At 47.5% G+C, this 288358-nt stretch overlaps 1 protein-coding gene across 2 annotated transcripts; it reads left to right on the top strand.

Moving 5' to 3' along the window:
* The first annotated feature begins 110319 nt into the window (after positions 1-110319).
* snrkb (SNF related kinase b) lies at positions 110320-247466 on the top strand. Of its 2 annotated transcripts, XM_038806895.1 has the most exons (6): positions 110320-110877; positions 111275-111944; positions 198246-198387; positions 236067-236279; positions 241388-241531; positions 245654-246752. In XM_038806895.1, exons 2-6 carry the CDS (start codon positions 111356-111358, stop codon positions 246750-246752), a joined length of 2187 nt encoding a protein of 728 aa, XP_038662823.1. In that variant the 5' UTR covers positions 110320-110877; positions 111275-111355. The 2 variants fall into 2 exon arrangements, with proteins under 2 accessions (XP_038662823.1, XP_038662824.1); XM_038806896.1 differs by lacking the exon at positions 110320-110877 and having other exon boundaries at positions 111356-111944; positions 245654-247466.
* The last annotated feature ends 40892 nt before the right edge of the window (positions 247467-288358 follow it).

Genomic DNA, 288358 nt, shown 5'->3' with positions numbered 1-288358 from the left:
CCACAGTACAAAGATGCGCAGGTTAGATGATTTGGCCTTGCTAAAATTGCCCCTTGGTGTCCAAAGATGTGGAGGTTAGGTCATGGGGATTGGGCAGGGTGAATGGGGCATTGGACATGGGTAGAGTGTTCATTTAAAGGGTTGGTGCAGAATTAATGGGCCGAATGGCCTTCTGCACTGTAAGGATTCCATGGGAACTGCTTTGTTAATCCTATCCTGCCAACATCCTCAAGTCACAGCTTCTTTCAATTTATATCATTTAACTTAGATTGCCTTATCTCAGTTTTTGTACCAAACCAGATCAGCTCACCCTTTGCGGCATTGCATTTCATCTGTCCCTGTGTCCAACTATTCCACCGGCTTGTCTATATTCTCTTGAAGTATGTGCAATATATACATTGTTTACTAGCTGATCGCTGTGTCCTTGCACAAACTTGGTGTGGAGTATGATTGTTAGATTCAGCTACTAGGATTGAGCTGTTTATTGCCTATGACTTTAAGCCCATAGCTCGGAAACTCTCTTCGAGAAGTGGCCTCAGCAGACATATTTGAGAAAAAGTAGGGCTCATATGGTGCAACCCAGAAACCAATAGTTGACAGGAACCAACTTTTAAAAAAATAATTTAACATTTTTTGACACTTTGATTGAAATCTCTGTCAACTGATAAATGTGTACACAATATTATTTTTTAGATATGAATAGATAATCTGTCTAATGCAATACCTTGGTGATTTAGTGCCCTGTGCTAAGCAATAAGCTAATGGTGTTGACTGCAGTCTTAATACACGGTTGAACATACCAAACTATTTTTCTCTTGGGCAGAAGGAGGTCAAAGGTTGACTTTTCCTGAGGCAGTGACACACAGGTATTGACACTGAACTAGCAATCCAGAGATCCAGGATAATGCTCTGGAGACCCAGATTCGAATCCCACCACAGCAGATGATGAGATTTGAATTGAATAAAAATCTGGAATTAAAAGTCTAATGATGATCATGAAACCCTTGTCGATTATTGTAAAAACCCAGCTGGTTCACTAATGTTCTTTGGGAAGGAAATCTGCCGTCTTTACCTGGTCTGGCCTACACGCGACTCCAGATTCACAGCAATGGGGTTGACTCTTAACTGTCCCATCAAGGGCAATTAGGGGTGGACAATAAATGCTGGCTCTGCCAGCAACACCCACATCCCAAGCAAGAATAAAAAACTCATATCTTCTTGCCGACTTGCTGAGAAGCAGGGATTTAAAGCGGTTTGGGAGGTTACTATCTGATTGAAAGATTGCTCATGGAGTACCAACCACAAACGAAGGAAGCATTCTCCCTTATATATAATTTTAAAAAGACAAACGACAGCCCAATGTTACCTCAAGGAAGATCTTCGAACATTCAATCATAATTTATCCTATTTGCACCAGTGTGGGATTTCAAAAGCCATATTGTGCTCATGCCCTATATCACATTTTGGGTTCCATATTTATTCCAATCAAAACATGTTGTGTTGCACCGCAACTCCTTATTTAGAACAGAGTAAACACGCAGCAGATAAACTGTTTGTGGCTTTCCAATCACAAAAGAAGAATTGTGGTCTTTGTTGCATAAATGCCTGTGTGCCTGATCAGGTTGCAGCCCTTTGAGCGGATTAACCTTCTCGTCAGTCACATGCCATCACAAAATGATACGCTATATTCATTCTCACTTCATGTAAACTGGTGTCTCTGTTCCTATCGTAATGCTAAGTCATTTCTGATCTTTAGAACAGAAACACATTTATTAAATACCACCGCTCCAGGGACCTATCAATTTTAACCAGCCTGTATTTTGTAATCCATGCTCAAGTATGCAAATATTAATCTGTAGAGTTTATCTTGGTGAGTTTAAATGCAGAAATTCCTTCAGATAAAAGGCATGGGAGGGAAAGCTCTTATCAATAACAGCTCTGCTCCTGTAATTCCCTTGAGTTTTATTTCACTCTGAATCCTCAGCCTCATCTATAAAAGGTATCACTAATAATGGTACTGGTTGTTTAACGGATGGGCACTAATTTTAGACTGACGTGCACATCCTATTAGAACATTGGCCTTTTGGTTAAGATCAAGTGTGAGATCAGGTGTAATACCTGTTCTTGCCAGCTTGTGAGGACCATGAATTGGATTCAATTTGAATTTGCATTGTTTTTTGAGCAGGCAAGATGGATTAAGGGTTTGCCTCTGTCCACTCAGCACTTTGGCTTTGTAACTTTGAGGAAGGATTCAAATGTAACTAATAGTTTGAATTTGAAGGAGGCAGCAAGCATTTTTATCTAATAAATGGTTTGCGAGCTCTCCAGAAGGCAATGTTTGATAACCGTTGTTCAAGGAACTCCGTGCCTCCTGAACATCTTATTATGAGACTCCATCAAGCACGACTGATGAGTGAGGTACAAGCTAAACATGATGGAGTGGAGGGGCTGGCATTTCATAATGGGGATAACTCCCTGATGGTTTAATTAGCTGCAATCCTCTGTTACAGATAAGGAATTATAGAATTTACAGTGCAGAAGGAGGCCACTCGGCCCATCGAGTCTGTACAAGCTCTTGGAAAGAGCACCCTACCAGAGGTCAACACCTCCACCCTATCCCCATAACCCAGTAACCCCAACCAACACTAAGGGCAATTTTGGACACTAAGGGCAATTTATCATGGCTAATCTACCTAACCTGCACATCTTTGGACTGTGGGAGGAAACCGGAGCACCCGGAGGAAACCCACGCACACACGAGGAGGATGTGCAGACTCCGCACAGACAGTGACCCAAGCCAGAATCGAACCTGGGACCGTGGAGCTGTGAAGCATTTGTGCTATCCACAATGCTACCGTGCTGCCCTTATTATTCCATCAATCCTTCCCAGTTGGAAGAGGATTTCCATGTGAGGCTGCCACCCCCAGAAAAAAAGGAATTAATGATACCTGATATAAATTTCTTTCATTTTTATTAAAATTATATTTTTAATAATTAGGGAAGATGGTTGCATAGTGATAATATCACTGGACTAGTAATCCAGGGGTCCAGGTTAATGGTCTGGGGACTTGGGTTCAAATCTCACCCTGGCAGCAGGTGAAGTTTAAATTCAATCAATAAAATCTAGAATTAAAAAGCTAGTCTCAATAATGGTGACCATTAAACCGTTGTTGACTGCTGTAAAAATCCATTTTGTTCACTAATGTCCTTCAGGGAAGGAAATCTGCTGTCCTTACCTGGTCTGACCTACACTTGGCTCCAGATCCACAGCAATGTTCTCTTAACTTCTCCCTGAAATAGCCCAGCAAACCACTCACTTCAAGGGCAATTAGGGATGGGCAACAAATACTGGCATTGTCAGCAACACCCACATCCCATGAAAGAATTAAAAAATGTATAGTTAGGATTTAATTGAGCCATATATATAAGTTTCCTCCAGATGAACATTGCAACAGGGAGACTTCAACAAAACAGCTTAAAAATCATTGCAAACTCCAAATGTACTTTAGCTCTGAATCAGCTAGGAGATTAGGTGTGCTTCACATTAGTGTCCTTGGGGCGGCATGTGGAGCAGTGGCTAGCACTGCTGCCTCACGGCGCCAAGGTCCCAGGTTCGATCCCGGCTCTGGGTCACTGTCCGTGTGGAGTTTGCACATTCTCCCCTCGTCTGCGTGGGTTTCACCCCCACAACCCAAAGATGTGCAGCGTAGGTGGATTGGCCACGCTAAATTGCCCCTTAATTGGAACAAAAATGAATTGGGTACTCTAAATTTATTTTTTAAAAAGATGTGCAGGTAGGTGGATTGGTCATACTAAATTGTCCCTTAATTGGAAAAAAATAATTGGGTACTCAAGTTTTTAAAAAAAATCTAAATACCTTCAGCCCCTCAAGCCTGAACCATGCTGGCTCAATATCTATCAAGCTTTGGCGAGCAAAACCTATTAATTGAGCTATTTATTTACTGCTTTCCTTGAGAGTCCATACTTCCACATATGAACACATGAACGAACATACAAATTAGGAGCAGGAGTAAGCTACACGACCCTCGTGCCCACGCTTCTATTCAATAACATCATGGCCGATCTGAGTTTAACCTCAACTCCACATTCCCACCTATCCCTGATAACTTGGGTGGCACAGTGGTCAGCACTACTGCCTTACGGCACCGAGGACTCGGGTTCGATCCCGGCCCCGGGCCACTGTCTGTGTAGAGTTTGCACATTCTCCCCATGTTTGCTTAGACCTCACCCCCACAACCCAAAGATGTGCAGGGTCGGTGGATTGGCCACGCTAATTTGCCCCTTAATTGGAAATTTAAAAAAAAAAAATCCCTGACAACCTTTAACCCTCTTTCTGATCAAGAATCTATCTACATATGCCTTAAAAATATTCAACGCTCTGCTTCCTCTACCTTTTCTGGAAGAGAGTTCCACAGACTCATGACCCTCTGAGTGAATTATTTTTGTCTCATCTCCATGTTAAATGGTCAACCCTTTAGTTTTAAGCAGTGACCCCAGTTCTAGATTGTCCACAAGAGGAAACATCCTCTCCACATCTACCCTGTCAAGACCCCTCAGGATCTTATGTTTCAATCAAGTCACCTCTTATTCTTCTAAGCTCTAGGAGAAAAGCCCTAGCCTGTCCAACCTTTCCTCATAAGACAACCCGCCCAGTCCATTAGTCTGGTAAATCCATCACTGAACTGCTTTCGAGACATTTACATCTTTCATTAAGTAAGGTGACCAATACTGCACACAGTAAAAGTAAAGTCCCACTTGACCATAGGCTTTGAGGGGGAGGGTTGACTGGTGGTGATTTAATCTGAGGATCACCACACCACCGGTGAGGGAGCAAGGTTGGAAAAGTGGCCCTTCATGGATAACCTCAGCCAGGACGGAGCACACGGTACTCCAAAACCAATGCCCTGTATAACTGAAGCATAACCTCCCTACTTTTGTATTCAATTCCCCTCACAATAAACAATAACATTCTATTAGGGGGGTGGTTTATTCTATATTTCAAGGCGTACAAACCTTCTTTAAGTAATTTCCCCTCATAATTCAATTCTCGGAGCTCTGGTAACATTCAGGTGAGTCTGCGCTACACTTCTTCCAAAACGAATATATCTTTACTCAGGTGTGGTGCCCAGAACTATACCGAGTTCTCTAGATGTGCTCTGCTGGGGTTTTCCACAGCTGTAGCAAACCATCCTCTACTTTTCATGTGAGCCTATAGCTATAAAGGTAAACATCCAATATCCTTTAGATTTTTTGGTGTTAGGCCACCATCTTTTAGTGTTCTGTGTCCATGGATCCCTAAATCTTTTTGAGCTTCCACTGTTCTTAGCTTTTTACCATTTAGGAGAGGTAGATGGATTCTTGATAAGCAAAAGGGGGTCAGCGGAAGGTGGAAGGTTATCAGGTTAGGCGGGAATGTGGACAATATGAACGTACAAAATAGGGGCAGGAGTAGGCCATTTGGCCCCTCAGGCCCGCTCCACCATTCAATTAGATCATGGCTGATCTGTTTGTGTTGAGTCCCACATTCCCATCTACCCTTACTAACCTTTGGTTAAGTTGCCCAACAAGAAGATGTGGATGATGTGGTCCCCGGCTGTGGAGAGGAAGAGTGCGATCTTCCTGGCGTCTGATGCGGCCTCGAGGTTGGTGGCTTCGAGATAGAGTTGGAACTTTTGTTTGAAGATCTTCCAATTTGCACCGATGTTGCCGGCGATGCAGAGCTGCGGAGGAGGGCGGACGTTTTCCATGTCACCAGATGGCTGTTTGCTGGTCAACTCTGATTCACTCCAGGTAGGTCCGTCAAATTTCAGCATCACTCACTGGGACCATGATGTGTTGGGCAGGCTAGGTCGATGTGGACTGCACTTGATGCAATGTAGCGAGAGACAGACCTCCAACACTTGATAAGATGCAACACGATTTTATTTAACGTCTTAACTACCATACATGTTCAACTGTGGGTTGACACTATGCTGACTTGATTATGCCAAGACTAGCCTGACCAGACTTATTAGCTACCGCATGGTATTTGCACTGGCTAGCTCACAAACTCTGACTGTCTCAGTGGCTGGGTCCTGAGAGAGCGGGAAACCTGGTGCCCTCTGACGTTATAGTGGTAGTGTCCTGTCTGGTGATTGGCTGCTCTGTTCTGTGTGCTTACTGGTCATCCTGTGTGTCAATCACTGCCAGTCTGCACTCCATTATATACATAAATGTATAATGACAATCTCCATTCCCAACTCCGCTTCCCATTTCTCCTTGATCTTCACCATCTGTTCGCCTCCCTGCTTCCCCAGCCACTTCTATATATACCAAATTCTTCCCTCCCTTTCCACATCTGGAAGCAGCAGTCGCTCCAGCAGGGTGTATCCCGGCAATCTTGGGAACCCCTTCCAGACTTTCATGCAAAGTCCCTAACCTGTAGATACCTGAACTCACTACCCCTCGGCAGCTCTATCCTCTCGACCCCGATCGCATGTACCCCCTCATGGAACTCCTCCTCCCCCACTGCCCCAAGGCTCTCAAACGATGCCTGGGGTTCTTTTTGTATTACGCGCAGTGGGTCCCTAACAATGCGGACAAGGGCCGCCCACTCATTCACTCCACCTCTTTCCCCCTGACGGCCGAGGCTCACTAGGCCTTCAACCGCATCAAGGCTGACATTGCCAAGGCCGCGATGTATGCGGTCGACGAGACTCTCCCCTTCCAAGTCGAGAGCGATGCATCAGACGTAAATTCTGGCCGCCACCCTGAACCAGGCAGGCAGGCCCGTAGCATTCTTTTCACCCACCCTCCATGCCCCCGAAATTCGGCACTCCTCTGTCGAGAAGGAGGCCCGAGCCACCGTAGAAGCTGTGCAGCATTGGAGGCATCACCTGGCCGGCAGGAGATTCACTCTCCTCACTGACCAACGGTCGGTTGCCTTCATGTTCAATAACACACAGAGGGGCAAGATCAAAAATGATAAAATCTTGAGGTGGAGGATCGAGCTCTCCACCTACAAATACGAGATTTTGTATCGCCCCGGTAAGCTCAACGAGCCCCCTGGTGCCCTATCCCGAGGTACATGTCCCAGCGCACAAGTGGACCGACTCCGGACTCTACACGACGCTGACACCCAGGGGTCACCCGCTTCTTTCACTTCATAAAGGCCCGCAACTTACCCTACTCCATTGAGGAGGTCAGGACTGTCACCAGAGACTGCCAGGTCCGCGCGGAGTGCAAACTGCACTTCTACCGGCCAGACCACGCGCATCTACTGAAGGCCTCCCACCCCTTTGAACGCCTCAGCGTGGATTTCAAAGGGCCCCTCCCCTCCACCGACCGAAACATGTACTTCCCTAAGGTGGTCGACGAATACTCCAGATTCCCCTTCGCCATCCCATGCCCTGATATGACGTCTGCCACAGCCATCAAAGCCCTCAACACCACGTTCGCCCTGTTCGGTTTCCCCACCGACATCCACAGCGACCGGGGATCCTCCTTTATGAGTGATAAGCTGCGTCAGTACCTGCTCAGCAAGGGCATCGCCTCAAGCAGGACGACCAGCTACAACCCCCGGGGAAACCCCAGGGCAGCACGGTAGCATTGTGGATAGCACACTGGCTTCACAGCTCCAGGGTCCCAGGTTCGATTCCGGCTTGGGTCACTGTCTGTACGGAGTCTGCACATCCTCCCCGTGTGTGCGTGGGTTTCCTCTGGGTGCTCCGGTTTCCTCCCACAGTCCAAAGATGTGCAGGTTAGGTGGATTGGCTATGATAAATTGCCCTTCATGTCCAAAATTGCCCTTAGTGTTGGGTGGGGTTACTGGGTTATGGGGATAGGGTGGAGGTGTTGACCTTGGGTAGGGTGCTCTTTCCAAGAGCCAGTGCAGACTCGATGGGCCGAATGGCCTCCTTCTGCACTGTAAATTCTATGATATCTATGAAACGGGCAGGAGCATGGAGCGGGAGAATGGGCCGTCCAGCTGGCCCTACGGTCCAAAACTCTCCCGGTCTCCCGCTGGCAGGAGGTCCTCCCCGATGCCCTTCACTCCATCTAATCACTACTTTGCACTGCGACTAATGCAACTCCCCATGAACGTCTCTTTGCCTTCCCCAGGAAGTCCACCACCAGGATTTTGCTCCCAACGTGGCTGGCAGCACCAGGACCCGTTCTCCTCCGCAAGCACGTGCAGCTCCACAAGGCGGACCCATTGGTCGAGAGGGTAGAGCAACTCAATGCAAACCAGCAGTACGCCTACGTGGCGTACCCCGATGGCCGCCAAGACACAGTCTCCCTCAGGGACCTGGCACCAGCTGGTTCCCCACCCCCCCATCTGCCCCGGCGCCACCCTCCCTCCCCCCAGCGCACCTCACCACAGCCCCCGCTCCAGGACGATCTGCCCTCCCCTTGATTCCACCCAGGGATGAAGATGAGGTCTACATGCTCCCGGAGTCACCGGCGACGGAGCTGACGCCTGCATCGCCACCGGGACTGCGGCGCTCACAACGGAGGATCAAGGCACCCGACCGGCCAAATTTGTGAACTATCCCCAAAATGTTAACCTTAAAATGGATGTAACTAGTTTTTCCAACACCCCCGCTGGTCTCTTTTTTAACAGGGGGTGAATGTGGTAGTCACCACTGTTGTATATATCACATACGAGATGTAATACGGTAAGGCTCCTGTACTACAGGTATGGGGGTAGATCCCTGCCTCCTGGCTCCGCCCAGTAGGTGGAGTATAAATGTGTGTGCTCACCAAGCTGCAGCCATTTCGGCAGCAGCTGCAGGAGGCTACACATCTCTGCTTAATAAAGCCTCGATTACTCTCTACTCTTGTCTCATTGTAATTGATAGTGCATCACCTTCTTTCCCCCCACTTCCCCTTTCCCCCCCTCTCCCCCGGCCACCCCTCTTGGCCTTCTCCCAACCACCTCATTCCGTTCACCAGCATACCCTGCTCGCTCGGCTGCCCCTGCCCAAAGGCACATCCTAATGACCACCCCCTCCCTCCCTACCCCTACTCCTCAGCTCAAAGAAGAAGGCCTCCCGCTGGCCTTACCCTCCACCACCCAAACAAGGACTTCTCCTGAACTCCAGGCAGCCTTCTCCAAAAGCAAATAAACAGATTTTAAACACAAACAGTCCCATAAAACAGGAGGGGGATGGGAACATCCATCCCCACATAAACTTTCCACCCCTACAACTCCTTACAATCTCAACATTGAACAGAAACCACCCCCCCCACAACAAAAGGCAAAAATCCCCCAATCCCTACACCCACTTCAAATATGCTCCCGACCATTACATTGTGCCAGCACCCTGGTTCCCAAGCATTGTCAGCTCAGTTCTGCCCCAGTTTATGCTCCTTAATGAAGTCTTTGACCACTTCTGGGGTCTCGAAATAATACTCCCAGCCTCCGAACGCCACTCATGATTTCTCCGGGTCGAGCACCCGAAACGTGATCTGCCGCTGGTACAGCACCGCCTTGGCCTTGTTGAAATCTGCCCGCCGTTTTGCCAACTCGGCTCCGATATCCTGATAAACCCGGATGTTATTTCCCTCCCAGTTGCAGCTACGCTTCTCCCTGGCCCATCGTAGAATTTTCTCTTTCTCCACAAATTTATGGAGTCTCATGATCACCGCCCACGGCGGCTCCCCAGCTCTAGGCTTCTGCCTCAGGGACCTATGCGCTCGATCCACTTCAGGGGCCTTATCCAGCACCCCTTCTGCCACCAGCCCTCCAGCATCTTCTAGACGTACCTTGTGGTACTCACACCTTCCACTCCTTCAGGCAGGCTCAGTATTCACAGGTTCTGCCTTCTCGATGTATTCACCTGCTCCTCCACCTTTGCCCTCAACGTTTTACAAAGGTCTCCTAGGAGCCCCATCTCTGCCTCCAGAGCCACCACACGGTCGCTGTGGTCCGAGATCACTCCTTCAATCTCCCGAATCTGTGACCCCCTACACCTCCAAACACCTCTCTATCTGCTCCAAAGTACTCTTCAGGGGTGCCACAGCTTCTACAATGGCCTTTGCATGATCCTCATGCATTTCTTTCCTCTGTTTATGGAATTCCTCCTTGTTAAAAGTCATCAGTTCCTGTATCTGGGGCCTTACAGCTTGCCCCTACCCCACCTGCATGCTGGAAGAGACTGTCTATGAAGCACAAGACTGTTTCAACTTTCCAGCCAAACTTCTCACTGTTTTCATCGAAGGCCACGGGACTGCTTCCGTGCTACCATTAGCGGCACGGTAGCACAGTGGTTAGCACAGTTGCTTCACAGCTCTAGAGTCCCAGGTTCAATTCCCAGCTTGGGTCACTGTCTGTGCAGAGTCTGCACGTTCTCCCCTTGTCCGCGTGGGTTTCTTCCGGGTGCTCCGGTTTCCTACCACAGTCTAAAGATGTGCAGGTTAGGTGGATTGGCCATGATAAATTGCCCTTGGTGTCCTTGGTGTTACTGGGTTACGTGGATGGGCGGAGGTGCGGGCTTAGGTAGGCTGCTCTTTCGAAGGCCTGGTGCAGACTCGATGGGCCGAATGGCATCCTTCTGCACTGTAAATTCTATTAAATCTATGAAACCTCAGATGTGCATCCTGAGGAGACACTAGACAGAGTGGTAGAGCTAAGGAGGGCAAAGCACGTTGAGAATCACTGAGGGCACCGGGGGAGAGGTGGGGGAGTAGATAGAGGGTGGGGAGGCGGGCTTGGGGATGGTGGGGGTCAGCACCATCGGGAGAGTGGTAACTTGTATGACACCTTAAACACCTTTGTGCACAATGATGCCTCTGTTACTTTCTTCCGCAATGCAGGCTGACCTCCGAACCCTTGGCCCATCTCTCCAGGCATCTCCCCCTCCCCGTGGCACCCACCCACCTCCGGCTGTGGACGTGTCGCTGGAGCTGAGTCCAATCCCCTGGGTGTTCGGATGTTGGCTGCTGCGTGTGTGGTGTTGCCTCCCGCAGTGTTCAGTCACAGTTTCCAGGCATCAAGGTGTAATTTTTTGAATGGAGTACTAATCGGCACCACCATGACCACTTGCTGGGCAGGCCGCTGAATGACATGAGGCCGTTGGATATAGAATGGCTCCCGCTACCTGTATGGAAATAGGACTTGTTGATGATAATTGGTTTCTCGCCACGCTGCAGTGAGATCTCGATTTTGCTATGGGAATAGGCTGGTTGCATCGCAAACGTTTTGGCGACTAGCACGGTTCTCAGTTTTGGCCTCTCATGCTATTCACCGGCTTAGTTTCGCTTGAGCAAGAGTGCAACGAGGCCAGAGAACCGTGTCCAAAGTGACTAGTTGAGGCTCTAGAACTGGTCCTTTTAGGACACCACTGGTCACTTCCTTCCAATCCTTATTCTTTGTTTCCTACCACTTAAACAATCTCAAGAATTTTCTTCAATTCCATAAACATTAATTAGAGCTAACCACCTCTTATGTGGAGCCTCACTTAATGCTTTCTGGAAGGCTATACAAAATACACACCTTTGATCTTAAAATCACAACACCTTATTGCAGTTTTTACAGTTACAATTTAATATCTAACACATTTCTTCTGCTCTTGATTCGAAATGTTAACTCTGGTTTCCTCCCTTCAGATGCTGCCAGAGCTGCTGAGTTTTTCCAGCATTCTCTGCTCTTATTTCCAATTCCAGCATCCGTTGTATTTTGCTTTTTAAAATACATCCATCCTTGTCTACTTCTTTTTTTTTTTTTTTTTCTTTTTTTTAAAATAAATTTAGAGTGCCCAATTAATTTTTTCCAATTAAGGGGCAATTTAGCGTGGCCAATCCACCTACCCTGCACATCTTTGTGTTATGGGGGCGAAACCCACGCAGACACGGGGAGAATGTGCAAACTCCACACGGACAGTGACCCAGAGCCGGGATCGAACCTGGGACCTCAGCGCCGTGAGGCAACAGGGCTAACCCACTGCGCCACCGTGCTGCCCCTTGTCTACTTCTTTAATAGATTTGGTAGATGGCACCAATCTGTTACAAGTCTATGTTGTCTCTCACTAAATCAGATCAAATATCTCTGCTTAGTCACTCTGTTCTTAATTTATAAATTCCAAGTATCCTCACGACACTAAAGAAGTATTTAGATGAGCATTTGAAATGTTGTAGCATACAAGACCAAGAGTTGGAAAATGGGATTCGAATAGATAGGTGCTTGATGGCCGGCACAGACACGATGGGCTGAAGGGCCTCTTTCTGTGCTGTGAAACCCTATGAACTTCTCCGACCAGATGTTAAATATGTCTTTAATTCTCTCCTTTCTCTTCCACCTTCCATGAACAATAGAGTGGTATTTGCAATTTTTAAATGTAAAATAAAAATTCCTGAATTGAGAAAGTGTCGGAAGATTATGGCTAAAGTATCTAATAATGACCTTTTATTGTCACAAGTATGAAATTACTGTGAAAAGCCCCTAGTCGCCACATTCCGGCACCTGTTCGGGTAAGCTGGTACGGGAATTGAACTCGCGCTGCTGGCTTTGTTCTGCATCACAAACCAACTGTCTAGCTCACTGAGCTAAATCAGCGCTACAGAATCAACAGATTCTTCACTTACTTCCTTTCAAACAACAGGGTGGAAACAATCAGGTGCTGGGACTATGCCAGTCTTTACTTCCATAGCCTTTTCTAATATCGCTTTCAGCTTACTTTGAGCTCCAGTTCTTGATTCAACATCAATTTCCCTGGAATGTCTGTTATACCATCCTCTTCCTCTACTGTGAAGACTGACACAAAGAGCAGGGTTCTCGTGGATGGGGTGAAAATCTGATGGACCAACAAAAGGTCCGTTGACTGAGGGATTTCCAAATATTCATCTGGAAAATGCAGAATTTTGAATTCTAATGTCACCCACATATGTTTTTAAAGGGCTCACATTACCCTTGACTATTTATTGTCTTCCAATGTAATTGTAACAATTGTAACAATTTTCTGCGTTGATCCTGAAATCGTCCGCAAGTTTCTTTTTGTATTCTTTTTCGCAGCCTTCATTTCTTTTGTCCTCCTTTGCTGCTCTTTATGTCTTTCCCAGCCCCCGGGTCTACTCAGTTTGTTTCACATTTGAATAATCTTTCTTTTAGCTTGATGTTAACACTCGTCTCTTTCATTGGCCAGAGCTGTTTTATTTGCGGAGGAGAACTTTTGCCATTTAGGCCTCTGAACAAGAACTATATTGAGCTATATTATTTTTCAAACACCTCCTGCTGTTCATCTGTAGCTGTGCCCAATAATAGTTTTGGCTGGTTTACTGCCATCAATCTCTGTCTATTCCAGTTAAAGTTAGCCTTACTGAAACTTAGAATCTTCGTCACTATATTCATAGAACCTTACAGTACAAAAGTTGTGCTTCGTCCTACAGCCCCCACTTTTCACCTGCAAATTCCTCATCCTCAAGTACCTAACTAACTCTCTCGGAAATTATTTGTGGAATCTGCTCACATGGATTCGGATTCAGATTTCCGATTTCGGATTCTGATGACGTCTGAGTGAAAATGTTCTCCTCATCTACCCTCTGGAAATTTTGGCAATGATTCCAAATCAATGACCTCTAGTCATGGCCCATATGTTTGAAAGAATAGGTTTTTTTTTCAACTGACTTTATCAAAACCTCTCAGCTTGGAAACCTTTCTATCAGGACACCTATTAACCTCCTCTGTTCCAAGGAGGACAGTCCTACTCACCCCCCCCCCCCCCCCCCCCCCCCCCCCCCCCTCCCCACCACTGAACTGAAGTCCTTTCACCCTGGGAACATTCTGGTAAAATCTCTTCCTTAATACCTTTCCATCTTTCCTGTGGTGCCCAGCCTTGTCCACAATACTCCAGCTGGATATCCCTCTCCCCTTTCTCGAATGATAGGATGACAAAAGCCCTATCTAATGAGGCCAGAATGATTTTGATAAAGTTTGGGCATGGACTCTTTGCTTTCTTTATTCTATTCCTCTATTTATAAACCTAAGTAACCTAGGTGCTGTTTAAGCACCTTATCAGCTTGCCCTGCCACCTTTAATGATTTGTGTATATTTACTCTAAAGTCTCTCTGCTAATCTATACTTCTCAAATTGCACCATCTATTGTAAGTTGTGGCCAGAGTCTTGCCAGAATTTGGCAAAGTGTCAGTCTCAGACTGAAAACTGCCGTGTAACTCTCCAGTTGCACAGATCAGTTTTCATTCAAATAATGAACCTCTTCGAGAGAAAAAAACAAGTGGGCTTGGCTTACACCGTCACTTTGGCAGGCCGGGACCACATTGAGCTGGCAACTAACTCCACAGAGATCAGGGCTCAATCAGTACTGCAACCTCATGGCCCCCAGACCCCATCATGGAGCTTTCGAGGGCTTTCTCCCTCTCCCCCCCCTCCCAACCCCCAACATTCAGCACTGGCATTGTAAACCCCCTCCCCATCAACACCACGGAAGTATCACTGGCACTCCCCCCCTCCCTCCAATATCTGGTCTCCACCTTTACCCCACCCCCCGCAGCACCACATATCAATGCATGCATCCCTATGGGGCTCCCACTAGGGCCCACTCCTTACAATGCCCCGTCACAGGTTGGCACTGCCAGTTTGGCACTGTGCCAATTTGTGCTATACTTACATTTGCGCCCCCGGAGAGATTGCTTAGACTGCCTTGCATCAGGCCACACCTGTTGTGAATATTTAGTGAGGGGGAATCATATGGCTGAGGGCCCATTAGTAATATTTAAATTGATGTGAATCCATCAAAATGAGGTTCGTGCCCTCGAACCTTGTGACGCCCCTGACGAGGGGTGGGGAAAATCAAGAAACGAGATCTCTCCGGTGAAAATCGTGTTTCCCGATTGTCGCGGGATTTTCTGCCCGCGCCCGCCGACAGGCTAGTGCAGGCACAAAGTTGGCCCCTCTATTCCTATATTAGTCCTCCAAAAGTGCATTGCTTCATGCTTCTCTACATTGAACTCCATCTGCCATGCTTCTGCCATTTCACCATCCTGTGTATTCTATCCTGAAGCCTAAAGGCCTTCTCTTAGTTACTACCTTACCAATATTATATCATCTGCAAAATTTATATTGCAGTCCCTGAAACCAGTGCCTGGGTTATCTGCAAGAATTGCCAAGAGTAATGGACCCAAATCTGATTCTTGGGGAGCACCACTACAAACCACCTCCCTGCCTGATAAATATCCACCTACCATCATAACTTGCTTCCTATCACTGATCTAGCTCTATTCTGTACTGACACTTTTCTTTATTTCCACAGTTTTCCATCATCATTATAAGCCTCATGTGTGAGACTTCCGAAAGTGTAAATATACAACATCTACAACACTAAATTGACACCACATAAAATAATTCTAACCGTTTAATCAGACACGATTTGCCTCTAATAAATTAACATTGGGTCTCCTTGATTAACCCATGCCTTTCCAAATGAGAGTTTATTTTATCCCTGATAATAGTTTCCGGAACCTTTCCCAACACTGATGTTATGCTCACTGGCCTACAATTTCCTGTTTTATTCCTCTCCCCTTTGCTGAATAGTGGTATAACATGAGCAGTTCTCTACTCCTGCTCTGTCTAATGAGTTTGAAAGATTTTCTCAATGCTATTTCTACCTTTACTTATTTCAGCAACCTGATATGGTTTGATGATTTGTGAGCTAAATGTTCTCATACTGTTAGATTATTCACACATTCTAATTCATTACAATAGCTAATATAACTTGCCCTCTCCTTGGTTCTGGAACATATTGCGCCAGAAAACTATCTTGAATGCACCAAGAAATCCGTTACCTTTTTAACCTATGCAAAAATTGAAGTATCCAATTATACCAAGTCTAATTTTGGTACAAGCCTCTCTAACTTCAAAACTATTACCTCTGCTACTTCATAGCTGCTAACTGGAGCTTGTATTTTGAATCCTCTCTCATTCCTCAGTTGTAATCACAAAACCTCTGCTGATTATTTTCCTGCACCTTGATTCTCTCTTAATATTGTGTAGGAGATATGGCAGCATGGTGGCGCAGTGGGTTAGCCCTGCAGCCTCACGGCGCTGAGGTCCCAGGTTCAATCCTGGCTCTGGGTCACTGTCCGTGTGGAGTTTGCACATTCTCCCTGTGTTTGTGTGGGTTTCGCCCCCACAGCCCAAAGATGTGCAAATTCTAAAATTGTGGTATGTGTCACTAAGGGTGTCCAGGATTGCCGTCGTGGCTGTGCTTTGTACAATGTTGCATTGTAAAGGGAGAGAATTTCCCCATGAGGAGGAGCTGTCAATCTCCTCAGATGATCGAGAGGAACATGAAGAAGAGGACAGAGATATTGCTGCATCTCTCCAAGATGCCAGAGCCATGGAGAAACATGCCAGGGCTGACAAAGTCAATCATTTTGCCCAGGAACGAGGTGGATATTTGACTATCAGTACCTTGCCCAAACCTTTGTCTGCTTTGAATGTGTGCCCCCTTCTGTCAGCCTCCATCTAGAGCTACCTCACTATCCACGTGTCCTACCCTCTGGAAAGCCAAGGTGAGTGGACCTTTATCATAGACATAGAACATACAGTGCAGAAGAAGGAGGCCATTCGGCCCATCAAGTCTGCACCGACCCACTTAAGCCCTCACTTCTACACTATCCCCATAACCCAATAACCCCCCCCCACTAACCTTTTTGGACACTAAGTGCAATTTAGCATGGCCAATCCACCTAACCTGGCTATTCTAAAATTGCCCCTTAATTGGAAAAAAGGAATTAGGTACTCTAAATTTTTAAAAAAAAGAAGGAAAAAAAAAATATTGTGTAGGAGAATCCAGTAGATGACCAGAGGACATCTGCCAAGATCATCACATCAACTGGCCGTCTCTCAGTTACTGATGTTGGTTTGCACCAAGATGTAGTAAGCATAAGTGAAAAATGAAGACATTGAAAGGGCACAATAGTGGCATGGGTGTTGAAATGTTGTGCTCTTACGGACATGTTTATTTATTTCATTTTATATTTTGTTCACTTGATTATTGGGTGCATCAGCGCATTTTTTCACACATCCTCATTTTAGAGGAACAAAGCGGCAGTGCCTTGGCGGTTAGGCATTATTAGATGGCAGTACGTGTGGTGTGATTTGTTTTCACAAGGCAACGTTCTTTGTGCTCTCATTGACCCTGTCAATTTGGGCATGGAACTGTGAGGAAAATCACCTCTTTCATCCTGCATGGGCAGCATGGTAGCACACGTGGCTAGCACTGTGGCTTCACAGCGCCAGGGTCTCAGGTTCAATTCCCCGCTGGGTCACTGTCTGTGCGGAGTCTGCATGTACTCCCCGTGTCTGCGTTGGTTTCCTCTGGCTGCTCAGGTTTCCTCCCACAGTCCAAAGACGTGCAGGTTAGGTGGATTGGCCATGCTAAATTGCCCTTATTGTCCAAAAAGGTTAGGGGGGTGTTATTGGGTTATGGGGATAGTGTAGAAGTGAGGGCTTAAGTGGGTCGGTGCAGACTTGATGGGCCGAATGGCCTCCTTCTTCTGCACTGTATGTTCTATGTCTATGATAAAGGTCCACTCACCTTGGCTTTCCAGAGGGTAGGACACGTGGATAGTGAGGTAGCTCTAGATGGAGGCTGGCAGAAGGGGGCACACATTCAAAGCAGACAAAGGTTTGGGCAAGGTACTGATAGTCAAATATCCATCTTGTTCCTGGGCAAAATGATTGACTTTGTCAGCCCTGGCATGTTTCTCCATGGCTCTGGCATCTTGGAGAGATGCAGCAATATCTCTGTCCTCTTCTTCATGTTCCTCTCGATCATCTGAGGAGATTGACAGCTCCTCCTCATGGGGAAATGCTCTCCCTTTACAATGCAACATTGTACAAAGCACAGCCACGACGGCAATCCTGGACACCCTTAGTGACACATATTACAATGTTCCTGGGAATGGTGTCATGAGAATGTCGCTTTAAGAAATGTTTGACTGCTCATATTACTGCAGTGATGTCAGAGTGTGGGTGGAGCTGGACTGTCTGTCAGCTTTGTACTTTCATTTTAGGCTGTTTACTGCAGGGTGTGTTTCCGTTTTGTTTTCAGTGTTGGAGCTGAAGCCAGACCAAGCAGGTGTACTGCTGTTCTCTCTGCCATCAAAAGACTATCTCTTGATCATTTGGTGAATTCAGAATTATAAATATTCTCAGTAGTGAATGTAAACCTAATGTGCTTCTGTTGAAAGGTGTTTCTTCTGTCTTCTGGATGTTGTTTGGGAAGTTATTAAGGATTACTTAGTGTTGTATTCTTTAGGGGTTGTATTTGAATTGATGGTTGCTAAGATGTTCACTGTATGTTTTAAAAAGGTTAACTTGAGTTGATGGAATAAACATTGTTTTGCTTTAAAATATACTTTTCCATTTCTGCGGTACCACACCTGTAGAGTGGGCCGTGTGTTCCCCATACCACCTTCTAGTAAAAGTTGTGGATCAGGTGAACTCCATGATACACTTAGGGGTTCTCTAGAACCTGGCCTGTAACAATGGTCAGGCAGGTTGCTCTGGATGAGTGAGGGGTAGGGTGATCGAGAGATTGAGGTGTCATTTAAAAATGGTGCCCCAATGTCTTCCTGCACGAAGAAGCTTTGCCCATCAGAGCTCCTCAGTGCAGGAAATGATGGTGTCCGGCCTCGGGAGGAGCGTTCCCTGCCAGGGCCCGAAATAGCAACAGATTGCCATTAGATAATGCCACGCTAATCCCACCCAGGATGGACTCTGATTTTATTCCGGTTAGATTGCGCCCATAGTTGCTGAAATTTAATCCAATGAGCCAGAGTAATGATCTGGGGAGATGGGTTTGAATCCCACCACTGATTTTAATCAAAATCTGGAAATAAAATTGTAACGTTGAGCACAAAATCATTGCCAATTGGATCTTGTTCATTAATGTCCTTGAGGGAATGAAACCTGTCATCCGTACCTGGTCTGGCCTGCATGTGACTCCAGACCCTGTCCTCTGACATACACTCAGTTCAAGAGCAATTAAGGATGAGCAAGAATTGCTGGCTCAGCCAACTATGCCCACCTCCCATGGATAAAGAGAGAAAGAAATTGGACGGGCTCTGGACAGGATTCCCTGCCCTCCCAGCCGTGTGTTTCTTTGCGGCAGGAGGAAACGTGCCGTTCACTGGCGGCAGGATTCTCTGTTCCTGCCGCTGTCAATGGGAATTCCCATTGAAGCCATCCCACGCCACTGGGAAACCCACAGGTGGGCGTACACTGTCAGTGAGACCAGAGAATCCTGCTGCCAGCGAACAGCCAGAGAAATCCAACCATTACATTAACACACCTAAGTAAATTAACACCTTCCCAGGCTAAGATAAAGAAGATTCATTTCAAGCAAAGTTGCCAAATAAGTAATTTAACATAATTTAGCATATTCAAAGAACAAAACAGCACAGGAACAAGCCCTTTAAGCCTGTACCAGTCATGATACCAATCGTCCTTGTGCTGTATATGACTCTTTACCATCCTATCTATGTATTTGTCAAGATGCCTTTTGAACGCCGTTAATGTATCTGCTTCCGCAACCTCCCCTGGCAATGCGTTCCAGGCACTCACCACCTTCTGCGTAAAAAGCCTGCCTCACTCATCTCCTCTAAACTTTGCCCCATGGACCTTAAACCTATGCCCCCTGGTGGCTGACCCCTCCACCCTGTGAAAGATTGCCTGCCCATCCATTCTATCCATGCCCTTCATAATCTTGTCGACCTCTGTCAGGTCACCCCTTAACCTCCGTCTTTCTAATGAAAACAGTCCGAGTCTATTCAGCCTCTCCACATAGCTAACACCCTCCAGACCCAGCAACATCCTGGCAATATCTTCTGCACCGTCTCCAAAGCCTCCACATCCTTCTGGTAGTGTGGTGACCAGAATTGTGCGCAATATTCCAAGTGTGGGCTTACCAGGGTTCTATACAACTATGGCATGACTTGCCAGTTTTTATACTCGATGTCCCATCCAATGAAGGCAAGCATTCTGTGTGCTTTCTTGACTACCTTGTCCACTTGTGTTGCCACCTTCAAAGGTCTGTGGACCTGCACAACCAGATCTCTCTGATTTTCTATATTCCTAAGAGTTTTCCACTTACGGTATATTTCCCCTCTATGTTAGACCTACCAAAATTCATTACCTCACATTTGTCCAGATTAAACGCCATTTGCCATTTCTCTGCCAAGTCTCCAACCTACCTATCTCCAACTAACCTGCTGTATCTTCTGACAAACCTCAACACTATCTGTTTTGTTATGCTCTTGACGTAGCATAAGCTGCTTCCTTGATGTGCACTCTGACAAAGGAAGGTTCAGACTTGGAGATAGCTTTAAAACATTTATTGAACTGTTAACAATTCTCCTACTTGGATTCGACTCTCCTGTTAATCCTGCTATAGCTACTCAGACTGACGAACCAGTCTGCTACAATCCAGGTGGTGGGTGTGATGTGTTTCAAATCAACCCTGTGTACTCAATGAGAGTCTCCACTGGAAAGAGGAAGATCATGTGTGCTGTGTCCTTTTGGTGTAATGCCCTCCTCTGGTAGTGTCACCTCTATGTGTGTCGTGAATGCCCATTGGTCATGTCCTATCTTACTGACCTATTGGTTGAATGTCTGTGTGTTATGTCTCTGGTGCTCCCTCTAGTGTCTAGCTAGTCTACATGTATTTACATTAACCCCTTGCGTATTTACAATGATGCATATCACCACACTATTTGCCACTCCAGCAACCTTGATGTCATCCACGAACTTACTAATGAGACCGGCTACAATTCCTCCAAATCGTTTATGTTCAGCTGTAAAATCCCTGGAGTCTATTGTGGGACATAGACCTATAAAACAATTAAATGCATTAGGTTGAAAATGCCATGAGTTCCATCTGTAACTCCTTGTGAGACCCATAGTTTGTGCTTTCAGTCTTCCATTGACATTTCTAACAGACTTAATTGACTTTATCCTGGGTATCCTGCTGTAGGTCCCATTGGGTAGCCTATCAGATTTAACTATGTATTGAGGTTACTCTTTGAATGTCCTATCAGATTTAACTGTTTTTGGTTTATTTGGACATGGGATGTGGGCTTGGCTGGCTAGGCCAGCATTTATTGCCCATCCTTGAGGGCATTTAAGAGTTATCCACATTGCTGTGTGTAATGTTCTTGTCAGATGGCTTGATTTATATTACAAGGACACTTGTAGCTAAAGCTATAAATTATTTATTAACATTAACTGTGGGTCAAATATATACAAAACAACAGATAGAACATAGAACATAGAACATAGAACAGTACAGCACAGAACAGGCCCTTCGGCCCTCAATGTTGTGCCGAGCCATGATCACCCTACTCAAACCCACGTATCCACCCTATACCCGTAACCCAACGACCCCCCCCCTTAACCTTATGAATAGCAGTATGAACAAACACAAGCCACTATCTCTCTTCCAGCTCTCCAGTCAGTCTGAGGTCACCTGACTCTAACATTCACTTATATACTGAGACTCCTTGTGGTCAGTCGGTGAATTACAACACAACCATGATATCATTGTATCTCCTTTCATTTTAAGGAGTAAATTAATACTTTATCATCAGTATATTTACATGTGGTATCATTAGCCTGGGAGTCTAACAGTACTAATGTTTTTCTATAAAGTTTTTGAAACTGCTTTAACAAATACATATATATATAAAACAGCAAGCATAGTATGTCCAAATAGTCCAAATCTACAAATTGAGTTAATCATGTGTTCTTCTGACTCTGGTTGATCTTCTCAAAGTTTGAACTTGCTGCTCAGGACTTGGAGATTCGATGTTCTCCATGATGTTCTCATGCTCAGCAACTGCTGAACTATCTGGGGTTGAGCCCCAAATGATGATATCATCCACGTACACACATACACCTTCTATGCCTTTGATTATGTGCTCCATGGCACAGTGAAAACTTTTTGATGCCGAAGTTATGCCAAATGGCATTCTCTGAAAACAGTACCGCCCAAATGGCATATTAAACGTGCAGTACTTTGTACTTTGTTCCTCTAGCTTTAGCTGCCAGAAACCTTGAGATGCATCAAGTTCCGTAAAGAATTGCACACCAGTCGGCTCAGATGTGATTTCCTAACTCTTTGGTATTTGGTAATGTTCTCTTTTGATATTCTCGTTAAGATCTTTGGGATACATACAAATGTGAATATCACCATTCTTTTTCTTTACACATACCATGGAATTTACCCAACTGGTAGGTTCTTCTATCTTTCTGCTTACTTTTAATTTTGTAATTCTGTCTCGCTCTTTTTTGAGGTGATCCCGAAGAGGTGCAGATACTCTCCTTGGTGCATGTACAGGTTTTGCATCCCCATTGAGTTGTATCTTGTAGGTGAATGGTAGTGTACCAAAACCTGTGACCACATCACTGAAATTGTAGGCAATTTGCTCAAAATCATTGGTGGCTCCAATCCACTGTGGATGTTGTAGACTAACTGCACTAGACCTAATTCTTCACAGGACTGATTACCTAATAATGAACCCAAGCCCTCGGATACAATACAAAATAGGACGGAATAAACTGCGTTCTTCACCACCACACTCCGGTCACATGCACCATGACATTTAATGCTTAAACTATTGTATTATCTCAGAGATATTTTGTGATTTCTTTTAATCTGCTGAATTTTTCGATTTTTTAAATCAGTCATGCTGATTAAATTGGCTTTGGCACCAGTGTCTAACTTCAATTGGACCATTGTACCATTCACTTCAAGGGGTAGCAGCCATTTGTCCTCATCAACCGCATTTATTTTAAATTTGCATTTTTAAAATGCTGGTGAATTTTTTGATGTCTCCAAAAAATTATTCTTCTCTGTTATTACTCCAATAAACAATACTATTTCATCACTGGAGACTGTGTCTTCCACTGTGCTGACTGGTCTGGGGTTGAGCTTAGAGTGACAATTCTGAGCAAAGTGATTATTTTCCTTTGCGTCTGGAACAAAACTTTCCAAACGCTGGACACTGCCATTATTTGTGCCTTTGACCATATCTTTTACACAGAAATACTTTGTCCTGATCTGTAACCTGTTTGTTGGTGTGCGAGGAACTGCAGGAACTTTCCTGCCTTTTTTGAAGTTTCCCACCTTTTTGAAAAACGGGCAACAACCGGAGTGCTTTCCTCCAAGACGACGTTGCCATTACTGAGAAAAATTTTATAATGTTGTGCTGCTAGCGCGTGAGCCTGACAACTCTTAAATGTTTGTTCCAAAGACAGCTCCGATTCCCTCAGCAACCATGCCAATTCATGCCAAACACAATCTGGTCTCGAATCATGGAAGATTCCACTGCAGAACAATTACAGGTTTTAGCTTTTAACTTTAAATCAGTGATGAAATGATCTATGGACTCTCCTGTATCCTGCAAATGTGATCCAAACACATAGCTTTCATGAATTTCATCAAATGTTCAAATTACTTTGGTAAAACTTTTACTCCCTTCATCGTTTGCAAATTTAAAAGTATTAAGCACAGCAGTTGCTTTGGGCCCTGCTGCGACCTTGCACGATCTGATTGATCTCCTAAATTTACTGCACTAATAAACAGATTAAATTGTTGTTTAAACACATGCCACATTCTCATGAAATCTGAGACTTACTGGTGACTTCAGTGACTCCATGTGGTTCATTCTCGCAGTTTGCAAAATCTTCAAATCACTGTGTACCTTGTGGCAGGCTACACTTGATGATGTGATAGTTTTTTCTCAGTGTTTAATACCATCCAGCCCTGGTACCATATAATGTCCTTGTCGGATGGCCTGATTTATATTACAAATTATATTACGATTTATTAACATTAACTGTGGGCCTAATATATACAAAACAACAGATGAATAACAGTATGAACATGCACAGACCACTATCTCTCTTCCAGCTCCCTACTCAGTCTAAGGTCTCCTAACTCTAACATTCACTTATATACTAATGAGACTCCTAGTGGTCAGTCGGCGAATTACAACACAACCATTATATTACTACAGTAGTCCCCCGTTATAACGTGGGTGTTGGGGTCCAAGACAGCCACCCGCGTTGCATCCGAGCCGCGGATATCCACGATGGGGGTTTTTTGGCTCTGCAACTTTTTTTTTGGACCGGAAGCATTGGATAAAACCTTCGATCAGAGTTCTGATAAGAACTTACTTTAGTTGACTGCAGAATTATTACATTATGCTACCATAAGTTAAATATAAGTTAAAGTAAGAAAGTAGCACTTCTAAATTTATTTAAAAATCTATGCATGCGCTTCCCATTGTGAGTCCACGGGGGGGCGGGGGGAGAGATCAGACCCCCGTAGACTCACAATGGGAAGCGCATGCATAAATTTTTTAATAAATTTAGAAGGGCTACTTTCTTACTTTAACTTATATTTAACTTATGGTAGCATAATGTAAGTTAAAGTAAGAAAGTAGCACTTCTAAATTTATTTTAAAATCTCTGCATGTGCTTCCCATTGTGAGTCTACGGGGGGCGGGGGGAGAGATCAGACCCCCGTAGACTCACAATGGGAAGCGCATGCATAGATTTTTAAATAAATTTAGAAGTGCTACTTTCTTACTTTAACTTATATTTAACTTATGGTAGCATAATGTAATAATTCTGCAGTCAACTAAAGTAAGTTCTTATCAGAACTCTGATCGAAGGTTTTATCCAATGCTTCCGGTCCAAAGAAAAAGTTGCAGAGCCAATATGCAGCAGTGGCTGCAGGTTTGATTGCTATAATAAACTGACAGCATCAATTTCTCCTGGTCCTTGAAACTATCTGCATAACCCACCACCTAGTTCCCTTAGTTCATATTAGGAAACCCACAGAAACTTACCAGGAACGCTGCTCCTCTCTCACTGAATCTCCCTCCAATCAGCCGGCAGTGTCAATTTCAGCGGCCGGCTCACTTTGATCCGGAGAGGGAAGCTGACAGTTCGGGTCCATAAGCCCCCCGCCGTATATCGCAAACCGCGGTATTGCGGAGCGCGGTATAACGGGGAACTACTGTACACTGCGGATCTGGAGTCGCATGGAGGCCAGACCAGGACCAGGCAAGGCAGACGACAGATTTCCTTCCCCAAAGGATATTAGTGAACCTGATGGGTTTTTAAGACAATTAAAGATGGTATCAGTCACCTTTAGACTTCTAATTCCAGATTTCGTTTATTGAATTCAAATTTCACCATCTGCCATGGCAGAATTCAAACCTTGGTTCCCAGAGCATGATTCTGGATTATTAGTCCAGCGGATATACCATTACAGCTCTGCGCCCCAATATTGAGGTGACTCTTTGAGTATCCTATCAGATTTAACTCTCTTTCTGGATGTTACTCCTTGAGTGTCCTATCAGTTTTAACTCTATCTTTGTTCGGTAGCACGGTGGTTAGCACAGTTGCTTCACAGCTCTAGGGTCCCAGGGTCGATTCGCGGCTTGGGTCACTGTCTGTGTGGAGTCTGCATGTTCTCCCCGTGTCTGCGTGGGTTTCCTCTGTGAGCTCCAGTTTCCTCCCACAGTCCAAATACGTGCAGGTTAGGTGAATTGGCCATGCTAAATTGCCCTTCGTGTCCAAAAAAGATTGGGTGAGGTGAGGGGATAAGATGGAGTTGTGGGCATAGGTAGGGTGCTCTTTCCAAGGGCCCGTGCAGACTCGATTGGCCGAATGGCCTCCTTCTACACTGTAAATTTTATGTTTCTTCCACAGCATGGTGTGTTCCCTTCCAGAAATTTCAATTACCTGAAGCTCTGTACATTTAACTCAGATTCTTCTGTGCTAATTGTCTGTGAAAACCAACATGGGGTAAAGGTGAGTTTTCTTCCTGTTTTCTGGGTATAATTAAGGTATTCGGTAACTAGACCACAATTGTACTAAGCGTAGTGTGATTGAGGACTTCTCTCCTCTCTCAATGCTGATAACAATCCAGTCAGAACCGAACACTGACAATTGAAATATATCTGAAAGTTCACTTCAAATGCTGATGTAATTGGGGTATGTTTTAAAGGATTAACAGGCCCGGTTGGTTTGGGTGGTATATTTTGACATGGTGGGGAAGTTTGTGCATGTTTAATGAGTTTTCTGTAAATTGGGTAGGTAGGTCAGCGAAACAATAATCTTCACTTCCTCACATTGTGCATTCTGCTTTGTTCCTGAGGAATGTGTTACGCAGTAGTCATTCAATACAAGGGAGTCGGCATTCCCTGTCCTTCCTGCCTTTTTCAGCAGTCCCAACTCCAGCAGGGATACATATTTTCAGGCTGTGAAATAACTGCAGTAATAGATAGATAGAGAAATACAGCACAGAACAGGCCCTTCGGCCCACGATGTTGCGCCGAACTTTTGTCCTAGGTTAATCATAGAATTTTGGACAATTTTTCATGGCCAATCCACCCAACCTGCACATCTTTGGACTGTGGGAGGAAACCGGAGTACCCGGAGGAAACCCACGCAGTCACGGGGAGGATGTGCAGACTCCACAGACAGCGACCCAAGTCGAAATCGAACTTGGGACCCTGGAGCTGTGAAGCAATTGTGCTATCCACAATGCTACCGTGCTGCCCTTAAGAAGAAATTAATCTACACTCCATTATTCTACCCTAATCCATGTACCTATCCAATAGCCGCTTGAAGGTCCCTAACTTTTCCAACTCAACTACTTCCACAGGCAGTGCATTCCATGCCCCCACTACTCTCTGGGTAAAGAACCTACCTCTGACATCCCCTCTATATCTTCCACCATTTATCTTAAATTTATGTCCCCTTGTAATGGTGTGTTCCACCCGGGGAAAAAGTCTCTGACTGTCTACTCTATCTATTCCCCTAATCATCTTATAAACCTATATCAAGTCGCCCCTCATCCTTCTCCGTTCTAATGAGAAAAGGCCTAGCACCCTCAACCTTTCCTCGTATGACCTACTCTCCATTCCAGGCAACATCCTGGTAAATCTCCTTTGCACCTTTTCCAAAGCTTCCACATCCTTCCTAAAATGAGGTGACCAGAACTACACACAGTACTCCAAATGTGGCCTGACCAAGGTTTTGTACAGCTGCATCATCACCTCACAGCTCTTAAATTCAATCCCTCTGCTAATGAACGCTAGCACACCACAGGCCTTCTTCACAGCTCTATCCACTTGAGTGGCAACTTTCAAAGATCTATGAACATAGACCCCAAGATCTCTCTGCTCCTCCACATTGCCAAGAACCCTACCATTAACCCTGTATTCCGCATTCATATTTGTCCTTCCAAAATGGACAACCTCACACTTGTCAGGGTTAAACTCCATCTGCCACTTCTCAGCCCAGCTCTGCATTCTACCTATGTCTCTTTGAAGCCGACAACAGCCCTCCTCACTATCCACAACTCCACCAATCTTCGTATCATCTGCAAATTTACTGACCCACCCTTCAACTCCCTCATCCAAGTCGTTAATGAAAATCACAAACAGCAGAGGACCCAGAACTGATCCCTGCGGTACGCCACTGATAACTGGGCTCCAGGCTGAATATTTGCCATCCACCACCACTCTCTGTCTTCTATCGGTTAGCCAGTTTGTTATCCAACTGGCCAAATTTCCCACTATCCCATGCCTCCTTACTTTCTGCATAAGCCTACCATGGGGAACCTTATCAAATGCCTTACTAAAATCCATGTACACTACATCCACTGCTTTACCTTCATCCACATGCTTGGTCACCTCCTCAAAGAAGTCAATAAGACTTGTAAGGCAAGACCTACCCCTCACAAATCCGTGCTGACTATCCCTAATCAAGCAATGCCTTTCCAGATGCTCTGAAATCCTATCCCTCAGTACCCTTTCCATTACTTTACCTACCACCGAAGTAAGACTAACTGGCCTGTAATTCCCAGGGTTATCCCTATTCCCTTTTTTGAACAGGGGCACGACATTCGCCACTCTCCAATCCTCTGGTACCACCCCTGTTGACAGCGAGGACGAAAAGATCATTGCCAACGGCTCTGCAATTTCATTTCTTGCTTCCCATAGAATCCTTGGATATATCCCGTCAGGCCCGGGGGACTTGTCTATCCTCAAGTTTTTCAAAACGCGCAACACATCTTCCTTCCTGACAAGTATCTCCTCAAGCTTATCAGACTGCTTCACGCTGTCCTCTCCAACAATATGGCTCCTCTCGTTTGTAAATACCGAAGAAAAATACTTGTTCAAGACTTCTCCTATCTCTTCAGACTCGATACACAATCTCCTGCTACTGTCCTTGATCAGACCTACCCTCGCTCTAGTCATTCTCATGTTTCTCACATATGTGTAAAAGGCCTTGGGGTTTTCCTTGATCCTACCCGCCAAAGATTTTTCATGCCCTCTCTTAGCTCTCCTAATCCCTTTCTTCAGTTCCCTCCTGGCTATCTTGTATCCCTCCAGCGCCCTGTCTGAACCTTGTTTCTTCAGCCTTACATAAGTCTCCTTCTTCCTCTGTCCTCTCCAACAATATGGCCCCTCTCCTTTGTAAATACTGAACCTTCCACTATAAAGCCTGCACCCAGCAGTTACATTGCAGCGTCAAAAGAGACGTAACATATTGCAGACCCAGTCTGACCTGGGCCCAGGCATATTCCCAGAACTCCGCTCTTTATGTCGTTTGCTTTAATTTTTTTTTTTTTAAATAATTTTTATTGAAATTTTCCGATACAAACATTTACCCCTACTACATTTTAAATTATAACACAACAAATCCCCCCTGGAAAATCCTCCCCACGCCCTTCCCCGTTCGCACCCCCCCCCCCCCCCCCCCCCCCCCGCGCTACCAGTCTAGCAACCAAACCGTTTTTTCCCTTTCTGCCGATGGCCTCGGGCAGTCATTGCCCGCGACCCCCCGCTGACGTGCTCCCTTCGTTGCTATCCCCCCCCCCTCCCTTTCCCCCCCCCCCCCCTTCTCCCGGGTTGCTGCTGTTTCGGCCTCCAGTTCCTATCTCTGATCCAGAAAGTCAAGGAAGGGCTGCCACCGCCGGAAGAACCCCTGTACCGACCCTCTCAGGGCGAATTTGATTCTTTCCAATTGGATGAAGCTTGCCATGTCGTTTAACCAGGTGTTAACACTTGGTGGCCTTGTGTCCCTCCACTGAATCAAGATCCTTCTCCGAGCTACCAGGACGCAAAGGCCAATATTCCGGCCTCCCCTGCCTCCTGTACTCCTGGCTCCACCCCAACCCCAAAAATCGCTAGCCCCCACCCTGGTTTGACCCTGGTTCCCACCACTCTCGATACCGTCCCCGCCACCCCCTCCCAGAACTCTTCCAGTGCCGGGCACATCCAGAACATATGTACATGGTTCGCAGGGCTTCCCGAACACCTAACACACCTGTCCTCACCCCCGAAGAACCGACTCATCCTAGTCCCCGTCATATGGGCTCTGTGCAGCACCTTAAATTGGATGAGGCCCAACCTTGCGCACGACGACGACGAATTGACCCTCTCTAAGGCATCCGCCCATGTCCCATCTTCTATCTGCTCTCCCAGCTCCGCTTCCCACTTGTCTTTCAGCTCCTCTATCGATACCTCCTCCACCTCCTGCATTATTTTGTAGATGTCCGAGACCTTCCCTTCTCCGACCCAGACCCCTGACAGCACCCTATCACTCACCCCTCTATCGGGAAGCAAGGGAAATCCTTCCACCTGTCGTCTGGCAAATGCCTTCACCTGCAGGTATCTAAACGTGTTCCCCGGGGGGAGCTCAAATTTCTCCTCCAGCTCTCCCAGGCTCGCAAACCTCCCCTCTATGAACATGTCCCTCAGTTGCCTGATGCCCGCCCTGTGCCAGCTCTGGAATCCCCCGCCAGTGTTCCCCGGGACAAATCTGTGGTTCCCTCTCAGTGGCGCCGCCATCAGACCCCCCACTTCCCCCCTGTGTCGCCTCCACTGCCCCCAGATTTTCAGGGTGGCCGCCACTACCGGACTCGTGGTATACCTTGTGGGGGGGAGCGGCCATGGTGCCGTTACTAGCGCCCCCAGGCTTGTATTGCCGCAGGACGCCCTCTCCATACGTTTCCAAGCTGCCCCCTCCCCCTCCATCACCCACTTGCGCACCATCGATGCGTTCGCCGCCCAGTAGTATCCGGAAAGATTGGGTAGCGCTAATCCTCCCCTGTCCCTACTCCGTTCCAAGAAAATCCTTCTCACTCTAGGGGTGCCATGTGCCCACACATAGCCCATAATGCTGCTAGTTACCTTCTTGAAGAAGGCCCTGGGGAGAAAGATGGGCAAGCACTGAAACAGAAACAAGAACCTCGGGAGGACCGTCATTTTGACTGACTGCACCCTCCCTGCTAGCGACAGCGGTACCATGTCCCACCTCTTGAACTCCTCCTCCATCTGCTCCACCAGCCTTGAAAAGTTCAGCTTGTGGAGGGTCCCCCAGTTCCTTGCCACCTGCACCCCCAAGTACCTGAAGCTCTTTACTGCTCTCTTAAAGGGGAGCCGCCCAATTCCCTCCCCCTGATCTCCCGGGTGTATCACAAAGACCTCACTTTTACCCACATTTAATTTATATCCCGAAAAGTCCCCAAACTCCGCTAGTATTTCCATTACCTCCGGCATTCCCCCTTCCGGGTCCGCCACATATAACAACAAATCATCCGCATAGAGTGATACCCGATGTTCCTCCCCTCCCCTTGTCAGTCCTCTCCACCCCCTGAACCCCTCAGTGCCATCGCCAACGGTTCGATCGCTAATGCAAATAGTAAGGGGGATAGGGGGCATCCCTGCCTGGTACCTCGATGGAGCCCAAAATACTCCGACCTCCTCCCGTTTGTAACCACACTCGCCATCGGGGGCCGAATACAGCAGCTTCACCCACTTGATAAATCCCTCCCCAAACCCAAACCGTTCCAGCGTCTCCCACAGGTATTCCCACTCCACCCTATCGAATGCCTTCTCCGCATCCAGTGCTACCACTATCTCAGCCTCCCCCTCCACTGCTGGCATCATAATCACATTCAACAGTCTCCGGACATTTGTGTTAAGTTGTCGTCCCTTTACGAACCCCGTCTGGTCCTCATGGATTACCCCTGGCACACAATCCTCTATTCTGGTTGCCAGGACCTTTGCCAACAGTTTGGCATCTACATTCAAGAGGGAGATAGGCCTGTAGGACCCGCACTGTACAGGGTCTTTGTCCCGCTTCAGGATCAAGGAGATCAGGGCCTGTGACATTGTCGGGGGCAGAACCCCCCCCTCTCGCGCCTCATTGAAGGCTCGCACCAGCACTGGACCCACCAAGTCCACATACTTCTTATAAAATTCCACCGGGAACCCATCCGGCCCCGGCGCCTTCCCCGCCTGCATCTGGCCTATCCCTTTAACTAGCTCCTGCAGCTCTATCGGCGCCCCCAGCCCCTCCACCCGTTCCTCCTGGACCTTTGGGAACCTCAATCTATCGAGGAAGTTCTCCATTCCCCCCCTCCTCCTGGGCGGCTCAGACCGGTACAATTCCCTGTAGAAATCCCTGAAGACCCCGTTCACCTCTTGCCCCTTCTGCACTACGTTCCCTCCCTTCTCTCTCACTCCCCCAATCTCTCTGGCTGCATCTCGCTTGCGCAGCTGGTGTGCTAGCATCCTGCTCGCCTTTTCCCCGTACTCATAGACCGCGCCCTGTGCCCTTCTCCATTGCGTCTCCGCCTTCCTAGTGGTCAGTAGGTCAAACTGGGCCTGTAAACTGCGCCGCTCCCTCAACAGCCCCTCCTCTGGTGTCTCCGCATATCTCCTGTCCACTTCTATAAGTTCCCCCACCAGTCTCTCCCTCTCCTGCCTCTCCTTCCTTTCTCTGTGTGCCCTTATGGAGATCAGCTCTCCTCTGATCACTGCTTTCAGGGCCTCCCAGACTACCCCCACCTTCACCTCGCCCGTGTCGTTCGTGCCCAGATATCTCTCAATGCCCTTCCGGACCCTTCCGCACACCTCATCGTCCGCCAGCAGCCCCACATCCAGGCGCCACAACGGGCGCTGGTCCCGTGCTTCCCCCAGTTCTACCTCTACCCAGTGTGGTGCATGGTCCGAAATCGCAATGGCCGAGTACTCCGTGTCCTGCACTCTCGAAATCAGCCCCCTGCTCAGTACAAAAAAGTCTATTCTGGAGTACACCCTGTGGACGTGGGAGAAAAAAGAATACTCCCTCGCCCTTGGCCTGCCAAATCTCCAAGGGTCTACCCCCCCCATCTGCTCCATGAACCCCCTTAGCACCTCTGCCGCTGCCGGCCTCCTATTCGTCCTGGAACTCGATCTGTCCAGCCCAGGGTCGAGCACTGTATTGAAGTCCCCCCCCATGATCAGGCCCCCTGCCTCCAGACCCGGAATGAGGCCCAACAGGCGCCTCATAAAACCCGCGTCATCCCAATTCAGGGCATACACATTCACCAGCACCACATTCTCTCCCTGCAGCCTACCCTTCACCATCACGTACCTACCCTCCTTATCTGCTACCACCTGCGCCGCCACGAACGACACCCTCTTTCCCACCAAAATCGCCACCCCCCGGTTCTTTGCGTCCAAGCCTGAGTGGAACACCTGTCCCACCCACCCCCTTCTCAGGCGTACCTGGTCTACTACTCTCAAGTGAGTCTCCTGCAACATTGCCACATCCGCCTGCAGTCCCTTTAGGTGTGAAAAAACCCTTGCTCTCTTGACCGGCCCATTCAGCCCCCTCACGTTCCAAGTAACCAACCGGGTCGCGGAGCGACCTGTCCCTTTCCCCTGTCTATTAGCCATGTCCTGTCCCCTGTTCGCCCCGGGTCGACCCTCCCCTTCTGACCCGTTCCCCATGGCGATGCCCCCCCCCCCCCTCTCTCCTCCCGTTCTTCCCTTCCCGTCCTCGGCCTTTCCAGCAGCAACCCGGTATCCCCCCCTAACCCCCCTTCCCCCCCCCCCCCCCCCCACCCCCCTGGCTAGGACCCCTCCTAGCCGCGGTGTATCCACCATCGTACTCCCGAGAGTCAGCTGATTTTCGCTGACCCGGCTGCCCCTGCCACACTCCGACTCCTCCCGATGTGGGGGGGGAGGGGCCTCCCCCCCCCCCTTGCCATCCCTCTCTGACCCCGCTTCAGCGCGGGAAAAGCCGCCATTGCTGGCCACACCCCACTCTTCTCTCCTCCCCCTTCCTCCGTCCCGCGCGCGGGAAACAGGGGAAAGCCCGCGCTTTCGCCCGGCCACACCCTACCCCGCCATCTTCAATTCCACCCCCGTCCCCATCCAAGCCCATAAAAAAGCCCCCTTAAAACGAGAGGAAGAAAAAAGAGAAAAAGAAAACCCGCATAACCAACTTGCACCCCCCCCGTCCCGCCTCCCCAACTTAACAATATAACAATATAAATAACAAATCTCAAATAAATACATAAATACATAACTATGCCTGCATAACTAAATAACTACCCAATAATAACGTATTTAACCATCACCCTCCATCGAACAGAACAGTAACCATAACCCTTAAAGAACAGATCAAAAAACAGTAAAAAAGCCCCCCCTACAACAACAATAATTAAGGGAAGTTGGCAACGGGAAGAGACACACAAAAAGGAACAAAGAAACCCCCCATAACACAAGTTTCAAAGAAACCAAACGATCCATCAACTTTAACCAAGTTCCGACCTGGCCTAAGAAAGACATGGGCCACTTGATCAGTCAAGGGTACTCGGGCGGCCTCGACCGCCGGCGTTCCCAAGTTCTAGTTCAGGTCCAGCTTTTCCTCCCGAACAAAAGTCCATGCCTCCTCTGGGGTCTCAAAGTAATGGTGCTGGTCCTTGTAGGTGACCCACAAGCGCGCTGGCTGCAGCATTCCGAACTTGATCCTCTTTGCGTGCAGCACCGCCTTCGTCCGGTTAAACCGGGCCCGCCGCTTTGCCACCTCCGCACTCCAGTCCTGATATATCCGCACCGTCGAATTCTCCCATTTGCTGCTTTTCTCCCTCTTGGCCCACCTCAGCACTTTCTCCCGATCACAGAAACGCTGGAATCGCACCAGCACCGCCCTCGGGGGCTCGTTCGCCCTAGGCCGCCTAGCCATGACCCGATATGCTTCTTCCAGCTCCAGAGGCGATGGACCGGCCCCCTCTCCCATCAGGGAGCTCAGCATCTCCGCTACATATTTCGGGAGATCAGGCCCCTCCAGGCCTTCTGCTAGGCCCAGGATCCTCAAGTTCTTCCGCCTCATTCGAGTGTCCAGCTCCTCAAAGCGGCTCTGCCATTTCAGGTGGAGTGCCTCGTGCACCTCCACCTTTCCCACGAGGACCGTGGCCTCCTCCTCCCTTGCAGTCATCTCCTGCTGCAGCTCTCTTATCGACGCCTCTTGGTTCGCCTGGGCCCCCGACAGCCTTGTGGTCGTCGCGTTCATGGACTCTAAGAGTTCCACTTTCAGCTCCGTAAAACACCGGAGGAGAGCAGCCTGCTGCTCCTCCGCCCATTTTCTCCAATCTTCTAGTGCGCCACCGGCCGCCATTTTGGTCCTCTTCCCCCGCTTTTTTCGGGGAGCTGCTGCCGCTTTTTTTGTCGCCCCACTCCGAGTACCGACCATAAAGTTGGTCTCACTCTCCTCAGGGAGCCTTCCCCCACCGGGATTCGTCTTTACAGTACCGTCGGGGCCCTCCAATCGGCCCTTAAACACCTTTGTCGCAGGAGCTGCCAAATGTGCGACTTAGCTGGTCATAGCCGCAACCGGAAGTCGTTTGCTTTAATTTTAAGAACACACGAGAAGAGCATCTATTTTGCACCAATATTTAAAGGCCACCAATGTGAAGTTTTAATAGTTTATTTAGAAAAAAAGATTTGCATTTCTATAGTGCTTGTTATTATTTTTGAAGTGGCACTTTTGAATTGCAGTGGTTTGTTTTTGTTCTTTCATAGGTTGTGGGCTTCATTGATTAGGCCGGCAGCTAATGTCCATCCCTAATTGTCCTTGAATAGTGGTGCTGAGCTGTCTTCTTGTGATGTCCATGTGGTGTAGGTACACCCACAGTGCTGTTAGGGAGGGAGTTCCCAGATTTTTACCCATTGTGGGTAAATAATTTCCAAGTCAGGATGGTGAGTGACTTGGTGAGGAACATGTAGGTGGTGATGTTCCCAAGCACCTGCTACTGTCCTTCCAGGCAGTAGAGGCCATAGGTTTGGAAGGTGTTGTCAAAAGGGCCTTGGTGAGTTGCTGCAGATGGAACACACTGCTGCCACTGTGCGTTGGTGGTGGAAGGACTAAATGTTGAAGGTGGTGAATGGGGTGCCAATCAAGTGGAATTGCCTGTCCTGGATTGTGTGGAACTTCTTGAGTGTTGTTGGAGCTGCACTCACCAAGGCAAGTGGAGAATATTACATCACACTCCTGACTTTACTTTGTAGATTGTGGACAAGCTTTGAGGAGTCAGGAAGTGAGTTACGTGCTGCAGAATCCCTATTTTCTGACTTGTTCTTATAGCCACAGTATTTATATGGCTGGTCCAGTTCAGTTTCTGGTCAATGGTCACCCCCAGTATGTTGATATTAGGGTTTCCAGTGTTGGTACTGCCATCAAATGTCAAGAGGAGATGGTTGGATTCTCTCTTCTTGGGGAAAATCATACTTGCCGCTTATCAGCCCAAACCCAAATATTGTTCAGATCTTGCTACATATGGGCACAGGCCACTTCAGTTTCTGAGTAGTTGTAAATAGTGTTAACATTGTGCAATCACAGCGAACATTCCCACTTCTGATTTTATGTTGGAGGGAAGGTCATTGATGAAGCAGCTGAAGATGGTTGGGCCTCGGACACTACTGAGCAATACCTGCAGTGATGTCCTGGAACTGAGATAATTGACCTCCAACCACCACAGTCATCTTCCTTTGTGCCAGGTATGACTTCAACCAGTGGAAAGTTTTCCCCTGATTCCCATTGACTCCGGTTTCGCAAGGACTCCTTGATGCCATACTCGGTCAAATGCTGCCTTGATGTGAAGGACAATCACTCTCACCTCACCCCTGGCATTCAGCTCTTTTGTCCATGTTTGAACCAAGGCTAGAGCTGAGTGACCCTGGTGGAACCAAAACTAAATGTCAATGAGAAGGTTATTGCTGAGTAAGTGCTGTTTGATAACATTGTTGGCGGCACCTTCCATCGCTTTGCTGCTGATGGAGAGTAGACTGAAGGGGTGGTAATTGGCTAGGTTAGATTTGTCCTGCTTCTTATGGACAGGACATACTTGGTCAATTTTGCATTGTTGGGTAGGTACCAGTGTTGTAGCTCGACTGGGACAACTAGGCTAGGGGTGCGGCATGTTCTGGAGCAAAAGTCTTCAGTACTATTGCCGGAATGTTGCCAGGACCCACGTCCTTTGCAGTATCCAGTGCCTTCAGCCAGTTTTTGAAATCACTGGAGTGAAATAAATTGCCTGAAGACTGACATCTGTGATGCTGGGGACCTCAGGAGGAGGCCAAAATGGGTCATCCACTCAGCACTTGAGACTGAGGATTGTAGCAAATGCTTCAGCCTTATCTTTTGCACTGATGTGCTGGGCATCTCACCCAGTTTTAGGTGAAAACATTGAGGATGGGAATATTTGTGGAGCCTCCTCCTCCGGAACGTTGTTTAATTGTCCACCAACATTCACGACTGGTGTGGTAGGGCTGCACAGCTTAGATCTATTGGTTGTGGTATCACAGTCTGAAAGCAGCAATGGTTCCAGTCAGTTTTCACACAGCAAGGTTCCACAAACAACAATGATATAAATGACCGGATCATCTGTTGTTTTGTTGGTGATGATGGTTGAAGGATAAATATTGTTCGGGATACATGTGTCGGAAGAAATCCTCCACCCCTCTTTGAAACAGTGCCATGGGATCTATTATAGTCACCTAAGAAAGCAGAAAGGGCCACTCGTCGGAACACCTCTGACACTGCAGCACTCCCTCAGTATCACATTGGAGTGCCAGTTTGGATTAAGTCCCTGGAATGGGATTACAAGCCCATGTCTTTCTGACTCACAGAGGTGACAGCGTTACCACTGAGCCACATATGACAAATAAATAAACAACCTTTATTGTCACAAGTAGGCTGACATTAACACTGCAATGAAGTTACTGTGAAAAGCCCCGAGTTGCCACGTTCCGGCTCCTGTTTGGGTACAGTGAGGGAGAATTCAGAATTCTCAGCTGCTCCGGGAATTGGGCATGCACTGCTGGCCTTGTTCTGCGTCACAAACCAGCTGTCTAGCCCACTGAGCTAAACCAGCCCAAGTTTTGGTCAAGGTGTTGCCCAGTCAGTTTCTCAGTGGAATGCATTCAGTTCAAACTCCGCATGGCTTGAGACAAACTTTTGAACGTTTTATCGCTTGCTTTTAGTGCATTCATTCAGTTAAATTGACACCCAGGTTAATCTGCAACTCTCAGTTCAATGGCCTCCTGAAATGATGCTTTGATGCAGTGGAGAGTACTTGACAGAAATCTAAGCAGGTATGTCCAAATACTCTGCATAGCCTATCCAGTGACTCCCCTCGTGTTGTGAGAATGACCTCACTCCATTGTAAATCGCGGCGTTGAAGCAAAATTAATTAAGCAGAAGAACGTGAGATTGGACAGGCCGGCGATTTTCTGTTTGGGTATGTGAAGACCCCTTGACAGAAGTCCCATTCTCTTACTGCGATGCCATGTGCAATTGACTGGAGATCCCACAGTTCCTGTTCTAAGTGAAAACAAAGCCATTCAGATTTTGGATACCAGGAACATCAGAGTAATTGTGAAATTCTAACCAGGAGAGAGGATATATAAATAGGTCATGCCGAAGAAAAATTGAGGAGAAAAGGGAACAAGCCAAATTTGTGTTTGCCCTCCCCACGGCCCCACACCCCGCTGACAGTTGGGTTTATGCTCAAATCCCTCCATGGCCTCATCTCTCCTAATCCTCCAGCCCGATAGCCCTCGTCTGATGAATTAATTTTGCTTCAATGCCATTCTGCTATTTACAATGGAGTCCTCGTCCAATTCTGACTCTCTAACTCTGGCCTCCTGTGCGTTTCGCCCTCCTTCACCACACCTACAATCTCTGGTCACAGTTTTTATCATATTCCTTATATTCTCCTTATGTAGCTTGGAAACATGTTTTTTTTTGTCTTGGTATGTTCCTGCGTAGCAGGTTGGGATGTTTTCCAACATTAAAGGCTGATAATGGGCTGGATTCCCCGCAGCCCCACACCGAATTTACGTTAGGCGTGGGGGCGGGGAATCAACTTTCACGACAGAATTGGGCCCACGCCGCTCCGGCGATTCTCCAAGCCCTGAATACCCGTGCGTCCGCAAATTACACCGCACGGCTGTGGGCCCATTGCCAGAGGCCCACCCAGCGACCCTCCACTCCCGACCGGCCGAGTTCCCGATAGTGTGGAACGAATTGTTATGGCCGGTCGGGTCTCTTGCATGGCGGCTGCGTACTCACCGCCGAACGCATGCGGGGACCCCGAACCGCGGGGGACCGTATCAGCCAAAGCTGCATGAAGCACTCCGGGTCTCTGCTCGCCCCCTGCAGCTAAATGAATCGACTTTTATTTTTTGCAGGAAACTGGGGATTGCAACGCCAGCGTCGGCATGGGGACATAGCCCCATTTTGGGAGAATCCAGCCCAATGTCTTTGCTGAGTCTTTGAGGGAATCACCAAATTAATCTTCCCTCCCCTGTTTTTTCCTCATAGCCCTGCAAATCTTTCCTTTCCAAATATTTATCCAATTTGCTGTTAATATGTGTGCCAAATCATTCTTATTTCAGAGAGAACATCAAATCAGCAACAAAACAAAATGCCTGGTTTGTTCATTGTACCCACAATGGACAACCTCTATACAACATGCTTGGATCTTCTTGTGTTTTCATACTGCTGCCGTGCTCTGTTTCTATTTTTAGATTGATACACATTCCTGTCTCATTTTGCAAGACTTGCTGCAGGGTACACTGTAAGAAATGGCTAGTTGTTTTGTGTTTGTGTTATGAAGCTTCAACAGGAAGATACAGAGGTTATGAACATACGGCAGGAAATCCTTCAGATTCGACCTTGGTTTTATAGTGAACAGGCCTTGACCAACAAGCAAATCAATGCTGTCTGGGACATTACTTCTGCATGCGTTCTCCCGTGGCAGAACTCTTTGTTTTATGTACTGTATACACATATAAATATGAATAAATAAATATAAATTTCTCATCGTTGTATTCAATTTCCTCCACCGCCTTGCCCCTTCACATCTCTGTCATGTTCTTCAGCCATATTTCAAATCTGGCCTCTTGACCCCTCTGATTTACTTGGTCGTGCTGACTCTAGAATCTATTCCTTCAACCACTCCCTTCTCTATGACACTCCTTAAAACCTTCCTCTTTGACCAAGTTGTTGGTTGCTTATCTTAATATTGTCTTATGTGGCTTAGTGCCATATTCTGTCTGATAGCATTCTTATGAAGCATATTGGGTCTTTTACTCTGTTAAAGATGCTTTTGAAATGCGAGTTGTTCTAATAGAGTGTTATTATTCTGCATCTTCTTGTTTAAATCCATTGCTGATGTAATCGGTGAGATACCCTCAATCATGACACAGGAGAGAAGATAGATGATTCAAAGACTTTAATCATCTGAGAACTGTACAGCAGCCGAGAAATGTGCTCATCACATGTTGCCTGAGTGAGCCTTATCTTATATACCATTTCCTGGGGGCGGAGCCAGAGGCGGAGTCCCCCAGGGTTCCAAGCCCGGTCTTAAAGGGCCAATGCATTAAAGGTAAGGTACCATTATATCAGCTACTGATAACATTCATCACATTCACCCCGTTTAAAAAAAAACACATAGTCCGTCGGGGGTGAAGTGGAGTTTCAAGTTCAGTCTGGCGGATGGTTTGACCATCCGTGCTGACTTTCTCTGCTCCGGTGGTGGCGCCGTGGATACGGTCGGTATTGATGATGGTATATCCGGAAGCACGGTTGACTGAGCCTTTGCCCGCCTTGCAGCGGGGGGGGGGGGGGGGGGGGGGGGGGGGGGTATCCGGGATGACTAGGGTGATCGGTGCCGGCGACGTCTGGGGGGCAGGGGCGCTATGGGGGGGGGCGCTGTCGGGGTCGGAGGTCGGTGCGGGGAGGGGAGCGTCGGTAGGAGGGGGTGGGTCGGTGTTGATAGCGTCGGGGGGAGAGCCAGCGGGTGCCAGGTCTCGCAGGGAGGCGGTGTCCTGCCTGCCGTCGGGGTGCTCAACGTAGGCGTATTGAGGGTTTGCGTGTAGCAGTTGGACCCTCTCGACTACGGGATCGGATTTATGGCTCCTCACTTGCCTCCAGAGTAGAACTGGTCCTGGAGTCGTCAGCCAACGTGGAAGCAAGACCCCAGAGGTGGACTTCCTGGGGAAGACAACAAACGATTGTGAGGGGTCTCGTTCGTGGCCGTGCAGAGGAGCGACCGAATGGAGTGCAGGGCATCGGGTAGGACCTCCTGCCAGCGGGCAATTGGGAGACTCCTTGACCGTAGGGCTAGGAGGACGGCCTTCCAAACTGTCGCGTTCTCCCTCTCCACTTGCCCGTTTCCCGGGTTATAGCTCGTCGTTCTGCTCGAGGCGATGCCCTTGCTGAGCAGATATCGACGCAGCTCATCGCTCATGAATGATGTACCCCGATCGCTGTGGATATAAGCGGGGAAACCAAACAGTGGGAAGATGCTATGCAGTGCCTTGATCATGGAGGCCGAGGTCATATCGGGACAGGGGACAGCAAAAGGGAAGCGGGAGAACTCATCGATAACGGTGAGGAAATAGATGTTGCGGTTGGTGGACGGGAGGGGCCCTTTGAAGCCACACTTAGTCGCTCTAAGGGCCCAGAGGCCTTTAACAGGCGGGCCCTGTCTGGTCGATAGAATTGCGGTTTGCATTCCGCACAGATCTGGCATGCCTTAGTCATGGCCTTGACCTCCTCTGTGGAGTAGGGTAGGTTGCAGGACTTGATGAAGTGGGCAAGCCGGGTGACCCCCGGGTGGCAGAGGTCATCATGGATGGATCTCAGGCGGTCCAATTGCGCGTTGGCGCACGTGCCGCGGGACAGGGCATCTGAGGGCTCGCTGAGCTTCCCCGGGCGATATTTAATATCGTACGTATAGGTGGAGAGCTCTATCCTCCACCTCAGAATTTTGTCATTCTTTATTTTGCCCCGTTGTGCGTTATCGAACATAAAGGCGACCGACCGTTAGTCGGTGACGAGGGTGAACCTCCTACCGGCTAGGTAGTGCCTCCAGTGTCGCACGGCCTCCACTATGGCTTGTGCCTCCTTCTCGACTGCAGAGTGCTGGATTTCCGAGGCGTTGAGGGTTCGGGAGAAGAACGCTACTGGTCTGCCTGCCTGGTTGAGGGTAGCAGCCAGGGCGACGTCTGATGTGTTGCTTTCTACGTGGAAGGGAATGGCTTCGTCCACCGCGTGCATGGCGGCCTTGATGATGCCGGCCTTGATACGGCTGAAAGCCGACTGGGCCTCAGCCGTCAGGGGAAAAACCGTGGTCTTAATGAGTGGACGGGCTTTGTCCGCATATCTGGGGACCCACTGGGCGTAATAGGAGAAAAGCCCCAAGCACCGTTTGAGTGCCTTGAGGCTACGGGGGAGGGGGAGTTCCTTAAGGGGACGCATGCTGTCGGGGTCTGGGCCTAGGACCCTGTTTTCCACGACGTAGCCGAGGATGGCTAGTCGGGTTGTGTGGAACATGCATTTCTCTTTGTTGTACGTGAGGTTGAGGGCCCGGGCAGTCTGGAGGAACTTCCTTAGGTTTGCGTCGTGGTCCTGCTGGTCATGGCCGCAGATGGTGACGTTGTCCAAGTACGGGAAGGTAGCCCGTAAGCCGTACTGGTCCACCATTTGATCCATCGCCCTCTGGAAAACGGAGACTCCGTTTGTAACACCAAAAGGGACCCTGAGGAAGTGAAACAGCTGACAAGCTGCTTCAAACGCCGTGTAGGGGCGGTCCTCTGGGTGGATAGGGAGTTGATGATAGGCCAGTTTTAGGTCGACCGTGGAGAATACTCGATACTGGGCGATGTGAGTCACCATTTCAGCTATGCGGGGAAGTGGGTAAGCATCGAGTTGCGTAAAGCGGTTTATGGTCTGGCTATAATCCACTACCATTCGTTGCTTTTCCCCGGAGCGGACTACCAATACTTGAGCCCTCCAAGGGCTGTTGCTGGCCTCTATGACCCCCTCTTTTAGTAGCCGCTGAACCTCTGACTTGATAAAAGTCATGTCTTGGGTACTGTACCGGCGACTCTTGGTGGCGACGGGCTTACAGTCTGGAGTGAGGTTCGCGAAGAGGGGGGGGTGGCGCAACTTTGAGTGTCGCCAGGCTGCATACCGTGAATAGGGGTCCGCCGAACTTCAGTGTCAGGCTCCGGTGGCTGCACTGAAAATCCAGACCGAGCAGCAGGGGGGCGCAGAGTTGAGGAAAGATGTAAAGTTTAAAACGGGTGTATTCAGCGCCTTGAATTGCGAGGTCAGCGATCCAATGCTCCGTGATTTGGACTGAATGGGACCCAGAGGCGAGGGCGATAGTTTGGGAGGCGGGGTGGGTGCGCAGGGAGCAGCGTCTTACCATGTCTGGATGGATAAAGCTTTCCGTGCTCCCGGAGTTGAACAGGCAGGGAGTGTCGTGGCCGTTGATTCGCACCCGCATCATCGAGTTGCGCAGGTGTTTCGGCCGCGATTGATAGAGCGTGATCGCTCCTAGTTGCGGGCAGTCAGAGTCCTTGGTTAAGTCGGACTCACAAAATGGCCGCCTGGAGTCACAAAATGGCCACCGCCATCAGTCGCACGTGCCGGGGTTCGAAGATGGCCGCCGCCAAGATGGCCGCTCCCATGACTCGCACGAGGTCGATGACGCGTCGGAAGTGGGCGTGTCCGGCCGCTGCACGGCCGCGTTGCGGGGCCTGTGAGACCGGGAGCTTGATTTCTGGGCCTGGTGAGGATTTTGTTTGTGGCCTTTGGGGCCAGCCAGGCAGACTTTAGCGAAGTGCCCTTTCTTCCTGCAGTCGTTGCAGATCGCGGAGCGGGCCGGGCAACGTTGACGTGGGTGCTGACCTTGCCCACAGAAATAGCATGGGGAACCCCCGGAGTGAGCGGATCGCCGCGCGGTGCAGGCCTGTAGCGTGGCCGAGTCTGGAGGGGATCGAGAGGGGTTTGCAACGTCCGTGGAGTACGTACGGAGGTTACGGTGGGCTGTTTCTAGGGAAGAGGCGAGCGTTACCGTGCCTTGCAGATCCTTTGCCCCGTCTTCTAGGAGCCGCTGCCGGATGTACGAGGACCTGATACCGGACACACAGGCATCGCGAATATGCAAGTTCATGTGGGTTTCTGCCGTCACTGCTTTATGGTTGCAGTTCCTCGCGAGCGCAGTGAGTCTCTCCACGTACTCGTCCAGAGTTTCCCTGGAACGCTGGCTGCAGGTTGAGAGTAAATGTCTGGAGTGTACCTCGTTAATCAGCTTCACGAAGAGTTTCGTTAGTATCTCGACCGCAGCTTCGTAATTTGCAGGGTTCTCGATCGCGGAGGAGAGTCGGTGGCCCACCCGGGTATGTAGTAATCTCAGCTTGCGAGCGCCGTTGACATCAGTCGCTGAGGAGTCAAGATAGTCCTCAAAACACCGCAGCCAATATTTAAAAATTTCCGGGGCTTCCGGCGACCGAGCGTCCAGGTTGAGTTTCTCCGGCTTTAGAGCGCTGTCCATCTTGATGTGTCAGATTATTAAATTGAGATACCCTCAATCACGACACAGGAGAGAAGATAGATGATTCAAAGGCTTTAATCATCTGAGAACTGTACAGCAGGTGAGAAATGTGCTCATCACATGTTGCCTGAGTGAGCCTCACCTTATATACCGTTTCCTGGGGGCGGAGCCTGAGGCGGAGTCCCCCAGGGTTCCAAGCCCGGTCTTAAAGGGCTAATGCATTAAAGGTAAGGTACCGTTATATCAGCTACTGATAACATTCATCACATTCGGTAAGTGCTGTGACATTGGTAGTTGTTGCTGTTACCTGTGTATATTCGTATTTAACTGTCATTAGTTCTAACTCTATTCTGTTACTGCTATTTCATACATAGAAAATGTTGATGCTTAATTAGCTGCTCCCGTTTATGCGCCCACATTGTATTTTAAACTTCATCATTTTTATATATTAAAGAAGATTAACATTCTTGCGGCGTTTGGAAGAGGTTTTTGTGGTCAAGTTATCATATCTTTCCGGCAATGAGAATAAAAACAACTCAAGTTTCAGTACATTCAACACAAAGTTTTGCTTGTTTACCGATGGAAGACAAGTTCGCACCACCATGGCTATCAGTGAGTTTATGGTAGAGAACGAGAACTGAACTGAATGGGCGGTATTCCCGGGGGTCCCGCCAGGACGGAGTGCCGTGAATCACTCCAGTGTCGGGCCGCCCCAAAGGTACGGAATCCTCCGCACCTTCAGGGGCTAGACCGGCGCCGGAGTGGTTTTCGCCCCGCTGGCCGGTGTGGAAGGCCTTTGGCGCTGCGACAGCCGGGGCCGAAGGGTCTCCGCTGGCGGGCGTGGGTCCGCGCATGCGCCAGAGCGTCAGCAGCTCCTGACGTCATCCCCGCGCATGCGCGGGGGGGGTTCTCCTTCACTCCGGCCATCGCGGAGGCTTACATGGCCGGCGCGTAGGAATAGAGTGCCCCCACGGCACAGGACTGCCGGCGGATCGGTGGGCCCTGGTCGTGGGCCAGGCCACCGTGGGGGCACCCCCCGGGGCCCCCCAGGACCCCGTAGCCCGCCCGTGCCGCCAGGTCCCGCTAGTAAGGGACCTAGTCCAATTTACACCAGCGGGACCTGCACAGAACGAGCGGGTCTTCGGCCCATCGCGGGCCGGAGAATCGCCGGGGGGGGGGGGGGGGGCGCTGCTAGCGGCCGCCGACTGGCGAGATTCCCGCCCCCGCCAAGTCTCCGGTGCCAGAGAATTCGGCAGCCAGTGGGGGCTGGATTCACGCCGCCCCCTGGCGATTCTCCGACCCGGCGGGGGTTGGAGAATTGCGCCCAATAAGTGAAAAGTTTGGAACATTTTTTCTTGCCGAATGGGATCTCAGACGAGGCTGTAAAGCGTTCAATTCTCCTGAGTGTGTGTGGGGCAAACACTTACAAGCTAGTGAGAAATTTGGCTACACCGCAGAAACTGGGAAGGAATTTCCTTTGCGGATTTAGTAACACTCGTTCAGAATCACCGCAATCCTAAACCCTCAATAATTGTACAACGTTTCAAATTCCATCGTCATTTTCAGAAGACTGTAGCCAACTTTTTTGTGAATTGTGCCAGTTCTCTGAACATTGCGAGTTTGGAACAGTTTTAAAAGGCATAGAATGCTTACAGTGCAGAAGGAGGCCATTCAGCCCATCAGGTCTGCATTGACCCACTGAAAGAGCACACTACATCAGCCCACAACCCCCCACCCGCCGTATGTCTGTAACCCCATAATCCCACTTAACCTGTACATCTTTGGACATTACGGAACAATTGATCATGGCCGATCCACCTAACCTGCACAAGCTTTGCGACAGGCTAGTTTGTGGCATTAACAAGCACCGCATTCAGTGGCATTTGCTGGGAGAAGCCACACATACTTTTAAGATGGCTCTAGAAATTTCTCAGGGCATGGAAATGGCTGCCAATAATGCAAAAGACATTCAGAAGGTCAATGGTGGCACGCAGGCAGGTACACTGCATCAAGTAGAAAAAGAAGCTGCAAGTATCAAGATAAAGACAGTGGAGTGTTTCAGGTGTTGAGGGTCACACTACGCGAACCATTGTAAGTTTTCGGGCTCTGTTTGTTGCCAGTGCACCAAGAAGGAACATTTAACAAAGAAGTGTTGGGATGCTAACAGCAAGTCGAAGGCTGAGCAGAGAACTTCAAATGCAAGGAAGTTTCGGTCAACGGCACATCGCTTGGAAAGCTCAAACCAGGCAGAGGAGCACTATTACACATGTTTAATATGAGTGAGAGGGATGCAGAGACTATTTATGGTACAGTGGTTGATGAACAGAAAATCCAGATTTGAAGTGGACACAGAAGCTCTGCTGGTAATCAGTGAGGAGACCTTCAGGAAATGTAAGGCTCTAAGCAGGCACCAGCCCTTACTCAAGCAGGAATCAACCTTCAGACGTACACCGGTGAGATTGTACCATTGCTTGGAGCGTTAGAGGTAGACATTGCATATAACATCCCCTCCTGGTCGTAAAAGGACATGGGCCTAGACTACCAAAGCGTGACTGGCTCAGAAAAATTCAGTTGAACTGGGATGAGATAAAACACACAAAATGACAGAGGATGCCATTCAGAAATATCCTGAGTATACAAAGACAAACTGGGAACACTGTGGAGCACTACAATTAAATTGTTCGTAGATTCTCAGGCTATTCCTCACTAATTCAAACTGAGAACAGTGCCCTTTGCCATGAAAGGCAAAGTGGAGGAGGAGCTGGAGCGGTTGTAAAGGCTTGGAATCATTGAGCCCATTCAGTTTTCATGTTGGACAGCTCCAATTGTTCCTGTTCTTAAAAGTAATGGTACTGTGCGCATACATGGGGATTCCAAACTTTCCATTAATCAGGTTTCCAAGCTGGATACTTACCTATTGCTGAGGGTAGACGATCTGTTTTCAACCCTTGTAGGAGACAAGATGATTTTGAAATTGGACCTGAACCAGGCCTATCAATGACTCTTGTTGGAGGAAGATTCGGGATAGTACGTGACCATCAACACACATAAATGGTTGATCAAGTTTAATCGTTTGGCTTTTGGCAGATTCTCCAGTCCATCAATCTTCCAAAGGACGATGGACAACCTATTACAAGGCATTCCCCATGTTGCAGTCGACTTAGATGGCATTTTAATTATAGATAAAACTGAGGAGGAGCACCTCAGTAACCTGGATCGAGTTTTAAAATGTTTTCAGAGGTGGGCCTGCATTTTAAACGGGGCAAATGCATTTTTCCGGCATCGAGCATGATGTATCTAATAATAATAATAATCTTTATTGCCACAAGTAGGCTTACATTAACATTGCAATGAAGTGATTGTAAAAATACCCTAGTCGCCACATTCCGACGCCTGTTCGGGTACTCGGAGGGAGAATTCAGAATGTCCACATTACCTAACAGCACATCTTTCAGGACTAGTGGGAGGAGATCGGAGCACCCGGAGGAAACCCACTTGGACACGGGGAGAACGTGCAGACTCCGCACAGACAATGATCCAAGTTGGGAATCAAACCTGGGACCCTGGCGCTGTGAAGCAACATGTTAACCACTATGCAACCATGTCTAGGCCACATAATCACTGCACAAGAATTGTCGCCTGTGGGAGGGAAGGTTCGAGTGATCAAGGAAACTCCGGAGCAGGAACGTGGCTGAGGTCAAGTCATTTGTAGGTTTGCTAAACTATTATGGAAAGCTTTTTGCCAGACCTATGTACAGGGTTGGCTCCACTGAGCCTACGTCTGTACAATGAAACCAAATTAAAGTGGGAGTCTGCACGGAAGAAGGCTTTCAAAGATACGAAAGCGCTGCTGCAATCACCAAATCTGCTGGTCCATTTTGAATCAACTGAACTTATTCTGTTGTTTTATACCTCCCACTACGATGTGGGGGCAGTGCTTTCTCATACAATGGAGGAAGGGTCTGAAAAAATGCTGACGTAGGCTGAAAAGGGGTATTCACAGTTGGACAAAGAAGGCCGAGCTATCGTCTTTGCGGTAAATAAATTCCATCTGTATCTCTATGGTTGCTCATCCACCATATGTACCAACTATAAGCCATTAATAAGTGTTTTCAGTGAGTCAAAATCTATTCCTTCCATGCCCTCAGCAAGAATACATCACTGGGCACTTACATTGTCATGGTATCAGTAGAATATTATGTAACGTATCATGTACAGGGCATGGAAGGGCAATGCTAACACATTAAGTCATCTCCCTTTACTGGATTTGTCAACCCAGATATTGTGTCCTCCCGAGACGATCCTCTTACTGGACAGACTTGCCCAATCTCCAGTTGTGTACTTTGGAGGTCAAGAGTGGTCATTCCACCCCCTGGTCATTTGCAAGTAATGGATGAAATTTATGAGGCTCATCCAGGTGCTTCTCGAATGAAAAGTCGAGCCAGGTCGTATGTTTGGTGGCCGAATGTGGACCAGTGTTTGGAGAACAATGTCTGCACGTTCTCCCCGTGTCTGCGTGGGTTTCCTCCGGGTGCTCCGGTTTCCTCCCACAGTCCAAAGACGTGCGGGTTAGGTGGATTGGCCATGCTAAATTGCCCTTAGTGTCCAAAAAATGGTTAGGAGGGGTTATTGCGTTCAGGGGATAGGGTTGAAGTGAGGGCTCAAGTGGGTCGGTGCAGACTCAATGGGCCGAATGGCATTAGGGCATTAAGGCTGTCCCTCTCTCACAGGACACGGCTAGGGAGATAGTCGCAGTGCATAGGCCAATGAACATCATCACCATGTGATAGAGAGCTAGTCTGGTCAAGCCAGTAGGAGGTTATCAGTTAGGTTAATAGAGTGTCAACCCACAGCAGATTATGTACAGCAATCAACAGGTTCAATAAAACAGTGTTGGACCATCTCCTGTGTCAGAAGCCTGTTTCTCGTTTTACTGCATCCAGTTGCAGTCGATGTTAGACCAGCACAGATAACACATCACGTACCACGCCTTTTCATCCAGCTTCAAATGGTTTGGCATGCAAGCTGTTCAGACATTGAAGGAAGGATTGAAGAGGATGGCCACTGATTCTTTGGGGATCAAGCTCTCGAGATTCTTATTTCAATATTGGATCAAACCACAAACAAGTACGGGACTCTCACCAGCTGAATTATTGATGGGTAGAAGACTGAAGTCTGACCTGGATCTGCTGCATCCAGATGTCAAAGCAAAAGTGGGAAGGATACAAGAAAAGCTGGAGAGACATGGTTCCTATGCCAGGGAAAGATGTTTTAACCTGAATGATTGTGCTTACATCAGGAATTTTGGCAGTAACCAGTGTTGGCTACCAGGAGCTATTCTTAGCCAAAGTGGTCCATTATCTTTGGTATTGAAATTGAACAATGGAAGAGCTGTTCGCAGGCATCAAGATCATATTGGTCTATGTCATGACTTGGAGATACCTAAGTTCCAGATAACACAATAGAAGGAAATGCGGCTGTGGAAATTCATCAACAAGTGGTTCCTGTTATACCAGGACTTCCAGTGCACTCTACGTCAGGAGAGGGACACTCATGCACAGCTACTCAACCTACTCCTGCACCCACAAGTCCAGTTTAACCAAGTCAAGCATCACCACAGTTGACGGGAGTCACCAGTGTAACAGTGCAGATCACAGCGTAGTCGCCTGAAAGACTGATGTATAATTAAGGCATTGTATTTCCGTCTTTAAGGGGGATTAAAATTTAAGGAGGAAAGTGTTATGATTTTGCAGCTTCCCATTTAAATCCACTGATGTCATCAGTAAGTGCTGCAACGTCAGTTGTTGTTACCGGTGTATATTCTTATTTAACTGCTGTTAGTTCTAATTCTATTTTGTTACTGTTATTTATTTAATAAATTTAGAGTACCCAATTCATTTTTTCCAATTATGGGGTAATTTAGCATGGCCAATCCTCCTAACCTGCACATCTTTGAGTTGTGGGGGCGAAACCCACGCAAACACGGGGAGAATGTCCAAACTCCGCACGGACAGTGACCCAGAGCCGGGATCGAACCTGGGGCTTCGGTGCCATGAGGCAGCAATGCTAACCACTGAGCCACCATTCTGCCCCCGTTACTGTTATTTTGATGTTTAACTAGCTGCTCCCGTTTTTGAATCCATACTGTATTTTAAACTTCGTTATTTTTATACCTTAACAAAGATTAACTTTCACAACGCATTGCTACTACCTTTCCTGTGGTCAACTTTCCACATCTCGTTGAAACCAGGGGCTGGTTTAGCTCACAAGGCTAAATCGCTGTCTTATAAAGCAGACCAAGCAGGCCAGCAGCACGGTTCGATTCCCGTACCAGCCTCCCTGGACAGGCGCCGGAGTGTGGCGACTAGGGGCTTTTCACAGTAACTTCATTGAAGCCTACTCGTGACAATAAGCGATTTTCATTTCATTTTCATTTCATTTTTCAAATGTAAACACATATTTTTCAGTAGTGTGCACATTGAGGACATTTATAAAAGCAATCACATGCTGTGATATCAGACCTCATGATAACTTGCCTGTAGCAAGTTTATTAATGGAAGCATCATGACTTGGGTGTATAAATGTTAACCAGAGCATATCTGATCTCCTATAGCTGAGCTGAATTTTAGCATTCTGACCCTGCCGGGTGGAGTGAGGTGGGGTCTGGCAGTGTGCTCGAAACTGGAGGTAAGTCAGTGCCTTTTTAAACAAGCCACTGTATTATCACATCATTTCCAGGTTTCCTGGCCAATATGCATAATTGTACGTGATGTGGACCTGCATGGGTCATTTCGACTCCAGCATAGAGACACACCAAACAGGCATGGTTTTGCTCTCCATATTTAAGGAAGGATATGTTTACATTGGAGATGATGCAGTGAAGTTTACTAGACTAGTCACTGAGATGAGAGGGTTGATGAAGGACTGAGTAAATTGGGTCTATCTTCCTCTGGAGTTTAGAAGAAGGGAAGGTGATCTCATTCAAACATATAAGATTCCAAAAGGATTTGACAAGTTGGGCACAGGGGTTGTTTCTCTTGGCTGGAGAATCGAGAACACGGGGGCACAATTTCAGGATAAGGGGATAATCGTTTTGGACTGAAATGAGGAGAAATTTCTTCACTCAAGGACTGTGAATCTTTGCAATTCTCTACCCCAGAGGATTGTGTGTGCTCCATCACTGAGAATATTCAAAGCTGAGATAGACAGGTTGTTGGTCTCTAAGAGAATCAAGGGATATGGGGAAGGGATGGATAAGTAGAGTTGAAACAGGCAATCAGTCCTGATATACTGTATGGCAAAGCAGGCTTGACGAGATGTTCCTATTTCTCATGTTCGTTAACATGCAATTCAATAGAGTTTGGAGTCAGAAGCACAATAGAAGGAATTAGCAAAATGGAACCCAAATGTTAAAAGGTGATGCCTTTGCTGCACGATCAATTGCACAAAGACGAGAGTTGGATACAACTGAGGTTTATTGCTCTAAGATGTGTGGCCTCCCACAGCAGCTGGCGAAATGGCTGCAGCATGGAGGACACACATATTTATACTCCGGAGCCAGCAGGAAGGGACTACCGACATACCTGTAGTACAGGTCCTACCATACATCACCTAATATAGGTGCTACCGTGGTTTACCACAGCCTTTTAGTGATCTCTCCCTGAATGTGGGCTTGTGGTGATTGGCCCTTTAAGGGCAACACAGCATTGTAAGGATCTCATGGCTTGAGTGACCAATCAGGACTCTTGGAGTAGGAATCACCCCAGGGGTTGCGCCCTCTTAGGCAAAGAGACATTTTGGGAGCTAGCTGCAGCTATCTGGCTGCTGTACAATTCTTATAAAAAAATACCTTTTTGTATTCACTATCGAAGGCTGTGAAAGTGCATCTTTACAGGGCACTAATGGGCCCTCGGGAAGATGCTGTTTGTCACTGAAAGAAGAAGCCTGCAGGTAAGACAAAGACGGCAAGGCTAGGGTTATCCATGAGGTTAGAAGCAGGAGTTTGTCCATGTTTACGGAGTCAATGCTAAAAGCGGTTAAATGGCCTTGTTATGTTTTATGGGGTTTCGATTTTACTTTACGGCAGAGACAAAGTATTACCAGGTTCCACACTGGCTACTTAACTTTGTTTACAGAGGTGTTGCAGAGGTGTGGTGATCCTCAGGTTAACCCCAGTCAGCTCTCCCCCTCAAATGGGAAAGCAGCACATGATTATCTGGGACTATGGTAACTTTACCTTGGTGAGTACGTTGCACATTCACCAACATCTTGATGTGGGTATCACACAAACCCCCTCACTCTACCTTCCAATACATACTCCAGCACATCACTCCTCGCTTCAACTTACCATGAAGGTACATCATCCCTCTCAATCTATGTACGTGAAGTGCTATTTCAGCATTCTGATAGCTTGTTTATGGTAGTGGCAAGCTGGCTAAGATCGAGCGTAGATTGAGCCTTTTGGCTCAGATCTGGTATGTCTCCCTTGCGGGGACCATGAATTGGATTCAATTTGAATTGGTTTTTGGATCAGGCAAGGAACTGGATTAGGGGTTTGTCTCTGATCCACACTCTGAGCTCTGGCTTTGTAACTCAGATAAAGTAATTTTTTTAAAAGTGCCCCTGGGCCTCATTCCCCAGGGACCTTAGAGATCATCAGCCCCATTTCAGTGGGTAGCACAGTGCATACGTTGGGCCATCTGGCCTCCTTCTCTGTTGTAATCACACTGTGGTTCTGTGGATATTCTTTGCCTGTGAACAACCAGCCAGGAACTCTGTGTCCAGGGCCCAATAGCTCTGGGAGGGTGAATTGCTGCTGAATGAAAGCATCTTGGCAGCTGATCAGAAATCTTGTACACATACTTCTAAAAATCTTTTTGTGGTTGCACACTAACTGGACATTGATGGAGTGGAAGCCCCCTGTGGCTGATTTTGTATTAACTCTTGATGAACAATGGGTGCTTTAATTGTCATGTATGCAGTCAATGCACCGTGCACCTGTAGGAAGCTGCTCGGTGCTGTAAACCCCAACCGCCCTGTCTCTGACAGTGTATTCACAAAGAGTTGACATAATTGCTGGCCTGGCAAATAAACCACCTGCCTTATGTACTTGTGGGTCACTGACTGCGAAATTCTGCAAAAATCTCTGCCGAAGCCCTGGAGGGATCCAGGACAGAGAGATTGAGGTTGATGGTGACTTTGACAACCACTGGTAAAGTGTGGCCACCAGTTCCAACTTGGCAGCAGGTCCTCTTCCAACAGGCTGCAAATATCTGCCACCGCCTGACCAAGACTATGAGCCTCCTGACAATCTGGTATTCCAGCATGTTGGGGAAGCTCACCCTCTGTATAACCTGTGTGCCGGCTATGGCCTGCAGTGAGCTGCACCATCTTGCTGACCCCCTCTCTCCGGTTAATGCAATTGATGCTCCTTCCCCTCCTCCTGGTGATCATCTTGATCCTTTATCTGAGATCCAAAATTGTACAGCTTAAGCGACCCCCCACCCCCGCCACTCATCCCCCCCATGTTGATCTGATCGATCAGAGCCCCAATGTGCGAACCAGACATACAAACCTCCAACGTTATCAAAGTTACTTCTTTGGACAAACCCTGTGGATGAAACCTTTCACACAAGCAGACAAGGAAAGCAGTGTTCTATTCTTATCAGGACCTTCACCCATTATGTCTTCAGCCCCCTCAGTTGACAATGTTCTTGTCTTGGTTTCACAGTCGAGTTCCAGGAAGTCCACAGTTCAATTGCCAAAGTAATTTTAATAATAGAACATAGAACAGTACAGCACAGAACAGGCCCTTCGGCCCTCATGCCGAGCCATGATCACCCTACTCAAACCCACGTATCCACCCTATACCCGTAACCCAACAACTCCCCCCTTAACCTTACTTTTATTAGGACACTACGGGCAATTTAGCATGGCCAATCCACCTAACCCGCACATCTTTGGACTGTGGGAGGAAACCGGAGCACCCGGAGGAAACCCACGCACACAGGGGGAGGACGTGCAGACTCCACACAGACAGTGACCCAGCCGGGAATCGAACCTGGGACCCTGGAGCTGTGAAGCATTTATGCTAACCACCATGCTACCCTGCTGCCCCAAATAATAGCTGCATTTGAACGATTAACATACAAGTGGCAGCCTGCCTCCCGAGAGACGGTTGCTCGCATGTAGCCTAAGATACTGTAGTTCCTAAAATAGAATCATAGAAATTACAATGCAGAAGGAGGCCATTCGGCCCATCGAGTCTGCACGGCCCTTGGAAAAAGCACCCTACTTAAGCCCATGCCTCCACCCTATCCCCATAACCCAGTAACCCCACCTAACCTTTTAGGACACTAAGGGGCAATTTAGCATGGCCAATCCACCTAACCTGCATGTCTTTGGACTGTGGGAGGAAACCTGGACCACCCGGAGGAAACCCACGCAGACACGGGGAGAAAATGCAAACTCCACACAGGCAGTAACCCAAGGCCGGAATTGAACCCGGGTCCCTGGAGCTGTGAGGTAGCAGTGCTAACCACTGTGCGACCGGTGCCACTCATGTGGAAATTGGAGTGTTGGAGCTGGTTTCCTGAGGTGCTATCAATTTTCCTGGTTTTAACAACCCCACTCTCTGCCAAATCCACTTGATCCTACATGTTAAAATGTTAAATAAGACCAAGTGGGTGAATAACTCCACTGGCCAGCCTTGTGATTATTGAGTGCTAAAATTTTTAAAAATGGAAAAACTGTGATGCATAGTCATTTAAATGATTCAATTTCAAATTGGATTTAAAATGTAATCATCTGTGGCATGAATAGAACATTGTACTGCTACCAGATCATTAAGGATAGTTTTAATACCCATTTTACAAAAGAACATATCACTCACGACTACAGAATGTGAGGGATCAGGAATTGGATTATAGCAGATAGTCTCCCTATTTTCAGGTTCTAACGCTGTCAAAAATGCTGCTAAAAGATGTAAGATTTTTTTAAAAATATACTCATTTTAAGGGACATTGGCGTCACTGGCCAGGACTGTATTTATTGCCCATCTTGATTGCCCTTGAGAAAGTGGTGGTGAGCTGTTTTCTTGAAACTCTGCAGCAGTCTTCATGGTGAAGTTGCACCCACAGCGCCGTTAGGTAATAAAGTTTGGGTCCAGCAATGATAAAGAAATGATCCCATGCATCAATACTCAAGAAGCTCGATACCAACCAAGACAAAGCAGCCCGCTTGATTGCTACCCCTTCCACAACCAATCAATCCCTCCTCTACTGATGAACAGTGGCAGCCGTGTGTACCATCTACAAGACGCACTGCAGTAACTCACCAAGGTTCCTTCGGCATCACCTTCCAACCCACGACCACTACCATCCAGAATAAGGGAACGGGAACCAGTGATTCCATTGAATCCTTATTGTGCAGAGGAGGCCATTTGGCCCATCGAGTCTGCACTGATCCTCCGAAAGAGCGCTCTACCTATGTACACACCCCCGCACACTGATCATGGCCAATCCACATCTTTGCACATCTTTGGACTGTGAAAGGAAACCGGAGCAGACACAGGGAGAATGTGCAAACTGCACATAGACAGTCACCCAAGGCCAGAATCGAACCCAGGTCCCGAGCGCTGTGAGAAGGACAAGAGCAACAGATACCTGGGAACACCACCACCTGGAGATCCCACTCCAACTCACTCACCACCCTGATTAGGAAATATATCGCCGTTCCTCCACTGTCTCTGGGTCAAAATCCTGGCATTCCATCCCTAACAGCACTGTGGGTGTACCTACACCTCAGGAACTGCAGCAGCTCGCCACCACGCTCTCAAAGGTAACTAGTGATGGGCAATAAATGCTGGTCCAGCCAGCGATGCCCATCTCCCATAAATGAATGTGAAATAATCAGAGCAGTGGTGTGTGGCTTTGAGATGAATCTGTAGGTGATGGTGTTTTCATGCTCCCTGCTGCCTTTGTTCTACTGGATGGCAGGAATTGCAGGTTTGGGGGGCACTCTGGAGGACGCTTGGGTGGGTTGGTGCAGTGTGTCCTGTGGGTAGTACACACAGTAACCACAGTGCACAGTGGAGTGGAGGGTGAAGGCTTGAGGTGGTGCATGGGCTGCATTTTCTCGAATGACTGCTTGTTTCTTGAGTGTTGCTGTAGCTGCACTCATCCGGACAAGAAATTTCCATTGTACTCCTTACTTACTGAGGATTGGAATAAATAACTTTCAAAGAAATTGTAAGGACAGTAAACTCAATGTTTCTATTTACATGAACATGAAGTCATTGGCCAGTTTTTGAGTGATCCTCCTTCCCTACCCCACCACCCCATGGCAACTCCAGCCTCAGTTCACCCAATGTCAAACACTGACTGTAAGGCAGAAGTATATCTTTCCTGCTTTCTGGCTTACACAGCTGTTATCCTCAGGCTGAGCAATACCTGGGGCCTCGATAGCCCCAGGGTAACTGACCTAACCTGCACATCTTTGGAATGTGGGAGGAAACCGGAGCTCCCGGAGGAAACCCAGGCAGACACGGGGAGAACGTGCAAACTCCACACAGTCATCCAAGGTCTGAATTGAACCTGGGTCCCTGGCGCTGTGCGGCATGTTGCTCTTTTTTAAATAACGATGCTCTTTAGAGTCGCCAGGTATTAGATGATACCACCACAAGGCTTTACCGGATATCGATCAAAGGACCACACAACCAGTTTGTCAGTTCAGGTTCAAAGATGGTTTAATTACACACAAGAATAATTTCGGCATGCATCACAAAATACTACAAGTTAAACTACACCTAACAACTACAATAACCTATACTTAACTTCAGGGCAACCGGCTCTATGCAGATGGACAAGGCCTTTATCTGGATCTTGCGTAGCTGGGTGGAAGAAATGACTCTGTTTCTGCTGGGCTCATCCGTCTGGTAGCGATCGTTGGTCTTGAACCTGTCTGTCTGGTCGTTATGCTGCACTTGGGTTGGCATAGGCTGGATCCAAGAGAGACCGAGCCCATGGCTGTGTCTCTTATCCCTCTGGGATTTCACGCTCTTTGGGGCGGTCCTTAACTTCGACCCAATAATTCGACAGGCTTCGATCACTTTTTCGATTTAGGCCAATAAAGGGGCGGATGCCTTGATGGCTGCGCGTGTCCTTAGCGGTCATTGACCTTGGCTGTTTGGGCTCCCTGACTAAAGGTAGTGGCACCGCTTAGCCTGTATCTGTATCGGTTACCTGAGTACAGTTCTTTTGTTCTGGGGAAATGGGCCATTAGAATGCAAACGAGCGGGGGTTTCGATCTGGGTTGCAAATACACACACAAGGTCTGAGTCTGTCTGAGTCCCGGGTTGGCCATAATTCCAATGGTCCTTATGCAGGTGACCATCTGAGATGGCTACAGGCAGCAGTGCTAACCACTCTGCCACCCTTCCCAATTCCCTTACCTCCACGGGTCAAACCTGCAAAAATTGTAAGTTGGCTAAAAAATACTTTAGAATATTCATGTGATTTGTTAGCAACTTGTACAGCATGTGACCTGACTTTTTTGAAGTTAGTTATCTACTGGCAGACTCTATTGACGTGCTTCGGGCAATCCATTAGAGAGAGGCGAGTCCTGGTTGATGTATAAATCTCCATCCAGGCACACATGGTAAATGTGATCGTAGACTGGATTTGGCCTTTTCTGGTGTCTGTGAAGAGCAGAGGGTTTGGAACTCTCTTCTGCATTTAGCAAAATGAGGTGAGATCAATTGTTAATTTTAAACCTCAATTGACAGATTTCTGTTATCCAAAAATATGAAAGGATGTGGGACGAAGGAGGGTTTCTGTAGTTAGGCTTCAAACCAGCCACCATCTCGGTGAATGGCAGACCAGGCTGGAGAGGCTAAATGGCCTAATCTTGTTCCTATGTTCTTTTGATGCCCAGTCAAGTAACACCTCATTTTAAAATCCTCACCCTCACTTTCGAAGTGTTCAGTGGCTTCACCCCTTTCTACTCTTTAATCTTCTTCAGTCATCAACCCCCCTTCCCACCCCCAGATCCTTATGATCCACAAATTCTGACTTATTGAGCATTTCTGATTTTAGTCCCTCCGCTATTTGCCAGTGTGGCTCCAACTGCTAAGCTCTAGAATTGCCGAGGTCTGGTCGTGATTCAGCAACCGCGTTGCGCTCGGCACGGATCGGGGAGTGCCAGGTAAATAGTGGGAGAGGGCAAAAAAAAATCGAGATTCGCGCTGGGTGCACGTTGTTGTGATTCACCTGGCCCGCTCCTTATAGCGAGTTCTGGATCACACCCAACAATTGCGAGCATATCATTAACCCTCATTTGAATTCATTTCAATCTCATTAATGAGACTGAAGTCGAATGCAGCGGCACCCCGGGAATTACCCAACTCCCCAGTGGGAAATCACATGGGCGTCGTGTTGTAATCCTTTTCAAAAAGGTGAAGCTGGCGCAATGGCTGTTGAGGAGAGGTGAGGAGGTCAGGAGCCATTTCCATTTTCCAGCATTCAGCTCAATGGCACCGGAGCTTCTGTCCCAATACTGGGGAGGAGCTTCTCTCAAGGGGGTTGGTCTTAGTCAGTGGGCTGAAGCATTCCAGATCAGGGGGGGGGGGGGGGGGGGGGGGGGGGGATGAGGGGCTTTGCATCTTTTTTGAAAAAGATATATATATTTTTTTATAAATTTAGTGTACCCATTTCATTTTTCCAATAAAGAGGAAATTTAGCGAGGCCAATTCACCTTCCCTGCACATCTTTGGGTTGTGGGGGCGAAACCCACGCAAACATGGGGAGAATGTGCGAACTCCACACGGACAGTGACCCAGAGCCGGGATCAAACCTAGGACCTCAGCGCAGTGAGGCAGCAGGGCCAACCCACTGCGCCACCGTGCTGCCCTTAAAAAGATATATTTTATTAAAGGGTGGCACAGTGGTTAGCATTGCTGCATCACAGCACCAAGGACCCGGCTCTAATCCTGGCCCCGGGTCACTGTCTGTGTGGAGGGAGTTTGCACATTTTCCCCCTGTCTGCGTGGGTCTCAACCCTGCAATCCAAAAAGATGTGCAGGGTAGGTGGATTGGCCACGTTAAATTGCCCCTTAATTGGAAAACAAGAATTGGCTACTCTAAATTTTCAACTAGAAAACATTTATTAAGGCATTTATATAAACAACAAACACACAAATAAGAGCATTATCAAACTTGTACGTCATAATGAATAACCAACACCCACACCCTGCCCTTCCCTTCCCTACTCCAGCCCTGCCTTCCCTATTGTGACCTCCTAATCGCCCCCCAAACCCCCGGCCAACTCCCCCCACTCCCCACCTCCCTCTGCTGACACCTCCATCCTCTTTGAAGAAGTCAATGAACGGCTTCCAGCTCCAGACGAACATATCAACCGACCCTCTCCAGAAGAACTTAATCTTTTCCAACCTCAGGAATGCCCCCTGGTCGCTCACCTACACCCTTGATTTCGGTGGCACCGAGACCCTCCACCCAGGCAAAATCTATCTCTGGGCTATCAGGGAGGTAAAGGGCAATACATAGGCCTCCTGGACTCCCGGGTTTTCCGACACCCCAAATATTGCTACCTCTGGACTCGGGGTCACCTTTATTCCCAACACCTCGGACATTACATCCGCAAACCCCTGCCAGAACCCCTTCAGTTTCAGACATGCCCAAAACATGTGGACATGGTTCGCAGGTCTCCCCGCTTACCGCTCACGCCTATTCTCTACAACCTCAAAGAACCTACTCATTCTAGCCAGCGTCACAACATGCGCTCTGTGAACTACTTTGAACTGAATAAGGCGGAACCTTGCACACGACGAGGAAGCATTCACCCTCCGCAGGGCTTCTTCTCACATCCCAGCCTCCATCTTCCCCCCCAGCTCCTCCTCCCATTTCCGTTTAACATCTCTATCGGGGTTCCCTCCCAGCCCATCAGCTCCTTGTAGGCCTCGGACACCTTCCCCTCCCCTACTCCCTCCCTCAACAGCACCTTATCCTACAGCCCCAAGGGCAGCAACTCGGGGAAGGACGGCATCCCTCTCCTCACAAAATCCTGGACTGTAAGTATTTGAACCCATTCCCACTGGGCAGCTCATATTCCTCCTCCAGGTCCTCTAAGGTCGTAAAGTTGCCCCCAACAAACAGGCCCCCAAACCGCTCGATCCCTGCCTGTCGCCACCCCTGAAACCTCGGTTCCAACCCCCCCTCCCCAGGTGCAAACCTGTGGTTGTCATGAATTGGTGCCCATACTGAGGCACCCTCCAACCTCAGATGCTGTCTCCACTGCCTCCAAACACACAAGACCACTGGGCTCGCGGAGTACCTGGCCAGCGAGAATGGCAGAGGCTCTGTCAACAATGCCCCTAAATTCATACAGCTTCCTATAAAACTCCTTGAACACCCCGTTCACCCCCACCGGATCCAGTACAACCCTTTCCGTCCCATTCTTCACTCTTCCAATCACCCTCGCTGCCTCCTGCTTCCTCAGCTGGTGGGCCAACATCCTATTCGCCTTCTCCTCATACTCGTATATTACCCCCCTGGCCATGCGCAACTGCCCTACCGCTTTCCCTATGGACACCAACCCAAATTCCATCTGGAACCTCTGCCTCTCCTTCAACAACCCTGCCTCTGAGGCCTCCGAGTACCTCCTGTCAACCCTCAAAATCTCATTCACCTGTCTTGGCCATCTCTGCTCGCTCCTCCTTCTCCCTATGCGCCCGAATTGAAATAAACTCCCCCCTAGCCAGTGCCTTGAGCGCCTCCCACAGCGTGGTGGCCATGACCTTCCCCATATCGTTAAGTTCCACAAACCCCTGGATGGCAGCCCTCACCCCCTTGCACACCTCCTGATCTGCTAATAACTCCTGTGTCCCGACTTCACTACAGGCACTGACTCCACCTCCCCCCCCCCCCCCCCCCCCCCCCCCACCCCCCGGTCCACTCGCAAATCCACCCAGTGCGGTGCGTGGTGTGAAACCACAATCGCTGAAAACCCCGAGATGACCACCCCCACCAATAACGTCTTACCGTCACAAAAAAATCAATCCGAGAGTACACCCTGTGCACATGGGAGAAGTAGGAAAACTCCTTTGCCCTCGGACTCCCAAACCTCTACAGGACTAACCTCCCATGTGCTCCATGAATCCCTTCAGCTCCTTCGCCACCACCGACAACCTCCCCGGCCTCGGGCTTGACCAGTCCAACCTTGGAACAATGACCGTGTTAAAGTCCCCCCAATAATGAGCTCGTGGGGGCTCATTTTTGGCACTGAGTGCCGTTGAACACAGGTTACGATCTCACCAACATGGCCATAGCGAAACTCCAGTCCAAACCTGCCCAAAACCAGACTTTGAGCCCTCAGTCTCTTCTGCCCCTCTCTCTTCTTTAAGACACTCCTTAAAACCTACCTCTTTGACCACGTTTGTGGCCTCTGGGCCTATTGCCTTCTATGTGATTAGATTTTTTTTTAAAACTCTATAATGCTCATGAAAAGTACCTTTGGATAGTTCATTTCTTAATGGCGCCATGTAAATGCACTATATAAATTAAAGTTGTCACATCCATTGGTAGCTTCATGTGCTCCAACCAAGGATCAGGATGCTCATGCATGTGTTGGCACATGTAGAGATACCTTGAATGTTCTTACAGTGTCTTAAACTCTATTCAAGGCAAATTATGATCACAGAAATATATGACTGAAAAGTGGGATAATTTTGGCTTTAAGCAAGAGTGTAAAATGGACGATGTTGCCTTGATCACTCTTGATTGCAATTGGTCTACAAATAAAGATGCATTTGATATGGAACCACAAAGCACTTTTACAGCTGATAAAGAATGTTTTAATCATAAAATTTCTGCAGTGCAGAAGGAGGCCATTTGGTCCAGTAAATCTGTACCGACCATCCGAAGGAGCACCCTACCTAGGTCGACTTCTCCACCCTACCCCTGTAACCACACCTAACCTTTGAACATTAAGGGGCAATTCAGCACGGCCAATCCACCTCAATTGCACATCTTTGGATTGTGGGAGGAAATCAGAGCACCAGGAGGAAACCCACGCAGGCAGGGGGAGAATGCGCGAACGCCACACATTCACCCAAGGTTGGAATCGAACCACTGTGCCAACATGCTACCAAAACAAATTTAACTGTGTATTGAGGTTACTCTCTTGAGTGTCCTATCGGGAAACAGCATGTATAGCAAGATCCCGCAAGGTGACATTGTTACCCAATAGCATGTTTTTAATAGTGTTGGATGAGGGATGAACATTGGTGAGGTCACGCAGGAAGAATACCTGCGCTTCTTCGAATAGTGGCATTGGGATATATTGTGCCCACCTGAGGGAGCAGGATGAGTGTTGGCTTAATGTCTCATTCAAAAGAGAGCAGCTCCGACCACGCAGCGCTCCCTGATTATTGCACTCGAGTGTCAGCCCTGATTATGTGCTCAATTGTCTGGAGTGTAAACTGAATCCACAAGCCTCTGACCCCTAGAGGGGAGGGTGTGCTTCTATTCAGCCACAGCTGATCTCGTCCTTTTGTGAGCCAAATGTTATTCTCCAAAATGCATCTGCCTGTTAATGTTTGACAATCATTAAGATTTTGTGTGTTTGACTAAACAGTGTGTGCTCTTTAAATGGAACATGATTGGAAAGTATCAGCAGATTGATAGTCTATTGGATGTGAAAGCTGGCCCATGGTGTTCAGAGTCAGCAGTTTCTCTTCTCTCCATTACTGATTTTCCTGCACTTTAGTTTGATAACGAGCAATGTCGTTCCCACTGTAATAGGATTTTAGCAACACAGTCGATTAGTTTTCTTCAGAGAGGGGGCTAAGATCTTACTGCGCACATCGGAAAACTCTCCAGGAATTTCCTTAACACTGTATTTCCACGGGTTGTCCCAGCTCTATCCCTGTAACCTCACCTCCACATCTTTAGACATGAAGAGGCAACTTAGCACGGCCAATCCTCTTAACCTCCACATCTTTGGACTGTGGGAGGAAACTGGAGCACCCGAAGGAAACCCCCTCAGACATGGGGAGAAAGTGCAGACTCCACATAGACAGTGACCTAAGGCCGGAACTGGCGCTGTGAGCAACAGTGCTAACCCACTGTGCCACCCTGCACAAGGTGGCTGTAACTATTTGCAGATTTCCGACTAAGTGCTAAATTATTAGAGTCAGCCTAGCAGTCTGTTATGTAGATCACTTTCAAGATTTTAACCATCTCTGCTAATAAATGAGCTCCAGGGACACCCCAAACTTTTTTCCACACAAACTCAAAATAAATGCTGAACTTGGTACTGCAGCAGTCATAGTTGCCATAGTGCACCTGTTGTAATTGTGTTATTTTAGATGGATTATCTAGAGTTGTTATATTGATGTTCTGAACTTAGTTTGAGGGGGGCAGTGTGGATTTTAGAAGTATGACAGACTGCTTTACAAGATAGACAGGTTTTATTTCTGCAACAATTGATCCTTTGAAAAGGACAATCCTATACTTATCAAATTTTCTCTATAAAATCAAATTCTGTTGCCATAACTCCCCCAATTCATTCCCTACATATTTGAAAATCATTCTACAACTCATCCAGTTTTTCCGAAGGAGTGATTGTCATACTGAATCCTCCTCCAGCACTCTATAAATCCATTTCCAATGCGGAGGAGGTGAGGGGCTAAATTGAACAGCCTCTGAAAATAGGTGTGGGAATTACGACCGCAATTAACCTGCGCCCAGTTATTGCCAGGTGCTCATTTTCATGATCTTCACTGGCCAGGTATATTAGCAGGGTTGCCAAAACTGTGTGAGGTGAGCACCACATAGTCAGTATCTCTTACAGGGTTGGAGTAGGTGCTGGCAGTCGTAGGGTAGAGTGAGGAACAGCAGGACAAAGGATAGAGCCGACTCCAAGATTTTCAGAGACTGCATTGAAACCTTGATGGAAGATGTGGAAAGGAGAAGAGATGCTCATTATTCACAGAGGGAAAGGGAAGATGCCCTCTAGGCATGTGTTTAAAAGACACTCCGAGCAGATAGCTGTGCAGGTCAATGCCAGGAGTCAAGCCCTGAGGACCTGGATGTAGCGTCACAAAACATTCAGTGACCCTCACGAGAGGTCAAGGTCAGTGGCAGCATCGTCAAATACCATATCCTAGCAACTGCACCAGTGGCCTCTGGCACTGCTCAGAATACCCCACCCCATCACTCACCTCCCAGATAACTCAATCAACCAAGTTCTATACCTACCATTCATCTGTTTCACCTCACTTTCAACCATTGCAAACCTCACATCCACATTGTGCAGCTTGTGCACTCTGCCAGTTATTGAACCATGTCAGCCGAACCTGCCACACAAATGACATCACACTCGGTGGCACACCTCCCTTTCTCTTGTAAGTCATGGTGATGCATAACTGGAAACAGCGTGAGCTATCGGGTATGGACATATACGCATGCATGATCTAACACCATGGAGGAGCTAACTGGGAGGGGACAGATACGCATGCATGATCTAACACCATGGAGGAGCTAACCGGGAGGGGGTAGATACCCCTGCATGTCCTGACACCATGGAGGAGTTAACCAGGAGGGGGTAGATTCCCCTGCATGTCCTGGAGGAGCTAACCGAGAGGGGACAGATTCCCCTGCATGTCCTGACACCATGGAGGAGCTAACCGGGAGGGGGTAGATACGCCTGCATGTCCTGACACCATGGAGGAGTTAACCAGGAGGGGGTAGATTCCCCTGCATGTCCTGGAGGAGCTAACCGAGAGGGGACAGATTCCCCTGCATGTCCTGACACCATGGAGGAGCTAACCGGGAGGGGGTAGATACGCCTGCATGTCCTGACACCATGGAGGAGTTAACCAGGAGGGGGTAGATTCCCCTGCATGTCCTGGAGGAGCTAACCGAGAGGGGACAGATTCCCCTGCATGTCCTGACACCATGGAGGAGCTAACCGGGAGGGGGTAGATACGCCTGCATGTCCTGACACCATGGAGGAGTTAACCAGGAGGGGGTAGATTCCCCTGCATGTCCTGGAGGAGCTAACCGAGAGGGGACAGATTCCCCTGCATGTCCTGACACCATGGAGGAGCTAACCGGGAGGGGGTAGATACGCCTGCATGTCCTGACACCATGGAGGAGTTAACCAGGAGGGGGTAGATTCCCCTGCATGTCCTGACACCATGGAGGAGTTAACCAGGAGGGGGTAGATTCCCCTGCATGTCCTGACACCATGGAGGAGTTAACCAGGAGGGGGTAAATTCCCCTGCATGTCCTGGAGGAGCTAACCAGGAGGGGGTAGATACGCCTGCATGTCCTGACACCATGGAGGAGCTAACCGGGAAGGGATAGATACGCCTGTTTGTCCTGATACCATTGTGAAGATGGTACTGACCACTATTGCGATGCCCGTTGCTGATGCTATGGTGACTGGCTGGGCTGCCAACCATCCTGGTTTGGCCAGGGGTCTCCATGAATTGAAGATCAATCACCAGGGCACTGCTGTGTGAAACCCTGGAGAAAAATCATTGGAATGTTTTTTTTAAAAATCATTTTCTTTAAACTTTTCTTCACCAAATATAAAAATATTGAAAATGGGGGGGGGGGGGGGGGGGGGAAACAAAAGGCTATTTAGCTGACAGCCAGGGACCATCTAATTGGGTATGGAGTCTTTTTGCTTTCCAACGGTGCAGGAATGCACGGGACAGATGTGTGGGCTGACTGACGGCTGGAGCAATGGGGGAAAGTCATGTGATGAAATCTCCAGGAATGCATTTAGACACAGTTGGCAACCCTACGTGTGATGGGCCTGAAACCTTCGGTGCTGACAGTATCTGCATACCTGTTTCTCCTTCTTGCATCCCACTTGTCCATTATCCCAAACTCCCTTCTGACTTAAAGGCTGCAGATAAGCCGGCACATCTTACTGCACCACAGCCTTACCCTTGTGCCTATTTGTCCTCTCAGACACCCAGAAGCTGCAACTAAGCCAGGCTTTAGAAGAACATCAGAAAAATAGTGATGAAGACACAGAACCATCACCTAATCCTGTTCCAGGTGTTTCCACCTCACAGAAAAATTTCCATATTCTTCCAACATATTTTTATTTGAATATGGATAATAATGTGATAATCTGTTTTTTGTGATGTTGATTGAGGAACAGATATCAGCCAGGAGACTGGGGATAACTCTCCACAGTGGTGAAGAACAGGCAGATGGGGCCCTGGTTTGATGTCTCATTTGAAAGACGGTACCACTGACAGTGCTGCATTGGTGTGCCAGGCCTGGTTCCTGTGCTCAAGCCCTGGAGTGAGACTTGAACCTAGAACTTTATGGTTCAGAGGCGAGGGAGCTACCCTAACTGAACCACACAGACAGCTATCAGCACAGCTACTGATACTGTATATATTGTAGACAATAGACAAGAGCAGGGGTTCACAGAATGGAGTCCGTGGACCTCCGGTGGTCCATAAAGGCTCTCCAGGGCGTCCGTGGAGTTGGCAACCTCCACGTAACCACCAAACGGCGGTCTGAAAGGAGTGACTGACCAATTTCAAAAATAAGTACAGCAATTAAGTAGGCCAATGAGAGCAGCTTGCCACAAGCTGAAAGCATCGCGGCTGCTGGCAGATTATCAGACATTTACCTGCATGATCCACAACCAAGGGTGTGGAATTCGTTTTGGTTCCAGCATAGGACAGAGATAACACGTGGCTCCCACAGCATGTTGTCAGTAGTAACCTGCAGTATGAGGAACTCTGCAATCAGAGCAAAGCTTTGGGCTCCTTCCACCCGTTACTCTCTGGCAAGAGGCAGTGAAATGTAAACGGATAGCCTCAGTGACTTCCACTGTGAAACTGGATTACAAACATCTCCAGCTCCAGCCGTGACAAGGAAGATGCAGGAATGTTCATCACCACAGACATTTTCACAGTAATGGACAATGTGTCCTCATCCGGATCTAAGGTTGCAGTTGCTGCTGCAGTAGGTGACAGATATCACTGTGGACATCCTTACTGAAGTGCTGACCTCTCACACATGTTCAGGTTTGGGCAGGAGAATTACACTCTGAACAGCCTGGGTGAATATATTCTCCCTGCTGAGAGCCTTTATCCCACTCCTGCCCCTTCTTCCAGCAGCTTACCCTGTTCTGCATGACCTCACCTCATTCTCCCAGTCATGCTCTATTCCAATGATTTGTGCAGAGACCTTGAGCTTGACCTTTAGAACATAGAACAGTACAGCACAGAACAGGCCCTTCGGCCCTCAATGTTGTGCCGAGCAATGATCACCCTACTCAAACCCACGTATCCACCCTATACCGGTAACCCAACAACCCCCCCCCCCCCCCCCCCAAACCTTACTTTTTAGGACACTACGGGCAATTTAGCATGGCCAATCCACCTAACCCACCTAACCCAGCCGGGAACCGAACCTGGGACCCTGCAGCTGTGAAGCATTTATGCTAACCACCGTGCTACCGTGCTGCCCAAGGTACCTTTGAAGAACCTTGCAAATTTTCTTCAGCACCTGCCATACCCCACTCTGTAACTCGCAACATGAATGATGTATACAATGGAATTAAACTCATGTAGAGTTGAAGCATCAGTCAGAAGAAATTAGCCAGCAATTAATCTGTAAGTCGTTGATGGTTCCTTTAAATAGTTTGGGAGGGGTCCTTCCTGCTGCTGCTGGTGTTTTTAGCTGTGTGTGGTTAGCTGTGTGAGGTTTAGAGAGGGCGGCAACTGGAGTGTGAACTTGAGAGTTCATTGAGTTTGTGGCATGATGACTGGCATCATAATCCTTCTGCTCTGCATAGTTCTGAAGGAAATTCACTGCAAACACGTTAACGGCCAATATGACATCCAGCACCAGTGGTCCAGCGGGCATTGGAGGAGCTATGGACGCCATTTAGGAGTGCTAATGGCACTCGTGGTACAGGGGAAAAGGGTGTTAGTGAGCCCCATTTCTCAGTCAGAATCTCTGAGGCTGTCAGGGCAGCCTCTTGGTCTGCATCATATCCAAGAAATGGATTTAGAAAATTTTATAGGTATGTATAAACTGTGGACTTCCTGTCGACAATACTTGACTTCCTGTTGCCATGCTTTTGTTACATCTCCTGTGTCAACCATTTATCATAAATCCCTCTGTTCACAATACAAACGTTCAATACTTATGTACACCCATTACTCCACTGCTTTCTGAATTCCCACAATTATCCCTCAGTAATGGACTTTTCAATCTCCATCAGAGTTAACCAAGTTTTATTTAAAAATTGGGAACTTATATATTTCATAATATGATTACGTTTATTCAATTGTATGGTACTTTGTGCCTTAAATTTTACTCAACGGCCTCAACCTCTCCCAAAAGGGTTATTATTTTTGCCCAGGACTGTGAGCTGAATTAGGAATGTGCAGACTGAGCCGGCAAGTTGCAGCTAATTCCCATGATGCCTTGCATTATTCAGTGCGCTGTCCTGAGCCACAATATTCTTTTGTCTAGTGTGGTTTCTGCTCAAGAGTCTTTGTAAAGTATATGAAGCAAAGCCACACAAAACATTTCAAAAAGTCTTTCTGAGGTAAGATTCATGTGGAGTGTTTCTATTAAAACAGAGAAAGAAACTGGCTGAGTGAAAGAACGAGTGAGTCTTTCGTCGTGTTATGTTATTTCAACTCTCAAAAGGAACGCATCAGTTGAATTTTGAAACCACCAGGAACACTTTCCTGTGTTCTGCTTACAGCTTCAAAAAAATCATTCATGGGATGTGAGTGTCGCTGGCTAGGCCAGCATTTATTGCCCATCCCTAATTACCCTTGAGAAGGTGGTGGTGAGCCGCCACCTTGATCCGCTGGAGTCCATCTGGTGTAGGTACACCCACTGTGCTGTTAGGGAGGGAGTTCCAGGAGTTTCTTGTTCAAAAAGGTCATTTCTAAATGACCAAAATTTCTGAGACAGACTCCAATTTCTAACAACTACAAATCAAGAGAGCTAACCATAAATTGAGAAAAAGGAAGACAATTTTTTTGTGGCACTAATAAAGATTATTATTATCATGGAAAGTGTGATGATATGTGAACTATCATCTGTGTATATAATAAACTGTATAAAAACATTAGTGCCTGCATGTATAGATTACAAATCTAGCATCCGACCACAGGTGGCGTGGCGAATGAAGTACGTTACTGGAACACAGATACATGTGAGGCAGAACGTGGATAGCAGGCATAGAATCCAGTCGCATATCGAGTAGCTTCTTAGTCAACAGTAATTAATCTTAGTTAATCATAGTTATTTTTATTTAACCACAGCATCCAACTGTAATCATAGTAGACATCATAGAAACCCTTTAGTGTTTTAGTTAATTAATAAACAGTTTTCTTCGTTTACAAAGCTGTATGTTCTCTGATCACTTCAACTATAAAGACATCGCCATCCGTGCATAGAGAGAACATTACAGAAAGGTGAAGAGGTAGGAAACCCAATGGAAGAGCAGAGATGGGGAGAAACATGAGTGATTGGGGGTAAAGGATGTGCTGAGAGGCATATTTTCTCCACAATCACATACTACAGCCATTCATCGCTACCTTCCACCATACAATCAGGAACTGCAGGTACAAGATGGTAGCTCATCACCACCTTCTCAAGGACAACTAGGGATGGCCAGCAACACCCTCATTCCATTAATGAATAAAAAATAAAATCCCACTGACAAATTCTCATCCCAAAGGAAAGGATTGAAGAAGACAGAGTGGAGCAGAGAGTTAAGGGGCAAGAAGCAGACACAGAGCCAAAGGCGTAACGAGAGAATTGGAGGGAGAATCACTGATAGAGTAGAGACAGGTAAGGGAGAAGCTGTACTATGGGAAAAGCCATGGAAGATGCAGTGGTTTAATACTGAAAATGTTCTAACCATGTGAATGTAATATTCTCCAGGCCAATATAGGGAGAATCCCCAAAAACACTTTAATATCAGCTGTTGATTTCCCCTTGATGAATTAGATACTAGTTACCTTCTAACCTGTACCTCTAATTAATGAAATCAGAGCCTTGTAAGCAGGGATTAATCCCTGTCTACCATCGGGTGTCAGTTTTACAACTTAACCAATTATATCTTGTGTCCAAAGAGATTGGGTGGGGGTCGATTATGGTACTCAGATCATGTTGTCATGTATAAAAAATAATCAAAAAGGCTAAGTGATTACTCAGTTCCATATACTAGTGATTAGAATGCAAGGGACTAGAAATCATGCTTCAGCCGTCCAAAGGCCTGGTTCAGCCACACCTGGAGTACTGAGAGCAGTTCTGGATACCACTCCTAGGAAGGACATATTGGCATTGGGAGAGAGTGCAGCACAGATTAACAGGAATGATATCTGGGCTGGGCGGATGTGGCGAGCCAGCCAAAAGTCCATTGACTTCAGCAGATTCCGTCAGCGGGCGTGACCGGGACATTATGCTCCTGGGCGCCAAAGGTTAAATTACCAGGAGAGATTAAACAAACGAGGGTTGTATTCCCTTGAATTTAGAAGACTAAGGAATGATTTGTTTGATGTTTTTGAGATATTAAGGGCAACAGAAAGGGTGGCTAGGGATCGGACGCAGGAGCACAGTTTAAAATTAAACCTAGGCCCTTCGAGACTGAAGGGGCGAAACAGTTCCTCACGCAAAGGCTGTTAGAAATTTGAACTCAACAGCAATTGTTAATTTCAAAACTGAAATTGATCACTTTTTGTTCGCCAGAAGTATTCCGGGAGAGAGGAAATGCTGGGTATATAGAACTCGGTTGGAAATCAGCCAAGATCTCACTGAATTTTGGGTGCGACAGGATTGAGAGGCTAAATGGCCGACTGCTGTTCCTATGTTCCTAAAATGTCACCAAATTATTATTGGTTGCACAATTCTAACAGAGCTTGAGATAGCATAAAAGTGATATTTATTGGAACTTGCTGTGTTTAAAATGATGACCATATTTGCTTACGTACAGTTGTGTTGGGTTAGGTGTGGTTGGCTGTCTGTGTGTCCGAAGCCACGTCTTCCGAAGACATTTTTCAAAAGGCACTTTCTGCTTCCTTTAAAAAGAGAGATTTGTGACCCAGAAAAATAATGAAACATCTTGCTGATTGATAATCGTTCGCCAAGTTAATTCAGGGACTCTCAATCAATCAGGAGTGGCTGCGATGGAAATCAATGGAGTTGGAGTTTATCACGTTAAACCACTACATCCCTGAAACTGCACTAAGTGCCACTCTCTACCGAGCTTTCTCATAATTGTTGTCAATCCTTCTGATGGGAAGAGCACCATACACTTTCAGGAATTTAATCGAGTGATGGTAAGTTCTTATTTCTTTTAAGCTTTTGATTAGGAATAACCATGGAACTGTGCCCCAGAAGGGCTTTGTTGTGAGTGTTGTATCAGATGGGAATTATTGAGTTGCTTAGAAGGGCTAAGCATGCTAATGTGCTTAGTATGGAGCAACCCAATGCTCCTCGGTTTGTTTTGATACAGTACGGTTCTTGTCAATGTGTTGGGTTCCCGGATCACAGATAACAAGGGTTTTGTTGCGTTAGTCTTCGAAATGTGTTCCTTAGTCTTCTGAATTCAAGAGGATACAACCCTCGTTTATTCAATCTCTCCTGGTAATTTAACCTTTGAAGCGTGGTTTACTCACTAGTTCATCGGCTATTTCAACACTTGTGCTCTGCCCATGCTCCCAGGGGTACCTCCCACGCTCCCATCACGTGGCCTCTTTTGTAGACATATCATCACCTGACCACTTGGTCTACAGTACTAATCATTTATGTATGGCTCTCCGGGTGGGTCAGTGCTGAGGTGAACGTACCCCAGAGGGTTGTGGAGGCTCCGTCACTGAATACATTTAAGACTGGATAGACTTTGGTGTCTCGGGGAATTGTGGGATATTGATAGCCAGTGGGAAAGTGAGGTTGAAGCCAAAGATCAGCCATGCTCGTATTGAATGGCAGAGCCGGCTTGGCAGGCTGTAAGGTCTAACGTAGATATCAATGTACAAGTTGACTTTTGAAGCCTTGAAATATCCCGCCAAAAACAGGTTGACTAATGCGCCGCGTGTTGAACTGTCAGCGTGGGGGGAGGGAGGGTGGTCATTGTCTTTTCCTTTGCCATGCGGAGTCTGCTTTGTATGGGTGTGTCTTAAAATCCAGCGCATTTTTGTAACCCAGCCCATTCACCTGCTGGATTCCTTGCACCCAGTTATAGAAAACCGGAAGGTAAGACATCCATTTGTAGGGTCACATATTGAGGCCAACTATTTAACTCAGGTGTAGAAGTTCATGACTTACATGCCAAGTATGTGCAAAAACAGGATTTTTGGGGTGGAGAAAATGGGATTGTCTTACGTCCAGTTGTTACCTATGGTACTCCTGCTCTAGCTTATAATGAGTACCTTTGAGCTTGGAGTCTTGGTTGCTGTTCAGTTACCTAATCTCAGTCAGTGTGATAGTTGGCTTGTGGTCGAGGCTGGGGTAAAAACAGCCACTCTTCCTGTTCCTGATCAGTTCCAATGAGTTCCAGTGGCAGGTGTAAACATCTGGACAATACTAGGCTCAACTGTTAACTTTCCTATTGCAGAATCCTTGTGTAGGTTCACAGATAGAACATGACTACTAATGAATGTGAACAGTAAAAAGTCTTCCAACACCAGGTTAAAGTCCAACAGGATTGTTTCGAATCACTAGCTTTCAGAACATTGCTCCTTCCTCGGGTGATTCACCTGAGGAAGGAGCTGTGCTCCGAAAGCTAGTGATTCTAAACAACCAGTTGGACTTTAACCTGGTGTTGTAAGACTTGTTACTGTGCTCACCCCAGTCCAACACCGGCATCTCCACATAATGAATGTGAAGTATAACCTGCCTTAACTTGCATCTTTCTCTATTTGTCCTTCTATCTCCTTTCATGCCCTCTTCAAACTCAGTTTGACCATGAGGCCCTCCTGGTCTCTCAACCCTGAATTTTGCTACCAGGTTTTGATACACAAGAATCTCCAGTTCAATCACTACCAGCCATTTCATCATTTTACTTGTGCTTCCTTCTGTGATTCTCACAGATATTGTAAATGGTTCTTGCACATTGGTTTCCCTCTCTTTCCCATCTGCCATCTTCATGGCCCCTTGGAAAATATCCACGCTGAACCCTCTGTCTTTGTAAAGTACCGGCCATCTCCAATCTCCCATTCCTCTCGAAGGTCCCGAAGCATGTTGTGGCCTCCCAGCTCCGTGCCCATTTTCCCTCTACAATATTTGAACCATTCCAATTAAACTTTCACCCTCACACAGGGTTAAAACAACCCTGATCAAAGTTGCAATTGTGACTGTGACCATGGGGCCCAATGCCACCTCATCCTTCTCTATCTGCCATGGTTAACCATCTCATCCTCCTCCAAACCCAATCCTATTTTGCCCAGTTGAGTAGGATGATCCCGGCTGATCTGCAATAGCTTCTCGTCCTGACCCTGCACAGTTACCTCTGGAGTCCTTCGAGGATCTATCTGTGGTACGTTCCTACTTCTCATTTACATTCGCTATTCGGTGACATCATCTGAAAACACAATATCGAGTTCCACATGTACACCGATGACACCCACCTCTATCTCCTCACCACCTCTTTCAGCTCCTCCACTACCTTGACATTAACAGATCATTTGTCTGACATCCAATCCTGGTTGACCCAAAACTTCCTCCGATTAAACACCTAGGACACCAAAGCCATTGCCTTCAATCACAAATCAGTTGCTTAGCAACCGACTCCAACCTTCTCCTGTGTCTGACATTCAGGTGTCTGGTTCGTAACCTTGAACTAAATGTTGGACCCTGAGCTGAGCTTTTGATCTGATGTCAGCTCCAGGACCATCACTAAGGCCAGCTGAGCCCATCTCCAGAGTTACTCATAGTCTCGGCCCCTGTCTCCGCTTGGAGATCAGAAGAATGAGAGGTGATATGGTTGAAACATGCAAGATTCTCAGAGGAATAGACAGGGTAAATGTTGGGAGGATATTTCCACTTATGGGCAAGTGTAGGATCAGAGGGCATAGTCACAGGATAAAGGGGTGTTCATTTAAAACGGATTTGAGGAAGAATTTTTTCTCTCGAGTGGTGAATCTTTGGAATTCTTTACCTCTGGAAGCTGTGGAGGCCGAGACCTTGAATTTTTCAAGGCCGAGGTAGATAGATTTCTAATCAGTTGGGGAATTAAGGGTTACGGAGAGAAGGAAGGAAGTGGACTTAGTGAGTGTTAGATCAGCCGTGATCTTACTAAATGGCGGAGCAGAGGGCTGAATGGCCTCCTCCTGTTCCTATTTCTTATGGTCTCATGAAACTTCAGCCAGGCTCATGTTACCTCCTGACTCAACTAGTTGAGTGCTTCCTGTCTATCTGCCACTCACCATAAGCTCAAACTCAGTGAAAGGTCTGTTAAGCTTATAAACAACAGGACTGGGTGCAAATGCAATACACTGGACATTGCCTCCTACAGTTCTGCAAACAATGAAGGCGGGGGGGGGGGGTGCGCACACATCGGTATTGGCTGACAACTGGAGGGGCTCCCAAACAAAGGACCCCCCCCCCCCCCCTCTCCCCCATAATTAGATAAAAGCTTCTTCTCAGGGGAGCAAGCCAGCTATCAAACGCACATGATGCAGAGGGCATATCTCAGGCATCTGTATGGCTCGCTTTCTCCTGTCATTTGTTTGCTTTTTCTCTTGTATCTTTCCCGACTAGCTTTTGGCCTTAATAAATGCACCCCGTAGGATAAGTTCTCTAAAGTCACCATAATCCCAGATGACCATAGGCTACTTTCCCCTTTGAGGGGGAAAGCTGACTGGTGGGGATTTAACCTGAGGATCACCACAGCTCAGGCAAGGGGAAAGGTTGAGAAGGTGGGACCATCATGAATAACCTCAGTCGGTATGGGAATTGAACCTGTGCAGCTGGCCTTGCTCTGCATCACAAACCAGCAGTCGAAGCCCACTCAGCTAATCGAGCCCCCATAGTTCTCTCTGTATTGTAGTGATCCTCGCCTGAGTGTGTACAGAAGGGGCTGATGGGAAATGGAAGTACCACCAGGGGGCAGCGCGGGGACATATAAGAGGGACGCCGAAGGCCCGCCCTTGCCCACTTGGACCGGAGGGTTAAGGAGGCAGGACGTGGAAGTTGAGCTCAGGGCTGCAAGTCTTTTGGGCCTAGTTGCAGAACATTGAAGAGCAGTATATTCTCAAGTGCAATTCTGTAACTTATTGTGGAGCACAATAAACCATCCTTTAACTTAAAGACGACTTCGAGCATTCTTTCAAGAGGCATAACATGTATGATAATCAAAACTACAGTTGCTGTTGTAATTAGTGTTGATACATGCGTTGGTTTTGCCTTACTCTGTAACTTCTGATATAAAATGCTGAAAATCCAATAAAATTATTTTTTTTAAGACTTTTGTTTGCAGATGTTATCCACTGCATGTGTGGATCAGAAATACGTGTAAGCATGCATCAACGGTTCTTTATAACACTGTAGTTAAATAAAGAATGTGTGAGAGAATGATGGGAGAATACGACTGTCAGTCCAGTAACTATTTATATTGCAGTTTGCAAACTGAACTGGACAAGCTAAAAGATGGGTTTATGTGGAGGTACGTTTGATTGAAGATGCAGAGTTCAGAGCCCGGACTGGCAGCTGGAGGTCTCACTTGCCACTTGGTAATGTAAACAGGATAATGGTTGCCAGGCAAGCCATGCTTATAATGAATCAAAATCCCCAAGCAGGCTTCAGTGCTTCAGGGATATTTGAAAGGTCTGCCACTCTTCAAAATAACAAGCAGCCTAATGACATGCCTCCCCCAGAATCCATCCCTTAGCCTATCAATACAAAATGTTTAAAATGGGCTGAAAAATGCACTGCTTGCTGAAAATGTGGATGAATACGGCAGTGACGGGCTTTACTGTGTCTGCCTGTCCAACGCTTCTTTGTTTTATATTCCTACTGAGGCTGGGCCGCTGTACGATATTGGCAAATAGGCTACAATCCCGCATCACCCTGCAGAAACAAAACAAACCTCTATGTCATCTGTATTCCATATGATAATTTCCTTCTGGAACATCCAGTAAACAGAATTAAATCCTGTGCCAAAGAATTAAGCCCGGGAAGGTGTGTGTGTGGTTGGGGGGGCTACTGTAACATTGAAGCTGAAATGTTTCAAATTCGTTTAATGATTCGATTTTGTACAGACTGAAAGATGGAACGATTTAGATGAAGATCAATAGTGATACTGCACACCAGGTACAAATGCACTTACTGACAAACATATGGGCAGATTGATAGACAGTGTAGAATTAGAAGATCATATTTCACAAAGCCTGGCAATAATGTTGTTATAATATTCACAAAAACACATGCTGTCCATAGTTTCAACTCCCTGCTGATTAGTGTAAATGGATACCAAGATTTTCGCTCAGGACCCTGATGCGATTAGAATGGTCACAGAAGAAGGGATCTTCTATCTCCCAAGTAATTGCTGTGAAAACCATGAAACACCCATTATCAGCTTCCTAGGAAATGATTAGGTTTGGAGCTGCAGATCTATTAGAGGTTAGAAATGCAGCAGGTTCAGGGACAGCATTAAACTGGCAGATATGATGCACTTGGAAATTTCAAAGAGAGTACCATTACACTTCTAAATCAAGTGTGATGAATGTAGGAATTTGGGAGATATTGTGTTATATGTATTTGGTGCAGTTAGGGTTAGAAGCCTGGGATAGTGTGTGTGCGACTGCTGCAGTCATGTTTTTAAAATAAATCCTAGCTTGAAAGACAACTAAGTTTTGGAGCCGGGGTGCAATTAAAGCACCGTAAAAAGCTTGGGCTAATGGAATATTGTTTGGATTAGGGGGATTCCCTGTGCAGTTAATTAGATTTCAACTTGGTAAGATGATGTAATTATTGGGACATGCCAAGGTACCAAGCATTTTGCAGAAAAGAGGTGTTAGTTATGTTTTAGATAGAGAGTGAGCAGAGGTCAAGCATCTCAGTTCAGTTAAAAGATATGGAGGCTTCCAGTGACAGCCATGATCTGATCGGTTGCACATGAGGTGGCTCCTGTCTAAAGGTTTCAGTTTTGATCCTTTTTATCCAATTAATGGGGGATTTGGATGGATTTGGTGGCCCTGATTAGGGAATTGCTGGCGGAAAGGAAGAAGCGGCTGGGGCAGTTTGATCTGTTGACAAAGGGGGTGGGTCAGCTATGACAGCTAAGGAGGGGGGAGGGCAGTATGAGTTCAGTGAGAAGACAAGTTATCTGCTTGCCCATCAGTTGCAATGGCAGGCAGCGACAAAGAAAATTGTGCAGGTGAGAGCACCGGGACCAGGAGCGGTTGATGGAGATGGAGAAATTAAATGAAGTGTTTAAGGCCTTTTATCAAGGGCTGTACAGGGGGGAGGAGATGTGTCAGTTTTTGGATGGGGTGGTGTCCCCCGAGGTGGAGAAGGGGAAGTGTAGGCATTGGAGGAGCTACTGAGGTTTCAGGAGGTAATTGATTGTGTTGATATGATGATGTAGGGGAAGGCGGCGGATGGTTTTCTGGCGAACGTTTTACAAAAGTTCTTGGCAGAGTTGGCCCACCCCACCTTTTGAGTATTTTTGATGAGACGATGGAGAGGAGGGAGCTGTCGCTTACACTGGCGCAGTCATCTATTTCACTGATTCCAAAAAAGGACAAGGACCCGATTGAGTGTGGGTCTTATAGGCCGATCACGCTGTTGAACACGGACATGAAAGTGTTGTCTAAGTTATTGGAAGGTGTGCCCCCAATGTGGTCTCAGAGGATCAGACGTAGTTTGCGATGGGACGGCAGCTATCTCGTCATATTAGGAGGCAGTTGAATGTGGTTATGACCCCTTCGGGGGGCGGCAAGTACCTGAGGTGATCAAATTGATGGACGCGGAGAAGGCCTTTGACCAGGTCGAGTGGCAGTACCTGTTCGAGGTCTTTGGGAAGTTGGAGTTTGGGCCGAAGTTTGGGACTTGCATACTGCTACTATAGGTGTCCCCTGTGGCGAGTGTGAGAATGAACAATACAAATTCATGGTGTTTTAGGCTGTATAGGGGCACACAGCAGGGATTCTGTGTTGCCATTGTTGTTCCCTTTGGCAATTGAGCCCTTTATAATTCTGCTCTGAGCTTCGAATGAGTGGCAGGGGATTGTGAGGGGGGTAGAGAACATAGGGTATCTATATGCTGATGATTTATCATTCTTTGTGGCAAATCCACTGGAAAGTATGGGGAAAACTATGGACTGGCTGGGAAAATTTGAGGCTGTTGCCGGGTATAAAATCAATGTCGGGTAAAGTGAGATCTTCCCGGTGAACTCACTGGGGTGGAGTTAGATTTTGGGGGCCCTACCATTTAAGGTGGCTAGGGTTAGATTTCGGTATTCAGTTAGCACATGGTTGGGTTACCATGCATAAGTAGAACTTGACAGGTCTGATAGAGGGGATGAGGGGGGATTTCAAAAGATGGGACACTCTGCATTCAACATTGGCTGGGAGGGTACAGGTGGTAAAGATGAATGTGTTGCCAAGGTTCTTGTTTATTTTTCAGTCCCTCTCTATTTCCCTAACCAAGGTCTTTTTCAAAGAATGGACAAACTGGTCTCTTGAGTTTTTTGGGTCAGGTAAGACATTGAGGGTTAGTAGGCCGACAGCAAAGAAGGAGGCAGGAGGTGGGGGCTGGCACTCCCTAATCTAATCTTGTAGGGGGCCAAATTTAAGAACTCTGCGATGGCGCCCTTGCCGTTTTCCCTGGGGAAGTATATCAGCAGCCCATTGGTGGAGTCTTCAGTTAAGATTTGGAATCAGTTGAGGAGGCACTTCGAATTAGGGCATCTATCGGTATTGACCCCATCTTATGGTAACCATAGGTTTGTACTGTGGGGGATGGATGGGGTGCATGGGAGATAGTGAGAAGAAGGGATAGAGTGGGTGAGAGTAAGTTTGTGGGGTTGGAGGAAGTGTGGGAGAGGTTTGAATTGCCAAGAGGAAGTGAGTTTCGATATTGGCAGGTAGAGGGAATTGCCCTCATTTCCTCGGCTGCTGGACTATGTGCCATTGGAGAGGTTGTTAGTCCAGGATGAGTGGGGGCAAGGGAGTTTTGGGGATATCTCTGGATGATTGGGAAAGAAGGATTCTGATTGCCATGCGGCGGATACGACTGAACAGGTGGTCAACACGGCTTGGTTGCGGGATTTGTATTAATTTCTTCGGCTGGGGAAGCTAAAGTTCGCCCTTAGAGGGTCCGTGGAGGGATTTTACATGCGTTACAGGCTGAAGTGGGATGAAGAGTTGGAGATCGAGATGGAGGGGAGAAATGGGGCTGGGTTCTCCGTCGGCGGGATGCTCTGTTTTGCCGGCAGCCCGGGGGGGGGGGGGGGGGGGGGGTGGGTTTCCCGATGGTGTGGGGTTGCCCCACAATGGGAAACCCCATTGACCAGCCGGCATAACGGAGCATCCCGCCGGCGTGCTGAAACAGAAATGTGGCACGGCGGGGTGGAGAATCCTGCCCAAGTAGTGAGATAATATACCAAATCAACTAAACCTCCTCCTGTGCAAGGATGAGCCTTATACAGTTTAAGCTGGTACATAGGGTCTACATGATTCAGACCCAGATGAGCGGGTTCTTCCTGGGAGTATAGGATGTGTGCGAGAGGTGTGGGAGGGGGCCAACAGCCATATTCAACCATGTTTTGGGGATTTGCAAAGTTGGGTATCTTTTGGGAGGCAGTGTTTGAGAGTTTTTCGGGGGTTGTGTGGGACAGGTTGACTCCGGACCCAATCGTGGCAATATTTGGGATGTCAGAGGTGCCCAGGCTGCAGAGAGAGGAAGGGCGTCAATGTCGTGACCCTCAACTCTGATTGCCATGCGGCGGATACGACTGAAGAGGTGGTCAACACGGCTTGGTTGCGGGATTTGTATTAATTTCTTCGGCTGGAGAAGATAAAGTTCGTCCTTAAAGGGTCCGAGGAGGGATTTTACATGTGTTACAGGCTGTATCTGTCTGTGAAGAATTGTTTGGGGGGGGGAAATGAACAAACTGTATGTACTTTGTTGACGTATTTGAATGTGTTTGCAATTAGAAGATGAGCTGAAACAAGCTAAGCAGTTTCTGAAGAAATACATCCAGGGTTTCTGCATGGTTCTGGCAGAATTCAGGTCTTTTCTTCAAAGCAGTGGTGCACAATCTCTCTTTCTTAAAGAACAGCTCTGTAAAGCAGATATTCCTGAGTGCTAACTGTGTTTAACAGTGGATTGATAGCTGAGATTTGTTTGGGGGTTTGAGTGGGAATAAAGACCGCAGTTAAGGGTTACTGCATTCACTGCATTAATTAGCATTAGGAGGTAATTGTAAGCTGTTTTCTGGTGTAATGTTAAAAAAATTTTGACACTGTGTTCGTAATAAAGTTTGTTTTGATATGCATATCCCTATTTCTTTATGAAATCACTTCTGGAGCATAGTATCCTTTCCTCACAGTCTTACAAAATCAAAATAGAATATTGAGGTTTCTGTCCAGTATTCTAGCCACTGTTGGGATCTGGTCCAGGATCGTAATACAAGTATTGCTGTGACATCAGTACTGGATTTCATCTTTGATATATATTCTCTAAACATTTCTCAGGGTGTTGATGTCTTGCAATTATGGCATTGGGGTCAGTTGTAATACTTGCCGGGAATAATTGACATCTAAAGAATGACCTCTTGGTTGAAGTACTAGTGGGTTTAGAGTGTGTGAAGGACTTTACTGGTCAATAATTATAGCTGGACAAAACAAGTTCAGGGCAAACACAAAGCTACACGAGATCAATCTAATACTTGTTTCCACTTTTTAGTCTTTAATTTCTTGCAATGCTGTACACAGTTTTGATTTGCAATTATGGTTTCTATTGGAATATGCCTTTAATGGATAACAGTATCCCATCACTAGAAAGGAAGTGCACCAAATGATCCGGTCTCAGTTTCGCTTTGGCCTGTGAGCAGAAAGCGGCACACACAGCTCTGCTGCTGACGTCTTCAAGCTACCTTTGTATAAATGTTTCCATGTGATTAATCTCAATAAATGAGCCCAAAAGGTATTTCCCCAATCCCTTATTAGTAATCAGTGGCTATTATTATAATAACATAACAATTTCCTCTCAGTCTTGCTGCCCAAATTATGGCCATCTCACAACAAGTAGGATAAGCATCTCTTCTCCCTCAAACTTTCAAATATGTTTTTTTCAGAAACAATCCATTTGTTTTCTTAAATTTGTGACTTTTCCTCAGAACTGAAATGGACATTCTGTCTTTCCCTTTGGTCTTTGGAGCGAGTTACAGCACACTTTTGAGAAGGATGGGAAACCTCTGCACAATCTCCGCCACCAATTGCAGCACTCTCAAAACGCCTTGAGAAGCTTCAGCCGCCAATGGACCGTGAAGCCAGAGATCAAAATGCTCGGCTGTTACAAAAATCACAAACTCACACATCAGCATCCCTGGAGTTTTAACTGACAAGGCTACCACCCAACAGAATATATCTGAGAGAAAGAAGGACAGGCGGATTATCCTATTTCTAGTTTATCCCCGTAGAAATTGACTCATCCGGGTTTATGAGCCCCTGCAGGGCTAGACAGGGCGAGCCCCTCCCTATATCAGCAGACAGACCTGGCTGAGCCGATCCCTAAAGAGACAGTCCAGCTCATCTCGACAGGAATAATCAAATCTTGTTGAGACTATCTCCACAAACAACCCACAAAAGATTTAAATAACTAATTCACTTTAGTAGACAGAGAAGTCCATTATTACAAAAGCCAATAGCCTCCAGCTATGCTGGTAATCAGCAACTGTCTGACATAAAGCACCTTTTCCGAGGCTATAGAAATAAACTTGGTCAGAGTGTTTATTACCTTTTCGTTTATTTCATATTCTCTGCATTGTGCTTGATACACACACTGCAGCAATAAAGATAAATGGTCTATCTTAGTTCTTAGTCCATATTATTGGCTCTTTGTGTAAATCCGTGATAGAATTTTACAGTTCAGAAAGAGGCCATTCAGTCTTTTGTACCTGTACTAGCTCTTTGAAAGTGCTGCCTAATTCCATCCTATTACCTAGTTTCTCTCCATAATCCTGCAATTTATTCAAGTGCATGACAAATTGCTTCTTATCAATTCCCTAAGGAATCTGCTTCTGCCATTCTTTCAGGTAAAATGTTCCAGATCTGATCAAGCCTGTGGATAAGGAGATTTCACCTGCTTTCTTCCCTTGCAAATTATTTTATATCTATGCCTCTGGTTAATGGCCCACTTACCAGAGGAAACAGTTTCGCCCTACATCTTCCACCAAATGCATCCCTTCTGAAGAAATGACTTGTTAACTTTGAGTGATATCAACCTACTTGGCACCTCCTTTCTCTCTATTTTTATCCTATCCAACATCTGAATGATCCATTTATCTGGATGAGTACAGCTCCATCAACACTCCAGAAGCTTGACACCATCCAAGTCAAAGCAACCCGCTTGATTGGCACCCCATCCACAACATCCAGTCCCTCCACCACCGACACACAGTGGCAGCAGTGTGGACAATCCACAAGATGCACTTTTTTAAAAATTTCATTTCTGGGATGTGGGCATCACTGGTTAGGCCAGCATTTATTGCCCACCCCTAGTTGCTCTTCCGGAGATGATGGTGAGTTCCTTCTTGGACCACTGCAGTCCTTGAAGTGTAGGCACACACACTGTGCTGTTCGGAAGGGAGTTCCATGATGTTGCCCCAGTGACAGTGAAGGAACGGCGATATATTTCCAAGTCAGGGTGGTCTGTGACTTGGACGGGAATCACCAGGTAGTGGATTCCCAGGTATCTGCTGCTCTTGTCCTTCTGGATGGTAGTGGTTTAGGGCTTGGTGGGTGCTGTCTAAGGAACCTTACTGCAGTGCATCTTGTAGATGGTATACACGGCTGCCACTGTTCATCAGTGGTGGAGGGTTTGAGTGTTTGTGGAAGGAGGAGCAATCATGGAGACTGCTTTGTCCTGGATGGTGTTGAGCTTCTTGATTGTTGTTGGAGTTTCAATCATCCAGGCAAGTGGGGAGTATTCCATTACACTCCTGAGTGGACAGGCTTGGGGATGTCAGGAGGTGAGTTAATCGCCGTAGGGTTCCTAACCTTTGACCTACCCTGGTAGTCACTGTATGAATATGGCTAGTCCAGTTCAGTTTCTGATCAATGGTAACCCCAGGATGTTGATAGTGGGTGATTCAGCAATGGTAATGCCATTGAATGTCAAGGGGCGGTGGTTAGATCCTCTCTTGTAGGAGATAGTCATTGCCTGGCACTTGTGTGGCATGAATGTAACTTGTCACTTGTCAGCCAAGCCTGGATATTGTCCAGGTCTTGTTGCATTTGGGCATGGGCTGCTTCATTATCTGAGGAGTCACGAATGGTGTTCAACATTATGCACCCGTAAACATCCCCACTTCTGACCTTATGATGGAAGGGAGGTCATTGATGAGGCAGCTTAAGATGGTTGGGCCTAGGACACAACAATAAGGAACTCCTGCAGTGATGACCTGGAACTGAGATGATTGACCTCCAACCGCCACAACCATCTTCCTTTGTGCCAGGTATGACTCCAACCAGCAGAGTTTCCCCCTGATTCCCATTGACTCTGGTTTAGCTCGGGCTCCTTGATGCCATATTCAGTCAAATGTTGCCTTGATGTCAAGGGCAGTCCCCCCGAGCGGATTCTGAGGTGGGCTGGGGATATTGAATTCTCATGCATGGGAATCCCTCCAGGTTCCCGTCTTACCTGGTTGTGATTTTACATTGGGGCAGGCCGTGCATTGGACGGGAAGCATCCCCTTGCCTCATTTAAGGCCCTTATGTGGCCACTTAAGAGCCTTTGTCGTCCAGCCTCAACTTTTAGGCTGGCGGCTGGTTGACAATTCATGGGGAAGGCCAGAAAAAAAAACAAGATCCATCTCTGGCGGGAAAGTGAGGGTGGCTGGAGCAAGTCCATCAGAAGGCGTCCTCTGACTTGGAATGCCCTTCTCTTAAGGCCCGGTGACCTCCCTCCAACCACAGTCCGCGGACTATTCCCCGAGACCCCAATAACCCCGCTCACGAGGCCCCAGATGGTCCATATCCACCTGGCATCCTGGGACTCCTGCCACTCACCTGTCCTCCGGGTCCCCCGAGCTTCATTCCAGGCTGCTTCCAGCCTCTGCAGCGCTGTGCCTGGAGGGACTGGAGAGGTGCCGGCCAATCTAACCGGGGACTGCCTCCTGAGTGAGGGCGAGTCTAGGTGGCAGGGGCTGAGACTCCAAGGGGCTAAACATTCAGGACCACCTTTCCTTCCTATGTCCGGTGCATCCCCCTGAACTACCTTCGCGTTGAAGGCTTCGTTTCAGTTTTCCTGGTTAATCTTTGCTTACAGTCCACCAGTGCTCGGTCCCTGGTCAAATCACTGAAATTATTTCTCTTCCACATGGGTGTTTTCACCTTTGATCTTTCTTTATCGCTTTCCATAACAATGGAATTAACGATCCAGTTAATTTCCAAGCTGCTGATACCAGCTAATTCCTAATTTTCTGATTTAGGATCAATCGGCTGATTAAGCAGCGCATAAAATGAATGGCTCTTCCCAAACTCTAGCATCGGGACGAAATAACGGAGAATAATTGGGAAAAATAAAACATGAAGATGTTTCCTGGGCTGCTGAGGCCGGACTGTCAGTACTCCGAGGATGCCTTTGGGCGATGAGTGACTTAAAGAATGCAAACTGCAGCAAACATCTGCCTGTGAATCATTCCACTTAAAAAAAAATCCATAAGTAGCTCATCAGTGTTGATACGCCCACACCGCTGTTAATAAATAGCATTGGAGCCCAGCACCATTGTATTACATGCCACATAAGAGTGCACAAAAAAAACAGTAGATGCTAATCCCACTTGTCACTAGAATTTCCAAGGCCACACCAGTAAGAAAGGAGACACAGCAGTTTTTAAGAGAATCATTATCCTTATGAGAAGAAGTCAGCTCCGCAAAGCTCTGCTAGATAGATTGTGGTGTAGGATATGAAAGGGTCCTGTTGCTCTAAGAAGTTATCAGGAGTACAATGCTTGATTCCAACTGGAAATGTGGAAATCTTAGGAGAAAAGGGGATCTTTATTTCCTAATTGTACCTTGTGCCAGTGTCAGCTCCCCCATAGAAGCTATTTAAAGACTTAATTCCACACACTTTCCCTACACCCTTACAATTTTCTCTCCTTCCTATACTCATCCAACTCTCTTTGAAGACCGCCATTGAATCTGTGTCGAGCACTGTAAAAGGGGCTGCTCAGCCGTTCCATAAAGTTTACCTGGGCTGGATGTTACACCCCCACCCCATCTCACCACTCCCTCTCCCCAACACCACCCAACACTCAATTTCCCGAACCACTCCACGCCCACTCACTACCGGGCCCCCCACCATCACTACATTTTTTGGCCTGCAGGGTTGAGGCATGTAAAATATAAGGAGTGGCTATCCCACTGCCTTTCCTGTCTACATGAAATGCTAGGCGGCAAGGTGCCAAAAGCAGCAACCCACCCACCATTTTTTAAAAACCCAGCCAATTGAACTTGTTCACAAGACCATTGGCCTGAATACTACATTGTCCATGCCATAATATGGTTGACCTGAGCAGGCAGACAAAGTTTTGATGTCCCCTAAGATGTTGCATCCCTGCTTTGTCACACCCCACATGGCCTCCCTCAACCTGCTCCCTGATTGCTCCCTGTCCAAAACTCTGGACTTATCTGAGGTCAGGTCCTTCAGGATCCATTCAGTCTTCTTTCTGGGCCTACTTGCAATCCCAGCAACATCCACTACTGTGTTCTGGTGCTGTAGGGCCTGCTAGAACTGCTGGTCAATCAGATTGGCTGCCAAGTCTCAAGAATGGGATAAATTCCCACTGAGGGTCATTCCAGTCACTCACAGTGTTCTATGGCTGTGGGGCAGCTTTGCAAACAATACACCACCCCCTAAAATTCAGATCCTGTTTCTTTTGCTAATCACCTTAAATCTGTACCATTTGGTTATTCACCGTAAAACCAATGGATACAGTTTCTCTTTATTTATTCTCTCTTTACCATTCATAATTTTAAACATCGCGATCAAATTCTTCTCTCTCTAAGGAGACTAAAGGGACGATCCTTTAACACAAAGATGAGGAGGAATTTCTTCAGCCAGAGAGTGGTGAATCCGTGGAACACTTTGTCGCGGAAGGCTGTGGAGGCCAAATCACCAAGTGTCTATAAGACATAGATAGATAGGTTCTTGATTAATAAGGGATCAGGGGTTATGGGGAGAAGGCAGGAGAATGGGGATGAGAAAAATATCAGCCATGATTGAATGGCGGAGCAGACTCGATGGGCCTAGTGGCCTAATTCTGCTCCTATGTCTTATGGTTTAACCCCAGCTTCTCCCATCTATTTGCCCAGTTGTAATTTGTTCATCTCTCTAAGTATTCCAGTAAATTTCATTTGTACCCTTGCCAAAGGTTTCTCATCTGTCTGCGGTGCCCAGAATTGGTCACTGTTCCCCAACAGGGGCTGAACTATTGTTTTAGATAGTTTTAGTATAACTTCCCGTCTTTTGTATGCTGTTCCTCTGTTTATAAAGCTTAGGATTCTATGTGCTTTGTTTGTTGCTTTGTTAACCTGACCTGCCAACTTCAGGAATTTGAGCAGAACCACCCCTGGGTGTCTCCCTTCTTACATCCAGTTTAAAATTGTACCATTCAGCTTGTATTGCCTCCCTCAGTATTCCTACCAAAATATACCATCTCCACTTTCCTGCATTCATTTTCATCAGCCATGAGTGTGCATGTTGTCCCACCAGGCTGTCCATATCCATTTGAAGTTTATTACTACTTTCCTCACTGTTTACTACACTTTCATAATTTGTGTCACCGTAATTTGTGTCATCTAAAAATGTTGAAAATGGCCCTGTACAGCCAGACTCATTTCTAACCCTCTAGGATTTTCTGCCGCTTTCCTCCCATGGTGCGTTTTTCCATGCCGGAGACGGCTTGCTATTGGCCGGCAGCCTGATATTCCAGTCACTTAAAAATCTACAGCGTTTTGTATGGCTTGTCCATCTTGCTGCTGGGGAACCCACCGGGAGATAGGTCTGGAAAATCCCACCATTGTCTTTCTAAATAATGCCCGAAGCTACCCAGCCAGACTGTCAGAGTGATTCAAGCTCCTTAACGCTGGACAGTCACCATCCTGTCAGTGCTACATCTTCTCTTGGATTTCGAATCACAAGTCTTTCTCTAAGTGGGCCTCAGACCCTTATGACCAGGACCTTTATTGCTCAATACCTAAACACTCAATATTATGGTCTAGGCAGCCTGATAATGAAATGCATTGCTTTGCCTACTGGGCGCAGAAATCTTGCACACACTGTTTCACAACCTCTTACGTCCTGGAGTGTGGCCTTATACAGACGCTAGCGAGATGAGGCCAATTGTAGTGGATTTAATTTGTATAAAATCGGTGATAAATAGAACAATGACTAAAATGAATTCTAATGTATTACATATGCTTCTGATAACACAGAACACAATCACTTCACAATGACCATTAGCAGGCAAAATTCACTTCCCTGACTCGCAAATTTCTGAAATTAGTCAGCATCAAACTTCTGTAGGGAACTCACACCTTCTGACTTGCGTTCCAATTTTCTGCAGGTTATGTCAGGCTAACTAGCCAGATAGAAAGGCACTGCTTTGACTTCTGCGACACACCCCCAAACCACTCTCCCCCCCCCCCCCCCCCCCACCCGCCTCCTCACTCCACCCCAAGCTTACCCTGTCCACAGAGGTGTCAATCAAACTAGAGACTGCACTTCCCAGTGTGGGTTTCCCAGCAACTACAATCAAATGGGCTGGCAGAAGTGGAATCATTCCAACAATGCGCTGAATTGCCCCACTCCGAAATGTGGTAATAAACAAATGGTCATATAGAAAAGTAAACAATGGCAAATGTTGTAAATTTGTAATAAGTACAGAAAATGCTGGGAACACACAAGTCAGGCAGCATCTATGCAGTGTTCTGACACCCTGGGCTCGTGTGTGGTTAATTCAAACCTTCTCTTGACCTAGAGTCACAACACAAGTGAATTAACCAATAATTCTTAGAAAAATACCCGAAATCTTTGGCCCTTGGCTGCCCAATAATTACAGTCACCAGGTTTGTAAATTTAAACGCAATTACTTTTTTATTTATAACAAGAACTATAATGAAATATGCAGGAAATTCAACTGGTTAAATATTATCTAATTCCGAACTCCCCACTTTAACTTGCCCTCATCTCTACACACAAGGCAGACAAATACAGAGAGAGGAGGAGAGGGATAAAAATAACAAGTAAAAGGAAAAAGGATCTTTGTTTCAGCTGGTTGTCTTTAAGTAGACTTTCCTTCAAAGTAAGATTTCGCATCCAGGTCTCTGTTTGCAGCCTGTAATGGTTTCACTGTACATTCATTCATTCAGGTTCTCTGTAGGTTCAGAAATACATCAACTCACAGCCTTTCTGGAGAGAGAGAGAGAAAAGAGAGGGAGAAGAACAGGTCCTTCCCCTGTGTGCCCAGGATTCAAACTGAGCTCCTTGGGTCTCTGAAAATCATTCCACTCGAGTAAGACCCAATTACCACCTGTTACTGGGCAGAATATGGTCTTTTGGCCAATTCAGTGGCCACCAGCCAAACAATCAAACTGAGTCCCACCTCGTCTCTCGGGTGCAGAGACGTCTGGGTCTTGCTGTCCCAAAGCTAGCAGCACCATATACCATGTTGCAACTTCTTGAATTCCGTATTCTCTCTGCTGCTTGACATAAAGATACATGTCCATTAAGCATCCATGGACCAAAAATGATAACGGCAAAAATAAAGAAAGGGGAAATAAGAGAATCAGCAGGAAGGGCCTTTACAGGAGCGAGAAAGAGAGGATTACATTTTTACTTCCCTTCAATGACAGGTTGAGAAGCGGGACAGTGGTATTGAGGTAGGGGTGAGGGTGCCTGACTTCTTCCTGTCTCTATGGCCTGTTAGCAGTAGCAATAAACTCACTGACCAAGTCACCTAGCAACTGCCCAACTGAGCCACAGTGACCCAATTAATTCCCACCCCAGGACATTTTGCACACATCAGGGGGGAATGGGGGGGGGGGGTGAAACTGCGTGTGGAGACTGCCAGGTGAACTCTGTCAGTAGGTTCTCAGTGGGTTCCTGTGTGGGGAGTGGGGGCACTGCTCAATAGCCCATGGAGGGCTCCCTGGTAACATGGCTGTGATGGCAGTTATGACCACTGCAATATGGCTCTATCCCCAATCTGCAGCACCTGCCGACCTGGTCATAGTTTACTGAAATAGAACCATCTGGTCTCCACAGGATACTCAAAGTGAAGTGGGAGGTGAGGTGAACAAACTCCAGCATCCTCAATGAACCTCATTCCTACGATGCTGCCAACATAACTATGAAAATTCAGCTCTGCGAGTCTGGACACTGCATCCGGCTTCCACAGCAGATCTCCTTTTGACAAGCAGAGGATAGCATCCTATCTCAAGGGTGGAGAGAACCTTTTAGGACACTCTGAAGGTCTAATTGAAATGGGGACAAATTGACCTCGGTGCTTGGGAGGAACATGCCACAAACTATACCATGTGGCAACATTTCATCCAACATATTTACCCGTATCAGCCCGTACGAGCCTCCCTGAACAGGCGCCGGAATGTGGCGACTAGGGGCTTTTCACACTAACTTAATTTGAAGCCTACTTGTGACAATAAGCGATTTTCATTTCATTTCATTTTTTTCATATGGTAATCCATAAGAACGGCCCCTCTTCCCCGGAGGCAACTATTGTCCTCTCTGCCCAAAGAACTGTAGCTCCAGAATTGGTCTGCTGGGGCACACATATCAAGACACATCACTGTTTCGAGGGCCTGATGATCTTTGAGGGTGACTCGCCATGGAGGCACCCTCACCTTCAGTTTGCAGACACAGCACTGACAACTGCTTGCGGTGTCACAGCCAATACTGATTGGACAAGCAGCTCTGGTAGGCAAGCCTCAATTGGACAACAGTTCCAGCAGCAGCCTATTAATTGGCCGCTGTTGAATAAATGCCATCCTAGCCCACTATCCAATTGGCTGCAAGCACTGTGGGGTAGGCTCATGTTTTCAATCCTGGTGGTGCGACCACTCAAATTTGAACAAAATTCAAGCCGGAGCTAGCGTTTCAACTTGGATGTGAGACTGTATAGCAGAAACATCAACTCTGTTTAGCTTTGCACAATTGCCACCAGACTTGCTGTATTTTCTGTTTTTTATTTGTGTGAATAAGCCGGTGTTGCCTAAACTGATGTGTTATGTGGAAAACACCATTTATCTAGCTAATTGACACTTCAAAGTGTGCTTGCTGCAGATTAAATTCTTTATTAGCTAAATTCAATTTAATATAAATTACCCCAAATTCTTCCTCAAGAAAATAATCAAATATCTCAAAACCTGACAGACACCTCAGAAGCAGCAAAGTATTGATACTTCAGGACCTTTCTCTCTTTTTACTCCCTCAGTACTAATTGAAATCCAACACATGCATGTCAGTTCATGTACTGGACATTATCATTGAGTTTGGTGTGTAAAGGCATGAAATTCTTGTTTAACAGGTGGATATACATTTACTAAACCAGGCAGCAGAAGATATTCCACTGGTTTACAACTGTTATTGTTTGCACTGTAGTTCAGTCCAATACCTGTTCCCACTCTTCCCTTTTGGATCCTCTTCCTGTCCAGAAGCCACCCACCCACTGGGGGGAAAACCCAGCTCTTAAATACAAACTTCAATGAACATTATTTCGCTCTGAAGCATACTCTCTACTCTTAAAGTGACCTGCATTTCTAACATTGTCAATTCTCAATCCTGGGTGTAGCCATTCCTCCTCAACGTTCCAACAAACATGCAGCAGCAGAGGTGTAGCGGAATGTCGGGAAAATGCAGTGCGGGAGCAGCATTGTCCATTCTTTTTCCTGGTCCCAGGTCAAATCGCTTTTCAATTTTCAGTGTTACACGTTTGCCTTGAGTGGCCATCAGCATTGAAGAGAACAAATCTGTATCTCAGTGAATAATGGTGACAATTTGTGAAGAGGCAATAAGTATTCTGCTTGTCTCCACCAGCTGCTGTTACTTCTATCCTGTGTGCATTTGCTGTGATTATCCATCCAGTGGCAATAGCATCAATTAGCTTCTACTCCAATCTCAGAACCCCTGCTGCATTTCTCACCAGGCCTATGCAACTCGGTGAAGGGTTTTTCAGCAAAAAAGAAATCTGTTGCCCAGACGAAGAACTGGCATTTATTTAGGACCTTTCATAATCTAAAGATGCTCTAAAGCACTTTGCGGCCAATCAAATACTCTTTGAAGTGTAGTCACTGCTGTTATGTAGGACAGAAACTTATGGTGCACAGGGAGGCCATTCGTCTGTTATAGAACATAGAACATAGAACAGTACAGCACAGAACAGGCCCTTCGGCCCTCGATGTTGTGCCAAGCCATGATCACCCTACTCAAACCCACGTATCCACCCTATACCCGTAACCCAACAACCCCCCCTTAACCTTACTTTTTAGGACACTACGGGCAATTTAGCATGGCCAATCCACCTAACCCGCACATCTTTGGACTGTGGGAGGAAACCGGAGCACCCGGAGGAAACCCACGCACACACGGGGAGGACGTGCAGACTCCGCACAGACAGTGACCCAGCCGGGAATCAAACCTGGGACCCTGGAGCTGTGAAGCATTTATGCTAACCACCATGCTACCGTGCTACCGTTATGCCTGTGCTGGCTATAAAAGTGAAGTTGTGTTCAATCCCAAACATTCCCGCTTTTTGTCTGTAACCGTTTAAGTTTCTCATCTTCAAATATCTACCCAGTTTGCTTTCCTAATTATTTCTAGAATCAGCTTCCATCATTTTTTTTTTCAGGTACAGCATTCCACACCCCAATAGCTCTTAAAAATGAAAATATATCCACATATCCCATCTAGATCTTTTGCTAGTCATTTTAAATCCATGAAGTATGATTATTGACCCATCCGCTAGGGAGAACAGTTTTTCTCTCTCTACTCTATCAAAATTTCTCATCACCTTGGAAACTTCTATTAGGTCAACTTCTGGCCTCTCATTTCCCAGGAACAATCTGAATGTTTTTGATTTGCCTTTTGGCTGTAGTTCTTGAACCTTGGTAACACCGGGTGGCCTCTTTACATCCTTTCTAAGCTTTTACATATTTCCTGAAGTGTGAGGCCCAGAATTGTTCACAATACTCCAGCTGAATCCTAACCAGTGACTTACAAAGTTTGGGCTTAATCTCCTTGATCTTTATATCTCTATTTATAAACCAAATAATTCATTTCTTTTTTCAACCACCTTTTCTACCCTGCTGTGCCACATCTAAAGATTTCTGTCCATTGACAGCAAAATCTCTTTGCTCTACATGTCTCGAAATTCTGTCCTTTATAGATATTTTATTTCAATTAGTCCTCCCAATGTGCATCCTTTCACACTTGTCAGCGCTGCACTCCAACTGCAACACTCCCCCTGCTTTCGCCACCCCGTCTGTGTAATTCTGAAACAATCTCATCACTATCTACAACTTTCCCCACGTTTCGGATCCACTGCAAACTTTTTATTGTTGTTCCCTGTCCCTGAATCTAGGTCATTAATAAAGTCCACAGAGTAATCAAGTTAGTCAGGACCAAATTGCCTTTAAGAAATCCATGCTGCTTTCCCTTGATCAATCTATGCCTTTCTAAATGGAAGTTTATTTTGTTCCTCACAAACAATGGTTTCAGATACCTCCCCCACCATTGAGGTTAGACTGCAATATCCTGTTTTATCCCCATCTCCGTTCTTGAATAGTGGTATAACATTGGCAACCCTCCAGCCAATGGCATTACTCCTGTATCATAAGATTACGAGATTGTGACTAATATCTCTATTATTTCTATATTTGCTTCTTTCAGCAACCTCGGAATGCATTCCATCTGGACCAGATAACATACCATCTTTCAATATTGCTAATCTTTTTTATGTCTTCCCTATCTATTAATATCCTGTCTGTACATTCTCTTTCCATTTTAATTGTCACCTTCACACATCCACTTCCTTTGTGAATACTCATTTAATATTTTAGCCACATCCTCTACCTTGACATAGAGATTTCCCCTCGGGTCCTTAAGAGAGCTCAATGTTTCTTCTCGATAACCTCTTGCATTTTATATATTTCTTAAATGTTTTAGGGTTCAATTTAATGTTGCCTTCTGTGGTAGTCCGGAAGGGAGAGTCAAAAAAGGTTTATTTCCAATCCTTGGTTTGGGAAAAGTATATAGAAGCAAAGGTCCAAGTCCCAGTAGGGACTTTTCTGGAACTCCAGCTCCTGTGTGGGCCAGGTTTTATCCTGTGGAATTGACGAGCCCGCTGATGGGCCTCAGCCCCACAGCATGGAACCTTGTACTCCACGAGCCCGATGGGGACATCAATCGGGTTGTCCCCGTGGGTCTCTTGTGGGCTATAACACCTTCAAACCTTTTCTCATTAACTCTTTTTGACGCTTTTAGATTTACTCCTGTACTTTAACTGAATCTTTCTCTTGACACAAGCCTCCTATTTCTGTAGCTTAGGATGTGTTAACCTTTCCCCTTAAAATTAACATACGTAGTTTGAACCTGGACAAACTCTTTACTCAATGCCTTTCCTTGGTTTTCTTCCTGCTTTACCTGGCAATTACTTTTTCCAAACTACTTTTGCTGGGTCCCTTCTTAAATCACTGAATTTAGCTCTTCCCACGAGAGTATTTTTACCTTTGATGTGTTTTTGGTCCCTTTTCATAATTATTTTAAACATAATTATTTCATGGTCACTGTTAGTTAGATGATCTTTAACTGTAACACACTCAATTTGCCCTTCTTTGTTTCCCAGAACCAGAGCCAACACTGCTTCCATCCTTGTTGGACTGGAGACAGATTGATCAAGATGATAGTAAAAGTTTCTTTCAATACATAAGAAACAAACGTCAGGCCAAAGTAGACATTGGGCCAATTCAAACTGATTCTGGAAGGCTAGTGATGGGAGATGAGGAAATGGCTGGAGAACTTAATAAGTACTTTGCGTCTGTCTTCACAGTGGAAGACGTTAGTAATATCCCAAAAATTATAAAGGGTCAGGGGGCTGAGTTGAGTATGGTTGCCATTACAAAAGAGATGGTGCTAAAAAAGCTAAAAGGTCTTAAAATTGACAAATCTCCTGGCCCCGATGGGCTACATCCTAGAGTTCTGAGGGAGGTGGCTGAAGAAATAGCGGAAGCGTTGGTTGAGATCTTTCAAAAATCACTGGAGTCAGGGAAAGTCCCGGACGATTGGAAGATCGCTGTTGTAACCCCCTTGTTCAAGAAAGGATCAAGACAAAAGATGGAAAATTATAGGCCAATTAGCCTAACCTCGGTTGTTGGTAAAATTCTAGAATCGATCGTTAAGGATGAGATTTCTAATTTCTTGGAAGAGCAGGGTCGGATTAGAACAAGTCAACATGGATTTAGTAAGGGGAGGTCGTGCCTGACGAACCTGTTAGAATTCTTTGAGGAGGTGACAAGTAGGTTAGACCAGGGAAACCCAGTGGATGTGGTCTATCTGGATTTCCAAAAGGCCTTTGATAAGGTGCCACACAGGAGGCTGCTGAGTAAGGTGAGGGCCCATGGTGTTCGAGGTGAGCTACTGGCATGGGTTGAGGATTGGCTGTCTGACAGAAGGCAGAGAGTTGGGATAAAAGGTTCTTTTTCGGAATGGCAGCCGGTGACCAGCGGTGTCCCACAGGGTTCAGTGTTGGGGCCGCAGCTGTTCACCATATATATTAATGATCTGGATGAAGGGACTGGGGGCATTTTAGCGAAGTTTGCTGATGATACGAAGTTAGGTGGTCAGGCAGGTAGTGCTGAGGAAGTGGGGAGGCTGCAGAAGGATCTAGACAGTTTGGGAGAGTGGTGCAGGAAATGGCTGATGCATTTCAACGTGAGAAAATGTGAGGTCTTGCACTTTGGAAAAAAGAATCCAAGCATAGACTACTTTCTAAACGGTGAGAAAATTCATAATGCCAAAGTACAAAGGGATCTGGGAGTGCTAGTCGAGGATTCCCTAAAGGTAAACATGCAGGTTGAATCCGTGATTAAGAAAGCGAATGCTATGTTGTCATTTATCTCAAGAGGGTTGGAATATAAAAGCAGCGATGTGCTACTGAGCCTTTATAAGGCTCTGGTTAGGCCCCATTTGGAGTACTGTGTCCAGTTTTGGGCCCCACATCTCAGGAAGGACATACTGGCACTGGAGCGTGTCCAGCGGAGATTCACACGGATGATCCCTGGAATGGCGGGTCTAGCATATGAGGAACGGCTGGCGTTCCTGGGATTGTATTCATTGGAGTTCAGAAGGTTAAGGGGAGATCTAATAGAAACTTACAAGATAATACATGGCTTAGAAAGGATGGACGCAAAGAAACTGTTTCCGTTAGGCGAGGAGTCGAGGACCCGTGGGCACAGCCTTAGAATTAGAGGGGGTAAATTCAAAACAGAAATGCGGAGACATTTCTTCAGCCAGAGAGTGGTGGGCCTGTGGAATTCATTGCCGCAGAGTGCAGTGGAGGCCGGGACGCTAAATGGCTTCAAGGCAGAGATAGATAAATTCTTGATGTCGCGAGGAATTAAGGGCTATGGGGAGAATGCTGGGAGGTGGAGTTGAAATGCCCATCAGCCATGATTGAATGGCGGAGTGGACTCGATGGGCCGAATGGCCTTACTTCCACTCCTATGTCTTATGGTCTTATGGTCTAAGATGTTCTCCTCTACACAAATCTCCATCCTAACCCTTAGCAATTCATTTTTTCCTTGTCTCGATTCGAGGAATTAAAATCTATGCATATTATTAATCAATTTTTATTACATGAAATTTGCTACAAACTTTCTCTCCTTCTCAACTTTGTACAGTCTAACCATCTCCCCTCTATTCATCAACTCAAACTAGTTTCAGTTCTGGAACCATATGATATATTCTTTCTATTTACAACTGTAGCATCATCCTAATCAACATTTACCATGCTCCACCCTCCTTCTCCTTCTTCCTCATTCTTGAAACTGAAAACCAGGAATATTTAACACACATTCCTGGCCTTATTTTGAGTCATGTCTCGATTAACACAGCTATTTCATAATCCCACATTGCAAATTTTGCCTGCAGCTCACCAACCTATTCATTATACTACAGAGATGGACGTGTGCACAACTTAATGCCTCCTTTGTTACTTTTGTGATTTCCCTCAACCTGATCTCTGTGATATTTGATCAATTTTTAATTTTACTGCTGTTCATATCTTGCTTTCTGATCTAATTGTTCCCACTTTCTGCAATTTTCTCATTTCCCTCCCCTGACAAATGAGAAGTCTCCTGCCCTTGTTTGAATAACTATGTGGGATCTTTTACATCCACCAGTGAGGGCTGACATTCCATCTGAATAACATGCCCTCCCTGACAGCGCAGCACTCCTTCAGTAATTCACTGGAGTGTCAGCCTAGGTTATGTGTGGTTATGATGGAGAAAGGAATAGGAATAACATTAAGTAAAAAGAACATAAGGATACACTGACAGGGTTGGATAAAGTAGGGTGGAAGGAGGCTAATTTGGAGCTCAAAGCTGCTTGGGCTGAATTATTTCATTTCTGTGCTGTAGGTTCCATGTCATAAATCTCTGTCTAATAGTCCATTGGCTAAAAGCTATCATTTGTACCACAATGAAATGTCTATATTGCTGTTCTGGCATTGCTAACTAAAATCAGTGTTCTCCTAAAAGGATATTGCACTAAATTATTAGGCTAGTACAGTAACATTGAACGTATAGAACACATGTTCTTGTTTAACCCCCTCTGTGATAAGTGGAAATGTCTATCGAAAGGATCATGGAAGACTGCCAGCCAACTGCAAAATAGTAATTTAATCAATGAGGTTTATAATGAAAAGTAATATCGTTCAGACAGTAAAGCAGCCGGCTCATCCAGTCCCATCCATTTCCCACCGGGTGGGTTCATTTAAAATGATCCCATCACTGCCAGCCATTGCTCAAGTTAAAGCAGTCGATTGTCACTCTCTTTGGTCTGAATTTATGCTGTGCAAAGCAGGCTTATGTTCATTTGTTTTTCGAAACAGGTTAATAACACCTTTAGGAGGTTTTGCTGATAGACTTAGGTGAAGCGGGGTGGAAGGACACCTATGTGGAACATAAACACCATGACGGCCACTTCTACAAAGCCAAATACAGCGGACACTAGAAATCTGGGGCTGGATTCTCTAGACCCCCAGCAATGTGTTTCTCGGTGGCACGCCATTAACTGGCAGAGTGATTCTGTCTTCCCGCCGCATGTCAATGGGATTTCCACTGGGAAATACGCATGCAGGGGTGCGTTGCCGCTGGGAACAGAGAATCCCAACGGCCGGGGAATTCTGGCCCTGAATATGGAAACCAGCATGGGCCCATTGGGTGCAGTCCATTCTATGTAATTCTTTGAAATGGTGGAGAGGAATTGTCTACGAGTGTGCCTTCTTCATAATGTAAATATCCCACAGTCTGACTTCAAGACATCTAACTCCTGTATGCCAGGCATGCTGAACATGTCTTCTTGGTGAAATGAAATGAAATGGCAGTCAGAGAAGTTATTTTTTTATTCATTAATGGGATGTGTGCACCACTGGCTGGGCCGACATTTATTGCCCCTCCTAATTGCCCCTTGAACTGAGTGTCTTGCCGGGCCATTTCGAGGGCTGTTAGGAGACAACCATATTGCTATGGGTCTGGAGTCACATGTAGGCCAGACTGGGTAAGGACATTAGTGAACCAGATGTGTTTTTATGACAATCAACAATGGTTTCATGGTTTTCACTAGGCTTTTAATTCCAGGTGTTTTATTGGGCTCAAATTTCACCATCTGCCCTGGTGGGAATCAAACCCAGATCCCTTGAGCATTACCCTGGGCTCGAGAATACCAGTCCAGTGAGACAAGTCGGCGTGAATTTAAAGAATGTTTGTTTGCCTTTTTGCTTCTCATAAAGTTGGGCAGACAAAGCTGGCAAAAATGAAAGAAATGGATACTTTGGTCAGAAGAATCTGCCGATTTCTACATAGACTCTTCAATGTTTAACTGAGCTGCACATTAAAAACTTAAAAGGCTGGGACACTGAGGGCAGTGACTTGAGCAGAAGATCATAAGAATAATAATCTTTATTAGTGTCACAAGTAGGCTTACCTTAACACTGTGTGGTGAATGTCACTTAGTAATTCACACTGTATTTACCAATACTATTGTAAGCGCAGTAGCGTTATCCAACCACTAGGGGGAGTAGCTCTGGGAATGCTCAGGAGTTTGTACAGGGCTCCACCCTTGGCTCCGCCCACGACTGCTCCCCCTAGACTGCAGTATAAATAACCGTGTCCAGAGCCAGCCTGAGTTCATCGAGAGTTCAACGGGTAACAGGCTGGCTCTGAAGTAAGTAGATTAAAACCACTGTTCATAGGGCAGCACAGTGGCCTAGTGGTTAGCACAACCGCCTCACGGTGCTGATGTCCCAGGTTCGATCCCGGCTCTGGGTCACTGTCCGTGTGGAGTTTGCACATTCTCCCCGTGTCTGCGTGGGTTTCGCCCCCACAACCCAAAAACGTGCAAGCTAGGTGGATTGGCCACGCTAAATTGCCCCTTAATTGGAAAAATTATTGGGTACACTAAATTTATAAAAAAAAACCACTGTTCATATCTGAAAGCACGTGTCTCGTGAATTGATGGTTCCTTCACACTGCAATGAAGTTACTGTGAAAATCCCCATCGTCGCCACACTCCACGCCTGTTTGGATACACAGAGGGAGAATTCAGAATGTCCAATTCACCTAACAAGCACGTCTTTTGGGACTTGTGGGAGGAAATCAGAGCACCCAGAAGAAACCCACGCAGACACGGGCAGAATGTATAGTCTCCGCACAGACAGTGACCCAAGCTGGGAGTTGAACCCGGGTCCCTGGCACTGTGAAGCAACCGTGCTAACCACTGTGCCACGGTGCCGCCCTACAGTGGAAACCTGGCCGATCTGAGTTTCTGCTGAACTTCAGCTGAGTGGAAGAAGTCTGAAGGAATTTCCTGTGACATGAGGACAAACTGAACACCCTCAGAAATATTTGAAAATGTCATCACTTTAATTGCTGATGGTACAGTTGTGGATTCCCTGGTGTACACTCCCTTTAGCAGCAACACGGCTCAAGAATGGGACTTGGCAGGAACCCAGGGCTTTGCTGAAACAAGATTCTTCACACATTTCCCTATGGATGAATGCCTCCAGATATCTGTATGGGTGTACATCCAATTGCATCAAGGTGTGTCACAACCACAGCCAGTTTCATTGACTCATAAGGTGATAGACTAACACTGAAACTTTACCTCCTTACAAGCTTGAGTGGTAATTACTTTACCAGTGGCCACATCATTTTGTGTGTGTGGATTTCTACAATGCAGTTAAAGGTGGGGATGGGTGGAAAATCTGCCGTTGTACAATTGAAACAGATTTTAAATAATTTAAACCAAGATTAAAGCGTCGCTGACACTAAATGTGTCCAAAACACCGAGGGATATTGTAATGTCATGTCTGCTACTAAAATGTTGATATGAATATTGTTTAGGAGGAAATCAGACACATTTCATCCATCCTCTTCCTAGCTTAGCATGATGTAGAATCAAGGTTCTCGGCATGGCCTCTGCCATATTAGCTGATCTCAGTCTTTGGACACTTGGCACACCACAATTGGCATGCCTGCCCTCAGCTAGGGAGAGGAATAATCATCTAGAATTGTTGCTTCTGATCGGCACCTAGGAAGTGTGTATGTGTTAATGGACATCTGAGGCAGCCAGGGCAAATTTCAATTGTAACATTCCCTTTGGTTCATTCATCTGTCACTACACGATGTTGAAGATCACACAATAAGATTCTCCTGAGTACAGAAGATTGAGGAGTGAATTGATCGAGATATTAAAAATGTTAAAAGAATTTGATAGAGTAGGTACAGATAAACTGTTTTCAGTGATGTGGTATTCCGGAAAGTCAGTTGGTGAAGGATAGAACTGGAGTCAATCTTTGTACACTTATATAATTATTTACAGAGTTACACATTACAAGCCTCCTAACCCAACTAGAACATAAGAACGTAAGAACTAGGAGCAGGAGTAGGCCATGTGGCCCCTCGAGCCTGCTCCGCCAATCAATAAGACCATGGCTGATCTTTTTGTGGACTCAACTCCACTTACCTGCCCACTCACCATAACCCTTAATTCCTTTACTGTTCAAAAATCTATCTATAGAACATAGAACAGTACAGCACAGAACAGGCCCTTCGGCCCTCGATGTTGTGCCGAACAATGATCACCCCACTTAAACCCACGTAACCCGTATACCCGTAACCCAACAATCCCCCCATTAACCTTACACTACGGGCAATTTAGCATGGCCAATCCACCTAACCCGCACATCTTTGGACTGTGGGAGGAAACCGGAGCACCCGGAGGAAACCCACGCGCACACGGGGAGGACGTGCAGACTCCACACAGACAGTGACCCAGCCGGGAATCGAACCTGGGACCCTGGAGCTGTGAAGCATTGATGCTAACCACCATGCTACCGTGAGGCCCCTATGAGAGGCCTCTTTGCCTTAAAAACATCCAACGAGGTGGCCTCAACTGCTTCACTGGGCAGGGAATTCCACAGATTAATGACCCTTTAGGTGAAGAAGTTCCTCTTCAACTCAGTCCTAAATCTGCTCCCCCTTATTTTGAGGCTCTGCCCCCTGTTCTAGTTTCGCCCACCAGTTAAAACGACTTCCCTGCTTCTATCTTAAATATTCCCTTCATAATTTTAAGAGATCCCCCCTTATTCTTCTAAATTGCAATGAGTATAGTCCTAGTCTACTCAGTCTCTCTTCACTACTACTAAAACGACCACAGTTTTAGCTTGTCTTCAATTTTTAGAAGGCTCAAACCAGTGTCCATCATTTGCATAAAATTAAACACAATTAATTTACAATTAACACGAGGGGACATCATCTGAAAATCAGAGAAAAAAACATATAAGAGGGAACTCAGGAAGCACCTTTTCACACAAAGAGAAATCAGAAACTCTTTGCCAACAGGTTGTAGCTGCTGGGGAAGTGAAGCACACAAGACTGAGTTATTGTTAGTTAAGAGTATAATGCAGCAAAATGGAGTTGAGGTGTAGTCAACCACGAATAGGCTTGAGAAACTGAATGGCTGAACTCCATTCCAATATTCCTAAAATTGGAAACATGCATGAAGCACTGGCAATTTGTGGGAATCATGAAAGATGCCAGAGCATGAGTTTTCTGCAGAACAGGGAGAAAACTGGGAGTACAATCTGGTGGCAATCTGAATAGTAAACGATTCAATGTTTCAGTACTGGACACATTGCCCATGTTAAAGGACTTGCATTGATATACCTTTCACATCTACAGGATAACCTAATGTGCTTTATGGTGAATGGAGTACTTTTGAAGTACAGTTACTATTATAATGTAGCAAAGTTACAACAAGCTCAACCAACAGAATTGATGGTTGAGGGAGAAAATATTGGCACTCTTCTGTCCATGGGCGGTATGGTAGCACAGTGGGTATCACTGTTGCTTCACAGCTCCAGGGTCCCAGGTTCGATTCCCGACTTGCATCACTGTCTGTGCAGAGTCTGCACGTTCTCCTCATGTCTACGTGGGTTTCCTCCGTGAGCTCTGGTTTCCTCCCATAGTCCAAAGGCGTGCAGGTTAGATGGATTGGCCATGTTAAATTGCTCTTAGTATCCAAAGGGGTTGGGTGGGGTTGCTGGGTTAGGGGTATGGGGTGGAGGTGTCGGCTTAAGTGGGATGCTCTTTCCAAGCCCTGGTGCAGACTCGATGGGCCGAATGACCTCCTTCTGCACTGTAAATTCTATGAGAAATAATAGGCACACCGCAAACAATCCATTTAAGTGGAGTGTCTTCATTTGGTACACCATCGCCAATGGCTGTGAAGGCCCTTCCTTGAGAGGCAGGTTTGGCTTCATGTGCCACACATGAAGCTGCCAGGTGATGTTGGGGGTTGTTGTTTTTGGCACTGGCATCTGTTGCCAAACTACTCTAGCCACTGATCATCATGGTCGTGCATGCCAGTCCCCAGGAGGTGTTGTCAATTCCTTTTTCATCAGAAAGTGATTTCTAGTTGATAGTCAATGTTTAGCACTTTCATATCATGCTTGCAAAATCCTTGAAGCGGAGCCTTGGGAATAAAGAGTGGTGAGAACACTGGGGAATAATTCCCTTGCTCTTTGTTAACATAGTATTACATGATTTTCCACATCAACCTGAGAGGGTGTAATATCTGAAAAATGGCACCTCACAAGAGTGCAGCATTCCCTCCATGCTGCACTGAAGGGACAGCCTACATTGTGTTGTGAGGTCTCCAACATGGAACCTGAACCCAAGACTTTGTGTTGTGGGCGCAATGAGGTCAAAAAAACAAATCCAATTTTGGTTGAGGCAATAGAGGTTGGTACCTTTCCATCCATGAGAGACAATAGGCACACAGCAAACAATCCATTTAAGTGGGGTGTCTTCAATTGGTACACTTTCACCAATGGCTGATGAATTTGCCAACACCGCCAATGTAGAGGTGTTTCAAATGTAGCTTCTGGAATTTGGCTTTAATCTGGAAACTCATCAAGGTGATGACACTTCCTTTAAAAATGTACTTGCTGAGTGATTGTTGCTTCAGCTCTTGTTAGTGTGGCCCAAGGTGCTTATGAATGTGTTAATTCACAAAGCAGTTGTTACTAAACTCCAGGGAACAGTTTATATTTACAATTTGAACAGGTAAGAACTGATTTTACTCATCTCTGGCACCAATATATATTGTGCCGGTGAATGCTGATCGAGGCTGTCTTTCTCTTTCTTCTATACTCCAATTAAAACACTTTAAAAACCTGTGCTGCTGCTATCATAGAACATAGAACAGTACAGCACAGAACAGGCCCATCGGCCCTCAATGTTGTGCTGAGCCATGATCACCCTACTCAAACCCACGTATCCACCCTATACCCGTAACCCAACCCCCCCCCCCCCCCCCAATTAACCTTACTTTTTTTAGGACACTACGGGCAATTTAGCATGGCCAATCCACCTAACCCGCACATCTTTGGACTGTGGGAGGAAACCGGAGCACCCGGAGGAAACCCACGCACACAGGGGGAGGACGTGCAGACTCCACACAGACAGTGACCCAAGCCGGAATTGAACCTGGGACCCTGGAGCTGTGAAGCATTTATGCTAACCACCATGCTACCCTGCTGCCCCTGTATCCTTAACTGTTGAGCTGATTTTGAGTTTCCTAGATTGAGAAGTGCTTAGAGGTATTCACTGATTCCTCCTGCTTCAGGTACCATGCCCGAAGAGGGTATTGATTACCATGGACTTGTTCGAGATTATAGTTGAAAAAGCACTGCAGTGGTTTGCCATTGACATCTGCAGTATAGCTAACCAGGAAACACTCCCACTCTTGCCACCTTCCATGGGAAGTGTTTCCAAGCCCATAACCAACCTGTTTGGACACACAATGAATGCATCTCCATTGACCATCAAGCCCTGAAATGGGCTTGAACCCAAAACCCACTGCCCAGAGGCAGTGTGACACAAGGGCTGAAATTCTCCGGCCATTGGGATTCCCTGCTACGCTGACAGGGCATCACCACCCACAGGTTTTTCGGCACCGTGGGGTGGCTTCAATGGAAAATCCCATTGACTAGCGGCGGGAGTAGAGAATCGTGCCACCAGCAAATGGTGCTGTATAGTTTGAAAGCGGCCAACTATTGTCAAGATGTGATTGGCACTTTTTAATTAGACAGTTATGTTGATGGAACAGGGCAGAGAGCAGGATAAGCAATGCAGGGTGGGAGGTCATAGGATAGGGGGCAGATAATGGTGGGGTCAGATAGCGGTAGAGAGCCTGAAAAGGGTCACAGACCGGTTAAGTGAGTGCACATAAATTTAGCAGGTGGTACAATGTGGGAAAATGTGAACTTATCCACTTTGGCAGGAAGAATAAAAAAGCAGCATATTATCTAAATGGGGAGGGATTGAAGAAATCTGAGGTACAGAGGGTTCTGAGTGTCCTGGTACCTGAATCACAGAAGGTTAGCATTCAGATACAGCAAGTGATTATGAAGGCAAACTGAATATTGGCATTTATTGCAAGAAGAATGAAATATGAAAGTGGGGAAGTTTTAATGCAGCTGTATTAGACCTTGGTGAAACCCCATCTGGAGTACAGTTTGATCTTATTTGAAAAAATATATAATTGCATTTGGAGCCATTCAGAGAAGGTACACTCAACTCATTCAGGGGATAAGGGGCTTTTTCTTAAGAAGAAAGTTTGAACAGATTAGGCCTCTATTCATTGGAGTGTAGAAGAATGAGAGGTGATCTTATTGAAACATATACAATCGATAGGGTTTATACCCAGAGAAGGTTTCCACTTGTGGAGGAGATTAGAACCAGGGGACACATTTTAAGAATAAGAGGTCTACTGTTTAAGACAGAGATTAGGAGAATTTGTTTCTCTCAGAGGGCCATCAGTCTGTATAATTCTATTCTTCAGAAAGCTGTGGCGGCTGAGTCATTGAATTCATTCAAGGCAGAGTTAGATTTTTGACAGACAAGGGAGGTGATGTTATGGGGGGCAGACAGGAAAGTGATGTTGAGACACAATCAGTTCAACCGTGGTGTTATTGAATGACAGAGCAGGCCCGAGAGGCTCAATGGCCTATTCCAGCTCTGATGTTGATGAAAATTCATCAAACATTTTAGTGCTCTCAACAATTTATACCTTCAAATCACGAGATATGAAGTGCATGAAAATATGACTTCCATAAAAGTGATGTTATATAGGTAATAGAATTGGCTAACTTGGGGAACAGACTGTCTGGATCCAAACTCCATCTAAGAATGTTTGTTTTCAAATTGAGTCACCATTTCAGGTTAAAAGGGTTGATTTTCTTTTGTACAGACTCAGCAATTTAGAAATAGTAAACTATTACAGCAGAGGGAGAGATTAGAGCAAAAGGTATCAGAGGATTGTTAAACGATTAACAAAGAGATCAGTTTACAAACTGAGGGCCAACTTATTTGCTCCTTTGGTTTTGTCTTCTGTAATAGGAACATAAGAACTAGGAGCAGGATTAGGCAATTCAGCCCCTTGAGCCTTCTCTGCCATTCAATACGATCATGGCTGATCTCATCTCGACCTCAACTCCACTTTCCTGGCTGTTCTCCATAACCCTTCAGCCCATTATTAATAATAATTATTAACACTGCAACAAAGTTACTGTAAAAATTCCCTAGTCACCACACTCCAGCGCCTGTTCGGGTACACTGAGGGAGAATTCAGAATGTCCAATTCACCTAATAAGCACATCTTTCAGGACTTGTGGGAGGAAACCGGAGCACCTGGTGGAAATCCATGCAGACACAGGGAGAGCGTGCAGACTCTGCAGAGACAGTGACCCAAGCCGGGAATCGAACCTGGGATGCTGGCGCTGTGAAGCAACAGTGCTAACCACTGTGCTACCTTGCCACTAATGAAAAATCTGCTACCTCCTCCTTATATTTACTCAATGTCCCAGCATCCATTCTGGGGTAGTGAATTCCAAAGATTCACCACCCCTTGATAGACGTAATTTCTCCTCATCTGTTTTAAATCTGCTGCCCCTTATCTTAAAACTATGACCTCTCGTTCTAGATTGCCCCACAAGAGGAAGCATCTGCTCCACATCTACTTCTTCAATACCTTTTATCATCTTATATACCTTAATTAGATAAAGCAATTGTTCTTTAGTGGAAAACTTCTTCCATCAGGCAGGAGATATAAAAGTCTGAGAACACGCACCAACAGACTCAAAAACAGCTTCTTCCCCGCTGATACCAGACTCCTAAACGACCCTCTTATGGACTGACCTCATTAACACTACACTCCTGTATGCTTCACCCGATGCCGGTGTTATGTAGTTACATTGTGTACCTTGTGTTGCCCTATTATGTATTTTCTTTTATTTCCTTTTCTTTACATGTACTTAATGATCGTTGAGCTGCTCGCAGAAAAATACTCTTCACTGTACCTTGGTACACGTAACAATAAACAAATCTAAATCCAAAACATGTTTTAATTTCTGACTTATCTCTACATTCTTCCTTTTCATTCGCATTTCACTTTTCAACTTTTGTTACTGCTGCACTCTTATTTTCTGATTTTAAAAATCTCAGAAAGAACTATCTTTATTGCATCTTATCACATCCTCCACGGCCAATATACATTAGTCGGTATTTTTGGGCCTATTCGTGAACAGGCCAGATATGCGTTTGTTGATGGTGTTGGGCAGGATGCCAAAACAGCTTTCTGCTTTTCCCCCAGCCTGAACAAGTAGAGCCTTAGTTTATTGGATTAGTGAAAAGCCAGCACTTCCAACCCTGCTGCACTCCCTCAGTACTAGGGTGGTACCAGTCAAGATTCTGTACTCCAGTCCGGGGCTTGGAATCATAATCATCTGACATGTTATCAACTGAGCCAACCTAACACTTGAACAAAAAAGAGGAAAGTGGTATTGCGACAGAGATACATCAGATTGCAGAGAGAGATATCAAGAAATAATTTCAGAGAGTGTGGGAAAAGCTATCGTGACATCAGAGCAGAGGGAAATGGGGGAGATACAAGGGGGACACGTCAGAAAGATTGGAGATGGAGGTCAGATGGAAAAATGGGAGAGATATGCAGAAGAGCAAAGGATAGAATCATAGAATTTACAGTACAGGAGGCCATTCAGCCCATCGAGTCTGCACAGACCCTTGAAAAGAGCACCCTACCCAAGCCCACACCTCCACCCTATCCCTGTAACCCCACCTAACTTTGGACACTAAGGGGCAATTTATCATGGCCAATCCACCTAACCTGCACATCTTTGGACTGTGGGAGGAAACCAGAGCACCCGGAGGAAACCCACGCAGACACAGGGAGAACGTGCAGACTCTGCACAGACAGTGACCAAAGCCGGGAATCAAACCTGGGACCCTGGAGCAGTGAAGCAACTGTGCTAACCATTGTGCTGTCTAAACGATACTAGCTCGCAAAGAGAGAATTGCTCATGCTGACCCTAATGGAATTGCTGCAGATGCTTCTGGTGAGCTGGTCTCACCAAAGGCAAAATGTCTTATCTCATTGGTTTAAAAACTGTCCTTTGAAAATTTGAAATGAATCTCACTGGACATGGAATTTGCAAGAAAACCTATAGCCCAAATCTAAATGATATATATAAAACGGATGTATCCTGTATATTTCAACCGATTAAACAGAAATAGAAAAGCTCTATTGGTGAGCAGATTTGGTAATCCAGATCTTGGTAATGTGTTTCAGGAACACAAAGTGGCTCAAATAATACTTGCCCATCTAACAGAAACTTGTGGTTAAAAGAGTACACGGTGACTTGATTGAATCATGTAAGATTCTGAATGTACTTGACAGGGCGGATGTGGAGAGGATGTTTCCTCTTGTGGGAGAATGTAGAACCAAGGGTCACTATTTAAAAATAAGTGGTCGTCCATTTAAAATGGAGATGAGGAGAAATGTATTTCTCTCAAGAGGATTGTGAGTGTTTGGAATTCTCTGCCTGAAAAGGTGGTGGAGGAGGCAGAGTCTTTGAATGTTTTTAAGGCAAGGGTGGATACATTCTTTGATAAGCAAGGGAGTGGGGTGATTGTTATTAGGGGTAGGCGCCATGTAAATGAGGCTACTATCTGATCAGCTGATCTGATTATGAAATGGAGCAGGTTCAAGGGGCCGAATGGCCTCTTCCTGCGTTATCATATTGCGAGAGAGCAGATCCATGGAGTTTTACAGCATAGAAAAAGGACCTCCAGCCTCTCATGTCTGCGCAGCCATCAAGCACCTATCTGTTCTAATCCGTTTTCCGACACTTGGTCCATAGCCTTGTATGCTATGTTGTTCTAAGTATTCATCTAAATGCTTTTTAAGTGTTGTAAGCATTCCGGCCTCTACCTCCCTTTCAGGCATTGTCAATACTTAGAAAGCTGGGCGGTACTTCATTTCCACTGGAACATGTCGCAGCTTGTTTGGTGATAACATTGGAAACGTCCATCAAAGAAACATCGACGGGTAGTAGCGCAAGATTAGCTTGCGGAACAATTTGTTTCAGTTTTAATGGGAACGAATAGACAGCTGAGCACGTTATGCCAGCCAAACACACCTTGATGTGTAACAGAGAGGGATGGGCCTGCTTACCCGCTCGAAGGAGCTTGGTGATCCTCCATCAACATCAGAGATCATTTACCTTGTCATTCGACGTAGTGTTTATTTTGACGACAACACTTACAAGTATAATCGGAGGTCCTCCAGTGCCCTGTACAAAATGTCTTTAGCACACACACACACAAAAATCCCAGGCGCTCACTCAGCCTATCAGATGGTTTACTAAACATGCGAGTGTAAACAAAAACACAGCTATCAGCTGGTTACAAAGCAAGCAGAACCTCTTCTGTTGATGTTGAATGAAATGTCAAGCCCATCGGTCTAACCTTCACAAATCAAAAATAATTCAAAGTCCCCAGAAGGGTCCTTCCATTTAGGTTTTGATTTTCCCTCTTTGTCAGGAATGTGAGCTGTGCAGGAGGAGGGCCGTGGCGTTTAATTGTGAAGTTAAACACAGCCACTGTCACAAAATGTCATAATAAATAATAATCTTTATTGTCACAAGTAGGCTTCCGTTAACACTGCAATGAAGTTACTGTGAAAAGCCAAGTTCTGGTGTCCCCTCACTATTGGATTGCGGTTTTTACTGAGGCATCCCCTCAGTGGCAATGTGGAAGGTGCATTGGCCATTGATGTATACACTTGTCGATTGCAGAGCCCTTTGAATGTTAACCATATGCAATAAACATGCCACTCTCCCTGTTGTGCATGGACATGGATCCATGTTCATTTCGAGGTGGTAGGTGCCAAGTACGAAGATAAATAGCGATATTTTACCTAGTGAACATTCACTGCAGCCTCCAATGAAATAAGGTTCTATTGAAGTCCCATTGATGCATTTTCAATTAAATTGGCAGCGAGTGGAAAGTGATATGCAGGACAGGCATTTGAGGCCCTTCCCAACCCGTCGCCAATTAAATCTCCCATGCATATTGTAAATGGTCGATGATTGAAAGCAGTAACCGAAATAATGCCTTTGACATGAAAAAAGTGCCCCATAGTGTCAGAGCCAAAAAAATCCCCAAGGCGGTTCAAAAAAAAAAGGTGTGCATTTATATAACACCCGCCCAGCCCTCGGGACCTCTCAAGTGCTTTACAGCCAACGAGCTACTTTCTAAAGTGTAGTTAGTTACTGCTGTCCATTTAAAGCATTTTAACTTGGTGTTGTAAGACTTCTTACCAGGTTTGCTTCGAACAGCAAAGAATCCAGGCACCCAAGGACAAGAGACAAGCCAGAGAGACTGGGCAATCCCAATACCAATCAGACAATCCATTCTTCACTCATTGTGGACAGCTATGCCAGTCTACAGTCTGGCCCAGAATGGAGAACAGATGGCCCTACCCACACAGGGCCATCTTCAATAACGAAAAGAAACTGCCACAATAACGAAAGCGAGGAATTTCAGAGTGAATTCCAGGAATGAAGCAGTAAGAAAAAAAAATAGTAAAAGTGGAAAAATGTTTCATAGCCGGGAGATTATGGAAAGGGATTTTAAACGGGAGGAATCAATGAAGCAAAAGTGTGTGTAAATGTCACCTTACATTAAGAGCACAGTGACGAGGGGCGAGTGGGACTTGCATTAACTAATACAGCGCAGAAAGAGGCCATTCAGCCCATCGTGTCTGAAAGAACCATCCAAATAATCCCACACTCTGTGTCCCCCCGCGCAAATGTTCCCCCTTCTTGGTTGGGGATTGGCTCCGGCAGCAGAGTTTAGGGTGAGCTCCACACACACATGTCACCTCCACATCAGTGCATGTGTGCTGTAATGCAGCAGGGTGGAGAAATGTCACCTCACATGTAGCGATGGTGGGGTGTAGAGAGAGAGAGAGAGTTACTCTTCTCCCCTTGGACAGGCAGCACAAGTGGCCTCAGTGGGGCGAGGCGGTGTTCCTGCACAGGGTGCGCCTTAGAACTACCTCCAAACCTGCTCCAACGCTAGTGGTCATTACCATTGACGTCAATAAGGAGACGCAGATGTGGAGCTCGGATTTCCGCAAAGCAGCGAGAGACAGAGCGCTGCAGAGAGAGCGCAACAGAGCTCGGAGATCTGCAGAGAGAGAGAGAAAGCTCGAGAGAGTGCAAACAGAGCTCGGAGATCTGCAGAGAGAGAGAGAAAGCTCGAGAGAGTGCAGACAGAGCTCGGAGATCTGCAGAGAGAGAGAGAGAGAGAAAGCTCGAGAGAGTGCAAACAGAGCTCGGAGATCTGCAGAGAGAGAGAGAGAAAGCTCGAGAGAGTGCAAACAGAGCTCGGAGATCTGCAGAGAGAGAGAGAGAGAGAAAGCTCGAGAGAGTGCAAACAGAGCTCGGAGATCTACAGAGAGCGCAACAAGAGATCTGCAGGGAGAGAGAGATAGCTTTGCAAACAGCTCAGAACTGTACAGAGAGAGAGAGAGGTTTCAATTCAGGGATCACTAGTTTAAGCAAATCACCGTCATGGCTGGAAGGGGTACGGGTTGAAAGACCCCACCCACCCCCACAAGTTGACTCCTTGGCAACTATCGGGAGCTCCTGTGGCTGATGTCAAAGTAGATAATCACAGCGAGCTGCTGAGAGAGGCAGAGAGAGCGCAGCACGGAGCACCGCACTGCAGGTAAGTTGGATTTTCACTTCATGTCCCTCCTGTCACTCGGTAGCTCCCAATTTGCTCCTGTAAAGTTGCAGTTATCTCCCAGAAACCGGCCTATTCCCTCGCTCGCCGTGAGCTACATTGGCACATTGACACCCCGATTTAAATTTCCTGAATGCATTCAGTACATGTTTTGCAAACCAAAAAAAGTGAGTTGTTGGGGGGGGGGGGGGGGGGGGGGGGGGGAACTGAATGACAGAGCAGGTCTCCAGCAACCAGCCGCTTACATTTAAACATCATGGAGCTGAAAATGCCAAATAGATGCTTAAAATTCAGCCTTTAACCCATCTAGAGGAGGAGCTGGGTTTAGACATGTCACAGGGACTCTGCACAATCCTGACATTTGCTGCATTCTCTCTAGGTCCCGGGAAGGTGACTCTCCTCCTGCCGTCTCCACGGATGATCAGGAAGGGTCCAGAGTAAGAAACACCCACCAACAGCAATGGCAGGGCAGAGGCACAGCTACGACGGCAAGATCGCCGGCCTGTACGACCTGGACAAGACTCTGGGCAAGGGTCACTACGCCGTGGTGAAGTTGGCCCGTCACGTCTTCACCGGGGAGAAAGTGGCGGTGAAAGTGATCGAGAAGAGCAAGCTGGACAAGTCTGCCACGGGCCACCTCCTGCAGGAGGTACGCTGCATGAAGCTGGTGCAGCACCCCAACGTGGTGAGGCTGTACGAGGTGATAGACACCGAGAGCAAACTCTACCTGATCCTGGAGCTGGGCGACGGGGGCGACATGTTCGACTATATCATGAAGCACGAGAAGGGGCTCTCCGAGGACCAAGCCAAGACCTACTTCGCCCAGATCGTGCACGCCATCTCCTACTGCCACAAGCTGCATGTGGTACACCGGGACCTGAAGCCGGAGAACGTGGTCTTCTTCAAGGAGCAGGGGGTGGTCAAACTGACCGACTTCGGCTTCAGTAACCGCTTCCAGCCCGGCAAAATGCTCACCACCAGCTGCGGCTCCCTGGCCTATTCCGCCCCGGAGATCTTACTGGGAGATGAATACGATGCCCCTGCAGTGGGTGAGTAAACACACACACTCCGCACCGGGCAATGCTCAGAGATTTGTGACAGCAGCTCAGTTCAATTCGTATCCTAGAAATCCGGAAATGTGTTTTTTTTTAAATAAACCCTTTTCAGGAACAAGGCGCAGCCTCGAAACATTGCCCCGACCTGTTTAAACATCAACATGCAAACTGGGAGCCCCTCAGTCAGTAACCCCTTAAAGCAGGAAGCTGCCATGAGACCCAGCTACACAAACTGCAGATTTACTCGGGGAACATTCCTCTCGTCACACCCACAGGAATGTAGAAATATGAATGGGAAGCCATCTGCCAATCGGGTCTAACCTATCAAGAGACCGAATCCCTTTTTGGATTTAAATTGGCAAATTGGGTGAAAACTCTGAAGCTCTAGCCATTGGTTGTACGTGGGCGTTGGAGTGAAGATTGGAAGGGGGTTGCTTTCCCCCCTGTATCCAAGCTGCAGCCATCACATTTAAAGGGCCCCTCTCCTCCTGAGAGAGCGCTTCATGAAAAGAGCCCACTTTTCACAAAGCTCTTTTTAAAATGGGCCAGTGAATAATTTTGACAAACCTGCCCCAGTGACGATGAGCATGTGGAATGAGCATAGGTGTGACCCATGGTGGCTTTGTGAGCAAGGAGAACTGGAAGGGATGAATGGGAAGCAGTCTGGATGATTCCTCTTCACCTTTCCCTTGCCCCCTCCCCTGCCCTCCAAACATACCAGTGTATTTAATGATGACCGTCCTAGATTTGTGCTGGTGGTCATTTGCAGGCCTTCACTGAGACTGCAGAAGGAGGGCACACAGCCCATAATTCCTGTGTCAAAAAGAGTTATCCAATTAGTCCCACTGTCTGCTCTTTATTTAGCAAATCATTCAAATTCCTCCTAAGATACTGCAAATGGGCTGATCAACTGCAGCGACACTTAGGGTGGTTTAGCACAGGGCTAAATCGCTGGCTTTGAAAGCAGACCAAGGCAGGCTAGCAGCGCGGTTCAATTCCCGTAACAGCCTCCCTGAACAGGCGCTGGAATGTGGCGACTAGGGGCTTTTCACAGTAACTTCATTAGCTGTTTAGCACAGGGCTAAATTGCTGGCTTTGAAAGCAGGCCAGCAGCACGGTTCAATTCCCATACCAGCCTCCCCGAACAGGCGCTGGAATGTGGCGACTAGGGGCTTTTCACAGTAACTTCATTGGCTGTTTAGCACAGGGCTAAATTGCTGGCTTTGAAAGCAGACCAAAGCAGGCCAGCAGCACGGTTCAATTCCCGTACCAGCCTCCCCGAACAGGCGCTGGAATGTGGCGACTCGGGGCTTTTCACAGTAACTTCATTTGAAGCCTACTTGTGACAATTAGTGATTTTCATTTCATGTTTTTATTCAGGCTGCTGAAACGCAGACACTGATTAGGGTAATATCCCCCTCTACATCAGAATTCATTCACAGTAATTGATAAGGGTATACTTCTGGACTCTACATCAGGGGTAATCGTCTGACTTGGATTTTTCCAATTGGATTTGGAAGATGCTGTATTATTACACATTTATTTAATATCAGTAGCACAATTAACTAACAGCAAGAGAAATATTTTCGATGGTGTAATGTCAAAAACAAATAATATGGATTGACAGTCTGCAGCTGGAGGTTGCAGTTTTCCTTTTGTACATATGCTTTCGTGCAGTGCATTCATAAAGTGCAAAAACTACCTCTGTCTTGACACTAATGGGCTATGATCATGCAGAAAGGCCATGGTGTAAAACAATCAAAGTAACACGGATGCATTTGGGGACAGGTTAAGTGTACCTCCCTGAGGTTAGCACAAAGACACTAAGGGAAGGAGGGAGCTTTATTCCTGCACTCGATCATCCTCGACCTTGCTCCCAGGAATGCTGAATGCTCATTCTCAGTGCAGTACCAGAACTAGGAAAGTGGACCCCTGTCACAGCTTGAACATCCCACAATCTGAACAGGAAATCTGTCAAAAAATCCCAAATTAATACCAGAATGGACAAACTGCTTGTCTGTCAGTCTTTGCTCTTGATAACGTGCTCGGGAAGAAGCCGCAAGCCCTACACCCCATGATTCCGTGGGCTAGGATCCAACTGTTTAAATGTTTCAGAGCAGCTGAGCCATGTCTCCGGAAGTGCATCAATTAGGATTTTCTGCAAATTTGTTGCTGGATTATTATGGACGATTCAGAAATCTTAAAACATGGGCATGCACATGAATAAATACAAGGTTATATTTCTGATAAAGTATGTATGTTGCCTTCTGAGGGATGTTAAATGGCAGCCAGGATGTCAGACTGGGAGATATTGTTCCCGCCCCAGGTTCTGGAGCAGGAAGAGTGTCATTCTATGCTGATTTTTGTGCCTGAGTTAGCTCGGACCAATATCGATAACATTGTGTAAAATAATTGTGAATTTACGGCATAAAAATGTACTTCAGAAAAATTGTTGTTTACATACAGAAATTATAAGGTTCGAATTGTCCAAGCACCAAGCAGAAAATGTTGGGAACACTCAGCAGGTTGGACAGCATCTGTGGAGGCAGACACAGAGTTAAACCTTTCGGGTTCAATGACCTTTTGCCACAGCGCCAGTCATTGACCTGAAATATTAACTTTGCTTCTCTCTCTACAGGAGCCACCTGGCCTGCTAATGATCTCCAGCATTTCTTGGGCTTTATTTCAGATTTCCAGCATCCCCAGTATTTTGCTTTTGCGTTATTAAAAAGCGACAAGATTTTACAAGTTGGATCAGTGCTTTTTTTTAAGTGAACCTGCGATTAGACATTAAGATATGTCCATTTTCGGGCAGCACGGTGGCCTAGTGGTTAGCACAGCTGCCTCATGGCGCTGAGGTCCCAGGTTCGATCCCGGCTCTGGGTCACTGTCCGTGTGGAGTTTGCACATTCTCCCCGTGTCTGCGTGGGTTTCGCCCCCACAACCCAAAAATGTGCAGATAGGTGGATTGGCCACGCTAAATTGCCCCTTAATTGGAAAAAATAATTGGGTAATCTAAATTTATAAAAAAAAATATGTCCATTTTCTGCATGCAGTCCAAATGGATTATGCTGAAATGTTTGCGAACGTTAGCCACATTAGTTTCTTGGGTCTTTACCATCGACCTGACCTGAGCTGGTTCAGCAGTATGGAAGTGGAGGGATGGAGGGGAGTTTAACATAATAGGACAATATGCCGACACTGTCCCCCTGTCTCGTAGAGACTAATTAATTAAATGCTTCCTTGTTGAACTGAGTGCGAATGTGACCCTGAGTAGCAGCTGTTGGATTTCACTCTGCCCCCTGCTGTAACTGCACAGCCTATAGATTTGGCATGGGTTTTCTCTCCTTTTAGTTTAGAATTCCAGTTTATGGATGTAGAAACATAACCTTGAGCTCATCCTAAACTTCACTACCACATCCTAACATGCACCAAGTCCTGCTCGCCCAGCACCCCTGTGCTCACTGACATGCATTTGCTCTCGATCCACCCGCACTTCAAATTTGAAATTCTCAATCTTGTGTTTAAATTGCTCTGTGGCCTTGCCTTTCCCAATTACTGTAACTTCTGACAACCCACTGATTCTGGCCTCTTGTGCGTCACAACTACTTTTGTCCCACCATTGATAGTTGTACCTTAAGCTGTCTAGGCCCTGAACTCCAGATTTCCCTCCATTAACCTCTCCGACACACCCTCCTGCTTTAAGATATTCCTCGACACCCGTCTCTTTGACAAAGCTTTTGGTCACCAGCCCAAATGCCTCCTTTTATGAATCGGTGTCAATTTCTTTTTTGTCTGATCATGCTCCTGACAAGCATCTTGAGACAGTTTTCCATGTTAAAGCTGCTACTTAAATGCTGGCTATTGGAATTGTGTATGAGGTGATCTGGAACACAGCAACATTGTTTTGCAGGCTTGTGCTGCATTTGCATGGAAGCAGCTCTGCTTGTTTCGATAGCCTCATTTCTTTCTCAAACAGCAGGCAGTTATGTAATGAGCAAGTTGGACTGGAGCCAGATTGTGGCAAGCCTGAGTTACAATAGCTAAACGCCTCTGTCCTGCTTTGCAATGGATGCATAGTAATGATGCAGTCCAATTACTTCCTGGACCTGCTTCAGTGTGACCTCCATCTCTCTATGTTGATGCTGAAATGTTTCTCGGCTCCGTTCCCCTTTGCTCAGCCAACTTATCAGCGATGGCATGCAGTTCCCGATTCCACAAGGCAAAGCAGCGGAATTACAGATTTTGTTTTTCAAAAGAGTTGCCTTTTTCCTGGTTGACCAGTTTGGACATGATGTGGCTTCCTTACACTTCATTTTGATGTTTCCTAGGCGGGATTCTCCCGGCCCGGGGCCGTACCGAAGAATCCCCGCAACCAGGCCATACAGCCCCGAGGCTGGCATGCGATTCTCCGCAGAGTGGAGAATTGGCACCGGCGTGATTGGCACGGCGCCTGTCGCAAGCTGCTGTATGCGGCCAGGCTGCCGATTCTCCGGCCCACATGGGCCGGGCGGCAGCTCTAAAAAGGCAGAGTCCCACCGGCGCCATCCACACCTGGTCGCAGATGGCGGGAACTCTGCGCGCAGGGTCAGGGGGGATGTTCCGACCCCGGGGGGGGTCTCCGGTGGGGCCTGGCCCGTGATCGGGGATCACCAATCGGCGGGCCGGCCTCTCGCTCCCCGGGCCTATTTTGTTCCGCGCTGGCCCCTGAACTCCTGCGCCATGTAGCGTCGGGGCTGGTGCGTTCAGGGAGGCCACCGCACATGCTCGGGTTGGCACTGGTGCCACTGCGCATGCGCAGATCCCGCAGAATCGGTACTCCCAGCGGCCTGTTCACGCCGTAATGAAACGCGATGGCGTTTCCGACGGCGTGGAGACTCTGCTGCCGAATGGGAGAATCCCACCCCCTATCTTTCACTTTTGGTTCATCTCAAAGCATCGTGAGGTGCAGTATTGTAGTTTCTCTGATTCATTTTTCCTTAATATAGATGAGGTGGGCATATGAAGGTGAGCTTTGTTGAAATTATTTCTGATGTGTGTTTGAAAGGAGACCATGAAGCACGCAGCACGTCAAAAAGCACCAGCAAAAGCAATTCAGCTCTGATTTCTCCCAGGCCCTGGTCTCCTCATGATCCCAGCCAGCCCACTTTGGAGGGACATCCTTGCTTCCCAATTCCTCCTTCCTCAATTATTAGAAGGGAAATTTAAGTCAGAAATATAAAGACATTCCCACGCTGTGCTTGCACAGCCTCTCAGCTATTTGTTTGAATGAAACCTAAGTTGGATGCCTCCAATTCCTTTTGCATGCCGATGATACCTAATACTGGGTATGGGTGAAAGAAACCTTTAAAAAGATCAAATGTTATCTCAATTTCTTCTGCTGCAGTTAACCCTGCCATGCCACAACACACAGACAACTTTACTTCCTGTCATATCAATGAGGCAGGTGGAGCTGCCTTACTGTCGTGTGGTGCCCAGCTGGGTTTCAGAATGAGTGACATTTCCAAACCAGGAAATAAATGACTTTCGTGGCCTAAGTGGTTAATGCATGTACAACAGTTATAATGTGGCTTCATGTCACACATACCACCCATGCTATGTGCATTAATCACATCAGTGGTGGCACGTCACAGTCAGTTAAATGTGATTGTTTGACAGTAGTAACCACATTCCTATCTCCCTCACCCTAAGGTAGAGTGTTGTAAGCTGCCAGTGCTGTAAGCTTCTTTAGAAAGACTTACATTTATATGGTGCCTTTCACAAATTTGCAATCGCTGAGAGCTCCTACAGCCAATGACATACTTTTGAATTGTAGTCACTGTTGTAACCAGTCAATGGTTAGAATATGGAAATTAGAACATAGAGCTATAGAATTCCTACAGTGCAGGCGGAGGCCATTCCACCCATCGAGTCTGCACCGACCCTCTGAAATAACATCCTACCCAGGCCCGCTCCGCCTTCCTATCCCCATAACCCCACCTAACCTGCATATCTTTGGACACTCGGGGGCAATTTTAGCGTGGCCAATCTACCTAACCTGCACATCTTTGGGCTGTGAGAGGAAACCGGAGCACCCGGAGGAAACCCACGCAGACACGGGGAGAACGTGCAGACTCCGCAACAGACACTGAAAGCTGAAATTGAACCCGGGTCCCTGGCGCTGTGGGGCAGCAGTGCTAACCACTGTGTCGATCGCAAACCTGCTGCCACAAGGAGTAGTTGAGGCGTGGATGCACTTAAGAACTGAAATTTATGCATGTAAGAAGAAACTACATAAAGGAGAAAAGAATAGAAGGATATTCTGATAGGATTTTATGAAGTAGGCTGGGAAGAAGCTCATATGGGGCATAAGCCATTTTTTTTTCATAGGATTTACAGTGCAGAAGGAGGCCACTCGGCCCATCGAGTCTGCACCGGCTCTCGGAAAGAGCATGCTACCCAAGGTCAACACCTCCACCCTATCCCCATAACCCAGCATCCCCACCCAACACTAAGGGCAATTTTGGACACTGAGGGCAATTTATCATGGCCAATCCACCTAACCTGCACATCTTTGGACTGTGGGAGGAAACCGGAGCACCCGGAGGAAACCCACTCAGACACGGGGAGGATGTGCAGACTCCGCACAGACAGTGACCCAAGCCGGAATCGAACATGGGACCCTGGAGCTGTGAAGCAATTGTGCTAACCACAATGCTACCGTGCTGCCCTGAGTCAGGGGTCTGTTTCTATGCCAGACATTCCACGTAAAACTCACAACAGATAATGTGCAGCCCTTTCATCTGTTTGAGTTTGTAAATTCACGTACTGTGTTGGTTTAAAGGGCAGTGTTGCCATATTGGGGATCTCTGCTTACGCCAACTGGTTTAATTGTAGCAGCATATATTTTGAGAAAGCAGCGATTGGGTTATTGCAGCTTGTTAACACTGTTGCCAACTTTGTGGTGCTAAGCCATAGAGGAAAAACCAAAATACCTGCTCTGTGCTGCATTGGTCTGATTTAAGCCAACAAAGTAAACATTGAGTAAAAGCAAATCATGCCAAGGGCTGGTGGTTGTGTTTATTGTAGTTTTCTTGCTCACCAATTGAGGAAGTGCAAAGCCACTGGCGGCTGAATCCCGGGGGCAGTCAGTGAGTTCATGAAAGGGCAGTGGAGGCAGATTCAATCATGGCTTTCAAAAGGGAATTGGATAAGCAGCTGAAGAGTAAATGCTAACGGGGCTGATGGGAAAGGGCAGGACTTGTTGCAGAGCTAGTGCGAGCTTGATGGGCTGAATGGTTCCAACACAGAAGCAGCTCATCCTATGATTCACGAGATGGGGGTTGCAGGGCACGTTGGACGAGGGAAAGGACATTCTGTTCCAATTCCTAATTGAATGAGGAGACGGAATGCAACCCTGCTGCAATATTTTGACTTGTACTAGGTTGAAGAGTTTAATAGGTGAGGCTTTATTCTCCCAAGTATTTGACAATCTCAATATCTTTTTCCCTTCAGGTAAATTACGTGAAAATTGCGCTTCTCCTGGCTATTAGGGGCTGATGCCCTGTATAACCGGGTGTTTTTTATAACCACCATTTCATTGCACCTCATTTTACTATGTTTCCATGTCACTCTTTTTCCAATGGGTGTGAGCCTACACTTTGGAACCAATTGTCACTAAATTGGAAACCAGATTGCCAGTCCATAAGAGTAGCTCGCGTGGGAGAGGGAAAATGCCTCATTGGTGCTACAAGGTTACCTTGGTGTTACAAGGTGCTACATAAGTCACATTGTGGGTCAGAGACGAGGCAAAGGTTTTCTTCATTTAGCTGTATCGTTCTGGGCCTGGGAAATTTTGTTCAATACATAAAAGTCAAGCGATCTATAAATAACATTTTGGGGGAATCAATGGTTCCACTGTACTGAATAACCCTTGTTGGGTCTTTTATGCTGATGGACACTGAGAGTGGTTCAGTGTACATCCTTCAAACTCTGACTGAAGATACAACGCTTTGATGGGAAGGAGTGGAGGGGTATTAAGATTTTAAAAAAGTGTTCTTATTGGTATTTTCCAGTTTTTACAGAGTAACGGCTCAAGTGTGTCTGATATTTACAAATAAAGTTGTTTCTTATTTACACAGCTTTTTACATGCTGCTGTATTACAACAGTTGAGACATCCCTATGCTTGTCCAAGGAACAGTGTGTGGCTTGGGGCTTTGGCAGTTTGGGGCGTCTCAGTTCATTAACCTGCAGATATACCGAGGCTGAGAGTCTGCGTGGGTTTCCTCCGGGTGCTCCAGTTTCCTCCCACAAGTCCCGAAAAACGTGTGTTAGGTAATTTGGACATACTGAATTCTCCCTCCGTGTACCCGAACAGGTATTGGCATATGGCGACCAGGGGCTTTTCACAGTAACTTCATTGCACTGTTAATGTAAGTCTACTTGCGACAATAAAGATTATTATTATTATTCTTTGCTCGGCTGTTGGTTAGGTTCGGTTCACCCCTGACACAATGTTTCAGCAGAAAAAGCTAAATATATTCAAACAGATGTCATTTTTAACTACCAACGGAACTAAGACACTATCCAGCTGCCTTATTCTCTTATCTATGTTTAACCACACTTTCCTTTTTTTGAAAAACAATTTCCTTTAGTTCATGATGCATTTCCACAGTTTTGCTATCTGAGAGCATTGGCACGTTTGAAACTACAGTGCTCCGTAGAATGTAAAATAATCCCCTGCTGTTGATACACAAAGCTGGGAAGGAGGTTTCCGCACCCAAGATCAGGTGAACCAATAAAACCGAGATGTCACAATTGCTGGGGTGGTTAGCATTCATTGTTGCGTGCATCAAATTATGTGCAATCAATCATCATTGGACCTGTCAGGAATGATCAACTACTCTAGTGGAGTTATAAATGATTTGTGGCATTACAGATCTGTGTACCAGAGACTGAGCAATGTCTTTCTTGAGATCTCCAAAGGTAAACCCTACAGCCTCGCGTGACTGCATTATTTTCTGGCTTATTGCTCCTTCAGGCACTTCCCGCTCGACATTGTTTTAAAGTGTAAAAATGTTCAGAATTTGGGAGAAACAAGATCGCAATCTTTCAGCATGTGCTGTCAAAGCGCTTGAACTGTTGTTATGCACTTGTAAAGTCGAAACAAGAGATTGCCAAACTTGTTTTCAAGAAAAGGTATATCTGCAGTGAATCCTTTTTTTTTTGCTTCCCTCTTCCTGGACCTTCTTGGACCTGCTCTTCCTTTGTAAAGGAGTGTTGGCCTGTTTAGGCAGCAGGCTTCTCTGTAGAAGTTTGTCTTTCCCAATTGATTGATCTCCAGGGTTGGATGGACCTTCGCTGCTACAACCAGCATTATACTCTTAATCTGAGCTCCTTGTAGTATCCTGGGTGAAAAAGTCCCTCAATCAGCACAGGAGAGAACTCTGAACTCAATAGGATTAATATTAAAATAGGATTTGACACTGTCTGTGTCTGTGGTGTTTCACATCTTCCCACCACGCCCAACTATCCACTTAACAGCAGTCCGCCTGAAACCTAAAAGTTCCCCTGAAACCTAAAAGTGTTCAACTCAAAACGATTCTCTCACAGCAGGAAGGAGTTTGTGTCTAATGCCAGTAGAATGGGAATATGACCAAATGTGGGCAAGGAGTTTCCAAAGTATAGATGCGTAATATACTGGGCTATTCATAACATCGATTGCACTATGGAAGGGCTGGGAAGATGTGTGAAATGCGGCTTTCCAAGCAGATAATCAAAACAATATATAAGTACTGTCTGCATTGAATAATAACCTTGTAATGTCTGGATGATATCTCTCTCACTCATGAGATCTAAACAAGTGTAAAGAATTCATAACAGTGAAGCGTATTCAGATGACTGTTCACACTCCACCAGCATCCTCTTTCTTTACTGATTTGTGAAGGATGGTTGCAGGGAGCAACATTGCACCAACCTTCTGGGGCGAGGTCATGTTCAAAGCCCAGCATGGCTTGATGTTGCCCAGTATTTTCTGCGTAATGTGCAAACATGGCAGCTTTGAGCTATGTGATGAGTCTGATTCACCTCCGTTTTTATCCACAGAATCCTTACAATGCAGATAGAGGCCATTCTGCCCAGTGAGTCTGCACTGACCCTCTGAAAGAGCATCCCAACCAGGCCCACTCCCCACCCTATCCCCACAACCCCATCTATCCTTTGGACATTAAGGGCAATTTAGCATGGCCAAACTACATAACCTGCACATCTTCGGACTGCGGGAGAAAACCAGAGTACCCGGAGGAAACCCATGCAGGCACGGAGTGAACGTGCAAACTCCACACAGTCACCCCAGGCTGGAATTGAACCCGGGTCCCTGGAGCTGTGAGGCAGCAGTGCTAACCACTGTGCCTCCATGCCGCCTCTTGTGGGCCCCTTTGCTTTTCATTTTGCCTTGCTGCAGCTTTTGGTGAACCCAGCTGAGACTGGGACTACTGTCACAATCGGCAAAAGGCAAAGCAGCATCTGGAAAGACGCTGAGGCTTATCTGCAATAATCCCTTTCCCTTGACATTTGGACGCTGTCCAGCAGCAGCAGAATTACTGTAGTCAGGCAGGCTTCCGTCTAGCATTCCAAAATAAAATTGAGGAGAAAGGAAACCAATGTCAAATTTATTGAGCATGAGATTTCAGTGTGAGTTAATATCACGGGCTGGATGATATTTATCCAAATTCTGGTTGCCTGAAAAACCTTTCATAGTTCTCCAACTGCTGCATTTAATATCTTGGCTTCTCGATTATTAATTGTTTATCCTTTCCAGCCATTTGAGATATGTGAATTGTTACAGTATTTGTGTACTGCTCCAGTGTTTGACCTGAACATCATAGACTGGAATCCATTATGTTGACATTTCCTGTGGTTAGTAAATGCTGGTTAATGCCAGTGAGCGATTCCACTCCTTTGGTGGCTTTGATTGACTCCTTACCTCACAGCCGTAATTAACAAAAGTGTTAATGAGTGGTCTCAATGACATGGTCCCAACCAAGTACCATCTGAGAGTACGCAAGACCATCATTTTGCCTTCTCATGTCGCAGAATCTTTGGCATCATGTTCTTTTGGAGTCCAGGGAAATTTCTGTGACCTGGTTTGGTTGAGGAAGCTGGCGTCCATTGCTGAGTTTCTCAGGCGGCACTGTGCTAGTTAATCTCACTCTGTGTGTTTAGGATTCCCTCTTCTGCAATCCGGTTTGTTGGACCATTTTGAGGTATTCTCCCAATCCTACTTCATCCTGCTGAAATGTGAAATCGGCAGAAGCTGGGAAATGATAAAAGTCACATTAAAGAGATTTTTCTTTATTTTGAGAAGACGGAAGTAGGAAATTGGCATTTCCACAGTGTGCTTGGTCGCTTGGAAACTAGGAGATGCTTTTTTTTTAACTTGGAGCCTTGTTCAGTTACTGAGAGCTAGGTTCTGGTCTTGACTGTCTAATCGATCCTCAAACTGATTCTTACTTTCCTAATTTCCCCACCCCAATTTGTTTCAGGCGGTGATTTTTGTTTGTTTTATTCTTTCACGGAATGTGGGCGTCTCTGGCTAGACCAACCTTTTTAAAAAGTTGACCATCCTTAATTGCCCTTGAGAAGGTGATGCTGAGCCGCCATTTTGAACCGCTGCAGTCCATGCGGTGTAGGTGCATCCACTGTGCTGTCCAAGACTCTGACCCAGCAACAGTGAAGGAATGGCGGTATATTTACAAGTCAGGGCAGTGTGCGGGGCCTGGAAGTCCAGTGATGGCAACTTTGAGCTTATATTGTGGTTCAGTGGGTGCAGTTCACCTGAACAGCTGTTCAAAAGTGACCGTTTTGTTTTGCAGCTATCTCAGAAATGTGAGGCAGTTTCACAAATGTGCATTAGTTGCTTTGATTCAGTCAGACATTCCAACTGTTGGTATAACTCGGATCAGGTAATCCACTGGCGCCAGTTGACCCACAACCTTAAACCGTGATAGATGTTTGACCCCCTGACCTTTATTTGCCCCTGTGCATATAAATGTAATTCCTACCAGCACTCGGATGTGTATACAGACCCTTCCTGTTTGATAGGTATAGAACAACGTAGCAGGTGGTCAAAGGACATGTGCTGCTCTGGGCACTGAATCTTGTCACCCAGAGCCTAAAAATCCCTTAACTTAGTCTCCAGTGGTTGTGGGCTGGACAGCTGGAGGCTGGGCCGTCTGGCAAGCTGTCTTAAGTTCGTTGTGTCTCATATGCGTTTAGTTGGATATGAGATAGCATACAGCTGTCTTTAGTTGTTGCTTAGGATTGAACCTTAGCAATCTGAGCCCTCCCTCTCTGTGCACCCGTTCTGATAATCTGTTTCTCATACCAAGATTGGCATTTGGAGTTTACATTTTCAGTGTAACTTTGCATTTCAAGAACAAACTTTGAATTGTCATGATAGGAGCAGAATGAGTAATATTTTCTTTTTCTTGATGAATTGGGTCAAAGCTCAAGCTGAAGGGAATTCTCCCCTGAAGGCTCACAACATGATATTCCTGACCCTAATCACAATACGATGGTGGTGTAACACCGTGAGGCCATTCTAACCTCTATTGTTGCAGAACTTGACGCAGTTCTGGATTTTAACATTAAATGCGCATTGGCAGTGTCCACGGGGAGAAAAATAATGTGGTGAGAGCTCACTGCCTTTCCCCTGAAACGCCTATCCACCAACCCCACTTTCCAGGCCTCCCACAATTCCCTGCAGTCTCTCTGGAATGTGGTGATTCCTGCTGGGATATATTTCCAAGGCCAGACCTCCAGTACCTCAAGTCATTTGGTCTATTTTACACATGAGCTTTGGCGGCAGCCATGATTTATTGATTGCTCTGTAGCCTCTAAGTAGGAAGATTGTGGCTTCAAGTCCCACTGCAGGGATTTGAGCACTTATTCTAGGTGGGCATTGTTGGTGAGCGATCAGCTGTGTTCCCTGTTGTCCACCCCAGGTGTCCTGAGGTCTCCCACATTTTTCCGGTTGCTGCAGAGCTATGGTCTGGTTGAAGCTTCTTCCTTCGTCTGGTGAATATGTTGTTATGAACATTGTGCCATCATTTGATATGATTCTGATGGAATTTAGCAGGGCTTTGTGTTCCTATATCATCTCATCTTAGTAACATCAAATGGAGGTAAATGGTGCCATACCATTTAATGTAAGAAGTCCATAGTGATTGGATGTCAGCTCACAAATATGACTTCTGTAACTTTTGCCAAAATCCCTTGTTTATTCTTCATAACAAAGCTCTGGAGTCCAATAAAGCTCCGTCTATTTATAATATGTGTCACTGCCAGCTTCTTGTATAATGAACAATCTGCTCGTGACATAGGCTCTTTTGTACCTCCTATCCTTACTGCAGCTGTCCCTGACATGCTTCTCTGTGGGGTAGTTTTAACCAATTCAGTCATGTTTCCCTGATTGTGACAGAGGAGTCTTTGTAAAATTATCAACCACATGCTCACTCACACAGGTCAGCCTTGGTGTCCTACTGATTGTTTGGTAAATGCTCCTTTGTCAAATCAAGGCCACAAGTATTGATTGGTGTTGAACTCTTGTTTCCCCCCTTGTGAATCAGCACAGTTGTGGTACCATGTACAGAGGAGTGATATCTCTCAGTGCCAGTTAGCTGATCTCCTTAAGCCAGCCAGACCAGTTACAGTGGTGACAAAATGTAATAAAATGCTCCCTTCTCACCATGTGTCACAGAGCAACATGCAAAGTTTGGACTTTAATGAAAGACACCTACAATTTGTATTTACCGGTATTTATTTTTATTCATTCACCGGTTGTAGGAGAAGTTGGCATGGTCAGCATTTATTATTCATCCGTAACAGTCCTTAAGAAGGTGGTCATGAGCCACCTTCTTGAACCACTATAGTCTGTGTGGTAAATGTATTCCCAAAGTGCAGTTACTTTGGGAGTTCCAGGATTTGGATGCAGCAGTGTTGAAGGAATGGTGATATATTTCCAAGTCAGGATGGCATGTAACTTGGAGATGGCAGTGTTCCCATACATTTCCTGCACTTTTCTTCTGGGTAGTAGTGGTCACAGATTAAAAGATGCTGTTGAAGAAACCTTGGCAAGCTGCTTTAGTGCATCTTGTAGGTAACACCCATTGCTTCCATGTGCGCCACTGGCAGAGGGAATGGCTGTTTGAAGTAACGGATAGAATGGCAATCCAACTATTTGCTTTGACCTAGGTGGTGTTAGGCTTCCTGTCTGTTGATGGACCTGCAGTTTTCCAGACAAGTGTTCCATCATACTCTTGACTTGAGACTTGTAGGTAGTGCAAAGGCTTTTGGAAGTCAGGAGATGACTTTCATGTCACAGAATACCCAGATTTTGACCTGCTCTTGTGAGCACAATCCCCCCCCCCCCCCCCCCCCCCCCCGAGGAATTCCACATTGAATATAGAGGAGAGATTGCTGTATCTGTAATGTCTTTCACTACTGCCTCAGGACCTTTCAAATAATTTGCAGCCAATAAAGTACTCTTTGAAGTGTATCTGCTGTTATAAATTGGGGGATTTGGCAACCATTTGTGTGCAGCAGCATATACATAGTGGCAGTGAAGCAAATGACACGATAATCTATTGTTGGTTCTTTGTTTGAGGATTAAATATTGGCCAAAACGCAGGGGAGGGCTCATCAGCTATTCTTCACAGTGCCAAGAGATTGATTGCGCCCAACTGAGAAGGTACATGGGGCCACGGTTTAGGGTCTAGTGGTAGACAGCACTTCCAACAGCACAACCTCTGTATGGCACTAAAATGGCAGTCGGGATTGCCTGCTGAAGCCTTTGGAGTGGGACTTCATGCATCCACCTGGCTCAGAGATTCGGTTGCTACTACTGAGCCAGGGCTGACACTTTTGAATATGAAGTGGAGCAGTGGAAAAAAATAGCAACCTGCATCAGATGTACACCCATACATTGTGTACCTTGTGATGCCCTATTATGTACTTCTTTTCTGTGCATGTAATTAATGATCTGTTGAGCTGCTTGCAGAAAAATACTTTTCACTGTACCTCGCTACACGTGATAATAAACAAAATCCAATCCAATACAAATCCAATATACCCCGACACAAATGAACATGAGTTCTTTCAGGTCTGTAACATGTTCCTGGGTTTGAATGACAGCAAACCCCTTGACCTTATTGTTAGCTTGTAATGCACTGACTTTTTAAATAATTGAGGCCCATATTACAGAAACCAGCTTACTTTTCATGTTTCCAGCCCCCAGAACTTTCTTGAAGTTTACTTTTTCTTGCAAGAAATCATTAGATAATACAAATTATATCCTCGTGTCCAAGGGATAACAATCTTGTTTTTAGTTTTGCAATTAAATGACTCTATAAAATCAATGGTTTTAACATGCATTATCTGTGACCTCAGCTGTGTTGAACTTGTTCCATCTCTGTATTATTTATATCTTTGGCAGTGGAAAGCCTGTCTTCGTAATACATTTAATGATTGTGCCTTACACAACCCTATAATATTGATGAACAGTCTGTGGTTCAGCTTCAATACTAGCTGCAAGAAGCAGTCAATTCGGGTCTGTGTGGGGAATGGGCACTCGGGGTGGAGTTGAATGTTACTCTGCACTTGAACTCTTGGCAAAGGGGAGTTTTGGGTGAGGCCTGAATGAACAGGAGATTGGGATCACCTTACTGTAGCAGCCTAATGCTAATCCCTAGTTTGGCAACCCCAAGTCATCTCCATTTTACTTCCTGGCTGAACTGTGTGGGAGTCTCAGTGTTCATCTGAGCCGCTACAATCAGAGCAAAAAATGCTTCAACAACATTCTCACATGACTGCTGGCTCCAGGTTTGCATGTGTGAATCTGTCGGAGTTTAACCCAGCAGGCCTGAGAATCAGGCACTGCTGGGAGAGTAAGCATGACACCGTCAGCTCCACACAGTTTTAGGCAGGATCAGTTGTTGTACTGCAGTCAAATCCCAACAATGCCCTGGTATTTTGGTTGAATCAACTGTTGAAACAAATGCTACCAATGAAATTGGAACAATCACATGCCCAACATTTCTTTTCAGATGTCTACCTTTTGCAAGGGCTGGCTGGCCAAATATTAATGTTATCAGACCATGCCCACCCATCCTGGGACTGTGGTGTTTCTTATCTGGTTTTGAATGCTATGGAACATGTTCAGCCTAGTGTGGCTCCCACTGAAGGCAGCAAAAGGTTACAGGAAGGCAGGTCGAACTAGAGAAAAGTGACCAAATGTGTTGCAAAGCCTCAACCGTGGAAATACGTAGGGAGCAAGGACTTTCTTTACAAGAATGAAAGTAACACTTGCATTCAAAGTGCACCTTTCATGATCTCAGGACATCCTAAAATGCTTTACAGTCAATGAAGTCATTTTGAAATATTGCAGGAAACATGACAGCCAATTCCCAGATAGCTAGGTCCCACTCACAGCAATGAGGTAATGACCTGATGATCAATCCAGTTAGTTCAGCAATAAATCCAGGACACAGTGCAATATCAGACCCTTTATGCCCACCTGAAGGGGCAGACAGAGCCTTGGTTTAACATCTAAAGGACATCCCTCAGTTCAATGCTGGAGTGGCAGCCTACAATTGTGCTCAAGTCTCGGGAATTGGGAACTTTAAGGAGTAGCATTTATCTGTTACTGTTAAAAGTGACAGTCTGCCTATTGTTGCCAAGGTGTTCTTTGCAAAGTTATATACCTGTCTGAAATTATTACTTTGGTACATCCCTTTCATTTCTCTGTGTTATTGGGAGTCTGTCAAGCAATCCCCGATTGTCCAGCAAGGAGATAAACACTGCTTTCAGACGCTTATTCACATGCTGCTCCTTGGCCAATATGTTCCCGACAACTAATGTAACAAAGGGGAGGTGGTGGTAGTGGCATAATGATATTGTCGCTGGACTAGTAATCATGGCGCTCAGGGTACTGCTCTGGGGACCTGGGTTCGAACCCCACCATGGCAGATAGTGAAATTTGAATTCAATAAAAGTCTAATGATGACCACAAAACAATTATCGTAAAAACCCATCTGGTTCATTATTGTTCATTGGGGAAGGAAATCTGCCATCCTTACCTGGTCTGGCCTACATGTGACGCCAGACCCACAGCAATGTGGTCAACTCATAAATGCCCTCTGAAATGGCCAACAAATACTGGCCCAGCCAGTGATGTCCACATCTCGTTAATACATTTTTTAAAAACCGGTCAACTTGTTAACTAATCATCGTCTTGCTGCTTTTTGCTATTTTCTTGCTGAATTTGCTACAATAAATGTTTGCTCCCCTGCGTCTGAGTGCATGTTTTGTGATGCATTTCTGGTATGAGAAGGCATAGACTTTCTGCCTTTGATGTTTTTCTTTGGCAATATATGCCGGAGAGCTGCTGTGATATTCGCCTTTTGTGACCTTGAGACATCCCAAAGCACTCCATCGCAAAGTTACTTTTGCAGTGTAGTCACTGATTTAATGTAAGAAATTCAGCAACCAATTTGTGCACAGCACAATTTCACAAAAGCACAGGGATAATAACCAGGAAATCCAAACAGGTGGGTGGGGTCACAATGCACGTTTAACCTTTGCCCTTTGATTGCAATGCAGGCAGCGTGCCAACTTCATGTTGCCTGCTCATTTCAGTGATCTCTGCATCCCGCCAATGTTAATTGTGCTGTTTAATGGCTGAATACATCATCAGGACCAAGAGTGGGTAGCACCGCCCAAAACCTGCCTGCCGTTGTTCAAGGGGCTGGAGCAGCTGCTGGCTGAAGATGAAAGAGAATCTGACCCAATAAAGATGAAAAATGGCACAACTGGGAAGAGAACAGGCTCCGAGCTTTTCAGATGCTGCACTCGAGATCTGGGTGAAGTTGGAGTTGGAAAGGAGGAATGCTGTCTTATAAGCAGAGGGGGTTGGAGGCCCTCCAGACAAAGGATCAAAGGGTAATGGGAACACATAGACAGGTTAATGCCAAAAGGTAGGCCCCTCAGAGCTGTACGCAGTATTCCAATATGTTCCATCACATGACACAGGGGCTGGGATTCTCCGACCCGTCGCCAGATCGGAGAATCCCCGGGCGCCCTGTCGCCCTGCCTCCGGCTTCCCCATTCTCCGGCACCGCTTTTCGGGTGCCCGCGGGATCGCTGCCACGTCGGTCCAGCAATTTTCCGGGCCCCGATGGGCCGAGTGGCCGACAAGTTTGGCCGAGTCCCGCCGGTGTGGATTACTCACCTCCCACACGGCGGGACCTGGAAGGTGAGTGTACGGAGGCTGTCCTGGAGGGGGGGGGGGGGGGGGGGGGGGGATGTGGGAATTCGACCACAGGGGGTGGCCCCCATGGTGGCCTGGCCCGTGATCAGGGCCTACAGATCGGCAGGTGGGCTGCTTCCGTGGGGGTCTATTTTACTTCGTGCCAGACCCCTGGAGGGCTCCGCCATATTGCCCGGGGGCTGGCGCAGAGAAGGGAACCTCCGCGCATGCCCGGAAATGCGGCGCCCGTTCCGCGCTGGCTGGAGCTGCGGGGACCACTCCGGTGGCAACCTAGCCCCCTAGAAAGAGGAGAATTCCTCAATTTCGGGATCCGTTGACGCCGGAGTCGTTGGCTCTGTTTTTCACGCCGGTGTGGGGATATAGCCCCATTATTGGAGAATCCTGCCCAGATTGTCTAGGTCACTGAATCTTCAAATGCCATAAACTACCACCTGCAGCACTAACCCCAGCCAGAGCTCAATTGGTTAGACCCACCATCACTCACTAACCAACAATCTCTGTCAATCAGAACTCCGGCCTCACATTGATATGCTTTACCCCACCTTCAGACACTTAGTACTGCTGCAAAACTCATGCGCTCATCTCACAAGTTGCACACATTCTCCACTATTTGACCATTATAGGCATATCACCCAAACATATTGGCACACCACTCCCTTTCTCTTGCAGCTTAAAGTGGCACAGAAACAGAGGCAGTAGGATCAAAGCGGAGGGGACACTGTGCCTGTATGTCTTGACCCTCCTTGGCTGGTGACTAATGTAACAACCGTTATTGAGGTTGTAGCCAGCGAGAGGCCTGAAACTATCAAAGATGATCGTATGCTCGTACCTAACCCCATTGCTCATATCCCACTTCCCCCTCATCCCATATTCATGGACAGTCCAGGCAGAAAGGGACTGTCTATGTTGTCTTACATCTCATTAATTAGAGCTGGAGGCCAAATACAAATATTAATATTTGTATGTAATGTACTCAAACTGCTTTAAAGCAGTTCTCCTTTGTAAAGAACAGGTTTGAAACTGAGGCAATGATGCGCACATTTAATTTTTAAAAACTATGTCTATGTAGACATTGCAGTTAGCAGCTCTTGCGTATAAAACTACAACTTCTTTACAAATCACTATTTGTGTCGAATTTAAATAACGCATGTTTGTATTCCACTATTGGCACATCCTAGCAACTAACAGAAATGCAGCGCATCCACTGGAGCACATTCAAACAAGTTGGACTAACTTTGCACATTGGGACTTTGTCTGCACTTTTAAAATATATTTCCAGGTTAATTTTCATTCCTGTCCCTCTTTCTCAAGGAATCCTCTCCGGTTTCATTTTTGATTCTGTTTTCTCCAGACAGTTTCACATAACCTATAAGGAAACTTTATTTTACAAGCAGCCAGGAACCTGGAACGCGCAACCTGAAAATGGTCTTGATCAGAAACTTTCAAAATGGAATTGGATAACTATTCATGAGAAGACAGTTGCAGGGTTAAGAGGAAAAAAACGAGCAGGGAACTAATTGGATGACTGTTCCCTGTTGTAACATTCCCTGATTCTTTGGATCCTGGGCCTTCTGGTCCCTACACTGACTACTTTGGTGTTATCGCTGTTGGGACGTTCATTATGCTATGCCACAGCCTTGTTCTCAGGTGGTCTTGAGTTCTGGAGCAGAGTCATGATTGTTAACCCCTCGCACAGCCTGTCCTTTAATGGTCATGTCTTGGGTATATCCTGAAGTTATCCAGAAGATTTCTGTTGGTTAAAAGCTGCTAGCAAATACCTAGCTTCGGGAAGGGAAATTACTATTTCATCAGGAGGAAATTTGTTTTTTTTCTTTGTTCTGCATCTCACTACTTACAGCTGGGTATTGGTGCGATTTTATCAGTGTTTGTACACAAAGCACTCAAACTGCTTTGTGGGCGCGATTCTCCGCAAATGCGGCGAATCATAAAGGCTGCCGTGAAACTGTTTCACGTGTTTCACGGCAGCCTCCGCGCCCCCTCCCGGGACCCGATTCTCCCCCCGGGCGGGGCTAGCAGCGGGTCCCTGTGAAGTACGGCATCGCGGACTCGTCATCTCCCTCGGCCGCTGATCCTGCGGGGCGGCGGAGGGAGAAAGAGTGCGTCCGTTACGGACGCACTGCCCGCGATCGGTGGGCACCGATCGCGGGCCCATGCCCCCCTTGGCACATCCGTGGTACTGCCGTGCCAATCAGGGCCCTGGATGCCCAGAACGGGCATGTTGTGGCCGTTTTTACGACGGCAGCAAGCAGGTGTGTTTGCTGCCGTAAAAACGGTCGTAAAGGCCTGGGCACACGGCCCATCCGCCTGGGCAATGTCTGAAGCTTATTGGAGAAAGGTAATGATTATTTACCCAGTGACATACTAATTGACACTCCAGGTAATGAGCCTATTTAGGCCCTCAATGGGAGAACAAAACTAGCACACAGCAATGTAGCTTGGCAACTTTCCTGTTAACTCTAAGGTCAGGTGGCACAGAGCCCAGCTGCCCTTTGTCCTATTTGTACTTTCTGAAGACTATCAATCGTCACCGAGGCCAGTGTTGAAAGTACAATAAGTTCCTGATGTGCCACAGCGGAAGTCATCTGTCATCCAAACTCTTCGTACAAATGCCCTGTTGAATTAAGACCTGGTTACCTGCCAATTTCTGTTTTCGTTGCTAAGTGTGACTTTTTTTTTGCCTTGCTTGCTTCGAGATGGTTGAAAGGCTCGTCATTTGGAACAGTCCATTAACTATTGACCCAAAAGCGTTGACCCAAAAGCGTTGAAGTAATTTATTTAGAGGAATCATCAGTGAGTTTTAGGCTGTTATTTAGTTTTAAACTTCCAGCTGGTGAGCACTTATTTGAATGTGATCACATCTTATTCGAAGAACCATTTTGTGCAAGCTGGAGCACTAATGCAAACATTGCAATGACTTTCCTCTCCTCTTGACACCTAAGATGCTGCAAGACTATTGGCTGTCACTATAACGCCTTGTTTTAACCTCTTATCCAAAAGGTGGCATTCCAGCAATGCAGCATTCCCTCTGAAATGTTCAAGACTCTGCAATGAAACTTGGGCACCCACACCCACTGACTCAAAGAGGCTAAAGTGCTATTTATTGAGCCACATCTGCCATCAGATGAGAACAGGATTGGGCTCCATGATGCAAATATCCTGTCTAGGCACACTAATGATAAATGATCACTTTGGATGAAATAACAAAATGGACTGTCAACCTGGTACCCCAGATTGCTTTCAGCAAGGAAAAGGGAGAGGAACGATTGTTTTAAGGTGTGATTTGCTTTGCAGTCCGTAGTTTCTACTGTTGCTTGAGACTTGGCATTCACATACAATTGCTGTCTTTGGTGCCAAGTGAGCGTGCTACATGTGCGACACTGTGGAGTACTACATTTTCTTCTCATTAATCCATACCTTGCTATTTACTGAGCTGGAATATTATTCAAAAATACAGTGAGACTGAAATAGAGCTAGTGGCCTTTGACTCTGGGACATCTTCATTTTGCACGCAATTGCAGGTTTTGAGATTCATTTGAGAAAGCCTGGTAAGAGAATACTTACAGGGAATAAAAACATCCCTGTTCCTTCAGGCTTTTCACTCTTCATTAAACTGCCCATACCTGGATTCAGCAGGAGCTTTAAATTCTGTGAGATTCGACTAAAGTCTGATCTAATTTGAATTGCAGCTGGTTAAATGAAGTTCCTACACTGGAGTTTATTGATAAGCGCATGAACAAATTCTTCCTATTTGAAACGATTAAATTAGACAGTCCGTGCGTCAGGGAGCTGCTCTGGCTCATGTCCTTTGTGTATAACCTACCCCTTGAGCTGTTTGAATCTGCATAAGAAGCAACCACGTGATGTACTTATGTTCTTTATACTTTAATCCACTGACAATACTTACAATAAGGGCGGGGGGGGGGGGGGGGGGGGGGGGGAGAGAGAGAGAGAGAGCATCTGCCAATATTGCAAATATGTGTGTTTAATGCTGTGTAAGTTCATCCACGTTGACCGGTTTAATATAGCAGTCAGTGGACAGAAATTAGAAAATGGTTCCTCTGCAAGTACAATGTTAACAATAGCATGAAAAGAGCTGTCCGGTGGAAAAATAAACATCGACAACCTTTCAAAGTATTGCCAGAGCTATTTCTGAACTTTGTATTCGCGTCTTGCATTCTGCCGAAGTACCTTTTGACAAGCTATGGTCACTTACGACTTAGAGGGATAAGGACAACAGGTGTTCAGGAGCAACATCACCTCCAACTCCCCTCCAAGTCTCTCTCAATCCTGACATAATCATATATCCTTTGTTGTTGCTGAGTCAAAGTCCTAGAATTCTTTACTTAATAGCATTGTGGGAGTAGCGTCATCATGTGCCACTACAGTGGTTCAAGAAGAAATTCCATCACTACCTTCTTGAGGGTAACTTAAGTTTTGGATATTTAATACCAGCTTTGTCCATGACATCTGGAAAATTATTTTTTTTTAAAAATGTTTTAAATCTACTGCTTTCTATCCAAGCCTTGTGAATGGTATCCAACAATTGACCCGAAACGGTAATTGAAAGAAGTAACTTCAAACTAATTGGCCTTGAGTAGTCTTGAGAATATTTTTCAGTATCCTTCTCAGTAGTCCATGTTGAATTGGCACAGAAAATGCATCACTTTAATCTTGAAAAGTCCTTGCGCCTCAGTTAAACAAAGAGTGCTTTTATTTTTGTTCTGGGATTGTTTCCAGCGTGTGTGTGGGGATGTTGTAACCTGACCAGTATGGGTTGAGATGGTTCACAGAAGTTTGCTTCCTCCCTCTGTCATCAAAACAGGTCTGCCTCCCATTAAGATCTGCTGAGGTTGCGTTGATTATGGCCAATGGTAAGACACAGACATCATGGGGTAAATCTTCATTGCAGGGGCACGAAACCTGGTGAGGTGGTTAACATACCGGGACCAGGATCCGCCTGATTTTGGGAGGAAAATTCAGAGCCTTCTTGTCTTTCCTATTGGGTTTTCCTCCCTTGCACTCCAACCAGCCAATGCTTAACGTGCAGTAAAGATGAAAATCTACCCAGGATCATTTAGCTTGTCGCATAGGAGTGAGGGAGTTGCTTCAATTAAATTAAATTCATATTAGTGTTTCTTGCTGAAGGGAATGGATCACTTTCCTGCAGCTGGACTTTGGAAGCATAGCCCGATTCTGGTGGAGTTCCATCTTATTTTATCCTTTCTAAATTTGTTTTAGCCACTTCTCAGTTGATGGATCTTCCATCCCAAACTCCCGTACATCAAAAGGGACATAATTGGCCTGGGTCAACGGAGGGTTCTCCCCAGTCTATCCCAGGAACTTCTTCCAGTCCACCTTTTAATAAGACCCCTTACTCATTGTGAGTTGGCCTGAACTTCTGAAAGAATCCAAACCTTTCTAGGAGGGGATCAATTTCCTGCCGGCACCATTGACAGGTCATTGCAGACCCTGTTCCGATTATTTTCCATTGACGTAAATGGGGTGTAAAATGGGCTTTGAATTTGCTATTGTTCGATTCATGTAAATCACCTGCAACCAATCTCATGGTACATATGTCTGTGATTTGTTTGCAACGATGCGCTATTTTCTGTGTTGGTTATTTACTGTCATGGATTTCTGGTATGCAAACCATAACTTCCTGACTTTAAACAAACCTATCGCAGTGTATGCATGGTCTATTTTTAAACTTTTTCAAATAGCACAATCCTCAAATAGACACAATAGGTAAATGATACTGGGGTTGGATTTTCACAGAATCGGGAAGACTTGAAGACTCTTTAAAAATGGTGAGCTAGATACAGATACAGAAGTTCCTCCCCATTTCCAACAGACCCAATTTTTTGCCAGTAAGTTGGAGATGAGTGATCCACACAAGAAGAAAGGTCTAACTGAGCAGGACCACAGTGCTGTGTTCAAACAAACCTCCATTTTGACTATTGCAAGACTGTTAACCCATAGAGTGGGTTTATGGAGTTTATAAATTTATGGAGTTGATGTAAATGCTCTTGAAGAGTGGATAATATCTGTACAACTGTCATTAAAGCTTTTTAAATAGCCTGCTCTTCAAACTTTAAAAAAAGCTGAAGCTTGAAGAAAGATTCTCCCCTACCCGGCGGGGCAGGGGGTCCCGGCGGGATGGAGTGGTGTGAACCACTCCGGCATCGTGCCGCCCATTCTGCACCTTCAGGGGCTAGGCCCACCCTGAAATAGTTTGCACCGCATCGGCAGGTGGGGAAGGGGCTTGGCGCCATGCCAACCAGCGCCGAAGGGCCTCCGCCGGCTGGCGTGTGTCAGCGCATGCACAGGGGGCTTTGCTTCCACATCGGGAATGGCGGAGGACCACAGCCTCCGGTGCGGAAGGATAGAGTGCCCCCCACAGCACAGGCCCGCCCGCGGATCGGTGGGCCCTGATCGCCGGCCAGGCCACCGTGGGGGCACCTCCTAGGGCCAGATCCCCCCGTGCCCCCCCAAGAACCCCAGAGGCCGCCCGCGCTGCCAGGTCCCGCCGGTAAGGGACCTACTCTAATTTATGCCGGCGGGACTGGCAAAGAACGGGCGGGACATCGGCCCATCGCGGGCCTGAGAATTCGTGGAGCCCCGGGGCCCATTGAGTCGCGCCGGTCCCTGCCACTCTTCGAGGCAGGCAGCCCGACTCACGCCGGGGCAATTTTTGCAGAGCAGGAGAATTTTGAGGACGGCGGGGGCGGGATTCACGCCGACCCCGGCGATTCTCCAACCCGGCGGGGGATCAGAGAATCCCGCCCCTGAAGTGGGCCTTCTATTCATCCCATCTCAGCACTTACCCATTCCATGGCCAGTTATACTCCTCTTCCAAAATTGGCAGGCCCAACTCTATTCTGCACCTGCAGAAAAACCTCCTGGGAACAAAAAGCAACCTGTTACTGGGGTGGGTCAAATGAGTCAGCGCTGCCCACCTCAGTCGTGAAAATCCAGTCCTAGGTTTCAAGGTAAATATTTGCCTCGTCTCACTCTGCCAGAAGACTATACTTGCATTCTTAAAGCTCCTTAAATGCAAGTTGTTGACTTAACACTTCCAAAACAGGGGAACACAGATGTTCTTCCTGGTACTTTATGGAGGTATGAATTTATTTGACAGGAAAAGACAAGCTGACCCACCAAGCCAGCCCCACAGTTATGAAGGCAGGAGCATCGTAACTAAACACCCCCTCCCTCCTTCTTCTTCCTACGGCCATGTAAGTTTCCTGGGAGGGACAGAAAAAAACCAAAGCAGCCCAATAAAGATATAATCTGGCACATGGGCGATCTTCACCAATCCTGGAGATCACATAGGACAGGGGCATAAACATCACTGTAGAATACATCCACTTATGTTCATACAGCGCCTTTTAAAGTAAAGAACTCCCAGTGAGATACATAAGTGGACATATGGAAAACAGACACAGACAAGGGAAAGAATAGAAAGGATTACAGAAGGCTTTGAACGAGATCTTCAAAGACACTTTTGAAGGACGGAGAGAAAGAGAGAGAGAGAGATTTAGCGTGGAAATCTCGGTGAATAGGGCCTCGGATGGCTGAAGACTGCCCTAACATTAGAGAGTGAAAGGGCAGCACTGCCCAAAAGGGTGCAATCAGAGGAATGGAGTGTGTTGTTAGTCCATTCCAATTCTCTTCCCACATCCAGTGGTACACTAAGGCAGAATTTTGTGTGTTTCCATAGCTAGTAATTCCCAGAACAGGTCACTAGTGTATCACCAGGGGCTTATAACCTGAGGGGGCACCACTCTACATCGAGCGTGGCTGACCACAAGACTCTCCCGCTCTTATCGCCAGCCATTGGTGTGCTGAGAAATATTGTCTGGTTGACACACGCAACCTGTTTGGCCGCATTATGAACTTTGGTCATCAAGTCCTGTGGTGGGACTCAAACCCCGAGCAACTCACAAAGAGGCAGGTATACTACCGACTGTGCCACAAGACCTCTGTGTGATGCTATAGTGCTAGAGAAAGGTTGAGGTATAGGCTGGGATGAGGCCATGGAGGGAACATATAAGACAAGCATTGTAAATTTAAGGCGTCTGGAGACCTTAACAATTGAAGGGAAAGGAAATTGGCGGAAACCAGCGATTTTGGGCACGGTTTTTCCACTATTTATCTTTTAATTTAAAAAAAAACGAAAGCTCGAGTTATAATTTGTAGGCAAGTGGCAGGTCCATAGTGACACTGATTTGATGACTGACAGTGTTGCCTAGAATGGGGAATCAGGTGTGAAACTTTCTGTCCAACATCGTCACTTTGATTATCAGCTGTCTTGCCTTTTTGATGGCTGACTTTTCAGTTCTAGTTTAAGATGTTAGTAGGGAAACTTTCTACTCTCCCTTCATGTTAATGAGCAGCCTCACCATTACTGCACCAAACAAAGATGGCAGCCCTGGCGATCCACCCTCCATAAAGATGCATATTCTTAATAATGTAATTAAAGGCTGACACATTTGCACAAATGTGGGAAAGTGTTTTTGAGCATCTCCCTTTCTGGTTAAGGTGATTTCAAACCAAAGTTAGCACCACCCAAAATTCCAGTGTCCATATGAGTGAGAAATCCGCCAATCTCACTGCTTCTTGGAGATACTGGATGTTCAGATTTTTGATGAGTACAGGATTTGCGACAGTACCTTGTCTTGCGAATGCCTGGGCAGCACACTGCGTTCATCGGATACACTCTTTCATGACCTTGACATTATATTGTATTCTCCGCTGCTTCCCCCAGATGCCGTTTCACATTTCCTTTGCTTGCTTGCTTGCTGTGTGAAAGGTTGGCCCTCCTGGTTGACGTCCCTTTCTATCTTACCCATCCAATTAGGGATTTTAAACAGAATTGCCTTCCAGAAAGTGTGCTGTCAGCTCTTGTTTTATCAGGTATGAGGCTATTGGTTTAACCTTGGGAGCGTAGCTCCTGAATCAAATGGCAAGTCTGGTATTTGATTTCTGCAGCTTATTTTCAGCTTACTTCTAAGCCCTTTTGCTCGTTTTCCTTCACATTGACTCGCAGGCTGAATGACAGGTGGGTAACTGATTAAAAATCTTCCTGTACATTGAGTCAAGCATAATTAATGTGAAACTAGATGAACGTTTATGTGTCTAAAAACCATTGGGCAAGGAACTAGGTAATTGGCATAAGGGTAGAGCAGCAAGCTAGATAATTGATTAGGAAGGGTAATGAGGAGTGATGGATGAAAGTTCACCTGACTACCTGGACCCACGAGGTTTGTATATCTTGACCTTTACCACGGGAGGAACCTTAGATGAGCATTTTAACTTAAAGTCTCCAGAGGCTGTAACAACTGCAAGGCATTGGTGGAAATGAATACTTTTACACAAACATGTTCCCTTATTAATCTCTTTTTAATAATGATAAAAAATTACAAATAATTGTGCGGTGACGCCTCAACCATGCTGAGTTACTGGGAATATTGTACCATTATTATCGCAGTTATGGGAACTGGCATCTTTATTACTGTTTTAAGGAATTTGCTTACTTTGGCTTATGTAGATTGTAACTTTAAACTAATCTGAAACAACATTTCACACCTCCTTGAACACTGAATTGTGACTGGTCAGTTGCACGGTGCAGTTTGAGGATTCCTGACATCTTCGGCTGTGTGTGACCATAAGCTACAGCGTGAACTTGTTGGAGGCAGAGTTTATATTTACGGAAGGCGAGAGGTTAGTCAGGACAGAATTAGAGGGATGTCCGGAGGTGACAATGACATGGACATGGGCTTCAGCGGTAGATGAGTTGAGATGGGAGTTTAATAATGGAGGTGAAAGTAGGCAGATTATGGGGTCAGAAGATGAGTTCAGGGTTGAATTGGATGCCAGAATTAGGAATCATCTGCTTCAGCCTGTAGGAGTGTTTATGGGGGGTTGTTGGGGGAGGGGGTGGCAGGGGCTGGATTCTCCCCTACCCGGCGGGACGGGGTGTCCCGGGGGTCCCGGCGCCGAGGAGAGGCGTGAACCACTCCAGCGTCGGGCCGCCCCAAAGGTGCAGAATCCTCCGCACCTTCAGGGACTAGGCCGGCGGCGGAGTGGTTTGCACCAGCCAGCCAGCAGGGAAGGGGCTTGGCGCCACACCAACCGGTGCCGAAGGGCCTCCGCCAGCCGGCGTGAGTTGGCGCATGCGCGGGAGCGCCAGCATGTGCTGCCTCCATCCCAGCGCATGCGCTGGGGGGGGGGATCTTCTCCGCGTCAGCCACCGTGGAGGACCACTGCAGCTGATGCGGAGGAATAGAGTTCCCCCACGGCACAGGCCTGCCTGTGAATCGGTGGGCCCTGATCGCGGGCCAAGCCACCATGGGGGGCACCTCCCGGGCCAGATCCCACCGTGCCCCCCGGAGGACGCCCACGCTGCCAGGTCCCGCCGGTAAGGACCTACTCTAATTTACGCCGGCGGGACCGACAAAAAAAAAACAGGCGCCCACTCGGCCCATTGCGGGCCGGAGAAATGCCGGGGCGGGCCGCTGCCAGCAGCTGCCGACTGGCGCGGCGCGATTCCCGCCCCCGCCAAATCCCAGGTGCCGGAGAATTTGGCAGCCGGCGGGGGCGGGTTCACATCGCCCCCCCCCCCCCCCCCCCCCCCCCGCGATTCTCCGACCCGGAAGGGGGGTCGGAGAATCCCAAGGTCTCTATTGCGGGAACTGAAGACAAAGTCATGTGGGCTAGCCAGTCAAATAGTTTAAAGGCAATGAATGGGCCAAAAGAAATGGTAGAAGCTGGAGCTGGATGTTAGCAGAGTACCTGTGGATTCTACTCCCCATGTTTTCTCCAAGGTCACCGAGTAGCTGAGACATGTTTAGAGCTGAGAATGGATCTTTACGGGACTCCCAAAGACTGATATTGGGGTTGAATGTTCTAGCTGTAATTAAATCGGTGATGGGGAAGTAAACAAAGTTAATTCCCCCTCCCCCCTCCTCAAGCTGGACAGCAGTGTAGAGGCAGCACAGGAAGATGGCATCATCTACAGTGTTAAAGACTGTAAAGAAGACAAGGGAGAAGACAAGGATGTTAAAAAGAGACAACCATGAGCAGTATTGTTCAGCTCTTTGGTTAGTGCCATTTAGATGCCTCACCTTCGAGGACTTCGGAGAAGAAATGGAGTTAGAGTGATATTTAATCAAGCCACTGGGTTCCAAAGTGGTGATTATGATTTTAAAAAGGAAATAGAGAGTACCCTAGGAAACATTTGCAATATCAATTAGCATGGAGACTCAGAAGGGACGTCGGGTGATAAGACTCAACTTACCATAACCAATGGCAGAAAAGCCACATATAAAATGAGAGATCAGAATGTTATGAATCAGTGCCACATTTAGTGCCAGGTGATCGCAAAATGTTTGCTGCTTCTCACAACAACCCAGAACTAACCAATCCAAAGCAATCCTCAAAATTCTTCATCAAATAATTAAGCTCCCAGTGGCCTAAGGCCGTTTTCACTTGGACTTTCTAGTCTTAATGGGATAGAGAAGTTTAAACACATTACCACTCAAGCAACAGCATAAACCATTTTGCATTAGGAAGTACAGCACTGTCGATCTTATAAAACAGTGCATTGTCTAATTCCCATTAGCAAAGCCAGGGAATATCTGCTACAACATAGATAAAAGTACTGAGACCAACCGTTATCCATCAAACTTCAATTCTCTGAAAGTACGTTAAAAAATGAGAAATTAAGCCAGTTGTTCCCTGTTGCTTTATCTGACTTTAATAACCCAGATTCTCGCCAAGGCCAGGAGACAAAAAATGAAGACCTGCTACCAACAGGGTGGCATTTCCCTCACTCTAAGTCTTTATGATTGAGCACAGGCTGTGCTTACTTGGATGACCTTCACACAGGGCACTCCCTGACCACTGCTTTATCTTAGCAATTAATTATTGATCAAGGTGCCATAAGCCATGCCTCTGCTGGTATCACTGTGGTTTCTGAGTGAGGAGGTCTATGGTTTCCAGCCCCAAGCTAGAGTCTTTCGCATACGCCTTCTAGGCTGACACTACAGTGTAGCGCTGTGGGAGTGCTGCCTGTCTGGAGGTGCCATCTTGAAATGAAAATCGCTTATTGTCACGAGTAGGCTTCAATGAAGTTACTGTGAAAAGTCCCTAGTCGCCACATTCCGGCGCCTGTTCGGGGAGGCTGGTACGGGATGTAACATTAAACTCAGGTGGGCATAAACAATCTGATGGCACTATTGGTGAAGAAGAGCAGGGGGTTCTCTCCCCTGGTCACTATTTGTCCCTTAGACAGGATCATTAAATCAGATTACCTGGTCATTTTCATGTTGCTGTTTGTGGGAGCTTACCAGTACTCAAACTGGCTGCCGTGTTTCCTACATTACAACAGTGAGTACAGTTCAAAAGAACTTAAATGGTGGATAAACTGTTTTTAAATGATGTGAGATTGTGAAAGGCGGTATATCAATGCACGTTCTTTCTGTCCTAAAACCAGACTACCTGTTGACTAATGTCATTGAAGACAAGTTAGTTAAGAACATTTCTCTGTTACTCAAATACAGGCTTTTTTTGTGCTTTTATTCTCGGAAATTGTTCTTTATTGCAACATTCTTTCTCTGACTTGTAGATCCTAATAGTTGTAAACAGTTTATAAGATGTTGTATTTCCACAGGCTTCAGCCAACTTTCAGTGTCTCTGTTCTTCCTACCAGTGTGCAGCTACACATGACAGTATGAGCGATAGAGCCAAGATCTTCTTGAGAAGACAGAACTTGCCAAATGAATCATGAATGGGGCTTAACCAGCTTGAATTAATTAGTGTTTACTCCAAGGCTTAAACAGATCCAGTTGTTAATTCCAATCTGCTTAACCCAAGGAGAAAAATATGACAAGAGTGTAGCTGTGTGGGAGCCTGATAAACACTGCAGTCCGTATCATTGACTATGGACTAATAAAGAGTCTAAACTTTCAAGTTTGGTTTTGCAATTTACAAATGATAACAAAAAGATGTGTCTGTGGATCAATCGGACCAGGGTTCAACATCAAAATATACTAGTTGGATTTCCCATTGTGCTGAACATGGGAAATAACAGGAACAGAAGTGGGTCATTCAGTCCCATTATATTGTTATACCATTCAATTAGAATGATCTTGGCCACCTTTTACCCACCTTGACTCCATATCCCTTGATAATTCCACAAACAAAACTCTAAACACCTGAGCTGGAACTTTTCAATTGACCGTGTGCTTTAACAGCTTTCTGAGGGAAATATATATCGCTACTCTTTAGACATCAAAAATCATCACCCTTGAATAACATAGCTCTGATTTTTAAGGTTGTGTCCCCTTGTCTGACCAGAAGTAGTGTTAAGCGGTTGTACATAATGGTACTGGATAGCAGGTAGATTTCGGTTCCCATTTCAATGTCAGGCATTATGGGCGGAATTCTCCGACCCCCCGCAGGGTAGGGGGAATGGTGCCCTATATTTTTGTAGTTCTATTGTAAATTCCAATGTCAACATTGTATAATTGAAATTACCTATATAAACTTAGCAAACTGTATACACCCTCCAGCTACACTGCCCCCACCGAGAGAAGGGTGTACTTATCGCATGGCAAGTTTATATTGGTAATTTAAATTATAAAAATACCTAAAGGAATTTGCAAAGAAACATTGCCAGAAAGTGTGTGCAAATATAAGATTTGTAATATATCCAGCATGGTGGCACAGTGGTTACAGACTAGGTGGATTGGCCACACTAAATTGCCCCTTAATTGGAAAAAAAAATGAATTGGGTAGCTCTGCTGCCTCACAGTGCCAGGGGTCCAGGTTTGATTCTGGTCTTGGGTGACTGTGGGGAGTTTGCACATTCTCCCCGTGTCTGCGTAGGTTTCCTCGAGTGCTCTGGTTTCCTCCCACAGTCGGTTCGGTGGATTGGCCATGATCGATGTGTGAGGTTACGGGGATAGAGCGGGAAGTAGGCATAGTTAGAGTGCTCTTTTGGAGGGTCGGTACAGATTAAATGGGCGGAATGGCCTCCTTCCACACTGTAAGGATTCCATGGATTTTGCTTTTTATTTTGCTTCTGTACAGCAGTCATGATGAAGAAAAATAAAACTCGCGTGAATTTGTGGAAGAGAATTACTTTAAGAGTCTTGGAGCCTGCAGTTTGAAGTGATGAAATTAATGACATAATGCTAAAATAAGTATATTGTTGGTGGCCGCTTTTGGCTTCCACTGAACACGTGGATTATGTCCCTCTGTTGTCGAGAGAGTCTGGGACAATGTGTAACAATGTGTAGTTGCAACAGACCTCAATGATCCAGCACTTGCAGTAAATACTGGTTAACCTTGACGCTTGCTAGAACTTTGTTTGGGAAAATGAAAGTCTCCCTTATCTACTTGGGAATTACAGAAATAATTAAACATATCAAGGCCATGAAGGTTCTTATTTCTTCCCACCCTTCCCTGTTTAGAGCAGGGTGGGGGGGGGGGCTAAAATCCTGCCCATATTTAATTCATGTTGGGAAATGGTCACACGGGATGTTAGTGTTTGCACAAAAAGAATATTTTTAAAAATCGTTTTGCCGATTTCTTTATGCAGCCACATGGTATTCAGGCCCCATGCATGCTGAAGTGGTGAGTACTTGCCACATGCTGTTACTTTGGATGGGTTTGGCTCGGAGGTCGCTTGCGTGCTAAGCAGCAATCTGCTCACTAACAGGGACACTCTGGCATTATAAAATAAGATTATTCTGGTAGAGGAACAAATTTGCATTTGTATTCTGAATTCTGCGCAGTAATTAATTACCCTTTACCATGCAGACATTGTGCGTGCATGTTTTGTCTATGTTGATTATCCTTTTAGGGTAGTGATTTAGGCCCCCTTCATATCCCTGTGAGGCATGACATATAAGTGTAGTCTGCTTGGCAGGAACAGGTCACTTTGCTCCTATGGTTCCCAGAACTCTGTATTGGGATTTGCCTTTCTTCACGTACGGATCTAGCTGTGGACTAAATTGATTGGTTGCTATGCTTATTCAACAGCTCCACTGGTGTCACATCATACAACTACTGGGATAGTTAAAAAGCAAATTAAGTGTGAGTCTTGAAGAGACCGACAGTTGCACCAGCACGGGGGCACAGTGGTTCGCACTGGTATCTCTCAGCCCCAGGGACCCATGTTCAATTCTGGCCTTGGATGGAGTTTGCATTTTCTCCCTGTGTCTGCGTGGATTTCCCCCGGGTGCTCTGGTTTCCTCCCACAGTCCAAAGATGTACAGGTTAGGTGGATTGGCTACGATCAAGGTGTTGAGTTACGGGGATACGGTGGGGGCGTGGCCCTAGGTAGAGTGCTCTTTTGCAGGGTTGACGCAGACTTAATGGGCCAATGGCCTCCTTCTGCACTGTAGGAATTCCATGGAAACCCCTTGGCAAATAATTTGAGTTCAACAGTCCAAGCTGGGATGCTGACAGTTGAGAGTCTCATTAAAATGCATGAATCTCTCTTCATTAGCAGCTTTCTGCAAGATCATCTGACAGGTAGAGGACAAGGAAAGAGAGAATATTTTTGTAATGACCACCCCGTTGCCACACATCTGAGGAAACAAGGTGCTGAAGTCAGTGATCAAAGAACAATGCTCTCTTGGGTGTCAGCTGTGGTTCAGTGGTAGTCCTCTCACCTCTGATTATAGGATCATGTCCAGCTCCAGAAACATGAGCACATAATCTAGGCCGCTGTCCTGACGGGTCAACTTTCAGACTGAGGAATAAACGAAGGCCCTGTGGGCCCTCTTAGATGCACATAAATGACCGCAAGCATTGTTTGCCGATTGGTGGGACTTTCCGGGTCCCTGCAGTGTGACTTTTGGTGGCTGCGATGGCTCCTTCAGAATTTTATGTAGCTCGCTCATCCTGCTGCTGGGAACCTGCCACGGCGGGGGGGGGGGGGGGGGCTTTATGTGATTGGAGTCCCCTGGATGGTCAGCCTCTGGCCAGGTTAGCACCCTGGCTCTGCTGATGCCATCTGGGCATTGTGGCACCGCCAGCTGGCACCCTGGCAGTGTTATCTGGCCACACTGGCAGTACCATCTGGGGCCACCCTGGCATGGAGGGTGCCCAGATGGCACTACTAGGCCAGCAGGGGCACTGCCAGGATGCCATACTGGTGTGCCAAGGTGCCACAGTGGCATTTTGCCTGCAGCGGGGATTGGGAACAGGGGAGCCCTGCCCATGGGATGCAGGGGGGGGGCTCAAGGACCCCCTCAATAGGTGAGTTAGGGCATTGGAGTCTCCGGGGTCAGGTTGGGGTGGTCGAGAAATCAGGGCGGCATTTAAAAATGGCAACCCGATCTCTTCTTGCCCTGGCGAGCGGAGCTCCGCAGTGCTGGAAATGTGACTGAGTACAGCCTCAATGGGATGTTCCCCGCTGAGGCCCTGTGCCGTTCGATAGCGGGGTCGTTCCCGCTGCTGCAAGCCCCGGGAATGACCCCACTAATCCTACCCTGAACAGAACTCTGTTTTTTTCTGTTAGATCGCACCCTGGGCTGGATTCTCCATTTGGGAGACTAAGTCCCCACGCCGGTGTGAAAATGGTGGTCTTTTATGCCAGGAAAACCGACGCAAAACGGCCGCCGATTTCCCGTTTTGCTGGGGGCTAGCAGCGAGGCAGTGTAGAGCTCGCAGCTCTAGCTGCCAATAATACCCTGAGCAATTCTGGTTCCGTAGCTGCGCATGCGCACAGCTGCTTCTTCTTGGCGGACTCAGCCCGCGGACCTGGACCGCAAAAGTCATGGCCCCCTCGGCCACTCGCGCGCCCCAGACCGCCCGCCCATAGTGCCCTCAGCCCCGAATGAAGCCCCCTCTGCCCGCGGATCGGCCCTTCCCCAACTGTGGCGGTCCCAGACTGAGTCCGCAGACGCCTCGCGAGGTTCCCGAACGGCGTGAGCACATGTAACCCACGCCGTCAGGAACTTGGGCGGTCGGGGTCGGAGCATCGCGGGGCGGGCAATGGCCTGAGGCCTGGATACTTGGAGTACGCCGCTTATCAGGAGGCTGAGAATACAAAAACTGGTGTTGCTCCCGATATTGGCATCAAAACGGAATCTCCGCCCCGTCTCCGAACGTGATTTCGGTGTTGGGGAGCGGATAATCCAGCCCCCGATATTTCAAGATAGACATTCACTGCAAAGTGCTGTGGCCATTGAAGGCTCTATAAACATCCGAGTTCTTTTTACCGTAATCTTTTTCAAGCTTCTCCTCCATTCCCAGTGATGCTCATCAAAATCACAATTGGAGAATGGATCTATAATTGTACTGCTGGGTGTTTCTCACAGTTCATTACGACAGACAACAAAAGCTTAACACGTTCAGCATGGGGCTCCACTGAATTTCTCCAGCCTCTAGTACCCTCCTTTACAGTATTTCCAGTGGGTGAGGGAACAGCCTGCGCTGCTGAAGACATTGTAGCTGTCTCCATGCTCAAAATATTTTTATAGGTAAACTTGTGGGTTTGAGAGCGTTAATGAGTTTTCAATGTACTTCAAGTTTAGATGGTCCATGATTTTGATGCTAATTTGGGAGTGTAGTACTTCAGATGGTTTTAATGAACATTGGGTGTAACTGCTGATGCAATTTAGCAAATTGCTCAGTAAATCTGACCAGATCAATTAGTTCAACTGAGCTCCTTTGATTGATGTACGCCCTTGCGAATCCTCTTTGTATTTTACATTTCCAAATTGTTTCCTTCTAAACCCTGCGTAGTGAGGTGAGAGTGTACCTTGATGTGATTATTTTTGATTGAATGATCACCTTTCTGACATTACAGCATTGACTACTCTTCTTAAGCAGCTTATTGGGTGTAGAAGACCTTGGAACATTGCGTAAGGTGTAGTTTAAATGGAAATTCTCTATTTAGTTTCTCTAGTTTAGTGAGGTAATTCTTGTAAATATGATAACTTGTCGCTTTCCTGGTCTGCCCCCTTCCCACACTTGTTTAAGTTTTTCTCTGTTTAGTCACTACCCTGCATTGCTCTGGGTCATTTCTAGATTTGAAATTCAGGGCTATTGCCTTTCCTCTAGTTGATCTCTGGGAAAGCAATGCAAGCAGATGCAAATTAACATTCGGCGCATGCAAAGACCAAGAACAACAACTTGAATTTAGTGTCCTGGTGCTTCATAGAACAAATACATTGGCACCAAATCACATAAGGAGACAGCAGGGCAGGTGACTAAATGCTTGCACAGAAATATAGATTTTATGGAGCATCCTTAAAGGAGGAGAATTAGGGAGGGAATTGCGAAGCTTTGGAGCTAGACAGCTGAAGGCATGCTGCTAAAGGCAGATTGGTAAAGTAAAGTCACCGGAGCCCCAGATGACCATAAGCTGCTTTCCCCTTTGAGGCTAGAGCAGACTGGTGGTGATTTAACCTGAGGGTCAGCACACCTCAGGCGAGGGACAAAGTTGAGAATGTGGGGCCTTCATGACTAACTTCAGCCGGTACAGGAATTGAACCCGTGCTGCTGGTCTTGCTCTGCATCATGAACCAGCTGTCCAATCAACTGAGCTAAACCGGACAAAGTGGGGGAATGTACAAGTGTGCGGAATTGCGCAAATTCAGAGTTGCTGGATGGTTGGAGGACTGCATGGAGGAAGTCGCCGAGATAGCGGGGTGGAATTTTCCGTCCTGGAGACTTAAGTCTGGTAAAGGAAGCAAATATTGGAGGGACTTCCGCTGGAGGGCGGGGCGGCTGAACATGAGATCTTGCGCCGTTCAGCTAATTAATTTTGCAGCCACCAGGAGCACCTCCTCACATGGTGAGGTGGGCAGGAGGTGGCCCGCCCCGTCCCGCCATCTCCTCACAGGCTCCAACATCCAGGCTGTATATTTGAATGGCACCTGGACAGCCATTCACACTTCCACTCTGCTCCTTGACTCCCACCCCAGTCCTGGCTTGGTCTCACCCCTCCACTGTGCCCAACCTGGGTGCAACTTGTGCGACAGGCAGCTAATATCTCTTGGTGACAATGTGAAAGGCGAAAGTGTCTACTTACCTAAAAGTCCAGGAAGAAGTCTCCCTCACCAGGTGCTAACCACTTTTATGTACAATCGTGAAACAGAAACTCCTAAATTCCCGCTGGTGTGGTGCAAGGTTTGGAGGGAGGGGAAGGGACATGATTCCAGTGTGTTGGGTTTTTTATTGACACTTAGCAGGTGCAAATTGGGTTCTCAATATAGATCAGTGGGACACTCGACCTGTTTTTAACCTGCCATGAAAGTCGGGAGAACAAGATTGAAGACCAATTTCCCAATATTGGGAATCTGATTTTTGAGTCTGCTGCCAAATCCTGCTCCCCCATCCTGCCCTCTTTCCACTGTTGGCGGGAGCAGAGATTTCCACCCAGGAGTGGCTATGGGCATGGGTAGGGATTTGAAAAGAAAGATGAGAATTTTAAATTTGAGTCATTGGTGAACCGGGAGCCAATGTGACTCAGCAAGCACAGTGGTGGTGGGTGAATGGGACCTGGGCCGGGATTCTCCCCTACCCGGCGGGGCGGGGGGTCCCAGCGGGATGGAGTGGCGTGAACCACTCCGGCGTCGGGCCTCCCCAAAGGTGTGGAATTCTCCGCACCTTTAGGGGTCAAGCCCTCACATTGAGGTGCTGGGCCCGCGCCGGAGTGGCTCCCACTCCGCCGGCCGGCGCGAACGGCCTTTGGCGCCACACCAGCCGGGGCCGAAAGGCCTTCGCCGGCCGGCAGAAGTCTGCGCATGCGCCGGTGCATCAGTGATGCGCAGGGGAGACCATGGCGGGGCGGAAGAAAAAGAGTGTCCCCACAGCACAGGCCCGCACGCCGATCGGTGGGCCCCGATCGCGGGGCAGGCCACCGTAGGGGCACCCCTCGGGGTCAGATCGCCCCGCGCACCCCCCCAGGACCCCGGAGCCCGCCCGCGCCGTCAATCCCGCCGGCACCAGAGGTGTTTTGATTCCCGCCGGCAGGAAAGGCCTGTCAGCACACACACACAAAGGGGAAAGCAGCCTATGGTCATCTGGGACTTTGGTGACTTCACCTAATTAAATAAAATTTCAAATAAGAACTTCTGTCAATAAAAACCTCAGTAAGTTTCTATTGGATATTTCTGGTATATGAAAGGGTGCCTTTGAGTCTGTGTGCATGGTATAGCAACGCGCAGGTGTGAATCTATTCTGTACAGTGCTAGGGAGGAGTGTTATAGGGGTTTCAGAAAGGAAGCTGGAAGCACTGGTGCCTTGGCGAGAATTAGTTTGCTCATTGCTGTGCTCTGCAGATTTCCATCAGAGCCCAGTTTATTCAGAGTTTAACCTGGCCCCATTTGGATTGCACACACGTTTTAGCTGAAGTTAAACTGAGTACTGTTCACACGGTTAGGAAAACAAAAATCAGATACTGTACTCGCGATGCAATTTTTAAAAACATATTGCCAGGTGCAACAGAATTGAGGATTTCCTGAGAGTGCAGTTTCTTTTGTCTCACTGACATACACATTCACTGCTGACCTCTAATCAGATAAACATTGTCACCATTTATATCAAAAGCAGATGTGTTGTCTGAGGCAAACTGAGGAATTGCATTGGGGGGGGGTAGGGGGACGAGTTCATTTAGCTCCATCATTCCTATCAGACTCTCCCTTCGCCTTTCAGAGGCCACATTCTAAATTTAAAACAAAAGCCGATATCAAACTGTGCGATGAAATGAAACTATAGCTGGCGAGGATTGGCTCTGCATGAGAATGATGGTCGGGTGTCTGTCATTTGAGACAAGGTCATGAAACTCAGTAGGACGAACAAAATCAATTCAGGTGCCTCTGACTGAGACAAAACTGTTAGTATCAGTGACATTACCATACTATCCAAATAACTGCGTGACCAGTTTAGCAAAATCGTGCATTGGGATCATGGTTGAATTAGACATTCCAAAAGCTGTGACGTAAATAGCCATTGCAATACTGAGTCATGCTTTCAAACAGTGAAAAACATACATTACTGACACAAATGTACATTTTTGCACAAAACTTAGTTGATATTTAACATGTATATGTTTTTTCTCCGGCTCATGTTAGTGACCTGTATATAATGCTGTGGATAGATGAAGATCATATCCTCGGATCACAAAATCTGCACAAAGGGGAGTAGTTTGGTCAATTGGAATGTTATCCAATTAGAATACGTGGGAAGAGATTCAGTCCATTGGAATGTTATCCAGCTAGAATGAATGGGAAATGATTTTCATCATTGGAATTTCATGTTTGGGATCAAATCTTAAAGTCAACTATGATGAGTCATTGCAAGCTTTGTGAATGTCATGTAGAAATAAAGCAATAACCTCTACTTCATAATTTATATCACTGTATTTGTATTAGAAAGCATCATGGTATCCAAGTAGGGCAGCACGGTAGCACAAGTGATTAGCACTGTGGCTTCACAGCGCCAGGGTCCCAGGTTCGATTCCCCGCTGGGTCACTGTCTGTGCGGAGTCTGCACGTTCTCCCAGTGTGTGCGTGGGTTTCCTCCGGGTGCTCCGGTTTCCTCCCACAGTCCAAAGATGTGCAGATTAGGTGGGTTGGCCATGATAAATTAGTGACCAAAAAAAAAGGTTACCGGGATAGGGTGTGTGAGGGCTTAAGTGGGTTGGTGCAGACGCGATGGGCCGAATGGCCTCCTTCTGCACTGTATGTTCTATGTTCGACCATAAATGAGTAAACTACTGATTACTGCATGAAGCGTCATGTCACTTGTCAGAGCAGAGCTTGCTTCTACTGACATAATGGCTGCGATTTAACAGCCGTATTGCGCCTGGCGAGGATCTGTATGGGCTGGTTAGATTGAGGGAGAGGCCCAAATCAGGAACCACGACAGGTGCCAAGCGGTTTGTGATCTAACTGGCCAGCTCCCGTTGGCGGGATCCAGATACTGCCTAGATGCGGCGCGAAGCTAATTGAGGCCAATTAAAGGCAATCTCCATTTCAATAGTGAGATGGAAGCCCAAACTAATGGCCTCCTGCAATCTAACCAGCCCACCAGTGAGAGGTCACACAGTCGCCAGTTAGTACTGGTCCACACAAACGTGAACCAGGCATCATGGCACCTGGGGGGCTCCCAGGAAATTGGAGACCCCTGGGTGGTTGGGGATGGGGTCAGGGTACACCCTGGCTCTCCCTCTGGCACCAGAGAATCTTGGCACTACCAGGCTGGCATGGGGTAGTGCCAGGGTGGCAGTTCCATGGTGCCTGGGTGCCACTGCCGAGGGTTGGGGCCTGAGGGGGTCCATGTCCATGAAAGAAGGGATGAGGGGAGGTATGATGGGTAGGGGAGCTGAAGGGTGGGTATGAAGGGGTCTCCAGAAGTTTTTTTGGGGGGGGGGGGGAAGTGTGGGGATCCTGGAAGGGGAGGCTCCAAAAGAGGGTGCGGGAAGGCCCGAAAAGGGGGAGCCCTTCCTGACCCCCATAGCGGGTGTCCTCACCTAGGGGGTGTGGGGTCATGCCTATGTGTGTGGGGGTGTCATTGTCCATGGATGGGGGGGCGTGGTTGACCCTCAAACCCCTTCGCAATCAGGACACCCTTTCAAAACTGAGGCCCGATCTCTGAGTAGCCGGTCTGACCAGTGAGTTCAGCTCCCCAGTGATGAAAATAATTCTAAGTGGGGGCTTGACTGGGGAGAAACTTCTCAAGGCCCAAAAAAGTGACTAAGTGTGGTTAGATAGTGGTGGGGAACTCGCTGACAGAGCTGGATACAAACACCCAGCCAAACACACCTGGAATGACACTTAGAAACATTTCCGTTAGATCGCACCCACTATCTATCAATTGAAAGTGCCTTAATTAATTAATTTGTTAGTAATGGACTAATGTCTCTGATGATGCAGTAAAATTGCTATCTCCATGTAATGCAACACTTAGCAGAAATCATGCCCTGCGTTGTGTGTCTTGTCGATCAGTGGAAGCTGCAGCCTCATCTCTGCATACTAACGTGATTCTCTTAATTATATCCTCCAAAATCATTCATTCCAGTTCAGCTCCAGGAAGCTGTCAGTATCTCCTTACAGTTCTTTCCGCAAAATGCGCAAGTCAATGTCAATCGGGATGATGAGCTAAAGAATTCGGGATGCAGCTGTTTTGTTGGATAGGCAAGTCTTTGAATGTTGGGAAGGCTGAACCCACCATTTACTGGTGACTCCGTTTCCCCAGTTCTTCAAGCTGTCTGTCAGCAGCAGCTATTGAAATGACGGCTGTATCAAATCTCCTGATGTAGCAAGGCTGTTTGTGCACAGCTTCGGTTTTGCTGCAAAGGAACTGGGTTGCACAGCACATGTCCATGATTAATGCAATTGCTCACTAATGACCTTGATTATGATTTTGTTTGAGCACTGACAATCCAGCATAACCAGAAGAATAATTATTTTGTAATATCATTAGAAAAGCAATAGATACAAGGACAATAAAGCTCTTGTGTCCTCCATGTACCATTTGTGAGTGCCATTCATTTTTAAAGTATGGGTTGGTGTCAGAATAAAACATTAATGTTGGCAGCAGATCTGTTTCAGGCTGTTCCCGGATTCAAGTCAGTGACTGAAAACCATGACGTCGGAGCATTCATTGGAGGGTGAATTGTCAGAAAAATGAAATCATTTTGTCTGATGTTTTCTGGAAGAAAGTTTCGCCTTTTTTTTTGTCCCAGTCTGAGCTAATTAAGAGCAAGCCGAGCAGGGTTGGCTTTTCCATGCTTGAAAAAAAAAAACCCTTGGGTGCAGCTGTGGCTCAGATGGCAGCACACTCACCTCTGAATCAGAACGTTGCAGGTTCAAGACCAATCCCAGAGGTGTGAGCACACACTCTGGGCGGGCACATCAGTGGGGTACAGTGGGAGTGCCACACCTTCGGGCAGCCCATCTTGATGTTCAGCACTGGCCTGTCAGCCCACTTGAGTGAATGTGGAAAATCGATCGGCATTACTTGAGGAAGAACAAGGGGCGGGATTCTCCATCCCGCTGCCCCCTGCTGGCAGCGGGATCTTCCGTCCCGCCAGCCGGCCAATGGGGGTTTCTCATTGTGGGCACCCTCACCCCGTCGGGAAATCCGTGGGCGTGAGTGCGCCGACGGCGAAGCGGAGGAGCCCGCCGACGGAGAATGCAGCCCAAGAGTTTTCTGCATGTGGCCAATATTTACCTCTCGACCAACATCACTGATCACTGTCTGATCATTATTCCTTTGTTTTTTTTAATGGGAGCTTTCTGGTCGTCAATTTAGCAGCCATGTCTCATATTATCCAATGGTAACTACACTTCAGCTGTACTTCATCGACTGCACAATGCTTTGGGAGTCCTGTTGTTGGGAGAAACATCAAAGGGAAATTCACTGGCCGTTGGAATTCTCTGTTCCCGACGGCAGCGCACCCCCTCCCCCAGGTTTTCCAGTGGCGTGGAGTGGCTTCAATGGGAAATCCCATTGACAAGTGGCAGGAGTAGAGAATCCCACCACCACTGAACCGGAAGCTGCCGAGAAACATGCGACTGGGCATGGATTCTCCGGCCCCCAGATACACGTCTCTTCCTCTCCTTACCTTCCTCCTTTTCTCTCTCTTTCTATTTCCCTCTCTCTCTCTCGCAACTTATCTCTGTGACTGTACCATCAATCACACCCCCCCCCCCCCACCCCTATGTAACTTGCTCCATATCCTGCTGAGTGTTATTTTCTTCCCACTTATTATGTGCTTTGAGATGTTCTGCAATGGAGCACTTCTCATATAAAATGGAAGGTTATTCAGCTGTGAACAAGTGCTGTGATTAATGGTATCCATATAGACGGCTGTGTACCTGACTGAAGAATAAGGAAAGTGTGATAGGTATGTGGGATAGTGGGAATAAAACTAGTAGGAATAGTTCATTTTCAGCAGGCCTGGGAGGGCTGACACCAATTCCCACCCTCTTCCCTTTGTTTTATTATTTATTAATGTTGGAATTCAGTCAGTATAAACGGGAAACCAAAAAAAAAGGGAAAATGTTGTTTTCTAAAGTTGGTTTGTGTTGTGCATAGTTCACAAGAAACAGTCTAAACCAAACATCAAAATTGTTTGTTGCTCTAAGATGAAAGGCAGATCTAAGTAAAGACTCCTGTCAGCGCTTATATTGACTGCTGGACAAACTGGGCAGTGAAAGAATGCAAGTCTTACATTTTTATAACTCCTTTCAATGCCCAGAACACCCCAAAGTGCTTTACAGCCAAGGAAGCGTTTTTTGAAGTGTACTCTCACTTGTTATAATGTAGGGAATATGAAATGAAATGAAAATCGCTTATTGTCACGAGTAGGCTTCAATGAAGTTACTGTGAAAAGCCCCTAGTCACCACATTCCGGCGCCTGTCCGGGGAGGCTGGTACGGGAATCGAACCGTGCTGCTGGCCTGCGATTTAGCCTTGTGAGCTAAACCAGCCCCTGGCATCAACTGTCATCAACAGCAATGTGTAATGGCCAGACCATCTGTTTTATTGGTAATTTGTACCCCTTTCAAACATTGCGTTGACAATTACAGTCCCACAATTAAACGATGTGACCTCACTCCAAGTCCTCAAAGCTCACAAGCAGATTCTGGTTGCAGCAGCCCTGTGCAGCTGGGCATAAGCACACACACATTGGAGCTTTCCTGTTAGCTAGAAGAAGCTCCATTAATCAAAAATATAATGCTCAAGGCAGTACCTCATGCCAGAGCTCTGACGCATTAGTGCTAGAAAGTGGATCAACTCCCCACACTACCCCTGCCTGGACTTAGCCACTGTTAACTTGGGTCAAGTCAGATGTGTAGTTACCTACCACAAGGGTTGGGACAGTGTCTGACTGATGGGGATGGGTAATATATGAGATAAATAACAGTGATTTCGTTTCTGCCAAGTAAAACCCAGTACACTGCAGGCGAGCCACTAACCTTTTGTGCAACCTGAGTAGCGGCCAAATCTTGGCCATTTCAATCCACCTTTAGAACTGATTTAATGTGGTTCTTATAAGTACAATATTGTCTCAGTTACCCCTTCCCCTCCTCATGATGAATATTGAGTAGTTTCTGTCCAGCCTTTAAAACAAGCCTCGCTGTACATGAGACGGGCTTTCGATTTTTAGGGTGAAATGTTAGGGCCCCGCCTCCCCGACAGGATTTTCTGGTCCCACCAAAGTTGACGGAGATTTGAATGGTGGCTTGTCACATCACCGCAGGAATGCTGCTGTGACAGAGACAGAATATCCCGGCCATTCTCTTTCACTGAAGTAATAATGATATTCCAATTTAAATTAATTGTTTTCCTATCTCCCTAACCCTAACCCTAACCCCAACCCTAACCCTTCCCCTCACCATCTCCCTCTGCCTTACTGTCCCTCTCCCTCCCCATCTCCCTCCCCGACACCCCCATGGCGGAGCATTACAGAGGCCGGCGCGGAGGGAAAGAGTGCTCCCAAAGCACAGGCCTGCCCGCAGATCGGTGGGCCCCGATCGCGGGCCAGGCCCCTTGGGGCCCCGCCATAGGCCGGATCCCTCCGTTCCCCCCCCCCCCCCCGAGGACTCCGCAGGCCGCCCAGGTCCAGCTGGTATGGACCTTGTCCATTTCACGCCAGCGGGACCGGCCAAAAACGGGCGGCCGCTCGGCCCATCGGGGCCCGGAGAATCGCCGGGGGAGGGCCACTGCCAACGGCCCCCGACCGGCGCAGCGCGATCTCTCGCCCCTGCCAAAAAAACACGCCAGAGAATTCGGCTGCCGGTGTCGGAGCGGCGGGGCGGGATTCATGACACCCCCCCCCCCCCCCCCAAGCGATTCTTCGACCCGGCGGGGGGTCGGAGAATCCCGCCCCCTGCTTTTGAAAACTGCAAAACAAAACATGTTCGTTGTGTAAAAGAAGATGCACGGTCTCACTATCTTGGATGCCATGATTTATTCCAATAACCTGAAAGGATGCTTTCAAAAAAGCTGAGCCTTTTTCCACGTAAATTTGCTCGCTATGTCATAAAGGTGCATAAATATTTAAATTCGGGCCTTCCGAACAGAAATTGGGTCCAAAGTGTGTCCCTTGAATGCTTCGGAAAATAAATAAACTTTCATGCTACAGTTGGCGCACCTTTGAAGCTCATGTGGAACTCTGTCCTGTGAATTATCTATAGAGCAAATTCCCTGTGCAGCTCCAAGCATTTATGCAGATTAGCCCAGCAATTTGCTCTTGGTATAAGCAACTGTGAAAACGGATTAAATGCTTTTTCTGCCACAATTCTCCACTATTTTAATGTTCTGCACTAGCTGGGGTCAGCTACAGGAAGGGTGTCAGTGTAAATAATGAAGCAGTTAATTGGTTTCTACTTGTTTTCCAATGTGACTAACTATCTTTGTGCTTCATCCTGGTCAACTCTTTCCTGCACTCGTTTGCCTCATTTCGTTCCCAGAGCGAGTTTGCAGAGCACTGGGATTTTTTTTTTAAATCGCAGGATGAAAACTTTGTCCTTTTGTAGCTCTTCGTTTCGTGAGAATCAAAATTGTTAAACTGGTGAACCAGGAGATTCCATCTGGATTTCCTCTTCGTTGGATCATGTTCCAGCAGCAGATGTTTGAAGATGCTGTGTGAGTTTGTTCTTGGTTGAAGTGGATCTGTGCCTCTGTCATACAATAAAAAATAGCAAACATCAAGTGGAAGAAGGAAGAAAGTTTAGAGTCTTATACGTGGTTTAGTGGCTGAGAATGGAGCTTCAGCTCATTTCAGGACATTCTTGGAGTCTGTCAGTTTTAAAGCTGTAATCCAATTCTCATCTTCTGCCAGTAAATCTGTGGGGTTAGGCTAACACAGGAATATATCAAGGCAATAGTCTCCCAAAGATCCGCTGGTGGATTCAGTGGAAGAAGAGAATTAAGCGGGAATCCAGAAAACACCTTTACGCTGGCGTGAATTCCTCGCAGGGGGCTGGATTCTCCGCACCCGACGGCGAAATTGCGGCCGGCGCCAGAGCGGAGAATGCATTCCCACACATGGAATTGGGACCGGTGGCGGTTCGCCGATTCTTCAGGCCTCGAAAGTACGCTGTGCCGCGTATCCTCTACCTGCGGCCATTGCTGGAGGCCCGCCCAGCCATCCTCCGCCCCCGACCAGCCGAATTCTCGACGGTGTGGATCTAACATGGTCCTGCCGGCTGGGATGCTAGAGTGGCGGCTACGGACTCGGTCTGCGGCCGCCATGGTCGGGGATGGGCCGATCGGAGGGCAGGGATGGTCTTTTACGTCACCGGGCTAATTTTGGGCGGGCGGTCCGGGTTGGGCGCTATTTGAGAGATCCAGCTCCGCTGTCTGAGTCTGCCATGGAGCACAGCGTAGCCGCTGGAGGCCACTGCCTTGCGCATGCGCAGTCTCTGAACCGGGTAGCCACCCGTTTTTGGCCGGACTCACCGGCGTAAATTACAACAGGTACTTACCAGCGGGACCTGGCTCCACGGGCGGCCTCCAGGATACTCGAGGATGGTGGGGGGTCTGGCCCCGGGGGGGTGCACCCGTGGTGGCCTGCCCATGATCGGGGCCCACCGATTCGCGGGCGGGCCTGTGCCTTGGGGGCACTCTATTCCTCCGCGTCGGCTGCTGTGGACCTCCGCAATGGCCGACGCAGAGATGAACGCCCCTGCGCATGCACTGGGATGACGCCAGCACATGCTGGCGCTCCCGCGCATGCGCCAACTCGCGGAGGCCCTTCGATGCCGGTTGGCGTGGCGTCAAGCCCCTTCAGCGCCGGCCGGCGCAGCGCAAACCACTCCGGTGCCGGCCTGGCCCCTGAAGGTGCGGAGTGGTTCACGCCACTTCTTTGCGCCGGAGTTGCCTGCCCCGCCGGTTTTCGCAGAATCCCGCCCATCGTGTACTCGAAGGGCCAAAAGGCCTCTTCCTGCTCCTATCTTCTATGTATCTATGTATTTATGTATTCCTGAACAATAGCTCCAGAGATGGAGTTGTTTAGTAATGGTGTTGAGAGACCAGAGTGAGAATAGGCCAGGAAAGTACTCCCTCCTGAGTGGATACAGAGGTGGAAATGCATTTATGTGAGGTCTTGTAAGCAGGTAGCTCAATTTTGTTTAATTTCCGTCACTGCACAATCCATGTATATAAATTGGTTATGTTCAGGTAATCCTTAGTGGTGATGTTCAGGTAATTATGGGACTGTATAGTAACCAGTCCATCGGAACCAAGTGCAGGAAATACTAGACAACTGTGTGGGAGTACAAACTCTCAGGTGGCTTGTTACTTCTCAAGTTGGGCCATTTGTAATAAAAGTGCATATCATGTCAGCTGAAAAACCTGCTCGCAGCTCGAGATTGGTCATGATTTCTTAAAAGGCAGTGTGAAGGTCAATTCCTTGGCTATTGACAGCTAAATTTTTGACTGTACCAGCTTTTAGATGAGGAGAAAGTGAGGGACACCTCTCCACTTGCCTGGATGAGCGCAGTTCCAACAACACTCAAGAAGCTCAACACCATCCAGGACAAAGCAACCTGCTTGATTTACATCCCTTCCACAAATAATCACTCCCTCCACCACGTCCAGTAGCAGCCGTGTGTACCATCTACAAAATGCATGGCAGGAACTCACCAAGATTCCTTAGACAGCACCTTCCAAACCCATGACCACCACCATCTGGAAGGACCATGGCAGCAGATACATGGGAACATCACCACCTGGAGGTTCCCCTCCAAGTCACTCACTGCCCTGACTTGGAAATATATCACCGTTCCTTCACTGTTGCTGGGGCAACATCCTGCTACCTCTTCCCTGACAGCACTGTGGTGTACCAGCAGTTCAAGAAAGCAGCTCACCACCACCTTCTCAAAGGCAACTCGGGATGGGCAACAAATCCTGGGCCTAGCCAGTGAAACCTGTATCCCATTAATAAATAAAATAAAAATTCTTCACTTTTGTTTCCATTGTACGATTTTGTATAGACAGTATAAAACATACATATTCTTAGAAAAATGAATGAAATGAAATGAAATGAAAAGAAAATTGCTTATTGTCACAAGTAGGCTTCAAATGAAGTTACTGTGAAAAGCCCCCAGTCGCCACATTCCGGCGCCTGTTTGGGGAGGCTGGTACGGGAGCATAAACATAACCTGGTAATTTAACAATCATCATTTACATCTTTGAGGGCAACAATTCTTTCTGGGGTACAGTTTCACAAAGTGTCTTTCAGGAAATGTTGCTAGTGTATATTAGTAAAGTATTTGTTAGTAGAAGATCTCACAGGCGGGATTCTCCGGTCCCCCCCCCTCAGCTGCGTGTTTCTCGCAGGGCGCTGTTCACTTGCACTGGGATGGTCTCTTCCCTGCGCCTTGTCAATAGGATTTCCCATTGAAGGCACTCCATGCCGTTGGGAAACCCGAAGACGGGGTGCATTGTCAGTGGGAAAAGAGAATCCCAATGGCTGGCGAATTCCAGCCCACAGCTTAGTTTGAGCATTCTCACTCATCCTACTCTCGTTTGATATCAACTTTCCTCTTGAGGTCACTCATTAATTAGCTAACCTACACGTAAGGATTAGTGGAAATCTGGAATTCTCTTCACCAAAAGGCTCGAACAATGGAGCCTCTCAAGACCGAGATCAATAGACTTCTGTAGGGTATGGCTCGAGATGGGAAAACAGTGCTGAGGTGAAGATCAGTCACAACCTAATTGAATTAGAGGAACGATAGAATTCGCACAGTGCAGAAGGAGGTCATTTGGCCTATCCAGCCTTCACTGACCCTCCAAAAGAGTACCCTTCCTAGGCCAACACCACCACCTTATCCCCGTAGCCCCACCTAATCTGCACATTCCTGGACACTTAAGGCACAATTTAGTATGACCAATCCATCTAACTTGCACATCCGTGGAAGGAAACGGGAGCACCGGATGAAACCCACACAGACGTGGGGAGAAAGTGCAAACTCCACATAGACAGTCACCTAAGACCAGAATCAGACCACTGTGAGGCAGCAGTGCTAACCACTTTGCCACCGTGCTGCCTCTTGCAGGCCCCTTTGCCCCTCTTGCCTCTGAGGAGTCTCAAGAGGCTGAATGGTTCACTCCTGTTTCCATGCACCCTGGCTCTTACCAGCTGTTAGAAGCTAACTTGCTAAAGTCCGCAGTCAAAGCTGGGACTTCCTTGGCTAGTGTGACTCTGTTCTACTTCAGGGAATAGACTTAATTATCCTGGAGGAGAAATAGCAAACCTTTTGTTTGAATAACACTTTTGCTCATATTATCAGAATCGCACTTTTCAGAGTGTGCAAACTGAGATGTTGAGAGAAGTTGGGAGGGATTCTCCCGCAATTGGCAGGGCGGCCCGTTCTGGCGCCAAGAGTGGTGTGAATCACTCCGGTGTCGGGCCGCACGGAAGTTGTGGAATCCTCCGCACTTCCGGGGGCTAGGCCGGCGCTGGAGGGGTTGGCGCTGCGCCAACCGGTGCCGAAGGGCCGCAGCCGGCTGGTGCGAGTTGGTGGATGCGCAGGACTGCCGGTGTGTTCTGGCGCATGCGCAGCACCGCCGCGTGTTTCCTGTGCTTGTGCAGGGGGTTTCTTCTCCACGTTGCCCATGGCAGAGCCCTACAGAGGCCGGCGCGGAGGGAAAGAGTGCTCCCACGGCACAGGCCCACCCGCAGATCGGTGGGCCCCGATCGCGGGCCAGTCCACCATGGGGCCCCCCCCTCCGGGGCCGGCACCCCCCGTGCCCCCTCCCCAAGGACCCCGCCAGACGGCCGCCAAGCCAGGTCCCGCCAGGATGCACCATGTCTATTTCACGCCAGCTGGACTGGCCGAAAACGGGCAGCCGCTCAGCCCATTAGGGCCCGGAGAATAGCCGGGGGGGTGGGACGCTGCCAACGGCCCCTGACTGGCGCGGTGCGATCCCCGCCCCCACCCGAAAACCGGCGCCGGAGAATTTAGCAGCCGGCCTCGGAGCGGTGGGGCGGGATTCACGCCACGCCCCCCCGGCGATTCTCCGACCTGGCGGAGAATCCCGCCCGTTATTTCTGAAGCTCATTAAGGCATATATTTTGAAAAGTTAAAAGGACAATTTTCAGTTTGGAGGATGAAAACATAAAACGCATTTGATTGTGGATGGTCACATTTTAACAGCCGTCTGTTAGCAATGTTTTGGTTCATTTTTGTTTCGTAACATTGCCCAATATCTGCCTGAATAATCTTTATTATGAATAGAGCAGTGTCTGAAATAGCCTTTTGATCTGGGAGAATTGGGCTTTGAAACCACAACATGCAATATTTCATGTTCTATTTAAAGTTAAATAAATATTAATGTTATCCAGTTTCGCTGTCCAAATATTTTATAGCAATAGGAATGGCAGCCTGCTTTTGTGTTTGCTTTATTTCCTTTCTGAGAATACGCAGACTTAAACTCTTGTCAAAGACTTCACAATATAAAACATAAACCAGAGTGGGAAGCCAGACTTAGAATGTACTGGAATGTGTTTTAAAAAATGATCTTCGTAAATATTGTAGGAATGAAAGCCTGTGAGAGGTAAAAGTAAGCAGTTCTCATTTAAGGTACTATTTATAGAATGTACATGCACTGGATAGAGCCATTCCTTAGAAGGACGTGACCCAATTGTAATGTGCAGACAAAAGGCTTTTGGGATTAGTAGACTGCAGGAGGCATCAGTTAATAGACACAAAAGTTAATTGGAGCATCCTTCGAAAAGGAACAGTTTCCAAGCACAGATTCATTCTCTCTACATTCTGAAAGAAAAAAATAACCTACTGCTTTGTAACAAAACAAAATTGTAAGGAACAAAATATTCTTGTTAAGTCCTGACAAAGTCGAGGCATGGGAATACTGAGGAATGTAAGCTGTTCCATGTGGATTTGAGCTTGCAAATGGACCAGCCTTGACTGTCTGTCAGCTTTGTGCCAAGTCGCCTGTGATCTTTTTCCTCTCCGCATCTTCAGTATGTTGGATCCGTCAGACCATCTCCCACGCTAACGTATTCCCTCAGGATCTTAAGGTTTCGGTACATTTCACCTCCCTCCGCCTCCTTTATTCTTCTTCCAATCTTCAGGCTTTTAAAACTCTGGTGAACCCCCCCCCCCCCCCCCCAACCTCGGTGGTGCGCTGCAAAAGGACTCTTCGCCTAAATGCGGATTACAAACTTCATAGTTGCTTGATGCAAATATGGGAATGTGTTGTGTAATGGGGTAAAGGCCGTTTTGTGACTGCCATTTTGTCAGTATATTTTGCAGCTTCTGTTTTCGGGGTGGCTATCAAACTTGCCCATCATGTTATGGTCTAATGGTCCCCTGTGATTTCTGTTTATAAAAGGAAAAAAAAATACACTCTTAAGTGGTAGAATTTCTCCCTCTCTGTCAGATCCGTGGTGATTGTAACTAGTTTCTATTTCAGCACAGATGTCTGACTGGACCTGTGTAGGTAATAGCGTGGGTCTCATTTATTCAGATATCGTTCTTGGACTGTGGCCTCCTTGGCAGGTAGCTTATTGAAACTGAAAACTAGTTCAAGGTATTGGTGATCAAAGCTTCGTGACCCCAAAGGACAATCCACTAGACGAATGAACACCCAGCAGAAGAAAAAATAACAATTTTGAGAGAAGGTTTTGAAATAATGAAACAGAAACGTTCTTTATTCAGTCCTCCAGGATTATGCTTTCCTTGGCAATTGGAGAGCACATCTGTTTGAGGCAGATGGATGAGAAAGCTGGCTGAGGAGATTTTATATTGAAGGTTAATTTTAAACTCTGCTTTCCTCCATACTCTAACTGGAACATGTACGGTTGTACCTTGTCAGTTCTTTCTTGTCTCCACATACAAGAGTCAGCTTGTGTTTCCAGGCAAGGCCAAGGAAAATATAAATGCCATACAAATGTTTCAGTTGAGACTTTAAAATGTACCACAGTAACACCCTCAAGAAGTCTCCTGTCATACAAGTTCTTAATGTAAAGATTCAACCAAAAATATTTGTTGCATTTTGCTTGGACTACTTTTTTCTTCCTTATTCTTTCATGGGATGTGAGCATCATTGGCAAGGCCAACACTTTTTGCCCCATCCCTAATTGCCCTTGAACTGGGTGGCTTGCTAGACCTTTTCAGGGAGCAGTTTAACCACATTGCTGTGGATCTGGAATCATGGGGGCGATTCTCCGAGCCCCACGCCGGGCCGGAGAATCGGCGCAACTGCGCCACGATGGCCCGACGCCGGCGATTCTCTGAGGTGCGGAGAATTGCCGCCATTTGCGCCAGCGCGTTTGATGCGCCGCCGGCCACGGGCCGCTGGGATTGGTGGGGATGCCGATTCTCCGGCCCGGATGTTGGCGAGCGGCCGTGTGGATACGACAGAGACCTGCCGGCGCCGTTCACCTCTGGTCGCTGCCGGTGGGAACTCTGCGTGAAGGGTTGGGGGGTCGGCCTCTGGGGGGAGGGGGGGGGTGGTAGTGCTCCTTCACCGGGGGGGGGCCTTCGTTGGGGTCTGGCCTGCGATCGGGGACCACTGATTGGTGGGCCGGCCTTGCCCCCCTGGGCATACTTTCCTGCGCGGCCGGCCCCTGAACACCGACTCCATGTTGAGTCGGCGCCGGCGCGCTGAAGAAGTCCCCCGCGCATGCGCAGGTTGGCGCAGCCCAACTGCGTATGCGTGGGTTGGCACGGCGCCCATTTTGCGCCGTGGAGGGAGGCTGGAGCGACCTCCATCACCGCGCTGGCCCCCTCTGGGGGACAGAATCGGTCGTCCCCGTACCCATTTCGTGCCATCGTGAAACGCGACGGCGTTCACGATGGCGTGAACAGTTGCGCTCCATTTTGGAGAATCGCCCCCCCCCCCCCCATGTGTATGGCACACCGGATGAGGGCGGCAGAATTCCTTCCCTGAAGGACATTTGTGAACCAGCTTTTATGACAATCAGCAATGGTTTTGTGGTCACCATGACTGAGACTAGCTTTACATTCCAGATGTACTAATTGAATGTAAATTCCACCAGCTGCTGTGGTGGGATTTGAATCCTTATCCCCAGAACATTAGCCGGCGCTGCTCAATTACTAGCCCAATGCCATTGACTACTACGCCACCGTCTCCCTATCTACCGCACCCCCAACCGCAAAATGTGTCTGCCAGGTGATGCCACCAGATGTCTTCAGCATATGTCAAGAAGTTGTCAACCATGGGGTGGGCCAGTTTAGCTCAGTTGGCTGGACAGCTGGTTGTGATGCAGAGGGAGACCAACAGCACGGGTTCAATTCCCGTACCGGCTGAGGTTATTCATGAAGTCCCCGCCTTCTCAACCTTGCCCCTCGCCTGAGGTGTGGTGACCCTCAGGTTAAATCAGCAGCTGTCAGCTCTCCCCCTCAAAGGGGAAAGTAGCCTCTGGTCATCTGGAACTATGGCAACTTTCCTTTCCTTTTATTCCTTGTAGAAACTAGCACCAACAAGTGGTCAAAAATATTTGCACAGTTATCCTAGCAAAAGACCATGGGAAAACTGCCTGGATCTAATCCTGCTTGAGGGTAGCATTCATCTCAATTGGAATCTGTCCTTGGGGAGATTTATCATGCTGTATTTGGAATTTATGCCATTAATTTGAAGGACAACCCACCCACACACTTCACATCAGGCAAGAGGTTACTTTTTAGATTGTTTATTAAAAAGCCTGCCCAAAATTGTTGGTGCTATCTTTGGATGCTTATAAAAGTAGTTTTTTGGACGTACTAAATAAGACCATGGAGGGGTTGGCCTGTAGCAATAACCTTTCCTTGTTCCTCGGCTTTGCTGGATCACTGACAAGCTAAAACTGGTTCAACCTGCCATCAGCTCCTTTCTCAGATTAGAGAGCTAGACCGAGTAACTGTGCTCACAGACTAAACAAGACTGGGCAATTAATGCCGAAGAATAATGGCCGGCTAGTTCTAGGGCTTTTAGCTGTTACTAATGTTTGATGTACAAAAAATTTAATGAGAGAATACATTAGCTTGAGAGTGCTGCAGTGCACTCACTCTACCTTGCGAACGTGACATGCTGTGATGGATAGCTTAGAATCGGCAAACATTAATTAGTCCTATTGCATTGAATGGTTTTAAAATTCAACACAACATGTCACTACAGCTCCGCTGGTCCAGTGAAAATTGAGTTTTTGGAACACCTGTAGGGGCTGGAAATATTAGCCGCGTAATAGAAAAGCTGAAGATGGAGTATTTCATTTCTCTGTTAGCAAGAGAGCCTCTTGAAATCCAGCCCATGTGGACGTGGTAAAGACGCTCCTCCTCTCTACTGAGAGCTCCACATGGCATGAATTCCCACACTGTTAAACAGGTTCTTTGTGGGGTTAAAGGTCTGGAGCAGTAAACTGGCCCTCACCAATCGCAGGTCCCACACCAAATTGGTAATCGGACTTGAGAGCATGTGGTAGATTAATTGGAGGTTTTGCACAGTTCAGTGGAGCAGCATGCTTTTGCAATGTTAGGACTAAAGTACATTGTGCAGAGTGGAAGGTTCCTTATCCTCCTCTATTAATGCTCGGGGAAGGGTATGCTGATTCAGCATCTCTGAATTGAGAAAAAGTTCCAAAGTGCACAAAGAGGAATCCTGTCCTACGGCAGAACTCAAAACCTAAAGCCTGTAACTTCAAATTACCTCTTCAAATCAAATGATTAAAAAAACAAATAATAAATAATAAAACGATAAATCAAATGATAAAATCAATTGTGGTAAATGAGGGAAGTGTAGTATTTTGGAAGGTCAAAATGTGATTATGTCATGCTTCAACTTGGCTTGATTGGTAAAATCCTCCTCGGTTCTGAAGCAGGACTTGGGAGCTGGAACATTTAATCTGGACCCTCAAATGTCATAGAGGGGCTAAAAGGGTTAAATCTCAAGGACAGCTTTCATAGAGTGGCTTATCTTTCCTTTTGTAGAGAAGATTAAGGAGTGATTTAATTGAGATGCTTAAGATGATTAAAGGATTTGATATGGTAGACAAAATAAGACCGAGACTATTTCTTCCAGTGGGTGAGTCCATACCAACAGGTAGAACTTTAAAATCAGAGCTATCCTATTGGAGGTTGTGAAGAAGCACTGTTTAATGCAAAGGGAGATGGAAATCCCCCCCATGCCACACACCCTCACAAAAGAAGAGCTGTTGAGGCTGGATCATAGAATCCCTACAGGCAGAAGGAGACCATTCGGCCCATCAAGTCTGCACTGACGTTCCGAAGCAGTACGCCACTCTGGCACTGCCCCCACCCTATCCACGTAACCCCACCGTACATTTTTTCTTGGACCCTAAGGGGCAATTTAGCATAGCCAATCCACCTAACCTGCACATCTTTGGACTGTGGGAGGAAACCGGAGCACCTGGAGGAAACCCACGCAGATACTGGGAGAAAGTGCAAACTCCACACAGACAGTTACCCAAGGTCGTAATTGAACTCAGATTTAATGCATCATTCAAAACGAAACAACCACATGGTTGATATGTGAATTTCAGAAAGTGGAACTCAGATTGATGGGAGAGTCTTCAGCAGGCACCATTATGTACCATCAGTCTCTCAAATGCCCCATTACCTGAATGGTTCTGACCTCCTACACTGCGAGAATTCAACAATGTCCTTGTTTTGTAATGATTGGTTCTCCAGTCGAATGATTAGTTAAATCTGGGGGTTGGGGGTAGAGAGGGTAGTGTTTGGGGATGCGGGGTAGTTGAGCAGAGCAAAACAATCGAATCAATATTCTTTTGGAGGGAAATTTTCCATCGCATTGGCGAATCTTTCCTACGGCTGCTAATGCACAGAGTGCCCGTGCTAGATTATTTTTAGCTGTCTTCCTGCAGGCTGCATTTCCAGAGGCAGTTCAAAGCTATCACTAATTGATTTCTGATGCACTTGCTTTGTTCCACATTGAAGGGTTGTACTGCTCAGTTGTAATGTGTATGTCCCAGAAATGAATCTCCATTACCTCGAGCACCCCATTTCAGCAACCCCCGCATCATGCCCAATCTTTGTCTATTTGTCTTGTAGTTATCAATTTAAATTCTCTTCTCTCTGCAATATTGTCATTCTTTTCAGATCAAAAGCATCTGGCAGGGTAAGATGGAGCGCTTTTAAATGCTCCATTTTAACTGCGTTAATGCAGCCTGCTGCATCATCACAAAATAATGCATTCTCCAGGATCAAACAGTCCACTGGAACTTTCCAGAATTTACAGAGATATTATTCAGGATTCTCCGGTCCCAGTGCAACCTGCTACCACTGCTAGCAAGAAGGGAGAATTTGGCACTCACTCATTCACTGCACCGGACCGGAGAGTCGCACTGGCATGAACGAACCTAGAATCTCAGCCATTACCTGATGGAGATGCTAACTGGTATGAGATGGATTGGACATCTCGCTGTCGTTCATGTCACCTTGTGGCCTGTTTCTAAAGTGACATCGAGGAAGTGACTGGGATGACTTTGGCATTGCCACCCATTGACGGACTCAGATTTCGCAGACGACATCGCCTTGCTGGCCAAAACATCATGCATTCCATGACCTAAGCATCAGACTTGATAGTAACGGTGCAAAGATTGGTCCACGCATCAGCTGTGAGAAGATCAAGACAGTGACAGCAACAAGTCTCTCCCTTCACCATCCAGCAACAGAATATCGAATACATCGACCACTCCCTCTATCTAGGAAGCAACAGCTCCCAAGAGGGCGATATAGAGATTGACATCCACACAAAAATCAGTAAATCAGCATTGGACTTCAGTCTGGATAGCCAACACCATCAAATGAACATGAAGCTACACCTCTCCATGTACATACTATTGACTGCAGTCTATGCCAGTGAGACAGGGAAGAAGAGAAGAGAACAGCAAAGGTATCACTTAAGTTTGTCATCCTTCAGCAGCGCTGCCAACCTGAAATGCTGGGCATCACTTTGAGAGACACTATCACCAACAAGGAAGTGCTACAGGAAGCTGGTCAGAATAGCAGTAGAATGGGCACCATCAGACTGCCCAAGAGGACCGAGCCAGCCAAGGAAGACCTTTTTAAAGTACATTTAAGGGTGCAATACCACCTGATTTGGAGCGAGGCCGGAGGTGGAGTCTTGCTGCCCATTGCCCCGCGTGGGATTAGAGAAACTAAGTTTAACCATCTCAGCACTGGCGACTTGATATCCCGGATCTCGCCTTTGGCTCAATGTAACACTCCTGCCTCTGAGTCAAAGGTCATGGCTCTAAATTCCACATTAGAAACTTGACACACAATCTAGGCTGGCACTCAACAGTACTACACTGGGGGTGTTGTCTTACAGATGAGACATTAAACTGGGGCCCCACCTGGCACCTTGATTGAAAATAAACAGTTCCATGGCACTAATCAAAGAAGAGGAGGAGGAATTCTCCTGTGTCCTTGACAATATTCGTCCCTCAACCGAAACCTAAAGCATATAATGTGGTCCTTTATTTAATTGCTGCTTGGGAGATCTTGCACAAATTGGCAGCTGTGTTTTTTTACGTTGCAACAGTGATTACGTCCGATGGTACCTCATTTGGACATGCTAAACCCCCGTAAAGTGCTAAATAAATGCAACTTCTTAGGCAGCACGGTGGCGCAGTGGGTTAGTCCTGCAGCTTCATAGTTCGATCCCAGGTTCGATCCCGACTCTGGGTCACTGTCCATGTGGAGTTTGCACATTCTCCCCGTATTTGCGTGGGTTTTGCCCCCACAACCCAACGATGTGCAGGTTAGGTGGACTGGCCACGCTGAATTGTCCCTCAATTGGTAAAGATGAATTGGGGACAATAAATTTATTTTAAAAACATAAATGCAACTTCTTGCTTTAATCAAAGATGATGCTGCTTGGCCACCTGGTACAAGCAAGTTTGTGATCTAAATGGAATTCCATCTCCAAACCTCTCTGCAGCTGTGTCCTCTTTTAAGATGTTCCTTTAAATGTATGGACATGCAAAATTGGAGCGGGAGTAGGTTTGTCGGCCTCCCGAGCCTGCTTTGCCATTCACTAAGATCATGGCTAATCTGATTGTAACCTCAATCCCACATTCCTGCCTAACCCCCGATAACCTTTTACCCCTTTGTTCATCAAGAATCTATCTGTAAAAATATTCTAGGGCCAGATCTAGAGACCGCGTTACGACCGAAAAGGGGCCGGATCGGGAGACCCCACTTCCGGGATCTACCCAGCTCGCCACGCCTCATGACATCGAACGTAACCTCGCGAGACATTGTAATGTGAATTCTCAATTCTGCAATGGATGATGTTCATCTTCAAAGAAAGGTCCTATTCACTCTAACACCTCCCTGTAACCTGGCCGCGTTGGAATCACAGTACTCCACGGTGTTTATTCCTCCAGAGAGTGCTTCTGAAATTGTGGACATTTGTCCCTTCCATTTCCATTTTTGCAGACTGGTAAAAGCCAAACATGGTGTCACTTAACCACTTCTTTCTGATTTGTGAAACGGTTCCGCACCCTACAATAAAATGTTGACTAAAACTCCTATCGGTCCTTAAAACATGGTAGGTGCAGTAATCCACAGAGGCAAATTAAAATCACACTGCAATAGATTGGCACCGGGGGGAATTCTCCAAAAGAATTTCTAAGTATGGATGGTCTCTGACGGGAAATGAGGTGACATTCCCACCGGGTGAATCAGCACAATCCAGGTCGCAATTTACCCACACTTAGAAATTATTTTGGAACCAGGGGTGATTCTCGCTGTGGAACCCAAAGGAAACTGGCAAAGCTAGGGCCTCAGATCGGGGGGGTTGTTTTTAAAGGGTGCCCCGATATCAGAATTGCCCCCACCTCCTCTTCATCAATCACTGACAAGGCCCCCCCCCCCCCCCCCCCAGTGAGCGACACCCTGCTATGGGTTCACCAAAGGATCCCCCCTTCAGGCCACACCCCTTGGCTGTGCAAAACTGGCACAGCCCCCATGGCAGCCTGGCAGTAGCAACCTGGCACAGCCAGGTTGCTGGTGGCACCATTCAACCAGGTTTTTCTAGGAAAGACTTCAGAACAAAGAAAAAGCCTCTTTAGAACAAACTAGTTAGAAACAACATCTGCTCAAAAGAGGAAGCACTTCAGAGTTAATAGACCGTGAAGAGCTGCAAAAACAAACAAAGTTAATCCCTCCTTTCAAATAGCCTGAAACTGTCAACCAAGTGGCAACAGTATTGGACCATGAATTGAATGTAAACAATGCAGTTCAAATCTTTTAGGCTTCTCAGTAAGCTCACAGGCATTAAAGGGTTTGAATGAGTAAATAACACTGCAAATGTTTCCAACACATCAAAGAGGGAAAATGTTTATCTTCATCTGACAGATCTTTGAAATTAACATGCTATACGAGAGTTTAAAGGATTTCAAGGCTACAGAGGAAAGACGTGCCACACGACCCCCATCCCGGGAAAGACCTGAGCCCCTCCAGTCCAGTCAAAGCCTCTCCGACCCCCACATCTGCTGAAGTACCTCCGCCCATTCCCAACACACGGGACATAATTGAGTAGAGAGGGTACTCACCCCCTTGCTCCCCCTCAGTTTCCCTAGTGCCTGGTCCCCATTTTTAGGGACCAGTAGGGATTTGGATTCCGGGTGACTTCCTGCTGGGGGTGGGAGTGAGGGGTTTGAATATCGGGAGGCTGCTGCTTTCAACTTTAATCTCGTTAATAAGATTGAAATGATTGAAAATGAGATGCGATCACTTTCTGAGATTCTAATCACACTAGCTGGAGTAGGCCAGGAGAATGGGAAACTAATTTCCCAGATGCAAATCCCATTTCGGGCTCTCCACTAGTTCTTCTGACAAAGTAGGATTTGCACCAAGCGCAATGCAGCCGGAAAATCGTCCCCACCAGCTCTCCGTTATTGGAGGATGGAATTTTCCAGATTGTGTTTGGTCCAGTTTTAACAGAAAGAAGATGGCAACAGCAGCTTGGGGGCATTAGTAATGCAAACAGAAAAGGGCAGCAGCCGCTGGTGAGTTGGAGGGAATTTTGCAGCCATGTTGCTACCTTGCAACATCCCAGAGGAATCCAACAGCACTGGAAATTCTGCTTGTATGGAACTCTGTCCCAACTCAATAAAATCCAGACATTTGACATGGTCATTCAGTGTATGCAAATCAAAATGTAATAACAACAAAGAAAGTTATTTTTTGGAATTCGACGAGTGTCTTTTCTCCAGATGGTGTTGACAACAAACAGTCACACGCTTTCGACCCCCGATGGGGTAGAGAGCAATTATCATTAGGAAATAATGTGAAAACGGTATCAATTGAAGGATAGGCAGGCTTGTACAAGTAAATGGCCATTTGTTCAATCGTCAACAAAATCATTAGACATTTCTGCATTCAAATTTGTGTTTTTTCGAGAAATGCTAATGAGATGAATGGAAATTACCCACTGGGACTCTGATTTGGAGTTTGAACTACACATGGCATTGGCATCCATTATTATTTCACATTCCAGTTGGGAAAATTGGAAGCTAGGTTTTCCAGCTGGTAACAGCGGGGATAATCTCCCGGTCTTTAAAACCTTGAATTATTCTTGCGCATTTCGATATTAATAAAGGGTTATTTTGCAGTACACAAGTCCATCACCATAATCAAGCTGCTGTATCTTACTGTGAAGGCTATCAGCGCAGATCTTGAGTCCAGATGTGTTCAGCTCTAATGCTCCTCATTTTGTGGCAACAAAAATGATGGAATGACATGGATCAGAAGTAAATAAAGGTTTAAATGTTCCTCACCTCCACCCCCACCCCCCCAATGGAATAAATACTTCAAGTTTTTGCCGTTACTATTGTGAATCTGTCTATGGTGATATCATGGCAGAACAGGGCGTTTTGTTTCCAGTTGAGTTGATTTTGGATACCAATCAGAGCGGATCCAGGTGGAAGCTCGTTGTGCCTTACAGCTTAGGCTGCGAAAACGATTGAGAGGCATTGAGCCTTGGGTGCACTAAACAGCTGGGAAGAAATGGGTGGCATGGTGACACAGTGCCACCATGGTTAGCACTCTTGCCTCACAGCACCAGAGACCCGGGTTTGATTCCGGCCTTGGGTGACTGTGTGGAGTTTCCACTTTCTCCCCGTGTCTTTGTGGGTTTTCTCCAGGTGTTCTGGTTTCCTCCCACAGTTCAAAGAGGTGCAGGTTAGGTGGATTGGCCACGTTAAATGACCGCTTAATGTCCAAAGATGTGTAGGTTTGGTGGAGTTCTGTGGTTACTGGGATAGGGCGGGGGAGAGGGGGCGAAGCCTAGGTAGGGTGTTCTTTCAGAGGGTCGCTACAGACTCAATGGGCCAAATGGCCTCCTTCTGCACTGTAGAAATTCTATGGTTCTGTGGAAAGGAGTCGTAGTTTCAGCTCCCTGAAGTTTACTGCACATTGGTAACAGGTTGCTGATCCAGAAGTAAGCAATTGCTGTAACATTGCAAATGTGGGGCTGAGGGTTTCTGTAGCAATAAAAATATCCTGAACTCCACCAAGGAATTGTCCCAATTTCATCCTGAGATGCATAGGGCGAGATTCTCCGGACTCACGACGGGTCGGAGAATAGCGGGCGTCGGAAATTTTTACGGCGACGCTGTTCCGACGCCCTCCCGCTATTCTCCGAACCCCGCAAATTGTCGGAGTCGCGTTTCCCGACAAACGCCTCCTTCCCGCCCCTGACACGACCAGAATCGCCACTGAGAGCCCCCCCGCTATTCACCGGCCCGGATGGGCCGAAGTCCCGACGTCATGGCGCCCTGTTTGGACGTCGTGAAACACACCTGCTTTTTAAATTCGTCAACCAGTCGGCCTGGCTGACGACTGCTTGGAGGAGGTCAGGGCACCACTCTGCGCACCGCTCAGCGCACCGCTCAGCGCACCGCTCGAGTCTGGCCACAACGGGGAAGGCATCCCTGGGACCGGGAGGGGGTCCAGAACGGGGGCGGTGGGGGAGACGGAGGGGGCAGTGGGGGAGACGGAGGGGGCAGTGGGGGAGGCGGAGGGGGCAGTGGGGGAGACGGAGGGGGCAGTGGGGGAGACGGAGGGGGCAGTGGGGGAGACGGAGGGGGCAGTGGGGGAGACGGAGGGGGCAGTGGGGGAGACGGAGGGGGCAGTGGGGGAGACGGAGGGGGCAGTGGGGGAGACGGAGGGGGCAGTGGGGGAGACGGAGGGGGCAGTGGGGGAGACGGAGGATGCAGTGGGGGAGATGGAGGGGGCAGTGGGGGAGACGGAGGAGGCAGTGGGGGAGATGGAGGGGGCAGTGGGGGAGACGGAGGAGGCAGTGGGGGAGATGGAGGGGGCAGTGGGGGAGACGGAGGAGGCAGTGGGGGAGATGGAGGGGGCAGTGGGGGAGACGGAGGGGCAGTGGGGGAGACGGAGGAGGCCAGTGGGGGAGATGGAGGGGGCAGTGGGGGAGACGGGGGAGGCAGTGGGGGGCGACGGAGGGGGGGGGGGTTTAGGTAGAGAGTGAGCCGTCCAACCCCGTAACAAAAATGTCTGCCACCATGCCATGGTGTGCAGGTGACGAGGACACGGCCGCTGGTTCCCCTGTGGCTTCCGGCCACAGGCCACTGACGCACCCGTGAGGAGGACATAGTTTACTGGCCGTTGGATGCAGGAAGTGACCAGGGGTTAGGCTGACCGCGTGTCAGCAGCGCGACCAGGCCACCGGGACACACTGGTATCCCATGGCTGGCGGCTGCCGAGGTGTCGACTAACGTCCGTCTAACATGTCCCGTTTCTCCGCCCCCCACCACCCTTCTGTAGGTTAGCACGATGCATGGGAACAGAACGGCTATGTTCTGCGCAGTGGTTGGGGCAGCTCTACTGGATTTGGAGATGCAGCAGCATCCACACCCACAACCCGCAGTGGCTGCAGGGCCAGCTGCAGCAGCAGAGGGAAGGGCCGAGGAGTTGCCAGTCGTCGAGCAGCATGGGGGGGGGGGAGGAGGAGGAGGAGGAGGAAGAGGAAGAGGAGAGAGTGAGGGTGCAGCCACGGCGTCAGAGGCGACGACCAAAGCCGAGGGTGTACCGTGTCCGGGTCTCTTTCCTAACAATGCCGGACATCACCTGCAGGAGAAGACTCCGGCTGAGTAGGCAGACGGTGATACATATCTGCGAACTCCTGTCGCACCTCGCCCCACGTGGAACGGGGGGAGGACACGCGATCCCGGTAGCCATCAAGGTGACGGTCGCTCTGAACTTCTATGCTACCGGCTCCTTCCAGTCTCCGAGCGGGGACGTCTCTGGGATCTCCCAGTCATCGGTGCACAGGTGCACCGGGATGTGACCGACGCCCTCTATGCCATCGCCGATCGCTACATCACCTTTCCCGAGGACCGAGCAAGTCAAGACTCACGAGCCCGTGGATTTGCCAGTGTGGCCGGGATACCGAGGGTTCAGGGGTCAATCGACTGTGTTCACGTCCCCATGCGCCCGCCTGCTGTGGACAGGGACGTGTTCACAAACAGGAGGGGGACATACTCCATTAATGTCCAGGTGGTATGCGACCCCCACATGAGGTTCTTGAACGTCTGTGCAAGGTTCCCAGGGAGTGTGCATGACTCCTACATACTAGCGCAGTCGTTCATCCCTGCGATGTTTGAGGGACGTCCCCCCCGGCTGAGGGGCTGGTTGCTAGGTGACAGGGGTTATCCGCTGAGGTCTTGGCTGATGACGCCGATACGGAGGCCTCAGACCAATGCGGAAACACGATACAACGAGGCCCATGCAGCAACCAGGGGTGTGGTGGAGCGCTGCCTTGGCCTCCTGAAGATGAGATTCAGGTGCCTGGACCGCTCCGGAGGGGCCCTGCAGTACCAGGCCGACAGGGTCGCTCGCATTGTAGTGGTCTGCTGTGCGCTGCACAACATCGCGATGCAGAGGGGAGATGACCTGTTGCAGGAGGCGGAGGGAGAAGCTAGTGGCAGTGGTGCCAGCACAGAGGAGGAGGAGGAGGAGGAGGAGGAGGAGGAGGAGGAGGAGGAGGAGGACGCTGGTGGAGTGGCGGGCGCAGCACGCAGACACGACCCAGGTGCTGGTGATGTCCAGGAGGCGGCACGACGGACCCGGCAAGGACGGCGGGCACGCGACGCCATGGTGGCAGCACGGTTCACGCATCGCATGTGACGTCCCCGATGAACACCAAACCACCACCTGCATCGCTAGTCATGCAGAGGGTCACCACACAACTGCCACCACCAAACCCCCCCCCCTCAGTGTACACTGCTCCACTTCGACATGACGCTTATCACTGGGTCCAGACGGAATGGCACAACATTGATGGCTGTGTCAGCGGGTGTGATCAGTGCCATGTGGAATGATGACAGCCCGCTCTGCGAAGAGCTGTGAGCTCAGAATCGTTAGAGAGAGTCTGACCCATGGCAATAGCTGAACCATCCACCTTGGTGGCCGCTGAGTTCGTCACTGACACTCCATCACGTGCCTGCGTGGGCTAGCTGTGGGAGGGGGGTAGGGGCAGGGACTGCACACCCGGCACCGAGGTTTCACCACCCGCCACCCCCAGCGACACTCGGTCACCATCACGATTCCTGTGGCTGTGGAACAATCACACGGTATTACAAGTAAGGTGGAACAGTGTGTTTAATATTAACAATTATTTACAGGTGCCCTACCCCTACAACTAAACTGTGCCCTTCACCCGTGCCAACTTACTCAGTGTCTATCTTAGTTGCCTTACGGGCCCTACCACTACGTCTAAGTGAATCCCCAGATGATACAGCAGGAGTGGAGGAGGATTGCTGCGAATCGCCCCCCTCGACTCGTTTCTCCTTGGCCAAGCGTTTCCTGGGGCGACCCGGCCTTGATGGGCCAGGCTGCTCTGCGGGCGTCTCGGGTGACATTGTGCCACCCTGCTCTGCCTGCTGCCCACCCGATGCACCAGGGATGGGACGGGGGGAGGCCGAGAATTCCGGGACGTCCCGTGATGGAGTTAATGGGACGGGCCCCGAAACCTCCTCCTCCCTCGGGGAGCCCGGTGGCCCCCGGGCCTCACTTTGGGACAGAGGTGCGAGCGGGGAGGTTCCCCGTCGCACCACCGACACCTGGCGCTGCCAGTCCTGGAGGCCTGCAACGGTATCCACCAGGATCCGAAGGTTTGCAGAGACGGAGTCCAGGGAGTTAGACATTCCCGCCAGGGACTGTGCGATCTCAACCTGATTGTGCACGACGCCATCCAGCACATGTGTCAGGCGGTTGATGCTCTCGGCGACTGACTGCTGCGACTGGCCAATGACCTGCTGAGACTCGGCCATGGCCCGCAGGGCGCCGGCAATGTCGGTTTGGCTCTGGCACATTGCTGCCTGTGAGAGGGCAACCCTGTCCAGGGCCGAGGATGACGCGTGCACATTAATCCCAACGTCTTGCATAACCTGACCCATTGCCTCCACCGCGGATGCCACCCGTGCGGTGTCGGACTGGGTCTCTGCCATGAGCGGCACCACTCCCTGCTCTTGGACGCGGATCGACTCCTCTAACAGCGTCTGCAGAGTCTGGAAGGAAGCCCTCATCCCGTCATTGTTTCCCTGGGTTTCCTGAGGCATCGGCTGTGCGGGTGGGTTGAGAAACTCCAGGAACTCCGAAAACGTCTGGGAGCCAGCTGCATCCTGGGCCTGGTCTGGCCTCCGCGAGTCCGGGCCCTCTGTTGCTCCGACCTCCACCTGCTGTACCTGCTCATCTGTGATGTGACAACCAGACTGTGCCCCAGGAGACTCATCACTAAATAGGCCCGCCGGGGTGTGTATCTCTGGGATGATGGAAGTGGTGGGAGAAAGCAGTGCCGCAAGCCCGACGCTCTCAATGGTTAGGTCCTCGTCCAGGGTGTGGGGCCGCTCAGCGACAGGAGGGTTGTCCCTGGCCATTTCTGGTGGTGGTGGTGGACCTCGAACCCTCTGTGCGTCCTGGTCCGCAGATTGGGTTGGGGCAGATAGGGCTGCCCGCTGATCGGGCACCCTCTGTTGTGAGGCCCCGGGTGAGGTGGCGGCAGATTCGTGTCTCCGTCTGCAGCCAGACGGCCCTGGTCGTTCGGCATCACGTCCTAGGGAAGAGAATGAGACGGGTTATTTCGATTTGCTCGGCAGGCCGCTGGACGGTCCCAGTGGGCAGGGTGTGTGAAGGGACAGAGGATGGGGAAGTGTCCCAGTGGGCAGGGTGTGTGAAGGGACAGAGGATGGGGAAGTGTCCCAGTGGGCAGGGTGTGTGAAGGGACAGAGGATGGGGAAGTGTCCCAGTGGGCAGGGTGTGTGAAGGGACAGAGGATGGGGGGGGGGGAGGGTGTTTGTCAGGGAGGGTTGTCTCACTTGCTGCAGTTCCGCCAACCTCGCATTGCGCGATATCGCGGGTGGCAGACCCCCCAACAAGGTCCAGTGCCCTCTGTTCAAAGGTGCTGAGGGGGTGCATGTTGGGCGAACCCCCTCCAGTCTTGTGCCGCTCACGGTGGTTATGACCGGCCTTGGCCTGTTGGGGGAGGAAACATAGGTAGATCATTACAAAACGGTAGGTCTCAGAAGTCCGTTCTGATACTGGCACAGTTTGGGGGGGGGGGCAAGTTGTCATCAGATGATTGCATCTCTCCTCGGGGCCAGAGCGCTGGGTCTGTGACAACTTTGTGAACCACCCTCAAATAACTCTGCCCCAATCCCTCTCCCCCCCCCCCCCGGGCAGTTAAGGGGGAGGGATGGTTGTGACTAGGGGGCACCCTCATGGCACTTACCCTGGCAGACCTGGTGAGGTCGTGTAGCTTCTTTCGGCACTGCTCTGCTGAGCGAGGGGTCTGCCCCACAGCACTGACGGCAGCAGCCACGTCACGCCAGGCCTGGCGTACCGTGCTGGCAGGTTGGCGATGCCCTCTCCGCGGGCGGATGATGCCCCTCCTCTGCTCCATGGCATCGAGCAGCGCCTCGACGTCTGCATCAATAAAGCGAGGAGCAGCTCGCCTAGGCTCCGACATCCTGCCCGACAGATTCTGTGGTCGCCCGCGCCTTTTTACGGCGTCGGGCGGCGTCACATGGGCGGGTTCGTGTCGTCGTCGCGTTCCGTCGTCATCACGCACGTAATTGACGCGGCCGCGCTGCTAGCCCATTTCCAGGAAGTGAATCGGTCGGGAAATGAAGCCTTCGCGACCGTCGTAAAACGGTCCCGATTTTTACGACCGTTTGCCGACTTTCCGCGGGTGCGGAGAATTTCGCCCCCAGTGTCTGCATCAAAGCTATAATATAGAAATAAAAGATTGTATTTATTTAGCCCCTTCCTCAACCTCAGGATGTTTCAAAATGCTTTACAGTGAAGTATTTTTGAAGTACAATTACCGTTGTTATGTAGGAAACGCAATAGCCTAAAATCTCGCAAACATCACTGTGACAATAGCTAAATAATCTGTTTTATTGAATGCTGGTGGGGGGGAATAAATACTGCCTGAAACATCCCATATGGTTTCAATACATACATTGTACATACATTTGAGGCGGTGACATAGTGGTATTGTCACAGGACTAGTAAACCAGAGATGCAGAGACCCAGGTTCAAATCCAACAACTGCAGATGGTGAAATTTGAATTCAATAAAAATCTGGAATTTAAAGACTAATCAATGGCCATGAAATCATTGACGATTGTCGTAAAAAATCCATCTGGTTCACTAATGTTCTTCAGGAGAGGAAATCTGTCGTCCTTACCTGGTCTGATATGACTCCGGACCCACAGCAATGTGGGTGACTATTATCTGTCCCCTCAAGGGCAATTAAGGATGGGCAATAAATGCTGGCACAGCCGACAATGCCCATGTCCCTTGAACGAATAAAAAAAAAGCACAAAGTGACCACCAAGCTGCTTTATCAAGGGAAGTCCCATTTCCTGCCCCTTGCCTGCCCAGATTTGAACAGCACCACAAGTCTGTGCACCTCATAAACGTTGGCTCTTTATTAATGTGAGCAATTTTTCCAGATCGAGACATTTTTTAAAAAAATGATCATTTGACAACATTTTTAGACAAAATGGGGCAAAGTTCATTTCTTAAATACAATTCCACAGGCAGTGCCGGTAAATAATCATCTTTATTTTACTGTGTTATTTAAAGTTAGATGTTGAAGCTAATTGGCAAACCCGTGGAGAACGGATGCTACTGTTCCTGGGCTTACTGCCAGCTTTATATTTCTCATGCACACCCATGAGCAGACTGACTGGTTGGTGCAGATAGAAACTCCTGCACTGACACAGGAAATCGTCTCCTGCTCTTCGTGACAACTGGGCTAATTAGAATTGGATTTGACCGCGTGTTACTGACCGATGACTGATGCAAGGAACTGATTGGATTTAAATATTTTCACTGTGCTCTCTGTTTGACCCCATTTGATGCAACCTGTATTTATCTGATGTATTGTTGAAAAAAAAAAGACTTCTTTTGTCGAAGCTTTTCGTCTTGCACTCATCAGGCCAATCACCAGAAAATAATGGAGGCGAAATCAACGGATGAATGCAAGACAAAAAGTTTATACCAAACAATGCCTCTTTTCATCAGCAGTCCTCCAGTTCTGTGCTACCACACCACCATTATGTGATTTGCGTCAATAACTGGCAGCATTGGGGCACAAACTATTTGACATTTTGGCCTCTTATGTCGTTGCAGCAAAACACTGTTAGTGTAAGAGGTGGGAGGAGGGTACATGGAAGATTAGCGCCGAAGCATTTGTTGATGAATGTATGATACAGAATTGCTTCATGTAGAAGTAGCTTATGTGGTAGAGTTCACAGCGCTAGCATCAATAGAAAAACAACTATATGTGCCACCAAATGGAAATGATGGACAGGAAAAGGCCTACTGGTCCATCTAGCCCTGTCCCATATAGTTGTACTCCTTGGTGCATGTGGAAGTTGACAAACATACGGAATAGGAGCAGAAGTAGGCCATTTGACCCCTCGAACCTGTTCCACCATTTATTAATGATGCGGAGATGCCGGCGTTGGACTGGGGTGAGCACAGTAAGAAGTCTTACAACACCAGGTTAAAGTCCAACATGTTTGTTTCGAATCACTAGCTTTCGGAGCACCTGAGGAAGGAGCAGTACTCCAAAAGCTAGTGATTTGAAACAAACCTGTTGGACTTTAACTTTAGCACAGGGCTAAATCGCTGGCTTTGAAAGCAGACCAAGGCAGGCCAGCAGCGCGGTTCAATTCCCATACCAGCCTACCCGAACAGGTGCCGGAATGTGGTGACTAGGGGCTTTTCACAGTAACTTCATTTGAAGCCTACTTGTAACAATAAGCGATTTTCATTTCATTTTATTTCATTGTTGTAAGAGTTCTTAAATGTGACCATTTATTAAGATCATGGCTGATATGTTTGTATTTGGTAGCACGGTAGCATGGTGGTTAGCATCAATGCTTCACAGCTCCAGGGTCCCAGGTTCGATTCCCGGCTGGGTCACTGTCTGTGTGGAGTCTGCACGTCCTCCCCGTGTGTGCGTGGGTTTCCTCCGGGTGCTCCGGTTTCCTCCCACAGTCCAAAGATGTGCAGGTTAGGTGGATTGGCCATGCTAAATTGCCCGTAGTGTAAGGTTAATGGGGGGGTTGTTGGGTTACGGGTATACGCGTTACGTGGGTTTAAGTAGGGTGATCATTGTTCGGCACAACATTGAGGGCCGAAGGGCCTGTTCTGTGCTGTACTGTTCTATGTTCTATGTTCTATGTTCTATTTCGAATTCCACATTCCTATCCTCCCCCAATAATTTATAGATTCCTGTTAGGCAATGGAGTCATCTACCTCTGCCTTAAAAATATTTAACAACCCTGCTTACGACACCTTCTGAGGTAGAGAGTTCCAACCCTTTGTGAGAATTGTTTATGCCTCAACTCTGTCCTAAATGAACGATTCCAAAGTTTAAAACAGTGCTCCCTAGTTCCAGACTCAGAAATGAGCATGTCCACCTTGTTAAGACCATTCAGGATCTTTTATAATTTAATCAAGTCACCCCATCACTCTTTAAAACTCCAGTGGAAACAAGCCCAGCCTGTCCAACCTTTCTTCATGAGCAATCTACACATTCCAGGTAGCAATCCAGTAAATCTCCTCTGAACTGCCTCCAACGCATTTACACCCTTCCTGAAGTAAGGAGACCAACCTGCACACACTATTCGAGATGTGGCCTCGCCAAAACCCTGTATAGGGGAAGCATAATATCCTTCCTTTTGTGTACAGTTCCTCTTGCAATAAAAGATCGGGCATTCCATGAACCTTCTGGTTACATGCAGTACCTGCAATGCTTTGTATGCAGCTGCACACAGGCTTGAATGTGGCTCTCAGTCAGATTTAACCTATGGCTAAGCAGAGTCCATGGGGCTCATTGAGTGATAACATTTACATTGCTGGTCTGTGTGGAAGGGCTGATTGCTCAGACTACCTGTGACAGGGGTGGATTAGCATTCACATTGAATGACTTCAGAAACCTGCATTTCTCCAGGGTTCAGGAGGTGGAATGGGGAAATACCAGCCCTTCCAGCAGCAGGAACATCTTGGGCAGGATTCTCCGAGCCCCCCGCCGGGTCGGAGAATCGCCGGGGGGGGGGGGGGGGGGGGGGGGGCGTGAATCCTACCCCTGCCGGCTGCCGAATTGTCCGGCGTCGGAGATTTGGCGGGCGCGGGAATCGCGCCGCACCGGTCGGCAGCCGCTGGCAGTGGACCAACCCAACCCCCCTCGGCGATGGGCCGAGTGGCAGCCCGTTTTTTTGCTGCTCCCACCGGCGTAAATTAGAGTAAGTCCTTACTGGCGGGACCTGGCAGCGCGGGCAGCCTCCGGGGTCCTCGTGAGGGGGAGGGGGCACGGGGGAGATCTGGCCCCGGAAGTAACCCCCGCGGTGACCTGGCCCGCGATTGGGGCCCACCGATCCACGGGCGGGCCTGTGCCGTGGGGGCATTCTATTCTATATTGTATTCTATATCCTATATTGTGGTCCTCTGCCATGGCCGACGTGGAGATGATTCCCCCTGCACATATGCTGGGATGACGCCAGCACACGCTGGTGCTCTCGCGCATGCGCCAACTCGTGCCGGCCGGCGGAGGCCCTTCGGCGCCAGTTGGCGTGGCGCCAAGCCCCTTCCCTGGACGGCGCGGCACAAATCACTCCGCCGCCGGCCTAGCCCCTCCTCCGCACCTTTGGGGCGGCCTGATGCCGGAGTGGTTCACGTCACTCCTCGGCGCCGGGACCCCCTGCCCCGCTGGGTAGGGGACAATCCCGCCCCTTGTGTTTCAGGCCCAGCATGAGAGTGATAAGTAAATATGCAACCCATTCACTGGGTAGTCGGTGTATTTGAGATGGGTTAGAGCAACAGATCGTTGGAAATGAGGAGATGGCTGATGACTTTGAAAAACACAATATGGTTGGGCAATTCCCCCTCCCCCTCTGTTTACAAGTCCATGGGCAGATTTTTAAAAAGGCCAGTTCTCCCCTTGAAAATGAGTTTGTTTATTAAAGTGAATTTCTTGCCCACTCAAAATGTGCGGTACAGATGAATTGCTGAGAATTGGTTACAACACAGTTAAGAGGAATGCTGCACACAGGGAAGAACTGTGCCAAGGACCGAAACCTTGGAATGTGTCCATGAATTCTTTCAGCTGGAGAATGAGATTTTAGTGAAATGCACAAAAGGAAATAGAGAAACAAGAATTAATGAAGGATATGATATAAAATCAGTTCCTGCACCTGACATCCCACTAGATTGAGATTAGCTTAATGGGTGACACCTTTTCCCTGTTTCAGTGACTGCAAGCTGACATTTCCCCCCACAAAGTCTTGTGTGTGTGTATGTGTGTGCGTGCGAGTATGTGTGCGTATATGTATGTGCGTGTATGTGTATATGTATGGGCAACATCTGTTTCCTATTTAACCAGCCTTTTAGTTTCTTGAAACTGGAAAGGAGAGTGGTTTATATGAATGCAAACCAAAGCTCTCTTTGTGATATTTATCTAGCTGCTCAGCGCTCTCATACCAGCAAAGTGCGGCGGGGATTAGATAGTCCAGTCGCACGCAAGTCTCCATGAGATAAGTGAATAGCTGGCAGATGCCTTGGTGCCACACGGCAGGATGACAGACGTCTATCAGAGAGAAGCAAGAGCTACTAAATGGTTCAGATTAAAATACAACGGGGTCCACCGTTTTGGTCAGAACAATGTGGTAGTGATCAGTGTTGTGATTAAGGACCTTACTTGTGTCAAACTTTCTGTTGGGAATATGGGCTACGTGGCCAGGTACAGAACAGTTTGGTTGTGGGAAATTATTTTATTTCCATGCATTGAACCCTTGAGTGAGTAGTTTCAACTCATTCCAATCCCTAAAGTGTGTTTTGCGGCGAGGTTTGAAACAATGTGTGTCATACACATTAACATACAGAGCCTCTTGTATGGCTTGCGTCTTAGAAATTGCGATTAATGACTGGCCCTCATGGAATTGAGCTTATGTTTAACTAAGCACTGAACTATCAACCTAACCTCTATGGCTGCATTTGGTTTGAAACCACAGGATATCGTAAAGAAAGAAAGAAGTAGCATTTTTGCAGTTCCTCTCACCATCTTAGAACATCCTAAAGTGCTTTGCATTCAATGAAGTATGTTTGTTGAGGTGCAGTCACTGTTATAACGCAGGACATGCAGCAGCCAATTTGCGCACAGAAAACACCTGCAACAGTGATAATGACGAGGTCATCTGTTTTCGTGATGCCGATTGAAGGACAGATATTGGTCAGGACACTGGGCATAATTTCCTTGCTCTTCCTTGTGAGCTTTATGTTTGCTAGAGAGGGCAAATGATGTCATGGTTTAGCGTCTCATCTGAAAAAGAATCCAAATTACCGAACAACACTTCACTGAAATCATGCCTCCATTTTAACAGGATTTTAATTTCCAATGCATGGAGGCTACGATTCCAGCAGGCAAAAAGGGAGAAGATGTGGAATGCCTTTTACAGCACGGCTTGTAGGCCAAGAGGAGGAGGAATTATCAATCCGGCTCCAACAAGCTTACCACCAGAGAATTGGAGCCTTGCAGTTGGCTCATCTCTACCCACCTGTGATGTCTGTTTAACCCTCCCTGACAAATATCAAATTATCTTCTCTCTGCAGCCCATCCCTGCACACACTCCGATGTCAAACTTGCCCGAACTCTGCTCCCCAGATACTTTACTGCCCGGCAGCCAATCAACTCATCAAACAGTCAGGCAGATAACCTATTGAAAACATTTAAAAGATGCCCTGCGATTCAATTAATTTCTGTAAGGTGTCCAGGAGGAAACCCATACAACCGGGATTGCTGTCAAAAAACTCACCCCCACCACAAATTTCAATCTAGCTCTGAGTAAATATCAATACCTTGACTATGGTCACCATTACTGAGACTAGCTTTTTATTTCAAATTTTATTCAATTAATTGGACTTAAGTTCCATAGTTGTTGTCGTGGGCCTTGAACTCCTAATCCTTGGATAACTCGTCCAGTAACTTAAAGGATTGTAAAGGAGTAACATTTTCATTAAGTAAGGTCATGGGAATAATGGATGTGAACCTTCACCCAACCATTCAGTGCCAAAGAACGATAACATATTAAGATACCATGGAATGGCATAGCTCTTGAATCTTCTAGATAACAGCAGCAAGTTGACACTGAAACATCAGCGCAGTGGGACAATGCATTTTATTTGCCTCCTGAGATTATTGCAAGTTCAGAAAAAGTCAACTCTTTTTATTGCTTTACTTCGGATGATTTACTTAGTGATATTTCCCAGAAGGAAAAATCCTTTTTTTGTTGTTGTACAGCTATACCCAGCATGGAGCCGGTGAATGTTATACAAACCATGTAGGGCGGTCAGTTCAAAGTGAGAAATGCAGGGAAGGGAATTTCCTGAAGTCTTCGAGAGGAAGTTGCCATAGTACCGGCTTGGGAATTTATGTTTGATGTTTAACGTGATCAGAAGGTTTGAGCTATAAAAGAAAAATATCTATATGGCGTTCAGAACAAAAGGGAAGTACCCCAGTCCCCAACTTCACCAAATTAGTCAGTGGCTAATCATTTGGTCCCACTACAGATTGCTGATTCCCATTCACGGTTTAATCTGTCACATAGGGTGCGATCCAACGGCGGCGCTGCACCCGGATTGCAGCTCGTTGTGGTGCAGCGTGTCCGATAAAAGCTGGGAGACCCCGCTGCCAGGATCTACCCGGTTTACAACGCCTTGCAATGTAAATCCCGCCCATTGTGGGTGGGATCACTTTGCAGCAAACCTGCATTTTAGAGTGAGACAGCTAATCTCAATTTAATGTGCAGATTCCTCAGTTACCTGAGGTGTGGGATCAATCGTCCTTACCTCGGAGGCCTTGGGCGAGTGCCGTTCAACACTGGTCTCCACAGATGGAATGGCACTCGTGGGGGTCTCCCAGGAGATCGGAAGCCCCCAGGTGCATGTCCTTTGGGCATTTGGTATTCTGGCACTGCTGGTCACACCTGGGCATCCTGACAGTGCTTCTTAGGTGCCAGCCTGGCACTGCCAAGATGCGCAGGTGGAACTGCCACCTGTCAGGGCATTGCCAGGGTGCCAGGTTGGCATTTTTTGTGCACTGGCAGGGACCCTCCCATAGTGCATTGGAGCTTGGGGGGATCGGGCATCGCATTGGGAGCCTCGGAGATTGCAGTCTCTCGCTGCACTGAGGACTTCGGAGAGCGGAGCTTCTCAATGCACAAAACGGAGCTGTGTGCAACCTCAGCCCCTTATCTGACACGGATGGCGATTTATAGCCATGTGATTCTCAGCACTGGGAGCATCAAGAAACATGCGGCTAAATGCGCTCACTATTGGACTTAGCTCCCTTTTAGTTGAAACGTGCCCATGGAGACTAGTTGTAACTTGAGATGAGGGAAAAGAAAGAAATCCTATTCATAAGCGAGTTACTAGAAGTAACATTGAACCCTTCCACTTCTGTCAGCGGATAGTTAACAGTCCTGTTGGACTTTAGAAAGCATTGAGACTCAACTTTCTACATCATCAACATAAGCTTCATATTATTAAAATTAACCTTGCTTAGGGCAAGCACTTCCTGTCTGTTTCCTGTACCTTGATTTCTCCAATGCCTGTCAGGCGTTTGTATCATCATTTACCATCATAAACTGTTATGTCAACATTTTCTACTCCGTTTTGCTATTTCAGCCATCCCTTTATTTTTATTATTCTTTCACAGGATGTGGGCATCGCTGGCAATGCCAGCATTTTATTGCCCATTCTTAATTCAGGAAGGTTCACCAGATCACTGTTCATTTTTCTAAACTCCAGAGAAGTAGACCTAGTCTATTTAATCCCTCCTGGTAGAACAATCCCCTCATCCCAGGAAACAGATTTGGGAACTTTTCATTGCACTGCCTCAAAAGAAATGTGTCTTCCCTTAGGTAAGGGGATCAAAACTGTACACTGTATTACCAGTGAGGCCTCCTCAATGCCCTGAATACCCGTAGTGAAACTTTCTCATGTACTCTGATTGCTTTGTAATGCCAGCTAATGTACCATTTGCCTCCCCAAGTGCTTGCTGTGCCTTCATATTAACTTTTTGAGAGTCTTGTGCGAGAACATCCAGGTTCCTCTGCCCGCTTTCAGTCTCTCACCACTCAAAATATTCTGCTTTTTTATTCTTCGTACCACTGTGGATAACCTCATACTCTGTCACATTTTATTCCATCTGCCATGTTCTTGCTCACTCACCCAACCTGCTTAAATCTCTTTGGCATATTGATGTAGTGCCATTAGATGTCACTAGCACAATGAGGAGCCACTAAGTAATGTATTTACTTATTAAAGCAACTCCCTCCATTTATCTTCCGACCTCCCTTGGAGCCAGTGCTGTAGTTCACCAGCTATCCTCAGTACCTATTGCCCGAGATGTCAAGTGTCTGTCTAAGCTTATGTGTCATCATGCACATCTTACACCACACCTGCCATGTGTTTTAGTCTAATCGTTATCTATGCTAAACATTAAATTGTGAGAAGAGGGGAGAGGGAGGGTGTGGGGAATATGCTACAGGGAGAGGGAAAGCAAGGTATGCCATATAGGGAGAAAAAAGGATTACATTACAGGGAAAGGAGAGTGAGGAATGGTGTACAGCAGTGGAGGACATCCTGCAGCCGGAGGCCCACACATGGCCTATGTGGGTTCTGTGTGTGACCCAAGAGACATTTTGTTGACCTTTGCCCATGCACAGGGTTGCCACGTTCTGTTGATTTATGCCTGCGTAGTTATTTTCCTACCAATATGGTTTAAGTAATATGCGCGTGAAGCAAGGGCAAGTGAAGTGAGCTGCAAGCTGATTCCACACAACACAGACGTGTGAGAGCCATGCGCTCCCTCTGTGTCCAGTGTGTAAATATTTATTTTGCTTTTACAATTTGGAGTTGATGATAGTTCTATTAATATACAAATGATTAAGCATTTTCTATAACTCGTTGTGAAATATTCAGCCTGTATTAAATGCATTTAACCTTATTCATGGGGTCATGGTTCGTGAACAAACCTGATTTCAATCTTGCAGCCCACAGAGATGAAAGAGGGTCACTCATGTGACTCACTCACTGGCCTAGGTTGGCCAGCTCTGGTCTGCAGGGAGAGGGCCTAGTTGAAAGACAAGACGACAATTTGTCCACAGATGTGTGGGAACAGGAGAAAGCTGTGAGCTGACCTGTTCTGTACATCTATATTGCCCTTCAGCAGTGGCCGGATTCCTGATTACATGCAAGTGCAAACTGCGCAAGTAAGGTTTGGCACAATAACATATTTCTCACGCAGCCAAAACCTTATTTTCAACATGGTAATGTTTCTAGCTTCACTGCTTTGAGATCATTAGTCAGATGTTTCCTGTAACCTTTGCAGCCAACCTTTCCGGGGGAACATTTCTTGCTGCTGCTCTGAAATGGGCCACTCGGATTGATGTGGTGTGACGACCCATTCTGAGTCTCCAGGCCCACTAAATTCAAAGCAGCTGAAGCAGCTGGTGATGAATGAGTCTGTGGAACTCTCCTCCCGATGCAATTAGTGGCAGAGACAGTGCCATTCAATATTTTTCAGGCAGAGGTGGATTGATTCTTGATTGACAAGAGTATCAAAGGGTATCGGGTTGGGGGACTGGTGGGGCTCAGGTCACAAACAGAGCAGCCATGATCTTATTTGAATATTGGGATCAGGATAAAAGGCTTACACCTCCTAGTTTGTCTGTTTATAAATCTGAGGGTAGCCTAGGCCAGATTGGAGGTGCCGTTGGGACATTCCTGGATGAGAAAGCACACAAGGCACCAAAAATGAATGACCAAACAATCACTGTTCTCTGCTTTTGAGTGCGAGTCCAAAATGGGGCCACCGTCACATTTTCTGACACAGATTTCCTCTTGGACGATGTATTGTTTTGAAAGCTGCAGAGCTAGCACAGGATTTGTAATCCGACTCACTTTCCAGGCACCCAGGGGAACAAGTGGGCAGATATTAAGGGGCTGTCGGTTTTGAAGGATTTTTTTTTTTTGGAACATATGTGGTGCACTTAGCAAGAGAAAGCTGTTCCGTCATGAAGTAAAATCTCTTGGGCGTTCCAGTTTTGGGTTAGTCAAAGATTGCTGGCAGAGCCTTCAGAAGCTCTGTATGTGTTGTACCAGCCTCCCAAGGAAGAATTCCCTAATGGAGCCTTGCAAAACATCCTGAGCAGTGGCGAATGACTGGAGAGTATTCTGATAGCCTGGACCAACACTAGTATTACATTAATCATCGAGCTTTTATCACTGACTAAAATTGGCATGTAACAAATCAATAACAATCCTATCATTTCAGCAGAACATAACTGCACAATATCTAAATATTTGATACGCTTTTAATAATTAATGAGCAACAAGGTCAGCCGTTTTCATTTCTTCCATAAAGCATTATCAAAGTAAAGAATTTAAAATTGGCTGAGAGCTGAAATCTTTTTCACTCTATGCCACTGTTCAGCATAAACGATCAATAACCTTCCAAAGATCACAGCTCCAGTCAGTTTGGCTTTGAACATGGTTTTGACTTGAGGTTTCACTGACAACAGCTGAGATGTTGGAGCTGCCTTTATACTGAGGCTGTTGTTTTAATGGTGTCTGGTAACAGTAAGGTTTGTTGTCACTTCACCCATGTGCTCGCATTCCTTCCCTTAAACATATACACTACACACAAAGCCTTCCACATGGGGCAGCACGGTATCACAGTGGCTAGCACTGCCGCCTCACAGCGCCAAGGACCCAGGTTCGATCCCGGCCCCGGATCACCGTCCGTGTGGAGTTTGCATATTCTCCCCATGTCTGTGTGGGTCTCACCACCCCACCCCCACAACCCAAAGATGTGCAGGTAGGTGGATTGGCCACGTTAAATTGCCTCTTAATTGGGAAAAGAAAATTGGGTACTCTAAATTTATATTTTTAAAAAAGAAAGCCTTCCACATGGGAACAACCACCCTCTATACACACAAATATATGCACCCAACCCTCTGTATGCCCATGCAAGCATGAATGCTGAATCCCCCGTATATCCACGTATATCCAGTGCTCTATCCACATGTGCATACCCAATCTTCTGTACATCTGCATATACCCAATCTTCTGTACATCTGCATATACCCAATCTTCTGTACATCTGCATATACCCAATCCTCCATAGGTTCACGTATACCCAATCTTCTGTACATCTGCATATACTCAATCCTCCATAGGTTCACATATACCCAATTCTCTATAGGTCCACATATACCCAATCTCTGTATGTCTACATATACCCAATCCTCCATAGGTTCACGTATACCCAATTCTCTATAGGTCCACATATACCCAATCTCTGTATGTCCACATATACCCAATCCTCCATAGGTTCATGTATACCCAATTCTCTATAGGTCCACATATACCCAATCTCTGTATGTCCACATATACCCAATCTCAGTATGTCCACATATACCCAATCTCTGTATGTCCATGTATACCCAATCCTCTGTACGTCCACATATACCCAATCCTCTGTACGTCCACGTAGACCCAATCCTCTATAGGTCCACATATACCCAATCTCTGTATGTCCACGTATACCCAATCCTCTGTACGTCCACGTATACCCAATCCTCTGTATGTCCACGTATACCCAATCCTCTGTAGGTCCACATATACCCAATTTCTGTCTCTCCACGTATACCCAATCCTCTGTACGCCCACGTATACCCAATCCTCTATAGGTCCACATATACCCAATCTCTGTATGTCCACGTATACCCAATCCTCTGTACGTCCACATATACCCAATCCTCCATACATCCACGTATACCCAATCCTCTGTATGTCCATGCATACCCAATCCTCCATACATTCACACATACCCAATCCTTTGTACGTCCAGGCATACCCAGCCCTCCGTTTATCGATGCATACCCAATCCTGTGTATGTCACGCATACCCAATCCTCCATACATCCACGTATACCCAATCCTCTGTATGTGCATGTATACCCAATCCTCCATACATCCACATATACCCAATCCTCTATACGTCCAGGTATATCCTATCCTCTGTATATCACGTATACCAAATCCTCTGTATGTCCACGTGTACCCAATCCTCTGTATGTCCACGTATACCCAATCCTTTGCACATCATGTATACCCAATCCTCTGTATGTCCACATATACCCAATCCTCTGTATGTCCACGTATACCTAATCCTCTGTACGTCCACATATACCCAATCCTCTGTATGTCCACATATACCCAATCCTCTGTACGTCCACATATACCCAATCCTCTGTACATCCACGTATACCCAATCCTCTGTATGTCCACGTATAACCAATCCTCTGTACGTCCACATATACCCAATCCTCTGTACGTCCACATATACCCAATCCTCTGTACATCCACGTATACCCAATCCTCTGTACCTCCACATATACCCAATCCTCTGTACGTCCACATATACCCAATCCTCTGTATGTCCACATATACCCAATCCTCTGTATGTCCACATATACCCAATCCTCTGTACGTCCACGTATACCCAATCCTCCTATGTCTATGTGTAACATTGGAAGGAAACTGTAGCTCAGGAGCCACATGCAGCCCTTCAGTGTTCTGAGTGTGGCCCGTGAGACATTTTGTTGACCGTTTCCCATGCTCAGGGATGTCACATTCCACTGATTTCCATCCACATAGATTTTTTCCTACCAGTATGTCTGAAGTGATGCGTGCATAAAGCAAGGACACGTGAAGTGAGGCGTGTGCTGATTGCTGACAACATTGACTGTGAGAGCCATGCACTAACGTGTAAAGATTTATTTTGTTTTTACCATTTGAAGTTGATGACAGTTCTATTAATATATAAATGAGTGTTCTATAACTCGGTTTGAAATACTCAGTGTGTATTAAATGTATCAAACCTTATTCAGACCAACAGAGGATTGGGTATATGTGGACATACAGAGGATTGGGCAGACCAAGCAGGCCAGCAGCACGGTTCGATTCCCGTACCAGCCTCCCCGGACAGGCGCCGGAATGTGGCGACTAGGGGCTTTTCACAGTAACTTCATTGAAGCCTACTCGTGACAATAAGCGATTTTCATTTCATTTCATTTTCATGGGGTCATGGTTAGTGAACAAGCCCGATTTCAATCTTGCAGCCCATTGAGATGAAGGAGGGTCAGTTAAACGGTCCACTCTCTAGGTTAGGCTGCCCATCACTGATGTATACAAATTCTCCATACATCCACAGATACCCAATCATCCATACATCCATGTAAACCCAATCATTTCCCATATTGATGCACCCAATTCCTCTCCCACATCTATACATACTTGTAGTCCAGCCCTCTCAGCATCCCTATGTATATACCCAATCGTTCCCACAAGAATACATATGCACACCACCTAACCCTCCCCCACCTTTGTCCCTTTGAAACACCTTTCTCCTCCGCCACCATTATGGTTTCCTATTGGGTGCTAAATCTGTGTACTATGACCTTCTTGGTGAAATAATGTGGTGCATGGTATGAGTGCTGTTTGAAAGGTCGAAGGGTCCAGGCCCCGGCTACCTGAACTGCATCATCATCTGCACTTGTAGAATTTCATAATCACAACTGCTCAAAGCTTCACTTTTAGTGAATTAAGATGGAAGAAATATTTGCTTCTATTATTTTGCAAAAAAGCAAAATCTCTTTTTAAGGATTAAGGTATCCTCCGGGTGCTCCGGTTTCCTCCCACAGTCCAAAGATGTGCAGCTTAGGTGGATTGGCCATGCTAAATTGTCCTTCAGTGTCCAAAAAGGTTAGCTGGGACTACTGGGTTATGGGGATGGGGTGAGGTCATGGGCGTAGGTAGGGTACTCTTTCCTCGGGTTACTGCAGACTCGATGGGCCCAATGGTCTTCTTCTGCACCGTAGTGATTCTATGTTCTATGAGGGGCATTTGGTTTGAAAGTAAAATTCCCAGAATAACAAAAACGCAGCCTTTCTCATTCCATCCTTTGCTATTTATATCCCTTAAATAACAGTGTTAAGATACAGATATCCAGATAACAGTGTAAGGATCATTGCAGGGTCGGATAGGCTTCCAGTGTTGATGAGTAGCATGTTGCACATTAAAACAGAAACATAAATCTTTAGGAATGGATTAACTTTATCATGAGACTGACTGATAAAATGCTTACAGTTAACTTTGTTTCACCCTATCGTGAACACATGCGTGTGCACGAAATGTGTGTGCCCTTGTGCGTGTGTTGCTGGCTGTCTGCGCGCCCATGTTTGTTTTCTGGCTCCAGAACTATCTTTCCTCTCGCTGCACCAACAATAGACAGGATATGCAGCACAGGCCGCCAGGTGTTGCTTAGCAACAAAGCAGCAATAGGCCACAGCAGCAAAAGTTTATTTCCTAAGTTATCTCCTTGCAATTACATTAGTATATAGTATGCCAGAACGTCTATATTTTTATTTAATCTACTGAAGTATTGTTGGTTCTGGTTGAGTGAATACATCATTTGGCATCTCCTCGTTTTGACAGTTACTGACGGATGTAGTGAAATAGATGTTGCTATTCCTAGGCTTGCAAAGCGGAATGAAATGATAGATATCAGGGAAGCAAGGCTGCAAGTCTGGAATTCGCAAGCAGTTACTGCAGATGTGTGGAAAGAAACATTTGAAATGTGGGCTTGGTCAGAACAAATGGGACTCCATACCCAAAACATGGCTTCTCTCTTTACAGATGCTAATGGGCCTGCTGTCTATTTCCAGAATGTTCTGTTTCAATAGATATCTGGTAGTCGTGACATACTTTTTATACCTCTCATGATCAGACCAATGAGGAGAGATTGAAATCTGAAGCCATTAATATTCATTATCTTCCTGTCCAAAATTACTGTTCCCTTCTCAATGTCCATCATTTGGGCTATCTCATGACTTATCTAGGTTTACGTAAGGCCACAAGAGATAGGGGCAGGAGTGAGACATCTAACCTCTCGAATCTGCTCCATCATTCAATAAGATCATAGTTAATCTTCTACCTCCAGTTCGCTGGCAGAGCACCATATCCGTTGGTTCGCTTAGAGTTCAACAATCCATCAGTCTTGGCCTTGAATATGATGCAACATCCATAACTCTGTGGAATAGATTCACAACCCTTTGAGTGTAGAAATTTCTCCGCATCTCAGTCCTGAATAAACGGCCCCTTATTCTCAGACTGTGCCCCCTGTATTTGCGAGTTGTCCAGTCAGAACATACGACACTGAGCCATCTCAGACTCTTAGGTATTTTTGTGAAACTACATTGCGCAATATCTATTCCGACGCACATAATTTGTTGTTTCACAAGTTATGAAGCTAGAATTATTTTAATACACAGCACAGGGGCAGGAACTGAGTCTGCGACTTCAAGTCCACAATATAGGGCGGCACGGTAGCACAGTGGTTAGCACTGTTCCTTTACAGCGCCAGGGACCTGGGTTCGATTCCCGGCTTGGGTCACTGTCTGTGCAGAGTCTGCACGTTTTCCCTGTGTCTGCATGGGTTCCGTCCGGGTGCTATGCTTCACTTCCACAAGTCCCGACAGAGGTGCTTATTAGGTGAATTGGACATTCTGAATTCCCCCTCAGTGCACACGAACAGGCGCCGGAGTGTGGCAACTAGAGGATTTTCACAGTGACTTCATTGCAGTGTTAATGTAAGCTTACTTGTGACACCAATAAAGATTATTATTATTATCTTCCCTCAGAATCTGAGGTGCTAAAATAAGATTCTGAGGGAAGGTAGACATGGACCTAGGGAGATTCAGTGAGTCGAAGGCTGTGTGACATGAAGTTGCAAACTCAGTCCTTGCCCCTGTGCTGTGTATCCAAATAATTCTTCTAGCTTCATAACTTGTGAAACACCAAATTCTGTTCATTGGAATATATTCTGCAAGCAATGAACTTTTGACTTTTTGATAGTTTGTAAGTATTTTGTAACCCTGGTTCTGGGTTGCTATCTTTATCCTGTCCTGCTGTCTTGTTATTAATTGTATTTACTTTGCTGACTTGTGAGTTAAAATTTAAATGTTGCACCTTCACCGAACCACTGCACTGTGGGACAGCCATGGTCACTGACCCACTGCATTGTGGGACAGCCATGGTCACTGACCCACTGCACTGTGGGACAGCTATGGTCACTGACCCACTGCATTGTGGGACAGCCATGGTCACTGACCCACTGCACTGTGGGACAGCCATGTTCACTGACCCACCGCACTGTGGGACAGCCATGGTCACTGACCCACTGCATTGTGGGACAGCCATGGTCACTGACCCACTGCATTGTGGGACAGCCATGTTCACTGACCCACCGCACTGTGGGACAGCCATGGTCACTGACCCACCGCACTGTGGGACAGCCATGGTCACTGACCCACTGCATTGTGGGACAGCCATGGTCACTGACCCACTGCATTGTGGGACAGCCATGGTCACTGACCCACTGCATTGTGGGACAGCCATGGTCACTGACCCACTGGATTGTGGGACAGCCATGTTCACTGACCCACCGCACTGTGGGACAGCCATGGTCACTGACCCACTGCATTGTGGGACAGCCATGGTCACTGACCCACTGCATTGTGGGACAGCCATGTTCACTGACCCACCGCACTGTGGGACAGCCATGGTCACTGACCCACCGCACTGTGGGACAGCCATGGTCACTGACCCACTGCATTGTGGGACAGCCATGGTCACTGACCCACTGCACTGTGGGACAGCTATGGTCACTGACCCACTGCATTGTGGGACAGCCATGGTCACTGACCCACTGCACTGTGGGACAGCCATGTTCACTGACCCACCGCACTGTGGGACAGCCATGGTCACTGACCCACTGCATTGTGGGACAGCCATGGTCACTGACCCACTGCATTGTGGGACAGCCATGTTCACTGACCCACCGCACTGTGGGACAGCCATGGTCACTGACCCACCGCACTGTGGGACAGCCATGGTCACTGACCCACTGCACTGTGGGACAGCCATGGTCACTGACCCACTGCATTGTGGGACAGCCATGGTCACTGACCCACTGCATTGTGGGACAGCCATGGTCACTGACCCACTGGATTGTGGGACAGCCATGTTCACTGACCCACCGCACTGTGGGACAGCCATGGTCACTGACCCACTGCATTGTGGGACAGCCATGGTCACTGACCCACTGCATTGTGGGACAGCCATGTTCACTGACCCACCGCACTGTGGGACAGCCATGGTCACTGACCCACCGCACTGTGGGACAGCCATGGTCACTGACCCACTGCATTGTGGGACAGCCATGGTCACTGACCCACTGCATTGTGGGACAGCCATGGTCACTGACCCACTGCATTGTGGGACAGCCATGGTCACTGACCCACTGCATTGTGGGACAGCCATGGTCACTGACCCACTGCATTGTGGGACAGCCATGGTCACTGACCCACTGCATTGTGGGACAGCCATGTTCACCGACCCACCGCACTGTGGGACAGCCATGTTCACTGACCCACCGCACTGTGGGACAGCCATGTTCACCGACCCACTGCACTGTGGGACAGCCATGGTCACTGACCCACTGCACTGGGGGACAGCTATGTTCTGAATTGTGCACTAATGGGGTCATCTCACTCAGAAAGAAGCATTACCCTCTTCGCTGATATAACCGCTGAGTATACCAGAAGGTCACTGTCCCGGTACTTTGGACATTCCATGGTGCTTATATTTGGTTGGCTAATAAAACAGTAATTGGAAATTTACCAACTGGACAACCGCTCACTTGAAATGTTTTGATCAATGTACTAATTTTTATAATCCGTCTGCATTGTGGCCTGCCATATAGAACCATCCCAGTGTGGGGTTGAGCATGCGTGTTGGTGGAACCTGCTTTTAGCGAGAGGGGAAATGTTACAGGAAATCGCCTGGGCCTCATGTGCTTAGGGGGCCGAGCAAATTGCTGCCTGTTCTGGGCCCTGCAGCAGTGATTCCCACCCCTGTAGAGGGTCTGTATCAGGCACGAGTTCAGACTGGGTGCCTTACCTAACAAGCATATGCTATGACGAGTGCTGCTAGTTCCTCCTTTGGAAGTGCCAGCTCAGGTTAGTCTCAATAAAGTCAGAAAAAAACTTGTCCATTGGCAGAATCTGCTGTGAGCCTCAACTCCTCTGCGTCGTAAACACGTCCCCAAAGTGTTTCTTAGCAGCAAAGTACTAGCAGGCATGTATGGTGTGACAGAGGGGCATTGCTCAGTTTGGACCTAAACAAGCACTTACTGAAGCACAATAATTCATTTAATTAATTCAAAATATCCACAGAGTTTATGTTGGAATTTATGTAATTTTAACCAACAGGCCTCTAACTGTGACTGTCACCTTTTCTTTGCCCTAGATATCTGGAGCCTGGGAGTAATCCTCTATATGCTGGTGTGTGGATACCCACCTTTCCACGAGGTTAATGACAGTGAGACCCTCACCATGATCATGGACTGTCGCTACACAGTTCCGCAGAACATCTCTGCTGACTGCAGGAAGTAAGTACTGCGCTCCTCTGGGACTGTGCACTTAATGTTTATTGGTGTCGCTTTATCATGCTATCTTATCACGCCGTTAAATGGCTACTACTCCCCAGAGAGTGATACTGCCACCCAAATAACCGTTCAGATCTCTGTGCCAGGAAGCTGCACTGCCTTTGTCTCAGGTCTTTACCCTCTGATATGTACCACCCCCTCCCCAGGAGTGAATGCTCTGGGAATGCGATCAGCTGGTCCAACTGAGAGGACTGTTTTAGTATCCATTTATGTGACAGAGGCCTGCTCCTCGGCTTCCATTGGAGACACTTTATGATTTCTGCCTTCAACTCCACAACCCCTTCCCTGTGGAAAATGTCTGGTTTCCATGCAGTGCAGCCTTGCTACACTGACCTGCCATGTGAACAATCATGGGTGCAGGCCCTCATTATCTCGCATGATCCTACAGGTCACTGGAACATCTTCATAGTTGCACCAGTCCAATAGGATTATGTGAATGGTTGTTCTTTTACAAAGTTATAAGTAAAAGTTTGATACCTACTGCATGAAATTGGCCGTTGGCTAATAAACGATTGCACTCTGTCTTGTCTATGTGGAACTAATCTTACCCTGCCCGTGTTGCTGTATGTACTCTTGTGTAAGAAAAAAACATGGGCTGGATTCTCTGTTTCAGCAGCTAGGTGCCGGCTGAAACTGAGAATTTGCGGCCATTTTGTGGCGCCAAAATTGGCACCGAGCTCTCATCGATTCCGGAACCGGTGAGGGGCTAGCAGCGGCACCGGGTGAAACTCCTGGCTCTCTTGCTGGATTCCCGACTGCTCAGACCACACGTCAACCGGGAACTCAGCCCATCGGAGGTAGAGCATCACGGAAGGGCCTTCTGATGACGCACTAACTCCATTTCAACGGTGTGCACAACGTAATAATGCCATTTCGGAGGGGGCGGACACTCAAAGACCGGTGTCAAACTGGCGCTGCCCCCAATTTGGGCATTGGAAGGGATTCTCCACCCGATCGCCGATTACGATATTGGCGTGGGACAGCGGGGAATTCTGTCCCAGGGAAACTATTTCATATGATGCCATTTTACACTGGCCCAACATTATGGGATTGTCCAGTCCCCCAGCCACATGTTTCTCGATGGTGCGCCATTTGCTGGCGGCGAGATTCTCTCTTCCTGCCGCTTATCAATGGAATTCTCCATTGAAGCCACTCCACCCGCTGGGAAACCCACAGGTCAGGGTGCACTGCAGCGGGAAAAAAGAATCCCAACAGCCGGAGAATTCCGGCCTATATTTTAGAAATTTATTTGAACACTAATGTGGTTGTCACTGTTTACACCAACAATTATTGTCCATCTCTAATTACCCTTGGCAAAGTGGTGTTAAGCCAACTTCTTGTACTGCAGCAGTCCATGTGGTGAAAATACTCCTAAGAGTTGTTCGGCAAAGAGCTTTGCCATTATGATGCAGCAACAATGGAGGAATGGTGAAATATTTCCAAGTCAGGATGTTTTTTTTGACTGCAGGTGGTGGTGTTCCAATGTGTCTACCACCCTAGTCTTCTCAGCAGTGGAGGTCAAAGGTTTGGATGGTGCTGTCGAAGGTTAACTTGTCAAGTTGATACAGTTCATCTTGTAGATGGTACACACAGCTGCCACTCTGCATCGGTGATGGAGGGAGTGAATTTAGAGTGGTGAATGAGGTGCCAATCAAATGAGCTGCTTTGTCCTGGGTGGTGTTGAGCTTCTTGAGTATTGTTAGAGCTGCACTGATCCAGGCAAGTGGGGAGTATTCTATCACACTCCTGACTTGTCCTTGTAGGTAGTGGACAAGCTTTGGGAAATCAGGAAGTGAGTTACTCGCTGAACAATTTCCAGCTTCTGACCTGTTTTGTATTGTTTATGTAGCTGGACCAGTTAAATTTCTCGTCAATTGTATCCGATAGGATGTTAATAGTGGGGGATTCAAGGTTAAGATTGTCTCTTGTTTGAGATGGTCATTCTCTGACATTTGTGTGGTGCGAATGTTATTTGCCACAAATCATTCCAAGCCTGAGTGCTCTCCATGTCTTTCTGCTTGTGGGCATGGACTGCATCATTATCTGAGGAATTGCAAATGGAACAGAACATCACGATAATCATCGAACCCTCTCAATTCTGAACTTTTGATGGAAAGTCATTGATGAAGCCGTTGAAGACGATTTTTGCAGTCACACTGTTGCATGTTGTTTTTCAATTGGAAAAATACCTCTTAATTCATTGTAAATGAAACAAAGTTATAAAATAGAAAATCCAGGGGGTTACTTTTTGTTGTTTTTAAAACAAAATTCCAATTAAGGAGTAATTTAGCATGGCCGATCCACCTACCCTGCACATCTTTGGGTTGTGGGGACGTGACCCACGCAGACATGGTCAGAGGAGTATTTTTAAATGTGTGTTAAAATCTACGAGATGGGGAAATCATTGCCTACAAAGCGCAAAGAGATAGGGAGGAAAGGGTGGCTAGGCAGAAGCTGGTCGACTCCATACTGGAGGTAGACCGTAAATACTCCGAGGCCCCGAGCGTAGAGCTCCTGGCGGAGAGAAAAGAACTACAAAGGAACTTTGACCTGCTCTCCACCAGGAAAGCAGTACATCAACTCCGCCAGGCGCGTGGGACCCTGTACGAACACGGAGACAAAGCCAGCCGCCTGTTGGCACACCAGCTGAGAAAGCAGGCAGCCAGCAGAGAAATTGCGCAAATCAGAGGTACCAGAGGCACGTGGGAAACAGAACCAGAGAGGACTAACAAAACCTTCAAGGCCTTCTACCAAGAGCTGTACACCTCAGAGCCCCCAACGGGGAAGGCTGGGATGAACCGGTTTCTTGATGGACTGGACATACCAGTCGTGGGAGAGGGCAGAAAACGGGACCTGGAAGCACCACTAGCACTTGGAGAGATCATGGAGAGCATTAGCTCCATGCAGACGGGGAAGGCGCCGGGACCGGACGAATTCCCGGCGGACTTCTACAAAAAATTTGCGACAGCGCTGGCCCCGCACCTGCGGGAGATGTTCACAGACTCGCTAGCTAGGGGCACACTGCCACCCACATTAGCACAGGCCTCAATCTCGCTGATACCTAAGAAAGACAAAGACCCGACGGAATGTGGGTCATACAGACCCATATCTCTGCTGAACGCAGACGCCAAAATACTGGCCAAAATCCTAGCCAAAAGGCTAGAAGACTGTGTACCTGAGGTGGTCACAGAGGACCAGACGGGCTTCGTCAAAGGTAGACAGCTTACCGCGAACATCAGGCACCTGCTGAACGTGATAATGACCCCCTCCGGGGAGAGAACACAAGAGGTGATCGTCTCCCTGGACGCAGAAAAGGCCTTCGACAGAGTCAAATGGAAATACCTCATAGAGGTACTGGAGCGGTTCGGGCTTGGAACAGGGTTCACCGCTTGGGTAAAGCTCCTATACAACGCTCCCATGGCGAGTGTACGGACCAACAATACCAACTCCCAATACTTCCAGCTGCACAGGGGCACCAGACAAGGATGCCCACTGTCCCCGCTGCTGTTCGCACTAGCAATCGAACCGCTAGCAATCGCGCTCAGGGCAGCAAAAAATTGGAGGGGGATCTGAAGGGGAGGTAGAGAGCACAGAGTCTCACTCTATGCGGATGATCTGCTCCTCTATATCTCGGACCCACAAAGCAGCATGGACGGAATCATCGCGCTCCTGAAAGAGTTTGGAGCCTTCTCGGGCTACAAACTCAACATGAGCATTAGTGAGATCTTCCCAGTACACCCGCAAGGGGGGGGGGGGGGGGGGGGGGGGGGGGGGCTGGCAGCACTAAAGGGGCTGCCGTTCAAACAAGCCCGACATAAATTCCTCTACCTGGGGATCCAAATAGCCCATGACTGGAAAGGGATCCACAAATGGAACCTCACCAGCCTGACGGAGGAAGTTAAAGAGGACCTGCAAAGATGGAACACACTCCCGCTCTCCCTCGCGGGGAGAGTCCAGACGATCAAAATGAACGTACTGCCCAGGTTCCTCTTCCTGTTTAGATCCATTCCGATCTACATCCCCAAGGCCTTTTTCAAAGCGCTGAACAAACTTATCATGGCGTTCGTATGGGGGGGGGGGGTAAAAATGCTAGGATCCCAAAGAAGGTCCTACAAAAATCAAAATCCAGGGGGGGGGCTAGCCCACCCGAATCTACAATTCTACCACTGGGCGGCAACAGCCGAGCGAGTAAGGGGATGGATCCAGGAGCCAGAAGCCGAGTGGGTGCGTGCGGAGGAGGCCTCCTGCATGGGGACCTCCCTCCGGGCCCTCGCCACGGCAGCACTTCCATCCCCACCCAAAAAACACTCCAGCAGCCCAGTGGTGACAGCCACCCTCCAATCCTGGAACCAACTGCGGCAGCAATTTGGCCTGTACAAAATGTCGGACAAGGCTCCCATCTGCAACAACCATAGGTTCAAACCAGCACTGACTGACGCCACCTTCAAAAGGTGGAGGCAGAACGGGGGGGACACTGACAGTCAGGGACCTATACACGGACGACAGGATCGCAACACTGGACGAACTGACAGAGAAATTTCAGCTAACTGGGGGGAACGAGCTACGGTACCTGCAGCTCAAAAACTTCCTACGAAAGGAGACAAGGATGTACCCACAACCGCCACGACAGACACTACTGGAAGACCTACTGGATGCAAATATCCTAGAGAAAGGGAACTGTAGAGACATGTATGACCGACTGGTAGATAGGGACGACACTGTACTGGATGCAACAAGAAGGAAATGGGAGGACGACCTGGGGATGGAGATAGGGTGGGGACTCTGGAGCGAAGCACTGCATAGGGTCAACTCCACCTCCACGTGCGCAAGGCTCAGCCTGACGCAACTAAAAGTGGTACATAGAGCCCACTTATGGAGAAACCGTATGAGTAGGTTCTTCCCGGAGGTGGAGGACAGATGTGAGCGGTGCCAAAGAGACCCGGCCAACCACGCCCACATGTTCTGGTCTTGCCCCAGACTTGTGGAGTACTGGACAGCCTTCTTCGAGGCTATGTCCAAAGTGGTGTGGGTGAGGGTGGAGCCATGCCCGACAGTGGCGGTCTTCGGGGTTTCAGACCAGCCAGATCTATTCCTGGGGAGGAGGGCGGACGCCCTTGCCTTTGCCTCCCTGATCGCCCGCCGTAGAATCCTGTTTGGCTGGCGGTCAGCAGCACCGCCCAGAGCTGCAGACTGGCTGTCCGACCTCTCGGAATCTCTCCAAATGGAGAAAATCAAATTCGCCATCCGAGGGTCAGACGACGGCTTCCACAGAACGTGGGAGCCATTCATGCAATTGTTCCGCGACCTGTTTGTGGCCAACGTACAAGAGGAAGAATAGTCGGGTGGCCAAGAATCAGGGGAAAATGGACGGGAATCGGGGGAAGGTAGCCGGGGGGGGGAGGGGGGGGGGGAGGGGGGGGGGGGGGTTACGGGCTCGGTATGGGGGATTGATGGCAAGCCAAGGCCCAAAACCAAACTATAAATAAATGCCTATAAACATGTGCCTCGGCCATATTGGGGAATGTAAAATATGTATGCCGGCTAAAGGGGGCGGCCACAATTGTTGTTATGAAGATGCTTACCTGTAAATATTCATGTTAAATTTTTGTGGTTTCTTTTTTTCTCTCTAATAATTTGTAATTTGTCATATATAAAATATGAAAACTCAATAAAAAACATTTATAAAAAAAAAATCTACGAGATGTTTAGGGTTACCAAACGTTCAGAATTATCCTGGAATCTCTAGGGAACTAAGGGTTAAATTCCCTGGGCACCGCTGTGAGTGAGCCAGGAGGAAAACCAATAGAATATTGGAAAACTGTGGGTTTTTTTCACTTTGTTTTGTTAATTAGCATTGAAACTATTGGAGATGGAGTAAAATCTTGTTGGCCTGGACTGTCGGGAGGTGGGAAGTCATGTGATGAAAGCTCCAGGAACACATCCAACCAGATTGGCAACTTGACATGCTTGCTTGGCCCACTTGATCCTCCATGGTTCCTGAATACTGGCTGTTTCAGTCTCATTTAGAATTGATAAGGCCTCTTCAGAATTGGCTGTGCTGAGTCAAGTTGTTCTGAGCCATTTTGCACCACTTAGCGATTCTGTAACATCGGGTCCATGACCTGTTAGAAACATCCAACGCAGACAGCTTCTGTCTTTTTGTTACTTTTGCTGTGCATCAGACCCAAAATTCGCTAGGCCAAGATGAACCGAACTTTGTATAAAATCCAATTGACGCATGCCATTAGCGGAGACATTTGATTTCTTTCCAGTTTCCAAAATTGTTTTTTTTCCCCCTAAAATGATTCTTCACAGGACTGGCTTTCCTTAATGGCTATTTCACTGCTGGCTGCATTGAGTCTGATGTATGTGCCTTCAGGCCCCATCATAAGGGAAGTCAGGCGTAGTGATGTGACATAAACTATTGAGTCACTCGCCATTAGTGTAATGAAGGTTATATTGTGTACAAACCGGGTCTAAGATACATCTCTGTCAGCTGACCGTGCCCCTTTAAGATTGGCGGACCCACCAGCCGATTCTGTGTGCCCTTCTGTATGTGCGTGACTGGGTCAAAGTCCTTAAATAGCATAATAGGAACCAGCTGTCTGGTCGAATTGTAAGATAAAACTAATATAAGGTGGGGGTTGGGGAGAGGCGAATGAAACCCTGCCTACAACACACTTGGCATTAACATGGTGCAAGCTCATTAACCTGTATTAAGTTCTGATATTGTCAATTATGTCCAGCTGGAGACTTTTTAAAGAGGGGTTCATAGGGATGCTGCAAAGCCCATGCAATTGCATGGATTGGCTCTCAGCATGTTTGGAGTGTTCAAAAACGGCCGGTACACGTCCAGAACCATTCTTACACTGTTCCCATGGCAACCGCGACTCGCTGTTTCATTGAGTGCGTTCATCCTTGCTAATTTTAACAGGTTAGTTCAAATAACTTAACACAGCAATTGATTAGAATAATGTGTGGGGTGTGCAAGCCGCCCCTTGACCTTCTAAAGAAGAGGCAAATCCAAAGTGCAGTTGTACGTAAAAATTTTCATTGTAGTTCTTCCTCGGCTACAGTGCATGAGATTGCTGGAGCTCAGTGCATCCAGTGATTACCTGTCTATCTTTATATCTCCCATTTACACATGCCAAGGTCTGCTTTGAAATCAGGAAATAATGATGGATGGTTATTTCTTGATGAGTTGTGTAGCTGAGGTTAGCCCACAGGTTGACACTACTCAGCCCTCCCTGCCCCTCCACTCCTGCCCATTTCCAAACCTATTTCCAAAACCGTACAGTAATCTTCACTTGCGTAGGAAATATAGAGACCTGTCTTCAGTCTGTGGTAGCATATTTTTTCATTCCTTTAGTAAGAGGTGTCAGCTTTAGTTCAGTGGTAGTACTCTTGCCCGATTCAGAAGGTTGTCTATTCCAGAATTAAACACATAGAGCGCAATCTAACCAAAGAAAAACAGAGTTCGTTCTGGGCAGGATTAGAGGGGTCATGGGAACGACCTCACTATCAAACGGCACTCTTTTTTTGGGGCCTCAATGGGGAAGGCCCTGCCAAGGCTGCCCTCAGTCACATTTCCTGTACTGACGAGCTCTGCTCATCACTGCAGGAAAAAATTGGTGTGCCATTTCAAAATGGCAACCCTACACACGGTCGCTGGACCCCCCCCCCCCCCCCCCCACCCCAATGCCCCAAATCAACTGTTGGGGGGTCCTTGAGACCCCTGCAAGCCCCCTCCACCCCTCATACAGGCAGGGCTCTCCCAAGCCTGATCTCCAGCACAGGAAAAATGGCACCTGGGCATCTTGGCATTGCCATCTTGGTACCCTGGCTGTACCCCTGCCAGCATGACCATGCCCCGGACACCCTGGCAGTGCCATATGGGTGTCAGACTGGCACGGTGCCAGGTTGGAGGTGCCTGGGTGGCATCAGCAGTGCCAGGGCACCACCCTGCCCAGATGCCAAACATCTGGGGGCCTCTGATCACCTGGCAGGCCACCCCGCCCCCCCCAAGTCGCCTTCTGCCTGGTCCCTGTTTGTGGGGACCAGTGTCAAACGGCGCTCGGCTGGAGCCTCCTCGGTGAGGCTGTTAGATCCCGGGCACTGGCTCAGTCTGGCGTTGGCAGACTTAACTCTGCAAGTCTGGATGCAGCCCATTGTGGGAAGGTCCAGATCATGACATTTCGTGAGATATTTTTAGATATCCCGAGTTTCAGGACTGACTGCCATGTTTCGGGAATCCCGACTATCTGGAATCCCGGAAGAGGCCTCCCTCGGGACGCAGCTGGTAGACCCCGCCCATAATCTAACCTGATGTTCTAGTGCAGTACTGGGGGAGTGCTGTGCTATCAGAGATGCTGTACTTCAGATGAGGTATTGAACTGGTACCCCAACTGCCGCCTCAGCTGGACGTGGGGGCTCCCACCACACTATTTGAATACATAAGAACATAAGAACTAGGAGCAGGAGTAGGCCATTGGCCCCTCGAGCCTGCTCCGCCATTCAATTAGATCATGGCTGATCTTTTGTGGACTCAGCTCCACTTTCCGGCCCGAACACCATAACCCTTAATCCCTTTATTCTTCAAAAAACTATCTATCTTTACCTTAAAAACATGTAATGAAGGAGCCTCAACTGCTTCACTGGGCAAGGAATTCCATAGATTCACAACCCTTTGGGTGAAGAAGTTCCTCCTAAACTCAGTCCTAAATCTACTTCCCCTTATTTTGAGGCTATGCCCCCTAGTTCTGCTGTCACCCGCCAGTGGAAACAACCTGCCCGCATCTATCCTATCTATTCCCTTCATAATTTTAAATGTTTCTATAAGATCCCCCCTCATCCTTCTAAATTCCAACGAGTACAGTCCCAGTCTACTCAACCTCTCCTCATAATCCAACCCCTTCAGCTCTGGGATTAACCTAGTGAATCTCCTCTGCACACCCTCCAGTGCCAGTACGTCCTTTCTCAAGTAAGGAGACCAAAACTGAACACAATACTCCAGGTATGGCCGCACTAACACCTTATACAGTTGCAACATAACCTCCCTAGTCTTAAACTCCATCCCTCTAGCAATGAAGGACAAAATTCCATTTGCCTTCTTAATCACCTGTTGCACTTGTAAACCAACCTTCTGTGACTCATGCACTAGCACACCCAAGTCTCTCTGAACAGCGGCATGCTTTAATATTTTATCGTTTAAATAATAATCCCGTTTGCTGTTATTCCTACCAAAATGGATAACCTCACATTTGTCAACATTGTATTCCATCTGCCAGACCCGAGCCCATTCACTTAACCTATCCAAATCCCTCTGCAGACTTCCAGTATCCTCTGCACTTTTCGCTTTACCACTCATCTTAGTGTCATCTGCAAACTTGGACACATTGCCCTTGGTCCCCAACTCCAAATCATCAATGTAAATTGTGAACAATTGTGGGCCCAACACGGATCCCTGAGGGACACCACTAGCTACTGATTGCCAACCAGAGAAACACCCATTTATCCCAACTCTTTGCTTTCTATTAATTAACCAATCCTCTATCCATGCTACTACTTTACCCTTAATGCCATGCATCTTTATCTTATGCAGCAACCTTTTGTGTGGCACCTTGTCAAAGGCTTTCTGGAAATCCAGATATACCACATCCATCGGCTCCCCGTTATCTACTGCACTGGTAATGTCCTCAAAAAATTCCACTAAATTAGTTAGGCATGACCTGCCTTTAACGAACCCATGCTGCGTCTGCCCAATGGGACAATTTCTATCCAGATGCCTCGCAATTTCTTCCTTGATGATAGATTCCAGCATCTTCCCTATTACCGAAGTTAAACTCACTGGCCTATAATTTCCTGCTTTCTGCCTACCTCCTTTTTTAAACAGTGGCGTCACGTTTGCTAATTTCCAATCCACCGGGACCACCCCAGAGTCTAGTGAATTTCGGTAAATTATCACTAGTGCATCTTCAATTTCCCTAGCCATCTCTTTTAGCACTCTGGGATGCATTCCATCAGGGCCAGGAGACTTGTCTACCTTTAGCCCCATTAGCTTGCCCATCACTCCCTCCTTAGTGATAACAATCCTCTCAAGGTCCTCACCTGTAATAGCCTCATTTCTATCAGTCGCTGGCATGTTATTTGTGTCTTCCACTGTGAAGACTGACCCAAAAAACCTGTTCAGTTCCTCAGCCATTTCCTCATTTCCCATTATTAAAACTCCCTTCTCATCCTCTAAAGGACCAATATTTACCTTAGCCACTCTTTTTTGTCTTATATATTTGTAAAAACTTTTACTGTCTGTTTTTATATTCTGAGCAAGTTTACTCTCATACTCTATCTTACTCTTCTTTATAGCTTTTTTAGTAGCTTTCTGTTGCCCCCTAAAGATTTCCCAGTCCTCTAATCTCCCAGCAATCTTTGCCACTTTATATGCTTTTTCCTTCAATTTGATACTCTCCCTTATTTCCTTAGATATCCACGGTCGATTTTCCCTCTTTCTTCCGTCCTTCCTTTTTGTTGGTATAAACCTTTGCTGAGCACTGTGAAAAATCGCTTGAAAGGTTCTCCACTGTTCCTCAACTGTTCCACCATAAAGTCTTAGCTCCCAGTCTACCTTAGCTAGTTCTTCTCTCATCCCCTTGTAATCTCCTTTGTTTAAACACAAAACACTAGTATTTGATTTTACTTTCTCACCCTCCATCTGTATTTTAAATTCCACCATATTGTGATCGCTCCTTCCGAGAGGATCCCTAACTATGAGATCATGAATCAATCCTGTCTCATTACACAGGACAAGATCTAGGACCGCTTGTTCCCTCGTAGGTTCCATTACATACTGTTCTAGGAAACTATCGCGGATACATTCTATAAACTCCTCCTCACGGTTGCCTTGACCGACCTGGTTAAACCAATCGACATGTAGATTAAAATCCCCCATGATAACTGCTGTACCATTTCTACATGCATCAGTTATTTCTTTGTTTATTGCCTGCCCCACCATATCGTTACTATTTGGTGGCCGATAGACTACTCCTATCAGTGACTTTTTCGCCTTACTATTCCTGATTTCCACCCAAATCAGGAATAGTAAGGCGAAAAAGTCACTGATAGCAGTAGTCTATCGGCCACCAAATAGTAACGATATGGTGGGGCAGGCAATAAACAAAGAAATAACTGAATAGGAGCAGGCGAATTCTCCCAAGGATCATCCCAGCATTTGTCGCTCAGCTGACACCACAAAGAAAAGAGATTATCTGGTCAGATCATGTGGTTTGTGGGACCTTGCTGTGCACAAGTTGGCTGCTGTGTTTCCTACATTACAGAGTCACAGGATTATTATAGCACAGAAGGAGGCCATTTGGCCCATCGTGTCTGTAACTTAGTTACAACAGAGATAACGTTTCAAATGAATTACTTGGCTATAAAGTGTTTTGGGACTTCTAGAAAGGTGTTATGTAAATATTTGCTTTTCTTTAGGTTTATGTCTGCCTTTTAGAAGATTTTGGGGCGGGATTCTGCCATTCGGCGGCAGAGTGTCCAGGCCATCTGAAACGCCGTCGCTGGGAGTACCGATTCTGGCCCCTACAGGGGGCCAGCACGGCGCTGGAGCCGCTCCAGCCTCCCATCCCAGCAAGAACTGTGCGCCGCGGGATCCGCACATGTGCAGTGGCCTCCTTTAACGCACCGGCCTCGACACAACATGGCGCAGGAGTTCAGGGGCCGGCGCGGAAGAAATTATGCCCGGGGAGTGAGAGGCCGGCCCGCCAATTGGTTTGGCCCCGATCGTGGGCCAGGCCCCCCCCCCCCCCCCCCACCATAGACCGCCCCCCCGACCCTGCGCGCAGAGTTCCCGCCGGCGCCGTCGACACCTGATCTGCCTTTTTAGAGCGGCCGAGAATCGGCGGCCCGGCCGAGAATCGGCGGCCCAGCCGCGTTTGGCGGCCCGCGACTGCGCTGCGTCAAACTCGCCGGCGCCAATGGCTCTGCGGAGAATCGCGTGCCGGCGATGGGGCAGCGTGGCCCGGTTGCGGGGATTCTCTGGCCTGGCCCCGGGCTGGGAGAATCCCGCCCTCTATACCTATTTCTGACTCCACTGTCAGAGGAGAATTTCAAACCGCCTGCTCAAAACAGGCAGACAGAAAGAAATTGGGTAACCCCACACGGCCCCTGGGCCCCCTCCCCCCTAACCCTAACCCCCCCCCCCCCCCCCCCCCACCACCGAATACTGCTTGCAGAATGGTGTTTGCTGTAGATCAATGGTGGTGAGCAGTGTAGTCACAATCCGTACACAATACAATTGAAAAATTGGAATTAAAGGTACAATTACATGGCAGGTACCAGCCTGACGCAGGAGAGTGTCACTGGTAACATTTGTGGCTCCACTGATGGCACTGTTTCAAATGCTAGTTTAATGTTTAATGTTAGTAGGGCACAGCATTGGCTGCTCACCATCACAAAAAAACATGAAAATTTGCAGGTGGTCCAATGCCCTTTAGTTTACACTGGACTGTATTTATACTGTAGTGAGTGCCAAGCTCTAGTGGTTTAACAACGTCTCCTGTGGTCAATCGTGTACCTCTTGTTTTAAATAATTATGCTCCACAGCCCTTGAGCCATGCTGTAATGTTTGCACTGATGTGCAGCATACGTTGGCAAAAGATAATAATAATAATAATCGCTTACTGTCACAAGTAGGCTTTAGTGAAGCTACTGTGAAAAGGCCCTAGTCGCCACATTCTGGCGCCTGTTCGGGGAGGCCGGTACGATAATTGAACCCGTGCTGCTGGCCTTGTTCTGCATTACAAGCCAGCTGTTTAGTCCACTGTGCTAAACCAGCCCCTCAACTACCGCATTAATATTTTATGGTCTTGGTCGACTTCATGGAATTACTGCAAAGCCCTACTTCACCAGGCTATAACGTCTCGACTTCTGAGCTCTCACTGGTCAATTCTCTCTCTCTCTCTCCCAATAGTTAAGCTGCTTCTTTTGAGCAGCAGAAAACAGAATGTGGCAGATAGACTGTTAACAAAAGCCACAGGCTTTTCACATTTCCTAGACTGCCCCATTGGATCCCAAAGTACAGCGTATCTGAGTTGCTTGGTTACCTGTATCACAATTCATTGTGACTGAGTTGTTCTGATGACTTCTGAAAGTGAGGCAGCCGGTGGCAACCATGACTGGTTACTGTAGCCATTTAAAACATTCTCCTCCTGACCTGCGGGAGTGCATGTGCAACTGATCCTGGAAATTCAGTCAATTTGCTGTAAATGGGGGCAATAGAGAGTGGCCCTTCAGTTCATTGCCTGAAGGTGCAATGATAGCTTGGCTCTGCGTACATCTTGGCAGCTCTGGAGTTGAGGTAATGTGACTTGAGCCCTGTCTAGTTTTATAGTGTGGGTTAAAGGTGATCTGCCATGGAATTGAAACTCATCATGGAATTGGAACATGTAAGTAAGCTTCTCAAATGTTCCACTGTGCCTGTGAGGTCTGCGGATCCTTTTCCTTACTTTACCTTTGATGTTTTTTTCCTGTCATCAATTGCAGCCGTGCTAAGCTGACCTGCCTTCTGACTCCTGCAGTGCGACATGGTGGATTACTTGTACCAGATAGAATATTCCTCTCAACCCTCTTCACTTTGGATAGGCAAAGGAAGAGGGCTGGGGACAGAAACCGGAGCAGGAGGTTCGTCCACACAGTAGGTTTTATTTTAATGGGAGCTGTTTTTTAAAAAATGTCTATTTAGTTCCATTTTCATAAAAAATTGCCTCAAACAAACAAAAGCAGAAAGATATCCACCGGTGCCAATGCACAGCAGGTACAGCACAAAACAATAGTCATTACATAACTGGGAACAAATATGACTGGATTAATCAGGGACAAAATCCCCAACAAGTCCCTTCCACAGATAAATGACCTGTCTGCACCCAATCATGGATACAGGCAACTTTATAAACCTACATCTCACCCATAGCAACAGAACAAAATGACAGAGGAAGAAAGCAGTACCTCAAGAACCCCAGTGTTAAGGGGAATTGACTGACTCTTACAGCGCAATATAAACTCTTCCCCAGATACAGACCGGAACAGGCAGCCATTCGACACCATCAAGATGACAAAAACAAAGTCACAGAGAAGGCCGGCACAACCAAACCTTAATACTTCAAGGGTCTCCCATAGAACACACAAAAAAAAGAAAGGATTAGATCACCAAAAGACGAATGTATATCTGTATCTGAGTGTGCATAACACCAGGACTCACCATCCAACACCACCACAGCCAGCCCTCATAGGCACCACTACTTATAGAGAAGAAGAAGCCCCCCAAACCTCTCATAGTCAGAAGAAAAGTGAAGAAGAGCAAGAATCCAAGTTGGCCGGCCTCCAGATGGAGATTACTGAAACATGGCAGCCAGTCCTCAAACTCGGCCGGGAACATCTCCCCCACTTCATCAGAGACACCTGGCACGACTGGGCTACTCACCATCAACGGCAGCAGCCGTTATCTGTCACTGTGCACCGTATCACCAGGGCGGGAAACCTCTCAAAGGCAGCTGCACGGCACCACCGAAGACTATGCCCCATCCCTACTCGCCCCAACAGCCACAAATCAATGAGGATTAAAGCATTTGTCCCAACTCAAAAGTAACGCACCAGTGACCAACAATTCTTGGTACAAAGTAAAAGCCATGTAAACCGAAATTTGACGTTAAGAGATGTGCACAAGGATAAAAACAGAGATTGAAGGGCGAGCAGAGCCGGAGCTTGTGAAAATGTAGCTGCTCCCGCACTCACGTCACTTCATAACAAGAGTTATCTTAAAAATCTGGGCTGACACTCCAGGGCACTGCTGGGGGAAAGCTGCATTGTCAGAGGTCCAGTCTACTCCCTCAGGTGGTTGAAGAAGATCCCATAGCACTAATTTGAAGAAGAGAACAAGTGAAATCCCTGCTGCCCTGACTTGTATCCCTCAATCAACGTCAGTAAAACAGACTACCTGGCCATTGCCACATTGCTGTTCGGGGGAGTTTCCTGTGTGCAAATTGTCTGCAACATTTTCTACATTATAAACAGTGACTACACTTCAAAAGTACTTCATTGACCCTGAAGTACTTTGAGACATCTGGTAGTCATGAAAGGTATTATATGAATTCACGCCTTCTTGATAAGACAGGACTGAGTTGTAGCTGTGGCACGAGGCAGGAAAACCCCCATGCTTATCAAGCTGAGGGAAAAAGAATCCAATCAGATATCTTCCTCATGTCTGTTCTTCCACATTCAACAATTCAGATTTATAACAAAGTAAAGCTCGAGTAAGACTCTAAGAGGGACTAGCTTTACTGCTAACGTTTTCTAGTCTTTCCTTGTTGCCATCCCTTGAACGGAATAGTACTGTGCTACACAGTGCCTGATACGGCTGCTTTTGCTGAATTTACTGGCCTTGGCATAGTTCTAGTTGGTTACCTCCCTGTTTGTGTTCTGCTTCCCGCAGCAAAAGAAATTGGCTGTGTGTGTGTGTGTGAGGGCCATCCTAACAGCACGGCGGGGGTGAGGGGGGTTGGTGCTGAGCAAGCAGCTCTGCTGACTGACAGTCTAGAGTGGTGGGGTGGGTGCCACAGTTTGGCTGCCTTAGCAACAAGAGTTTCAGGCATCCCAGCCAATATCATGCAAAACCCAGAGTAAGGTAACCACTATAAACCTTGAGGAGGTGGCCTTTATATCGATGACCAACGTTTCACAGGATTAGTATCTGGCCAAGCATCAAGTGAGTGGTTGACTTTGAGACCTGAGAAAGTGGTAGATGTTGAGCTATGTTCTTTGAAGCTTTAATAATTGATAGCTTCTATAAAAACGACATGCACTCTATTTTATTTTTGAACCACTACTTCTATGTGTTTTATTTCTTGTTCTAAAAATACACCATTGGCCAATCTCTCCAGACACGCAGTCAAAAATACCTTTGGAATAATGTGATGAGGGGTATTAGGGCTCAAGAGGGTGGTGGGGGTGGAGGGAGGGGAATCAATTTTCAATGATCGTCCACATAATGACTTCCTGGGGCAGGGATTTCCAGCCACTCCCGTCAGCCGGATTTTCCGGACCCGTCGAAGTTGATGGAGTTTTGACCGGCTCACTGCATTTTCCAGCCCCGCCCCCTCCGTGATATGGCCGTTAAAGTACCCTCCCTAATCTCAGCCGGGCTGTAGCTGAATGGAAATATCTGCTGCAGAAGGAAAACAAGTCATCACCAGCTCGAGTACGCACCCTAGTGGTGTTTTGCAGGATGTGGGAGTTAGACCTCTTCCATCACATCAGCCTCCTCACCTGATTATCGAGGAAATAGGACGGAAATAAGTGAAGAAAAATGCCTGTTTATTTTTAGTTATCGAGTAATAAAATGATGAATCTCTTGAAATCCAAAGTGCTCTGCCAGCACTGAAGAATTCCAGCAAAAATCTAGGCCACCTATGGTCTGGAGCTATGATACCTTGGGAGATTGGCTCATGGAGCTGGGTACAGGTTTGAATTTAGCCCGGATCTATTAGATAAAATTATTTTCTTTGAAATGTGAAGACTCGAGCTGAAATGTCTTCGGCACTCACTGTCCAGTTCCAAGTCCATGGCACATAGAACATAGAACAGTACAGCACAGAACAGGCTCTTCGGCCCTCGATGTTGTGCCGAGCCATGATCACCGTACTCAAACCCACGTATCCACCCTATACCCGTAACCCAACAACCCCCCCTTAACCTTACTTTTTAGGACACTACGGGCAATTTAGCATGGCCAATCCACCTAACCTGCACATCTTTGGACTGTGGGAGGAAACCGGAGCATCCGGAGGAAACCCACGCACACACGGGGAGGACGTGCAGACTCCGCACAGACAGTGACCCAGCCGGGAATCGAACCTGGGACCCTGGAGCTGTGAAGCATTTATGCTAACCACCATGCTACCGTGCTGCCCCCTTCAACGGACCTTCAAATCTTGCTTGTGCAGGAAATGTAGATATTCATCCTAATCCAGTAGGGAGGGGCCTTCAGGGTTTGGGGTGGATTAAACAAAGTTCAACCCCGAAGATCAAATAACCACCCGATACATGAATAAGGCTGGTAGGGCGACGTACAGGAGGCTGCTAGTTTACCTTCAGGAGAGAATTAAGGCAGAAAACAAAATGGTTAATTAAAAGGAAATAAGTGTGCTGATGTGGGTGGCAAGGTAGTACAGTGGTTAGAACTGCTGCCTCACAGAGCCAGGGACCCGGGTTTAACTGGGTGACTGGATGGAATTTGCTCCCCATGCCCACATGGGTTTTCTCCGTGTTCTCCGGTTTCCTCTCACAGTCCAAAGATGTGCAGGTTAGGTGGATTGCCGATGCTAAAAATGCCCCTTAGTGTCTAAAGATGTGCGGGTTAGGTGGGGTTACAGGGATAGGGCGGGTACTAGGCTTAGGTAGGGTGCTCTTTCGGAGGGTTGGTGCAGATGCGATGGGCAGAATGGCCTCATTCTGCATTATGGCGATCCTATGATTCTATGCACACCATTTAGTTATGGAGTCACCTGATCGTAAGTGCCAGATAATAATAAATCTCTGATTGCTCACACAGCAATTTTATTTTCAGGAGTTGACATTAGTGTGTGTGGGAATTTTACTGTAAAAGACTGATCTCCATCCACTTATCATGGGAATAGTCTCTGTGGATTGGGACTGGAATTGACTGAGAGAGGCTCCAATCTCAGAGAAAATGAAATGATGGCCTGCTGTGTTTCTAACCTTTTTCTGCCCGTTGCGGGGAATATCCATCAGAAAAACAATTCTAAGAGGAATAGAAAAACCTGACACAATATATTTGTGGATAAACCTCGACGATCTAATGGCTACTAGGCATGGTAATAGCTGTCATTGATTGTGGATGCCAACCAATTCTGAATTCCTGCAGCCCTGTACTGAAATTTCCTTTGGTATATGTGGGGATCACTGACAGGTAATTGCTTTCCTGAAGAACTGATCCTTCCTGGAGTACAGCTTCTTGGGTGCCAGCTACTCGGGTGCCAGCTACTCTCTGGTATCTCATCCAAGTCTTTGTTCATTGTGCCCAATCCTCACCGGCAATTCCTGGTCCATTCCTCGACTGTGCATTGCACCTGAGCTTGCCACTGTCTTTCTCTCATTGTTAACCTGCTTTCATAGAATTTACAGAGCAGAAGGAGGCCATTCGGCCCATCGAGTCTGCACCGGCTCCTGGAAAGAGCACCCTACCCAAGATTAACACCTCCACCCTATCCCCATAACCCACTAACCCCACCCAACACTAAGGGCAATTTTGGACACTAAGGGCAATTTATCATGGCCAATCCACCAAACCTGCACATCTTTGGACTGTGGGAGGAAACCGGAGCACCCGGAGGAAACCCACGCACACATGGGGAGGATGTGCAGACTCCGCACAGACAGTGACCCAAGCCGGAATCAAACCTGGGACCCTGGAGCTGTGAAGCGACTGTGCTATTCACAATGCTACCGTGCTTCCCTCCGGGTTCTTTGTAGCAAGCATGGGAACACGTTCCTATTTACTGTCCCCTTTATAGCCAATGAAGTACTTTTTAAAGAGTGATTGAAGTTGTAATGTAACAAACACAAGTCGTCAATTTGTGCACAGCAAGCTCCCACCAACAGATCAGATCATCTGTATTTTTAAAAATAATTTTTGAGGGATAGATATTGGCTACAACAACAGGAACAACTCCCCTGCTCTTCGGAATATTGCCCTGCAAATGTTTATGTCCACCTGAGAGCAGACAGGGTTTTCTGTCTCCGATAGACAATAATCCATATGATTCACAGTGACAGCTAACTCCAATCATTTCAGCATGAAGACGCGGTCTTTTACCACTGACATGAATAGACAGTGCGGAGGTTGGGTTGAATGGCTGGATCATGAGATTGAGCCAGCAATTGACTCGCACTAATCTGACAGGCTGCTGTCTGAGGGGCTTAGAGCACTTTGAAAAGTACCCGGAGTGCACCGCAAACTGCTCTTGTACCTTCTCATAGCCCACTGAATGTGAATTTAAAGTAAATCACACGACAGGCTGATCAAATGCCAGATCTGATCTTCTGCCCTGCAAGTCCGTCGCAAACTGACTCTGTATTCAGAAATGAATCTGTCACGTGCAAGGTCTTGAATCATTCCTGCGACTGTGCCAGGGCAATGATCAGGTTTATAGCAGTCCTGAGGAGCAGGGGAGCGAAGCTATTTTTAACAATGGTAGTAGCACCAAGACATTGGTAAAGGGATATTGAGATTGAGCATGCAGCCCGAGGCATCAAGATAAGGAATGGATTTCTGATTCTCTGCACTCCAGAAAATGGAGGGCAGTGTTTAGATCTTTCCGACTTAACCAGTCCATCTGTGTCTGTGAAGCAATAGATAACACCTATTGTGCTGGTGTCAATGGTCACAGAGCTTACTACTCCCTAAGTCTTGTGTTGTCAAAGTGCAACAACTGAAGCACAGGGGAAGCATTACAATCTATTGGAATGTGAAGGGTCTGCAACGGGCAGGATGTCCTAATACTAGAACGCAGTAGAGGTTGCATTGATGGCAGAGAATAGAATCTGGGTCAGAGTAATGGTGCATGGAAGGCAAAAAATTAGGGTCAATAAAGTTCTGTCTTGACAGTAACATCTGTAGAAGTGTCCTTGTATATTGCATAAACTTTCCTGTCCTGGCCAATATTTATCCCTCAACCAAAATCAATTAAACAGATTACTCACCCACGTCATTATCTCATTGCTGTTCATAGGTAAGTGAGCTGTCGTCTTTTTATAGAATCATAGAATTTACAGTGCAGGAAGAGGCCATTCGGCCCATTGAGCCTGCACCGACCCTTACAAAGAGCACACTACTCAAGCCAATTTATGAACCCTATCCCCATAACCCAGTAACCCCCACTTAACCTTTTTGAACACTGAGGGACAATTTAGCATGGCCAATCTACCTAACCTGCACATCTTTGGACTGTGGGAGGAAACCGGAGCACCCGGAGGAAACCCACCCAGACACAGGGAGAACGTGCAGACTCCGCACAGACAGTGTCCTAAGCCGGGAATCGAACCTGGGACCCTGGAGCTGTGAAGCAACTGTGCTAACCCTATGCTACCGTGGTTTTCCAATATCACATGACTATTCTTCAGTTGTACTTAATTGACTCTAAAGGGCCTAGGGCAATCTGAGGTCAGTTTCTTTCTTCACTTTGTTCCTCTTTTTTTTCTCTCCCTCTGTCTGACTGTTAAGCTCCAGGTTTGCCTCTCCGTGGTATTGTATATTATGCTGTCGAGTGTCAGCTGATTCATGCTGTTTTTCAGTTCTTATTTTTTAAATAAATTTAGAGTAACCAATTATTTTTTTCCAATTAAGGGGCAATTTAGCATGGCCAATCCACCTAACCTGCACATCTTTGGGTTGTGGGGGTGAAACCCATGCAGACTCGGGGAGAATGTGCAAACTCCACACTGACAGTGACCCAGGGCCAGGATTCGTACCCGGGTCCTCAGCGCCGCAGTCCCAGCGCTAACCACTGTGCCAGATGCTGCTCTTTTCCAGTTCTAACCTATTCTTCCAGTACATGCTGCTGTCCTAACAGGGCCCCCTCCCTCTCCCAGGCAATAGCCCATCGTCCTGGCTGGATCCTCTATCCGCAGCACACCATGATGGAACCCACCCCTCAGCTAGTTACCCATTCAGGAGCGGGGGTCGGCATGACCCCTCGTTATGCCACTCGCCACTTTGTGCCCAGTTGTGCCTCAGTGTAATTTTGCGGCCTGTTCTCAACTGGTGTCAATTCTGGGAATTTCCAGGAACTGCAGCTTGCGTGAGAGCCAAGCTATGTTAACGATGACTTTGGCCGAGGTTTCGTGGGATCAGCACTGACGGTTCGAGGAAAGCTGGGGGTGGCATGAAAACGAGTGTACTAAAACCGGCATAACTTACACACGTTTTATACCATGCCAGGATTCTGCTGATCATCATTGCTGAAAATTGGCATTGCCCCATAACTAATTTGTTACAAGCTTCAGTGTAATTCTGGGCCAGTGTCCACGAATTCCATCACTCAATGCCTGTTCTGGTATGGTTCTTTTCGAGTGACTTAATAAGGAGGTCTGGAATTTTAAATTCTAGTAACATATAGAAGTAAACTACTTAATACAATTTCATGCATTGATTTGGAGTCCTCATACAGCCAGTCTTCATTGATCCAGATTACGGGTCTATTTAAAGATGGCTCACTACTTAAGGAACTTTAAGTGGGCAGTTGTGTCATTAATGTATGCAATCTGAAATGGTAGCTTGACTAGATGTGAATAAAATAAATCTCTCTGGGAGGGGGGGGGGAGAACCTATTTTTGTCTGAGTCTTATTGAGATAGCATAAAAACATCAAAGGGTTCAGTTCACTGATTCATTCTTACTCACTTGATGACGAAGACATCCTGTGCAATTAAGGTTGCAGCATTTCCGGACCTGATACGATATTGGCAGTGAAGGTCCATAGAGTCTGTTGCATAATATAGAAATAACCCTGAGACATATTAATTTTTTTAATAACACGGATTGGGATCTTGGAGGTATAATGAAATTCCGAAACAGCACAGGGTCTAGATAAAACCCTGCTGCGGCTTAAAATGTAACAGAAACGGTGACTGAGCAGCAATAATGACGGGAATTGAAAAGAATCAAACAGAGCAACTCTGTGCAGTCGTCCTTCAGACTGACCTGCTAATCCCTGGCGCTGCGTGTTGCTCAATCAATCGCACCAGAATTTATGGCCACGTCAGGGATCTTTCTGTGGTGATCTGCTGCCCATCGGTGGCTTAGCACTTAAAGAGGAGAGATGCCAGTCTTGTAGCTGATCACTACAGTAAAGAAGCAGTTCAGGGGACCACAGTTCTCACATTGGAAGTACAAGTCCGCTCATTGTTACTGTCCTATATCACCTCCTTGGGAGAGAAACCAATGAAAATGGAAAGATCACAGAATTGTTACAGTGCAGAAGGAGGCCATTTGGCCCATCGAGTCTGCATCAGTTCTCCAAACGAACATCATGACTTAATGCCATTTCCCTGCCTTTTCCCCATACTCCTGTACCAATCATCATCTAATGCCCTCATGAATGTGTAGATTGAACCTGCCTCCATCACACTTCCAGAGGCAGTGCATTCAGACTCGAACCACCCCTGTGAAAAAGATTGTTTTGCGCATTACATTTGCTTCTTTTGCAAATCATTTTAAATTCTTGATAATTTTTCCAGCGGGAACAGTTTCACCCTCTACTCTGTCTAAACCCCTCATGATTTTGAACATCTCTATCAAATTTCCTCTTGGCCTTCCTTTCTCTAAGGAGAACAGTCCCAACCTCTCCAGTCTCTCCCTGTAACTGAAGTTTCTCATCCCTGGAACCCTTCTTGTAAATCTCTTCGGCACTCTTTCCAATGCGTTCACTTCCTTCCTATAGTGTGAAGCCAGAAATGTAAACAATATTCCAGATGAGGTCTAACTAGTGTCTTCTATAAATTTAGCATGACCTCCTTGCTCTATCCCCTATTAATAAAGCCCAGAACAACAAATGCTTTATTAACCGTTCTCTCCACCTGTCCCACCACCTTTATTGATCTATGTGAATATACACCCAGGTCCCTCTGCTCCTGCAACTCTTTTAGTGTATCTCCATGTTCTTCCATGCATCACCTCACACTTCGACAAAAATAAGATACCTTGTAGCAGACATGAATAATGGGCCTGGGGCAGCACGGTGGCCTAGTGGTTAGCACAACCGCCTCACGGCGCTGAGGTCCCAGGTTTGATCCTGGCTCTGGGTCACTGTCCATGTGGAGTTTGCACATTCTCCCCGCGTCTGCGTGGGTTTCGCCCCCACAACCCAAAAATGTGCAGAGTAGGTGGATTGGCTATGCTAAATTGCCCCTTAATTGGAAAAAATAATTGGGTAATCTAAATTTATTAAAAAAATGAATAATGGGCCTGAATGTCTTATCCCTCTGGTGCCTCATTCTATAGGAAATAGCCCAGATTTGAATGCCCTGTCCCTCAGTGTAAAAGTGACTGAAGCTGGTTTACAAGTTGGTCTTCAAGTTTTTAACTGAGGGTGGGAAACACATTCTTAACAAACTTAATATGACTCCAACATAAATCACAAGTGCGCTCTGGGAACAATGTTGTTCCTTTTTCATTCATTAGGCTCACTTTTCATTCATTAGGCAGACCACTGTAAATTGTCTTCATGAGATTACTGATTTCTGTGCACCAGCCAATGGATTTCCGAATTTGATTTAAGTCGGAGTTAATTCTATTGCCGAGGAAAACTAAAATCTATTTTCTAAAGCGACACAGTGAGGGTTTGTCCAGGGTGCGATGAATTATACTGTCCATCATGTGCGAGGGGTGCTCAGGATGTGTCATGTATGTGGGGGGTGCCCTGTGCAGAAAAGTTTTTTAAAATTGTTCTGGATTGGGGAGGAAATGGCTTAAGAGAATTTGTCTACCATTTCCTTCCTGACACACGTGTATACTTTGGGCAGGCTACTGGGAATTGTCACAATTTAATACACGTTAGGGTCCTGATATTAATTGGTCAGAAGAACCATTTGGCTGATGTTATTAAATCAAAGGCTTTTTGTGCCCATGGTAAATCATGCAATATGATCTCATGTTGGTCTTTGTCCTTGTATTCTTAGTACATATATTGTGTAGCTTCTAAAATGAAGAAAACCCATTAACCTCTGGACAAGCTTCCACTTCCAGTGAGAGCTGAAAATCCCATTGATATTCAGCTAGCGAGTATGTGTCGTGCAACCAGTATCCTATTTCTGATTTCCATCAATGTATTCTCCTCTTTGAAAGCCCCAACCTGGAATTTACTGGGAAGGGCTGGTAAGTTAGCAATCTCTCTGGTTAAGGATGTATTGTCAGTTTTTGGCTCTGCTAATCTAACTACAGATTACTTGGCCGGGATTCTCCGTGCCCGTGCTGGGTCAGAGAATCGCCGGGGGGGGGGGGGGGGGCGCGCGAATCCCACCACGCCGCTCCGACGCGGTCGGCGAGGCGCCGGTTGGGGGCTGTTGAAAGCGCCTCCCCCGGCGAATCTCCGCGCTCGACGGGTCAAGTTCCGCTGAGTCTCGCCGGCGTTGTTTGCATATGGCCCTACCCGGCGGGAGCTCGGCGTTAGGGTTGCGGGGATGTCCTGGTTGGGGGGGACAGGGAGCCATCTCCAGGGGGGAGGCCTCCACCGTGGCCAGGCCCGCGACCGGGGACAAAGTTGCCCATTAATTGGAAAAAATTAATTGGGTATTCCAAAATTTAAAAAAAAAGAACATGAGCCCTTCAGAAATAGAAGCGGGAGTAGGTCATTTTTGGTCCCTCAAACCTGCTTTGCCATTCAATAAGGTCATGGCTGATCTGATCACGGCCTTAACTTCATTTTCCTGTCTTCCCCAATCCCGGGGCCAAATCCGGTCATTCAGCTCATCACACTGTTTGTCCTCCATGATTAGTGGTTCCAATCTCATGTTTTGTTCCGATACTAGCTCTGCTGGTTCATTCTACAGCCTTGTGATTCTCCATGAGGAAATAAATGCTCCCCTCTCCTAAATTTCTTCCCTTTAATCCTGTCTCTCTATTCCCTGTTCCTCAGCTCTGAAACTCAAACAGCCTGTTTCTGTCTAATTTGTCCCGTTCTTTCATAATGTTAATCACCTCAGTTAGATCGCCTTGTAAATCGCAACAAAAGCAAAATACTACAAATGCAAATGGAAATCCACAAAAAAAACAAAAATGCTTCAAATACTCAGCTAGTGTGGCAACATCTGTGGCATGAAGCAGAGTTAATATTTCAGTTTGATGACCTCTCTCTCCACAGATGTTGCCAGACGTGCTGAGAATATCCAGCATTTTCTGTTTTCATTTTGTCACCACCTTTGTTCTTAAAAAAGAAAGCAGGCAATATTTCAATGTTTTCCTCATATTTGCATTGTTTCAAACCGAGCAGCATTCTAGTGAATCTGGGCTGGACCTTCTATTGCCCCGAGTCCTTCCCATAATCTGAATTCCAGATCTGAACCTATTACTCCAAATGTGGATTTACTAAGAAACGCCATTATGGTTCCACTTTGATGTTCCATTTAATGTATAACATTTACTTTTATTTCCTTAACCAACATGGACCACTTCAAGCTTGCCGACACTGAATTTCATTTGCCACTTTTTTTGCGCAGTTCATCATCGTATCAATATCGACTTGGAGCTTCTTTCGATTTATTTATCATGCCTCTTTGTTTTAATATTGCCTGGAAAATTGAACATTGCTTCCCCTAGCTTCTGTCCAAATAATCTATGTGGAGTGAACAGAGCTGGTATAGGACAGAACCCTGTGGGACACCTTTACTCCCTTTGGACCACTCTAGGAAAGCATAATTTACTCCACTCTCTGTTCTATCTTCTAGCCAATCTAATTCTAACTTTCCAATCCAGTTTGGTCTGCTCCCCTTAATTCCGTGCCCCTTACTTTTCTTCAGTAGTTTTGCATGTTTCCCTGTCAAAGGCTTTCTGAAAATCTATAACCTTTGCATTCCCCCACTCCCCATATGTGCGACCACCTGCAGGAACTCATCCTTTCTGAAATCCATGGCGATTGCCTCTAATTTTCTTAATAGCACAGTGGTTAGCACTGCTTCCTCACAGCGCCAGGGACCCGGGTTCAATTCCAACCTCGGCTGATCGTCTGTGTGGAGTTTGCACATTTTCCCCACGTCTGCGTGGGTTTCCTGCAGGTGCTCCGGTTTCTGCCCACAGTCCAAAGATGTGCGGGTTAGGTGGATTGGCCAGACTAAATTGTCCCTTTGTGTCCAAAGGTTAGGTGGGATTACGGGGTTGCGAGGGAGTGGGCTTAGATAGGGTGCTCTTTCAGAAGGTCGGTGCTGACTTGATGGGCTGAATGGCCTCCTTCTGCACTGTCAGGATTCTGTGATTCTATGATTCTTGAGCACATAATCAAAGTCAAATTTCAGTCATGGTATGGAGGGAGTGTTACATTGTAAATTGTCTTCTCTCGGATGTGATGTTACATTACACTGAGCTTTGATCCATCTTTCCCAGTGATCCAAACGATGGTAAAGATTCCACACAGTTATTTTGACGATGAACAGGGGACTTCTCCCTGGTGTCCTAGCCAACATTTATCCCTGAATCATCATTGATAAAACAGATAATCTGGCCATCAATCTCACTGCTGCTTATGGGAGCTTGCTGTGCACGAATTGACCTCTGAATTTCTCACGTTACAACAGTGACTGCACTACAAAAGTACTTAATAGGCCAGTTGTGAAAGGTGCTATATAAATGCAAGTCTTTCTTTTGTTTCTCCTATTGGAAAGTTGGGATGATGATAGGATCTGGATCACGGGCTGGTTTAGCTCACTGGGCTAAATCGCTGGCTTTTAAAGCAGACCAAGCAGGCCAGCAGCACGGTTCGATTCCCGTACCAGCCTCCCCGGACAGGCCCCGGAATGTGGCGACTAGGGGCTTTTCACAGTAACTTCATTGAAGCCTACTCGTGACAATAAGCAATTTTCATTTCATTTCAACGTTTCACCCTGTTGCCTGAGTTCCCTAACACTGGTTATCTGGACGTTCCCCAGAAGCTACCTGAAGCCCATGGAATGGTGGGGTGGGGCAGGGTAGAAGGTCAGCTCTTTAAAGTTACAGGCACAACAATGGGACTGCTCAGTCCCATGAACCTGCACAAGAGGTTTATCAGATTATTATAACCGCAGGTCTTCCTTGTGGAACACGTCTCCAGCTCAGCCACGGACCGAGCAGATGGACGATCACAGCTCAGCATCTGGCAGACGTAGTGACTAATATTTTAAGGACTGCAGTAATATTTTATGCAGTTTAAAAACACATTGCAGAACTGGTTTATTTCTCGCAATGTGTAATGATGATTGCCCTCAATGTATTTTGAGGGGGAAGCCGTGGTTAATTGCTTAAATCCTCCTGAGACGACAGCACTGAGTCATTAGCAGCTCAAACCATTTTGAAGTCATTCTTAGAATAGTTAGTGCACTGGCTATCAAAAACCATTTGACAACACCGCAGCGGTTATTCTGGGAATGCCAGCTTTTGTTAGGTGTCTGGGTGGCTGATGCGCACTGACTCACTTTAACCTACAGTCTACGCTGGGCCTTGCTTTCTTACAGTGCAGCTTTCTTGCGTCTCTTTATTTTAGAACAATTTGTCATCAATGTGACAAGGTGGGGGAGGGCTTGAATCTGTCAGCCAAGCCTGACATGTGCCAACTGTTCTTTTCCACTGAAGCCTAGCAGGGCAGCAGTGAGTGGCATAGAGACCAGAAGGTTGCCAGCTGGAGCCTTTTAGGCATCAACATGCTCATCTGTGCTTGGATACCCAAGAAGCAGTATGTCCTTCCCCAGGGGACGTCAATCAAGAAAAGCTGCTCATGAAGAAGGGGGGTTGTGATACAAGACCTGGGGATCTATCTAAATTATTTTTTTTATTTTATATGAGCCAAGCAGTGAACATTTGAATGTTTGCCTATTTTTGTTTCACTTGGTTCGTAGTGAATTTTTAAAAATCCCCCACTGAGTTTGCACTCCATCGGATGCCTCAGCAACATGGCTAACCTTAATGAATGGACCGAATGCTCAGTCTTTAAAGATCATTTGACCATGGGGGGCACCTCAGTCAAGTCTGACTGTGGCCTCAGCTGTCCGTCATGGGTGACTGGGGTGAGAGCCCTGACTGGTTTCTTACAGCTTGTCTCCAGGGAGCTCGAGACAAATTGCATCGTCATTTTTTCCATCACTGCTGCTGAGATCAGTTAACTAAACATGGACCAAGCCTGGGAGCCTCTCTGTCTGTGTAAACCATGCCAAGAACTCGAACCTTGGTGTGGAGGGTGTGGGTGAACCACTTTCTAACAGCAAAGAGTAAAAGAACCAGCGGCGAACCCAACAGATTTGTTAATCTCACCAGGAAGATCTTGAAGAATTGAAGTTTAAACTGCTGAAGCTACCTAGTGAAACAAAAGATGTACTCAACAACATGAATAAGTTCCAAAACATTTCTCTCATTTGTTCAATCATTCAAATTTACAGAGAAAACCTTTGGAGAATGATCTATGGGGTACGGTCATACCTTGTATGTGGATTCTTAGCTGATTTAAGCAAACACGTTTGAATGCATTTGGTTTTACAAGACTGTGGCTGCTTGGAGCTGCAGTATTGTGTTTCACCAGGTTATAATTTAACTAGAGGTTGTGTTGCATGTAGACTGTGCAACAGGATGACCGACCACTGATTCAAGCTGGAAAGGGAAGATGTAAGGAGCATGGATATTTCACAAGTGGAATCGGGGTTCCCTCATCAGCCAAGATACATGAGACAGTTGACCTTCGGCCCTGGGCTCTATGTGTTACCAGTGTGGGAACTCCATTCAGCTCCAAATACAGTGGGAGACCCAAAAAACCCAGTCCCAGAGTCGAGGCTGTGAAATAAGGGCGCAGGAGGAAAAGTAAATGTACCATAGTGTAAATAAAGACATTTTTGAAGATAAATTTAGTCTTCTGGAGCTGTCAGTGGCATGTGTTGCCTGAGGGGCTGAGCCACATAGAGTGTTCCAACCAAAGGGCTGATGGATAACGTTTGCTTCTGGCAGTATTTTAGAGAGCTGTTGTGCATTTTTAGTTCCTAATTTTAACATTTGACAGGTGCCACAGACAGCTACAGTGAAATGCTGTGGGAATGCAGCAGAAGTATTCTACTGGAACTGTATCACTGACTGTGGTTATTGATGCTCATCTTATTTGCCTGTGCGCAATATGAAGTACTGGGGTGGCGGGGGGGAAAGAGACAGAGACAGAGGCGAAAGCAATGGGACAAGTATTCAGTGAAGATGCGATAGAGAGGATGGAATGGTCTCTGGGGCAGGTGTCTCATGTAGGTTGCACTTTCAAAACAGCGATGCCCACGTTCCCAAATACTGCACATAAACACTGTCTGTTTTTGACATTAAAAAGGCTGTGATGGCCACTTGAGAACTATAGAGTTTAACCTCATGTTCCTGAAGCTGACCAAGCTCTGCCCAATTGGGGGAGGAGGGAATGCATGTACAATTGATAGATTTTTGTTTGGCAAGTGTATTCAAGGTTAAAGCAGCTAGTCAGGTTAATTGAGCTAAGTTACAGATCAGCCAATTTTTAAATCGAATGTCAGAACAGGCTTGAGGCATTCCTGTTCCTATTTTCCTCATTGGACATTATCCCCAGACAAAGGAGAGAAAATACCGACCCTGGGCCCTTTACAAGTACTTCATTGTCCAAGCTACTGGCTGAGTTCAGCTTGAGCCTGTGTGCCTGTCTGGAGAGTGATGGGTAACACAGGTCACAAAGTAGGAGGGAAATCATTTGTTTTCAAAAACTGCAAACTAGATTCTTTTTTAAATCTGAATTAGTAAGGGATGACATCGGTGCTATGGAGGATAAGGTTGAATCCATTTGGGTGTAAAAATCAGGAATAGTAAGGCAAAAAAGTCACTGATAGGAGTAGTCTATCGGCCACCAAATAGTAACGAGATGGTGGGGCAGGCAATAAACAAAGAAATAACTGATGCATGTAGAAATGGTACAGCAGTTATCATGGGGGATTTTAATCTACATGTCGATTAGTTTAACCAGGTCGGTCAAGGCAACCGTGAGGAGGAGTTTATAGAATGTATCCGCGATAGTTTCCTAGAACAGTATGTAATGGAACCTACGAGGGAACAAGCGGTCCTAGATCTTGTCCTGTGTAATGAGACAGGATTGATTCATGATCTCATAGTTAGGGATCCTCTCGGAAGGAGCGATCACAATATGGTGGAATTTAAAATACAGATGGAGGGTGAGAAAGTAAAATCAAATACTAGTGTTTTGTGTTTAAACAAAGGAGATTACAAGGGGATGAGAGAAGAACTAGCTAAGGTAGACTGGGAGCTAAGACTTTATGGTGGAACAGTTGAGGAACAGTGGAGAACCTTCCAAGCGATTTTTCACAGTGCTCAGCAAAGGTTTATACCAACAAAAAGGAAGGACGGAAGAAAGAGGGAAAATCGACCGTGGATATCTAAGGAAATAAGGGAGAGTATCAAATTGAAGGAAAAAGCATATAAAGTGGCAAAGATTGCTGGGAGATTAGAGGACTGGGAAATCTTTAGGGGGCAACAGAAAGCTACTAAAAAAGCTATAAAGAAGAGTAAGATAGAGTATGAGAGTAAACTTGCTCAGAATATAAAAACAGACAGTAAAAGTTTTTACAAATATATAAGACAAAAAAGAGTGGCTAAGGTAAATATTGGTCCTTTAGAGGATGAGAAGGGAGTTTTAATAATGGGAAATGAGGAAATGGCTGAGGAACTGAACAGGTTTTTTGGGTCGGTCTTCACAGTGGAAGACACAAATAACATGCCAGTGACTGATAGAAATGAGGCTATGACAGGTGAGGACCTTGAGACGATTGTTATCACTAAGGAGGGAGTGATGGGCAAGCTAATGGGGCTAAAGGTAGACAAGTCTCCTGGCCCTGATGGAATGCATCCCAGAGTGCTAAAAGAGATGGCTAGGGAAATTGCAGATGCACTAGTGATAATTTACCGAAATTCACTAGACTCTGGGGTGGTCCCGGTGGATTGGAAATTAGCAAACGTGACGCCACTGTTTAAAAAAGGAGGTAGGCAGAAAGCAGGAAATTATAGGCCAGTGAGTTTAACTTCGGTAATAGGGAAGATGCTGGAATCTATCATCAAGGAAGAAATTGCGAGGCATCTGGATAGAAATTGTCCCATTGGGCAGACGCAGCATGGGTTCGTAAAAGGCAGGTCGTGCCTAACTAATTTAGTGGAATTTTTTGAGGACATTACCAGTGCAGTAGATAACGGGGAGCCGATGGATGTGGTATATCTGGATTTCCAGAAAGCCTTTGACAAGGTGCCACACAAAAGGTTGCTGCATAAGATAAAGATGCATGGCATTAAGGGTAAAGTAGTAGCATGGATAGAGGATTGGTTAATTAATAGAAAGCAAAGAGTTGGGATAAATGGGTGTTTCTCTGGTTGGCAATCAGTAGCTAGTGGTGTCCCTCAGGGATCCGTGTTGGGCCCACAATTGTTCACAATTTACATTGATGATTTGGAATTGGGGACCAAGGGCAATGTGTCCAAGTTTGCAGATGACACTAAGATGAGTGGTAAAGCGAAAAGTGCAGAGGATACTGGAAGTCTGCAGAGGGATTTGGATAGGTTAAGTGAATGGGCTCGGGTCTGGCAGATGGAATACAATGTTGACAAATGTGAGGTTATCCATTTTGGTAGGAATAACAGCAAACGGGATTATTATTTAAACGATAAAATATTAAAGCATGCCGCTGTTCAGAGAGACTTGGGTGTGCTAGTGCATGAGTCACAGAAGGTTGGTTTACAAGTGCAACAGGTGATTAAGAAGGCAAATGGAATTTTGTCCTTCATTGCTAGAGGGATGGAGTTTAAGACTAGGGAGGTTATGTTGCAATTGTATAAGGTGTTAGTGCGGCCACACCTGGAGTATTGTGTTCAGTTTTGGTCTCCTTACTTGAGAAAGGACGTACTGGCGCTGGAGGGTGTGCAGAGGAGATTCACTAGGTTAATCCCAGAGCTGAAGGGGTTGGATTATGAGGAGAGGTTGAGTAGACTGGGACTGTACTCATTGGAATTTAGAAGGATGAGGGGGGATCTTATAGAAACATTTAAAATTCTGAAGAGAATAGATAGGATAGATGCGGGCAGGTTGTTTCCACTGGCGGGTGACAGCAGAACTAGGGGGCATAGCCTCAAAATAAGGGGAAGTAGATTTAGAACTGAGTTTAGGAGGAACTTCTTCACCCAAAGGGTTGTGAATCTATGGAATTCCTTGCCCAGTGAAGCAGTTGAGGCTCCTTCATTACATGTTTTTAAGGTAAAGATAGATAGTTTTTTGAAGAATAAAGGGATTAAGGGTTATGGTGTTCGGGCCGGAAAGTGGAGCTGAGTCCACAAAAGATCAGCCATGATCTCATTGAATGGCGGAGCAGGCTCGAGGGGCCAGATGGCCTACTCCTGCTCCTAGTTCTTATGTTTATCTTATATCTTATGTTCCAATTTTTAAAACTTTACAGCAAAAATGGCCTCTAGTCTTGCTGGCCACTAGTGAGAAAATGAAGGTTTGAACCCCTCCTGAGGAACATCACATTACTCTTGCAGGAGAAATATTTCGGAATGCTACAAAAAAAATTCCTTTGAAATACTTCCCATTCAAAAGAGATGGGAAAGAAGTTTCCATCAGGTTGCCCAGAGACTACCTTTTCCCATTGGCTCAAGCGACTGGAATATTCCGGTAGAGTACTAGACTCGTATCTCCATTGGACAGAATGTAGCAGCTGATTGGAACTAGTGGGGAAGAAGGACAGCTGAATTGGATTAACGCCAACTCCCCACCCTGGGGTGGGATCGTCCACCGGGCGAGAAAACACCGACAGCCGACTGTAGGCCCGCGATGGAGAACCAGTCGCTCTTTCAGGGCTGCTAATAAATATGTCAGAATCAGAAAGTGCACTCAGCAATCTGCCTTGTATTATATTGATCAGTCATTGTAGTTTGTTCCAGTTACCAAAGTTTCAAAAAATCAATGCCATAAGAGGGTGGCTTTTTAAATGTGAGCCATTGTCAGTCCTTAATTACTTTGATTTGTCTTTGCTTCGCCTCAGCTAATGTATTTTTTCACGCAACAGAATTCCCAAAACCACATGATCCCAAACCAGCAGGTTGTGTTTCGACAGATCAGCAGAGGTTCTTTGATGGATGTTGGAAGAGCTGTGCGGAAATCTCACAAAATGTGACTTCCTCGCAAAGTCGCACCCAGTCTGATCTGGTGTGTGCACTTAGCAACGCACTGTTGGTAACCTGACTGAAATGATCTGGATGGCAGAGTTATGTGTCAACCTTGAATCAGTGGCGGCTCTCTTGCCTGTGAGTCATAGGGCTGTGATGTAGAGACCTGACAGGATAATCTAGGCTTGCACTGTTGGAAAGTGTTGAAAGCATTGGCTGACATTTTGACGTTAATTTGAAACCCTGTCAGAGAGGCATAAAAGATCCCGTGGTATTATTTGCAGAAGAGCGAAGGGGAGTCCTCCTGGTGTCCCGATCAATACTGAACCCTCAATCAACATCACTAAGAAATGAGCAATCATTTTTATCTCATTGCTGTTAGTGGGACCTCCCTGTGTAAAGTGGCTGCCATATTTACCTCGGCTGCATCACTGGTTAGACTCTAGTGGCTGGGCAGCACTTTGGGACGTTCTAAGGATGTGCAGGTGCTTTATGAATACACGTTTCCTTTGTTCTTCCTTTCCCTCTGAGACCCCAGATTGAAGTCACGGCTCTCCTTTACAAATACTTCAGAACTTTGCTTTTTTCATTGTGTGGAACTCTTTCAGCATTTATTTTAATACGTCGTTACGTTGGCAGAAAAATAAGATCAGAGGTGTCCAAGCAACGACCTGTAGGCCACTCGTGGCTTATAAAGCCTCAAAGTTCAACTCATGGAATCCAGACAATTCCAATCCTGTTCACACTTCCCGATTTTCTCTTGCTGGCTTGTCCTATGTTAATTTTGTGGATCTGGAGATTTATAATTTCCAGACCCTAAATCTGTTGGCGTCAGCATCTTGAGATTCATGAAAATTTATGGGAATGTTGATTTAAACCTGCCTGGTGGCCCATAGGGCTCTCTGCCAACCACATAAGCAGCCAACAAAGCCTTAAAGTTTGGACAATCCTGTTTCCGACCTTTGACGTGGGAAGATTTCTGCATGTCCGACTTTTATCATTTCCACAGATCCTATAAAGGAAAGGGTGTACATTCCTGTAGCATCAGTACCAACCTGAACACGTCCCTTTTTTAGCGAATTAAGTACTTTTTGCAGTGTAGTCAGTGATGGAATGTAAGCCAACTTGTGCCACAGTGAGCTCCCACAATATAAAGGTGGATGTCAAGTGTCCCCATTTTCACAGGTTTACTGAACTGATGCTAAAATAGTTTGGGTAAAATAACCCAATGTATTGTTTAACTTCCTGCTTCTTGAGAAAGGAGTTGGTATTATCCTTTAGAGTTCCCACACAAAAACAAAAATAACTGTTGTTGCTGGACCTGTCTGTGTTGCTGAGGACCTGTGATTCACATGGGAGATGTACTTGAAATATGTTGTGTGTGGGTCCACTTAAGCGAGTCCAGCTGCTGGCATTGCGCATCAGAAAATGGAAACTGCAATCAGAAGGTCAATATTTAATGATTAGCGACTGTAGCCCTTACAGCTTCACTAATTCAGCTGACTTATTAACCCTGGGAGAGGCATTTGAGCGATTTCCAGTCCTTGGTCTAAATACATATTGCGTTGACAAATGAGTGACATTTGCAAAAGCTCTTGAAAGTCTATTCTTTGCAACTGGGTGGTGGGGAAGCTTTCCTTCATTGCTAAGATCTACAGGGAATAGCTGAAATAAGGTCTTGTTTTGAGCATGATAGCACATTCTTCTAGAACAGTGAATTATCCAGTATTGTGCACAATTGTGGGACATTTCCGTTGCTGTGTGTGATGCATTACTGTGTGTGATGCATTGCTGTGTGCGATGCATTACTGTGTGTGATGCATATCTGTACATTGATGTATAATAGTGCCTCACATTCCTGTCACTGACTATAACTGATTCTTATTTCAAATAACACATTGCTATATTGTGCCACACTTACCTATATTGTAGAGTGTGGCATGGTGATGAAATGGTTAGCACTGCTACCTCATGGCGCAAGGGGCCCGGGTTCGATCCTGGCTCCGGGTCACTGTCTGTGTGGAGTTGCACATTCTCCCCGTGCCTGCATGGGTCTCACAACCCAAAAGATGTGCAGGGTAGGTGGATTGGCCATGCTAAATTACCCCTTAATTGGGAAAAAAGGAATTGGGTACTCTAAAAAATTTTTTTATACTTACCTCTATTGTATAGTGTGCTGGCATTGGGATAATATTTCACTTGCTAGTTGACTCTCGAGTTGTGATAAACTCCTGTAAACTGGGTGTGAAATTCCAGTGGTTTCATGGGGTGTGAACCTGGTGGGTTTATTAATGGTGAGGGTAGTTTGGGGGGTGTGGTTGACTTGGGGTATGGGGTGTTGTTGTGTGGAGAGTGCATCAGAACTTGGAGAGATGTTTAAGTTCAGTCTTAAATGCTGCTGGGAGTGATGGCGGGTGCTTAATGCTTTCTATTTTTCTAATTGCTTTTATTATTAACGCGCTTGCCATGATTTTGAATTGGTCTTTAATTAGGAGGCTCCGACATTCGGCAGAAATTCTCCCTGTGAGATTGTTTCTGGGGAACTTCATTCAAGTGAAAGAGAAGGCTGTGAAATACTCCGTGGGTTGGAGGGATTCATTTTTGATTTATTCATAAGATCCAGTAACTCTGGAAGCCAGGTTTACGATGCGCTTGCAGAGAAAATCTACGCCCTCCTGCAGATACCCAGGGCGGGATTCTCTCACCCCGTGGTCGGGCAGGAGAATCGCCGGGACGAGCGCGAATTGCGCCACTCCACCCCGAAGCCGCTCTCTGGAGATTCGGCGCCATTGGCCCCAGCGCGGTCGACACGGCACCGGTTGGGGGCCACTCTACGGGGCCCCGACCGGCGATTCTTGGCCCAGGAAGGGCCAAGCGGCCACGCAAAAAAAGCCAAGTCCCACCGGCACCGTTCACACCTGCTCTTGGGTGATCTAATCCGGGGAGGGGGGGCCTCCGCTGTGGCCTGGCCTGAGATCGGGGCCTACAGATCGGCGGGCCGGCCTCTCAGGCTGGGGGCCTCTTTTCTTCCGCCCCGCCCCCTGTAGCCCTACGCCATGTTGCGTCGGGGCTGGCGCGGAGAAGGGAGCCACCGTGCATGCACGGCAATCGTGCGGGTCCCACTGCGCATGTTCGCGTTGCCGCCGGTCCCACTGCGCATGCTCGCGTTGCCGCCGGTCCCACTGCGCATGCGCGGACCCACAGGGCCCATCTGACGCTGGGATCGGCAGCTGGAGCGACGTGGGTTGCTTCAGTGCCGTGCTGGCCCCCTGTAGGGGTCAGAATCGCTGCTCCTGAGGCCATGTTGACGCTGTCATGAAACGCGACGGCGTTTACGACGGAGTAAACACTTAGCCTCAGGATCAGAGAATTCCGCCCCCAATCACCAAGGTAGACATAGGGAGAAAGTGCAAAGTCCACACAGACAGTCACCCAAGTTGGGAATCCACCCCGGGCCCCTGGCGTTGTGAGGCAGCAGTGCTAACCATTGTGTCACCATGCCACAATCTTAGGATTGCTGTGTTATGCGGGTGATCTGAGGGGTTTTTGGACCTAAAGTACAGCTACAAAACTGGCAGGTCAGCACCAGAATGCAATTATGAATCCAAACTTCTGACCTTTATACACCAGGCCCAGACTGTGCCTTCAAGTTGCTCTGCATTTTGATGAAGGAACTCCTTCGATCATAGTACTGCAAAGGGTGAATTTGTAATCTGGCAGTAGTCCTGCCATTAGCTACATATGTTCAACAACTTAGCTGTGCTGTCATTCTGTTCAGGTACTTTGCAAGTATCCATTTCTTCATGGCAAGACTCCTGAAGTCATCATCTACTGCTGGCATAAATCGTGAACTCAAATCATTTTTAGCACCGATGATAGATCAGCTGAAGAGAGCTGGGTTCAGCTGTTAAAGATAGAACCACCGTGCCTGCTGTTCCAGTCAGTTCTTGGATATTCCTTGAAAGGCCTAAAGCCTCTTTTATAACCAGATTCAACCTACTCAAAACAGGGGGCGCGATTCTCCGACCCCCACGCCGGGCGATTCCTGCCACCCCACCCTGCCACGAGCACGAGATTCAGCTGGGGGGGGGATCGAGCACCAGGGGGGTGCTCAGGAGCGGCCTGGCCCACAATCGGTGCCCACTAATTGGTGGGCCGGTGTCTCTAAAGGACGCACTCTTTTTCCTCCGCTGCCCCGCAAGATCAATCCTCCATGTCTTGCGGGGCGCCCGCGGGGAGGACGGCAACCGCGCATGCGGGGGTGGCGTCATTTAAGTGCCACCGGCCGCGTCAGTTATGCGACACCGCTTTAACGTGGGCGCCAAGGCCCGGCGCGTGAAATTGACACGGCGCCGTTCCTAGCCCCCTGGGGGTGGGAGAATAGGGGGCGAGGAGCAGCCTCCGACGCTGGAGTGAAACACTCCGGTTTTCACTCCGGCGTCGGCACTTAGTCTCCCGTTGGGGGAATCACGCCCAGGGTTTCTCACAGTTAAGCTTTGCTGGACTGACGTTGCAGGAGGAGGAGTCTGCACTGGCAGGATTAGCATGAATCCATGGCAAACTGAGCAGTAATAAAGTCTCTGTCATCTTTGGCTCGGGAATCCCTTTCTCTTGAGTAAAGCCTTTGTTTGTTCTTTGTGTTGTTGCAGTTTGATCTCCAGGATGTTACAGAGGGACCCGAAGAAGCGGGCGTCTCTGGAAGAGATCGAGTGCCACCCATGGCTCCAAGGCGTTGACCCTTCCCCGGCCAAGAAGCTGAGCCTGCCCCTCACGTCTTACAAGAGTCTCTCTGAGGAAGAGCATGAAATAATTATCCAGGCCATGGAGTGTGGCAACATCGCACAAAGGGAGCTAATTCAAGAGTGAGTATGTCAGATCCTCCTGAGTCACTGTCCGTGTGGAGTTTGCACAATCTCCCTGTGTTTGCGTGTGTCTCACCCCCACAACCCAAAAATGTGCTGGTTAGGTGTATTGACCACGCTAAATTGCCCCCTAATGGGAAAAAAATAATTGGGTACTTTAAATTATTTTTAAAAAGAGTATGTCAGATCCTTTATTTCCCCGTGGGCCTCCGATTGAAGAGATCAGTGTTTGTGACTGAGGGAAAATAGTTTTGAATGTATTCCCTTCCCTCTAATGTCTGACAATTTCTAATTCAACACATTTTTTGTTATAAATAACCATTTCCTCGGCCTGTTGTTTCCACATTTCAGTTGTTACAGTTCAAATTCACAGGAGATTACTCTTGTTTAAATTCACGGCTATGATATCTTCCCAGCTGCATACCTTCACCATTTCCACTGGGGAAGCTAAATGAGCAGATCCTTGCGCTCCACAGGGAACGCTGCCAGTGGTTAGGTTTTGCATTGGCCTGCATGTTCTGGCAGGTTTGTGCTGAATTTGGCGGCCCAGTTGAGTTCTCAGCAAACTAACCTTTCCGAGACATGGGATGGGGATGGAAGGGGAGGAGCAGCAGTCCAGAGCCTTGAATCCTATTGGAGTTCCAAGCCACATGAGCCATCCTCTTGTGCTCAGCTCCCTCGCAATATAATCAAATATATTCTGTGTGATGGTTGTTGGGTGGCAGACTGTTTTATCCCCCCCATGCAGTGAGCATTGTGGCAGACTGGTTTCCCCCCAGTGCAGCAATTAACAATTGGGAACCAGGGTCCCAGGCATTCAGAGGGCTTTGTAATTCAGGTTGACATGTTATTATTGATCACAATGAATATATTCCTGAAGTACAATCTTCAGTCTCTTGATTCCTGAACTAACGCCTGAGCAAAATTGTTCGTTCCAGGAATGTTCTGCCTGCCACGGTGGCACGGTGGTTTAGCACCGCTGCCTCATAGCGCCAGGGATCCGGGTTCGATTCCAGGCTTGGATCACTGTCTGCTTGGAGTTTGTACCTTCTCCCCATGTCTGCGTGGGCTTCCTCCCACAGTCCAAACATGTTCGGTGAATTGGCCATGATGAATTGCCCCCTAGTGTCCATGGATGTGCAGGTTAGGTTATGGGGTTGCAGGGATAGGGCGGGGTGAGGCGGGTGGACATGGATGGAGTGTTCATTTGAAAGGTTGGTGCAGACTCGATGGGCCAAATGGCCTCCTTCTGCACTGGAATTGTATGATTCTACGATCAACAAAGCCTCGAGTTGATGGGTAGTTGAGCTAAACGCTCAGCAGGTTTCGCTGCAGAGTGGACGCTAATCAGATTTTTGGGTGGAAGCTGCTCCGGGTTTTAGAAAATGTGAGCGGGGTTGGAAGGGTCACAGAAGTAACTGAATATGGAGAAAAACAGAAAATGCTGGATAAACTCAGCAGGTCTGGCAGCATCTGTGGAGAGAGAAACAGAGTGACATTTTGAGTCTATATGACCTTTCTACAGAACCAATATGAATATGAATAAACCTAACCACTTACTTGAGATACACACAATTGGTTATGAAGGAAATAATAATGATCTTTATTATGTCACAAGTAGGCTAACATTAAAAATGCAATGAAGTTACTGTGAAAATCCCCTAGTCGCCACACTCCAGCATTTATTCGGGTACACAGAGGTAGAACTCAGAATGTCCAATTCACCCAACAAGCACGTCTTTCAGGACTTGTGGGAGTAAACCGGAGCACTCAGAGGAAACCCACGCAGACACCGGGAGAACATGCAGACACCGCACAGACAGAGACCCAAGCCGGGAATCAAACCCGGGTCCCTGCTGCTGTGAAGCAACAGTGCATGGGCGGCACGGTAGCACAGTGGTTAGCACTGTTGCTTCACAGTGCCAGGGTCCCAGGTTCGATTTCCGGCTTGGGTCGTTGTCTGTGCGGAGTCTGCACATTCTCCCCATGTCTGTGGGTTTCTTCCCGGTACGCCGGTTTCCTCCCACAAGTCCCGAAAGACGTGCTTGTTGGGTGAATTGGACATTCTGAATTCTCCCTCCATGTACCTGTACAGATGCCTGAATGTGGCGACTAGGGGCTTTTCATAGTAACTTAATTGCAGTGTTAATGTAAGCCTACTGTGACATTAATAAAGATTATGATTATTATAACCACTGTGCTACCATGCAATAGGGGTAAATAGGAAATATCTGTTTCAGTTGAGACTTGTTGGAATGAAATGGTTGGACGTGCGCACATTAAAGATCATTGCCAGGCTTCAGGTGGCCTTTTTGATTGCATTTAAAAGAATCCTGCACTGGTTCTCAAGTTGTATGTAATTTGCATTGCCATCTGTCTCTCTTCTGTCTGATGCCGGAGAGGTGAGAGTTTGAGTGCTTGCTGCTGCTTGAATTGTGATGATCTAGCAGATGGCTCCGAATTGCATCAGCCATTAGACCTCAATGATTAGAAACAAGAAGGGATTGATAATGGTGGTCCATCTCTTGGGCCTTATTAGTGTGTGTAACATTAGTCGCACTTTATGGATCTGTAACCAAGGCCTCCTGATAGCTTCCCAGGATGACATCATTCCTTTTGGGAAGAAGAAAGCAAAGATTTATTTCAGTTTTATATAATTCATTAGGCTTCTTCTCCAGAAATCATGACCTTGCCACTTTAATCTTTACTAGATATTGCACCATCAGTGAAGATGATATCATAGGCTAATTTTAGCTCATGATGCCACCTGGTGCCTTCAGAGAGTACTGCAGGGTTAAGTTTAAACAATTACCAATCCTCCTCTTGTTCAAAGATAATAATGGTATTTAATTCAGGAAACATGTTTGCAGTCTGAAAGGCTGAATTCCAATGTAGTTTTCACTGAAAAATTCATACATAGATCAGGTTAGAAAACATGTAACATACTTCACACATTATGTGATGTAACATAGAAAATAGGAGCAGGAGGAGGCCATTCGGCCCCTCATTCATTATGCTCATGGCTGATCTCCCAACTCTGCCCGTTCCCGGCTTCCCCTCGCATCCTTTGATATTCCCCCCCCCCCCCCCCCCACCCACCCACACACACACACACAAGTGCTATATGCAACTGCTTCTTGAAAACATAAAATGTTTTGGTCTCAACTACTTCCTGTGGTAATGAATTCCAGATGCTCACCACTCTCTGGGTGAAGAAATTTCTCCTTATCTCTGTCCTAAATGGTCTAGCCCATATCCTCAGACTGTGACCCCTGGTTCTGGAGACTTCCACCCACAGGAACATCCTTCCTGCATCTACCCTGTCAAGTCCTGCTGGAATTTTATAGGTTTCTAGGAGATCCCCCCTCCCACTCATTCTCCTGAACTCCAGCAAATACAATCCTAACCAATCTATTTCAATTTACTTCAATTGTTAACCAGAGGCACGTGCAGCTAATTTTCATATTCAGCAGATTAAGGAAGGTACAGCATTTGTTGTTAGGTTAACGGGGGGTGCCAATATAGCAGTGATTTAATATTGCCCACCTCAGCCTTACCTCATGTCCGTCTCCACTATCCTGCTTTTACCACCTCCAGGTTCAACCATTCCAAAACTCCACTGCTGGCAGTCTATGCCACATTAAATCCGATGGTAAAGTTCCAAATTTTAGTCGTTGGCTGTGCTCATATTTGCAAGGTGAGCATCACGTTGATGGAAGACTTTTCAAACATTCTTTCATGGGATGTGAGCATTGCTGCCAGCATTTGTTTTCCCATTTCTATTTGCCCTTGAGAGCATTTAAGAGTCAATCACATCATTTAGATCTTGTCTGGAGTCACATTTAGGCCAGACCGGGTAAGGACGGCAGATTTCCTTCCCCTTTAGTGAAGCAGTCTTAGGGTTTTTACAATAATCAACGCTTGTTTTCAATTCTAGACTATTAATGACTTGAATTTAAATTCCACCAGCTGCCGTGATGGGATTTGAACCCACGACCCCGAGCATTAGCCTGGGTCTCTGGATTACTAGTTCAGTGACATTACCACTGTGCCACTATCTCCCCAGTCTCAATCACACCCTCAGTCCAACTGCAAGTGGGGGATCAACCCTTTGGTATGTGGCAAATGATCTCCATGTTCAACTCGGATCAGCAATTTTTGAGGTGAATAGAAGAAAAAGGCCCATAATTTAGGACAGTAGTAGAGCAGACAAAACAAATCAAGTGGCAGATGATATCAAGTTTTGATTTTTAAAACCGGGTGATTGAAAGAGAAGAGGAAGCTCAAGTGAACAGCTTTTACAGTTTAGGAGATAAATGCATCCAGTCTTAACTTCAACAGAGGGAGCAGGATGAGCATCTGGGAAACTTCTCAAAGAAGGAGTGGAAAGATTTGTAGAATAACAGTAATTGAGTCAGAAGCAGACACGTTAAAATGGTCATTTGTGATGTGATGATATTATTTGTGTTGGAAGATAAAGTTGCAGTTATATTGACAAGCCAGTTTTCTGCTCGTGTATTTTTGAAAAGTTGTTTTCTGGATTTTGGTGACACTGGTACGCCCTCCATTTATTCTCAATCCTAGTTGCCCGGAAGAGATACTGGGGCCATATATTTCAATGGCAGCATAAAATCCATCACATACTGAGAGACTAAAGTCTCCGACATGGACCTGACTGTATTGGTGTGGCAATTAAAAGTGAGAGCATTAATGAACCAATTAGTTTTTTTTTGTGACAATTCAACATCTTTTCATCATAATCTTTCTTGTGCCAGTTTACAAAAACAGAAAATGCTGCAACAAGCTCAACAGGTCTGGCAGCATATGTGGAGAGAGAAACCGTTAACAGCCCACATGACTCTTCTTCAGATTTCCAGCATCTGCAGTATATTGTTTTCAGATCACTTTTTATTGAATTTGATTTCATGGTGGGTTTCAACTCACAACCTTGTGACAGCCAGAATAGCTACCCTCTCCGTTTTATTAAACTGATATGCTGACCTCCAGTTTCTTTGAAAATATAAGCTGATTGGAGTGAGGGTGAGGCTGTGTTATTATTCGGATCGGCCATCTCACCCTGACAGTCTTGTGATTTTATTTTGACGTAGGGCCCTGGAAGCCGACAAATACAACCACATCACAGCCAGCTACTTCCTGCTAGCGGAGAGGATATTAAGGGAAAAGCAGGAGAAACAGACCCAGAGTCGGAACCTTAATCTGGACTACAACTGGACCACCCACGTACAATGCAGGTAATGGACAAAGTTCACAACAGGCAGGCCCCTTAACAGCTGGAAAATGTATACACCTAGATTAAGATGCACAGTCTTTTTTATTAGTTTGCAATGCGAGATGGCTGATGGGTATTTGACCAAAGCGGTCATCCCATTAGCAGGCATGGCAAGCTCACCCCACAGGGTAGCAATGTCCACATGTTTTATTTGTGTGGGCAGTACTGCTGCATTGTGTGGGCAGCACGGTAGCCTTGTGGATAGCACAATTGCTTCACAGCTCCAGGGTCCCAGGTTCGATTCCGGCTTGGGTCACTGTCTGTGTGGAGTCTGCACATCCTCCCCGTGTGTGCGTGGGTTTCCTCCGGGTGCCCCGGTTTCCTCCCACAGTCCAAAGAAGTGCAGGTTAGGTGGATCGGCCATGATAAATTGCCCTTAGTGTCCAAAATTGCACTTGGTGTTGGGCGGGGTTACTGGGTTATGGGGAGGTGTTGACCTTGGGTAGGGTGCTCTTTCCAAGAGCCGGTGCAGACTCGATGGGCCGAATGGCCTCCTTCTGCGCTGTAACTTCTATGATATTTATAATTCTATGATATTCCATCCTCCCCACCCCCCCACCCCCCAGCACAGCCACTTGTAAACGTTACAACCGCTTTCCCCTTGATTTGCATAAAATTAATATAGAACATAGAACAGTACAGCACAGAACAGGCCCTTCGGCCCTCGATGTTGTGCCGAGCAATGATCACCCTACTTAAACCCACGTAACCCGTAACCCAACAATCCCCCCATTAACCTTACACTACGGGCAATTTAGCATGGCCAATCCACCTAACCCGCACATCTTTGGACTGTGGGAGGAAACCGGAGCACCCGGAGGAAACCCACGCACACACGGGGAGGACGTGCAGACTCCACACAGACAGTGACCCAGCTGGGAATCGAACCTGGGACCCTGGAGCTGTGAAGCATTGATGCTAACCACCATGCTACCGTGAGGCCCCTTAATATAATTAGGGTTTATTGACCCATTGGACAACAGTACTAAGAACAGCCCTTCCAAACCTCCCTATTCAAGAATTCACCAAGTGAGTAAGAAATGAATAGTTCTAGGGCTGAGTGGCCTGGCCTTGATAGTCAGGCTCTAAAGGCTGTGGAGCCTACAGAACAGAATGTGGATGTCCCACACTGGGGGAGGCCCAAATATGGGTGTGAATGTGCCACTCCTTCTTAACTAGGGTCCAATTCTTGAGTATTGAACCAATGTGGCCTGTTCCTCTTTGGCAATTGGATATTGTCAGTACATATCTCTGTGTCGGCAATTAATTGTATCTCGTTTTAGAAGGTTGGTATTTAAATGACCATCTAATCTGGTGAAGGTGGTTTATTTCCCCTTTAGCAAGCTAACCAATAGCAAAACACTATTGGCCCATAACCTCCTGGTTCTCTAGTTTAGGATTTAGGGGATACCCCAAAGACTTGCTTGGGCATCCCTCTCGGAAGTTCGCAGTAAGGCTTTATGCAGCAATTGTCTCAAAGCACTAACTTACTGTGGTCAATTGCGCTGGGCTGGGAACCATCTGACAATTAAATCATTAACTTTGGATGGTTCCAACAGCGCCGCTCCCGATAGCTCCGGGGAAATACTCGGGGAGTCCGGTAATAATAGCTTCATTGAAAATCTGGAGGCAGTTTTGCCAACACTTCGGGTTGGGGGAAGGATCAAGGGAAATGCCGATTCGAGGGAACCACAGATTTGAGCCAGGGAAGTGGGATGGAAGTTTTCGGAAATGGGAAGAGAAGGGGATTAAGACGCTAAAAGATTTGTTTCTGAGGGGTCAATATGCAGGATTGAAGGAGCTGGAAGCGAAGTATGGCCTGGAGCGGGGAGAAATGTTTAGATACATGCAGGTTCGAGATTTTGCCAGGAAGGAGATTCAGAGCTTCCCGGAGGAACCGGCCTCCACATTGCTGGAGAAGGTGCTGACGACAGGGGGACTGGAGAAGGGGACAGGGTCAGCGGTGTACGGAGCTATTTTGGAAGAGGATAAGGCACCACTGGAAGGGATCAAAGCAAAGTGGGAAGAAGAGTTGTGAGAAGATATGGAGGAGGGGGCCTGGTGTGAGGTGCTGCGGAGAGTAAATACCTCCACCTCAAGTGCGAGGTTGGGGCTGATACAGCTGAAGGGGGTAAACGGATGAGCCAATTCTTTGAAGGAGTAGAAGATGTGTGTAAGCATTGCGGAGGTTGGGGGTGGGGGGGGGGGCGCTAATCATGTTCATATGTTTTGGTCCTGTCCAAAGCTAGAGGGGTACTGGAAGGAGGTTTTTAGGGTAATTTCCAAGATGGTGCATGCAAAACTGGACTTGGGCCCCCGGGAGGCCATATTCGGGGTGTCGGACCAGCCAGGGTTGGAAATGGGTGCGGAGGCAGATATCATAGCCTTCGCCTCGTTGATCGCCCGAAGGCGGATCCTGCTGGGATGAAGAGCAGCCTCTCCACCCTGTGCCCTGGCGTGGCGGGGGGACCTTGCTGGAATACTTGACCCTTGAGAAGGTTAAGTTTGAACTGATGGGAAGGACGGAGGGATTCTATAAATCATGGGCACTATTCATTACGCACTTTCAAGAACTGGATAACATTGAACATTAGTTGGGGGGGATGGGTGGGAGTGTTGGGGGGGGGGGGGGAATGGGGGCTGTGTGTATTAAGGGTGACTATGGGTAATCCTGATTCCTTTTTGTCATTTGTTTATGTAAACATGTGGGCTGATGTTTGGGGGTTAGTGGGAGGATGGGATCGTTGTTATTGTTATGGGGTTTGACATATCTGTTGCTGATTTATTGTTTATTGTTGGTGGGTGTAAATTCAGGAGAAAATGTGAAAAAGGAAGAGAATAGAAATATATTTTTTTTAAATTTTGGATGGTTCCACCTGTGTTACTCTAATGGTTACTTTGATTGAGTATAGGAGAAATGAAAGCACTTTTAACTTCAGCGTGACTATTTTAAACATCCAGACTGGCCCCGCATGCAACATGCCCCACACACCAGATTCTCTCAGGGGATTCCCCCATACCCACCCAACCCCCCAACAGCATTCCTCACCCAGGCACGGGATTCACCATCCATCCTTAACCTGAACCCCCACCCCCGACCCGACAGGATCTGATCCCCAACCTGACCCTCCTTTCTCTCGACTGACCCCAGCCCCCCCCCCCCGACGTCTGAACCCCCACCCCACACATTCCATTCACTTGCCTTCTCGCTGGCCTGTTATTTTCAATGGGACATTTCAACTCACCCGCTTTACGGCAGCTGGTGCTGTAAAAGAGCGGACGTTACCTCCTTCGCTCCACTTCTTTGACCCTGGAGCCCACCCACTGCCTGAATCGCACCCAACCTGAGTCAGGAAGGTTGAGCGAGGCAGTGGCTTAAGAATTTTAGTGCAGTAAGTCAGTACAGAGTGCGATCTGCTGCTCTTTGCCACTTTGAGAAAGACGGTATCCATTGTTTTACCAAATCAAAAGGAAGATCCACAGCTGAATTTGCTCTGGAGCCATGAAGTAATTGTTTATTCATTAGGGATGACTGTGCGCCAAGAGGGTGTTGCTATTCTGTCATTTCACCAGTGTCTCTGGATTGAAACCAGGTCAAAGCAGTATTTTGAAAGCGTCCTCTTTCTGCCAGTGTAAGGGTTCAAGCTCAGCAATCTCAACTAGGTTCCACAAGACGAGAACACCCATAACTCCACCAAAGGCTGCAAATGATCATGTGGATGGTTGTCACAGGCAGTGAGACATTTTGTATTGGTGCCGTGAGAGGCATTCATCTGATTTTAAGGTCTAATGAACAAGTGGGAGCCTCACTGTCTATCGAGCAAGACCGACCTGAGTGTATCTCATGCTGATAGTGTCCAAAATGGATAAATTTTAATTCCCCAATTCTGACATCCTCGTTGAGCAGCATATGCCAAATGCAGCTGAAACGGAGTGATCTCAGGCATTGCACACTTTAGAGGGTGCATGACTCTGGTGGAGACACAATGGACTTATTTTGTGCCGTTACCTTTCTATGGTTCTCTGACTTATGGTTTATTTCTGGTTCTATAAAACACCTCAATTTATGATCTCTCTCTTTCAGGTCATCTCTGTCAGCACCAGAAAACAGCTTTGTGGATGCCACTGATAATAGCCCCTTGCCTGAAATGCACAATGGGTTTTCAATAAAACACTCGACTAACACAAAAGGCCCCAAAAAACAACCAGAGGCTGTGCAGAAAGACATGACGAAGAAGGAAACGAGTAACGTGAAAGATATTATGAAAATTGTGAGTAATGCCCAGGACAATCCTGCGACCCCGTCGCCAATGAGAATTCTACTTCGATCCTCACTGGAAACATCTGTCATGCCAAAGAATGTGCCTGTCCTCCAACAGATATGCGAAGAAGAAGAAGAGGAGGAGGAGGAGGAGGAAGAAGACACTGCGGAAATGGAGGTCAAAGCCACACCTTTGCTGAATGTGTTGCAATCTTCGTGTAGTGGTGCTGGTCAACAGGTCGGCAGTGTCACCACCGTGAGCTGCCCCAACAAAGACACTAATAAGGGTGATGGCAGCAAACTGTTTCGTGAGATGTGGAACTGTCAGCGTGAAAACGGGGCGATGAGCTCCTCCGTTGAAGTCCAAGGATCAGTGGGACCACTTTGTTGCAGCAGGTGGGCCGAGAAAAGTGAGCCGCGTTCAAATTACTTTGGCAACCGACCAATCAACCTGATGAACGAGAGCAACAACAACAGCACCAGCAAAGGCATCGTCAGGGCTCCGATAGACATTAGCGACATCAGCGTTGAGAAGCCAGCCCCTTGCCTGCACACTCACCAATGTCTGGCTAGTCTCGAGCCCAGAGTTATGGAGCCCACCGTGTCCACACAGACAAGCACTGACTTAACAATGGAAAAACTGCAGATGCTTAAGAAGTGTGAGGGGCCGTGTGTGGAAAGCCCAAAGCACTTGATTGACCGAATGGCTGAGAACAGTGGTTTAACAAACGACAGTGCGTGCTTTGACAGCAGTGCAGACCCTGTGAATAAATTTGATCCTGCCCGATCGAAAAATGTAAATATCAGGGACAGGATTCTGCAGATCCCACTCTGTGAGAAAGCCCTTTCCTTTAAGATAAAACCAAACTCTAAGGAAAATCTTCTCTCCTTTGGACAGTTCAACTGTTGTCATGTAATTTAGTTTTTTTTTTAAAGAATTGTATACTCTGTGTGTGTCTACACACACTTGTTGTAAATATGTATATCTTTTACAGACAAGGGGTAGGACATTAGAAAGGAGGGACACTTAAGGTCGCTTTCTGACTTTGCACTTCCGGGGTGGAGGGGGGGGGGGGGGTGCAGCTTTGTCTGTCGTGAATACATAATGGAAAGCAGAGCGTGCACTGCGTGTGATTTCCTGACCATCCATTTGAATGGTGAGATGCACACGGTTAATGATGCACAGACCAGGCCGCCTATCCGAAGTGCAAAGTTGGGAAAATAGCCTTTTAACTGAATAACGGGTATAAGCTAAATGCAATTTGGTGCTTCTGTCTGGGTTGTAAGAAGGTTCAAAGTGATTCTCCATATTTTATAATATATTTTAGAACATCTAACTTAGAAAAAACATTCACTGTTCTGCCATGTTGGAATATCAATGGGTGTCATGTGGTGTTTGTACCCTTTTAGGCACAGACCGGTCGGTATCTCACCTTAAACTTCCGGATTAGTTCCTTGTTATCTTGAGAACCCATTAGTTGATGAAGAGTGTTTGGGGAATTTACTTGTGTACATTCTATGACAGCATAATGTAGCCATCGACTGCCCTGGTGCATCTAACTAAATGTGTACATATTAAGTGTACCTCTTTCATTGTCACCTTTATATTAAAAAATCTAGAGAGTTTGCAGATTAATTTTCATGGGTCTGTTTTATTATTTATATTGTCAATGCTAATCTTTCACTCTTGAACCAGAGTAAATATTACATTATTAGGGTAATATTGCAGTGTAAATATCACACTATTGCCCCACTCTAACAGATAAAAGTGAACTGGCATTTTTCACAAAATAGCATGTTTTTAATACTGTACTATATAATCGTCTGTATGTCCACTTCTGAAGCCTGTATTCCAGATAAGCACATGAGAAACAATGTAGGAATTTAGTTAGCTACTTATTGGGTGCTTACGCCCTAAAATAGTCCTGCACACCATCAGTGTTTGATTCAGGGGCAATTTAGCATGGCCTAATCTGCACATCTTTGGGCTGACACGGGGAAAACGTGCAAACTCCACACAAACAGTGACCGGGGTCGGAATCGAACCCGGGTCCTCAGCGCCATAGTCAGCAGTGCTAACCACTGCGCCGCCGTGCCGCCCATCAGTGTTTGTTAACTGCACTAACACATAGCTGCACACTAACAGAGTGCCAAAGTTTCCAAATGGTCTTATTAAAATGTGATTTACTTAATGCTGTGGGTGACCCACTCTGCAGCCTCTGGCTAATTATGACAATTTGGATGCATTCTCCAGTTATTATTTTAAACTAATGAATAAAGAATACCCTTCTCTTATTTCCTATAGTTCTTTCTAGAAAGACAAGACACTGTCTTTCCCTCATCCTGGTTAACACTAGTTGCTGCCTGTTTGACGTAAGGGGTTCAAAGCGACCATTCCTAACTGACTGTCAGCCAGCACAGGAGTGGAGATGGAGCAGAGCTGAAGCAATGTATTGAAATGGAAATACTTCATCCACCATAACCCTCCTCCCCCTGGCTGAACTTGGTCTTTTGTTTCATCCTGTTACCCAGAACTGGCAAACATCATCAGCTTTGCTGCCGATTTCTGCCCTCATGTGGCCCATCTTCACAATTTCCCTTCCTCAACCTCTCTGACTCCATTTCTAGGGATAGACTGCCTACTAATATTCATGATAATCCTACCAATTCCCACAGTACCTCACAGCCTGCTTCCTGTAAGGACTGTTATGGGGGAGGCAGTGGCGTAGTGATAAGGTCACTGGACTATTAATCTAATACCCGGGGCCACGGGTTCTAATCTCACCATAGCAGCTGGTCGAATTTAAATTGAATTAATAAATCTGCAATTGAAAAGCTAATGGTGACCATGAAAAGATTGTCGTGAAGACCCATCTCGTTCACTAATATTCTTTCAGGGAAGGAAATCTGCCATACTTACCTGGTCTGGCCTACACGTGACTCGAGGCCCACAGCAGGGTGGTTGACTCTTAAATGCCCCCTGAAATGGTTCAGCAAACCACTCAACAGAGACTAACAGGCACCAGAAACGACACAGCCCTGTCAACCCTGATAAGTCCTCCTTGTGCCAACGTCTCTCCCAGACTAGTCGGGCAACAGCTTGACACTGTCATGCTGATGGAGTCATAGCTTACAGACATCGTGTGCCAACATTGGGAGAATCTCTCATTGGCTAGTCGAGCAACAGCTTGACACAGTCATGCTCACGGAATCATACCTTGCTTACAATTTCCCAGGCCCACCATCACCATACCTGGGTATAGCCTGTCCCATCGACAGATCAGCCACAGCAGAGGTGGCAGCACAGTGACGAATTCAGGAAGGAATTGCTCTGAGAGTCCTTAACATTGAATCTGGTCCCCATGAAGTCTCATGGCATCGGGTCAAACATGGGTGAGGAAACCTTTTAGTTGCCACCTATCAATGCTCCTTTGATAGAATCTTCTGAACCCATGACCTCTACCAACTAGAGCGACAAGGTCAGCAGATGTATGGGATCAAAATCCTGGTTATTCCTCCTCCTAGCAGCACTGTGCATGTACCCAGAACACATGGAGTGTAGCAGTTCAAGAAAGTAACACATCTCTTCCTTCTTGAGGGCAGTTTTGGTTGGGCAATAAATTGTGGCCTAGTCAGCGATGCCCATATCCCATGGCCGAGTTTTTAAAAAAACTCCATCCCATAATCATAGTTTCTTTCTCTCAGCTATATCTGGGGCGGGATTCTCCTCTACCCGGCGGGTCGGGCGGTCCCCGCGCTGAGGAGTTGCGTGAATCCTCCGCACCTTCCGGCGCCGAAGGGCCCCTGCTGGCCGGCACGGGTTGGCGCATGCGCGGGAGCACCAGCATGTGCTGGCGTCATCCCAGCGCATGCGCAGGGGGGTTCGTCACTGCACCGGCCATGGCGGAGGTCCACAGCAGCTGGTGCGGAGGGAAAGAGTGCCCCCACGGCACAGGCCCGCCCGCATATCGGTGGGCCCCGATCGCGGGCCAGGTAACCGTGGGGGCATCCCCCGGGGCTAGGTCCCCATCCCCCCCTCCCCCTGAGGACCCTGGAGCTGCCCGCAGAGCCAGGTCCCGCCGGTAAGTTCCTGGTTAACACCGGCGGGACCAGCCTAAAACGGGCGGCCGCTCGGCCCATCATGGGCTGGAGAATCGCCGGGTGGGGGTCCACTGCCAACGGCCTCCGACTGACACGGCGCGATTCCTGCCCCTGCCAAAACTCCGGCGCCGGAGAATTCGGCAGTCGGCGAGGGCGGGATTCACGCCACCCCCCGGCGATTCTCCCGCCCGGTGGGGGGGGGGTCGGCAAATCCCGCCCCTTTTCTAATAATGTTTCCTTCCACAACTGGATTCCTGAAGTCTTCTTCCTTTTTCTTCTCGATGTTCCATCTTCCCCCCCCCCAGGGCAAATTGGATCCAAAATTGGCTTAGTGGCAGGAAAGTGGGTGATGGGCGAAGGTTGATTTTGTAACTGCAAGCCAGTGTTCAGTGGTGTACCACAGGGATTGATACTGGGTCCTTTGCTGTTTGTAGTCTATATTGATGATCTAGATGGGAATGTGGGGGTGTGATCAGTAATTTTGCAGATGACACAAAAGTTGGTGGTGTGGTAAATAGTGAGGAGGAAAACCTTAGATTACAGGACGATATAGTTAGGGCAGCAGGGTAGCATGGTGGTTAGCATAAGTGCTTCACAGCTCCAGGGTCCCAGGTTCGATTCCCGGCTGGGTCACTCTGTGTGGAGTCTGCACGTCCTCCCCCTGTGTGCGTGGGTTTCCTCCAGGTGCTCCGGTTTCCTCCCACAGTCCAAAGATGTGCGGGTTAGGTGGATTGGCCATGCTAAATTGCCCTTAGTGTCCAAAATTGCCCTTGGTGTTGGGTGGGGTTACTGGGTTATGGGGATAAGGTGGAGGTGTTGACCTTGGGTAGGGTGCTCTTTCCAAGAGCCGGTGCAGACTCGATGGGCCGAAAGGACTAGAAAGACAAGGGAATACACAATGAATGGTAGGACGCTAGGAAATACAGAGATAAGGGGGACCTTGGAGTGCCTATTCAAAGATCCTTGAAGACAGCAGGACAGGTGGATAAGGTGGCTAAGAAAGCATATGTGATACTTTATTAGTCAAGGCATAGACTATAAGAGCGGGGAGGTTATGATGGAGATGGATAAAACACTTGTCAGGGCACAGTTCCAGTACTATGTGTAGTTCTGCTTGGGATACTATAGGAAGGATGTGATTGCACTAGAAAGGATGCAGAGGAGATTCACCAGGATGCTGCCTGGACTGGAGTATTTCAGCTACGAAGAGAGGCTGGGGTTGTTCTCCTTCGAGCAGAAAAGCCTGAGGGGGCACCTGATTGAGATGTATGAATTTATGAGGGATTGGGGAGATAGGAAGAAACATTTCCACTTAGGAGAGAAGTCAATAACCAGGGGGCATAGATTTAAGGTAATGGACAGGAGGTTTAGAGGGGATGTGAGGAAAATCTTTTTCACCAGAGGGTGGTGGGAATCAGGAACTCACTGCCTGAAAGGATGGTAGAGGCGGGAACCCTCACAACATTTAAGAAGCATTTAGATGAATGAGCACTTGAAACGCCATAGCATACAAGGCTACGGACCAAATGCTGGGAAATGGGATTAGAACAGATAAGTGTTTGATGACCACTGCAGTCACGATGGGCCTATGGACCTCTTTATGTGCTGTAAAACTTTATGACTTTATCACAAAGTACCCTTCATGAACACAGGATCTCCCAAAATGTTTTACAGCCAATGAAGCACTTTGGAACTTAAGTAATTATTGTAATATAGAAAATAACAACCAATTTGACATGGGGATTCCCCTCCAACCCACTCATCATCCTGACTTGGAAATATGTAGCTGTTCCTTCACTGTCACTGGGTCAAAAACTTGGAGCTCCCTCCCTACCAGCATAGTGGGGTTACCTACACCACATGGACTGCAGCGGTTCAAGAAGGCAGATCACCACCACCTTCTCATGGGCAATTAGGGATGAGAGTAATGCTGGTCTAGTGGTGAAGCCCACATCCCATAAATACATTTTTTTAAGTTGCACACAGCGAGATTCCACGACAGTAAGTTGATGATAACTGAATAAATATTGGCCTGGGCAATCTGTACAGGTATACTCCTCTGCTCTTCAAGTAGTACAGTTTTGTCTTTTACATCTACCTGAGAATAGACATGGGTCTCTTTTTAACATCTCCACAGAAAGACCGCACCTCAGACAGTACAGCACTCCTTCAGTACTGCAGCAGTGTGTCAGTCTGGATTACATGCTTAAGTGTCTGGAACTTGCCCAAACCCAAAGGCAAATAAGGACCGACTTGTGTTTCTATGTTGTATTTATATTTGTATAGTGATGAGGTCTTGTGGTGCAATGGGGAGTGTCCCTGCCATTGGGCCGCAAGCTCTGGGTTCGAGTCCCACTCCTGAACTTGATGACCAAGGAAGGTACATTCATAACGTGGTTAAACAGGTTGAGTACCAACCTGTAAAACCTTCCATACACGCCAATGATAGGTGGTAAAGAACAGGAGAGGTTGCTTGTCAACCATGCGATGGAATGGAATTGGAACCTGTACGATCGCTATCCAAAACTCCAGCCTACACCTCTGACTCACTGGGAGGCTTAGTTGGCTGACAGTGTGGATCAGATTGGTGCCAACTGCATGGATCTCAGTTTAATGTATCATCTGAAAGATAGCACCTTGATAATGTGTCCTTCCTTCTGTATTATGCTGCAATATTAGACTAGATTTTACTCTTCGAGTCCCACCTGAGTTTCGATCTTACAACTCAATAAAAGGAGTCCTGAAACCTCTGGACGTTGACATAAAGACATATCAGTGGAATCCTCCTAGGTAAAGCCATTATCTGGTGTGGAAATTCCTCTGATTCTACCCATATTCAGTTCCATTTTTCTCATGTCAGTCAAATTATCACATTTGTCAACATTATTCCTGGACTAGGGAGGAAACTATCCAGCCTGGATCACTGCTGAGGGCTGTACACTGTCTCTGGTGGAAGGTGCTATGTATGTGGGTGTCAGGTAAGGACACGATTCAGCTTGTTGGAAACATTGACCTTCCCCTCTCCCTCATTGTTCCATAGTCTCAGATATAATGCTACTATTGACCCAAGTGCCAGCAAGCGTCAGTCCCTCTGAAAGTTTGGAGAACATCGGTGAGGTTAGAGATCAGAAATCATTAGGACAACAGGAGCAAAGATTCTCGTAACCCAGAACACGCTTTTGAAACTATTGAAAATGTTAAAGTTTGGAAACCCACAGAATCCCTGCAGTGCAGATGGAGACCATTTGGCCCATTGAGTCTGCACCAACCTTCTGAAAGAGCACCCAAACGAGACCCACTCCCCTGTCCCATCCCCGTAACCTCACCTAACCTGCACATCCTTGGACACTGAGGGGCAATTTATCATGGTCAATCCACCTAACTTGCACATCTTTGGATTGTGGGAGGAAACTGGAGCACCTGGAGGAAACCCACGCAGACACAGGATGGAAGTGCAAACTCCACACAAAGAGTCACCCAAGGCTGGAAACGAACCCAGATCCCTGGCGCTGTGAGGCAGCAGTGCTAACCACTGTACCGCCATGCTACCCCTCTATTGGAGCAATTTCTTAAAATAACTATCTGCATTTTCAAGAAGCAGTTCATCCTCTTCCTTATACAGCGTTTAACAACAATATCGTAGAGAAAAAGACACTTAGACATGTGGACCAATTAAGGGAGGACAAATTTTGGAAATCTGTTGTTAAACAATATCCAGTTACGTTCTGTAATAAATATTTACATTAACAGCATATGTTGTGATTTCCTGTAAATATACAAGAAGGGTCCTCTCCAACCGTAATTTTCTGTTAGCTTATGGCTGTGATCAACCCTGAATTTAATTACAAGCGTTATCAAAGCGTTGAAGATCTTCCCAATGCTTATTAAGATTAATTGATGTTTATTCAACGTGAATTATATATCGTTCCCCAGATGCAAGCTCGTGTCGGAGTACTTCACAATAAGGAGAAAAGGGAGAGTTCAACAGAGTACTGAAGGGTTAGGGAAGGGTTACGAAAGCAGTGAGGAAAGTGAGATAATGGAAGAAACTGGCTGGAGAATCCCAGAGATAATGGTGGTGAAGCAAGTAGCCTTTGTGGAAAGGGAGGTTGAGGATAAACAGGATAAAATGCACTCGACACATCAGAACGTATTGTTACTATGAGATATGTTTCAGCTCTTTGCCATCTTTTGAGTGCTCTGATGGATTCTATAAACCTGCTAAATAACATTGCCGCTTGAAACCATGCATCATCCTGAAAAAATTGAGATTTGGTGATCTGAAAGCAGTCAAACCTGAATTTATCAATAATCTGGACACAGTTAAAGGTACTGGGTACTTGCAAAAGTGATGGTTTGGTTTATAGGCAGTTCAAAGTATGGTTTTAGATAAGGTATCAGTAGACAATACAACACATTTTAAAAAATCTTTTAATTCAAGTTTTCAATATTTTAATATTTTTACAAAGAATAAATACAACACAAACCTCTGCCCCACCCCCCTCCCCACTCCTTGATGGCAACCAGATCCCCAAAGTGTAAAATAAACAAACCCCATGTCTTGTGGAATCCTCATCCGTCCCTCTCAGAGCACGTTTCACCTTCTCCAAGTATAGGAAATCCATTAGATCCCCAGCCACACCACGCGGCACAATGGGGAGAAGCTGACCTCCATCCCAACAGAACCCACACGCGAGCAATCAAAGAGGCGAAGGCTGAGACATCTGCCCTCGATCCCATCTGCAATTCGGGCAGGTCTGATACCCCGAATCTACGTGTAATACCTCTGACATGGTGCTGAAAAACGATTCCCAAAATTTTTCCAATTTTGGGCAAGACCAGAAGATATGAACATGCTTGGCTGGGCCCCTCCCCCACCGCTCACAGCTATCCTCCACCCCTTCAAACAGCCGGCTCATCCTTGCCTTCATTGGGTGCGCCCTGTGCACCACTTTTAATTCAATCAACCCCAGCCTCGCGCATTAACCCACCCCAGCATCTCACACCATAATCCCTCCTCCAACGCCACCTCCAGCTCCTCCCCCCACTTGGCCTTACACCCTTCCAGAATCCTCCTCCATAATTTTATCGTAAATCGCTGAAAAAACTTCACCCTCCAGCCCCATCACCGACAGCACTTCAAGCAGCAACAAAGAGGACAATGCCACCGGAAAGTTTGGGAGGACCTTGCTCCCAAAGTTCCACACCTACAGGTATCTGAACCCCTCCTCATGCTGGAGCCCAAACTTTGCCCCGAACTCCTCCAGGCTTGCGAACCGCCCCTCCAAAAACAAATCCTTCATCTCCTTCGCCCCTCTCTCCTCCCACCCTCAGAACCTCGCATCCATCCTCCGTGGCTCAAACCCATGGTTCCGGCATTACCCTCGAGCCTGCCCTCAACTTAAAGTGCTGCCGGAATTGCTTCCAAATCTTCAACATGGCTACCACTACAGGACTCCCCGCATACTTCCCTTTGGCAAACGGTAGTGGCGCTGTTGCCAGCGCCGGAACCCCGGCCCCTTACGGCAGTGCTTTTCAACTTTTTTACCCGGGATCCATTTTTGACCCATTTTTAACATCCAGGCAACCTTCGCGACCCACACCAGCCGACCTTTGTGACCCACACTGCCCAAACTGAGCAACTGACTTTTTTGCTGACCTTTAATGCGACAGGTGAGCCTGCTTGGTCCTCACGATCTCACTTGCTTTGTCATTCAATGTTGCATTTCTTTTTTTTAAATGTATTTTATTACAAACATGTATCAAAACAGGCCACAACAATGAAACAGCCCGGGAAACATACTTCCCAGCAATCAACTATACAGTCTGTACAACCTTTCCCACTGTATCGCATCTCCCCCCCCCCCCCCCACCCCCCTCCCGCGCCGCACGAGAACAGCTCCTCAAACATGGTCACAAACATCCCAGCTTTTCTCAAACTCCCTGCAGAGCCCCTTAACTCATATTTTATCTTCTCCAACTGCAGGAAGTTGTACAGGTCACCCAACCATGCCGCTACCCCCAGTGGTGATGTCGACCGCCACACCATGTAAAATTCGGCACCATGCAATCAGAGAGGCTAATGTTACGTTTCTGCTCAGGACATCAGCTGATTTTGTTTTTGCTGCATCCTTTGAAAAAAGCAAGAGGTTTGTCCTCAAACGCGCCATGCTTAGCCTTCAAATGCTTTTGAAGTTTTGAGGGTTTACCTTTCATTTGCCAGTGCTTCCCTGCACATAACACACATGGGCTTTGCATCTTGTTTTGCATTGGCACAACTCATAAAGCCACAGCTCAAGAAATCATCTTTATACTGTTTGGTTCCTGATTTCAGCTTCTCTTTAATGGGTTGTTCATCAGAGGCCCTGGAGCTCACACCAACACTGCTTTGTCCTGCCCTGGAGTCTCTTGAGAAGCTCTCTCCAGCAGATTCAGTTCAGTGAGATCCTGGCCTGTTTGTGTCTCTGGCCCTTTCTTCCTTATTGCAAACTGATCCATCTTCAGTTCTTCACACACTACTGTTGCCTGCTTGCTGGCAGCTACACAATGGAGGAATCTCTCCTGCAGGGATTTGAGCCAAAGCACAGATTGCGTGATGTCAGTGTGCATGCCGGGCGCGTGACCTGCTGTCTCTCACTACTTTTGCCGCGAAGAAGCTGCCATTTTTAAAAAGAAATTTGTTCCTGGGACAGCGCGTTGTTGTCAGGGGGTGGCAGTCTGCCACACTGGGCACTGGGTCTGTGCACTGCCCGATCTGCCTGAGGGGGGCATGCATGCGGACAGCATTATATTTATTTTAGACAACACATGGCGTCTCATGAGTGTATTTGTGAAGACTTATAAACTTATACTACACCATTATAGTGACACGATTGCAGAAGTTTCAAACGTTCACACAAATTTCACATGTTGGTGCTTAAATTCCACTTGCCCTACCCCAGAGGAGAAACACACAATTTATTTTCTGTGATTGCTGCTGGTGCCTTCATCGTGGATCTCAGTTTGAAGAACAAACAAATTGCCACAATCCCTGTATATGTAGCTATCAGATAATTCCTCCTCCCTGAGATGGTGTTGGCATTCAAGTACTTGTGGGACACAGTGAACTGCCAGCATCATGACCCGCCATTCTCTTTTTTAAAATAAATTTGGAGTACCCAATTAATTTTTCCCAATTAAGGGCCATTTCGCGTGGCCAATCCACCTACGCTGCACGTCTTTGTGTTGTGGGGGTGAAACCCACACAAACACGGGGAGAATGTGCAAACTCCACACGGACAGTGACCCAGAGCCGAAATCGAACCTGGGACCTCGGCGCCGTGATGCAGCAGTGCTAACCACTGTGCCGCCCTTGACCCGCCATTCTCACTCCTCACACAAACTTCACTCGGCTGCTCTCCGTATCCTTGACATGCCTCCTCCTATTGGTCAGCGGAACAGCTCGACGTCGGATGCGACGTTACTAAAGCTAATCGCCCATTGGATAATCTGGATGCCAATCGGATGGAGCAAGGCAAAATGCTGTAGCTGCTGGCAGACGAGGGCAGCATTCTCAACCTGAAAGCCAATCACTTCACCCGCGATCGGGAGAGCCACGACCGATCGAACCGCATCCCTCCCTACACCTGGCCGCACCCACCCAGGGGTCACGATCCTGAGTTTGAAAAACCCTCTGCCTTAGAGGAACCCGCCTCCACCCACACCCTAAGTTCTCCATTTCCCTACTCCAGCCTCGCACCTTCTCCGCAATCACAGCCCAGTAATAGTATAGCAAGCTTGGAAGGGCCAATTCCCTGACTGCCGCCCCCTTTGGAGCACTGCTTTCCTTATCCAAGCCACCTTCACTATCCAGACAAACGATGAGACCAGCCTATCCACCCCCTTAAAAAATGACTTTGTAAAAAGACTGGTAATCACTGAGACGGAAACAGGAATTGCGGCAGAATGTTCATCTTCACTGCCTGCACCCGGCCTGCCAGTGACAAGGAGAGACTCTCCCACCACAACAAGTCCACCATCACCCTCCCAACCAAGCTTGTGAAATTTAGCTAACGAAGCCATGACCAATCCCGTGCCACCTGCATCCCCAGGTACCTAAAATGAGTTGTCGCCATCCGGAATAGCAACCCCCCCACCCCCGCTCCCCGCTCCCGCCCCCGGACCTGGAAAAGGCACCACAGAATACTCACTTTTCCCTGAATTCAATTTGTACCCAAAAACACCCCGCATCTCCTTAACAAACCCATTATAACTCTCGCTGAAGAGCTTGGGTCAGAGATGTACAATAGCAGATCATCCGTGTACAGAGACAGCCTACGGTCCAAACCACCTCTCCACCCCCCACCCCCACGACCCCCTTCCATAAGTCCGAACCTCTCTCTTAGCACAATGACCAAGGGTTCTATCGCCAGCGTGAACTGCTGGGGGACATAGGGCATCCCTGCATCGTTCGCAAAGCAATATTTTTAACCATAATTCTCCCATCAATGTTGCCTTCCTCTTGAATACGCATCAACTTGGTCAAAATACACTTCGGTCTAGAATGACCTTTGATTCATCGCAATGTCTGCAGCTCGGCCTCCAGCTCAACAACCCTGAGCTGAAGTTCCTTGAGTTGCTGATGTGGTTGCATGGGACCAAAAAACCCCAAATGAACAGTTACAACACACCGCCCACCCTGCCATTCTTGTCTAATCTTGTTTCATATATTTCATCAATGTTTTTATGCACTTAATATTTTTAGTTTTCTTCACTAATTATTTGGTTAAGTTATTGTTATTTAAGATATTGATGCAATCAGGTAATAGCTATAGTTTCCCAGCTCTTAGTTTAAACCACCTCACCAGCATAAAGAGGGGGTGAATGGTAATACCCAGCAATCAATCAGCTCTGTGTTGCTCTGTTACGCCACACTTCAATTTTGTTTTTGTTGTTGTGTTCTCCCTTTCTCACTCTCTCTCTCTCTTTCTTTCTCTCTCTTTGCTTCTTTTATCTCCACCACTCTCAATAATGGTGGAGTTCTATGTAACCTCTGAACTGCAGATATTGAAATGGATCAGGGAGGGGTGAGCTCTCTGGACACTTAAGTCCAAGAGGCAGTCATATCCTTTAGGTTAGGCAGTAGTTTAAGTTTGATCAGTGACAGGAGGATGTGAAGGAGTCAGGCAAGTATGGGGACGCAGGAAACTGTGATGGTGCAGCCTCAGCCTTTGACCTTGCCCAACAGATACAAGATACTTCCTTCCTAGTGTCATAATATGCACCCATGCACACCATGAGGTAAAGACAGGCAGTGACAGACACTCAGATTAGCCAATCAACACACAGGACAGAACAGAACCAATCACCAGTCAGAACACGAGACGGGGGCTTCCTACTATAAAACACATGAGGCATCAGCACTCCGCCTTTTTCCACTGGTGACAACTGTAGTTACAGTCAGGGTGTATATATCAGTTAGCACCTTCTACACTTGGCTCAGAGCTAGTCTGGTCTAGTTAGTTAGAGTTAGTACACTTAGAGTAGTAGAGTGTCAACCCACAGACAGCTGTGTGCATTGTTACAGAAGTTCAATAAATCATATTGAACCAACGTCTAAGTTTGGTGTATGCTTTACAGTCCAACTGCATCCTGTTGCAGTGCGTATTACCCCAGGGTGAATAACACGACACCTCGAACAAAGATGGCCTGGGAAATTGGCACTTTGACCATGGTATGTAGGTAGAAGACACAATTCAATTTTGGAGGGCAGGGGGGTCTAAAAAGGAATGTGGCAGTGATAGGCGGAGTGATAATACTCTTTGCAACTCTGACCAGGAATTCTAAAGGTTGTGTTGCCTGCCCAGTGTCAGGATAAACACATATCACAGCTGGAAAGGAACTTGCAGTGTGATGCCGGTGTTGTCATGATCCATGTAGGAGCCAGTGACATAGGTAGAACTAGAAATGAAGTTCTGCTGAGTGAATGTGAGGACTCAGGATCCAAATTAATAAGCAGAACCTCAGCAATAATCTCTTGATTACTACCTGATCCATGTGTCAAATTGACATGGGGCAATGCGTCACTCAAAGAATGGGCAGCACGGTAGCATTGTGGATAGCACAAATGCTTCACAGCTCCAGGGTCCCAGGTTCGATTCCGGCTTGGGTCACTGTCTGTGCGGAGTCTGCACGTCCTCCCCGTGTATGCGTGGGCTTCCTCCGGGTGCTCCGGTTTCATCCCACAGTCCAAAGATGTGCAGGTTAGGTGGATCGGCCATGATAAATTGCCCTTAGTGTCCAAAATTGCCCTTAGTGTTGGGTGGGGGTTACTGGGTTATGGGGATAGGGTGGAGGTGTTGACCTTGGGTAGGGTGCTCTTTCCAAGAGCCGATGCAGACTCGATGGGCCGAATGGCCTCCTTCTGCACTGTAAATTCTATGATAATGGTGCGGGAGACTGGAGTTTTAATTCATGGAACTCCTGCACCAGTATTAGAAACAGGGGGAACTGTTTCCTTGGGATGGGGTTTATTTAAAAAAGACTGGGGCCAGTGGCCTGGCGAATCCAATAGTTACAGCTATAGATAGGGCTGTACTGTGGGCATTGTTACAGAAGTTCAATAAATCGTATTGAAACTGGATTGGAGGAGGTGGGAGAGGGAAGGTTCAGGTCAGGGGAAATTTATTAATCTTAGGAGAAAAGTCAAGGCCACAACATATTGATCAGGACCAGGATTCTCTACCGCCTCAGCTTGTCAATGGGATTTCCCATTGTGGCTAAGCCATGCCCCCGGGAAACACATGACAGGGGTGCACTGCCGACGGGAAAAGAGAATCCCAACTCCTGAGAATTCCGGCCACTGTAGCCATTCGACAATAATAAGTAGACTGGGACAGGAAGGAACACAGATTTTAAAAGATAATAGTGCATTCGGTGAAATCAGGGAAAAACAATCAAAAGTTAAAGCTTATTGGTGTTTTATTTGAAAGCATGAAGCATTTGTAAAAAGTAAGATGAATTGATGGCAGACGGAGAGATAAAAGGGCTTGAGACAATCACCATTATAGAGACTTGATTGATTGGTGACTCGGATTGGGACTTAAACATTTTAGAGTACTTGATATTTTGAAAAGACCAACAAAATGGAAGAGAAGAGGGAGGAGGAGTAGCCCTGAGAGGAAAGGATAACATAAGGAATGACAAGGGACAGAAAGTACTGGCTCCCTAACCATAGCTATACCATTAGAGACCATACTGAACAGCAGTGCTTCCTAACCATAGCTATACCATTAGAGACCATACTGAACGGCAGTGCTTCCTAACCATAGCTATACCATTAGAGACCATACTGAACGGCAGTGCTTCCTAACCATAGCTATACCATTAGATGATCAGTACTCAAGAGAAAGGAGAAGCTTGTAACAAAGATAATGCAATAATATTGGGGAACAATAATCTTCAGGAAGACTGGACAAATCAACTTGGCAAAAGTAGTTTGGAGGACGGGTTTATGGAAAACATTCACAAACAATACATTTCCCACCACAGTATATTGTGAAATCAACCATTTTTGATTTTGTCTTGTGCAATTGCAAAGGATAAATTAGCAATATCATAGCAAGGCATTCTCCAGGGAAGAATCTCCAGGGCATCCCCAGTCTGATCACACCCACGCAGAAAATGCCAGCTTGGCAGTGCCAGGCTGGCACCCAGGTTGGTACTGGCTGACAATGCCAGGGTTCCCAGGTGGAACCAGCAGTGCCACCCTGCCCAAAGGACATGCACATGGGGGCATCGGATCTCCTCAGAGATCCCCACGAGTGCTATTCCGTCTGATCCCTGTTTCTGGGACAGGTACCGAATGGCACTCGCCCAAGACCTCCAAGGCAAGGAGATTGATCCCCCACCTCAGGTAGCTCAGGAATCTGCACATTAAAGGGAGACTAGTTGTCTCACATCAATATGCAGATCTGTTAAAAAGTGATCCTGCCCACAATGGGCAGGATTCACATTGCAACATTTTGCGAGCTCACGTTAGATCTCGCGAGGTGTTGCGAGCCGGGTAGATCCCGGGAGTGGGGTCTCTTGGCTTTTATCGACCATGCTGTGACACGGCGAGCTGCTTTACGTGCGTAGCGTGACCATTAAATCGCCCACTTATAATTATTTTCATCACTGGGCAGCTGAACTCACTGCCAAGCCGGCTCGTCAGAGATCAGGCCACCGTTTTGAAAGGGTGCCCCAATCTCCAAGTGAACTTGAGGGACCCCACACCTCCCACCCACAGGCAATGTCACCTCCCACATACATGGGCATGACCCCACATCCCCTCAAGTGAGAACACCCCACTATCGGGTCCCTGAGGGCCCCCCTTTAGCTAGCACCCTCGCATGCGCCTTTACCCCCCCCCCCCCCCAACCTCCCAAAGATCCCCACTTATTATCCCAGCGCCCCTCCCGCCCTTCATATCGCCACCTTGCCTGGGCATAGCCCCCTCAGGTCTTGATCTTTGGCAGTGCCACCCTGGGAGTACTGGGAGTACTTCTGCTAGCTTTGCTGTGCCACCCGAGTACCCTGGCAATGCCAATGTGGCAGTGCCCATATGTTGACCTGGCAGTGCCAAGGTGCCCATGTTCCAGGGGAAGGGCCATGGGGCCATCCTGCCTCATCCCTGACCATCCAAGGGCCTCTGATAGCGCGGGAGACCCCCTGGGTGCCGTGCCACATGGTCCACTTTTGTGTGGACCAGTACTGATTGGGGCCTGGTTGGGGCCTTCCTGGAGAGGCTAGTAGACCCTGGGAAGCCAGTAGATCCCAGCTGAGCATGCCTTAGTAGAGAGAGAGAAGTAGGCTTAAACCCTACTTAGGCACGCGGGACCTGGGAACACCCATTATTGGCTTGATCCTGAATTTGACACCTCGCCAGAACTCGGTAGATCTTGCAAGGGGCACTGGCTGCCGGGAAGCCTGTGGGAAGCCTCTCCCGGCACTACCGGCCAGGCCGCACTCCCATTCCTCTGGGGTGAGGCTGGTAGATCACGTCCCTAGTCTCAGTAATGGTGACCATGAAACAATTGGATTGTTGCTAAAACCATTTTGGTTCACTAATGTCCTTCAGGCTGCACATGGACCCAGACCCGCAGATTGAGTTGACTCTCAAATGGCCCGGCAAGTCACTCAGCAGTCACTCAAACTGCTACAAAGTCAGAAAAAATCAACTGGGCATCGATCTAGATATATGAAAGAGCAAGCCCACCCAGTCAGCCCGCAATGTCCTTCTTCCTAACACCTGGGGCTTATCCCAAAATTAAGAGATGCATTCCACGGACCAGTCTAATAGCCTGACATTGGCTCGGAGGTTTGATTTGATGACATAACAATGCCCCTGACATTGGCTCGGAGGTTTGATTTGATGAAATGACAATGCCCCTGACATTGGCTCGGAGGTTTGATTTGATGACATGACAATGCCCCTGACATTGGCTCGGAAGTTTGATTTGATGAAATGACAATGCCCCTGACACCTCCATCACCATTTCTGGTTATGTCCGGTCCTGCTTGCAGGGCAGATCCAGCAGAGGTAGTGGCACAGTTGTATACAGTCAGTGAGGAGTTGGGGCTTTCAATGGGGAGTCATTCTTCAATGACTGACCTTTGCTGATCGCAGGGTGACGTCCCTTGGAGGTACTGAGGGACCGAACACCTCCCTTCCTTCATACCTACTCCCCCAACCTTCCCAAATCCTCCTGGCCCAAGACCCTGAACTTACCTGCCAAGGGACCCTCGGTTTTGGGATCCTCTCTTCAGCTGTAGTCCTGGCAGCTACCACTGATGCCCTCTCGGCGCTGCTGGGTCTGATGGTGATGCCAACCAATTGGATTGGCTGACAGCTTCAGAGGGCGGGGCTTCTGCCCCAACGAGAGTCAGTAGTCCCATTTGGTCTTTGTGAATAAGCCCCGCAGCACTTTCTGGTTGTGGGGGGAATCAGCGTGGAGCATGTCAGGTCCACACTGATGTGTTTTCCTGAGGGTGGGGAGTGGTGGGGTTGCATACTGTCCACCTCCCCCTCCACACACTGCCCACCCCCTTATTATTCTGCCTCCAATGTGCGTCATTTGGTGAAGACCATTCTTACATCCAGTGATTTTTGAATCCTCGGGGTGGTGGGGTGGGGGGTTGGGGGGTTGGGGGGGGGGGGGGGGGTTTGAATCAAGGGGACTAAATTTTATAACTTTAAAGTACATTATCAATTCCTGTGTAGAAGGATCAACAGTATGCAGGACTGCCTTCATAATAATGCCTTTATGCTGACTGCAAGGACGTTCTGATTGACTGGCAGCTTGCTTAATCCACTCAAAATGCCGATTGCCTTTGTCAGGGGTTTTGAGTGTTGTGCGCATACAAATAATATCGGATGTAGTCTCAGGACAATTATATAGCCAAAGATGTGAAGTGTTTGCACTGTTACTGCTTCAGAATTGGCTCCGGGCCATCATTTATATGGAAGTGCAGATCCTCCCACTGCACTACTCTTAATGTTCCATGGCCTCTGCCAATGTCACACACAAGTCTACATAGCCAGGGGAAATAGAACAAGGCCTGTCAATTTCCTGCCTGTGATGGAATCTCAAGGTTTCAATGGATGTATTATATGCAGTAATTCTCCCATTCTAATGGAGGAAACTTGAATTTATACAAGGGAGTATTCAATATTCATGGCTGCCAAACTGACATTAAGGACATTGACTTGCAGCTGAATTTTATGGGGAAGTCTATAGATAAAATTTGTGCTTGCAACCTGAGCCTTTTGCTCATCTTTAAGCATCACTGGAAGAGCTCTAAGTATGGGAAACACTGTAGAGTAGGTGATTCTGATGGGTTGTGTATTTATTAGATACCAGTGCCCATATTCCTCACAAACAATGTCAGGAGCTGAATTTGAATAATCCGTGTAAAGTACTCTGTTCCAGTATTGTGATTTAGGAGCCTGCTTCAATACATTTAATAATAATATTAATAATAATCTTTATTAGTGTCACCAATAGGCTTACATTAAAACTGCAATGAAGTTACTGTGGAAATCCCCTCGTCGCCACATTCCGGCACCTGTTCGGGTTCACAGAGGGAGAATTCAGAATGTCCAATTCACCTAACAGCACGTCTTTCAGGACTTGTGGGAGGAAACCGGAGCACCCGGAGGAAACCCACTTGGACACGGGGAGAACGTGCAGACTCCGCACAGACAGTGACCCAAGCCGGGAATCGAACCTGGGACCCTGGAGCTGTGGAGCAACAGTGATAACCACTGTACTGCTGTGCCGCCCTTTTCATCCCAGCTCATGAAATCATGGACTCTCACAGCATGGAAGAAGGCGTTTGGCCTACAATGCCTGGGATGGCTCTTGCAAAGAGCTATCCAACCAGTCCAACCCCTTTTCTCTTTGCCAGCAGCCCTGTAACTTTTTCCTATTCAAGTCTCCGTCAAATTCCATTTTGGAAGTTATTATCAAATCTGCGTCCACCACCTTTTCAGCTAGGGTATTCTAGAACAAAGTTAAACCCACAATTGACCCTCTTTGAAATGGGTGGTTAAAATTGCAGAAATCGGTCACACTGTCCTGAGTTCAACTGTCCTTTTAAAAACCAAATTGTTTATCTATGTTTTTTTGATGGGCCATCCTTACGGCATCAGAGTGACAACGTGGATATGAAACACAGGCACAATGGCTGGAAACACACAAAGCCAGTCAGGCAGAATATTGCATCCAAAACCAAACAAATAAATTGAAAGGAGATCAGAGATGTTAATTTTAAAGAGGAAGGAGGGAGAGAGAACAATTGCCGCCACTTTGCGATCGCATTCGTCACAAGCACAAACGGCGAGGTTAGCACAAATTCTCTTCAGACCCAGACGATGAGAATCTCGCTGTCAAGATCTAATTTTCCGGGCAGTACGGTGGCGCAGTGGTTAGCCCTGTTGCCTCACGGTGCCGAGGTCCCAGGTTCGATCCCGGCTCTGGGTCACTGTCCGTGTGGAGTTTGCACATTCTCCCCGTGTTTGCGTGGGTTTCGCCCCCACAACCCAAAGATATGCAGGCTATGTGGATTGGCCACACTAAATTGCCCCTTCATTGAAAAAAATGAATTGGGTACTCTAAATTTATTTTAAAAAAGCAAAAAAAAAAATCTCGTTTTCCAAAGCCCTCACCCCCACCCCACTGGCTACTGATGTAACATGGTTCCCACCCAGGAAGGTCAGTCAGGAACCAGGGACGGGATTCTCTAACCACCTGCCGGGTCGGAGAACCGCCGGGGTGCGGCATGAATGACGCTCCCCCCAGCTGCCGAATTCTCCAGAACCGGAGATTTGGCGGGGGCGGGAATTGGACCGCGCCGGTCGGCGGCCATCTCCGGGTCCTGGGGGTGGCGCTGGGCAATCTGGCCCCGGGGGGTGTCCCCACGGTGGCCTGGCCCGCGATCGGGGCCCACTGATCCGCGGGCAGGCCTGTGCATGGGGGCACTCTTTTCCTACGCGCTAGCCGTGTAGGCCTCCGTGATGGCCGGCGCGAAGGTGAACCCCCCTGCGCATGTGCGGACCCGCGCCGGCCAGTGGAGTCCCTTCGGCCCCGGCTGTCGCAGCACCAAAGGCCTTCCACCCCGGCCAGCGGGGCGCAAACCACTCCACCGCTGGCCTAGCCCCTGAAGGCCGGAGGATTCCACACCTTTGGGGCGGCCCGACGCCGGAGTGGTTCACACCACTCCCGTCCCGCCGGGACCCCCCGCCCCGCCGGGTAGGGGAGAATCCCGCCCCAGATTTCAATTAATTACAATATAATTAAACGGCTACCCCACCTTATCGCACCCCGACCCCGCATCCCCACCGCCCCCAAATCTGGAGCTTCCCCCTGAGCCGCATGACATCACGTCGGCGAGGATTATAACTGATTTTGTAAAACATGAACCTGGCAAAGGAAGCCTGCTGGGGAGCACAGGTGTGTATCGTGCCTGAGGGAAGGGAAACATGCCCAGGCTGTACCCTGGCACAACGCCCATCACAGTGCCGGGGCAGTGCCAGAGGGCCCCTCTGAGGAACTTCACTGAGGGAGAAGTTCCCCTTATATGCCGGGGAACGTGCTGCCCTTAAATTAAATTAATTAAATGAAAATCGCTATTGTCACAAGTAGGCTTCAAATGAAGTTACTGTGAAAAGCCCCTAGTCGCCACATTCCGGCGCCTGTTCGGGGAGGCTGTTACGGGAATCGAACCGTGCTGCTGGCCTGCTTGGTCTGCTTTCAAAGCCAGCGATTTAGCCCTGTGCTAAACAGCCCCTTGTTCGTGTTGGGGATGCTCTCCTTATCTGCTGGGTGGGGGGAGGGGGGCTGGGGTGATGCATTTTTTAAATTGCAGATTGGGGTGCCCTTTAAAAAGGACGCAACCGCTGTATAGCCGATGCTGCCAGCTCCATTAGGCCCGGCTCTGCCAGCGTAAAGGTGTTGGCCACACAGGAAGATTTCCTTTGCCCAGAGTGTTGTAAAATATGGTGAGAAAATTCTCGGTGCTGAGCCAGAGCTCTGTGCAAGTTCCAGAAAATTCCACCCAATGACAGGAAGGTTCAGATTATCCTCACATAGCCGCTGAAAATCACCTCAAGAACTGGTGCCTCCTTCATGCTGTCTGACAGGTCGCACCACCAGCATCAAACCAAACTAAATGGCTGCTACTGGCTGCTGTGAGATGCCATCTTTTCTGAGTACAGATAGGCAATCTCTTCCTTCCATTGCTGGACCACCAAAGACCAGAATATTTGTTACAGTTGCCTCTAGTTATTATCAAAGATTCTGAACATGTGACACTCTTTTCACCCTTTGTTTTAGCAGCAGTGCTTCAATGGAGTGAATTCCAGACCAATGACAACCTCAGCACAGTTCAGGATTGTCCACATGGGAATGACTCCACAACAGATGTGAGGTCTGATGAACTATCAATTACGACGAGACGAGAGTAGAGAGTAATCGAGGCTTTATTGCACAGAGATGTGTAGCCTCCCGCAGCTGCTGCCGAAATGGCTGCAGCTCGGAGAGCCCACACATTTATACTCTGCCTACTGGGCGGAGCCAGCAGGCAGGGATCTACCCCGGAACCTGTACTACAGGGGCCTAACCGTATTACATCTCATATGCGGTACATATAATATAACAGGTGACTACCACATTCACCCCCTGTTAAGAAAGAGTCCGGCGGGGGTGGTGGAATGCTATCTACATGCAGGCGTTGAACATTTTTAGGAACAGTTCATAAATTCAGACGATTGGGCGCCTTGATCCGTCGTTGCGAGAGCCGCAGTCTCGGTGGTGATTCGGGCGTCAGTTTGGTCGTCAGTGACTCCGGGAGCGTGTCGACATCATCTTCATCCTCGGGTGGGACCAAGGGGAGGACGGATCGTCCTGGAGCGGGGATTGTGGTGGGGTGCGCTGGGGGGAGGGAGGGTGGCGCCGGGGCAGAGGGGGGGGGGGGGGGTGTGGGGACCCAGCTGGTGCAAGATCCCTGAGGGAGACCATGTCTTGGCGGCCGTCGTGGTACGCTACATAGGTGTACTGCGGGTTTGCGTGAAGAAGCTGTACCCTCTCGACCAACGGGTCCGCCTTGTGGAACCGCATGTGCTTGCGGAGGAGGACGGGTCCTGGAGTTGCCAGCCACGTTGTGAGCGAAACCCCGGAGGTGGACTTCCTGGGAAGGCAAAGAGACGTTCATGGGGAATTCCGTTAGTCGCCGTGTGTGGTGAATGAGATTCACACGGTATTATAAGTTACCAATGTCACTCTGTTCCCAGTATATATATGTACCGATATTGTAAGTGCAGTTGCACTACCTGACCACCAAGGGGAGTAGCTCTGGGAGTACTCAAGAGTTTGTACTGGGCTCCCCCTTGGCTCCGCCCAGAACTCCTCCCCCTGGAGCTGCTGTATAAAGATCCGTGCCACAGAGCCAGCCAGCCAGTTCATTGAAAGTTCAACGGCGAACAGGCTGGCTCTGTTGTAAGTATATTAAAACTGCTATTCTAATCCTACATGCACGTGTCCGTAGAATTGATGGTTCCATCACCGTGCAAAGGAGCGACCGAATGGAGTGGAGGGCATCGGGGAGGACCTCCTGCCAGTGGGAGGCTGGGAGATTTCTGGACCGCAGGGCCAGCAGGATGGCCTTCCAGACTGTCACATTCTCCCTCTCCACCTGCCCGTTTCCCCGGGGGTTGTAGCTGGTCGTCCTGCTCGAGGCAATGCCCCTGTTGAGCAGGTACTGGCGCAGCTCATCGCTCATGAATGAGGATCCCCGGTTGCTGTGGACGTAGGCGGGGAAACCGAACAGAGCGAAGATGGTGTTGAGGGCTTTGTCCGCATAGTTAGGGACCCACTGGGTGTAGTACGAGAAGAACCCCAGGCATCGTTTGAGGGCATTGGGGGAGTGGGAGTTCTATGAGGGGGCACATGCGATCGGGGTCGGGCCCGAGGACTCCGTTTTGAACCACATAGCCGAGGATGGCTAAACGGTTCGTGCTGAAAACGCACTTCTCCTTGTTGTAGGTTAGGTTGAGGAGTTTAGCGGTGTGGAGAAATTTGGAAAGGTTAGCGTCGTGGTCCTGTTGGTCGTGACCGCAGATGATGACGTTATCCAGGTACGGGAAAGTGGCCCGCAGTCGGTCCCGGTCAACCATTCGGTCCATCTCTCATTGGAAGACCGAGACCCCGTTAGTGACACCAAAGGGGACCCTAAGGTAGTGGTAAAGGCTGCTGTCCGCTTCAAATGCGGTGTAGGGGCGGTCCGCCTTGTGAATGGGAAGCTGGTGGTCTGCAGATTTCAGGTCCACAGTCGAGAAGACCCGGTACTGTGCAACTTGATTGACCATATCAGATATGCGTGGAAGGGGGTACGTGTGGAGCTACGTGTACCGATTGATGGTCTGACTGTAGTCAACGACCATCCTGTTTTTCTCCCCAGTTTTCACAACTACCACTTGGGCTCTCCAGGGGCTGTTGCTGGCTTCGATGATGCCTTCCCGAAGCAGTCTCTGGACCTCAGACCTGATGAAGGTCCTGTCCTGGGAGCTGCACCGTCTGCTCCTGGTGGTGATGGATTTGCAATCCGGGGTTAGGTTTGCAAATAGGGCAGGCGGGTTGGCCTTTAGGGTCGTGGGGCCGCAGACAGTAAGGGGTGGTAGGGGCCCGCCAAATTTCAGTGTTAGGCTCTGGAGGTTGCACTGGAAGTCCAGGCCGAGTAGCAAGGCAGCGCAGAGGTTGGGGAGGACGTAGTGGCGGAAGCCGCTGAACTCTACGCCCTGGATGGTGAGGGTGGCGGTGCAATACCCCCAGATCGCCATGGAGTGGGATCCGGAGGCCAGGGTGATTTTTTGGTTAATGGGGTGTACCGCGAGGGAGCAGCGCCTTACCGTATTGGGGTGGATGAAGCTCTCAGTGCACCCGGAGTCCAGAAGGCAGGGTGTCTCGTGCTCGTCGACCTTCACTGTTGTCGATGCGGTCACGTGGTTGTGCGATCGGGACTGGTCAATCGTGATGGAGGCGAGACGCGGCTGAACGGCGGTGGTTGCAGGCGATGATCGGCCAGATGAGGTGCCCGACGAGCAGGGATCCTCAGACAGGGAAGATGGCGGCGCCAACGGGACGCACGTGGCGGGCAGCATTCCAGATGGCGGCACCCATGGGCTGCACATGTCGTGAGGAGGGCAAGATGGCGGCGCCCACTGGCCGCACATGTTGTGAGGCAAGGAAGATGGCGTCGCCCACGGAATGCACGTGGGGGGTGCAGGGACAATAGCGGCGATGGAGCGGGAATGGCACACAGCAGCGAAATGTCCCGCAGGCCTTGCAGAGCGCGCTCCGCACCGGGCAGCGCAGCCTGGGGTGTTTTGTCTGTCCGCAGAAGTAGCACCTAGGTCCCCCGGGGTTGATTGGCTGTCGCGCGGCGCAGGCCTGGGGTTGGCTGGGGGCGGCCGCTGGTGGGGTCCACAATGGGGTGTTCGCCAGCAGGGTCCACGATGCACAGGAGGGGTGGGCTGAGCGGTCGGGTGCATATGCCTGTACATTGCGGGAGGCCACCGTAAGTGAGATCGCTAGCTTCTTGGTCGCCGCGAGGTCGAGGGTAGCCCCTTCTAAGAGGCGATGGCAGATGTAAGCTGACCCTATGCCAGTGACAAACGCATCTCGAATTAGAAGTTCAGAATGTTCAATGGCTGAAACTGCGTGGTATTCGCAGTCCCTCGCCAGGGCGTGCAGGGCACGCCAGAAATCTTCCACAGACTCATCGGGGAGTTGATGCCGCGTGGAGAGGAGGTGCTTGGCATGGAGTTTGTTGGTCTGCTTAGCGTAGTTCTCCTTCAGTAGCACCATTGCCTCAGCGTAGGTAGGCGCGTCCCGGGTGAGGGGAAAGATGTCGGAGTTCAGCCACGTGTAAAGAATCTGGAGCTTCTGTGCCTCTGAGGGGGGTTCCGTCGCAGATCCGATGTATGCTTCGTAGCAAGCTAGCCAATGTGCGAAGGCCGGCTTGGCGTTGTCTGCTTGAGGGTGCAGCTGCAGGCAATCAGGCTTGATGCGGAGATCCATCGTTGTAAAATCTCTGTGTAATAAACTGATGCACTATCAATTACGACGAGACAAGAGTAGAGAGTAATTGAGGCTTTATTACACAGAGATGTGGAGCCTCCTACAGCTGCTGCCGAAATGGCTGCAGCTCGGAGAGCCCACACATTTATACTCTGCCTCTGGGCTGAGCCAGCAGGCAGGACCCCCTGTACCTGTACTACAAGGGCCTTACCGTAATACACCTCATATGCGGTACATACAATACAACAGTGGTGACTACCACAAGGTCATCAACAACCATAGATGGAAGTCTTGTGTCACCGTGGGAACTGCCACACTGCGCCCAAAAAGCAGCTGGCCACCTGGCTGGTATAAATCACGTGGCCGCTCCCGGGGTCTACCCGACTGGCAACACCTTGCGATATCTAACACGATCTTGCCTCAGAGACCTATGCACTCGGTCTACTTCAGGTGCCTTATCTAGCACCCCTTCTGCCACCAGCCCCGCCAGCAACTTCGAGACGTACCTCATGGCACTCACACCTTCCACTCGTTCAGGCAGGCCCACTATCTGCAGGTTTCTGTCTTCTCTAGGTACTCTCCTGCTCCTCCACCTTTGCCCTCAACATTTTACACAAGTCCCCTAGGAGCCCCACCCCCGCCTCCAGAAGTACCACACGATCGCTGTGGGCCGAGATCACTCCTGCAATCTCCCGAATCTGTGAGCCCTGCACCTCCAAATACCTCTCCACCCGTTCCAGAGAACACTTCAGGGGTGCCACAGCTTCTGCAATGGCCTTAGTGCGATCCTCGTGCATTTCTTTCCTCTATTGATGGAATTCCTCCTTGACAAAGCCATCAGCTCCTGTATCTGGGGCCTTCCAGCTTGCATCAGCCCTTCCCCTGCCTGCATGTTTAAAGAGGCTGTTGCTGCAGCACAAGATTGTTCCAATCTGTCAGCCAAATCTCTCACTGTTTTCTGTCGGGCCTGGTAACCAGCAGACATGCCACTCCCAGGGTAAACTAGTCCTCCAACATTCACCTAACGTCTTTTCATCAAAATTCCACCCAGTTCTGTGTAAAAAGAGCTCTTTTCTGTGACTTTAAGTAGGAGCAGGCCTGTATGTGACCATTCACTCCATGGTCACAACCCAAAGTCCCCTAACACGATCTTGTGAGACGTTGCAATGTAAATCCCGCCCACTGTGGGTGTGATCATATTTAGGCAGATTTGCATATTAAAGCGAGGCAGCTCGTCTCACTTTAATGTGCAGATTCCCGAGGTACCTGAGGTGTTGGGATCTATTCCCTTCACATTGGAGACCTTGGGCAAATGCTGTTCTGTACTGGTCTCGACAAGTGAAGACCAGATGGAACGGCACTTGTGCAGGTCTCTGAGGGGATCAGAGGCCCCAGGTGCATAATGTTTGGGCAGGGTAGTACCCTGGCACTGCTGGTTCCATCCTGGCAGTGCCACCTGAGTGCCAGCCTAGCACTGCCCAAGTGGCACTGGCAGGTGCACTGCCAGGGTGCCAAGCTGGCATTTGTTTGCAAGCTGGCAATTGGGCCAGGGGTGTTCTGTGTGGGTGTTGGGGGGTGCAAAGGGGTCACGGGACCCTTCCAGAGTGCATTGGGGCTTAGGAGGGGGTCACTTTGAAGCTCCGGAGGAGGTACACTGAGGTGTTCTGGCAAGCGGAGCTCCTCAGTGTGCAAACCAAGCTATGTGTGCCTTGGCCGGGCATTGCCCGCTGAGGTCCCCTATCTAACCCAAGTGCCATTTTATAGCACTGTGTTTCTGGGCCCTGCAAGCACCGGGAAACATGCAGCTAAATTATTCCCACTTAGTTAAATCCAGTCCCAGGCCTTGATGGCCAAGGAAGAACATTCATAACACAGATTGAATACCAACCTGCAAAATTCTCCCCACACATGACTGGCAGTAAGAGTGGCAGAGACTCCTTGTCAGCCATGCTTGATGTGGAGTGGTACCCCTGAAGCTTTAAGCCTCTGGCAACAGACTGCTGATAAAGCTCGCTATGGAAACAGATGAAAGTCTGCTCTGCATGCCACTAGGTATGGGAAGAGAAAGGAACAAATTGTCAACCATCTAAGCACAGGGTGGAACTGATTGCCAGTTTGCACAGGCAGACAGTTGTACAACTCCACGCTGATCCTAGATTCCTTTGAATATCCCTGGCTCAAGTTTGTGATTAATCTGCAGCAAAGGTAGGAGCAAGGTTAGAAAAATATCTGGAAGCTATTGATGGCAATGTGTTGCCTCAGCAGAGTCAGATAGTTGCCCCAAAGGTGTAATGTGTAGAACCAGCTATCTGCCCCAAAGGTGGGAATTAATCATGGCAATGTGTACAGCCAGATAACTACCAGAGCTGGGGTACTGGGAGAAATTATAAGCATTTTGTTGGAAAACAATTTTGGGGCCAAGATGTAATGTGGATTCATTGGGATAAACCAGACTTACAACAGACAGGTTACAGCCTTTCGAATCTCGAGACCAATTCAGTGAGGAGAAGGTTAAGGGGGCAACAATCCCATAAGAAACACTGAAAGAATTTGAGAGAGAGAGAGTGGTAAAATATCATTTCCACTTGCCAATAAGTTGCAAACAAGAGAGCATGCATTTAATATATAAAACCAGGAATACAAAGAGAGCTTTACAGGTAAAGGATTATTGGGATACAGAATTCATTAGATGTTGAGGGCAAGTCAAGCACAACTTTTGAGAAGCGAAATAGACAAATATTAGAACAGAAATATTACAGGACCTGGAGAAAACCAGAAAAATGAGATGAGAACGGATAACTCCTTGCAGAGTTAGAACTATAGACCCAGTTAGTACCTTCTGTGCTCATCCCTTGATAATTTGATATATTGTCGTGAATTAGTTATACGGTATATTTTGGGCTGATTAATGCCATGGCCAGCCTGAGTCATTCCAGATCTCCCGCACACAGGAAGGAAGATCATAATTTGTGTAATACAATATCATTAGCATTATTCCCAGAAATCACCATGGATGATTTTTCTTTGCTTGGGAACTGGCTGAGAGTACAATGCAATGTCCCCTTCATGCTGTTTGCATTCATTAGTTTGTCTTGATTGACAGCAGATTGATTGAGCAGTTTCTCGTAGCGCTGTGCTGATGAATTAGGTCAGGTGCACGGTGCAGACTCCTATTATCTGAAATTATCTATTATTAAAATCTGACTGCAGAATGTCTTTGCAGTTTTTGATCTGTGAACACCGTCCTATTGTTACCCAGTCGCAGAAGCATCTTTCTGTACCTCACTGATCCTGACTCTTAATCAGTAGAGTTATAAGATTGGAGGGAACTGTTGAGAATTATTTCACAGAATCATGCCGCAAATAAGCAGGCCATTTGGCCAATCACATCTGTGCTGGCCCATTGAAAGAGGTACCTGATTCACCCTGCTCTTCCCTCATACTCCTGCAATCTTCTCCTTTTAAGTATACAAATTTCTTTTGAAAGTTTAAAAAAAAATACATTTAGAGTATCCAATTCATTTTTTTCCAATTAAGGGGCAATTTAGCATGGCCAATCCACCTAGCCTGCACATCTTTGGGCTGTGGGGGCGAAACCCACGCAAACACGGGGAGAATGTGCAAACTCCACACGGACAGTGAACCAGAGCCGGGATCGAACCTGGGAGCTCGGCGCATGAGGCAGCAGGGCTAACCCACTGTACCACCGTGCTGCCTTTTTCTTTTGAAAGTTAAGCTTAAATCTAACTCCAGCATCTTTCATAGAAATTTACAGTGCAGAAGGAGGCCATTCGGCCCATCGAGTCTGCACCAGCTCTTGGAAAGAGCACCCTACCCAAAATCAACGCCTCCACCCTATCCCCATAACCCAGTAACCCCACCCACACTAAGGGCAATTTTGGACACTAAGGGTAATTTATCATGGCCGATCCACCTAACCTGCACATCTCTGGACTGTGGGAGGAAACCGGAGCACCCGGAGGAAACCCACGCACACACGGGGAGGATGTGCAGACTCCACACAGACAGTGACCCAAGCCGGAATCGAACCTGGGACCCTGGAGCTGTGAAGCAATTGTGCTATCCACAATGCTACCATGCTGCCCTTTCCAGACCATAAGAACTTTTAAATGTAAACATGTTTCTCCCTTGATTTTATTTGTAAATGATCTTTTTATTTAATGTTTTCATGGGATCTGGGCATCGCTGGCTAGGCCAGCATTTGTTGCCCATCCCTAATTTCCCTTGAGAAGGTGGTGGTGAGCTGCCTTCTTTGGCCACTGGGTAAATTTTACATCAAGTATCTGCTTGTTACTGGCCTGCATGCCATTCAAAATAGTTTTCCCTGAGTTACTCTGTCAAAACTCCTCAATTTTAAGCACCTCTATTAAACTTTCTCTGTTCTGAGGAGAACAATCCTAGCCTTTCGAGTCTCTTCATGCAAATGAAGTCCCTCATCTCTCGAACTAACATATTTCTACCCACTCCAAGAGCATAACACCCCTTCCGATAATGGGCCCAGAGTTGAAAAATATGCTCCTAGTGAATCCTTTTTTAAAAAATAATTTTTATTGGAATTTTTTACAGAAAATATAATATATAACGACAAACAATGAAATGCAACAAAATAACCCATAATAACTGTAACACCCCCCAGACCGTATCAACGCATGTATCCCATCCCCCACCCCCCCAACCCCAATGAACAACAAGAGAACTTAAAAATAAATTTAAATTAAATAAACAAACATAGTCATTGTCCCCCCCCCCCTTTCCCCTCCCCACCTTTCCCCTCCCACTTCCCCCCTCCCCCCCGGGTTGCTGCTGCTACTGTCCCTGTACCCTATCGTTGAGCCAGAAAGTCGAGGAAAGGTTGCCACCGCCTAAAGAACCCTTGCACCGATCCTCTCAGGGCGAATTTGACCTTCTCTAGCTTAATAAAACCCGCCATGTCATTGATCCAGGTCTCCACGCTTGGGGGCCTCGCATCCTTCCATTGTAGCAAGATCCTTCGCCGGGCTACTAGGGACGCAAAGGCCAGCACACCGGCCTCTTTCGCCTCCTGCACTCCCGGCTCCACCCCAACCCCAAAAATCGTGAGTTCCCATCCTGGCTTGACCCTGGATCCCACCACCCTCTACACCGTCCTCGCCACCCCCTTCCAGAACTCCTCCAGTGCCGGGCATGCCCAGAACATATGGGCATGGTTCGCTGGACTCCCCGCTCCTAGTGAATCCTAACAGTGAGTTCCAAATGTTTAGAATCAGACGGCACGGTGGTTAGCACTGCTGCCTCAGGGCGTCGAGTAACCAGGTTTTTTCTCGTTCCGGGGTCACTGTCCGTGTGGATTTTGCACATTCTCCCCATATCTGCGTGGCTCTCACCCCCACAACCCAAGGCTGTGCAGGGCAGGTGGAGTGGCCATGCTAAAATTGCCCCTTAATTGTAAATTTTTTAAAAAACATTTAAAGTCATAGGATCATAGACTTACACAGCATCGAAGAGGCCATTCGACCCATTTTGCCTCTACTAGCTCTTTGATAGAGCACTATAGAGCATCCTATCGGGCTGCATCACAGCCTGGTATGGCAACTGCTCGGCCCAGGACTGCAAGGAACTTCAGAGAGTCGTGAATACCGCCCAGTCCATCACACAAACCTGCCTCCCATCCATGGACTCAATCTACACCTCCCGCTGCCGGGGGAAAGCGGGCAGCAGAATCAAGGATCCCTCCCACCCGGCTTACTCACTTTTCCAACTTCTTCCATCGGGCAGGAGATACAGAAGTCTGAGAACACGCACGAACAGACTCAAAAACAGCTTCTTCCCCACTGTCACCAGACTCCTAAATGACCCTCTTATTGACTGACCTCATTAACACTACATCCTGTATGCTTCAACCGATGCCAGTGCGTATGTAGTTACATTGTATATCTTGTGTTGCCCTATTATGTATTCTCATGGATTTTCTTGAATTTTGTTTAATTCCCTTTTCTTCCATGTACCGAATGATCTGTTGAGCTGCTTGCAGAAAAATACTTTTCACTGTACCTCGGTACACGTGACAATAAACAAATCCAATCCAATCCGATTCATCCTACCCCCCTCCTCATTCTTGAGAGCCCTGTAATTTCCCCGTCTAATGTTTATCCAAATCCCTTTTGAATTTTACTCTTGCATCTGTGCCCATCACCTTTTCAGGCAACGTATTCCAGATCACAATAACTCGCTGTGTAAATGAATCTTTTCCTCTTGTGCTCATCACTTCTTTTGGCCATTACCTGTGTCCTCTGATTACTGACCCGGCTTCACTGGGAATTGTTCTCCTTATATAATCTATAAAATCTGTTTGTGATTTTGAACACCTCTATCAAATCTTCTCTTAATCCTCCCAGCTCCCAGGAGCTCTCCAATCTCTCCAAATAACTGGGTCCCTCATCCTGGAGAATTGTAGTCAATCATTTCTCCAAAATTCTTTCTCAAATGCAGTGCCCATAATGTAACACAATTCCACAGGTGAGGCTTAACCAGTGTTTTACCAAACGTTGGACCTTACTTTTGCACTCTGTTCCTTGACAAATAAAACCAAGGATCCCATATGTGCTTTAACAACCTTCTCAACTTGGCCTGGTGGATTCAAGGGTTTACACCCCTCCATCTCTTAGTTCCTAGTAGAATCCCTGCAGTGCAGGAGGAGACAATTCAGCTCATCAAGTCTGCATCAGCTCTCCACCTAGGTCCACTCCCTTGCCCAGCCCCCAACCTTGTAATCTAACCTGCACGTCCATAGACACTAAGGGCAATTTAGCATGGCCAATCCACCTGACCTGCACATCTTTGGGCTGTGGGAGGAAACCGGAGCACCCGGAGGAAACCCACGCAGAGAATATACACGCAGAAAGTCACCCAAGGTCAGAATCGAACTCAGGTCCCTGGCACTACGAGGCAGCAATGCTAACCACTGTGCCACCGTGACACCCTGCATCCTACATCCCATTTCCAGTTCTACCATTTAATTCATTCGGTCTCTCCTCATTCTTCCTATCACAATGGCCTTTAACTTCTGAGAATCGATGGAAAGCCACAGCCCGCTGATACTAAGAGAGGAAACTGTGCCCGGAACTGTGAGCAGAAACTGCGGCACACTTTCCGCTCTAGCGGCAGTTTCGGGCCGCCAGTTATAAACTGTCTGTGCGGGCTCTACCACGGTGGACATTGAATGCAGCCACGCCGTCTTGTGATGCAACCGCTACGGGAACGGCCATTGTGGTCTGGCTTTAAACTGCGGATTTATATTGAAAACAGCAACATGTTTTACAAGTGTTTTAAAGGTATGTTGAAGTTTTTTTTTTCCAAAGAGTTTTGATTTGCTCTTTCTTTTAGACAGGGATTGCTGCAGTTATTGGTCATTTAAAAGTGATTTTTAATTTTATTTTTTGATTGAAGTTGATTATTATTTATTTGTAAGTGAACATAGGTTTTGTTATTTGTTTTAAATCTGTGGAACTATTTAAATCTGCACTACACGATGCGATAACTTTACGTGTGGCGTGCTTAAAAGTGTTTGTATGTCAGAAGTCAGAACTTCTGGGGACCACAAACAATGCAGATTCTTGAAGCAGGACAACATGTAAATAACAGTCCTGCGGGTGGGGTTAAAATGCTGCTGCACGGTGACCTGCTCATAAGATTAAAAAGTGTCCCCCAGGGCTTTTTGCTTTTAGCTGTCACTGTCCTTGTAACATCCGATTTTCTTTTTATTTGTGTCTATCATTATTATTTTTCTGTTTTGTCTGCCTCAATTATGTGACTAAGTTTAAATTATCTGATATTTAAATGTTGTGCCTTGTTTGGTTAAGAATGTTTGAATAAAGCTTTTGCAGAAGTTTGTAAAGTTTAATGCAAAACATTTATCAACAAAAATAATGGGTGCGATTCAATGGGACAAAAACAAAGTCCCGTTAATGCAAGGGCCCCAGTTTGGGGGTGTTGGTAACTGCGCCTCTGCCGTTCCTGCCAGCACGGTACTCCACCAACCCCGTGGTGGTGGCGGCCCTGAGAGTCTGGGGGCAATGGAGGAGACATGTGGGAGCAGAGGGAGCATTGGTCTGGTCCCAAATCTGTAATAATCACCGGTTTGCCCCGGGAAGTATGGATGGGGGGTTCCGAATATGGCGGAGAGCAGGGATTGAGAGGATGGGAGATATGTTTATAGAGGGGAGTTTTCCGAGGATGAGAGTGTTGGAGAAGAGGTTTGGGTTGGCGAGGGGAAACAAATTCAGGTTTCTGCAGGTGCGGGACTTCCTATGTAATCAGGTGTCAACCTTCCCGCTCGTACCGCTAAGGGGGATTCAGGAAAGGGTAGTTTCTAGATGGTGGGTAGGATAAGGGACCGTCTCGGATATTTACAAGGAACTTATGAGGTCAGAGGATGATGAGCCATCAATTGCACGTGAGACGAGTTGCTGTACAAAAGTTAGGCTTTAATAAGCTAGAACTTAGCCCTGCGGTCGACTGGACAACCGCCGGGCGTTCTGACTATTTATACCTCGGTATGGAGGCGTGGTTAACTCAGCTTCTCAACCAATCGGAGAGCCGTCACGTGACTGGTCTCAACCAATCGGTCGAGAGGCACATGACCGACCAGGGGCAATGGTAAACAAGTGTTCTGCACCAATGGCAGACAGCTATGCAAATCATACCACCACAGACCGAGGAGCTGAAGCGCAAATTGGAGGAGGAGCTAGGAGGAGAGATAGAGGCTGGTCAATGGGTGAACGCGTTGAATAGAGACAACGCGTCCGCAACATATCCCAGGCTCAGCCTGATACAATTCAAGGTCATTCACCGGGCTCACGTGACAGTGGCCCGGATGAGCAGATTCTTTGGGGTGGAAGACAGGTGTGCAAAATGTGCAGAAGGACCAGCGAATCATGTCCACATGTTCTGGGTATGTCTGAAGCGGAGAGGATTTTGACAGGGGTTTGCAGATGTCGTGTCCAAGGTGTTAAAAACAAGGGTGTCCAGAGGTGGCGATTTTCGGGGTGTCGGAAGACCCGGGAATCCAGGAGGAGAAAGAGGCAGACGTTCTGGCCTTTGCTTTCCTGGTAGCCTGGAGACAGATATTATTAGCTTGGAGGGACTCAAAGCCCACGATTTTGGAGACCTGGCTATCGAACATGGCTAGCTTTCTCTGTTTGGAGAAAATCAAGTTTGCCTTGAGAGGGTCAGTGTTGGGGTTCGCCCGGAGGTGGCAACTATTTGTCGACTTCTTCGCGGAAAATTAATGGTCAGCAGAAGGTGGGGGGGGGGGGGGTTAGTTTAGCTTAGAGTAGGGGGTTAATAAAGGTGGGGCCTGTAAAGGAGGGAGACGGCTTTTGCACTATGTTTGTAGATTCAAGCACATTGTTTATTGTGTTGTTGTTATAATACCAAAAAATACCTCAATAAAATGTTTATTAATAAAAAACAAAGTCCCGTTTTGGGTGTGTTGAGCAGGATGTTTCTCAGGCCTGCTGCGCTGAAAGAGACCCCACTGTTCAACGGCACTTTGCCACATTTTCTGGTCTCAGTGGGAATGCCACAACGCGGCTGTATTTACATCATTTCCTGCTCACCGGTACAAGAAAACGACTCATGGATCAGGGCGCCATTTTTAAAGGCCGTCCCGATCTTTTGACTCCCTCAACTACCCCACCGCAGCCTCCGGAACCCCCACTGCACCCAACTTACCTCTTACTGAGTCCTCGAGCCCTCCCCCCCTCCAATGGACAAGGCACCCCGAGCCTGACCCCTGACACTGCCAGGGTATCTATGTAGCAGTGTCAAAGTGCCAGGCTGGTAATGCCAAGGTTCCTAGATGCCAGAGGGAGTGCCAGGGTACCATCCATCCCAGAGCCCAATAATCGGGGGTCTCTAATGTCCTGGGAGACCCCTCCAAATGCAGTTCCATCTGGTCCACGTTTGTGTGGACCTGTGCTAAACAGCACCCTGGCGAGTTCTCCCAGGCACGGCCATTAGTATCCGGGTGCCCAATGAGGGCGATATCCAGATTGAGGTGTCTCGCGAAATTCTGTTGAATCTTACGATACGTTTCAAGAGTCGCAAAAGGGAAGGGGGGAGGGGGATGGGAGGGAGGGATCGAGATGAGGAGGGAGAGAGGATTTTGAGATATCAATTGTTAATTTTACAAGCTCAATGTTTGAAAGCAGCAGCTGCCAGGTGATTCCGAACTGCCCTGGTGTCACCTGGAGGCTGGGCTTGCACCCCTGCACCAGGAGGTATGTCTGCATCAAGCTCCATATTACCTTTCTCCAGCTCGTCCATTTCTGGCAGCAATCTTTGTGACTATCTCTGGCACTGTAACATGTCCCCTGACCTGTCCAGACATTAAAAAAACGTGATTTCAAAACACCAATTGACCTCTCCACTACCTGGCGTGTTACTGCATGGGCACAATTGTACCATTCCTGTGCTTCATTGTTGGTCCTCCAAAATGGTGTCACAAGCCATGTTCCCAATGGGTATTCCTTTTCGCTCAGTAACCATCCTTTAATTCCTGGTGGTGTTGTCATGGACTGGTATAACACTGAGCTTTCAAGAACAAATGAGTCATGGGCACTTACCTTTATTTACAGTGAGGATCCTCATTTGTGCATCACATGCTATCATCACATTAAAAGAATGGAACCCCTTCCTGTTGATTAACGAAACAGTGTAACTTCTTAGTGCCTTCAATGCAATGTGTGTTCCATCAACAGCCCCAATTACTTCAATGCAATGTGTGTTCCATCGACAACCCCAATTACTTCAATGCAATGTGTGTTCCATCGACAACCCCAATTACTTTCAGGAAACAAGCAATCTTGTGAAATGCAATGGACCAGTCCTTCAACTTCATAGGGAATGTGTCAAACGTATAAGCGCCGACATCCTACAATAAATTACATTCATGACCTGGTGAATGCAGGTCCTCACCGCGCTCTATGAAATGTTACATATGTCACTAATGCCATGTTGAAATAACCCAGATTCAAAGAAATTCAGTACTGTCGTAAGTTTCATTTCCACTGTTAAGTCAGTGTGGCACGGTAGCATTGTGGATAGCACAATTGCTTCACAGCTCCAGGGTCCCAGTTTTGATTCCCACTTGGGTCACTGTCTGTGCGGAGTCTGCACGTTCTCCCCGTGTGTGCGTGGGTTTCCTCCGGGTGCTCCGGTTTCCTCCCACAGTCCAAAGATGTGCAGGTTAGGTGGATTGGCCACTCTAAAATTGCCCTTTGTGCCCAAATTTGCCCCTAGTGTTGGGTGGGGTTACGGGGATAGGGTGGAGGTGTTAACCTTGGGTAGGGTGCTCTTTCCAAGAGCCGGTGCAGACTCGATGGGCCGAATGGCCTCCTTCTGCACTGTAAATTCTATGATTCTATGATTCAATATTTCACAAAGGCATTCCATTGCTTCCATTGCTTCCTTGCTGAAGCGCTGTCTCCTGTCACACAACTCCTCTGACATCATTTCATATGATATCCTTTGCCTGTACACTCTTAGAGGTGGGTAATTGATTTGCTTCCTCGCCTGGTGGAGATGATGCCTGGCTCATCTCTCAAGATCCCTGCACCTACATCAAAGCCTCAAAAGAGTTTCAAAGATTTTAAGAAGCTAAACTATAAGTGTGAGGCCCCAGCAGAGGTGAAGCATGTCGACAGATTTTAAATCTGCACTGGATTCTGCAATACCTGTCAGAGAGATAGTTCATATTAGTTTACAGGAGGCTTGCATATGTCAACTATGGGATTAAACTTTGCTGAAGCATCTGAAGTAATTAATGAGGCTTGTAAGGATCAGCAATACATCAGGGAGACCCCTAAACGGCGCAGCTTTAAATATATTGCAAAACCTAAATATACTTGAGCTCTGCACACTGGGAGGACAGGTGTGCTGTCATTAGTGTCCATAAAGGAAGCAATAGCACCAGTATGGAGGCTATGATCATCTGAATGTAACTCCGCTGTGCATAGGATGTCAGAGTCCCAAAGCAAATCTTCTTCACCCAGCTCAAGGAAGGATCCCAAACAAGAGGAGGACAAAGGAATTCCTGAAATGGAACATAGACACAATGCCTGTGAGACCCTTGCTCAGAAGAGTAAAGAGACGGAAAGAGTAAGCGCGAGAAAGGAGCCTGAGAAAGGAATAGCCACGACCTGGAGTCCAAGGACCGATCCCACCTCCCGTAAACACCTGCCAAGTGTACGGTCAAAGATGCGGCTCTGCGATTGGGCTCATCAACCAAGCAAGGACGCACAGAACACGTGACCCGTTATACAGAGAATCTTAGCTGGACAATCATACTCATTAGCGAGTGATTGCTGAAGATTACATATACTCCAAACCCATTCTATCCACTTTAGTTCCTTTAATGGAATGAACCTCCTGATGACAAACTAAAGTTACAAACAAATCTTTCTTTCACTTTCAAGTGACTCAAATCACTTTATATGTTAAAGTACTTTTTAATGGAATTAACAGCCTCATGGCCAACTAAAGTTTAAAAACTATCTTTCTTTCTTCCACATGGGGGTGGCATCGTAGCACAGTGGTTATCACAGTTGCTTCACAGCTCCAGGGTCCCAGGTTCGATTCCCGGCTTGGGTCACTGTCTGTGCGGAGTCTGCACGTTCTCCCCGTGTGTGCGTGGGTTTCCTTCGGGTGCTCCGGTTTCCTCCGACAGTCCAAAGATGTGCAGGTTAGGTGGACTGGCCATGATAAATTACCCTTAGGTTAGGTGAGGTCACTGGGTTACAGGGATAGGGTGAATGTGTGGGCTTAAGTGGGGTGCTCTTTCCAAGAGCCAGTGCAGACTCAATGGGCCAAATGGCCTCCTTCTACACTGTAAATTCTATGATTCTATGATTTATGTACATTTTTAACATATTTATAAACACGGAACTCGAATATTATAAAATATAACCGACCAAAAACCTGGCTTCCGGTGTCTCCTGCCTCTGCTCGATGATTCTGGGCCAAGAAAAAAGAATGCAAGTATAAAAACTTACCTAATATTGGGGCAAGTCAGCCAAGTTGAAATAGCACTGTGCCTGTATTTTTAATACAGGCGGTTCAGCTCAGCACCTTAAGAAGAGTAGGTGAAAGAAAAACAGACCTTAGTTTAAATGTGGCGCGTGTCCTATGCACATATCCATGTGTCCAGACTTCTGTATTGTCCCTGTGGTAGTCACCACTAATGTATATATTGTATATAGAGGATGTTGTTATAGGTGCTTTACAGTAAGGCCCCCGTACGACAGGTATGGAGGTAGATCCCTGCCTGCTGGCTCCGCCCTGTAGGCGGAGTATAAATATGTGTGCTCCCCGTACTGAAGCGATTTCGTCAGCTGCTGTAGGAGGCCACACATCTTAGTGTAATAAAGCCTCGATTACATCCTAGTCTCGTCTTTGTGTAATTGATAGTGCATCAATTTATTACACTGAGTTTTCAGAGATGGACCTCCGCATCAAGCCGGATCGCCTGCAGCTGCATCCTCAAGCAGACAACGCCAAAAAGGACTTTGAACATTGGCTAGCCTGTTTCGAAGTGTACATCGGATCTGCGCCAGACCCAGTCCCAGAAGCACAGAAGCACCAGATCCTTTACACGCAGCTAAACGGCAACATCTTTCCACTCGTCCAAGACGCACCGACCTACACAGAGGCCATCGCGCTACTGTAGGAAAACTATGCTCAGCGGACTAACAAAATCTACGCCAGACTCCTCGGGCGCAATTCTCCCAAAGGGAGACAAACAGCCGACGCCAGAGTGAAACCCGGCGTGTTTCACTCCGGCGTCGGAGGCCGCTCCTCGCCCCCTATTCTCCACACACACACCCCCCCCCCCCCCCCCCTCCAGGAGGCTAGGAGCGGTGGCGCGTGAATTTCGCGTGCCGGGCCTTGACGCTTGCGTCAAAGCGGCGTGCCGGGAATGACGCGGCCGGCGCCGCCTAAGTGACGTCAGCCGCGCATGCGCGGTTGCCGTCTTCCCCTCTGCTGCCCCGCAAGACATGGCGGCTTGATCTTGCGGGGCGGCGGAGGGAAAAAAGTGCGTCTTTTAGAGATGCCGGCCCGACGATCGGTGGGCACCGATCGCGGGCCAGACACCTCCTGAGCACGCCCATGGTGCTCGATCCTCCCTCCGCCCCCCACAGGCCCCACATGCAGCTGTCGCGCGATATTCACGCCGGCAGCGACCAGGTGTGGTTGGCGCCGGCGTGAACCGGTCGGGTTCGGCAGGCCGCTCGGCCCATCCGGGCTGGAGAATCGCCGGTCGCTGTTAGAAACTGCAAGTAGCGATTCTCCGAGCGGCCTGTCGCAAAACGTGACACGTCATTTTGGGGGGGGGTGGGAGAATCGCGGGGGGTGCCAGGGTGGTGTGGTGTGATACGCCCGGCCCTCCCCCGATTCTCCCACCCGGCATGGGGGTCGGAGAATCGCGCCCCTCATCTCCACGCGGCACCAACTTCCCGGTGAGTCGGTGGAAGATTTCTGGCGTGCCCTGCTCGCCCTAGTTAGAGACTGTGACTGTCAGGCTGTTTCAGCCACGGAACACTCGAATTTGCAAATGAGAGATGCATAGTGTCTGACTACATCCGCCAGCGCCTCTTAGAAGGGGCCACGCTCGACCTTGCGGCGACCAAAAAACTAGCGCTCTCACTTACGGTCACATCACACAACATTCAGGCCCATGCCCCCGACCGCGCGGCCCATCCCTCCTGTGCATCGTGGACTCCGCAGACGGCCGCCCCATCGTGGATCCCACCAGCGACCGCCCTCAGCCAACCCCACGCCTGTGCCGCGCGGCAGCCAACCAACCCCGGGGGGCCCAAATGCTACTTCTGTGGGCAGTCGAAACACACCAAGCATCGCTGCCCGGCGTGGAGCGCCCTTTGCAAGGCCTGTGGCAAGAAGGGACATTTCGCTGCAGTGTGCCAGGCGCGCTCAATCGCCGCTATTGTCCCAGCACCCCCCACATGCGGCCAGTGGACGCCGCCATCTTGCTCGACTCGCAACACGTGCGGCTCGTGGGCGCCGCCACCTTGCCCAACTCGGGACCCCTGCCGTTGGGCACCTCATCAGACCGCTCATCGCCTGCAACCGCCAACGACTCGCCTCGGTCACGCTTGACCAATCTCGACCACACAACCTCACGACTGCTTCAACTAAAGTGAAGGTCAACAGACTTGAGATCTCCTGCCTACTGGACTCCGGGAGCACTGAAAGCTTCATTCACCCATGTACAGTAAGGCACTGCTCCCTTGCGGTACACCCTGCCAATCAGAGAATCTCCCTGGCCTCCGGGTCCCACTCCATGGCGATCTGGGGGTACTACATCGCCATCCTCACCGTCCAGGGCATGGAGTTCAGCAGCTTCCGCCTCTAAGCCCTCCCCAACCTCTGCGCCCTCCCCAACCTCTGCGCTGCCTTGGTACTTGGCCTGGACTTCCAGTGCAACCTCCAGAGCCTAACCCTGAAATATGACGGGCCCCTACCACCCCTTACTGTGTGCGGCCTTGCAGCCCTCAAGGTCGACCCACCTACCCTTTTTGAAAAGCTAACTCTGGATTGCAAACCCGTCGCCACCAGGAGCAGACAGAACCGCGCTCAGGACAGGACCTTCATCAGGTCTGAAGTCCAGCGGCTGCTTCGGGAAGGCATCATCGAGGCCAGCAACAGCCCCTGGAGAGCCCAAGTGGTAGTAGTCAAAACTGGGGAGAAAAATAGGATGGTCGTTGACTACAGTCAGACCATCAATCGGTACACGCAGCTTGACACGTAACCCCTCCCACGCATATCTGATATGGTCAATCAGATTGCACAGTACCGGGTCTTCTCGACTGTGGACCTGAAATCTGCCTACCACCAGCGCCCCATCCGTAAGGCGGACCTCCTGTACACTTCATTTGAAGCAGACGGCCGTCTTTACCATTTCCTTAGGGTTCCCTTCGGCTTCACCAACGGGGTCTCGGTCTCCCAACGGGAGATGGACCGAATGCTTGACCGGTACGGACTGCAGGCTACCCTCCTGTATCTGGACAATGTCACCATCTGCGACCACGATCAGCAGGATCATGACGCCAACCGTGCCAAATTTCTCCACACCGCCACTCTCCTCAACCTCACGTATAACAAGGAGAAGTGCGTGTTCAGCATGAACCGCTTAGCCATCCTCGGCTATGTGGTCCAGAATGGAGTTCTGGGCCCTACCCCGATCGCATGCGCCCCCTCATGGAACTCCCCCTCCCCCACTGCCCCAAGGCCCTCAAATGATGCCCAGGGTTCTTTTCGTATTACGCCCAGTGGGTCCAAAACTATGCGGACAAGGCCCGCCCACTCATCCAATCCACCGTTTTCCCACTGACGGCCAAGGCTCACCAGGCCTTCAACCGTATCAAGGCCGATAATCGCCAAGTCCGCAATGCACGCGGTCGACGATACGTTACCATTCCAAGTGGAGAGCGATGCATCTGACGTTGCTCTGGCCATCACCCTCAACCAGGCAGGCAGGCAGGCCCGTGGCATTCTTTTCCTGCACCCTCCATGCCTCCGAAATTTGGCACTCCTCCATCGAAAAGGGGGCCCAAGCCATCATTGAAGCTGTGCGTCATTGGGGGCATTACCTGGCCGGCAGGAGATTCACTCTCCTCACTGACCAACGGTCGGTTGTCTTCATGTTTAACAACACACAGAAGGGCAAGATCAAAAATGATAAAATGTTGAGGTGGAGGGTCGAGCTCTCCACCTACAACTACGAGATTTTGTATCGCCCCGGTAAGCTCAACGA

Source organism: Scyliorhinus canicula, chromosome 9 (assembly GCF_902713615.1).
Source record: "Scyliorhinus canicula chromosome 9, sScyCan1.1, whole genome shotgun sequence".
Lineage (NCBI taxonomy): Eukaryota > Metazoa > Chordata > Chondrichthyes > Carcharhiniformes > Scyliorhinidae > Scyliorhinus > Scyliorhinus canicula.
The sequence above is the reverse complement of the archived record's forward strand: the minus strand, read 5'-3'. Positions and strand labels throughout refer to the sequence as shown.

Excerpts from the sequence above, each read along its gene's own strand:
- snrkb (XM_038806896.1), top strand. The coding sequence starts at position 111,356 with ATGGCAGGGCAGAGGCACAGCTACGACGGCAAGATCGCCGGCCTGTAC. Across the intron at positions 198,388-236,066 it reads ATCTCTGCTGACTGCAGGAA|TTTGATCTCCAGGATGTTAC; the intron begins GTAAGTACTGCG and ends GTGTTGTTGCAG. Across the intron at positions 236,280-241,387 it reads CAAAGGGAGCTAATTCAAGA|GGCCCTGGAAGCCGACAAAT; the intron begins GTGAGTATGTCA and ends ATTTTGACGTAG.